Raw genomic sequence first — 271,537 nt, forward strand, 5'->3', positions numbered from 1 at the left:
GTGGCACTGAATTATTGTTGCATGGCTCTTGTTTTCTCTCTAATTTACAGTTCTGACTTTGAGAGGAGGGGGTAAACCTCACTCTGGCTGACGGATCACAAACCATATATTTTTTAAAAAAAAAACTTGTGTGTTTCTCTTGTTTTGGGGTTTTCCTTATTTGGAATTCTCAGCCAGGAAAATCTGAGCATCAGCCTCTTCCATACCTGAAAATCTGTTGCATTTCTATGCAGTAGGTTATATGTTTTCTGCATCCATTTACAGTAAAAGTATGTATTCATGTACAGTAAATGAAAACGTGTTGGAATATAACCCAGTTAGGATCGATGCCATTCTTTCCCACTTTGAAATAATTATTCTCAGTGGATTTAATTCAGTATTGTCCCTGCCAAGTCACACATGAAGAGTGGAACAAGATGATATGAATTCAGGCTGCTTTTGTCTCCTTTGTTTGTGAAGTAACCTAATTAAATTTGTACCAGTCACTTGTTCGTGTCAGTTTAATCACCCACGTGGGTTTCAGCAAAGGTTTGTAATGTTTAGAACTTTGCACATTCTGAATATTCACATGTTAGCAGTTTCTTTCTTTGGTGTGATGCATGAATATCCATAGACTGCATATAAAACGGAGCCTTCTGTTCCTCGTTTCAGGTTTCAGTATTGGGGTAGATCACCAATCCATCACAGAGCTTACACACAGACAATCATTCACTCTCACATTTACAGCTATGGGCAATTTGGAATCGCTGGTTGCCCTAACCCCACTGCACGTCTTTGGACTGTGGGAGGAAGCCGGATTACCTGGAGAGAACATGCAAGCGCCACACAGAAAGGCCCAAGCAGGGTGAGGCAACAGTGCTAACCACTGCACCACCATGCTCACCATTCCAATGGACATAACTTCCAACTGTGAAAAGTAAAGCCAATGCTAACGTCCCCTAACACTGAGTTCTTTCTGCCAGCAGGAGGTGACTATTCTGGTGTCAAAGACGTGTGGTTGAGTAGAAATCTGTTTGTTCCCTTGATCTATAATAATAATCATAGATTGGATTTATATAGCGCTTTTCAAGGCACCCAAAGCGCTTTACAATGCCACTATTCAGTCACTCTCACACACTGGTGGAGGAAGCTACGGTTGTAGCCACAGCTGCCCTGGGGCAGACTGACAGAAGCGAGGCTGCCATATCGCGCCATCGGCCCCTCTGGCCAACACCAGTAGGCAAGTAAGGTAAAGTGTCTTGCCCAAGGACACAACGACCAGAACAGAGAGCCCAGGGATCGAACCGGCGACCTTCCGGTTACAGATACGCTTCCCAACCCCCTGAGCCACGGTCGACCTTAGTAAACACTTTGCTGAGGATTTTGTGGGGGTAAAATGGGTATTCCTCTTCACATAAAAACTTTACTAATAACTTGTAACTGACCATATCCAGTTAAGTCATAATTCACATTTTGGGAATAAAATTAAATATTTCTGAAGGAAGGCAACAGTTGTTTATTTCAGTATATATTTTGGCCTTTTTTCATGTCGTCTGGCTTTGAGAAATGCACGTTTTCTACACGGGCAGTGGTGCAGCGATTAGCACTGTTGCCTCACAGCAAGCAGGTCCAGAGTTTTATTCCACCACCCGGCTGGGTCCTTTCTGTGTGGAGTTTGCATGTTCTCCTCGTGTTTGCGTGGGTTTCCTCGGTTCTCTGGCTTCCTCCCACAGTCCACAGAAATGCAGTTAGTGGAATTAGGTTAACTGGTCATTCTAAATTGCCCATAGGGGTAATTCTGAGTGTGAATGGTTGTTTGTCTCTATGTGTTAGCCCTGTGACAGACTGTTGGGAAAGGCTCCAGCGACCCTGAAATGGTGTTTTCTACATACTGCGATGGGCGTGTCCCTCTTAAAATCTAAGCCTGTGCATGTCTGAATATATTGATGGCAGATTTGGAAAATCTTTACAGTAATTCTATAACTATTTCTCAGCATTGAGTGACTCCATACTGGTTTCCCTCTATTTGATCTAAAAAAATCTGTATAATTAATAAAAGTAATATTTTTGAGGGATGTTTCGTGTTCAATTAATAAACAAAAATAGTTGCTACAAAAATGTTTGATACGAAATAAATAAGTTGAATGAACATTCTCCAAATGTGGTGATTCCATAGTTTTTGACTGGGTTGTAGAACTCAGTGTGATGTGACATCGCGTCCTATAGGTGGGGCCATGCTGTGGACGTTTGAGGCACCGAGTATGTTTGCTGAAGACTCTGTGAACGATCGTTCTAGCGCTTTTACGTTCCAGGGAGTTTTATGGTCACGATAGTTTTTAAATACTTTAGCGATGCTGTAACTAACATATTAACATTAAATCTGTTCAATGTAAAATTCTGAATTATTTGTTGCAGTTTTATTAAGGTCGCAAGTGATAATGCTCTCATCGTCTTTCTCTGTCTCAGCTTCATCCACACTTTTTTAATCTACTAAAACACTTGGCTCAATTAGGAAGAGCAGGAGGGACATGGTGCTGCCTCACGCCCACTTCCCTCTCTCTCTCTATCGCTGTTACTCTCCAAGACTGTCCCCCCACCACCAACGAGAGGGAGAGGGAGAGAGACAGGCCAGAAGCAGAACAAGTATTTGCTGAGATCCACAGAATGTGGAGGGAAAAGACTGCAGACCATCAGATCATTAGTGCTCTCCCATTTTCTCTCTCTCTCTTTCTCTCACACCGAGTATTCTTTCCATTCCTCTCTCCACCTTTCCTTATCATCTCCACTGCCTGTCGGCCCTCCCTCCTCTCTCCCTCAGTGCAGAGCTAATGTGCTGCGTTGGCCTGTTGAGAACAGTCTGCAGCACTGTGCTTCATTTTCCACTAATACGTCATGGAAACACACGCGTCTACAGAGCTATGCCCTCAAAATATGAAATACAGTAAACCACCCAAATACACCAGACCTAAGGTTCAAGCTCTTATCACAATCTGACCACCTCTACACAGGATGTGTTAAGGTTTTAGTTCATGGACTGATATTTGATTGGTCGTGCAAACTAAACAAATGGGTTTCCTTTGCCTTACAGAAACCTGGGTACAGCAGGATGATTGTGTTCGTTTTAAACGTTCACCATCCCTGAGTCAGACTAACTGTCAGAATCCTCTAAGCACAGGCTGAGGAGGGGGTGAAGGAGCAATCTTCCGATCCAGCTTATTAATCAACCAAAGATCCAGACAGACTTTTAATTCATTTGAAAGCCTGATTCTTAGCCTTGTTCACCCCAGCTGGAAAACCAAAAAACAGTTTTATTTGTAGTTCTCTATCATTCACGTAGGCCTTACTCTGAGTTTCTGTCTAATTTCTTAGATTTTTTATCTGGTTTAGTGCTCAGCTCAGATTAAATAATTATTGTGGGTGATTTTAACATTCATGTAGATGCTAAAAATGCTGCAAGCATTCTGCAACTGAACATTTAACGTCTCCTGTCTGATCATTTCCTGATAACATTAAATTTACAATAATTGATTACACAGCGGTGGAGAGTAGACTTTATCACAGTAGATGTCTTTCTGAAAGTGCTGTAACTAAGTTTAAGAATATAATCCACCCACTGTTATCATCTCCAATGCCCTGTACCAACACAGAGCAGAGCAGCTATCTGAACGCTGCTCCAACAGAGGTCGATCATCTTGTTAATAATTTCACCTCCTCACTACGTACAACTCTGGATACTGTAGCTCCTGTGAAAACTAAGGTCTCTAATCACAAGTACCTGACTCCGTGGTATAATTCTCAAACACGTAGCCTAAAGCAGATGACTCGTAATCTGGAGTGTCACAAATTTAGAGGATCATCATTTAGCCTGGAGAAATAGTTTGCTGCTTTATAAGAAAGCCCTCCGCAAAGCCAGAACATCTTACTATTCATCACTGATTGAAGAAAATAAGAACAACCCCAGGTTTCTCTTCAGCTCTGTAGCCAGGCTGACAAACAGTCAGAGCTCTGTTGAGCCAACCATCCCTTTAACGTTAACTAGTAATGACTTCATGAACTTCTTCACAAATAAAATTTTTATCATTAGAGAAAAAATTACCAGTAATCATCCCACAGATGTAATATTATCTACAGCTACTCTTAGTACCATTGATGTTAAGTTAGACTCTTTTTCTCCAATTGATCTTTCTGAGTTAACTTCAATAATTACTTCCTCCAAACCATCAACCTGTCTTTTAGACCCCATTCCTACAAAACTGCTCAAAGAAGTCCTGCCATTAATTAATGCTTCGATCTTAAATATGATCAACCTATCTCTAATAATCAGCTATGTACCACAGGCCTTCAAGCTAGCTGTAGTTAAACCTTTATTCAAAAAGCATCTCTAGACCCAGCAGTCTTAGCTAATTATAGGCCAATCTCCAACCTTCCTTTATATCAAACATCCTTGAAAGAGTAGTTGTCAAACAGCTAACAGATCATCTGCAGAGGTTTATTTGAAGAGTTTCAGTCAGGTTTCAGAGCTCATCACAGCACAGAAACAGCTTTAGTGAAGGTTACAAATGATCTTCTTATGGCCTCTGACAGTGGACTCATCTCTGTGCTTGTCCTGCTAGACCTCAGTGCAGCGTTCGATACTGTCGACCATAATATCCTATTAGAGCGATTAGAACATGCTGTAGGTATTACAGGTACTGTGCTGCAGTGGTTTGTATCATATCTATCTAATAGACTCCAGTTTGTGCATGTAAATGGAGAGTCCTCTTCACACACTGAGGTTAATTATGGAGTTCCACAGGGTTCAGTGCTAGGACCAATTCTGTTTACATTATACATGCTTCCCTTAGGCAGCATCATTAGAAGACATAGCATACATTTACACTGCTATGCAGATGACACCCAGCTCTATCTGTCCATGAAGCCAGATAACACACACCAATTAGTTAAACTGCAGGAATGTCTTAAAGACATAAAGACCTGGATTGTCATGATCCTGGGCCATGTTGGCCCTGTATTCTTAGTTTTCATGTATTTTTGTATTTTGTTCTTTATTTAGGCCATGGTTCCTGGGTTGCTCTGTTAAGTTGTTTCTTATTTGATTTCCTCTTGTGACTTTTACCCCCTGTGTGCCCCTCTGTATCTGTGAGCCCTCGTCTCCCCTCCTTGTGTTTTATTCCATGTTTCCCCAGCCCGCTATGCCTGTGCTCTCCTGTCTCTCTCTCTCCTCCTGTCTGCACCTCTGTGTACTTCCTGTTTTACTTTGACAGTCTCCCGTCAGTGTTGTGTTACTCCTGCCCTGTTGTTATGATTATCTGTGTCAGCTGTGTTTCCCGTGTGCTCCCACTTCCCTCGTTAACCCTCTGTGTATTTATGTGCATGTCTCCCTCAGTTCGGTGTCGCGTTGTCAATGTCTCCTCCCCGAACTTGTGTGCTTTTCTGTGTTCCCTCGGTCCCCAGTTAGCATTCCCAGTTTAGTTCTGTTTCTGTGTGAAGCCTGCAATAAAGCAATGATTTTGAGTTCAGCTTTTTGTGTCCGTGAGTTTTGCATTTGGGTCCTCATCTGCCTCCACACAGCCAGTTCATGACATGGATGGCCACTAACTTTCTGCTTCTTAATTCAGATCAAACTGAGGTTATTGTACTCGGCCCTGAAAATCTTAGAAATATGGTATCTAAGCAGATTCTTACTCTGGATGGCATTACCTTGGCCTCCAGTAACACTGTTGGAGTCATTTTTTACCAGGACATGTCCTTCAACGCACATATTAAACAAATATGTAAGACTGCTTTCTTCCATTTGCGCAACATCTGAACCTGTGACTGAGGTTTACATTGGTGCCGAAACCCAGGCTCGCCATATCAGACTTGCAACACACACAGCCGCTCCAACTGCTCCCCCAAATGCTTGCAGAGATGGCAGAGAGCAAGCTCCAGCACAGATGGGGACCAGACAAGCATCTACCACCCCAAACTGAAGGGTTGATGGAGCAGCTCAATAAGACTTTAAACTCCATGATTCATAATTTCATTCACGGGGATAAATGCAATTGGGATCACTGGTTAGACCCTCTGTTGTTTGCAGTGCGGGAGGCACTCCGCACTTACAACAGTTTTCCCCCTTTCACTTGCTGTTCGGCAGGAAGTCGCGGGGTTGTTGGACCTGATTAAAGAACACTGAGAGGACCGTCCAGGCCCAGCTAAAAACAAGATTCGGTATGTCCTGGACCTGAGCCCAAAGCTGCACACAGATTGTCACAGGAAAATTAGCTCTAGGCCCGGGAACGTCAACAGTGCCTATACAACAGAGGGACTAGACTCGGGCAATTTTCACCAGGGGCCAAAGTGCCTGTATTACTCCCTTCTTCAAGCTCAAAGTCACTCGCCAAGTGGCATGAACACTTTGTGGTTCTTTCATGATGGATGGGAGTGACATGGCAGCCAGGATGTTGCAGTCTGCTGCCACACAGAATGGTTGGTGAACATGGTGGTCCTGGAGGGGTTTTGTTGATCCTGGCAGAGGATCAGCTGGCAGTGGGGCCAGGAACTCCATGAGAACGCTTGCAACTGGCGGTGGGGAGCCAACCAGTCATGGCCCAGAGGAGGACGCTCTGTGGCATGTCTCCATCCTGGTCAGTGGCGGAGGAGCAGGGCATATTGGCATTGATTTCATTTTCCACTGCGATCTCTCTGCAGGTCCCGGCGGCTACAGGTCCTGCATCCCACTCACCAGGAGCTGCATGAGTGTTGGGGCAGGAGTGCTGGAGGTGCAAGTGGCTAGGGCACCTTCGCCGAAAGCGGAACAGCTGTTGTGTGTGGTTGGCCCTATGATGCTCTCTCCTGTTCTTAGAGAGACATACAGCATATTGGTAAGGTTCCACAGGGGTCCCCACCACTTTCCAGTGCCTCATGGACCGGGTGCTGCAGCCACATGCTGCACATGCTGCCACTTACCTGGATGATGTCATCATCCACGGTGACACTTGGGCAAAGCAGGTGGCCACGGTCCGTGCAGTCCCTGAGGCTGTCAGGACTCACAGCCAACCCAAAAAAGTGTGCAGTTGAACAAAGGGAGGTAGAGTATCTGGATTACCTTGGCAGGTGCGCCCACAGGGAGAGAAAACGACGGCCATTGCATCCTGGCCGCAACCCAGGCCAATCTGTTCCCAAAATGAAGGGGTGTATCAGGCATAAGCTAATCAACGTGTTTTGCCCATTTACTTAATGTCTAATGGCACTACAAGATATTTATGAACATCCCCATGCACACATCTAACCTCCACCCACTTTGCCTGCACCACTGACCCTGGCTGAACCAGGGTTTTTGTTGCAGCCCAAGTCCACCAAAGCCTGGTGCATACCCCCTTGGCACCTTACTGGAACACCTTACATCCCTCCCAGGATAGTGTTACGGGGCCGGCGAAATGAAGTGCCCCGGTCACCTGCACCTTAAACACGAAAGTCACAGGAAAAGAAGACAGGAAAGAATGGGTTAGTGGGCCTTATCGGAGGGGGTCAGGAGGTCTCCTTGTAGCTGGGACTGGTGGATTTTCTTGGTTTGCTTGATGTGTTCTCTTTATTTACAGTGCAGTTTCTCCGACAGGGCATCTTTCCAGCCACTCTCTGTCGTCTCCACACACGTTACTGCAGCACAGCTTCACTGTCCGTTCTTCCCCTGCAGGTCTCAGCGCCCTACTGAAATAGGAGGATTAGATGATTGCTGCCAGCTACACCAACCTTTCTTCCAACACCACAACCAAACCCTCTACTCCATGTCAGACCCTAAAGCAGAAAAAGTGCTGACTTTGTCTTTGCATATAGGTATATTCCACAGGAGTTCACTGGCTTTTCACCTATTGAGTTGCTATATGAGCGCGAAGTGAGAAGGCTTCAACCTTTCCAAGATGGCGGCGCGTGAACAACGCGAGGCTCAGTGTCTCTCCAAAATCTGCTATTTAGCGGTTTTTATCTACTTTTAACCGGATTATTCGTCCAGAATTGCTGTGCGTTGCTGACCTACAGCAAACAAGAGCTTCTGGACATCTGGACTCATAACTCCAACAGTTTTATCGCCGATCTCCGACTCATCCCAGAGATCTCCAGAACACCGGAGGCTGCCCACTCTCCCCGGCTGGGCGGAAGTGCACGCAGACAGCACCGAGATCGTAAACAAAGGTGAGGTAGGCGTGGAGGGCTACGGGCTAAGCTAAAGCTAACACCACACCAGCTGCCTTTACCCAGTATTTTCCTCACCAATGTCCGTTCTCTGGCAAACAAAATGGATGAGATACAGCTCTCCATCACTAACAACAGACGGATTATGGACTCAAATGTCATGTTTTTCACCGAAACATGGCTGAACAAAAGCTGTCCGGACAATGCTATCGAGTTAGCAGGACGCCACACACACCGAGCCGACAGGCTAGCAGATGACTCCGGCAAGACCAGAGGTGGAGGTTTGTGCATTTATATTAACAATGCTTGGTGCATGAACTCCACTACTACCGAGAGTCACTGCTCACCTAATGCGGAGTTTTTAATGGTCAAATGCAGACCTTATTATCTCCCCAGAGAACTCACCTCTATCATACTCACTGCCGTGTATATACCCCCCGATGCTAATGCTAGGTTAGCCATGAAAGAACTTTCTGCAGCCATTAACAAACACCAGAATAAACACCCCGAGGCTGCTTTTATTGTTGCTGGCGACTTCAACCACACCAACTTAAAGACAGTCCTCCCCAGATTCCACCAACATGTCTCCTGCCACACCAGAGGGGACAAGACTTTAGACCATGTGTATTCCAACCTGGCTGGAGCCTACAAAGCCACACCCCTCCCCCACATTGGACAATCGGACCATCTCTCTCTGTTCCTCACACCTCGGTATTCACCACTCATCCAACATGTGAAACCTGCTGTGAGGACAATTAAAGTGTGGCCAGAGGGGACAGACGCAGTGCTCCAGGACAGATTTAAAAACACAGACTGGAATATGTTCACCCACACAGACCTGGACCAGTACGCCTCATCTGTACTGGATTACATCTCCAAAACCACAGACAGTGTCACCACCCAGAAACGGATCACCATGTACCCCAACCAGAAGCCTTGGATGAACCGGGATGTTCGTCTCCTCCTGAAGGCCCGCAACACCGCCTTTAGGTCAGGAGATGCACACGCCTACAGTACAGCCAGGGCTAATCTAAAGAAGGGCATCAAAAAAGCCAAACACCATTACAAAAAGAAGGTAGAAGAACACTTCTCCAACTCCAACCCCCGACGCATGTGGCAAGGACTCCAGACCATTACAGACTACAGGACCACCAAACCCTCCCCCGCATCCTCTGATGTCTCCTTCCTCAACGAGCTCAACAACTTTTATGCTCGTTTTGAGCGAGGGAACCCCACAACCACAACCAAAGCAGACATGACGCCAGACCACCAACCTATGACTCTCTCCCCCACCGATGTAGGAGCGGTGCTGAGCAGGATCAATGTCCACAAGGCTGCAGGTCCCGATGGCATCCCCGGGTGTGTTCTCAGAGCGTGTTCTGGGGAGCTTGCAGGAGTGCTCAGAGACATATTCAACCTGTCCTTGGCCCACGCTGTGGTACCGGCCTGCTTCAAATCCACCTCCATCGTCCCGATACCCAAAAACTCCAACCCATCTAGCCTCAATGACTACCGCCCAGTAGCCCTCACCCCCATCATCACTAAGTGCTTAGAGCAGCTGGTCCTAGCACACTTCAAATCCTGTCTCCCCCCCACCCTGGACCCCCACCAATTCGCATACCGCCAGAACAGGAGCACAGAGGATGCAGTCTCCATCGCACTGCACTCTGTCCTCTCACACCTGGACAACAACAACACCTACGCCAGAATGCTGTTTATAGACTTCAGTTCAGCATTCAATACAATCCACCCCTCACAACTCATCAGGAAACTGACAGACCTGGGCATCAGTTCCCTCATCTGCAAATGGTTACTGGACTTCCTGACCAACCGCCCCCAACATGTCCGGCTGGATAACCGCTGCTCATCTACCATCACAATGAACACCGGTGTACCACAAGGCTGTGTGATGAGCCCTTTCCTCTACTCCCTCTTCACCCACGACTGCAGACCTGCTGATGGTTCCAACACCATCATTAAGTTTGCAGATGACACCACGGTGATTGGCCTCATCAGTGACAACGATGAGGCCGCCTACAGGGAGGAGGTGGATCGTCTGGCTGAGTGGTGCGACACAAACAACCTGCTGCTTAACACCGAGAAGACCAAGGAGCTCATCGTGGACTACAGGAGGAATGCTGACCCACACCCACCCATCCACATTAAGGGGACGGCTGTGGAGCGTGTGAGCAGCTTCAAGTTCCTGGGAGTCCACATCTCCGAGGATCTCACCTGGACGACCAACTGCTCCAAGCTGGTCAAGAAGGCTCACCAGCGCCTCTTCTTCTTGAGGACTCTGAGGAAGAACCACCTGTCCTCAGACATCCTGGTGAACTTCTATCGCTGCACCATCGAGAGCATCCTGACCAACTGTATAACAGTCTGGTACGGGAACTGCTCTGCCTCGGACCGGAAGGCGTTGCAGAGGGTCGTGAAAACTGCCCAGCGCATCGCCGGAGCACCACTTCCTGCCATAAAAGACATCTACAGGAAGCGGTGTCTGAAAAGGGCTGGGAAAATCATCAAAGACCCCAGTCACCCATGTGACATGGACTCACATGGACTCTTCACCCTCCTGCCCTCTGGGAGGCGCTACAGGAGCCTCCGGACTAAGACCACCAGGTACCGGAACAGCTTCTTCCCCACAGCTGTCAGACTCCTGAACTCTGCCTCCTGACATCTGACCCACGTTAACACATGGACTGAACATACACACACCCACAATGGACAACTGTACCCTCAAACACACAATAATAACATGGACTGAACCACCACTCACAACCACCAGCACTTTATATAGCCTCTGTAGAAATTATATCTCACTTATCTTAACTGCACTGCTGTATAGCTCTGTGTAAATAATCATTCTGTACATACGATAATTTTTAACCCTACAACTGTTTACAACTTGCATAGTTCCCATTTCTGTATAGCTGTATATCTCAGATTCTGTAAAGTTATTTATTTCATATTCTGTATAGTTTTTCATATTTATATCCTGTTCATAGCCTGTACATAGCTTGTACTCACTACAGCCTGTACATACTTATAGTTATAGAATATTCACAACATACTTCATACCGTGTACATTATAACATACCATAATAGACCCATTTCTGTAATATACTTACATATCTATATTATTGCTAATATATATTGTAATATATCTATATCACTAAAGCACTTCTGGATGGATGCAAACTGCATTTCGTTGCCCTGTACCTGTGCATGTGCAATGACAATAAAGTCAAATTCTATTTTATTCTATTCTATTCTTCTGGATCTCTTAAGAGATTACTGGGAGAATCCCCAGCTAGGAGAGAACATAGTGGGAGAAGCTGGTGGAGATGGCAGCATTTGCACAGGACAACATAAGGTCAGCCCAAGACCATCAGACGATTTGGTATGACAAGAAGGCAGAGTCTTTAACCTGGGCCAAAAGACACTGTTATTTTATTCCACCAGTGATCATTTGACAGAAAAGATACAAGATTGTACGATGGGGATCTGTAGTTAGAGGATTACAGATCTATATTTAAATGCTGTCGCCTAAGAGACAATATTAGATAAAAATGACAGAGATTATTTGATTTAGGAAAGTGTGGCTAAGTGCAATTATTGTGTATATGGGTGCTGATTATAGCACAGCCTGGCTCATGAGCTACTTTTTCTTTAATATTACACATCTGTTACTTACCATTTAGTCCCAAAGAGTTTAAATTTAAATTTTAGTCCCAAAAGTTTGAAAAATAAGAGTAAAACATGACAGTTTTGCTTTTCACATTCTTCACAGTTGTGTGTGCAATTTGCCATTGCAAAGAACATGCTGCATTTTTTGGGCCATGTTGGCGCTCTCCATGGTCCTCACAGTACAGAATTCCAGCTTTCAGCACACCGGACAGTGACACTACTGCTAAGCTGTCTTGATGCATGCTCAATCATCCAGACAAGTCAATTCTGTTCATTTTATCCCACTGAAGACAATATGTCCAGATGAATAGAATCAACTTCTTGGAATTTCCTTACCTGGTGTTTAGGCAAGACATTTCAGCCCATTTTGGCTAGCATGAATAGGAGTAAACGGTGCGTAAGAAGGCTGACTACAACCACCTGAGATTCAGCCTCAGATGCAGACACAACAGGATTACTCCTACAAGTCTGCAAATAAGCTCTTCAGCTAAGAGCCTCCGAGCAACTAAAATGCCCCAGAAGGCACAGCATCAGCTGCTCAATGAGTGGGTGAGACAAACAAATTTTACCACCAATGTGCTAAAATCAAAATGGAAAAGGACCCAACACAGACTTATTATGGATTTAGTTGAGAATACTGAGAAGGCTCATCTAGCACAGCACGAAACGTCTAAGACCAGGCAACAAAGGAAGTTGGACCTACTTGTTGTGCATCAGAAACCACAGCAAAATACGGAGAGTGTCCTCAGTGGCCAGGAGAGAGAACGATGCCATATCGAGGATGTGAACAAGTGGGTGAAAAATCTGTCTGAAACTCACCCAAAAACATCCTTGCAAACAGATTGAACTTTGCTGTGATGCAGAGACAAATCCCGCTAGTGAAACTGAATACAGCCACAAGAAGAGCAATTCAAAACAACAACATTGCAAATGTAGATGCAGAGCAACGTCCCCCAGCAAAGTCCCCAGCATCCAACATCGGGAGGAGAGGAGGGCACTCGCATCACTTAGTAATGACAACATCCTTCCGGCAGACAAGAGCAGGTGCACAGTTATACTAAACCAGAAAGACTATCACAAGTATTTTTGTCACTACTCAGTGCCGATCCAGGAGAGAAGGACAACCGCTGCCCAAGAGAAAACCTGTAGTGATCCCGTGTCAGGAGTATCAGAGCAGCTGAGACGCATTTTTTCTAAACACTGTGTCTCTGTGGCTTTTAAAATTAAAATTAAAATTGGTCCACCCCAAGGATCGGGTCCTCCGACAAAGAGTAACATAGTGTACGCTGTTAAGTGCAGGAGGATTCAATTCAATATTATTCAATTCAATTTTATTTATACAGCGCCATATGACAACAACAGTCGACTCAAGGCGCTTTATATTGTAAGGTCGACCCTACAATAATACATACAGAGAAAAACAACAACAATCATATGACCCCCTATGAGCAGCACTTTGGCGACAGTGGGAAGGAAAAACTCCCTTTTAACAGGAAGAAACCTCCGGCAGAACCAGGCTCAGGGAGGGGCGGGGCCATCTGCTGTGATTGGTTGGGGTGAGAGAATGATTGCCATGAGTTATACATCGGGGAAACCAAACAACCTCTGGCTAAGTGGATAACACAGAAGAATTAATTCATCAGGCCCCTCACACCTACAGGCCAGGGAACGTTCTGGCTCCGTTCCTCTTCACAGTAACAGTAGCACTCAGTCTTTTCTGAAGACCAAAACATGGTAGACAGGTGGCACAGAGGAGAGATCAGGCGGATCAGGCAACGATCCCCCCACCCAGACACCCAAATCTTATAAAGTTTATTTTCTTCAATAAAAGTTTCCAAAACTTTGCACGTCACAGTTGCTGGTTGTTATACGACACCGTCAGCTGTCAGCGCAGTGCTAACCTGCGGGGGCTCTGGAGCCTATCCCAGCTGTCGTAGGACAGAAAAACTATTTTGAATTAATCTAATTATCACAAATGTTCCACATAAACACACAGCTGCTTCAGTGTTTACAAATGACAGTAAATGGTAAAATGTCTGTTTGGCAGCGTTTTTCTTATTGCTGGTGTTTCTTAAGTCACAGTGCATTTGGCCTCACAGGGCCATAGTGTTTTATCTGTTTTTGCTCTTAACTGGTTCTGTGAAGCACTTTGGCGTACCTCTGGTTTTTAAATGTGCTGTATAAATAAAATTGCATTTTATTGTATTGTCTGTATATGTTCTAAGTCACCCAGAGTGACTGGACTTCTTTAAAATTAACTGAAGATGTTTCACCTCTCATCTAATACCAAAGGGTGGAGAGTCCCAGATTTGAAGCCCCAGTGTGTGTCCTCCCGTTGTTGACCTACTATTCATCATGTGTCTCGTTACATGAGCCAAAGTGGGAAAAAGGCGTGGTCATTGTCAGCAGAGGTTTTGGATGAAACCATTGTGACACCTTGGCTCACCCTATCATGTGACCTGCTGAGATCACCTGATGCAAGATGCAAGTGGGGTATCGGGGGGGGGGGGGATCTCAAAACTGCATTATAGCTTGATAGTTGGTGTCATAAGCCACCCATCTGTTTAAAGATGGCCGTTCACCTTTTTCTCATTGCAGTAGTCACACCCTTTTTGCACGTGCTGAGTCAAATGTCAGTCATATATATTCCACGTCTGTTATATTCTTGTCGATATTCTTTACATTTATAATTGAGTGATTTGTTTATATTAGTGCTATTCATTAACTTTGTAAACTCTGTAACATATTGTATTGTTTAAGTAGCCAGCTTAAGATGGCGCCAAGTATGGCAGCCTTGTCGCGACAGGCAACCGCTGGTTTTTGTGTTTATTTGACTTTTCCTTTATTTTTTCCCAAGTAGAGTGTGTTAGGATGCCTGGGTCGTTGGCCCAGAGTTTTGAGTTTATTATATTATTTATCATTTCTAGTCTTTGGTTTCTTTGTTAGAGTTCTGTCTTATGGTTTACGTCTCTGTTCCCTCTGCAGTGCCTGCCTGTGAGTCTGTCTTTAAGTTCAGTCTGTGTTATGTTTCCTGTTTTACTTTGGAGGTGCATGTCTGATGTTAATGTGTCTGGTTTTGCTTCCTTTGTCTCGTTAGGCCTGATTTGCCCCAGCTGTGTTTCCCTCCTGTTGCCCCTGATTGCTCCCTCTGTGTATTTAAGGCCTGTGTTTCAGTTTGTCGGTGTTGTGATCTACGCGTGTCTTGCTGTGTGTGCCGTCTGCCTAAGTTTACCTCGGAGTCTCAGTTTTGTTCCTTTTTGGAGTTCAGCGTTAAAGCTGTATTTAAGTTCACCTTTTGTCTCCGACTGTCTGCACTCTGGCTCAAACTGCTGCCGTCAGGGCAGCGCTGTGTGGAGGCACAGGTAGGACCCAAATGCAGACTCAAGATGGCCTGAAAGAGGCTGCTTTTATTGCTGTAGGAAACTCAAACACAACAGACAACAAAATAAACTGGAAACTAGGAGCAGGAAGTAGCAAGAAAAACAAGCAATGTGGGACAATGCACGATACACAGTCCTCTGTCGGGATGAGAAACAGGAGGGAAACACAGCTGGAACAGATCTGTGATAATGAGACTGGGAGGAAGCAAAAAATACACTGAACACAGGACAAGCGACTTTCAAAATAAAACAGGAAACAGATTTGTACACAATGAAAAGGCTGGTAATGGACAGATGCAAGGTTATTGATGGTTACACTCTCATGTGTGTATGATGTGATCAGTTTGTTTTATCAAGTTATCTACACAAGGCATTTTGTAGAGGGTAGCAGTTTGTCTTCAAATAACTGCTACCTGCACATTTTGTCTGTTTCTCAAAACAGAATTATGACTTTACTCTTGAAATTTCAACTCTAAGAAAAAGTGAATATTATATGTGGCCCTAATATGACTTTGTAATATAAATAATTTTAGAAAAAACACACAAAAGGACTATATACTAACTAGCTACAGATACAGTTATAGAACACCAGTAGCACTTTCCAAAAAGCTCGGTAATAAAGTGGTAATAGTCGTGTGATCATCTCTAAGTTATTAGCACTTAAGTACCTTTGGTAGTTTCTGTGTAACGAGCAGGAAACAGAGCTGCAACTGCAAACTAGGTTAGTCTAGTTGTCTTGAAATAAACTGACCATTATGTTAGGAGCTGGGATGTTGGGTGTTCTGTTCAGGTGGGCGTGGCCGTGATCCTCAGAGTTCCCCCAACACACCTGCGGTGTATCAGACGCCATCAGCCCGGCTACTTAAGGAGCGGCGTGGCAGATTTCTGCTGTCAGATTATTGATTTAAACTCAAGTAGTAATGAGTCGGGCGTCTTTCATGTACGACTACGATAATCGAAGTTCGCTTTGCACAGAAAAGGAAAAAACTAATTAATGATTATATCTTTTTCTGACAAAGTTGTATTTTTACTCAGTTGTATAAAGCATTTGTATTCTATTTTATCCTATTGTATATTTTATTCTATTTCTTCTACTGTATATAGTATTTTATTTTATTCTATTCTGTACAGTTGTGTACTGTATTTATTCTTATTATATTCTAATTTTTGCCTCATAACTTTTGCACTGTCCACTTCCTGCTGTGACAAAACAAATTTCCCACGTGTGGGACTAATAAAGCTTATCTTATCTTATCTTTGTACACAAATTATAATGGTGCATTTTTTAATAGGACAGCTTTGTTGCTCAATGAACTGACAATCACATGCTTGCTTTAACATGGTTTTTATTTATTTTTTTCAAAACTTTAAATCATTCAGTATGCAAGTGTTCAGCTCGGTGCTACTTGCTGCAGGAGAGGCTGGATCTTTGGATGGTTAGGGGTCAATCATTAAGGCGGAGCAGGGTGGTGGTGTTGTGCCCCCACCAACCCTGAACTGGACAAGCGAGAGAACATGGGTGGCATCTTATTTTTATGTACTGGACTTTGGAAACATGTGTTCCACTTTCTTTGCTACCTGAAATATTTTTATCATATTATGTATCCAGATATAACTTATGCTGCTATAGAGGGTCCTTGTCAGGGTTTCCTGTGTTTTGCATTTGGGAAAGCAATCCATCAAAGCACAAAGCTGAACTTGTGCTACACCCATAGCCAATGCACAAGAAGCCTCAGTGCCAGTCTCCTCATAGCGACAGCAGCTAAGCTACACACAGTTGGTGAACAGCTGTGCCTGTTAGCCAAAGAGTTCACAGGCATCACATGTGAGGAGAAGGCTGCCAAACAGCTTGGTGACGCTTACCAACGACACAGGTTGGTGATGAACAGGATCCATGACAGATGATAAAAGCGCACACTGAGACTACAGATGTTGCAGATATGGCCAATTTGCTTGTTTATATTGGATATGAACATCAAAGTGCAGCTCGAGAGGACTTTGTTCTGTAAGTCACTTCAGACAAGAACTACAGCTGAACACGTTTCCCAGCTCCTGAGTGCATCCGTTCAAGAGAATTGGCTGGATTGGAAAAGGTGCACTGGAGTCTACATGGATGGTGCTAAAGCCATGACAGGTCGCCACAGCGGAGTAAGCTGAATTTGGCGCCAGAAATGCAGTGGACTCACTGCAGTATCCATGGTGAGGCCCTCGCAGTGAAAAAGACACCTGGAGAACTTAAGGCTGTACTAGACTCAGCTGTGGAAACTGTCAGCTTCATAAAGAGCAGGCCGATGCACTGTTTCACGTGCTCTGATGGGCATGTCCAGCTTCTGCTCCATGCAGAAGAGGGAAGGCCTGTTCTAGGCTTTTTTGAATTGCACAGAGATGATCTTACAGCACACAAGCTTCCCTTATCAGATGTCTTTGAAGACACTGTGTGGCTCAGTCAGCTTACATACTGGTCGGACGTGTCTCTGGTTTAAACGAGCGGTCATAAGGGTGGTAAGATGAAGCTGGGGAGGAGCTCTAACCGTCCATGCTGCTCCCTGTGAAGGTGTGCTTGCCAAGACGGCCCTGTGGCCAAACACTCACCTGTTATCAGTAACTAAATGTGTGCACTTGTAACTGATTGGGTTAGAATTGACTGGCCTGGACAGGTAGGCCTCAAAGACTGGAGCAAAAACCTGTTTGAGTGATGTTATAAAAATATGCAGGTTTTTACATCTTACAAAAGGTTTAAACGTCCACAATTTAGACTTTTTAATTGCAGGACTGAAGTGATGTAGCAGGAGCAAAAGCCAAATCAAATTACTGTAATTATTAGGTTACTTTATCACTGCATGTTCCTCTTGTGTTGTCCTCTTACATTGACTCCATCACATAAGAACATTCAGTCACGAGTTTACTTTCCTCGATGCTTCGTTCACTTTATGCTGTTTAACAGGATTTATCATTAGACTCTTTGTGGTTCCACCATCATCTCTTTTTAATTCAAAGAAATACTTCATAACTCTGTTCATCACAATATAACTACATGTTAAAGTCAGATTGTCTGAGGTTAGTGCAGCCTCAGTGTCTCCTGCTCTTCCCACGCAGCACCAACACTGAGGCCTGTTACAATCATTTCATACGTTTTCTGATTTATGTTTGTTACATTTATTCTATTCAGCAGAATTAACTATTTGCAAAATCACATATATTCTGATTCTCAGTTATGAATTACAACATACTTAATCCATTCATCCATTTGCTTTTTTTGCTTTTTCTTTTTCTTTTTTTTAGGGTCACAGGGGGGCGGAGCCTATCCCAGCTGTCTTAGCTGTCTCCGGAGTACCCGGAGGGAACCCACACAAACATGGGGAGAACATGCCAACTCCACACAAGGATGGTGGACTTGAACTCAGGACGTTCTAGCTGTGAGGCGACAGTGCTGACCGCTGTGCAGCAAAAATGCTACTGTTATTTCTCTTATTTAAATCATGCATAACAGGCCAGACATGCATTTCTTATGGATGTTAAGTACTTTTACCTTTCTCGGGTGTAATGAGAGCCAATCCCACCTCTTTCAACAGGCTGCCAATAGTTTGCCTTTTTCCCTTTTTTATTTATTTTACAGTGACTTTTACTAAAGGTATTGTTTGTTTCTGTGTTTTCTCTTTGTTTGCTCCTGGTCTGTGGTAGTGTTTGGATTTGTATGTGTATTTGCTGAAACTTATGACTGCACCACTGTACGTCTCGGCCAGCACACTCTTGAAAAAGAGATTAATCTCAAGAGTTTTTCCTTAATAAAGGTTAAATTTAGAGAAAACGTTATGACAGATTGAGCTGTTTCATCTTTAAACCACAAAGTATTTGATTATATGTCATTATAGCATATAGTATTATCAGTGTGTCAGTGTAGTTGGATAGAGCTTTTTTTTAAATAACAACAGAAATAGTAATCTTTATGATTATTTACAGTTACATATATAATTTGGCGTCTGTATGAAAATCAAACCCGTCTTGCTCAGCGCCTCTCAGGTGACTGAAATATTAACTTTAATATATTATGTTGTGTATTTTGACATTTTTCTTCATAGAGTTTGTGTCCAATAAGACAACTGTGTGCAAATATTTCTCATAAACTGCATCAAGCGCCTGTAGATTCTTACAGGGTATTTTTCTGGAGCACTCAGTGCTTTCTGAAACATGCCTAAAAGCTTTCTGCCTAACATCCACAGCAGAGCGTGGTGAACAGAGCATGAGCACATTTAAACACAGTCACTCAGTTAATTAGGTTAGCTCACTGAGTAGCACTGCTCACAGTATGGAAATTACAGAGGATGATATATGTGCACACTTACTCTACATGTACAGTATGCGTGTGGACAGGATCCTTGGATGAGGCATGCATGTGTGTATTACTGTTGTGAGGATGTGTAGCAGCTGACAGTTGCTGGGAGTCCCTCCTCTACTGCTTTCCCCTGTAAACAGGCCTTTCATTCAATTACAGCGTGTCACCAGCAGATGGCGCTTTCTTCACAAAAATCTTCCTCGGTATTATCAGACGACTGCTGATTTAGCACTATAGGAGTGAAACAGAATTTACTTGAATGTCACATTATTTTGACAGCTTTTGTTCTTAAACCTCTGTTAAAACATAAAAAAGATGAAGGTTTACAGTTTGATCATTTACACATTTTGTACCACAAACCACCAAAACTGTTTCCAGCAAACAGTTCTTCATTCATTTCAATCTAATGTCATAAACACATTGAATGTTACTTGTTCTTTGTGAATTATGAGCACATCCTTCATTTTTTCTGTTAGTTACAATATTTGTATGTATCTGTGGAACTTCTTTAACCTCTGCTATTGTGCAGAGGTTAAAGTTTGAAGCCAGGAATCTCCCAGCAGTGTGATCTGGACCAGCAGCTTTCCATGTGTTAACTCTGCAGAGAGTTTTCCTCACATCAGCGGAGGTCAGACACAGAACCCGGATGTGTGAGGGGGTTGGACTTCCTCATCACCACGTCATTCTGAGCTTCAAACCGTGCATAGAAGTTGTTCCGTGCGTCTGGTAGGGAGGCGTCACCGCGGCAGGCAAGGTGTTGATGGCCTGGATGCCCTGCCACATGCACCACATGTCGCCGCTGCTCTGATGGCTCGAGACAGTTTGTATATAAACCAATGATGTTAGTCCCCCTCAGCACACACACACACACACCAGAAATTGGTTTGTTGCCTCAGGACAATAAAGTGTTTTAAGTGTAACAAAATGTCAGTAAATTTATGAGAAAACAACTAATTGGTTCAAAATGTTTATTTTAACAAACAAGCTGGTTTTCATATAAGTGTTTAGTAACAATGAAATAATAGACTGCTTTTTATAGCACTTCCTACATTCACACTCCAGTGAAGCAAACTGGGTTCAGGAATACTTTGGCACACAGACCACCAAACACTAACTTTCCCATCAGCAGATGATTTGTTTATGAATGACTTGGCTGTGGCTCAGGTCTGTGCCTGGGCTAATACACCTGTGTGACACCACGCATGACGCATACATCCGTATCTGCAGTTGTACAAGTTTCTGTGTGTCTGTGTCTGACGGCTCTGCGTGGAACGACATCCTGGCTCCTTACATCACAGTGTCCTCTAAAGACACACACAGACACACACGATCTCCTAACTGTTCTTTAGACATCATTCTGGGATCTTCTCTTACTCGCTGTCACTCTCATCCATTTGACATTCCTCACCAAGGGAGTGACCCGAACTATATCAAACTCTTTCCTCCCTTAAACTGTTCTTGTGCCCATTTTCTGTTTCCACATGAAGCCAACAGCATTCTTGCTTATGTATTCTTGTTGTCCAGGTGTGAGAGTACACAGTGAAGCGCTGTGGGTACAGCATCCTGTGGGTACAGCATCCTGTGGGTACAGCATCCTGTGGGTACAGCATTGGTGAGGATCCAGTGTGGGGGAAGCATGTCTTGAGGCTTCTCGGATGAGAGGTGAAACGTCTTCAAGCAACTTAAAGAAGCCCAGACGCTTTTCTTTCCAAGCTCCTTAGACTACGATGACCTGGATGACTGAGAACCTTCACAGACATATTAGTTCACTAAGCCACTAAGTTAAGCTTAGCGAACAGAAAGTTCGGATTGGTCCCAGTAGAAACTAGAAACAACCACAGCCACAAACCACTTCAAAATTATTCTTCTGTAGGGGAAACCAATCTAAAGTCAGCTTGGCCATCGTAGCTGTGAGAGAAAGATGGCAGATATGTCTGAACATATAGTACATGTTTGAAAAAGGATAACTAAGGATAAAAATGTATGCATCAGTTGATCTGAATACCTTTTAGTTTTATATAGATGATCACTTCTATGGGCATTTTAACCCAGGAAGCACTCTCAGTCAGTCTTTCTTTCAGCTCTGAAATGTCAGTTACAAATGACAAACACATCTGTTTGAAAAACAAAAAAACACTAATCTTCCCCGATTAGTCCTGATGTCAGCAGCCTGCTCACTGAGACAGGCTCCACACATGAGAAACTGCTTTACCTTTAAATCAAAGTATTATTATAATAATGTAAATGAGTAAAACTAATGTATAACCCGTCAGAAATGTATCCTGGTTTTCTACATTTAAACTAAACTCAGATATGAAAGATTTGAATACATGTGCAAGCTTCTGTTTCCACCACCAGTCACTGTGCTTGGAGGCTAAGTTCTGACTCCAGCTCTATACCTCCCTGATACAGAGCTCTGTATTTTTCTTCTTCCTGTTCTCCCAGAAACAAAACATGAAAGCCTCCCTTTAACTACACAGGAGAAAGAAAGCAGGGAGGAAGTAGGAAGAGGAATATGTAGAGAAGAGAGGATGGATGCTCCTGATTACCTCTCCATCTGTCCCACACTTTCCCTCTGTGCAGCACAGCGTCTGTATCTGAGCTTTTACTGCAGTGTGGGGAAGTCTGCCTGCAGGGGAGTAAAACATGGGAGCGTCCCTCCCCTCCACGTCTCCTTTAACACCTGTAAGTTGTCTCTGTGCCCCCACCAGTCTCCACTGTTAGAGGCTACAAACAGTGGTGAAACATCCAAAATGTTGTTTCCTTGCTGTTTCCAAAGTCGGTACATGGATATCTGTCATTTCTCCAGTTTACCAAAAGAATCCAGCTCTCAACCCCCCAGTCACAAGTTCACTGAACTCGAGAAGATGCACCTCTCGTTTGTACACGTGTAGACCGTTGTTATGGTGACACTTATACAGACGTTGAAATGCATTACAGTTGTAACGCACTCACTCTTTCTTTTGCCACGATGGTCTTTATGTCTCTGTGTGTGATTATGGATTAAACACACCTTGTATTTTAGAGGTGGTCCGTCTCCTGCTCCCAGCTCTTGCAGATGATTACCTCATACCTGTGTGATCAGCAGCTTCCTACTTAAGCTGGAGGACGGCACCTAATAAATACCTCATTGGGTGTTCAGCACATGCACAGTGGCAGTAATGTCTGTTCTGTGCAGGAAACTGGACCCTGTGAGTAAGACACAACGGCTCCACGTTAAGTGCCTGTCTGTTTACAGGTTTCTGTACATGAACCACAGAAGAAACACTGTAGAATCAGAATCAGAATCAGAATCAGATTCTGATTCTGATCAGAAGAAACACTGTAGACAAACAGCTTTGCAGTTTAACTAACATCTAACCTTAGTAGAGCTTGACTGTTAGAAAAGCACTTTCTGCTAAGCGATCGTCGTTCTCACTCGGATTCATTCGTCTTGAAAAGGTGTTTTATTTTTTTCCTGCTTTACCCGCCTTTGACTTCAACACTGTGAATGACCTTCACAAAGCCTGACTAACTATTGCTCACTTAAATGGCACAGTCTGGCACCTTTGGATCCTCTTGGAGCGATTCACGACTGTGTTTTCTATGGAAACTTGTTTATTAAATCCGCGGACATCCCGACCATCAGTCCGCCTGCTCTCTCTGAAAATAACCTTGAAACAAATGTGCCATCAAGATCACAGCGAGGTGTATGAATGTGAATGCGAGACGTGACGGAGGCAGGTGAGCCTCGCAGGTGATGCTAATCCCCCAAGAAGAGTGAATGCAAACGTCCCCTCGCTCTTACATAAAATCTCAGCGCACTCCACAGGACTTCACTGTGACCTCCTCCCGACTCAACTCTCAGGACGAGGAATGTCGCCGCATTGACGCTGCGTCACGTCCAGTTTGACCAACTGTCAGGCGTGGGTTGCGTAACGGCGTGGAAAACGCCAAGCGGAAGTTCTTAAGCCAGATATGGATTGGTGGGTGGCGCCACTACGCCAGAGCCGTTGGATGGGAGGGCTCCGCACTAAACACGTGACTAATTTGATGCTGCATTCAGGTGGTTGTCATAAAACAATACAAATGTAGCTTCATTCTCTCAAACTAAATGCAGCAGGCGGAAGCTAAAGAGAAGAAGCATCGTCTGTGTGTAACGACAGCACACAGGTAGTCCGGTAGTATACAGACTCTATGGACTGCAGTAGTGAATATAACGTCTGACTCACATGATCACAGGCCGGATTATAAACTACTGCCGTGACGGAGCATCGTGCCGTGGTCGCTTTTGTTTGGTTTCTTATTTCAACTTATCGCCGTTTCTTTGGGTGCTCAACTTAACTTAACTTGTATCCGACGTCAGTGAAGGCAACACAGCTTCCAAAGGCCACCGTGAGACGGCGTCACCCCGAGCGAGAGAGGCCGGTGTTTGTTTGTGGTGCCAGGACAAAATGCTGAATCCGCAGAGGTCTCTGTCGGAGCTCCCGAAGACGTCGACGGCCAGTCAGGTGGAGCGCGTTGTGCTGGTAAGCTGCTCAGCCGTCGCGTATATCGCACCATTGCACTAGCAAACAGCGCTGTGACTGAAAGGCTGCTGGTGCTTCGCACTGACTCGTCTGTTATTGCACAGAGCTGCCCACGGTAGCTGTTAGCCCCGCGCGCTGTCATGTTACTGTGACATTGTGGTTGACGGTCAGTGGGCCCATGGCAACGGCTCACTGACCGTCACCGTGAGAGCGACAGCTGAGCCCGAGCCTTCTGTTTGCTGCTGACTACCGAGGACAAACTGGACCTAAACGTTTTCCCTGCAGGGCGGGGGTCGTACTGTTAAACACGGCATCAACACGCGTGTAAATGTCACAGAGTGTATCTCTACGACAGCAGGAGGGAATGATCTAATATGGCTGTGAACAGATTCAGCCATGTACTGGTAAAACCGTCTGCTTGCCAGTAACAACCAATCACAAGTAAGCTCCCACTGTCACAGCTGGCTGACGGTCCACAGCTGGCTGACGGTCCACAGCTGGCCTGTCCTTCAGTAATGAGACGCGCACAGGAACAAAGTCTGAGCTGGACACACGGGGCAGTAACATCACAGCTAATAATGTCAACACTTTTGTGAAAGAACATTAGCAGTGTGGTTTTAATGCTTTCATACAAACCAGTAGGGTGTAAGGTCTACTGTAGCGAGCCTCTGCACTGAGCCCCACTGTGGACACGCGGCACATTACCACTGCTGCTTAGTTCCACGTCACAGCCTGTTGGAGTCATTAGTGTCCAGGATCAGACCGTTTTAAGTGGCTGAACCTGGACCATGAAACAGTGGTCTGTGTGGGGACGTTAAAGAAACAACGGCTCGTTGGCAGAACGGCTTGTCCCCTTGTAGACCGGTGCTCCCCCCAGTGGGCCACACCCCACAGTTTGTTCTAGGGTTCCCTGTGTTCATGTGGATGTTACACCGACATTAATGACTAGGGATGGGTATCGTTTAGGTTTTATCCGATACCGGTGCCAAATCGGTACTTTTGAAACGGTGCCGGTGCTTAAACGGTGCTTAAACGGTGCTCAAACCGGTGCTTAAAGAATGAAGAACTCAAACTTTGTCCAAAAACCTCTCATGTTCAGCTGTTTCCCTCTTTTTCTTTGGTCATTTTAGCCTTTTTGGCCAGGGTGAAGGGAGTACCTGCCATCAAACAAGAAGACAGCCGCATGTAGCTATGATGATGTTTGCTAGTTCACCTTACATGCATTAATGTAATAACGTGGTTAGCCTACTCAACGTAAATTACACACGTGCAACATTAAGCTACTCACGCAGAGAAGAACGGCTGCTGCTGCATCATCATCCTCATCATTTCTGCTACACTGGCAGGGCTAGGGGCCAGGACTCTCCTCTTCGGGTTTTTGGGGGATGTTGCTCCGGGTCCGATAACTGGCAACCCACCCGACGTGCACAGTGTGAGGTCTCGCAGCAAGCTATCAAATACGGCGCATTTCTGGGCTTTTAAAAAAACGCTATGCGTCGCCAGGTGTTTCATCGGATTCTTGGTGTTACCTCCTTTGACAGTATCACAGTATCAGCTTAAAGCACTTGTTGCTGCTGAGTTTGCATCTTTTGCTGTGAAGTACAGACAGACTTTTGACCGCTTCGCCTTGGGCATTTTGAATCTGTAGCTCTGCTCTAACAGAACGTACGTACCTGGCCCCGCCTACTATCCTCGGAAACGTAAAATGATTGACTAGAAGTGTATCACAGCTCAGGAAAAAAAAGCACCGAAATAAAGCAGCGAAATGTGCGCTGCTTTTCGGTCTGGTTACTACTGTTTATGTCAGAACCGGTGCCATCATGGCACCGGACACCGGTACCCATCCCTATTAATGACACTGCTAGCCAGTTAGCTTTTTAAAACGGGCGTAAATATTCCATTCAAACCCTTCAAGTGCTCAATTTCAGTCTCACATTAGTTGAATTATTTGAAAGAGGCGAGACTACAAAAGGTCAGATAACAGACCTGACCTGACGGCTGCCTGTGTTGCAGCAGAAATCTTCCATAGAGTCAATCAGTCTAATCAGATGAAGTCAAAATACACCTTTATGGGTATTGGACACAATGTTGCAGATTATTAGGTAATCATGTAAATTACTGACATATGAGTAATTTGAAGTCTCGTATAGTTATTGATATGTATTATTGATCAATAATGGGTGGTGGCTGTAGCTCAGGAGGTAGAGCAGGTCACCTACTGATCAGAAGGTTGGAGGTTCGATCCCAGGCTCCTCCACTCTGCATGCCAAATATCCTTGGGCAAGATACTAACCCCAATTTGCTCTCCGATGTATGAATGTGTGTGAGTGTAGTTAGAAAGCACTCAGTACAGAGGTAGTGCTTGTGAGAATGGGAGTGACTGGGTGAATGAGGCATGTTGTATAGAGCGCTTTGAGTACTCCGGGAGAGTAGAAAAGTGCTGTATAAGAATCAGCCCATTTACCATCAATAATAGTAATTGTGTACGCGTGCAGGGCGAGCTGTTATCTTTGTCTCTCACTAACAGGAAACTGGTTCACTGTGTTTGGCAGGAGGAGGAGTTCAACTGGCTGCTTAAAGAAGAAGTGCACGCTGTCTTAAAGCAGCTCCAAGATGTTCTCAAGGTAAACGATGAGCTTTCATGTGTTAGAAATAGTTGCATAATTACGTGGCTGAAATGATACATGAGCTTTACCCATGGAGCTCTTTGCTGGTCACGGTAAGTCTTTGCCAGGCTGACAGCATCTGGCAGGTCACTATGACAGAGCGCTGCTGTTTTAACTGAAAGGCTGGGCAAACACAAGTGTCCTCAGCACCATAAATACACAGTCCTCTAACAGGACTCCACAGCAGAGCAGGAAGAAGCTCTCAGGTCGTTTCAGCACATGAAGAAGTCTCTGCTGTGTTCTTGTCACCAGGAGGCATCCAGACGTTTCTCCATGCCGACACCAGGCTTTGAAAATCAGCTGAAGCAGGAGAACTTCATCCTTGGCAGCTCAACGTAAATGCAGCTCACACTGCCGTACTGTTACCGTGGTAATCATTTGTGACATCACGTTACATGTAGCGCTGTCGGCATTATACGTGATAGGGTCACCTTTCACATCCACTTCCTTCTGTGTTTGTTGTCCTGTGATGATTCCAAAGGTTAAAATGTGACTTTTTCCAGCAGCATGGATCAGGTGAAGGGCGTGCTGACTCTGCAGGGGGAGGTGCTGACTCAGGCTGTGAGTGTATGACGTTCTCACCAAGGCTTTTAACGACACTGCTTTAGGCTGAGCATCTTTAATGTTTGACTCTGTCTCAACAGGATATCAACCTGAAGGTTGCAAAGAGCAGCCAAGTGTTGCACTTCCAGTTTAGAGAAGACAAACAGTGGAAACTGCAACAGGTATAGAAAACAGCGCTGCACTTAATACAACACGTAGCTGCTTCTCTGACTTTACAGCTACAGAAGTTTGAGGATGAAACCTTAGAAAACAACGAGAGAGAAGGCAGCTCCTCAGCTCCCCGGTATAACGCTCACCATGAAGCAGCTAACGTGCACGACGTGGTTCACACAGAGCAAAGCAGCAATCTCTTACTGTTTGTCAGAGTGCAGCCAGGCTGAGGCAGAGCGATGTTAGGTCAGATATTAACTACCAATGAAACCAGTCTCACGGCGTTAACGGTCACTGTAACGTTTGTGTGGGCCCTCTGCTAGCACGCGTGTAGTGTGACATCACAGAAGTATTACCTGATGCATCCATGTAACTATAAGACTGTCAGCATGTGTCTGTTCAGAGTTTAATGACAAACGTGAGCAGGACTGTGGTCAGAGGGGCGGGGCCTCTGACCAGGGAGGCCTGACCACATCACAACCAGCGAGCTTCTAACATGACTTTGAATTGAATCAACACTTTGCATTAATTATACCAAACACAGTTTGACATTCAGAGCATTATGAAAATATCACTGAGCCCAAAGCAGCCGAGCTGTGGGCAGGTGTGGGTGGAGGCAGACGCCTCGGTCTACTTTGGAAACGTGACACTGGTCACATGTTGTTCTCATGTTAGGGACATGTTATGCCACGAGCTGAAAACAAAGCAGCAGATTCTTTCACATGTCTGATGTTTGGTAACATCCAGGAGGGGACAGTGGATCCAGTTCTCCTCTCTACATGTTGGTCCCACAGCCAAAGCACTACGTTTGTCTTAATGTCTGAGCTCTGCAGTGATGGAAAGACCCCAAGCAGCACATTGTTTGTAGTTAGGAATAATATCTTTGTCATTGTGAGGCCGTGTTTATTTATTGAAGTTCTCTGTACAGACTTTACCAGTTATTCAGGTCCTGCTTTCATTTGCATGATTATGTTGTCAAACAGAAGATTGCTCCTCTCTGTAGCAGCTCATGGAAAAACCAAGCTGTTAAACATGTTCACAGTTAAAGCTTTACTTATTATCCGTATGAGTAGCTGCACCTGATGACTTACAGGCGACGGTCTGTAAGTCATCAGCTAGTCTATGGCGTTATTTATGTGCCACTATTCTGAGCGCACGTAAAAAAGGTTTGCAGGTGTAAGTGTTGCATTTTGAGGAGTGAAGAAAATTCATTCCTGCGTGCAGAAAATATATTTCAGTGTTTGCTGTTATCCACACACACACAACAGCAGCCCCTCTCGCTCGCTCAGTTTTTGCACTTGCGCTTGTTCGCAATGTGTTGCTCGCGCTCTCAACATTTCAAACTCCGCCCCTCTGTGTTCCTCCGCCACTGCCTTGTTTGAGTTTTGGACGAAATGGATTCTGGGATATTGCATTTCGTCATTTCGAGCTGATTGGAGACCAAAACAGCCAATCAGATATTTTTGCATCCAAGTCTGTGATTGGCTGGTTTTGTGGCACAAATATAACGGTGTACAGAAAGAGTTGAACGCACACGGGCAGAAATGTTGAGAGCGCGAGCGACACATTGCGAGCGCAAATACAAAAACTGAGCGAGCGAGAGGGGCTGCTGTTGTGTGTGTGTGTGTGTGTGTGTGTGTGTGTGTGTGTGTGTGTGTGTGTGTGTGTGTGTGTGTGTGTGTGTGTGTGTGTATATAACAGCAAACGCTGAAATACATTTTCTGCACGCAGCAATGAATTTTGTTCACTCAAAATAAATTTCTCCTCAAAATGCAACACTTACACCTGCAAACCTTTTTTACGTGCGCTCAGAATAGTGGCACAAAAATAACGGCATACTAGTCTAGCTTTTAAAAGTGAATGCAATGAAGCCGAGAGGTGATGCTGGACAGTTTTCTTCAGGAACTTGTGTTAACATATGACCCCCACCCTTCACTGGTCCTCGTTTCTGTGGCCCATCAGATCCAAGATGCCAGGAACCACGTGAACCAGGCTCTGCAGCTGCTGAGCAGCCGTGACGAGAGCTACCACTTCAAGTCTGGGGCTGAGGTCAACAAGGTGTGTCCCTGTTAGCACAGAGCTGCCACTCTGCTGATGCTGCTGATACTAACATCACGTTTGTGTTCATGCTGCAGCTCATGGATGGAGTGATGCTGCAGCTTACACGAGCTCGAAACCGCCTCACTACCCCGGCCTCCATGACGCTGCCTGAGCTGGCTGCCAGCGGTTTGATGGTATACACGCTGCACTCAATGATCTTACTGAAGAATAACTGTGTAAAGATGCAGGTTTTAAAGAAAACATGACAGCAAGTTTAGTCAAATCAGGTTCCTCGTGAGAGCAGGGTTTCTCAGGAAGCTGTCCTCCTGTAGGTCAGTGCAGTGTAAACTGTTCCAGCCCTCTGACTCTGGGGGGAGGCTCCCGCTGACAGACGAGGGCGATCTATGGCATCAAAAGCAGTGCTGAAGTGGAACAGTCGCAGTGAGTCATAGTTAGGTCCTGTAAAAAGCCCAGTCTCAGTGCTGGGCTCTGAATCCACAACTGTTCTGTGAAACCAGCGCCCGCAGTCTGGGTTGGCGTTGACGGTCGACACTCACAGGATCAGAGATTAACTTCAGGTAACCTGTAGGAGCTATTTACACCTTTGCTGTCCACACTTTAGACCTGTGTAATGCAGGATATGTTATTAGAGCCACGTGGCAGTAGCCACATCAAATATTACTCGTTAGATCGTTACCCAATGAACCTGCTCGTAGCCCATGCTGCTCTGATGTTAGAGGAGAAAGGTTGGAGAAGCACTCATGGAGGTGGTGTGGGTGGAAATAAACTCCACCAGGGCAGAAATACACCAAAGCAATCTGCAGGTTGTTCCTGGCTCTGATGATGAATTTTAAAGCAGGACTTGATGAGCTCTGAGTGCTGGCTCAGTGAAGTCACTGCAGAGTAATACTGCTGAAGGTTAAACCTTCCTGTGATGTTTCAGCCTGACTGCCTCACACCGGCCTCTCTTGTTTGATCACCAGAAAATGTTCTCTCCTCCCATACCCGGGGATGTCATGGTCAACTTTTACATCAACTTAAGCAAACTGTGTCTGACTGTGTACCAGCTCCACGTGCTGCCTGCTAACACCACCAAGGTTAGACTCTGTGACACCGTGCACCCGTCTGTGGAGCCGCCCTCTGTCATGTGACCAGTGTTTGTGATCCTTCTCATATCTGCAGAATTTCAAGCCTGCTGGGAGCTCAGTGCTGCACAGCCCTGGAGCGATGTTGTAAGTCCTTCAGTCCTCTGATGAAGCTTGAACATGTTGTAGGAGGTGAAACGTTTACACAAAGAGCCATCAGTGTCATTGCAACTATTCCTGTACATGCTTATTATTAGAAAACGACATATTTCCATTACCAGATGATGCAGCCTTATTCTGTTGTGTAATATTACTGAAACCTGGCTCTATGAGTAATATTTAAATATGACTGTGGCCAAATGGCCTCTTACTCAACAGCTGGGCTCCTGCCCCATGATGCTGGCTTGGATGGAAACTGATTTACTATCTAGTTACTGGTAACACACAGTAGTGCTAAAGTGTACATGGTGGACAGTATCTAAGCTCTCTTTACATTTTGCTAACACAGTGAGCTCAACAACAACCGGTTTGAGGTGAGCCATGTTCACAAAGTGGAGTGTGTGGTGCCTTGGCTGAGCGACACGCTGGTGTTCTTCACCATATCCCTGCAGCTCTGTCAGCAGCTGAAGGACAAGGTCAGTCCCTCAAACACTCGCACATTATTAATCATGACGTGAGAGACGTGGAGGAGATGGAGCATTCATTCTGGGAGCACGTGCTGTCTGTTCGGCAGTGTTTGGAAGGTTACTTTTAAAATGAACTGTTACTCGCCACACCAACACCAGCTAGATGTTAAAATCTTCATATAAATGAGTAACAGTAGGTGGACATTAGGTAAGGCTGCACTTTTTGCAGCGATCTCATATAGAAAACTATCCCACGCGTATATAAAACAGGTCCGCGGCTCCGAACCGTAGTAAAGGGACCTCTGGCTGATACGTCGGGTTCGTGTCGGGCTCGTAGCTGGAAACTAGCTTTACTTTGTTGTCTGGGTCAAGTTTGCTAGCGAGAGACAGAGAGAGGCGTTGAAAGGCTGCTGCAACAGAACTTATTGTTTCAGAGGAAAACAGGAACACAGCGTACAGTCGAGTCTTAACAGCTTACTTACAGCTGGGCTCGTCAGGCTCTCTGTTTGGCTGCAGTGGTTATTATTATATTTACATGCTTCCAGCTCCCGTTTCTGCTCCGTGACAGCTCGTACTGTAACACCTGTACTGATTTTTCTGTGCCAGCATGACACAAATGTGACTAAAAATGTTCAAACATGTAAATGAAATATGAACATTTACTCTGAAAACTGAATTAAAAGCTAAAAGTGAAATAAAAACAGAAACTAATTAGAAAATATGAACTTTTAGTAACACCACCATTCAGTGTAGCGAGGCTTAGCCTAACCCCTGATGCTGATGGTTCTGGAGCTTTCATGGGGGGCGGGGGGTCTTTTTGTCACGCTTAAGTGTTTCGGATCAAACATACAAAAAGTCAGTTATGATGAAGGGCACGAACACGTCTCCACACCACTGTAACTAACCTGGGGTGAACCGAGACGTTAGCCAGGGTCACGTGACAGCTGTATGAGCAACGTTGGATAACAAAGACTTTGGGTTTGTTTCATTTACTTTAGAGAAGCAGCCTGAGTCTTTACTGTGGGAACAGATCGGGATCAAAGAGCTCTGGCTTAAATGATCACAGCACGGTTTGCCTAAACGTGTTTCTACAGTGGCGTGAAGTATTTGACCGTTTGGCAGTTTGTTTCATAAAGTGACCTTTCCTTTTGGTCTAGACAGTTCTTTGTTTTTCACCATTAAATCTGTTACTGTGAGCAGAAAGTGAAAGGAAGTGAAAACTGTTTCATCTTTGACTGAATCCCAGCTGCTTCCTTCCCTGCAGATCTCGGTTTTCTCCAGTTTCTGGAACTACAGACCTTTTTAATCCTGCAGCCCGTCATCCTCCAGGCTCCGCTCGGACTCGCACTTAGCACTCTGTTGTAAAGGAAGTGTTCATTATTTTAGCTATTTGAAATGCAGTGTGATGTCAGAGCGCTAAAGCTCCGCCCCCAGTGATGTTAGCCCAGATAGCAGACAGTCCCGTCAGTGCGTCTCAGTACTGCCGTGTGGATTCATGTCATTTGGTTCCCTTTAATAGAATTATTTATTACCCACACTCACATTCCTGATTGTGTTTGAGTTGTTTTGTAGAACACTAATTTTGTACTAAAAGTACGTTTCTTGTACTTGTTCTGTCCCAGCATGGTGATCGCTTTGAAAGCTTCCTCGTAGTAAAGTCCTGCCCTACTACTGTGGTACTGGTACTGTAGTACTGGTACCGTAGTACTGTAGTACTGGTACTGTGGTACTGTAGTACTGGTACTGTAGTACTGGTACACAGGTGGACACCACAAGCCTGTGACTGTGTAAAATGCTCAGAGTCAAACAGTCTGCTGCCACTAACAGCATCATCTATTCACTCTGCTGCATAGCATTAACCTCACATGCAGCAGCAGTGCTGCGTGACAGTGCCTGTGCATTACTGTTATGATGCACATGGAAAAGGCAGTTTCAGTGGCTGCCAAGCGCATCATGTTGGAGTGGGAACAGGAGGACGAATCTGTGATGAAGGTAACAGTTTTCTGTATTTTTGATGGGACCAAGAACGTAAACAAAGGAGGAAGGTCTTTGAAGAAGCTCCTGTTCCGTTTCTCCTGCCGTAGCACCTTTCTAATCTTCCCACAGGAAACAAACCTGCTCCACAGTACGTGGAGGACGGGGCTCTGCTGGAGGCTGTCATCACTGTACCAGGTCGTTTGGGGTGTAATGAGTGGCAGTTTGGACATAGATGTCAGCTGCTCAGCTCATTTTACCTGTCACTAGCTGATTGGCTGACCTGTGTATGTAGATACTGAGATGCTTCTTCACAGAGCTGAGCTCTAATTGATCCTGTTTCCAGTTTTATAAGGTGCACAATCAACAGAGGAAGTGTTGCTCTAGCTCAGCCTCTTCCTCCGAATTATTCCCTCATTCAGTATGTGGGTGTGTGGGACACAGTAAGAATCAAACGTTGTTGTAATGGGTAAAACATCTGTTAGGAGTGATATCACGAACATGCCACAGTCTCCCCCTGTGGTCTGCTTTACAGAGAACCACGCACGGCGTATATTTACACTTGTCATGGCTCCTCCAGTCTGCTTTGGTTCAGACTGTCGCGCAGTCCTGATGTGCTGTGTTTGTCTGCTTCTGCACACCGGCCTGAGCTCAGTACAGATGGCAGCACGTTTGTTTCAGAACAGCAGAAGCTGTAAGAAAACCCGACGAGCAGGATGAGCAGAAACACATTTGTGCAAACTGATGAACACAAACGTGGCTGGAGCAGGGCCCTTCATCCCTCGACCTCACATTCCCTCTTTGTTACTACATGGATTTATTTAAATAAGCTACCTGTGACATCATCTGTTGCTGTTTGTATTCGTCTCGTGTTGATTTTCTTTGAACCAAATACTATTGTAGACATGAACAAATGACTTCTTTCCACTAAGTATTAATGTATTTAAAGATGCCTGTCATGTAAAATGTGGAATGTGTGCAATTAAACTTTCGTCCTGATGAACTCTCTTTGGTGATCTTAAGATGCATGTAATAAAAAAGTCATCACTGAACTTCATTTGTATTATTGGAAATGCAGTGCCACATTGTATTTGTCACATTTAATATTAGACAAAGATTCATGCAAAATTCATTTTTGTAATGATGTCATACATTAGGGGGGGAAAGAGATCCAAACCTACCCGACCCGGTTTGTTTGTTTGTGGTAACACCAGCTGCACCTGATTTGCAATCAGAATTCTGAAACATCCATCAGTTTGTTCCATGAAGCTCAAGTTCATGTACTTGGTTATACAGCAGCACAGTGAGATGAAACACCAGGACCTTTACTTCTGAAAGGCTCAAAACAGACAAAATGATATTGGAGTTGTGCAGTCAAAATCCAGTTGTGATGCCTTGTCATTGCCAAGAATAAATGCTGAGGGAAGCAACAATGGTTGCTGACTGAAGTAGTCGCACTCGAACGTCAAGGAAGGTGGAAGGAAAGCAGATTACGCAGACATGTCAGGTTTCCAGAGGTGAGCAATTTATTTACAGTGAGCTTAATTTAATGTAGTGATGGCCCGCTTGAAGCTGACGCTCCGGAGCGTGTGTCGAAAAAAACAACACACTGGTTCAGAAGCACTGTGTCGAGGCTTGCTTCGTTTGGCAAAAGTCACGTGACCAGTGACGTCCGAAGCTTCATTACGCACGTAACTGCTTCGGTACCTGATTCAAACAGATATAAGGAAGTGAATCATCCACGGGATTCGTGGAGTGTGTTGATGGTGACAGAGAGCGACGAGGTGATCATTCCACTGACAGATATGGAGCCAGCGAGGAAGAGAGGACGTTCTGGCGTGTGGGAATATTTTGAGTTGATTTTGCTCAATTCATTTTATCTGCCGAAGTGAAAAACTTGAAATGTCCAAAATCATGTTTTCATAATGTAAATATCATTACAGCATATGACTTTAGGAACACTTCCATGTGAATTAAAGCTGATGAAGACTACAAAAATGTATTTGACACTATACGTACATTACATTGCTACAGTTTAGAAAATCATTTTGTTTATTGTTGTTAGGTGATAGTCTGCAGGACCCAGGAATACCTGCATATCTACCAGCTTGCAGTGTGGTTCCTGCACTCCACAGCCTCTTCTGTTCCATGCAAGTGGATTTTCTCCAGGGCAGGAGAAACTATTTCTAAGAAAAGAAACAGACTCAGCCAGCGCACAGTAACACTAATCCTCTTTTTAAATGTAAATAACAAAAGGGCTACCTGACATAGATCATGTTTTTACTTTGCAAGTTCTTGATTAGGGGTGGGTTTTGATTATCGCTTTTCTGATTACAATCCATGCTAAACTGAATAAAGTGATATTGATTCATTACAATCCCGTGTCGATTTGTAAATTAACGTTATTATGCCTGAAACGCCAGCATCTCAGGTTAAACCTCACAACATGTCGTCAAACACCATGCAGCTAAAACAGTAACTGGGAGCAGGTTTACGGATTCTGCATACAAACGTGAACACACAGCGCGGACCCGACGCGTCAGAGTCAGATTTTGATGTGTCGTCGGGTCCGCGCTGTGTTTGCCTCTTTTTTGCCGCTGGCTTCTGCAGCTGCAGGTTTCATAACTCTCTGTTTACATCTCTAATTAAGTCTCACATGTGTCAGCTTTCTTTTAATAGATACGAAATTATGGATATATACTGTTAAATGATCAGACTTGTAATATTTCTGACTGAGGCAAAACTTTCCAGATTCCAATCAAATTGAATCGGATCCTGTATCGAATCAAAATGATTCTACAAATCAGTGACGATGCAGCCGTACTCAGCTTCCTAAGCATTTTCCCTTTCCAGTTCACAATCAATCCCACCCCTAGGTCAAAAATATGTATAGGACAATTGGCCTCATCTAATATTTTGTATGAACCTGTCCAGCTGTCCAGTGATTAAACGACAAGTAGATGGAGGCAGGACTTCACAGCAGGGGCATACTCCATAATGTGCTGTGCGTTATCATATGTATATTATATATATTGCTCACTTATTGTATTTACCAACATCAAGGAGTTATGAGCAAAGAAAGGCCACCATAGTGCATGTTTAAATAGGGAAAGTTTATTGATCAAAATGTATTACGCAGATACGCATTACATTTTTTTCAGCCCCCCAATCGAGAAAACAAAACCAATTACATGTTCAAAGCAACGGAACGGTGGCCCAATATCAGAGAGAACTCCACTCTTGAGTGAGCAGTGATGATTGAGCAGTCCGTTTTATTTTGCAGATTCAAGCTGCTCTTCAAAATATTCGCCACCAGATGTCACCGGAGAGGACTGTGTTGAAAAGCTTCGAGTAATGAACCGTTTTTCAATACAAGCTTCAGTGCTTCGGAAAGCTTCATTTGGCCATCACTATCTGAAAGGCTCAAAACAGACAAAATGATATTGGAGTTGTGCAGTCAAAATCCAGTTGTGATGCCTTGTCATTGCCAAGAATAAATGCTGAGGGAAGCAACAATGGTTGCTGACTGAAGTAGTCGCACTCGAACGTCAAGGAAGGTGGAAGGAAAGCAGATTACGCAGACATGTCAGGTTTCCAGAGGTGAGCAATTTATTTACAGTGAGCTTAATTTAATGTGTAACTTAACAAAACTTCCCCCCAAATCAAGTCACTTAACAAACCTCACCATGGCTCTGGTGACACAGCTCACCTCTGCTCTCTGCTGCATCTGGTAGAGACTGGCTTTAAATAGGGCCATCAATTTCCCTCCAATTGCCCAGCCAGTACCACTCACTCAACTGAGGGATCTAAAACTCTACACAGATGATCTGAAAACACAAAACCTCTACACACTTCTAACATGCACATTTACACAACTAAATGGCAGTATTAACGAAAAGAAAAACATTCAACAAATCCCTTTAAACCTTAACACAAACAAAAGGAAGCATCTCTGTGGACAAAGAAACCCCTCCACTTGGTTTGACCTGCTGATGTCATGTGTGACATCATCAGGACTTTAAAATGAGGAAATGCCAGGTGGGCGTTTCCCCCCACCTCACCCTCATGAAGAGTGAAAAGACAAACAGAGTAAGTATGAACGAATTACTTAATGTGTAACATAATAAAATATAAAGAAACATGTACTTGAGTATTTGTCTTAATTTGCAGAATGTTTGATTTGCCGGCAACAAAACGCTTCCACAAACAAACCCGGGACAGTGAGTGAAGCAACGTTACATGACAAACAGCAAATCATAGCAAATACATAGAAACAGAATAATGTGCAAAAAAAAAAAAGGTAAACACATGTGGGACAAATGGAGAGCATTGCAACTGCTCCTCCACTTTGTCACACTGACCAGGAAAAAACAAAGCGAGCAACTTGTGTAAATCAAGGTAAAAAAAACGGTTTCCCCTCCTCGTCAACACTGACGAACCATCGAGGTCTGCAGAATGATCTGACCAATGGCTCAGACGGTTCAGAGTCTCTGAGGTCATAGTGCTGCCGGGACTGCCCTTGACCACCAGCACTGTCGGTGTCAGCACTGGAACACGACCATGAGGAAGACCTTGATATAGTTTGGCGCACCATCTTTCTCACTAGAAGAAACAAGACTTGTCATCACTGCAGTCTCAATACTGAGAGATATTGAGATGAGATACTGCAACCACTGGCACTCCCATATTTTCATATTCTGAGACCGAACTCTATATTGTTCGTTCCCATAGAGCAGGGTTTATCAGAGCTTACCTCCAAAATATGGGAATGGACTGTCTGCAGTCCTCACACTTGCTTCAGATGTTATCAGTCCATTCATTGGACATTATTGGTTGTAATCAGCCCCACAGATAGGAGCCAGGAGAGGCCCTCTACCCCTGCTAATCGCTCAGGTTTGTTATCCATTCACACAGAGGGCCACAAAGAAAAGGACAGGAACAGCCCAGAATCCATTTTCCTGACTTCATGCAAATAAGGCAGTGCTACCAGGTAAAAGGATTGAAATGGACAGCAGTGATTTTAATGAGTGAGTTAATGTGGTGTTGATATACCAGCTTTGACATGTATTTGTAGACGTTATGTTTTCCACTGTCTTTGTGATGCTAGCTTAAAGTTACTGTGAAAGGTTCATGTATACTGTGGTTGGTACGTCTTCGTCTTGGCTGTAGCGTTCTATTGTTTCTATTTCTGTTTTCTCTAACTGTTATTACTGTAATGAGGGTCTAACAAACAATTGATCTAATTGATCTCATTATCATTTGTTTATTTACAATTAAGTGCTTCCAACTTCTAGTCACAGTTTATAGGTTGCTCCTAGTTTTTAGCTTCTACTCGTGCTTATTATGGCTTCATTTTGTGCTTATGTCATTGCCTAATTTACACAGTTAAATGGTTCTGTATAAGAAATATTCTTGACAAATCCAGAAAACAAAAGGCTCGGTGATGTCAGACATGACATCATCAGCACTTTAAAAGTCAGGAAATGCTGGATGTCTCCTACACCTGACCTCCGTTTAGTAGGATGAAGGACGAGCTCAGAGCAAAGTAATAATAGTAAGCTTAACCCTTAAACAAGAAGCAAACATTTAAACCTGAAACATAATAAAACAAGATATGACTGTGTACTGCTTTAATCTGCTGTTTTTTATTTAACTGCAACATAACACTAAAGCATCCCATGTCCCAATTGCCAGTCTTGGTAGCCGGGGTTCGGTCCACGTGGGTGGCTGGCCTCTCCCTTGGAGATAGGGTGAGAAGTTCGGCCATTCGGGAGGGGCTCAGAGTAGTAGTATCCTTGGGCAAGATACTAACCCTAAGTTGTTCTTCGATGCATCCATTGGAGTGTGAATGTAGTTAGAAAGCACTATGTATGGAGAAAGTGCTTGTGAGAATGGGTGAATGTTGTATGGAGAGTAGAAAAGCGCTAAATAAGAATCAGAGTCTATAACTGCTCACAGACTGGCTGTCAGGAAGCCGTTCGAACGCAAGCAAAACCGGGACACAATACAGAGCTATGCACAAGACGTAGACTACAAATTTATTTATTGAGCACTGTTCATAGATTAAAATCACAAAGTGTTGCACAATAAAACCAAAAATATTAATAAAATATTGACATGAAACAATGAAAACATTAATTAAAGCTTGTTTGTATAGAAATGGTGCCTGAGAGACCAATCCCCACGGGGACCAACAGTAGCCTCGGACACGAAGACCTGAGTGCTCGGGATGAAGCACGAGGTTTCAGGGATAAACTGACCAGAGCTTCACCATGTAGAGCTCAACAAGTTCAAACTGAAATTTTAAAATGAAACCTAAAATTTACTGGCAACCAATGAAGAGAAGCCAAAACTGGAGTAATATGTGGCCTCCTATTGGTGCTGCAGTGTTCTGTCTGAAGGCTCCAACGCTGATTTGTAGAAACCAGTAAAAAGACCACTGGAGTAATCCAAACGAGAAGAAATAACAGCATGAAGAATCATCCCCGGCTCAGCCTTTGACACCAGCAGCCTGACCTTAGAAATGTTTCTCATGTGATTAAAACACTTCTGAACCAGTTTGGAGACATTGAACTGTCGCTATGACGCCCAAATTTCTGAGACTCGATTGAACGGACGAGTCTAAAACACTGATGCGCTGCTTGATAACTCCAAATGATCATCATCATCATGTATGGAGGTGATTATGACAGTGAGTATCTGTTGTGTGCCCACCTTATTACTAAATTAGGCAGATCACTCTGAATTGAATCAGGACATAAAGCACGGTCTTTATGTTGCTTTATTGAACACTCTTCATCTTACAACTAGCCACTTAACGAGGCTTCCTTCGGACAACAACATCCGGTTCAAAGGTCATCACCTTAAGACATAGCCATATCAGTACATATCTTCAACCATCTTTAAAAATGGTAGAGGGATGGTTTGGGCTGCGTGTCAGGCAGTGCTGGTGGGAATCTTGTGAAGGGAAAAAGATGCCATCTAAAAGCATGCAGTGGGAACTATGGAAGAAATTACAAGAAAGCTTGATTAGGAGAGTTCAGGCTGCACTGAACTCTGGTGATATCAGCAACTTTCAAGCTTGTTAGAACTGTAAAAACTCAGCTTTCATACTGTATGTCTCTGTGTCAGAGATGTCAATAAATCACTGCACCTATTTCCATGTTTCCTGTCAAAACATAAAGAAAAGAAGACTTTTGCTCTGTACTCTGCTTTATTTGAAATGAATGGAAGAACAAAACAAAATGCTTCCAGTGGAAGGATGGCTTTGACACTGGGAAAGTATTTATGGTCTGTATCGGGCTTGCCTGTCCATATGGAGCAAAAACAGCTCTGCATCATACACTCAGGCTCCTGACATCTTTCTGCATTAGGAAACCTAATCACAGTTTATAGACAAGTCAGTGTCATTTTAGTGACAGTACCAGGTTGTTTCACAGCAGAAGTCAGCCATGTTTAGGGAAGGTCTCGTCCCTTCAGACCTCCACATTTTTATTTTCAGTACATCCAAATAAATGCAGTAGGACAGTAGTTTATCACTGAAGTCAATCAAAAGCCAACAGATAGTTGGCCTGCTCGAGGAAACCTTACTTTCTGGGTTACGTTTCATGCTGGTACTGTGGAGATCTGACTGTGGACCTATTTCACATATGCAGTGTCCAGGTACGTTTAAAAAGAGAGTAACAGTGAGACGAAGCCAAAGAAAGTGAATATAACAACCCACAAATAGTGTTTAGGTCGTTATATCTTTACAGAACTATTTTTTACTGAAGAAGTACCAAAACCCTGCATCATTTATTCCACCGTCGCTGGAAATCTAGTCAGCATGTAGAGGAACCTGTTTGTTTTCTATCAGACTAAATGTGTCTCTGTGTTTATGATACACTGGACGCTTTCTTATGATAAATAATGGATTTCTGTGTCCAACTAAAGAGAGACCCTTCACTGATGACGATGACGTAAACAGACAGACGTTCACAGCGCTATATACTGCCCCCTCATGGTCATCTTACAAGCAGCGTACACTATGGTTTTATATCTTCACAAATATTTTATATTTTTTATTAAGATTTGTATGTTGTGTTGTTGTTTTTTGAAACTATGGACGTAACGTCTGTCAATAAAGATAGATAGATAGATAGATAGATAGATAGATAGATAGATAGATAGATAGATAGATAGATAGATAGATAGATTGATTGATTGATTGATTGATTGATTGCTGACAGCAGCATCTTCAAACATCACCACACATCATACTGAAGTCATTCATGCAGTTTGTAGGAAACAGGCCGCTGTGTTCATTTCACAGGCGGAGGTCACGTGTTTACCTGTACATAGAGTCGCCATTGTTGTTGTTGTTTATTTGTTTGCTGTTTCTACGACGGCGTGCGCACACTGCTGCACTCGGCCTGTCATGAGTGTGTTTTAAACGTCACACAGTGATATCTGATCATGTGTAAACGGCTGGTTAGTGTGTGTTAAACTCATAATGCGCACACACACATAAGATGAGCGAACTCGGGGATGTTTCGGTTGGTTCACGGGACAGCGACGCCCACGGAAATGACAGCAGCGTGACCAGTTCCGCTGCTGTCGCTTACGTGGAGACAGGAAGTGTCTTCCGTTGGTTTCCGGATCGGAGTCTCGGTTGATGTTGTTGTGTGTCTACCATGGCCCAGGACGCGCTTTCTCTCCGGGTGTCGGAGATCAGCGACCCGGCGCTTCTCTTTGAGTGCTATAACACTGAGGAGATCCGCGGAATCGAGCGCAAAGTCCGCGGGGAGATCGAGCAGAAGAGGGAGGAGCTGAGGCAGATGGTGGGCGAGCGGTACCGGGACCTGATCGACGCCGCCGACACGATCGGGGAGATGAAGCAGTGCTCGGAGAGCGTCGTGCAGTCCATCCAGGACATGCAGCAGTACTGCCACAGGCTGAAGCAGGGCAGAGCCAGCGTGGCCAGCTGCAGAGTGGAGGTGAGCCAAACGCCGTGTGTCGACGCATGCGCCTTAGTAGTACTTTACAACGTCATGAAGATCTACCGTAACCTCACCTACAAAGCGGCAGACTCGCAGCTGCTCAGGAAAGGTGAGGCTGCTGGACCACCTGAACACAGCTTCGTCACAGAGCAGTGTGTGGTTCATTCCAGCCTGTTCAACACCGCTGCTACATGCAGCACACAAGCACCATCAGGCAGAACAGAAGGATGCAGACACACAACAGTGCAGAAGTGACCTGGTGTGTGTGTGTGTGTGTGTGTGTGTGTGTGTCCAGTCACTGAGTGTTCAGGAGTGTGATGGCCTGGGGGAAGAAACTATTCTGTAGTCTGGCAGTGAGTGTGTGTCTGTGGGGTGTGTGGTCCTCCACGATGCTGGTGGCTTTGCAGTGTGATAAGTGTCTGTGATGGAGGGAAGAGCGGCTCCAGTGATCTTCCCAGCTGTTCTCACGATCCACTGTACTGCGGTGCAGTTACCATACAGACAGTGAGGCAGCTGCTCAGGAGAAAAGGCTTCAGAGACTTCCAGCTGTTTATTGTCATTGTGCAGTTTCTGGACCACAAAGGTGCTGAAGTAAGAAGAAGAGAAACCAATATACAACGAAAGTGGAAAATAAATAAACAAATAGAATAAAATAAAAAGCAGTGTGTATGTATAGATATGTGAGTGGAACTATATACATGGTGTATGTGTAGGAAACACTGAAACAGACTGGGACCAGAATAAGTGCACAGAACATGGAGAGACTGAGATATTGCACACAGATGATCAGCAGCAGTGTCGGGGTGGATGTGTTGGGGAAGTCCTTACACACTCTTCTGGACTTCATCAGTCAAAGTTCAACACTTGGTTGAAATGACGTCTAAACTGCGTGTTTCCTTCTAAAGCTTCTCCTGAGTTAAGAGAACGAACGCTTTCACATGTGCACAAACTGCTTTTGCAGCAACTGTTTGAAGCTGATGACGTTGTGACGGAGACGCACTGTGTGTCCTGTTGCAGAGCCAGACACCGTGGCAGCTAAAGTTCTACACCATGGCCTCCCAGATCAAGCTGCTTTTGGAGATCCCGGAGCGGATTTGGAGTGCCATGGAGGCATCTCACTACCTCCGAGCCACGCAGCTCTACCTGATGTGCTGCCACCTGCACCATCTGCTGCAGCTGGAGGCCACTGCAGCAGGCCTCTACAGCTCCGTCCTTGTCCGATTTCCCATCCTAATCCGACAGGTTGCCACCACCGAACACTTCAGGTTTGTGTCACAATTCCTGCTTAACGGAAACTTGAAATCGAAACTCCGTGGCTGGAAACTAAAATAGTGCACTTGTAGTAGCTGAGAGTAAGCGTCTTCTTGCAGGGCAGCCATTCTGCTGGACAGCAGGGCTCTGCTGAGGGGCCGTGCAGTGTCGGACCAGGCCATCGCTGAAGCCTTGGTGTCCATCATGCTGCTTGAAGACAGCTCTCCTCGGCAGGCTCTGGCTGACTTCTTGTTGGCCCGGAAATCATCCATACATCAGCTGCTGAACCAACCGCAGCATGGTATGCTCTATAGTTTCCTTCTGTGGTAAAGCGTGACAAATGTTTGATTTGATAAAGAAAAAGCCTTCGAGGCTTCTGTTAGTCCATGAACCTGTGCTTTTCTGCAGGTGCAGGGATCAAGTCCCAGGTGTGCAGCCTCGTGGAGCTGCTGGTCACCACTCTGTTTCAGGCCTATGCCATCTTCTACCTCCCCCCAGAGGGCAGCCCCAGGCCAGGGGATGAAGCTTTGAGCTGTGGCATGCTCTTCTCTGTCCTGGACAACGTCACATCTACGAGTCCTGCAGGTAAACAGCTGAGACAGGACACGTCGGGGTCTTTGTGTTCAGGTTAATAAGAATAAGCTTTGCTTCAGAGCAAGAATTTGCTGGCTTTCATCTCCTGGGTGAGCATGGCCATGTCTCCCCGTGCCTCACAGGAGCAGCTGACTCTAAACTGTCTGTGGATGTGATGCAGATGCTGAATACAACACTGTGCGTGTAGTCTGAGCTGCTGTGAGTGTGCAGTAAGAGCACTGCTCTGAAACACTCAGTCTGAGAAACTAACAGCCCCCTTTTTCCAATGTTCCCCATCTGTGTCCTCAGCTAAGGACAGAAGGGTGTTGCAGGAAGATGTGAGTACAGGCAGCTGGTTAAAGTATCTGCCTGCGTCCATCTCAGAGTTTCAACCTGTCCTTCGCACCCTGGCTCAGCCAATCCAGAGGGAGCACCTGCAAGACACTCTTCAACAGTGGATCGATACGTAAGGCCACTGAATGTCTGCTGTTTCCTTTCTTTCAGTTTCAGTGTTGTTTGCATAGAAAAATGTGCTAATAGTAGCATTCCAGCTCTGCCTCTGTGCTGTCAGGAGTGACTTGTGATCACTTTGAGCTGATAGAAGGGAGCGATCACCCCGAGGCGGAGTCCAGCTCACAGAAGTGGCGGCGGGAGTCCTCGGGGTAGCATACGTGATCCAGCACAGCCTTGCAGACTTCCTTAAAGCTGCCTCCTCGAGCAGCAGAGGGAGCCGACGCGCTGCATTTTATCCTCGGCCACTTACACACCGCTGCAGTGGCCTTAAACATGTCCGGAGATGACTGTGGGTCCTCCACCTGGGGACCAGTGAGGGTGGAGCCATGAACACCGTCATGATCGTTGGCTCAAGGACAAAGTTTTAGGTTTAGACACGAGGAGCAGGAGGGTCAGTGTTTAACGTGGTTCATTACAGGATCATTATCTGCTGATCTTCATTTTAGTTTCAGTTTGTGAGACGATGAGTGGAAGACCAGATGAAGTTTACTGGTTTGGAGTCGTCGACGTGAAAACTGGATCTATCTGTGACCGTGTGATGACTGGCGTCCAGGCAGGTGGTGCTCAGCAGCCGTGTAGGAGAGAACTGCTGACTTACATTCGATCCACTGCAGATGTGTGCACCTCGACTGCTGTGGGACACAATGAAGACCAGTGTCTGTGGTCCAATCATGTCTTACACTGCAGGACAACAAACATGAAGCTCCGACCAGAGACGGAACAAACAACACAAAGATGAGGGAGCGTCTCATCCCACCACCTGTCACATGTGCTCACCACTCGCACATCTATTTATTCACTACTCCTTATTGTTATCGTTATTATTCTCATGTCATGGTCCAGTGTAATTAAATTACTTTTCCACTGAAAAAGTAGAGTAACTGATTACTGTTCATTTTTAGGTATTTTAATCACAGTTACTTACAATGTGCTTGCGTTACATTGTAAAATAATTAAACTGGCTGAACATCGTTATTTAATTTCAATCATTTATCTTCTAAAGGTAGAAGTAAACTCTGCTCTGTAACATGGCTGAGGTGCAGCTGCGCGTCATTCCACACCAGTTTGCTGCACGGTCGTTTTCTACAGCGGAAGCTGTCGGACTGAAGCAGTGGCTGTTTCATGACGTGGACATGTTCCCGCCTCTTCACTTTTCTGAAACAAGCAGACAAGAACATTACAGTGATATGTAAAAACTATGGGCTGCTGTTAACAGCAGCAGTAACCTGCTGAAGCGCCTGACACAGAGCATAGACGAAGACTTCTGAGCGATCCTTCATCATCCATGGATAACACTGCTGAGCAGGACCTGGTTTTACTTCAGCAGCACCGACGGTGACTGCAGGCGACACTGGAAGAGATGCCGCTGCTGCAGAGTCTGCGTCTTTAAAATAATTTATTATTTAAAGAGTTTAATTTCTATTGTTTGCCACTCAAGGTTTTATTGGGATTTTAAGAAGTATTTAGTTAAATTACTTATTGAGTAATTAAGTTACTTTTCAGACACAGTAATTAGATAAGTATTTTAAATACACTGTTGGTTAAGTAATTGGTAATTAATTACTTAAAGTAACTTACCCACACTGGTTATTTCTGGCCTGTTTGCAAAGCTCACCTTGATGTTATCGAGTGCAGGGCGTGTGTTTCATGAAGGCTACATGATCATTTCCAGTCTCTCCAAATGTGTTGTTTCCAGCTGTAAGGAGGACATCTGCCATGGTGTTGGAAGCCTTTTGGTCTACGTCAAGAGCCTGAAGGGGCTGGCAGCCATCAGAGACGCTGTTTGGGACCTTCTGTCAGCAGACTCCATCAGTCAGCACTGGAGCACCGTCTGTCAGCGTCTGCTGGAGCACCCCCTCACCGTCTGGGAGGACATCTTGCAGCAGCTTTTCCTCCAGCGGCTGCAGGTTGCTGTTCTTCTATCTTTAGCTTTATAGGTTCATTTTCAGGGCCCACTTAGTCTGTATACTTGCTAATGACGGGGGATAAACATGCAGTTATTGTAACACTTTTATTGTTTCTTTCGACTCTTCAAGGTCATCACTAAAGAGGAAACTGAAGCCATCTCAGTGCTGTCTATCCAGCTCCTTACATCCGCCGTCAGGGATCTGCAGACCCAGAGCGTCCATTCGTCTTCAGGTGCCCACAGCAGCCATGGGGCCCAGTATGAGGTAGATGTCTCCTCCTTCTTGTGGTTGGAGTCTCCAGGGGACCTGCTGAACGACGCAGGCTGGTTCAGTGTGAGCCAGCGGGGCCAGCAGCAGCACAGGAGTGGCCTGGCCATGAAGACGCAGGCGCTCACACCTTGTGTTCAGAACTTCTGCTCTTCCATTGATGCAAAGCTGAAAGCCAGACTGGATGATCTCCAGCACTACCTCCCGTCCCAGGACGTGGGTAGGTCCACTGGGAGTGTTGTGGGGGTTTCCTTGTGTTTCAGCTGACAGATTGATGGTGTATTTATCCTGATTTAATGTGATATTGAGAAAGACCAGTGAAAAGCTCAGGCTTTTATCTTTGTTGAAGTTTTGGAACCAACTCTAGATTCTTTCATTTCTCGTGGAATAACAGGAAGTGACATCACCTGACCATGAAACTGGGTGATGTCAGCTATCCGATCCCTTTTGAATGTCTGAAACTGTACTTGGCAGGACTGATGGAGCACATCTGTCTGCACTTCAGTCACGTCTTTGATCTGATGCAGTGCTGAAAACCACAGAAGCGTTTGGAGCTAAATCTGAGGGTTTCATACTCTTTGGATTGTATAAACATACGAATGGCAACTATTGGACCACTGAAATATTGAAAGTACTGACAGTTGTTAATGTGTCGTGCTTTGCAGGCTCTGACTCTACTTTGGCCACTGTCCCTTCCTCTGCTGATCAGCCATCGTCATCCTCATTTAACCGCTTCATCGACTCCGCAGCAGTGGAGGCGGCGCTGCGTGACGGCTGTTTGGCCTGTGTTCACCACATTCTGTCCTTCATCCGATCACAGCTGGCTGCGGCCTCGCCAGACTCCAGGCCCACCTGCCTCAGTTCAGTTCTATTCATGGCCAGGCTGAGCCAGTCTATGGGCAAACTGTGCCCCAACCTGAAGCATTGCATCCTGGGAAAGCAGTGTGGTTTTGACAGCACAGCCAAAGGGACCCCCAGGCAAGGCAAGAAGCTGGGCAAAGCCACGGCCGCTGCAGAGGTCAGGCCTTCCCAGGACAAGTGGGAGGAGCTGAAGGAGGAGCTTCTTGGCTGCAGTATGGAGGCCTACCGCATCTGGAGCGCCGCTCTTTCTAAAGTCAGACACAGTCACAAGTGTACATGTAAACTTGACATGTGGTTAGTGTCGGTTTATGGGGAGGTTTGTAGAAATCTGATAGAGCAGTAGAATCACATCACGTCACATAGCATCCAGCTGTGGTTAAACTGGTTTATAAAGGTTGAGTGAAAGTGTATTATCTGACTGAACTGTTGAGCAGACGGGTGGAGGGACACTGACTAAACCAGTGATCATGCTGCTGTTGGCTGTGAAACCTGTCTGTTTGCTAATGTTTTAGTTTCAACAGACGTATGTGGGAGGGTCAAAGGTCTACAGCTATGACTCTGGTGTTGTCTGAAGACCTGCTCGGCTCTGTGTTGCAGGGGCTGTTGGAGAAGTTTGGCATGGTGCTTCATGCTGAGTCTGCAGGCACCATCTTAGCTACAGCAACTAACTGGGAGGATCTGGAAATCCAGGAGGAGGCTGAGTCTGGAAGCAGCGTTACATCCAAAATCCGTCTTCCAGTACAGGTCAGGAGGACATCTGATACAAACTGGAAGGACCCAGAATCCATCCTGAGGTCTGATGGCAACCTTTTGTTTCTGGTGTCTTCTGTAGCCAACGTGGTTTGTGCAGTCCCTGCTGTTCCAGCTGTGTGTGGAAATAAACAGGGTGGGAGGCCACGCCCTTCCTCGCTCCACCCTCCAGGAGTTTCTGCAGACCTGTTTGACTGAAGTCCTGCACCATTACCACAGCCTGACACAGACCAGCAGCACGGTAACTGGGACCTGTCTGGTAGATAGTTGGATTATTCCTCGACCTGATGATTTCCTGTGTTCTGAGAAAAGTCTGAGAATAATCTTCATGATGATCACAGACGAGCAGAGCGTCACGGCTCTGTAGGAGGAAAAGAAGGGAATCATGCTAGCAGGACCTGGTGTATGGCTACAGACAGCCAGAAATATTCAATGAGAGACTAATGAAGAGCTAAGTACACACATACTTACGTAGAAGTACAGATACTAGTGTTCAGAAATACTCCAGTAAAAACTGAAGCACTGATTCTACTTCTTTACTTGATTAAAGGTGAAAAGTACAGGTTGTGAAATGTGCTCACAGTAAGAAAGTAAAAGGTTTGTATTGTTGTACAAAGCTGACGGAGCTGTGCTGCATCAGTTCAGTAACAGTGTAAGAAAGTAGATTGGAAACAAGCTTTTAGTCAACAGTTAAATTGTAATAAATGTACTCAGCTTGGTTAGGTAGAGTCTGAGTGGGAAAGGACAAATGCTGAGAGGGTGACTTTCCCCCACATCGGTGGGATCAGCACATGAACCCTGAGATTCGCTGTAAGGACTCAGCGTGGGGAGAGCTCACACAGGTCTCTGCTGTGGGCTCTATTTTCTTAGTGTTCAGGCTGTGATCAGCTGATCTGAGGTTTACGGCTCTTTGTAGATTTACAGAAGCAGCTGTTTCATCAGCTGTACGGACGTGTGCTGCTCATGCTGCCTTTATACTGGCTGGTGTCAAGTTGGAGTGAATCCAGTGAGTGGATCTCAGCATCATGAGCTTAACTCTGACCGTGATCATCAGTCACACACTGTTCTTTACTTTAAATCATCACAGCAAACTAACCTGTTTATCCTGCTTTGAACTGCACCTTCCTTCATGCAGTACCACAGTCAGCCTACCTTACCATGGACATGAATGAACCTACTATCACGTGTACAGAATGATGTTTGATTAACAACGAGAGGAGTTTCATGGCTCTGCTCGTGGTCAGGGCGTCAGTGCAAACTACCATTATAATGTCTTTAATGTTGTTAATACAAAAAAGGAAGTAGGAAGTGTTACGACACAAAGAAACTAGTGCTGTCAGCGTCACCGGGTTAACGCGTCATAACTGGCAAATCCCTGTTAACGAGTTAACACAGATTAGTCCGGGTTACTTGGTGTCAACGCCACATTAACGCGTTAATGCGCTAAAAGAAACCTTATTTGAACCGAAGAGATCAGAGGTCCAATGTTATATTAGAATCACACCCTATAGGCCTGTTCACCACTCAGGCATAACTCATGACCACTGACAGGTGAAGTGAATGTCACTGACCATCTCTTCATCATGGCGTCTTTTACTGGGTGTGACATGTTAGGGAGCAAGTCGACGTTTGGGCCTCGAAGTTGGTGTTTTAGCAGGAAAATGGGCAGACATAGAGTCCAGGTAGTGATGCTAGATAACTGAGTCAGAGCATCCTGTGGGGGCTCCAGTCTGCAGTGGTCAGAACAATGGTGGACAGGCTAACTGGAGAGCGTGGTCTGATCAAATAGACAAGCTCTGTAGGTCACATTGGCAAAGGTGTAATGCTTGCTCTGATAGGAACTGTGTTTTTAATGGGGCTGCAGATCTGTCAGGGTGCCCATGCTGGACCACGGTGCAGTGGAGGAAGATCGCCTGGTCTGATCAGTCGTGTTCTCTCTTACATGACGTGGCTGCTCGGGTGTTTGCGTGGCAAGCTTGCAGATGCAGTATAATCCTTTAGGTCAGTGGTTCCCAAACTTCTTTTGCTTCTTTTGTTTTTACAGCAAAAATCTAGTCTTTGGCTTAGAATGAAGTTGGTTTGGAAACATATTCAGCGATGCTTCATCTCCTGCTTTGTGTTTGTGTGGGAGCCCGTGCTAGCAGTGTCCAAGCGTTGTTGTTGTTGTTGTTTTTTTCCTGTTTCATACCGCGCACCCCCCCCCCCCCCCACAATGGCTCTGCGCCCCCCACTTTGGGAAGGTCTGCTTTCGGTAATGTCCTGCTGGGTCCTGCATGTGGATGCGTGCCACCTACCAGTTGTTACAGACCATGTTTCATGGTGTATGCCATGATTGCTGTGGCCTCTTTCAGCAGGAACATGCAACATCAGACAGAGCAGGAATGGTTTGAGGAAAACAATATAGCTTTGAGGGGTTGACTGGACCTCCATATTCCTTAGATCTCAGTCCAGTCTATGTGAGAGAGAATCTCTTGGTTCCAAAGCACACCTTCAGGGCTCTACTGGAGCACAATGCAGCAACAAAAGGGAACTACACAATATTAGGCAGGTGGTCATAAGGTTATGACTGATTAGTGTATTTTGTCAATGCAACTGTCAAAACGATGGCAGTGAGAAACTGATCTGATGGCAAAGGAGCACAGAAGCATAAGGGCGTGGTTAGCACTTTAAATGTATTTTCTATGGTTGTGCCTCCCTTCTCCTTCAGGATGCTGTATTCCCCATGACGCAGAACAGAGCCCTGCAGTTCCTGTTTGACCTCCGTTACCTGAGCGCTACTCTGGGGAGCAGACTGGAAGAACTGAAGAACTCCCGACCACAGCAAGACCCAAGGTATCAATTCACATCCAAAATATGTGTCATGGGCTGTTTGTGCACAGTCTGCAAACACCCGAGGAAGCTTGGAAACTGTAATCCTGTAATACTGTAGTGCAGCACGAGCCAGAGGTGTTCACGGGTTCATATGGTTGTGTCCAGAATCAGGGACTGAATCCTGCGACGTGAGTGGCTGTTCAATTGGTAGGTCTCGCCCAGGGGTGTCAAACTCAATCGCACAGGGGGCCAAAACTGAAGGCACACTTTAGGTCGCAGGCCAAACAAGATAAAGATTTATTGAACACTCAAACAATGTTTTTTAAACATAAATATGAATAAAAACAGACAGGAATATGATTCCAGATTAAATAAACTTAAAAAAAGAAACTTTAAATATTTTGCTCTTCATAAAAATATATCCTGTCAAAATGATGCAAGTTAGAAATATGAACATGCTGCCAAAACCTCAGGAAAAGTAAATGAGAGCAAACACAAGGTTGGAGCCGCATGTAGACGAGCTGGGCGCTGCTGCAGGAGTGGAGCTAATAAACTGTGCGGGCCATTCAGTGTCTTTCCCTGAGTGCATCGTTACACTGCAGCTGCATCTGAATCTGCACAGGTGCAGCTCAGCAAAGTGCGCTGACTTGGTTCAACATTACTGCAACAGGGAAAGTGAGGCAGGCTGCACTGGTGCATTAGTGACAGCTTCACTTGAAACGCCTTCACTGCATCACACATGTTCATGAACTGACAGGTTTCCTTGCTGAGCTCAAAAACTCTGAACTTTTATCCCAACTCAGCCAGCGGAGCTCTGCATGAAGGAATGTGGGCAAACACTGAATCTATTTCCCACATAAAAGACTGAAACTGATGGTGATTTAAACTTTTAGCTCAGGTAAAATGTACGGTCTGCGTCACGGTGACCATTACATGCTCCATTTTTAGGACTTCACCACACAGCCTTTCCTGGTGTGTGATGCAGTGATGTGCTGTTAACTCACCGGTACATTTCTCCTGCATCTTTACTCGCATCCTGCTGACTACTCCACTTTTTTTGGACACAACCCCCTGACGTTGGACACAGCCCCCTAACTTTGGACACAGCCCCCACACCCCCTGACTTTAGACACAGCCCCCTGACTTTGGACACAGCCCCCACACCCCCCTGACTTTAGACACAGCCCCCTGACGTTGGACACAGCCCCCTGACGTTGGACACACCCCCCTGACTTTAGACACAGCCCCCTGACGTTAGACACAGCCCCCTGACGTTGGACACAGCCCCCTGACGTTGGACACACCCCCCTGACTTTAGACACAGCCCCCTGACGTTAGACACAGCCCCCTGACTTTGGACACACCCCCCTGACGTTGGACACAGCCCCCTGACGTTGGACACAGCCCCCTGACTTTGGACACAGCCCCCACAGCCCCCTGACGTTAGACACAGCCCCCTGACTTTAGAAAAAGCCCCCTGACGTTAGACACAGCCCCCTGACGTTGGACACAGCCCCCACAGCCCCCACAGCCCCCTGACGTTAGACACAGCCCCCTGACGTTAGACACAGCCCCCTGACTTTAGAAAAAGCCCCCTGACGTTGGACACAGCCCCCACACCCCCCTGACGTTGGACACAGCCCCCTGACGTTGGACACAGCCCCCACAGCCCCCACAGCCCCCTGACGTTAGACACAGCCCCCTGACGTTGGACACAGCCCCCACAGCCCCCTGACGTTGGACACAGCCCCCTGACGTTGGACACAGCCCCCACAGCCCCCTGACGTTAGACACACCTCCCTGACGTTAGACACACCCCCCTGACGTTGGACACAGCCCCCTGACTTTGGACAAAGCCCCCACACCCCCCTGACGTTGGACACAGCCCCCTGACTTTGGACAAAGCCCCCACACCCCCCTGACTTTGGACACAGCCCCCACACCCCCCTGACGTTAGACACAGCCCCCTGACGTTGGACACAGCCCCCACAGCCCCCTGACGTTGGACACAGCCCCCTGACGTTGGACACAGCCCCCACAGCCCCCTGACGTTAGACACACCTCCCTGACGTTAGACACACCCCCCTGACGTTGGACACAGCCCCCACACCCCCCTGACGTTGGACACAGCCCCCTGACTTTGGACAAAGCCCCCACACCCCCCTGACGTTGGACACAGCCCCCTGACTTTGGACAAAGCCCCCACACCCCCCTGACGTTGGACACACCCCCCTGACGTTGGACACAGCCCCCTGACGTTGGACACAGCCCCCACAGCCCCCTGACGTTAGACACACCTCCCTGACGTTAGACACACCCCCCTGACGTTGGACACAGCCCCCACACCCCCCTGACGTTGGACACAGCCCCTGACGTTGGACACAGCCCCCACACCCCCCTGACGTTGGACACAGCCCCCTGACGTTGGACACAGCCCCCACACCCCCCTGACTTTAGACACACCCCCCTGACGTTGGACACAGCCCCCACACCCCCCTGACTTTAGACACACACCCCTGACGTTGGACACAGCCCCCTGACGTTGGACACAGCCCCCACACCCCCCTGACGTTGGACACAGCCCCCTGACGTTGGACACAGCCCCCTGACGTTGGACACAGCCCCCACACCCCCCTGACTTTAGACACACCCCCCTGACGTTGGACACAGCCCCCTGACGTTGGACACAGCCCCCACACCCCCCTGACTTTAGACACACACCCCTGACCTTGGACACAGCCCCCTGACTTTGGACACACATCCCTGACCTTGGACACAGCCCCCTGACTTTGGACACACATCCCTGACCTTGGACACAGCCCCCTGACTTTAGACACAGCCCCCTGACTTTGGACACACATCCCTGACCTTGGACACAGCCCCCTGACCTTGGACACAGCCCCCTGACTTTGGACACACATCCCTGACCTTGGACACAGCCCCCTGACTTTGGACACACATCCCTGACCTTGGACACACCCCCCTGACTTTAGACACAGCCCCCTGACTGCCTTCGGTGGTCAGTAAGATTAGAAGGAGTCCATTTGCATTTATCGACAGTGGAGTGTTAAATAACTGCAAACGTTGTGCTGTATGTCTTACAGATTCCATGAAACCTGTGATTGGCTGGAGAGCTTCATTGACCCCTTTGACCTGGACGTGTTTACACCTCACCTGAACGCCAGCCTCAACCGACTGTCTCAAAGGACCTTGGTACTTCCAGCTATGCTTAAATGAGTCAAAGATAAACAATGCTATTTTTGTAACAGGCAGTTCATTTGGACAACACATTTATATCGGACACATACATTAAGAGACACACATTCTCATTTAATGGTCAAAGGAGCTTGCAAAGAAAAGCGTCTGGACTTCTTTAAGTTACTTGAAGACGTTTCACCTCTCAGCCGAGAAGCTTCTTCAGTTCTAAGGTCAAATGGTGGAGAGTCCCAGATATAAACCTAGTGGGAGTGACCCCCCCACAGAGGGACAAAAGGACCCCCTGATGATCCTCTAATCGCCTGAGCCAAGGTGGGAAACTGGGCGTGGGTCCCAAACAGCCAGAGTTTCGGGTGAGCTCATTGTGAAACCTGGCCCCACCTTATCATGTGAATTCCTGAGGTCAGATGGCCCAGGATGTGAGTGGGCGTTAAGGCGTCTGGGAAGGATCTCAAAACTGGATTATAGATGGCAGAGAGTTGGTGTCGTAAACCCCGCCTCTGTTCAAAGATGGTCGCTCACAGTGGACATAGATGGCTTCTTTCACTCCTCTTTCAAACCATCTGTCCTCTCTGTCCAAAATGTGAACATTGGCATCCTCAAAGAGTGTCCTTTGTCCTTAAGATGCAGATGGACTGCTGAGTCTTGTCCTGTGGAGGTGGCTCTTCTGTGTTGTGCCATGCGCTTGTGAAGTGGCTGTTTGGTCTCTCCAATGTAGAGGTCTGAGCATTCCTCGCTGCACTGTACAGCAAACACCACATTGTTAAGTCTGTGTTTTGCAGTTTTGTCTTTCGGGTGAACCAGTTTGTGTCTGAGTGTGTTGCTGGGTCTGAAATACACTGGGATGTCATGCTTGGAGAAAACCCTCCTGAGTTTCTCTGATACACCGGCTACATAGGGGATGACAATGTTGTTGCGTCTGTCCTTCTTATCAACTTAAAGAAGTCCAGACGCTTTTCTTTGCAAGCTCCTTTGACTACGATGACCTGGATGACTGAGAACCTTCACAGACATACTCATTTAATGGTTTTTCTACTATTTCCATTGTAGGTTCTCACTGAAGCCATCAAAACTCTGAATAAACACAACATAAAATTATGTATTAAACAAAAAAGTGTGAAATAACTCAGATTCTTCCAAACAGCCCCTTTGCTTTGATTCCTGCTTTGCTCTCTCGGCGTCTCCATGAGCTTCATGAGGTCGTCTCCTGAAATGGTTTCCAACAGTCTTGAAGGAGTTCAGAGATGCTGAGCACTTGTTGGTCCTTTGCCTTACCTTTGCGCTGCATCTCATCCCAAACCATCTCCACTGGGTTTAGGTCAGGTGACTGTGGAGGCAGCAGGATTCCTGAGAGTAATGAGATGAATGTATCCTTAGCAGCAGAGGTGACTCCTGGTCTTCTTTTCCTGGGCTGGTGCTCATAGAGCAGGGCGATATGCCCAAAAATATTTATCACGATATGCATTTGAAAATTTGCAATAACGATATAACTGACGATATAATTGACATGAGACAAAATACTTTACAACTCCTCAACTTTATTAGTGCAAAAAACCATCAATGTATTTTCACTGAAACAAGCAGCTGTTTTTTATGTGCATTAATGTTATATAAAAATGTAACAGAGAAAATTCCTCACTGACAGTTTAACCAAAAAGCATTTCCAGTGGAAACTGGCCGACACATCCTCAGCATAACCATGTATAACATCCACAGAACTTAAAAAGAGGTCATACACACACAATACAGTAATATTATGTTGAAGCACAGTACGTATCACTCCGCGAGGCTCCGCCTACGATAGCCGTAACGCTCCGACAATCCATCAAGCGGTGCGGCTTCGTAGCTCAGCAAAGTCGCACTGAAACATTTGACAGATTTTCGAGCGCCGTGCACATAAAATCGTTTCGAGGTCATAAACACAACCAGAGTTCATACATAAGGCACACAGGATTATAAGGGGCTCTGTCGACTTTCAGAAAAATCAAAGGATTGATTTTAAGTGCGCCGTATTTTCCAAACAACACTGTAATAACGACGGCCCGCTAGCATGCTCTACCAAAAATAGTGCTTTGTTGTGTATCTGACGGACGAAAGCTAAACCAGTTCCACACCAGTGAAGCTGCAGCATTTTTACAAACCAGTTCAGGTTCATCGTTTCATTCAATGATCCACTTTCGCTCTTCTCATTCTGCGTCGCCGCCATGTGCGTATGTAAACAAAGGCACTGCGCGTTTTACCCATATTCTATCGCGATATTTCATTTTCCTATCATTGCCCAACATTACACCGGTATTACCGTGAACAGTATGATATAGCCCAGCCCTAGGTCGTCATGTGAGACAGTTTCATCATCAACTATCAGTACTTGATAGTTTTTGTGACTGCACTTGGAGACACTTTCAAAGTTTTAGCAATGTTCTGGACTGACTGACCTTCAGTTCATAAAGTAATGATGGACTGTTGTTTCTCTTTACTGAGATGATTGCTTCTTTCCATAATATGAATTCTGACAGTTGTCTTCAAAGGCTGATTCGGTTCATGTGGACGTTTTCAGTGGGAGAAACGTTTCGTCATCATCCAGGTGACTTCTTCAGTTCAGCTGACTGCAGGTTGACTGCAGCTGACCTGCCAGCCCATTGTTCCTTCACTGGGCTGCTTTAGTCATTATATGTCCTGTTTATAAGACTGGAAACCTGCAGTCAGCTGAGACTGAAGAAGTCACCTGGATGATGACGAAACGTTTCTCCCACTGAAAACATCCAGATGAACTGAATCAGCCTTTGGAGATTTACTTACCTGGATTGTTGAGCATCAAGAGGTTTAACAGTTGTCAAACAGAGCTGTCAGCTGTGCACCAACCTGACGTCTGAACAACACAACTGATGGTCCCAACCCCATCAAGAAGGCAACAAATTCCCCCAATGAACCCTGACAGGCTCACCTGTGAGGTGAAACAATGTCACGTGACTACATCATGAAGCTCAGTGAGAGCAGGCCGAGGGTTTGCAGAGCTGTCAACAAAGCAAAGGATGGCTACTCTAAAATATAAATTATTATATAAAAATTTTTCTTTGTTACATGCGTCCATATATGCTGCTTCATATATTTGATGTCTTCAGTTTGTATCTACAATGTAGAAAGAAGTAAAAATAAAGACAAACCATTAAATGAGAAGGTGTGTCCACACTTTCACTGGTAGCGTATACAAAGACAACACTTAGTCACTGCAAGTACACAAGTGCATGGAAGACTGTGCAAAGGAACCGAGTGACATGAACACATCCATCGTCACATCCAAACAGAAAAGCTTCACGCAAGTCGAGTTGCTCGAGATTCACAGAATTTACAGAAAATGTTACATTTTTGTGATTTATATCATTGTCAGGATGATAAATGTCTTATATCAGGATATGAGAGTGTCACGATATCTCCTGATGTACTTCTGAAGATTATTGTCCACAGTCAGTGAACATGTCTTCTGTGTTGTGTTTGCTGTCTGAATGGATCCTATGAGCCACTCATCTAATGCTGTCCTAATTATTTCCTTGTCAGTTTATAAGGAGTCTTTTTGTTTTTCCTCCAGGTCCTGCTGGGGCTCCTGACAGGCTCAGAGAAGCAGTTTGCTTTGCGAAGCAGCAGTTTGAACTCCCAGGATCCTTACAACATACTGCCGCTAGCCAGCAGCCAGATCAGGTCAGAATTTAGTTACTAATAGTTACTAAATGAAAAAGAAAGTAATGGGTAAGTAAAATCTGATGGTATAGTTTCACTTTCATCTCTTTAATGATCAATAAGATGGGATCGTCACGTGACATAGGTGTGAGAATAAACATGGCGGAAGGCTCTGTAAGCTGTGTCAAGCAGAGGCCAGGGCAGCCTGATCCTCAGCTATCGAAGCTATCTGGTGAGGAAAGAGCCTGAGCCAGTGCGTGAGGTTGAGCGATACCAGTTAGACTTCCTTGTGCTCACCCTAATGCACAGCTTGGGCTCTGCAACCAGTCTCCTGCAGAGGAGCTGGAATCTGTTCCAGTTTGAATTGCCAGGAGGGTATTCCTGTACCCGCCGGTTTGCTGCCTGTACATTTGGGTTTTTACCTGTGGACAGGAAGGCTGCTTCCCTGCCTCCAGGTTGGGGAGTGGGTCTTAACCGTTGTTTGTGTTTGTGCGGTTAATAATTCAGTTCAGAACACTTAGCCTTCTTGAATGCACTGGATGGAGTGCTGGAGGGTACTACGTCTGGCGTCTCCATCGTCCCACTACAAGACCTCAGTGCACATGTGGGCAATGACAGTCAGGGGTGTGACTGGGAGGAGTGGCCGGCATGATCTGAAGCCAAGCGGTCATCAATTATTCCACACTGAACACCATGTTCAAGAATAAAGATGTCCGTCAGCGCATGTGGCACCAACGCACCCTAGGCTACAGTTCAGTGATCAGTTTTGTAGTTGTGTCATCATGTCTGTGGCTGTGAACATATGTTCTGGTGAAGAAAGGAGTTGATCCGTCAGCTTCTCACCAGCTGGTGGTGGACAGGCCTGGCACACCTGAAAGTATAGTGAGGATGCACTGGGAGCACCTGGCAGAGGCCCTGGTCCACAAAACCTTCAACTCCTGTGTGCAGAAGTACTTTGGCAGCTTTCCGAGGGAGGCTGGGGACACTGAATCTGAGTGGACTATGTTCTGATGAAGCTGCTGGACGGTGCTGAGGCTACAACATCATCGGTGACTGTTGTGCTGGTAATCCCTGCGAAGGGAGGCAAAAAGAATGATTCCTGTCAGGCTTGGTTAGCCTAGAGTTGGGTGGCAGCTGAGGGGTGCTAACAGGCCGAGCAGAACACAGCCTGAGTAGTAACTGAAGCAAAGACTCACTGGTAGGAGTTCAGTGAGTCTTTGGAAACAAAAATCAGTCTGCCTCAGAGTGATTCTGGGAAAGCTTCAGCTGACTCAGGGAAGCAGTGTTGACTCATACATGTAGTGAGTGTGGCCTTCGCTGCTGAATTTACCTGAGGGTATAGTTGGGGGATGGAAGGAATATTTTGAGGACCTCCTTAATCTCATGGTATCTGGCCAGGAGCAGGTCAGTCTCTGTACAGCCGTTGGGAGTGTTTGGTGCAGTATGTGACTGATACTGTTGATAACCGTTATGGACAGAAGTTAGGTGTGGTGCAGGGGAGGCCTCAGAAGCTTATCTCTAATGTCTGTGGGTCTGTTGGCTTGGCAGGTGGTGCTGACATTCAGATAGTGGGCTGCAGAGAGCCAGCAACACCACCAGGATGATGAACACAGAGAGGAAAAGAAACAGATGTTGACAAAAGCAGCTTTTCAACTGGTCTGCTGGTTTTACACAATTATGACTTCAGCGGTTCAACTGTTAGTTTAGATTTCCTTGTTTTCCCCAATAGCAGAAAAATGTGGTGCTGGTGACCAACGTACCACTGCACTGTTCAACTGGCCAAACTGGAAATACTCTGTTTGTGTGTCTGACAGGTTCGGGCTGCTGCCTCTCAGCGTGTCAAATGTGCAGAAATCCAAGGCAGCTTCCAGAAGCTCTGAAGCTCCTCAGCAGCTGGTGGTGAGTTCAGAGTCTGTCAGAGTTCTTGTTTGGGACATTTCCCCTCTGTGATGTTATTTACTGGCAGCCACACGATGACTTTACGTCTCTGTTTTACTGTGCTTATCTAAATGTCCTGTGTCACGCCCTTTGCCTTCCCAGCATTTCTAAGTTCAAGCAAACCAGTGTCAAACCAGTGTGTTCATCACTGTGTGTTTGGATTCTGCTGGTGAACAGCCACGTTACAACAGAATACTGCCACCAACAACCTAAAGTAAAGTTAAAGTACAAGCGCTACATGTGAAATAACAGCCAGTTTATTAAATAGAGTAAAACATCACCCAAAACATTTTTACCACTGAGCTGTGAAAGGGTGATGTCATCACTGCGCCCGCTGTGGACAGCCTGCACACCCAAGTTTGTCAAAGCTGAGAGTGAGATGACTCAGGATTTTCATACTGTAGCTGTAATCATTGAAAGTCTTGGACAAATTAGAATTTCAGTAACTTACTGAAATTCTCACTTACTCATCAGGGGGTCCTTTTGTCCCTCTGTGGGGGGAAACTCCCACAGGGCTTAAATCTGGGACTCTCCACCATTTGACCTTAGAACTGAAGAAGCTTTTCTGATGAGAGGTGAAACGTCTTCAAGCAACTCAAAGAAGTCCAGACGCTTTTCTTTCCAAGCTCCTTAGACTACCATGACCTGGATGACTGAGAACCTTCACAGGCATTTCATATGACTGTATTATCTTTAACATTTCCAGTGTTGGAATCATTCATGGCCAGAAATAATTCCAGGTCTGGACTCTCTTCCATTCTCCTCATTCATAAAGTTGCTTCGTGGTAAAACGTTAGGAGCTTTCAGATGGCAGCCCTTCTCTGACTCTGCTGAAGGTCTGAGCAGAGTCGGGCTCCTGTTTCAGAGCAGCTCTTTTGCCAGGTGCTTGTCTTCAGATGTCCCGTGACCTGTTTCTCCTTCCTCCTCCAGGCTCCTCAGTCCTTCACAGCAGGCAGTGATGACAGCTTCCGGCCAGGCAGCCTTTTCAGGCAGCTCGCTGATCAGGATGAAGACACAGCAGCGACTTCTTTATTTAAGCTTAACTGGCTCTCTGGGATGGGCAAATAATTCTCAGCTGGCTGCTTTGTTACAGTGACATGTACAGTAAATACTCCTTTTGTGTGTTGACAAAATGCCTCCTGTGTGATGTGTAAATGTTGTGTAAGCACTGACGTGTGTTGGCTGACTGGTGATCAGAGCAGCGATACTCTGGTTGAATGTGTGCATACACAAGCAGCATCGTTCAGGCACTCTGTGTTCCTGAAAGGAAACTGTGTGTGACAGGGTGGATGCTTCCTCTGTAGTGCTTTTCTACTCTTCACACTTTCTTTATGCTCCTTCTACCAAAGTGCTTTTCACATTCACACACACTCATACTCTGATGGATGCATCGGAGAGCAGCTTAGGCTGTGGCTGGTTGGTGGGGTAGGCTGTCCTTTTCACTCTGGACTGAAACATGTTTAACACACTGTGGTTTGTGACATACAGACTGATGCAGTCAGCTTCTATCACAGGATGTCTCCACAGCTACATTTGTATGAGTATGTGAACATGCTGACACGAAGCATTATCCCTGCAAACACTCCAGCGATCAGCTGACACATTCTGTACTGGGTTCTACATTTTCTTTGGGTGTTAATATGTCAGGTTGTATTTTATGTATGTATTCAGTTCAGATAGAGATGGCTGGTTGCCATGATGGCAGAAAGCAGGTTGACTTTATCATTATTGCCTCAGAGTAATCACCAGTGTGAAACACATTCTGGTGTTTGTGCAGCACTGTGGTGATTAGTGCTGTCACCTCACATCAAACAGGTTGTGGGTTTGAATCCGTGCCTGCATGGACTCTGAACGTGTGTTAATCATGAGTTCTTATTGGTTGTTGGGTAAGTATTGTAATGCTAAATGTGTCTTGTGGTTAAATGTTGCTTGTGTCTCTCACCAAAATAAACTCAGCCAAACCTTCTGACGGTGACGTTGTTGATTGGCGAGTTTCTAGTTTGCAAAGCTGCTGGATGACGTTGGGACCACACTGCAAAAGTAGCACATGAAGCAAAACCCTCAGACAGGTCCGTGTCGCAGGAACAGCGTGGTGCAGATACTTGGTGTCAAAGAAAGTGTCACCAACACCGGCCCCCACCGTTCAGTTAATAGTTTTTCCATCGATCCTTTTCACAGTTATAAGATGGATCTGTGCTGCTCACCTTTGGCTGGATAACAAGGAGGGCGCTGAACACACTGCAGGCTGTGATTCGGTGCATCTGCAGGGTATTCACAGCACCTCACTCATGTTTACAACCTTATTTCAAATACATTAACTCCACATTGTACACTCAGTACCTCGTAATGATGACATGAAAAAAGTTGTTGCATGAAATAGAACAGTGAGTAGTGTTTGAGTATTCATAGCCTTCACCATGACACGAGCTCAGGTGTGTCGGTCAGGGCTGGTGCCAGGGGAGTGCTAGCTGCCACAGATGATACCTGTCTGATTGTTCGGCCCCTGTTTCAGTGGTGTGCTGGGACGTTACACACACTCCTGTCTAAGATCTCATAGACAGTGCATGTCAGAGCACAAACCACTCCAGGGAGTATAAGGATCTGTCTCCAGGCCGAAGAGGAAGGATTGTTTCGAGGGACATATCTGGGGAAGGGTCCAGAAAATGTTCTTGAAGGTCTCATGACCACAGTGTCCACTATCATTCCTAAATGGGAGCACCAGGACTCTTCCCAGAGCTGAACCAATCTGGACAACTGAAGGTCCTTAGTTAGTGAGCAGACCCAACTGAAGCTAGAAGGCAGCCAAAGTCTGGTCTGAAGAAGCTAATGTTGAACCTTTGGCCTGAAAGCCAAAGTTCACGTCTGCAGTAAACGGGCAACACTCAGCACCTGACCAGTACCGTCACTGCAGTGAAGTGTGGTGGGGCAGTATCAGCTGTGGGGGTGTTTGACAGCAGGAACTGGGAGACTAGTCAGGTTTAAGGGAAAGATGAATGCAGGACCTGCTCCAGAGGGCTCTGCTCAGACAAAGGTTCATGTTGGTGTTTGAGTTTACCTTGATTCACAACAGGGATGCTGCGACCGCCCTTCTCACTGTGATAGACCTCAGCGACCAGGCAGATGCACTGCTTCCAAAGGTTACAATAGGGGATGCAAAACCCAAGGTGATGGAGGTGGGGGTGGGGGTGACCTTTTACTAGTTCTGAAAAGCTAAAACTAGTGCAGCAAGTACACTCTGGACACCAGGGAGGGCGGTGCTTGGCAAAAGTAGTTCATCCTGGCTTCTAACATGAGTTAGTTTCAGCATAACTGCTTCAGCGTGCCCCGGTGGTGTCGACAGCGTGGCAGGTCGATAACTTCTAACTTCTTCTTCTGGTCCTCCTGTTATTCACTACATACCTGTTGTTTACTGTCACACTGTGGGTTCTGCTAACCAGGGATTCAATCACCTTTATTTATTTATTTAGTACATTTGGACCTTTGGTTTAAAAAGATGCTGAAAGTGTTGATTGATATGAAGTGTTTCTCAGGTTAGCGACTTATCATGAAAATACTTGTTGACTACAGCTGTGCACTTCTTAAGCACAAACAGAGCTGACACATATAGAGCCTTTTCTTACCTAAAACTCAAACATTAATACACGTTTAGCGCACATCACTTCTTTGTACTTCATCTCGCTCACACTCATCCACCCACAGATGGCTCAGGATTATCACTGCAGCATACAGAGCACTGGAAGGTCGGTCTCCACAATTCTCATCCAAACTATTTGTATCTCACGTAAAACTGAGATGGACAGAGTCTTTCCGTCTTTGGCTCCAAGGCTTTAAAACAGTTCACACTTAAGCTCTGTGGAGTCTTTAAAAACAGTTAAAAACCTTTTAAGAAAAAACCAGCAGATTAAACCATTCTCCTTTTGTTTGAACATGGTTCTCTTTGGTATTTATTGTGCTTTAATTGTTGTAAATAATCTTATTTATAAACGTACCCAGTGTTACAACCTACTGTAGCATCTGAGCCACAGACACCATTAATAAATGATCGCAAGCGTGTTTTTGCACAGCTGTGTTAAAATAAACTCTTTTTGATTTGAATACAAACACAGTATATATGCCAATATTGATGTATCCTTGATATATCTTGGGGTGGCTGTAGCTCAGGTGGCAGAGCAGGTCAGCCACTAACCAGAAGGTCGGTGGTTCGATCCCAGGCTGCCTCCTGGCTGCATGCCAAATATCCTTGGGCAAGATACTAACCCCATGTTTGCCTACTGGTGGTGGTCAGAGGGCCCGGTGGCGCCAGTGTCCGGCAGCCTCGCCTCTGTCAGTGTGCTCCAGGGCGGCTGTGGCTACAATGTAGCTGCCATCACAAAGGTGTGAATGACTGAATGTAGTGTAAAGTGCTTTGGGACTGAGTAAAGCGCTACACAAATGCAGGCCATTTACCATGTATCAGTAGGGACTGTTGGCTGTTTAAAAGAAACATCAGTGAAAGTTAAAAAAAATCAGCCGTGACATTCAAAGTCTTCTACATATTGAGCTTATTTATTAGAATTCATTTATTTGTATTTTTGGGACATGGGCCACACTTGGATGCTACACAGATACTCTTTCATTGACATGCACTGAAATACTATTTTGCACGATTGTGACACATTTAATCTAATAAGACCAAAACAAAACCCTGTAATGACAGCAGTGTATATGTGCAACTGCAGTTCTACAGGGTGGACCATTTATATGGATACACCGTAACAACACGGGAATGGTTGGTGATATTAAAGTCCTGTTTGGGGCACATTAGTATATGTGAGGGGGCAAACTCCTCAAGATGGGCGGTGACCATGGTGGCTATTTAGAAGTCGGCCATCTTGGATACAACTTTTGTTTTTTCAATAGGAAGAGGGTCATGTGACACATCAAACTTATTGGTAATGTCACAAGAAAAACAATGGTGTGCTTGGTTTCAACGTAACTTTACAGTAGCTTTTCAACAACAACTTCCTATTGAAAAAAACAAAAGTTGTATCCAAGATGGCCGACTTCTAAATAGCCACCATGGTCACCACCCATCTTGAGGAGTTTGCCCCCTCACATATACTAATGTGCCACAAACAGGACTTTAATATCACCAACCATTCCCGTGTTGTTACCATGTATCCATATAAATGGTCCACCCTGTAGACTCACAACAGTAAGAGTGTTATTAACAAACTGTGCTAACACAATATACATGAAATATGATCTGCTGACTAGTAGAAACTGTAGAAACAGCTTTAAGTACATCAGAAAATGTAAATGATCGTTTGTAACTTGTCTTTAGGATTATTTCACTCAAATAAGCAAATGAAATGTAATCTGTGCACAGACAGAAGAAAAGCTTTTGATGGCTCAGCCCATGTTTCTCCAGATCTTGGCCCTGAAAGCCCAAGTTTTTCCTTCCAATTTAAAATAACTCACAGTTACTAAAACAGGAGACCATTAATAAGTAAAGTGAGACCTTTCATGTATCCAGCTACAAAGAGGACTGCTTTAAACGAACCTGCGTGCATACAAACACACCTGCACTATACTTTTCTACTTCTTCCTGTCGATCTTGCTCATCATGGCTTTGACATCCACTGGAGCGGAGGCAGCGGCAGCCTTGGCTTTTTCCTCCTCTTCTTGCTGCCAGAGGATGATGGGGTGGATGCCCGGGCTCCGGTTGAGAGCATTCTGCTCCAGGTTGGCAGGACTTGGATGGAAATACAAACATTAATGACAAAAAAGCCTCTTTCACCAGAGTAAAGTTGTGAAACACACATTGCTTATCGATTGTAGAATGTTATGCTCTTTACTTGTCCTGTCCCTGGTTTGGGTGATTAGACGGTAAACCTGTTTAACCACTATACGCACAGAAGGAGCAACTGGTGACACACAACGCAGAAAATAATATTTGAATGTGATGCCAATCCAAATGGTGTGAAGGGAGGGCTTTTAAAAACACATCAGATCTCAGTGGGTCTGTGGACCAGACTTAAACATGTAAACATCCCTCATGCTGTCTCATCTTAAATGTTCTTATCTTCAATTTGAAAATGGCGCTATCATTACAGGAGCTTCTATCCCATGAATGCTGGAGAAGTTTTATTTACTTTGTTTTCCCATTGCAGTGACGCAGTGCTTCTCCTCTTTCTGTCTTCTTTTTCTTTTAGTCTTCGTCTTTTTCATATAAACTTAAATTCCAAGCATTTTTTACTTGAGCCACAGTGACGGTCTCAGAGGAACTGATTTCTTCCCCTGCGGACTTCAGACACTATTCAGTTTCATACAGTCATCCTTTCTTATTAACTGCAGGCCTCTCTTACAACACTGTCACCACTTCCTGTTTCAGCCTGGATTTAAACATGTCTCCTTATATAGAGATCTGTATGGAAAAGTTTGTGATTCCAAAAGTTTGTGATGTAGTCGGATTACTATTATGAAGGATCCAGGCAAAAAGTACTGCCTGTGTGTACGTCAGTACTTGTGGTAATATATCCCAATATAGTAAGAGGTTCCCTTCCCTGTTTTTCCTGTTTGGATCATTTTAAATTGGAATAAGTGGTACCTGAAATTCAGCTTCTGTGTCTACATTATGTAGAATACTAACCTGAAGTTGTGCGGTTCAGGGTTCAGTGCCTTCTTCTGGATGTCCTTGTATGTAGGTGACTTGAGGTAACGGAAGAACGTGTCCTGTGCCAATCAAAAACATGAGCATGCTAGCAACCTCCACGTGTTGGTATGAACAGATCATTTTTGACCCTCACACCAATCATGAATCTGGACACACCTTTTTCATGAGCAGGAAGACGTGCGTCTGTGCTGCTTCCAGCACATAGCGGTGAGGATGTTCCAGACCTTTCACTGTCAGACCCATTGTCCTGCCATCAATGTTGATCCAGCGGGGGGCGCCAGGGGCCAGGAAGGTCCTGCATACACACACATTCTACATCAATCTCCTCCATGGCTGAAAGTTATAGGAGTGAAGATTTAGAAAACCTGAAATCAATTTAAAATGACCCCGTCTTCCTCCCCTCACCGCAGCAGATGGCCCCGCCCCTCCCTGAGCCTGGTTCTACCGGAGGTTTCTTCCTGTTCAAAGGGAGTTTTTCCTTCCCACTGTCGTCAAAGTGCTTGCTCATAGGGTTCATATGATTGTTGGGTTTTCTCTGTATGTATTATTGGACGACCTACTGTACAACATAAAGCACCTTGAGGTGACTGTTGTTGTGATTTGGCGCTGTCTAAGTGAATTGAATCAAAAGCTATTGTAAAGTGTGAAACTGAATCTCATGTGAAACAAAGATGTATTGTGCAACCAGGATGGCTGGACGGGTCTCAAGAAAACACAAAATGTGGAATTTAAATGTAAAAATGTGGAATGTAAAATAAAGTAAAATAGAAATCAAAGAAAGAAGAATGAGGTTAGATTATTTGTCTTACTTGAAGATGGTCTCAGCTTTTGTTGACATAGACGATGAGGTTCCCCACTTCAGTTCTTCTGCTGCTTCCCAAAAAGCCAAGTTCTCACCTGATGTGCACACACCATATACCACATTAGATCCTAATAAGTATGACAGTTTTCTGACTTATGGAGTTGTCATTGTACATATACAACAAAATCAACAACAGGGCGGTGCACTGTTGGACGGACCAATCGGAGTCTGCGCTGCGGGACTGTTTTGATCACGCGGACTGGGAAATGTTTCACGTGGCCGCCAGAGACATTGATGAGTACACAGAGTCAGTCTGTGGATTTATCAGGAAATGCGTGGAAGATGTCGTCCCATCCAGAACAGTTAAATCCTTCCCAAATCAAAAACCCTGGATTAACGGAGATGTTCGCGCGGCACTGGCAGCACGGAACACCGCCTTTGCCTCCGCGAACACATCGGACTACAAACACGCACATTACCAACTCCGGAAGATGATCAAAGCAGCCAAACGTGAGTACAGGGACAGGGTGGAGCAACAGTTTGACAACCCTCGGAGTATGTGGCAGGGACTAAACACGATCGCAGACTTTAGAGGGAAACCCAGCACACCGCAGACCACGGCCTCTCTGTGTGAGGATCTAAACGTATTCTACGCTAGATTCGACACAGCGAACACCACGAGACCGGACAGTGTGCGCACCGCGGATGACGTCAGTGCGCACACTGTGTCTGAGGAGGATGTGCGGAGGTGCTTCAGGAAGGTGAACGGACGCAAAGCTACTGGTCCGGACGGGATTCCCGGCCGCGTCCTCAGGTCATGCGCGGCTCAGCTGGCTGGAGTGTTCACGCACATCTTCAACCTTTCCCTCTCTCTGTCTGTAGTCCCAGCCTGCTTCAAAATGGCCACCATCGTCCCTGTACCCAAATCCTCCACCATCTCCTCATTGAACGACTGGCGACCTGTAGCCCTGACCCCCATCGTAAGCAAATGCTTCGAGAAGCTGGTCAGGGACTTCATCTGCTCTGCACTACCCGACTCACTGGACCCTCTACAGTTCGCATACCGCCACAACAGGTCCACTGATGATGCCATAGCCCTGACACTACACACTGCCCTGTCACACCTGGAGAAGAGAGACACGTATGTGAGAATGCTGTTTGTAGATTACAGCTCAGCATTCAATACCATCGTTCCCTCGAAGCTGGACAGGAAACTGCAGGATCTAGGACTGAGCAGCTCCCTCTGCAGCTGGATCCTTAGCTTCCTGTCTGACAGACGCCAGGTGGTCAGACTGGGCAGCATCACCTCATCCCCCGTCACACTGAACACTGGTGCTCCACAGGGGTGTGTACTGAGCCCTCTCCTGTACTCACTCTACACCTACGACTGCACAGCCACTAACAACTCCAACATCATTGTGAAGTTTGCAGACGACACTACAGTGGTGGGTCTTATCACCAACGGTGATGAGACGGCTTACAGGGAGGAGGTCAGCGCCCTGACCCACTGGTGTCAAGACAACCATCTCACCCTCAACGTCGCAAAGACAAAGGAGTTGATAGTGGACTTCCGGAGGTGCAGAGAAGTACACACCCCCATCACCATCAACGGCGCTGCTGTGGAGAGAGTGAGCAGCTTCCGGTTCCTTGGTGTACATCTGGCTGAGGATCTTACGTGGTCAGTACACACAAACAAAACAGTGAAGAAGGCGCAGCAGCGCCTCTTCTTTCTCAGGAGACTGAAAAGATTCGGCATGAACCCCCGCATCCTCAGGACCTTCTATCACTGTGCCATTGAGAGCATCCTCACTGGATGCATCACCACCTGGTATGGCAACAGCACCGCCTACAACCGCAAAGCTCTCCAGCGAGTAGTGCGGTGCTCTGAACGGATAATTGGAGGTGAGCTTCCCTCCCTCCAAGACATCTACAGGAAGCGGTGCCTGAGGAAAGCGGGGAGGATCATCAAGGACTCCAGTCACCCCAGCCAGAAACTGTTCAGACTGCTTCCATCAGGAAGGAGGTTCTGCAGCATCCGGTCCCGTACCAGCAGACTGAGAGACAGCTTCTTCCATCAGGCCATCAGACTGCTGAACACGTCATAGACACCTCAGCTTCACTACTGGAACTTCAACATTATGCACTCCACACTGTATATAAATGCCACTTGTTTTGCACATATTCAACTCTGTATATTTTATATATTTTATTATTATTATTATTATTTTTTATTTTTTTATTTTTATTTTTTTACTATTTAATTTGTAAAAATGTGTATACACACACACACACACACACACACACACACACACACACACGTAGGAAAATATTTAGTATACACATCCAGAAATGCATACACTATTATATATTGTACATATATTTATTAGTTTCAGGTTGGCCATTCTTGTATTTTGCTCGTTTGTGTTGTTGTGTTTGCACATCTCTGTTGCTTGTGGGGCTCGCACACAAGAATTTCACTCGCATGTGCTGTGCCAGTGTGCCTGCACATGTGATGTGACAATAAAAAGTGATTTGATTTGATTTGAAATCATGGGGGCTCCACGCCAAATGTGCAGGGATAAAATATAAATAGTAAGACACTATAAGACACTGGTGGTTCATCTAACCCCACCAGTGGAGCCAAAGTGTAACATTTTTGTCAAATTATGGAAACCTCTCCACAATCGTTGGCACGAAGATCTGACAAAACTAAAATAAACTGAAGACTGAATAAATACAAATGAGCTCTATGTTGAATAATAAGGGTCCTGATGTTTATTGTGAAAGAAATATGGCTGACGTGGGTGTTTCACAGTTTAGTTGAAACATCCATGTTCCCTTTGTTTTATCTACCACCCATCACCATGATAAAGCATAAATGTGTCCTAATCTTCACTGTATTTAGCTAAACATGGATAAAACTCCATGCTTGTAGTTGTTTAGTCATGCAGAACTCTCAACTCTACCAAGAAGAGAAACTGTGATGAACGACATTTGTTGACGTACCACTGAACTCCTTCTTAAGGAAGACCTTGAAGTCATCTCGCCCTCGCAGGTCACTCAGCAGCTCGAATAAGCTGAAGGACCAGCGCTCCACACGCATTTTAGTAGGAACTTCAACCCTGAGGACAAACACAGGTTCAGTCACTATTGGGACATCCATCATCATCCTGCCGTGGTCCCTGGGTTCGTCCAGGGTTTGAAGTTTGGTTCTGAACTTTTTACTTGTTCCTTTATAAGATAATCATCTTCTAGTTCCTGAAAATGTTGTTTTCTAGGGACTCTGTTGTTTTTGCATTTTGGTCATAGCAGTGTCTCTTTTGTGTCCAGCTTCTGTTGTCATCTCGTCTCTCTGTGCCGTCTCGTCTCTCTGTGCTGTCTCGTCTCTCTGTGCTGTCTCGTCTCTCTTTGCCGTCTCGTCTCTCTGTGCCCGTCTCGTCTCTCTTTGCCCGTCTCGTCTCTCTGCGCTGTCTCGTCTCTCTGTGCCTGTCTCGTCTCTCTTTGCCCGTCTCGTCTCTCTGCGCTGTCTCGTCTCTCTTTGCCTGTCTCGTCTCTCTGTGCTGTCTCGTCTCTCTTTGCCCGTCTCGTCTCTCTGAGCTGTCTCGTCTCTCTGTGCCTGTCTCGTCTCTCTTTGCCTGTCTCGTCTCTCTGCGCTGTCTCGTCTCTCTTTGCCTGTCTCGTCTCTCTGTGCCTGTCTCGTCTCTCTTTGCCCGTCTCGTCTCTCTGCGCTGTCTCGTCTCTCTGTGCCTGTCTCGTCTCTCTTTGCCTGTCTCGTCTCTCTGTGCCTGTCTCGTCTCTCTTTGCCTGTCTCGTCTCTCTTTGCCTGTCTCGTCTCTCTTTGCCCGTCTCGTCTCTCTGCGCTGTCTCGTCTCTCTGCGCCTTCTCATCTCTCTGTGCCCGTCTCGTCTCTCTGTGCTGTCTCATCTCTCTGTGCCCGTCTCGTCTCTCTGCGCTGTCTCGTCTCTCTGTGCCTGTCTCGTCTCTCTGTGCCTGTATCGTCTCTCTGTGCCTGTCTCGTCTCTCTTTGCCCGTCTCGTCTCTCTTTGCCCGTCTCGTCTCTCTGTGCTGTCTCGTCTCTCTTTGCCTTTCTCGTCTCTCTTTGCTGTCTCGTCTCTCTGTGCTGTCTCGTCTCTCTGTGCTGTCTCGTCTCTCTTTGCCTGTCTCGTCTCTCTGTGCTGTCTCGTCTCTCTTTGCCTGTCTTGTCTCTCTGTGCTGTCTCGTCTCTCTTTGCCCGTCTCGTCTCTCTGTGCTGTCTCGTCTCTCTTTGCCTGTCTCGTCTCTCATTGCCCGTCTCGTCTCTCTGTGCTGTCTCGTCTCTCTTTGCCTGTCTCATCTCTGTGTGCTGTCTCGTCTCTCTGTGCCTGTCTCGTCTCTCTGTGCCTGTCTCGTCTCTCTGTGCTGTCTCGTCTCTCTGTGCCTGTTTCGTCTCTCTGTGCTGTCTCGTCTCTCTGTGCCTGTCTCGTCTCTCTTTGCCTGTCTCGTCTCTCTGTGCTGTCTCGTCTCTCTTTGCCTGTCTCATCTCTGTGTGCTGTCTCGTTTCTCTGTGCCTGTCTCGTCTCTCTTTGCCTGTCTCGTCTCTCTGTGCCGTCTCGTCTCTCTTTGCCCGTCTCGTCTCTCTGTGCCTGTCTCGTCTCTCTGTGCTGTCTCGTCTGTCTGTGCTGTCTCGTCTCTCTGTGCTGTCTCGTCTCTCTGTGCCTGTCTCGTCTCTCTGTGCTGTCTCGTTTCTCTGTGCTGCCTCGTCTGTCTGTGCTGTATCGTCTGTCTGTGCTGTCTCGTCTCTCTGTGCTGTCTCGTTTCTCTGTGCTGCCTCGTCTGTCTGTGCTGTCTCGTCTGTCTGTGCTGTCTCGTCTCTCTGTGCTGCCTCGTCTGTCTGTGCTGTCTCGTCTGTCTGTGCTGTCTCGTCTCTCTGTGCTGTCTCGTCTCTCTGTGCCGTCTCGTCTCTCTTTGCCTGTCTCGTCTCTCTGTGCTGTCTCGTCTCTCTGTGCCGTCTCGTCTCTCTTTGCCGTCTCGTCTCTCTCTGTGCTGTCTCGTCTCTCTTTGCCCGTCTCGTCTCTCTGCGCTGTCTCGTCTCTCTTTGCCCGTCTCGTCTCTCTGCGCTGTCTCGTCTCTCTTTGCCCGTCTCGTCTCTCTGTGCTGTCTCGTCTCTCTTTGCCTGTCTCGTCTCTCATTGCCCGTCTCGTCTCTCTGTGCTGTCTCGTCTCTCTTTGCCTGTCTCATCTCTGTGTGCTGTCTCGTCTCTCTGTGCCTGTCTCGTCTCTCTGTGCCTGTCTCGTCTCTCTGTGCTGTCTCGTCTCTCTGTGCCTGTTTCGTCTCTCTGTGCTGTCTCGTCTCTCTGTGCCTGTCTCGTCTCTCTTTGCCTGTCTCGTCTCTCTGTGCTGTCTCGTCTCTCTTTGCCTGTCTCATCTCTGTGTGCTGTCTCGTTTCTCTGTGCCTGTCTCGTCTCTCTTTGCCTGTCTCGTCTCTCTGTGCTGTCTCGTCTCTCTTTGCCTGTCTCGTCTCTCTGTGCCGTCTCGTCTCTCTTTGCCCGTCTCGTCTCTCTGTGCCTGTCTCGTCTCTCTGTGCTGTCTCGTCTGTCTGTGCTGTCTCGTCTCTCTGTGCTGTCTCGTCTCTCTGTGCCTGTCTCGTCTCTCTGTGCTGTCTCGTTTCTCTGTGCTGCCTCGTCTGTCTGTGCTGTCTCGTCTGTCTGTGCTGTCTCGTCTCTCTGTGCTGTCTCGTCTGTCTGTGCTGTCTCGTCTCTCTGTGCCGTCTCGTCTCTCTTTGCCCGTCTCGTCTCTCTGTGCCTGTCTCGTCTCTCTGTGCTGTCTCGTCTCTCTGTGCTGTCTCGTCTCTCTGTGCCTGTCTCGTCTCTCTGTGCTGTCTCGTTTCTCTGTGCTGCCTCGTCTGTCTGTGCTGTCTCGTCTGTCTGTGCTGTCTCGTCTCTCTGTGCTGCCTCGTCTGTCTGTGCTGTCTCGTCTGTCTGTGCTGTCTCGTCTCTCTGTGCTGTCTCGTCTCTCTGTGCCGTCTCGTCTCTCTTTGCCTGTCTCGTCTCTCTGTGCTGTCTCGTCTCTCTGTGCCGTCTCGTCTCTCTTTGCCGTCTCGTCTCTCTGTGCCGTCTCGTCTCTCTTTGCCTGTCTCGTCTCTCTGTGCTGTCTCGTCTCTCTGTGCCGTCTCGTCTCTCTTTGCCGTCTCGTCTCTCTGTGCTGTCTCGTCTCTCTGTGCCGTCTCGTCTCTCTTTGCCCGTCTCGTCTCTCTGCGCTGTCTCGTCTCTCTTTGCCCGTCTCGTCTCTCTGCGCTGTCTCGTCTCTCTTTGCCCGTCTCGTCTCTCTGTGCTGTCTCGTCTCTCTTTGCCCGTCTCGTCTCTCTGTGCTGTCTCGTCTCTCTTTGCCTGTCTCGTCTCTCTGAGCTGTCTCGTCTCTCTGCGCTGTCTCGTCTCTCTTTGCCCGTCTCGTCTCTCTGTGCTGTCTCGTCTCTCTTTGCCCGTCTCGTCTCTCTGCGCTGTCTCGTCTCTCTTTGCCTGTCTCGTCTCTCTGAGCTGTCTGGTCTCTCTGTGCCTGTCTCGTCTCTCTTTGCCTGTCTCGTCTCTCTGCGCTGTCTCGTCTCTCTTTGCCTGTCTCGTCTCTCTGCGCTGTCTCGTCTCTCTGTGCCTGTCTCGTCTCTCTTTGCCTGTCTCGTCTCTCTTTGCCTGTCTCGTCTCTCTTTGCCTGTCTCGTCTCTCTGTGCCTGTCTCGTCTCTCTTTGCCCGTCTCGTCTCTCTGCGCTGTCTCGTCTCTCTGCGCCTTCTCATCTCTCTGTGCCCGTCTCGTCTCTCTGTGCTGTCTCATCTCTCTGTGCCCGTCTCGTCTCTCTGCGCTGTCTCGTCTCTCTGTGCCTGTCTCGTCTCTCTGTGCCTGTCTCGTCTCTCTGTGCTGTCTCGTCTCTCTGTGCCTGTTTCGTCTCTCTGTGCTGTCTCGTCTCTCTGTGCCTGTCTCGTCTCTCTTTGCCTGTCTCGTCTCTCTGTGCTGTCTCGTCTCTCTTTGCCTGTCTCATCTCTGTGTGCTGTCTCGTTTCTCTGTGCCTGTCTCGTCTCTCTTTGCCTGTCTCGTCTCTCTGTGCTGTCTCGTCTCTCTTTGCCTGTCTCGTCTCTCTGTGCCGTCTCGTCTCTCTTTGCCCGTCTCGTCTCTCTGTGCCTGTCTCGTCTCTCTGTGCTGTCTCGTCTGTCTGTGCTGTCTCGTCTCTCTGTGCTGTCTCGTCTCTCTGTGCCTGTCTCGTCTCTCTGTGCTGTCTCGTTTCTCTGTGCTGCCTCGTCTGTCTGTGCTGTCTCGTCTGTCTGTGCTGTCTCGTCTCTCTGTGCTGTCTCGTCTGTCTGTGCTGTCTCGTCTCTCTGTGCCGTCTCGTCTCTCTTTGCCCGTCTCGTCTCTCTGTGCCTGTCTCGTCTCTCTGTGCTGTCTCGTCTCTCTGTGCTGTCTCGTCTCTCTGTGCCTGTCTCGTCTCTCTGTGCTGTCTCGTTTCTCTGTGCTGCCTCGTCTGTCTGTGCTGTCTCGTCTGTCTGTGCTGTCTCGTCTCTCTGTGCTGCCTCGTCTGTCTGTGCTGTCTCGTCTCTCTGTGCTGTCTCGTCTCTCTGTGCCGTCTCGTCTCTCTTTGCCTGTCTCGTCTCTCTGTGCTGTCTCGTCTCTCTGTGCCGTCTCGTCTCTCTTTGCCGTCTCGTCTCTCTGTGCTGTCTCGTCTCTCTGCGCCGTCTCGTCTCTCTTTGCCCGTCTCGTCTCTCTGCGCTGTCTCGTCTCTCTTTGCCCGTCTCGTCTCTCTGCGCTGTCTCGTCTCTCTTTGCCCGTCTCGTCTCTCTGCGCTGTCTCGTCTCTCTTTGCCCGTCTCGTCTCTCTGCGCTGTCTCGTCTCTCTTTGCCTGTCTCGTCTCTCTGAGCTGTCTCGTCTCTCTGCGCTGTCTCGTCTCTCTTTGCCCGTCTCGTCTCTCTGTGCTGTCTCGTCTCTCTTTGCCCGTCTCGTCTCTCTGCGCTGTCTCGTCTCTCTTTGCCTGTCTCGTCTCTCTGAGCTGTCTCGTCTCTCTGTGCCTGTCTCGTCTCTCTTTGCCTTTCTCGTCTCTCTTTGCCCGTCTCGTCTCTCTGTGCTGTCTCGTCTCTCTTTGCCTGTCTCGTCTCTCTGTGCTGTCTCGTCTCTCTGTGCTGTCTCGTCTCTCTTTGCCCGTCTCGTCTCTCTGTGCTGTCTCGTCTCTCTTTGCCTGTCTCGTCTCTCATTGCCCGTCTCGTCTCTCTGTGCTGTCTCGTCTCTCTTTGCCTGTCTCGTCTCTCTGTGCTGTCTCGTCTCTCTGTGCCTGTCTCGTCTCTCTTTGCCTGTCTCGTCTCTCTGTGCTGTCTCGTCTCTCTTTGCCTGTCTCATCTCTGTGTGCTGTCTCGTCTCTCTGTGCCTGTCTCGTCTCTCTTTGCCTGTCTCGTCTCTCTGTGCTGTCTCGTCTCTCTTTGCCTGTCTCGTCTCTCTGTGCCGTCTCGTCTCTCTTTGCCCGTCTCGTCTCTCTGTGCCTGTCTCGTCTCTCTGTGCTGTCTCGTCTGTCTGTGCTGTCTCGTCTCTCTGTGCTGTCTCGTCTCTCTGTGCCTGTCTCGTCTCTCTGTGCTGTCTCGTTTCTCTGTGCTGCCTCGTCTGTCTGTGCTGTCTCGTCTGTCTGTGCTGTCTCGTCTCTCTGTGCTGTCTCGTCTGTCTGTGCTGTCTCGTCTCTCTGTGCCGTCTCGTCTCTCTTTGCCCGTCTCGTCTCTCTGTGCCTGTCTCGTCTCTCTGTGCTGTCTCGTCTGTCTGTGCTGTCTCGTCTCTCTGTGCTGTCTCGTCTCTCTGTGCCTGTCTCGTCTCTCTGTGCTGTCTCGTTTCTCTGTGCTGTCTCGTCTGTCTGTGCTGTCTCGTCTCTCTGTGCTGCCTCGTCTGTCTGTGCCTGTCTCGTCTGTCTGTGCTGTCTCGTCTCTCTGTGCTGTCTCGTCTCTCTGTGCCTGTCTCGTCTCTCTGTGCTGTCTCGTTTCTCTGTGCTGTCTCGTCTGTCTGTGCTGTCTCGTTTCTCTGTGCTGTCTCGTCTGTCTGTGCTGTCTCGTCTCTCTGTGCCGTCTCGTCTCTCTTTGCCCGTCTCGTCTCTCTGTGCCTGTCTCGTCTCTCTGTGCTGTCTCGTCTCTCTGTGCCTGTCTCGTCTCTCTGTGCTGTCTCGTCTGTCTGCGCTGTCTCGTCTGTCTGTGCTGTCTCGTCTCTCTGTGCCGTCTCGTCTCTCTTTGCCCGTCTCGTCTCTCTGTGCCTGTCTCGTCTCTCTGTGCTGTCTCGTCTCTCTGTGCCTGTCTCGTCTCTCTGTGCTGTCTCGTCTGTCTGCGCTGTCTCGTCTGTCTGTGCTGTCTCGTCTCTCTGTGCTGTCTCCTCTCTCTGCGCTGTCTCGTCTCTCTTTGCCCGTCTCGTCTCTCTGTGCTGTCTCGTCTCTCTGTGCCTGTCTCGTCTCTCTGTGCTGTCTCGTTTCTCTGTGCTGCCTCGTCTGTCTGTGCTGTCTCGTCTGTCTGTGCTGTCTCGTCTCTCTGTGCTGTCTCGTCTGTCTGTGCTGTCTCGTCTCTCTGTGCCGTCTCGTCTCTCTTTGCCCGTCTCGTCTCTCTGTGCCTGTCTCGTCTCTCTGTGCTGTCTCGTCTGTCTGTGCTGTCTCGTCTCTCTGTGCTGTCTCGTCTCTCTGTGCCTGTCTCGTCTCTCTGTGCTGTCTCGTTTCTCTGTGCTGTCTCGTCTGTCTGTGCTGTCTCGTCTCTCTGTGCTGCCTCGTCTGTCTGTGCCTGTCTCGTCTGTCTGTGCTGTCTCGTCTCTCTGTGCTGTCTCGTCTCTCTGTGCCTGTCTCGTCTCTCTGTGCTGTCTCGTTTCTCTGTGCTGTCTCGTCTGTCTGTGCTGTCTCGTTTCTCTGTGCTGTCTCGTCTGTCTGTGCTGTCTCGTCTCTCTGTGCCGTCTCGTCTCTCTTTGCCCGTCTCGTCTCTCTGTGCCTGTCTCGTCTCTCTGTGCTGTCTCGTCTCTCTGTGCCTGTCTCGTCTCTCTGTGCTGTCTCGTCTGTCTGCGCTGTCTCGTCTGTCTGTGCTGTCTCGTCTCTCTGTGCTGTCTCGTCTCTCTGCGCTGTCTCGTCTCTCTTTGCCCGTCTCGTCTCTCTGTGCTGTCTCGTCTCTCTGTGCCTGTCTCGTCTCTCTTTGCCCGTCTCGTCTCTCTGTGCTGTCTCGTCTCTCTTTGCCCGTCTCGTCTCTCTTTGCCCGTCTCGTCTCTCTGCGCTGTCTCGTCTCTCTTTGCTGTCTCGTCTCTCTTTGCCTGTCTCGTCTCTCTGTGCTGTCTTGTCTCTCTTTGCCCGTCTCGTCTCTCTTTGCCCGTCTCGTCTCTCTGTGCTGTCTCGTCTCTCTGTGCCTGTCTCGTCTCTCTGTGCTGTCTCGTCTCTCTGTGCCTGTCTCATTTGTAGTCCTGTGTTCATCGCACTGTTTTTGTCCCTGTGTCATGTCTGCCATGTCTCTGTGTCTGTTTGTCCCCACTGCTGCTCCAGCAGCATTAAAACACATGTTTACAGTGTGTGTAAAACAATAGTTTGGACATATCAGGATGTTTCACTCTTCACATCAGGGTCACAAAGGTGGAACATGTTTCATCACTCATGTATCAAAGGCTTAGACCTTTATCCATCTTTCATGTACAGAAACTTTTAATAAACACGGGAAACAACACAAACTGAGTGCCCCTCCCATTTTATTCCCCAGCTGACTGCATACTTGGGTACGAGGGACTTTTTATAATTCATTAATTTATTTTAAACAACTTTCCAAATAAACACACTTAAAATGTTAGACTGCAAAGACTCATCGGTGCTGCTGCTGAAGTTGGTACACTGTTGTTTTGTTTTTCACCTTCTCATGTTGAGAGTCCAGTATGCATCATGGTCTGTTTGCCACGGGTTGCTGGGTACACAGGAAGCCAGGAACGGGTCATGATTTTTGTAGGTTGTGATGTATTTGACCAGCCTGCAGAGACAGAACTGTTATTAGCTTCATTTATTTTCTAGTTGAGGATGTCAAAACCAGGCAGCACAGCCGCGACAAAAGGAGATGCATATATATGTTCATTTAAATATACTTTATTTTAACTAATGATGATAGTACTCTTAGTGCTGTGGGTGAGAACTCGAGTGAAGAGATTTCTCAGAGTTTTTAGTACTGAAAAAACAAAAAGGTGTTTAAAAAAGCGAGTGACACAGTCACTGAGCTATGAGGGCTTTTTTAGAGCAGTGGCTCACTGGGACCAGCTGTTTTCCAGCCGTGCTGATTAGAAACAAGCCACACCCCCTCTCCCTTATCCTGAGAAAAGCCACACAGACAGAATGGAAAGGAGCTGGTAAGGCTCACCACTGGGACCCTCCAAACTGTGACTGAAATACTCCTTCTGGTTTCTGTCTTTATTTCTCCTCATTTCACTCAAAATATTACACAAAGTTACCTACGAGTATTGTTTTTATTAGGAGAAGTAATTGTTATAAGTGTTAGATGCAGTATGGCAAAGCTGCAGTTTTGACATTTGAACTCGTGTTTCTCTGCAAAGTGCGCTACATGGTATCGACCTGAATTTCCCAGTTGTATCTTGGACTTTTGCAACTGTTCCTTCTAATGATTTTTCAAATGTCTCATAGTGGTGTCGAGTCTCCGTGCATCCATGTAGTGTCCACAGCTGATCTTAGTGAGGGTCTAAGGGGCAGCAGTCCAGGCAGAAGAACCCAGACCTCTCTCATGGGGGGTCATATGATGGTTGGGGTTTCTCTGTCGTATTATTGTAGGGTTACATTACAACATAAAGCACCCTGAGGAGACTGAATCTCCTCTGTTTCTGCAGGAGGGCACACAGAGAAAGTTGGAAGTTGGAAACCCTTCACCTAGGAGGCACCTGGGTGGCGTTCCAAACAGATGCCTCAACTGACTCCTTTAACAACCCTGGACCCCTGCTGTACTGTATGACCAAGCTTGTCTCCACATCTCTGATGGAGAGCCCAGGAACTCTCTGCAGGAAGTGCATTTCCAGCACTTGTATGTAGTGCTGGGCAATAAAATGATGACAGTGCATTGTTTTATGTTTGTACTTTAACATATTTGTACTGTCAAACACACCATACACTGTTAATTTGAGTTTACTGTATTTTTAATACCTGTAAACCAATAATGTGCCATAATTTTTAGGGGAAATGATGTATTTAATTTCTGTTAGTTGTTAATAATAAATCTTTGAACCTGTTCTTTCAATTAGCATCAAAGCAGATGCCTGCTTAGAATATTGATTTGAAACTATATCTGATATAATCTCATTCTGTTACTGCCTAGAGCCTTAAACTAGGGTAAACTAGATAAACAAGGTCTCACTATGGTACAGGGACCCCAACACCCTTTAATAATGGGCCTGATAACCCATGCTCCCAACACACCTCTTACAGAAAAGGGGCCACAGTCAGTCACATCACAAAACAGTTGTAGACTGGTTGGACAAACCTCATACACCATATCCTAAATATCCTCAAAAGGACAAAGATCTGTTCCACTGGTCCACAACCAGGACATAAGCCATGTTGTTCCTCCTGATCCTGAGGTTAAACTAAAGGGTGAGATCTGCTCTCCAGTATCCTGGCCGCACACCTTCCAAACGAAGTATAAGCTGGAAGACACCTCCGGCACTCCTTCTTAAAAAGCACCAACTACCACCACAGTTCCCAATCCAAAGGCCACGCCCCGTCTGTGTGTGTGTGTGCGTGTGTGTGTGTGTGCGTGCGTGCGTGTGTGCGTGCGTGTGTGCGCGTGTGTGTGTGCGTGTGCGTGCGTGTGTGTGTGCGTGTGTGTGTGTGCGTGCGTGCGTGTGTGTGTGTGTGTGCGTGTGTGTGTGTGCGTGTGTGTGTGTGTGTGTGTGCGTGTGTGTGTGTGTGCGTGCGTGCGTGTGTGTGTGTGCGTGCGTGCGTGTGTGTGTGTGCGTGCGTGTGTGTGTGTGTGTGCGTGTGTGTGTGTGTGTGTGTGTGTGTGTGTGTGTGCGTGTGTATGAGAGAGAGAGAAAGGCCCAGGAGACCCAGGCCATCCATAGCAACCGAAGAGAAGTCCCAAGGCCACATATTCTAATGACAACTGCATGCCCACCTAAGCAGAAGGAGAAAGCCCCAGATGGAGCCCTCATGTCCAAAGGGCAAGAGCCCCAGAGAACTAGAGGCAGGGGGCAGCTGACACTACCAGCAAGCTAAGAACAGGGCCCTATGTCGCTAAAAACTGCTTGGTACCTGGAAGCTTTCTTGGCCACTGGGACAAAACCCAATGTGTATCCAGTGTTGGGAAGGTTACTTTTAAAATGTATTCCACTACAGATTCCATTACATTACTCAATGAGAGTAACGTATTCTGAATACTTTGGATTACTTAATATATTATCATGGTTTTTATAACTACATGAATGTACTATTGCTGTGTCATTTATTACTGAAGGTTACTCTCCACACCAACACCAGCTAGATGTTAAAATCTTCATATAAATGAGTAACAGTAGGTGGACATTAGGTAAGGCTGCACTTTTTGCAGCGATCTTGTATAGAAAACTATTCCACGCGTATATAAAACAGGTCAGCGGTTCCGAACCGTAGTAAAGGGACCTCTGGCTGATACGTCGGGTTCATGTCGGGCTTGTAGCTGAAAACTAGCTTTACTTTGTTGTGTGGGTCAAGTTTGCTAGCGAGAGACAGAGAGAGGCGTTGAAAGGCTGCTCCAACGAAGCTTATTGTTTCAGAGGAAAACAGGAACACAGCGTACAGTCGAGTCTTAACAGCTTACTTACAGCTGGGCTCGTCAGGCTCTCTGTTTGGCTGCAGTGGTTATTATTATATTTACATGCTTCCAGCTCCCGTTTCTGCTCGGAGACAGCTCGTACTTTTCCTTTTTCTCCCTCCCTCGCTCACAGACACATCACGGGTAATCGCTTTATTTCAACAAAGAAACTGTATTCTGAATACCACCTTTTAAAACGGTAACTGTAATTCAATACAGTTACTCATATTTTGTATTTTAAATACGTTCATGTATTCTATTACTCCCCAACACTGTGTGTAGACAGTGAACTGATGGGTCACATCTATCACTGAGCGTGGAATATCTCCTGATAATCATTCCTCAAGCTGTGTGTTGAGGTCAGTCCAACTATATATGGCCAGTATTGCATGTTCCAAGTACAAATTATAGTTATGTGATAACTGAATATCACATAGCATAGCATCAGACCCCTGCAGCTCCCTTTGGTGGATCTATAGAAGTGCAACCACCAACTGTTCCAGTGCAGACTGGGGCCTCTGCGCTAGTGATGTGGGGATCGATACTGAAATATCGATTCCTTCGATACCAATCATTCATGTTCTAGAATCGATTCTCATATTAAAATATCGATATTTTAGTAATGTAGGGTAAATTTGTAGGTTATCATTAACAGGAACACAGTGGAAAGAAACAATATCATTTGGATTGTCTACATTGGAAGGAACTACTTCCTCTTCTGCCTTTAATAGTCATGTGTGAAATACAGCTCTATGAATGTGTTGCAGCCCCTTGTCATGCGCACTCACAACAATGGCTGAGTGTAAATGGAGTAATGTGTGGACGTATTTTACCTCCACAAACAGCCAAGATGCGGTTTGTGATACATGTGGCAAGAAAGTGAGGTGTTCTGGCAACACCATTAACCTCGTCAAACACCTCAGAGTAAATCATATCACAGAATATGATGAGCGTATGTTGAGGTGAACTGAAGACGAGGAGAGGGACAGGTGCTGCCAGGGCGAGACAGACATCTCTCGAGGAGTCCTTTAGTGCTGCAGGCAGGCAACATGCTCAAATGGCACACAACTTCAGTTTTCTGTATGATAATTCTGCATTATTAAGTGATAAGAACAAGTAATCTGAAGTCCTGTAATCATTATGAATCTATAATTTGAGATACAATAAAAGATACAGTTAAAAAAAAGTTTTTGTACAAAGTATCGGTATTGGATCAGTATCGCCGATACCACCCTGAAGTTTACTTGGTATCGGATCGGAAAGCAAATCAGTGGTATCGCACATCACTGCTCTGCGCGGCATTCCCAGCGCACCCTCATTATGTGTTTAGGCATGCCACGTCTGTCCAACATCCTCCCCCGCCACCTTATCCAACTCACCACCAGGTGGTGATCAGTTGACAGCTCAGCCCCTCTCTGTACCCGAGTGTCCAGAACATATGGCCTTAGTTCTGGTGATTCGATTACAAAATTGATCATTGACCTGCGGCCTAGATCATCCTGGTGCCACGTTCACTTATCGAAACTCTTATGTTCGAACATGGTGTTCGTTATGGCCAAACTGTGGTTTGCACAAAAGTCCAGTAACAAAGCACTACTCGGGTTCAGATCCGGGAGGCCGTCCCTCCCAATCACGCCCCTCCAGGTCTCGCTGTCATTGCCCATGTGAGTATTGACATCTCCCAGTAGGAAAACAGAGACCCCAGGTGGAGCTCCGGAGCCCCACCCAGGAATTCCAAGAAGGCTGGGTACTCTAAACCACCACTCGGCGCATAAGTGCAGACGGTGGTCAGGACCCGTTCCTCGACCCGAAGGCAGACGGAACAAACCCTCTCATCCACTGGGAGAAACCTCAACATATAGGCAGCAAGCCGAGGGGATACCAGGATACCCAGTCCATCCCACCGCCTCTCGCCAGGGGCAACTCCAGAGTCCAGCCCCTCTCCAGGAGACTGGGTTCAGAGCTCAAGCCGTGCATTGAGGTGAGCCTATATCTATACTATATCTAGCTGGTACCTCTCAACCTCATGCACTAACTCAGGTTCCTTCCCCACGAGACAGGTGACATTCCATGTCCCAATTGCCAGTCTTGGTAGCCGGGGATCGGTCCGCCAGGACCTCCACTCCTGGCTGTTGCCCTGCTCACAATGCAACCGACCCCTACGGTGCCTCCTTTTTACGGCCGTGCCCGGCCGGGCCACATGGACTAAGGCCCAGCCACCAGACGCTCGCACTCGGGCACCCTCCAGGGCCAGGCCTGGCCCCAACAATCAGATGACCCCTATGAGCAAGCACTTTGGTGACAGTGGGAAGGAAAAACTCCCTTTTAACAGGAAGAAACCTCCAGCAGAACCAGGCTCAGGGAGGGGCGGGGCATCTGCAGGGTTAATCTGTGTCTTGGTACCAGAAAGAAACTTACGCTCCCAGGGAGACGCTAGATTTGACCTTGGACCTCATGATAGCTTGTTGATAGAACATGTTCTAGAAAAAACACACACAGAATTGTTATTTGGATTATTTCCATTTCCAAAGTACCTTTGTACCTATGTACAGCTAAAGCTGTGTATTTATGCATGCATACTTTTAATTTTTCAGTAGCAACTCAAAGACTTACCTTGCGTCTATAGATATCAAAAGTGGTTTTCTGAAAGAAAAGAATTATAAAATGAAAAGTTTTCATGGAAGCATTTTTTTTGGTGCAGTAGTACTCGTTATGTGATAAGCTTAACAAGTATGATTAAATACAGAAAGACGTTTTGATGCTAGGGGTCTAGATCTACAGCTCAGGTCTGCTGAAGCAGAAATGGTTCCTCTGGGGTAAATGATTACTTAACTTTGCAAAGCTTTTTGAAAATTGCAGCCAAATATCAATATCAGTGCTTTTCCCCAATGCTAGAATTGAATAAGTTTTCTAAGACAGAGACAGACAACCACAAACTCTAACATTCACACCTATTAACAATTCAGACTCATTATTTCATCAAACATGCCGTTGGCCAAATTGATGCCCAGCAAATTTGGAGGTTTGATACCAGAACCCGCATGGTGTGAGGTAACAGTGGAACCCTGTACCATCAAACCATCCTCAAGGTTCAGCAGATAGCCCATTTCCATCCATCCACTTTATTCCATGTATTTAATTCAGGTCCTCTGGAGTGCTGGAGCCCATCCCAGCTGCCATGGGATGAAAGGCAGAGTACAGCCTGGACAGGTCGCCAGTGTGCTGCAGGGCAGCCAATTTGGTTTTGCTCATTAGTACAATGACCACTTACCACACCACAACACTATAATGTCACACAGTGGGGATATAAAGTCTGGCTACTTAAGCAAAGTTATTTCTGGTTTGCATGTGTCTTTTCTTCATCACCACGGAGTTTGATCCATCGGTTTATTGGTCTCTTTTTTGTAGTTGTCTCGTTACCCTCCTGCTTCTGTCCATTACAAGGTTTCACTACTATGAAGCCTTGTTTGGACTTCTGTGAAGTACTCTTGTGTTCTTCATTTACTAAATTCTGGATCTGTGTTCATTTTCTCTCTGAGAACAAAACTGCACTTTGTGTTTGCTCGTGTCTTTGTTTAATATTCAGATTTGTTTGATGATCTGACTCATTGAAGTGTGACAAACATGCAAAAAAGACATAAAGATTATGTCTCCACAGGTGGAGAACTTTCTCGACAGTTACCAGCCTTTCTAGGAATGAGCGTGGCAGTAAATCCACCCCAGAAATGACCCTGTGAAAACTTTTTCACCCCACTGTGCAGACACACATAAACCTTTCTGCATTACTCTTTCATGTTCATGTGAGAAAAGAGATCTGTGTTAGAGGAAAACAGAAGAAAGGGAAATGCAATAAATAAGTGTTCTGAATATCTTCATCCTGTAAAATACAGTATTTCCTTTAATATTTAAAATAAATACAGATATAGAAGGTTGAGCATCCAATCAAAACTCCAACTGAAGCTCTACTGCCATCACAAAATTACCAATGTAAACATGTAAACAGAAACATGTAGCTTTTTGTAAATTTGGAAATATAATTAAAATCTGAAAACTGATGTGGAAATGGGTATTTACAGTATTTACAGTATTTACAGTATCATGGTATTTAAATGGGTATTTACAGTATTTAGAGTATTTACAGTATCATGGTATTTAAATGGTATTTACAGTATTTAGAGTATTTACAGTATCATGGTATTTAAATGGTATTTACAGTATTTAGAGTATTTACAGTATCATGGTATTTAAATGGGTATTTACAGTATTTAGAGTATTTACAGTATCATGGTATTTAAATGGGTATTTACAGTATTTAGAGTATTTACAGTATCATGGTATTTAAATGGTATTTACAGTATTTACAGTATTTAGAGTATTTACAGTATCATGGTATTTAAATGGTATTTACAGTATTTAGAGTATTTAGAGTATCATGGTATTTAAATGGGCATTTACAGTATTTAGAGTATTGACAGTATCATGGTATTTAAATGGGTATTTACAGTATTTAGAGTATTTACAGTATCATGGTATTTAAATGGTATTTACAGTATTTACAGTATTTACAATATCATGGTATTTAAATGGTATTTACAGTATTTAGAGTATTTACAGTATCATGGTATTTAAATGGTATTTACAGTATTTACAGTATTTACAGTATCATGGTATTTAAATGGTATTTACAGTATTTAGAGTATTTACAGTATCATGGTATTTAAATGGGTATTTACAGTATTTAGAGTATTTACAGTATCATGGTATTTAAATGGCATTTACAGTATTTAGAGTATTTACAGTATCATGGTATTTAAATGGCATTTACAGTATTTACAGTATTTACAGTATCATGGTATTTAAATGGCATTTACAGTATTTAGAGTATTTACAGTATCATGGTATTTAAATGGGTATTTACAGTATTTAGAGTATTTACAGTATCATGGTATTTAAATGGGTATTTACAGTATTTAGAGTATTTACAGTATTTAGAGTATTTACAGTATCATGGTATTTAAATGGCATTTACAGTATTTAGAGTATTTACAGTATCATGGTATTTAAATGGCATTTACAGTATTTACAGTATTTACAGTATCATGGTATTTAAATGGGTATTTACAGTATTTAGAGTATTTACAGTATCATGGTATTTAAATGGTATTTACAGTATCATGGTATTTAAATGGCATTTACAGTATTTAGAGTATTTACAGTATCATGGTATTTAAATGGTATTTACAGTATTTAGAGTATTTACAGTATCATGGTATTTAAATGGCATTTACAGTATTTAGAGTATTTACAGTATCATGGTATTTAAATGGTATTTACAGTATTTAGAGTATTTACAGTATCATGGTATTTAAATGGCATTTACAGTATTTAGAGTATTTACAGTATCATGGTATTTAAATGGGTATTTACAGTATTTAGAGTATTTACAGTATCATGGTATTTAAATGGGTATTTACAGTATTTAGAGTATTTACAGTATCATGGTATTTAAATGGGTATTTACAGTATTTAGAGTATTTACAGTATCATGGTATTTAAATGGCTATTTACAGTATTTAGAGTATTTACAATATCATGGTATTTAAATGGCTATTTACAGTATTTAGAGTATTTACAGTATCATGGTATTTAAATGGCATTTACAGTATTTAGAGTATTTACAGTATCATGGTATTTAAATGGGTATTTACAGTATTTAGAGTATTTACAGTATTTAGAGTATTTACAGTATCATGGTATTTAAATGGGTATTTACAGTATTTACAGTATTTACAGTATTTAGAGTATTTACAGTATCATGGTATTTAAATGGCTATTTACAGTATTTACAGTATTTACAGTATCATGGTATTTAAATGGCATTTACAGTATTTAGAGTATTTACAGTATCATGGTATTTAAATGGGTATTTACAGTATTTAGAGTATTTACAGTATCATGGTATTTAAATGGGTATTTACAGTATTTAGAGTATTTACAGTATCATGGTATTTAAATGGCTATTTACAGTATTTAGAGTATTTACAATATCATGGTATTTAAATGGCTATTTACAGTATTTAGAGTATTTACAGTATCATGGTATTTAAATGGTATTTACAGTATTTAGAGTATTTACAGTATCATGGTATTTAAATGGTATTTACAGTATGTTACGACTGTGACCGTAATTGTGTGTGGATTTGAGTGTCTAGGTGCTCCTCCGGGATTGACGATTTGGCGTTGGTAATGTGTTGTTTTTGCGTGACTGTTATGTGTTTCCTACTTTACTTTGAAAGTCTGTGTTATTTTAGTGTGTTCAGTTTACGTTTCCTTGTCTCGTCAGTTCTAATTTGCCCCAGCTGTGTTTCCCTCCTGTGGTCCATTCCCTGATTGCTCCTTCTATGTATTTAAGCCTTGTGTTTCAGTATGTCATGTCGCGTTCTTCTTCCCCCCCGTTGTAAATGATGTAAATAAATATCATATTTTGCTTTAAAGAAAATGGTGGTCGATACTTTCGTTTTGGGATGATTTTTGTGGAAACCCGTATTAGTTTTTTCTCGTGTGTTTTTACCTTATTTTTATTTTCCTTATTTTTATTTTCCTGCGTTGCACCCCGGTTGCCTAGGCCGGGGTGTAACAAGTATTTACAGTATTTACAGTATCATGGTATTTAAATGGCATTTACAGTATTTAGAGTATTTACAGTATCATGGTATTTAAATGGGTATTTACAGTATTTAGAGTATTTACAGTATCATGGTATTTAAATGGGTATTTACAGTATTTAGAGTATTTACAGTATTTAGAGTATTTACAGTATCATGGTATTTAAATGGGTATTTACAGTATTTACAGTATTTACAGTATTTAGAGTATTTACAGTATCATGGTATTTAAATGGCTATTTACAGTATTTACAGTATTTACAGTATCATGGTATTTAAATGGCATTTACAGTATTTAGAGTATTTACAGTATCATGGTATTTAAATGGTATTTACAGTATTTACAGTATTTACAGTATCATGGTATTTAAATGGCATTTACAGTATTTAGAGTATTTACAGTATCATGGTATTTAAATGGGTATTTACAGTATTTAGAGTATTTACAGTATCATGGTATTTAAATGGGTATTTACAGTATTTAGAGTATTTACAGTATTTAGAGTATTTACAGTATCATGGTATTTAAATGGGTATTTACAGTATTTAGAGTATTTACAGTATTTAGAGTATTTACAGTATCATGGTATTTAAATGGGTATTTACAGTATTTAGAGTATTTACAGTATCATGGTATTTAAATGGCATTTACAAACCATTTTTCACTCATACAGTGCTTCATAAGGTCAGACTGCGTCTCCAGAAAAAGGATTTTAAGTTCATGTAATCATGTAACACTGTCGTTGCTCCACACCTGTTTGTGGGTTTCTATGTTTACTGACCTTTCACCTCATCTGTGTTTGGGTCAATGAGCCTCTCTGGACCACAGTCCATGGCACTGTGAGCACAACGCTGGACACACAGAACATCATTCAAGATAGATACAGTCTAAATAATACAATTACAGATCATGATTATAAATGAGATTAAAACATGTAGACAGCACAGAGTTTGAAAGACTGACCGGAGGCCTGTTCACCATCCAGTACGCCCTCTCCTGGCAGTCAAACACCACGCGATCTGGCTTCTTCCTCTCTTTGCCAGCCCTGACACATGTACAAGCAGGTAAGTGGGGTATTAAGAGGAAATCATCTGTGAAAACCTAAAACCAAACAACAGAAGTGCCTACAAGACCCGTCACAGCATCAGGACCAATCACTGTACATTAGTGACCACGCTGCAGCAAACTGCACTTTAAGAAATAGTCTCAAAAACCAGCATCTGTGGTGGCAGCGGGCATTATACATTACGAGCTGTGATAGTGTCACTTACTTATACTGTTCAGCTGCTTGTATCACAATGAAATCCCATTTGTGGTTCAGCCATTCATGGAGGTGATTGTAATGTGCCTGTTTGAAACACAAACACACAGCATGGAGCAGCAAGGTGAAAATCCCTTTTAGTTTAAGAGTTTAATCAGCACGTGCTGACTGCATTCTTGTTATAACCAGGAGATGAAAGAGCCTCTGATCGGTGAGACGCCAGAGAAACAGAAAGGTGAAGAGGAGCATCAAAAAGACAGAAAGAGGGCCCACAGAGTAAAAGGAGCCACTGTGGCACAACCGAGGCAGAAGCTATGGGGCCAGTGACGTTTGAAAAGTTAAATGTCTTGTGAATGAATACTTCATCACCATTTCATTCCTGCTGCTTCAAATAGAAAAACAGTGAAACAAGAAGATCCAAAATTGCACTGTTGGTTTGTGTCAGTATCATTCTGTGACATCAGCCCTCAACTTAAATCTCCCAGCTTAAATCTGAGAAGCCTTATTGAGTTGAAGACCAGTAGACTTAATGTATTCCAGTCAATAATGGAATAATGACTGTGCTACTCATTACACATCTAGAAGCAAACACATTGTCTACCTGTTCATATGGTTCCAACACGCCCTTCTTCCGGATGTTCCGCTTTGCCAGGTAAATGGCTAAAACCACAAAACCAAATAAAAACACAGTCAAAACACAAAAAGTAAATTTTATTCATCAGATTATTAGCTACAATAAACAAAACCAGTCTTTCTATGAACAACATTATTTTCTTTATAATTTACTGGTTTAAATGTGTTTGTTTAATAGAAATCCCGTTAATTTCATAGTTGTTTCTATGTCCTCCAGGTTACTGCTTCATACTGTTGCTATATTAAAGGTATGGAAGCAAAGTGGTTCATTAGCAGCTTTAACTCACATGAATGATTTCAAATGATTCGATCCTACGATGTCATAAAATTAGCCCAGTGTTTCCATGCTGCAGAAAACCACTGTGCGACCGCTGCAGCACAGCTCTGACATGATGTTGGCACACTGACTCAACACAGGCTTGTTTCTCCTGGGCTGCCTCTGTGGACCAGCTCTCAGGTGTTCCACTTCTTATTTGAGGAAATGTTTAACACTGAAAATATTAACGCTGTTTGCCGAGTGCATCGTGGGAGGCTTTTTCTTTGAAAAAGATCAGGCTTTGTTTCTGAGAAGATCAGGCGAGAACGTTTTTACTTATCTTTGTGGGGGAAGAAATTTAAATACAAAACTTTTGTCAATTAATTCAACTTAAATATATTTACCTACAAACAGACAGTCAAGTTTTATTGTTAGTTTAAGTGAGTTGTATCCATTAATACTCCTACCAGTCGTTCTCTGAATTTATTTATTGTTGCACACTTTCTGTAAATCCAATAAACTTAATTTCACTTCTCAAATATCACTCTGTGTGTGTCTCCTATATGATATATTTAACTGACATTTTTTATTGTAACAACCATCGATTTATACAGGAAAATAATGACTATTAACAAGGCTGCCCAAATCTTTGCATCCCACTGTAAATGTTTAATATATGGTGACTGAGGTATGACACCGCCTGCAGGTTCCTGTAGAAACAAAGTGCAGGTAAGTTCATATCACAGGATACCCACCATAATCAGAGTCGTCTGGGACCCATTTCTGTGTTGGCCAGAAGTAAGGAGTCTGAAAACATTGAAAATGAAACCAGTTATATGTCTGCTTTCAATGTTTATTTAAAATGTTTCTGGACATTACTGAAACAACTAAATTACAGCAAACAGTCTAAAGAAAGCTCATGTCCTTCCCTGACCTTTACCTGTACCCACACTCTTTGCTTTGGTTTAATGAATCGTTTGCCAACATAAAACAGCCCACACACACAGACATGGTCAGCACAGAATTATTTTATGTCATAAAAACATAGTACAAGCAAATCATTTCATTTCACAGGAGTTTATTCTCAGTCGCACAACAATGTGTGTAGAACTCAGGATGGATGAGCACGTGAAGTCATCACACACGTGTCTGCTGAAAAACCAACTGTGGTTTACTTTAATGCTGGAGGCAAGTCTCTGCACCGCTGTCCCATCAGTCTGTTGTAGAAAAGGATGAAACGTTTCAGGACTTAAAAACAAAAACGAGAATCAGTCAACACCTTGACAGTCAGTCAAGGTGTCAGTGAGTCCAGTTTCCTTCACCATCAAAGGCTCAGAAACAAACTGTGACAGGAAGAGGTCTGCAGACCCAAAGACACGAGTGAACCAGAGGACAAGTTTCTGAGAGTTAGCAGCTTGTGTGATGGTGGCTCACAGGACATCAGCTTCAAGCAGCTTAATAGTCTCAGTTTCAGCTGTGAAGAGAAAACTTCAAGCTGCAGGTTTGACAGGATGAGTTGCAGCAAGAAAGCCAGACTTCAGAATAGGACAAAGAGGCCTGGCTGGGCCATGAAACACCACCATTGGACTGCTGAAGACTGGAAGAAGGTATTATGGACTCATGGATCAACATTTGAACTCATGCAGGATCTTTGCCGTCAAGTAGGTGAAAGGACGGTTCCACAGTGTGTGGCATCAACTATCAAACATGGAGGGGGAAGTGTGATGGTCTGAGGCTGTTTGCTGGATCCAGGGTCGGTGACTTGTACAGAGTGAGAGGCTCCCTGAACCAAAACAGCTACCACAGCATCCTGCAGCACCATGCAGGACCCTCTGGTATGTGTCTAGTTGGTCAAGGGTTCATCCAAAACATAAATCCAAGCTATGCCAGAACTACCTCAGGAAAAAAGAACAAGATGGTGAGCTTGAAAACATGGAGTGTCCAGCACAGTCTCTTTACTACCTCAATTCTCAAAAGTTCTTGAAAAACTGTTTAAAAACTGACTGGAAAAATTTATAGATAAACATAAACTACTCACCGAGAGTCAGTACGGATTCAGATCAAGCAGATCAACATCATCGGCACTATTAGATTCAATAGAGTACATCACAAACTCCACAGACAAAAAGCAACATGTGGCTGGGTTATTCAGAGACTTGACAAAGGCATTTCACTCTATAGATCCTGATATATTAATAAGAAAACTGGAACATTATGGTGTCAGAGGGGTCGCTTTAGATTGGGTCCGAAGTTATTTAGGTGACAGGAAGCAGTTTGTGAAATTAAATGATGGTTGCTCCTTATGTATGCACATTGCTTGTGGGTCAGTTTTGGGTCCAAAAGTCTTCAACATTAACGACATCTGTAAAGTGTCCAAAGCATTAAAAGTGGTTCTCTTTGCTGACCAGACAAACATCTTCTGCTCTGGTGATGATCTGCAGAATTTATTGGAGGATATGAAATAAGTAAAGTGAAGTTCTGGCTTGATAAAAACAAATTATCATTAAATTTGAATAAATCTAAACTTATGTTATTTGGAAATAGTAGTTTAAATACAAATGCAAAGATTCAAATAAATGGTGTTGATATTGAAAGAGTCAGTGAAAATAAATTTCTGGGGGTAATAATAGATGAAAAACTTAACTGGAGAGCTCACGTAAGATATATTCATTCCAAAGTATCACGAAGCATTGGAGTACTAAACAAGGCAAAACAGGTATTCGACAGAACATCACTTCATATTCTCTACTGTTCACTGGTTTCACCATACTTAAGCTATTGTGCAGAGGTCTGGGGCAATAACTATAAAACCACATTACATTCACTTTTTACTCTTCAAAAGAAAGCAATTCGAATCATCCACACTGCAGGTTACAGGAACATACAAACTCACTATTTTTACAGTCGATCTAGTGAAATTCCAAACAGCACAAATTCTATTCAAAGCAAAAAATAAAGAACTGCCAGGAAATATTCAGAGTATGTTTGTTTTGAAAGAAGGAAGTTATAATTTAAGGGGTTTTTGTAACTTCAAAACAGGGAAGGTACGTACTACAAGAAAAGGCTTTTGTGTTTCTGTTCAAGGAGTGAAACTGTGGAACAAACTGAATATGGAATTAAAGCAACGTCCAAACATAAAACTGTTCAAAAAGAGTTATAAAAATATGATCTTCTCCAACTATAAAGAAAAGGAAAATATTTAAATTAAGTGAATGTCTCTATTTAAAAACAAACAAACTCATGATGTGATATTATAGTTTATAGTATATCAGAAATCTGTTCACTATTTTTATTACAAATTATATCAGTAATGAAGCTGATTAAATATTAACTGATAATTTATGGCAAAGGGGTGGGATTAAATAAGTGTTTACTTCTTCCCTTTCAACATGTAAATTAATCAGAACGTTTTTTTGTATGTATTTTGTAAAGTATTTTTTTCTTTCTTATTTTCTTTTATAAAGGTACCTGTATATTGTTCACATGTTGAAATAAAAAATTACCAACCAACAGTCTCCAGACTTAAACCCAACGAGCTGGTTTGAACTGGACAGAAGAGTGAAAGCAAAGCAACCAGAAGGTCCACATTTATGGGAACTTCTGCTCCAGATATGGGAGAAGATTTCTATTGCAGAAAGAATGACACGGCTGTGTTCAGCTGGTATATCTGCCAAAGGTGCGACTTTGATGAATCAAAGTTTAAAATACATTTTGGTCTATAAACTGATTCCATCTTTTTTAACTCTTTATTTGTACTACACTTTCATTTAAGAATGCAAAGAGACATTAAACTGCATAACTTTCAATAACAAACTGGAAAATTGGGGTGTTCTAAAACTCTTGACTAGTAGTGTGTGTGTTTCTATCCTTTTCCTCCAGGCTCAGAGGGAACGTTTTCTGCCTGGTATCAGGCTGAAAAACAGTTTCCTTGGAGGAGCCAGAGGACAACCCCTCATCCAAGTCCCCCCTCAGGTCTAAACAAGGCAAAATCTGAAGGCATGAAGACATCAAGGGATTCCAGATGATTCAACATCTTGCTCATCATACAAATCTGTACTCTGATTGGAGGATCTATATGGGTATTTTCAGTTTCCCTTTGCTGAAGGACGTGCGGCACCATGAATCACGTTTTCATGCAGTAGCTGATATCAGTCAAGGAAGTGGTTCCACCTGTTATGTTGTTTGTGTGTTTGGTTATAATCATGCAGAGCGTGCGTGAGTGCTAGCACATCTTTCAAAGTTTTCTGTCCAGTTAGTCTGAGGCCTGTACTATGAAGCACGAGTTTACTTATCCAGGAAACGTCGAGGTTAACCCTGGGTTCTGTATCACCACCGTGAGAACCCTGAACCCTTCTTGCCAAAGTACATTGCCATGGTAACTTACGCTGCAAACCTAACCTACTCTGGAGCAGGTTACAGGATCCAGATTAGAGATTAACAGGCATGAAATCATTGCCTGTTGACCGATCAATTCTCCAGAAAATGGTTAACATAGCAGCCTCGAAGTCTTTGTGTTGGCTTGATGAGCATCAGTAATATACTGCAGCCATGGAGCCAGCATTATTCATGTTGACTGCAAACTATTTTACATACACTACCAATCAAAGGTTTGTTTTTTCTTTATTTTCACGACTATTTATTTATTTATTTATTATATTGTAGATTCTCACTGAAGCCATCAAAACTATGAATGAACACGTGGAAATATGTAGTGAACAAAAACGTGGGAAATAACTCCAAACAAGTTTGATATTTCAGATTCTTTGCTTTGCTCTCTCGGCGTCTCCATGAGCTTCATGAGGTCGTCTCCTGAAATGGTTTCCAACAGTCTGGAAGGAGTTCAGAGATGCTGAGCACTTGTTGGTCCTTTGCCTTCACTCTGCGCTCCATCCACATATATTTGAAGATTAAGCCAGGACATTCTTGGCTAAAACATGTTGACAGTGTATGGGTGACAGACAAACAGGGTGTTTCAAAAGGTTAGGCATCGTTTGGGTCCACACATGTCCAAACGATTGTGTGTAGGCTGTGTTGGTACCATTACAAGAACAGCAACCAGACCAAAGCAATGATTTTGACTCGATCGGCTGACAGATAAAATACATTTATGAACACAGCTGCAGGGCCAGGAGTGCCAGCATGGATTCAATTAATACATCATTAAATGATTAATTAAATACTTAATTAAGTCATTAAACCAAAAATTAAACAAATGGGCTTTTAATTAATTATTTTTGTGTTTATTTAATTAATTTATAAAACATTTAATTCATTATTTAATGATGTATTTATTTAATTCATTTGTTGATTGACTGATCCCCCTTTCCAACCTGTGTGCGCACAGACGCGTCAGCAGGACTGCGTCTGAGTTCTACGCTCACAGGTTGTTGAATTTATGCACAACGAATGTCATTGCTAATAAATACCTGCACCCACAGAATGAAATGATTTGCTCAGATTATGTTTTTTTCTCACGTGTAACTTCTGACAAATTCCATATAAACTCCTTCACATGCTTTACCTACGATGGGACAGTGTGACTCGGACTCTTATCACATGTAGCAAAGGTGAAGCAAACATTTACCTGGAAACGGTACAGGCTGCTGTCGTTGCACATGACCAGCTTCTTATGGTTCTGCAGCGGGTAGATGTAACCATAAGCTACCAACATGGTGCCAAAGGCCTGAGCCTCTGGAACAAAGGCAGGAAAGAAAGAAAATAAAACCAGTTCAAACAACATTTGGCTGGTGTTCTGTTAAATATAAACTCATAATACAGAGGTAATATCCCAGCTATTATAGGGCGAGAGGCAGGGTGACAGTCTATCGCAGGGCTAACACACAGACGCCGTTCACACTCACATTCACACCTATGGGTGAGTTACCAATTAACCTAACCCCACTAACTGCATGTCTGAACTGTGGGAGGAAGCCCAGCACCCAGAGGGAACCCACGCAAACACAGGAAGGAAATGCCAACTCCACTTTGTTTGTCCGCTGCTTTCAAAAAGTTCTTTAGTTTTGTTTGTTTTTTTTAAACAAACAAACAAACTTGTACTGATTTTTCCAAATCCATACATTAATAATTGATAAACACTAAAACTGGCTGAAAGAAAACATTTCAGAAAATAAAAACTAACTTGAAATGAGCAAACTCACAATGGAAACTAAGTGAAACTACACTGAAGTAAAAGCAAAAAGGCAAAAAGAAATAAAACTATAGTAACTCTGGTAAATGGTGTGTGCAATGATTTAATGTGTCGAAGTGCAGGGCTGCAGTACATTTGGAAAAAGAGCTTTGATCGTACCTTCTGTAGTGGTCTTCATTTTGTTGCTAATCCAAGCAATTGTGTCATTACCTGTGTGGAGACACAGATATACTGATCAGAATCAAGAACATTTAAATCACACGTCTTTGTGTTTATGTTGTGTCATTTGTTGGTCAGTGGAAACCAAAATTAAATCCTTTGAAAGAATGGGTTCAAAATCAAAAAGAGCAAAAAGAAAATAATTTCATCCCAAATAATTTTAATGAAAGCCAGAAACACGAGTACACTGGAGGTTCATTTGGAAATCCTGTTCAGAAAGAAGCAGATGCTGACATGATTCTTGCTTTATCAGCAAAAACCAGAAGATAGAAACAACTTAAGAATAGAAATTCACAAAGAAAGAACCAAATAGCTCAGCTGTTCCAAAGTGTTAAATGTGGACTATAAACATTAGGTTACATTCCTTTAATAATGTCTTACACAGACATGGTTACAGCATGATTAGTATGTTAGTTTAAATGAATCATCACCCCGAGTCATACCAACCACCAGATACAGTTTTATTTTATTTCAGAACCTGGCACACAGCCTTATATAGGCTCAGATACTAGAGATGGACCGATCCGATATTACGTATCGGTATCGGTCCGATACTGACCTAAATTACTGGATCAGATATCGGAGAAAAATAAAAAATGTAATCCGATCCATTAAATATCACGAAAGCACCTCACAAAACTTGCAACACGCCGTAACTCACCTCAGAACGTTAGCACGTCGGAGCAGTATGCATCACGTGATAGAGCGGCTGTGGCATGCGGGACCTGTCGGTGGTCTGGATAGCATGTGGAGCTTCGCTAGCAACCCGGCATTTCATCTCCGACAAAGTTATCCCGAGAGAAGTAAAGCAAGTGTGTAAGTCCATCTCTGAATGTTTGTAAAGCATTCCCACGTTAAGCTTAACGAGCGACTGCCTCTCGCTCTCCGGCTGCTACTTCAATCGTGAAACTGCTTAAATCAGCTGATCGGCTTTTCTGTCGCGAGTCCGTCTCTCTGGTTTGTTTTTGGCCCACTTTGCGCCAGAAAGAGGAAACCAGCGGCTGAACAACAGCAGCACGTTTAAGCTTGATCAGCTGTTGTTAGAATTTATTTAATATTACTTTCTACTCGAGGATCTTTTTCTACGTAGCTGACGGCTGGTAACTGTGCAGGGGCGGATCTAGCAAAGTTTAGCCAGGGGGGCCGATAGGGCATGAACAGGGAAAAGGGGGCACAAAGACATACTTTTCTTTCTTATTCTCATTTAAAATGTCTAGCTTTTAATAAATAATTATCTGACACCCAAAGTTTTAATTTGATGTAAAATGAATAGAAGTCAATTACTGTATATAGTGACTATTAAGTCTAATATATATACCCTAGTAAGCTATAGTACATTTTCCTTTGGGAAGGTACCATCTGTGCAGTCTGCAATTTTGTTGAAGAAAGATGTTGAATCTATTTAATATTTCTTGAAAAGTAATTGATTTCTGTGCATTTTTTTTCACACTGCATCAAATTAAGGTTGATTACGTCGATTAAGCATCATGAGGTGGAGCGTGAGGGGTGGTTCCCTATTTTTTATTTATTTATTTTTGTTGTTGCTGGGAGTTGGAACCCTATTAGTTAGGTTGCTTAATATTTATGCTAAGTACTCTTTAAAATACCAGAATAGGGAGGATGGTGTAGGTCTAAGTTTATTAGATTGATCAGTATTGCTGAACTATGAAATATTTTTTTTGTATACAGGTATAACAGAATAGCTTTAGTGTAGTTGTTGTTTTAAACTTGAGTATGAACTTATACAAAATGCAGCAAGATATTTAAAAAACAGTTTTGTTGATTAAAAAACACTATATCGGATTCATATCGGTATCGGCAGATATCCAAATTTATGATATCGGTATCGGTATCGGACATAAAAAAGTGGTATCGTGCCATCTCTATCAGATACAATAATCATAGTAGGTCATTTTAACATGCATGCAGGTGCTGGAAATGACAGCCGTGCATTTCATCTAGTATGAGACAAGAATCAGGCATTTCTCAAACTATCAGTGAGCCTGCTCAACACATCATCACATAAAAACAGAACATGTAACAGTAAACTCTGAAACCCTTCTTTAGTCTGATCATTTCTTAATAACATTTACAGTAATAGATTACACAGCGGGAAGCACGGTGGTTAGCACTGCTGCCTCACAACAAGCAGCTTCTGCTTATCTTTACCAGGCTGACTTTTATTCATTGTTCCAGTTTGGATTCAGGAGACAGACACTATCTCTACTTTTAAGATTAGGCTTCAAACTTTCCTTTTTGCTAAAGCATATAGTTAGGGCTGGACCAGGTGACCCTGAATCCTCCCTTAGTTATGCTGCAATACCCACATAGCAGACATGACATACCCTGCCATGACTTCTGGCATGGCAGGGTATGTCAACCAGATGTGGGCCAGGTCTGGCAATACAGCTATGGTAATCAATGTTTCAAATGCAGGTTTGACAGGTTTGTGAGTGTACACTTTATCCAAAACCTAGTGAGGGTTTACTCATGTTTACCACCGGGTGGCTGTAGCTCAGGAGGCAGAGCAGGTCACCTACTGATCGGAAGGTTAGTGGTTTGATCCCTGGCTCCTCCAGTCTGCAAGTCAAGACTATGAATAAAGTTAGGAAGCACTCAGTTTAGATAAAGTGTGTGGTTGGGTGAATGTGGCATTTTGTATAGAGCACTTTGAGTAATCTGGGAGAGTAGAAAAGTGCTATAGAAGAATCAGTCCATTCACTGTCTGAGCAGAGTTTCGTCATGTTACTTTTGCTCTACATGTTGTTATTACATGGCTTGATTAAGGTTCACATCAGGCTGACATCTGGGGCCAGAGCTGAAACTGTTCTGGGCCAGCACAGGGCCAGCAGCTGGCCTTGTGCTGGCCCATGTGTGGGCCACCAAAAGGCCGTCATTCTGTGCGGTATGTGGGCCATGTGTAAGCACAGTGTGTGGGCTGGATCCGGGCCCACACAGCGGGCTGCTGCTGCTGCTGCTATGTGGGCAGCAGCCAGCTACAGCTACCAACACCTACACCCTCCTGATGGAATACCTCTGGTTATAACACATCATTTATGTACTGTAAGTGCTGGCAGAATACTTGGGTCAAATGGATGGCTGCTCAAATTTCCCTTCCAGGCCTTAGTCCAGATTAAAAAGTCACTTTGGTTCTTAGAGCACTGCACAGATATCATCCAATAATGACTGCTTTATTTAGCTACTAGCCGAGCAGCTTAGGCAGCAAAGTTTTAAATAATCCAGTGAGGCTGTACAGATTAAATACCTGAGAGGTAAACGCACTGTCACCTTGTGGTCTAGCACATCGGACAGGACAAAGTATGAAGGTTCAATAAACAGGAGCATTTAGCTTCAGAAATAACAGGTAGGCTTTAGTGAAAAAAACAAAACTATGAGAATTATTTGTTCTTTTTCTACTTAAAACTTTATTGTTCTGTATCAGTTTGTGGTATTTTAAATCAATTTGAAACATTTATTTAATGCCATTTACAGAATTATATGTTTTTATTCACTTGGTTGTTTTTTATACATAGCACCAGTTCACAGTAACAGTTAGTTCAAGGTGCACTGTAAGGTGAAGACAACGAGCTCAGACCGACCACACAAAAACAACCCAAGATTTATCAATCAACTTAGACCCAATCCTTTGGTCTCAGATATGCTTAAAAACCTTTCAATGGATCAGAAATCCCAGTTTGCAATTAATACAATACAAAATATTACACAGAGTGCACTATACTGGTCATAGGATGTTCAAGATGGGCTATACGCCTTCCAACAACTGCTCACACTGCACAGCAAATACACCGGACAATTACATCCACGCTCTTTGGTTCTGTCCACCAGTTCAGAAATTCTGGCGTGAGATATGTGAAGACTTATCAAAGTGTCTGAAATGTAACATTCCAGCCTTTAGTGTGCTTGCTGGGCAACTTGGATGAGGTCACTGCAGAAATAAACACAGCCCACGTTGTTTTTACGGCCCTATGCATTGCCAAGAAAATGGTCCTCATTAACTGGAAAAATAAAAATAATCTTAATTCTAACCAATATAAAAACCATCTAATAGATCACATTAGTCTTGATACAACCTCTGCCATCACATTTGATCAATCCCTTTGGGCTCCTTTGATCGGCTTCATCACCTAGTGGGGGTGGGGGGGTCATGGTTTGGTCCTGCCTTCGCTATTGTGGTTGATATGGGGGTAGGGACGGCCTTAGGGTGTCTGGGGAGTCCCTAGGGACGTTTCCCTAGAGGGACTAACCTGGGGGATGTGGCCATGACCTGGTTAGGGGCTCTGGGGCTCTTGGATGGTGTTTTCCTTGTGGCTGCGTACAGCGGAGATGGGGGAGGGTCTGTGCTGGCGGACGTTGGTTACTGGCCTGGTAGCCTGGCTGCCCCTGGGAGGGTCCGGGACAGGCGTGGAGGCTTGGGGGTCTGGGGGTGCTCCGCCCCCCGGTCTGGGGTGCTGGCCGGGCCTTGGGGGCTTGGGTCCTGGCTGTTGTGTCGCCGGAGCAGTGGGCGGGTGGGTGCAGGGGGGCTCAGCCCCAATGCAGGGGACCTCTGGTGCATTGGCCCAACTAGGGGGCTCTCTAACTGGTGGGGAGGTTGTTATATCTTTGCAGGTGGTCTCCTCACTACAGGAGCTCACTCTGCAGGTGGGGGGAGAGATATAGGAGAGGTGGAGAATGAACTCAACCTGGGTGTCTATTGTCTTGTGTAGTTTGGGAGATGATTGGATGATGGGGGTGGGTGCAGTTTTCTCTGGGGTGGAGTCGGGTGGGCTGTGGGGCTGGGCGGTGCTGCTGCTGCGGGCCCCGGTCCGGATGGGCCTGGGCCCCCTTGCCCTGGTGGGTTCCAGAGTGTGGGGGTGCCTACTGGGGTCAGCGGGGGAGCTGGCCCCAGGGAGGGGCCGCTTGCCCCTCCCTTTCTTCCCTCCCCATCCTCAGCTGCCTCCCTATTCCCGCTCCACCACACCCACCCACCCACACAGGGCTTGGGGTGCAGGTATGTCACCAGGGTGCAGGGGAGGCACTCCCCCTCTGTCCCCTTCTGGCCGCCTGTGCCTCAATTTTATTCTGCAACCTAGACATCCACATTACTCACACTCTCACATAAGACACACATATAGGGCCTTGGGGGTGGGCACGTTTTACAGCATCCAGAGGATGGTCGGTGTACTCCAACCCACCTCTGGCGCTGGTGCCCTACCCTCAATTTTAAATGCATGTAGACACTGAGGGTTTTCGGGAAGAGCCGTGCTGCTCTCTGAGAGGAAGCAGGAACCATGCTCTCCTGAGTTTTAAATGCACTTTAGAACAGCACACAGCAACACTACATATGAGCGGGCGTAGGGAGGTTTGGGGTCTTCACTCACCCCGGTTCTGTTAGCCGTCAGGGCTGGGGGGCTGGGAGGAGGTGCTGGCTGTCAGACTGGGGTCTGGGATGCGGGGCCTCCCTGCTACTGCAGATAAGGAGGTGGTCCGCTTGCCTCCACCCCAGAGAGAAGGGTTACATCTCCTGGGTCTAGGTGCGGCTTGCCCCTCTGGGGGCGGGGGTACCTGGACCTGGGATATAGAGTATGTTTGGGGAGTGCGACTGTCTGTGCAGTGTCTATTTGTGTCTGTCTACACGTTGGGTGAGTGCCGAGTATTTGGTTGTGCATATGGGGTGGGAATGCACGTCTGTGTCCGCGTGTGCCTGTTCGTCTGTGTCTATATGTCAGGTTGGGTCTTAGACTCAACCTCTCTGGGTACATCTCAGGCCCTCTAAAGTACGGAGGCCTATCTCCCCTCACCACACTCCCTGCCGGTGGCTGATGCCCTCAGACGTTGGTGTGTTGGTGGTCCTTGTCGTCTGGGGCTGGGCGCTCATGTATGTACCGGCTCACTCCTGGTGGCCGATTGGCGGGGCCGGGCGCCTGTGGCCCGGCTGGGCTCCTTCCGGGGGATGGGATGCCCTCAGACCTCTGGGCCTGAAGCTCGGTCCTCTCTAGCACAGCTGGCTGCCGGCAGAGCCCGCGGGCACACCACTGCAACCCCCTCTGGCCTCTGCTCCGTAGCTGCGGGGCGACCTCTCCTTTGGGGCTCTACTCAGCTCTTCCCAGGAGGGTGGCACGGTTCCCCCCCCCCGTTTGGTGGTCCTCCTCGGGTCCTTGTACTCTGGGGCCTGGATCTCCTCCATACCTGCTTCATACCCTGGGGGACGGGGCTATGGCTCCCCACACTCCCTAGCAGATCGTTACATGGAGAAACCTTTGGAATACAAGCATGCTGATCCACACAGGTATGCACACAGGTGTACACACGGGTATTCACAGACGCGGACTACAGCTTTCTTGGCTGCTGCCTCAAAGCACATTGTGCGCTGTCTATCTTGCGTGCTGCACAATATCGTTTATTATTTAGCATCTACTGTTATCTACTGCTAGCTAGTTTATTGTGATGGTGCTGTTTTTTTATTATGTTGCTCTTTTGTTGTTTGCTTTCTCTTCTGTTTTTTTTCTCCATACAGGTGACCCAGGTGTTTTGTTTGTTGTTCTTTCTTTCTTCCCCCCCCTTCTCACCGTCTCTTCTCCCCTCTGGTTTTCTTTCTCTCCCTCTCTTTCTTTCATTCTTTCTCCCTGTCCTATCCCCCAGTCATGTCTGTCCCGTTTGTAGCAACTGAAAATAAAATAAATTCATAATTATAATAAAGGTCAATCAAATGGACCAATATGGCAAGGCCATGATGATCCACTTGGTAAAATAAATCCGCTTGGCATCTTTCTTGGCCTTAAGACAACAATTCTGATGGCTAAAGATCCAAACGGGACACAAAAAAAACACAACAAAAAACAACAACCCAATGAACAGGACAAAAGATAAACTATGGGCAAGAGTAGAAAGGTCAATGACATGCAGTTACCTTAGTATAATGTATGTAACCTACCCCATCATCTCCTCAACTAATGGGAAAATCAGAGCCAAACTTTGCATGGACATTATAACACATACAGTGATTATTAACATATGCTTGCAAAATATATAAATCTCAATCTTTACTCTGGTATTTTTGGATCAACAGAAGGCTTTCAGGAAGATTTTGGGGAATGCTGATCCAGTCCAGAAGTAAAAGAAATAAATGCATGAATGCAGGTATTCAAAAAATATATGTCAAAAGTCATACAAAATAGTCTTGACTGGTTTTTATATAGTGCTCTACTCTACTCTACTCTAAGCACTCTGAGAGGCCAGGGTTTGATCCACCAACCTTCTGATTAGTTGATGACCTGCTCTACCTCCTGCATCATGTACCAGTTAAAAATGCTAGAAATGTTTGAGTTTAATTTCATTCAGTTTTATTTCTATTGTGTGTGTGTGTGTGTGTGTGTGTGTGTGTGTGTGTGTGTGTGTGTGTGTGTGTGTGTGTGTGTGTGTGTGTGTGTGTCTCACACTCACCAGCAATGACATGTGGGATGGTAGTGATATTGAGCTTCTGCTCTGTACCTTTAACTCCACTTTTTGTGTCCTGCATTTCTAGCAAAATCGACTCCAGCTGAAAACAGAGGTGAATGAAAAAGATTAATATAAAGAGGACAAAAGAGACACAGCCTTTGGAGGCTGTCACTGTCGTCGAGATACTTAAACTCTCCCACTTGGGGCAGGAGTGCCCACTCCGTGTCAGGAACCCTGACACGGAGTGGGCACTCCACCCTTTTCCAGCTGAGAACCATGGCCTCAGATTTGGAGGTGTTGATCCTCATTCCCATCACTTCACACTCAGCTGCGAACTGTTCCAGTGCGACCTGGGGGCCATCACCTGATGAAGCCAACAGAGCCACATCATCCAAAAACCAGAGATGAGATTTTCTGACCACCAAGAGGAAACCTTCTGCTACTTGGCTGCATCTAGAAATTCTGTCCATAAAACTTACGAACAGAATCGGTGACAAAGGCAGAGCCCATCACCAACCGGAAACAGGTCTGACTTATTGCCGGCAACACCCCATACTTCTGAAGCACCTCACACATGACACCCCGAACACGGTCAAATGCCTTCTTCAAGTCCACAAAGCACATCTAGATTGGTTGGGCAAACGCCTATGCACACTCAAGTATCCTCGAGAGGATAAAGAGCTGGTCCAGTGTTCCATGACCAGGACGGAAGGTACTGCCCCTGACCTCCATGCAACCTTGTAGAGGTGTGTCAACAAGACAGCAATACAACATGCAGAGCCTTCAGGAACTCAGGGGGTGCACCTCACCCTCCACAGGAGCCTCTGCCAGGGAGTTGTTTAGCAGCCTCAGAGACCTCACCCCCAAAGATGGACGAGTCGTCCCCCTCATCCCCAGACTCTGCTTCCTCCAGTGGGATTAAGGAGGTCCTCGAAGTATTCCTTCCACTGCATGACAATGTTCAATGTTCAGCAGTGCTCCACCTGCAATATACATAATGCAGGTACAGCGCCGCTTTCCCCTCTTGAGTCGCCTGATGATTTGCCAGAATCTCTGCAAGGCAGTCCAAAAATCTTTTTCCATGGCCTCCCTGAACTCCTTCCACACCCGAGTTTTTGCTTTAGCCATTGCCGCATGCTGCTTGGCCAGTCGGTACCTATAAGCTTTCTCCGAAGTCCTACAAGCTAACCAAGCCCGATAGGCTTTCTTCTTCAGTCTGCTGGCTCCCTTCACCTCCATTTGGTTCGGGGGTTACCACCACAACAGTTACCAACACTCCTGCAGCCGCAGCTCAGTGCAGCAGCTTCAGGCAATGGAGATGCTGAACATGGTCTATAGAGTTCGAAAATGTGACGTCATTTCCAGGGTAAAACCACAAAGGATTGTAGGTACTAGCTTGCTACAAGAAATCCCTTTCACTGGAAAGAACGGTCACTATCGCTGCCCCCTCTCTCTTCCATGCAAAGAGACAGACACAACGGCCGGGGACGTCGCTGGGTTTTCTTTGTCCAATTTTGGTGGATTTTAATGCTGTGGCTGACGCCAGTGGACTTTCAGTGTTGTTTTGACTGTGTGTTCTAAGTGGCCTGGGGTGTTTTTAACTGTTTAAAAAAAAAGTGAAATAAATGATATTTTAGTAATCGAGTTTTATATTGTTCTTTTCGCTTGGCTACTCCACTGCTCTGTCCATTTTTTGAAGGGTTGCCCTTCACTTAGAATAAAACCTGGTGTCCACCTACATATCTGGCTACTCAGAACATGTCAGTGTCCTGTACCCATCCATCGGTAAACTGGAACTGGGCTTGTTGCAGGGATCTGAAGTTACCAAACACTTCATGAGTGTATGCACTCACACTTAGGAACATATAATTATAAATATGAGCGTGATGAAGGTGGGGGCAGCACGCTAATGTCTTCAGTCCACTCTGTATGCTCGTATGGGCCAAACCCTTTCATTACTTTGTTGTTTTTCCTCGTACTTTTTTTTTGCCTTTTCGTCAAGTCTGTCTTTGTACGGACCTGCCGTGTTCTTCTTCGTTTTGTACATAACTGTTTTTGGGGCAAATAAAATGCAAGTAGGGATTAAAACAGCAGAATGAATGGTTACCGGTGCTGGAAATGCTAGCGCTTGATGCAGTGTTTTGATTTTGCTGCCACTTGTACCCACAATGCAACGCACACAAGTCACGTAGTCTGTCGATCTCTATCCGGTTTTTAAAAAAGACACTAAAAACAGTCAGTGTTCACTGTCGGCTTCTCTCGGTTTTTATTACCGCTAATCATTTTAAAGCTCAGTTTTTAAACCCTTCCTATGTAACTACAGTCCATGCAGCAGTATATTACTGACTAACCTCGTACTGTGGATGGATTATCTCAGTTGTTCTCCTGACTGAAGTTTACAGCATCCTGCCATGTGATTGCATTTGTCCCTAACTATCGGGAACGCTCACATTAACTTTTATCGAGTGGAAAAAAGTCCTCCGTTCATTAGCATTCGTCCTCCAGCTTTACTATTTATGTTATGCTAACATAGCTTTGTCGCGCTAGCGATGACGTAGCACATCATTATCTACCAGCTAGTCCAACTTCAGTAACCCTGCAGACGTCACTGCTGTTTAGTTTTCTGTCTTCATTTATGTTGGAAGTGATAGCAGAGCTGTAACTTCCTGCTAACTTCTAACTCCGTTAAATGTCATAAATTCCGTCTTCATGGATGCCTGGATGTTAAACTTAATTGGTACACCTGGTAGAGCAGCCACACTGATCATTTTATGAAAGATGAAAGAATTTAAAGAGTTTTTCAACTCTCAGTAATGCTGCAATGATCGTTTGACTTTGGGACCTGCAGCGGAGTTTGGGCCCAGACATGGCTAACGACGTTAGACTTAAAGACCGGACTGGGACTCAATGTCCCCAGTCTCCCTCAGAATGCTGTTGAAGCTTTGCCGGAGGTGTGTGTTAAAGATCTCACGGACCACTGTTCCCAGCGCACCCTCACTATACGTTTAGGTGTGACAGGTCTGTCCAGCACCGCCCCCCGCCACCTGATCCAACTCACCACCAAGTGTTGATCAGTTGACAGCTCAGCCCCTCTCTTTCAGAGTTTTTTAAAATTGGAATAGTAGTAAACTGGGTCAGAATAGCGTTCATACTGTAAAACACCAGGCCTACTTTATAAAGAATCTGATTAGTTAGGTTAATACTGGAATACTTCTTTGTTTATCTTATTCCTGTGTCTTTGCTTCATTGTGCCAGTGAATTGTTTGAAAGTTAATATTTTTATCTGAAGTGCATAACAATAAGGTTGTTCAGATGCTTTAGACTGCAGTGACACCATGCTGCCAAACAATAACATTAATTAGCTTTTAGGTGGACTAAAAGATTAGCTTCAGCAAGCCTCTTATGCTGGCAAACCAATCATGTTTAAATCTCATGCAAATGCATGGGTATCCCTTAGATACTGCATGCAACAGAAAAATCTTTATATAATCTTAAGAACAGGGGGTAGGAAAACAAGGTTACTGCAGCTCGCGTGCTTTGTATTTTTCCTTTTTCACCAAAGCAGTTTATATAGAAATCTAGAACCTAACGTGAAAAAGCCTTTAATTATTAAAGAATGATGGATAATCAAAATATATTACAAAAGGAATACATAATAATGCTATAACAGAAATGCTATTGACCCACCTTTTTGAGGCAATACAAACGGGGCTGGAAATGTTGTGCCCGGTTTGGGCGCGCTGTTCTGATAGTCATTTTTGCAGATGAATGACGAGCGAATCAGATGTAAAGCAATCAAATCAAATCCTGGTATGAAATGTCCCAGTTAGAACAGGTTTAGTTGCTGACAGGCAAATGCATGCCTGCAGTGAACAGAGGTAGCGTCTGTGAGGAGACTGTAAGACCGGAGGCTAAGGATGGATTAATCCTCCAGTCAGCTGTAAGCTTTTTCTCTCACCCAAGGCAATTACAGAGAAAGGCCTGGCTCAGACTGACAAGAGTCAAGATCGATGCTGTGTCTCAGGGTACAGTGGTAATGGCTGTAAGTAAGTAAAATGTATTTATATAGTGCTTTTCACAAAGTGCTTCACAAAGCAAAGAATGAAAATACAACATGTACAATGTAAAACAGCAAAATACAACATAAAAACAACAAATTAGTTGAAAGCTTGTCTATATAAAATGTCTTCAGCTGTTTTTTAAAAGAATCGATGGAGTCGGTGTAAAAACAGTGTCAGAGAATCCACAGCCATGGTGCTGCTGTCTGAAAGGCCCGACCACCACGAGTTTAAATAGAGTGTGTGGGGCCGCCAGCAGACTCTGACCTGATGACCTCAGAGCTCGGGAAGATGAACGCGGTTTCAGCAGGTCAGATATGTACTTGACCATGTAGGGCCATGAAGGTTAGAACTAAAATTTTAAAATGAAACCTAAAACTTACAGGCAACCAGTGAAGGGAGGCTAAAACTGGAGTGATATGAGCTCTTGTGTTGGTGCCTGTTAAAAGTCATGCTGCAGAGTCTGAAGACAATTTAAAGCTGATTTGTTAAAACAAATAAAAAGACCATTGCAATAATCCAGACGGGAAGAAATAAAAGCATGAATAATCATCTCCACTTTGACACCATTAGTCCCAGTTTTGAAATATTCCTTAGATGATAAAAAAAAAGTTTCGGACCAGCTGCTTAGAATCGAGCCACATCGAGCTGTCAAACATGACACCGAGGTTTCTGAGGCTCGATTTAACAGAAGGCTCTAAGAAGCTGATATGCTGCCTGATTTCTGAGACCATGGTCTGGAGCAACAATTAGAGTTTCTGTTTTATCAGAGTTTAGCTGGAGGAAGCTGTCATTTAACAATTGCTTAATTTCTGTCAGGCAGTTACTCAAACTAAACAATTTATGAAACTCAGAGACTTTAAAGAACAGTATAACTGAATGTCATCAGCATAGAGATGGTAGGAGATATCATTGTAGCGCCTAATAATTTGGCCTAGGCGGAATATATAAAGCATAAAGAGAATTGGACCCAGGACAGATCCCTGAGGTACCTCACAAGGCAAAACTGTTGATCATCACTTGAGATCGTTCAGATAAATATGGCATGAACCATTTGAAACAACACCAGTAATCCCAAACAGGTTCTTGAGTCTGGTTATCATGATCCTGTGACCCACAGTATCAAAGGCAGATCCAACAGGACCAGATCTGTGTAATGAGCAGGCCACTACTATAGATCTTGGTTCGCTGGCACAGTATGTTGAACCAGTCATCACTGATCTGGGAGTTAAAATGGAGGCAGATCTTAAACTTGAAAGCCAGGTCAGAGCTGCTGTACGATCTCGCTTTTTTCATTTGAGGCAATTAACCAAATTAAAGCCCGTCTTATCGAAACAGCTTTTTGAGACAGTAATTGTTGGGTTTATATTTTATTATTGTCATTTGTATTGAGAAACATGTAATCATTTGTGGTTAGAAGTATATAGTTGATGGCATATTGAAAGAATGTCTCATAACAACTCTGTGTAGCATGAAGAGGGGGGTGCGTTCACTCTTCAGAGTGTTCTGGCATAGATCACACACCTGCTAGGAGAGGTCGTATCTTCTCTTGCTGATATATGGTATAGCAAACACACGTATACCTGTTTGAGTGTAAGGGCCTTTTGTTCAGATGTACCGCTAGACTCCTGGCACCAGCTTTGGGGAGTCTTCACGGGGTCACATCTTGACCCCCCCTCCACACACACACACACACACACACACACATACATACACACACACACACACATACATACACACACACACACACACATACACACACACACACACACACACACACACACATACATACATACACACACACACACACACACACACACATACATACATACACACACACACACACACACACACATACACACATACATACACACACACACACACACACACACACATACACACACACATACATACATACACACACACACATACACACACACACACACACACACACACACACATACACACACACACACACACACACACACACACACACATACATACATACACACACACAGAATCCCACGTATTCAGTAGAATAATGCAAACTAAAACTACATAATAACTTCACAATCTTTAATTAGGGGAATAACATGGCATAAGATAATACTATAATCCCACACACGACACACACAGACAAGGTACTCTTTGTCCACGTGTGTCCCTATAAGAAACGTCATATGTTAATGAACCGATGCATATTCATGTAACCACAATAAAAGGAGTGCTATGGGGAAGCTGGCTGAGAGTCTGACGGAGGTCAAGTGGGTGGAACGACACTTGGCTCCAGGCAGGTCTCCCTCATGCATGAGTGACCCAGAGAACTATGGTGACTTGTGTCTTGCTTTTTGCTGTGTAGTAAATTGTCTTGAACGTTCCAGCGAATAGGTTTATGCTACAAACCTATCAGTAATCCATGCCTTTGTTACATCTAGGCTGGATTATTGTAACACACTGTATTGTGGGGTTAGTGATGCATCCATTAGGTGCCTGCAGGTTGTGCAAAATGCCGCAGCACGTCTTTTAACTGGAACAAAAAAGTTTGACCACATTACCCCATTTTAATTTCACTCCACTGGCTACACTATCCTACATTTTAGGATTGTTTTTTAAATGTCTTAATGGCACCATAGAGGCTAAGATGAACAGGCACATGGCTCTCAATACATGAGCGGGGCATAGAAAGGGATAGGCAGAAACACCAGAGGGGCCAAACATGAGCTGCTGGTAGACCGAGCAGTCGTCCTAGACTGCAATACCACACTGATGTGTCCTGTGTGTCGAAGCTTCGATGCCCGTGTCGGGTAATCTCGGGGGAGTTTTTGTGAAGCGCGTATCGAGGCTTGCTTTGATTACGTATGCAGTGACGTTCGAGGCCTCGCGGGCAGTCCGTACCACGTGACTGATTCAGGAAGTGGCTCGCCGGCTCGCGCCAGATTTGAAATAAAATGGGCAGCAAAACACAGCTGATTCCCCCGATCACATTGTGTTGTGGAATTGGATTACATACGTCCTACATAGTTTCTTGAGCATTTCTTCTTCGATGGAACCAGCAAGGAAGAGATTTTTTCTCCTCTCTTCTAATAAAGTATGCACACAGTAATAAATATCAGGAATGATAAGCATCATAATATAAATAAACAACACTACAGATCCTATCATCTGATTTCTGTCTTTTAGTTTATTAAAAAGTGAAGCGCCACACACTAGTTTGTGTCATCCAGATGCACATAAGCATGATTACACAGTTACTAGGGGCGGGTTTTGATTATCGATTAAAATCGATTCTGGCTTGGATAACGTGATATCGATTCATTAAAATCCTGAATCAATTGTTTATTTTTTTTTTCCCTGAAATGCCAGAATCTCACGTTAAACCTCACTAAATTTCAACAACCACCAAACAGCTAGAACAGTAAATGAGAGCAGGAACACGGCTTCTGCACAAAGACGTAAACACAAAGTGCCGACGGATCAGAATCAGTGAGATCAGGTTCCCCAGAGCGGCATCGTGGTGGGGGGGCGGCATCACGGGCATCGGCAAAAAAATGCTCGTACTCATGCTGCCCCGACATCAGCCACCGCGTATTGGGAATGTCACAGGCACCGATCGGTTTTCTATCGCCCATTTGCTGCGAGTAAGGACGCCCTCCGTTTGCGAGGTGCGCCTGCTGCTTGCGGCGCAGGGAGGAGAGCGCGGGGCGGCGGGGAGTCTCTGGCTGGCTGGAGCAGCGTCTAATAACCAACTCGCAAAATAAAAACAAACCAACAAACACGAAAACACCAGACATCATACAGACTTATAATTTGCACCAATGTTTTTTCTAAATTCTATAAAGTGAGCGCGAGAGCCCTCGGTGCGCCTGCGCGCTGCTGAAGTCAAAGTAAACTTTATTGTCATCTCCGCTACAGACAGTCCAGCATATAGAGACGAGACGACGAGGCTCCAGTTATAGCGGTGCAAGTAAACAAACAATAAATATAAGAAGAGTAAGAAAATAAATATAACTTTAGGACTCGGGGTAAAGGATCAATAACAATTTAATTTATAATTTACAGTTTGATGATTTAAAGTCTCACACACAACCTGTCAAAAGGGGCGGGGCCGGCTGCTTCCAAATAAAGCACATTTCATTCATAATGTTGTAAATCCAAGCCCATTATGTACTCGTGATTTCAAGTTCAAGTTCAAATTTTATTCGCCACATGCAGGTTGCCCTGCAGTGGAATGAACCCGCCCCCCGACCATACACACACGACACAGACATCATGGGGATACAAGTCAGAGAACGATTGCATTACTGAAATGTACACTACAATGGGAAAGTACAAGAGGAAAAAAAGAGACCTCTACTCATGCTGGGCTACAGGAGGACAGCATGAGAACAGGAAACAAAAAACTCCTCTGCACAGAAAGCACAGAAAATGTCCACAGTACAACATTATGGAGCACGTGACCAGCAACAGGGTTGGGTAGGGGGTGAGGAGTAATCCCAGGCAACACAGCAGCCATCCTGCCACTGCGCCGTCTCTCCAGCGGGGGCCCAGACCTGCCTCGTGTTCCCAGGAGGCAACAAGCATCGAAGGCATTGGAAGGGGAGGGGGATGTGTGAGTGCTTATCAGTGTAAATGTATGTGTGTGCGTGTCCAGAGTTCAGCTGAGACAGTGTCCTCCGCCCTATCAGGCTAAGTAAACAGTCTACCAGCCAACCCAGGTGGCCTTGCATAGAGTGGGAAGGAACAGACTCAACACAGTCGTTATCAGGGAGTTGTTGATCGGCTCCAGCCTTGGGCCCACAGCTGGCGCCGAAGGGGTATCCGCATTATGATGGTGATTTTTCTTTTGCAAAGACTCATGAGAATTTCAATCCAGCTTCCGCCCAGAGTTGTTCCGAGTGGTTTCTTCTCTGATGTAATCCAACATACATACGCTCAGAGGTGTTATTCTGAGCCTTCACTGCAGCCGTAAGTGTCTCCAAGCTCTTAACCATGCTGCCTTCAGTGAGTCCTTTCTGAGAAGCCACACCTCGTCCCATTGTTTCAATCCCAGCGGACAGCCTTGTGGGGGTTTGAACAGCCGGTTCCGCTTCCTTAATTCTCCGATAAGCCAGGGCCAAGCCAGCTCCGATCAGCAAGAACCCTGTTATCATGGTTCCAAATAGGTAGATATCTTCAGCGTCCTCGATCCACAGTCCTGCCAGGCACACGATCCTCCATTTCTGCCACCCATCCATCGTGTACACGAAAGTCCCTCCGGGGCACTCGGGCTCTCCCGAGCCCAGACTTCTTGTTGAGAAAAGGGTGTAAATAGCATTCAGAGACCAGTTGATCAAAGCCATAATTCTCTTTTAGGTTTAGAGAACAGACTGTGAGAGAGTGTTCCAGGGAAAGTAATGCACACGAGACAAGACAAGGACACAAGAGGCTAAGCAGGGAAGATAAGGGGAAGGAGGAGAAAAGTGTGACTGCCTTCGCCGAGAGCCAAACAACCCAGGATTTGAATCCTGGGTTGTGTGAAATCCCAGAAATACACCTTAGACAAAGTGAACTAGGGTGTAGGTCTGTTAGGTCATGTTGTGGTGATCCTCGGGTTGGGGGATGGGTGTTCATACTGGAGTGCAAAATTAAAACCAATGTAAGATGGACAAGAAACATTCAAAGCCATCAGGTGCTCAGTTTAGAAAAAATAGAAAAGAAGAGGAGGAGAAACGAGCAAAGATGCAGGTAAGCAGATGTGTGATTGGATGATGGCAGCTCATCCTGAAACAATCAGAATCAGAATACTTTATTAATCCTGAAGGAAATAATGTGGGTTACAGTTGCTCCAAGAAGAAATGGTAAAAATAACATTCCCGAAGAAAGGCGACTTGTTCAGTCTCTGTTTCTGTAAACGTATCTCTTCTGCTTTTTAGATTATCTCAACGGTGCGCACTGATTCATTGTGAAAGGTTAAGGCAAATCCAGGTATACACCTACAAGGTGAGGTTGTACAGTAATGGCATGTATACATGTACAAAGCTCTTTCTGGAATGCGCATTTACTTACAAAGTTAAAGATAGAGAAGACTTAGATGATTGTCATAGATGCAGTTGATGCAAATCAAGCCAAGGCAATAAGTGATTTTTAGCGGATTAATGTCTGGGGTGTGATCTGTACTGAATTTATGTAAGAAAATCAATAAATTGAATAGTTTATCTGGGAAAAAAAAAAGAAAAAGAAAGAAATGGTAAAAATAGTAACAGTAACAGACTAAACTCCAAATAATACATTAGGTTACAGATTTTAATATTAATGAGTCAGTGTCAAGTGTTGATTTGTCCTGTTCTCATTGTATGACGAATGATGATGGCTGTCTGGTAGCTGTTTGCTCTCTCTCTCTCTTCATATATGTGTGTGTGTGTTTCTCTGGCGAAATTCAGTGTGGTTCCGACAACAGTTTTATGTTAATGTACAATCCTTAATATGTTTTGTGTGTGTGTGTGTGTGTGTGTGTGTGTGTGTGTGTGTGTGTGTGTGTGTGTTTGCCCGGGGCACCAAACAGGCTAGGACCGCCACTGAGTGAGATGTCGCCTTTCTCACGGTCCGGGCTGAAAGCCGACAGCTCGCTGATGTTTCGGCGGGTCCGCGCTTTGTGTTTACGTCTTTTTTGCGCTGATTCTGAAGCTGTTAGTTTGATCTCTCTTCAAACAATATTGAGTAAACCAGCAGCAAAAGAAGATCCAAACTACGCGTCACGTAAACATCGTCATGAATTTTCTCTGACTTTGAATCGAATCGTGGATCAAATCAATTCTAGAAATCAGTGACGACACACAGCCCTAACAGTTACACAATCATACCAAAACTCTGTTCTGATAGTTTCCACTTTCTCTTTTGTATCAAACATACTGAGACAATATTCGGGATAAATAACCACAATTTATCAATAATAACAATTTTTTTATTCAGTTTAGAGGTTTACACATCATTATAATCACAGAGCCTGTTTCACTTGAATCGTCCACTTGATGGCGCAGTAGAGCAAATGAATCATCACAATGTTTCGAACCATGAGTCGACCAGGTGGATGGAAGCTTCAGTTCATCACGAGGCTTCATCTCACCATCACTAACTGAGTCATTCCACGAGAATGGTTAAAATCGGACTTGGATGTTTCCACATTTTTTACCAAAATGTATTATTTATATGTATATCCCACATCATTAAGGATATATTTAACTATCAGAAAAATGCATTTTCCCATCTCAGGCATTAGTTTTCTTTTATTATTGATCATATTTTCAAGATGTAGTGACTGTAATTCTTCAACCCCGTTATGGACACTTTGGAGGCTCTCTGAACATTATCATAAAATGTATTTCTAAAGACATCAATATGTTTACATTAATTAGATGTCCCCATACTAATTCAATAATTTTACATAGAAAAGTTACATAAAATCACAAATTTTTACTTTCTTAAATCCTGAAATGTAACTAATGAGTGAAAGCAATCTTGTCATTTTTAATCAAAAATTTAGTTTAACTAAGAATTGTAATAAAAATCAATGATCATATGATAGCGCTCAATATCTTAGACAGAGATCCCCAAACATTAAATTATTTTTTTCAACATTTTAAGAAAATTATATATGAAAATGTAGGTGTGACGGGGTTGAGACTAGCATAACAGGGTTGAAGAGACAAATACAGCGTTACATATAAACAGTTGTTTACTCCTAAATTCAATGTACAGGACTGCCATTAACATTATATCTCACTTTGTAACCATAGCAAGGACACCAGATACAAACTGCAGTAGAGTTAAGTTTTATTAATCTCAAGTAAAAACAACCACAACAGCACATTAACAACTAACAAACATTGTAAAGTGAATTGCTCAAATGTAGCATAATGTGTGCGTGCGTGCGTGCGTGCGTGCGTGCGTGCGTGTGTGTGTGTGTGTGTGTGTGTGCGTGTGTGTGTGTGTCTAGGCATAAGTGCTGATGAGGTGCTACAAGTCACCTCACCCTTGCTCCGATAACATACAATTAAACTTGTTGAACTGGTTGAAGTAATAACAATAATAATCAGTTAACGATTTCAGTGTGTCTGTCTGTATCAGTGTCCATGTCAGCGTGTTTTTGCATGTGTGTGCTTGCTTCGGTGTGTGTGTCTGTATATATGCATGAATGTGCCGGTTGTTTCATGAATTCATCTTGTGAGTCGGTTCCACACCTGTTTCAAGACTTCCACATGGCGCCTTGTCACAGCCCGTGGGGGTGGAATGAGTTCAAGGACATCATCAAACAGGTACCAGAGGATATCATCCTGATGCGGCCAGAACAATCGGTTTGACCCAACACGATGCATGCATTTGACCTGGACTTGTGTTGTTTGTATGTTTAGAATGATGCCTGGATACAAATCATCGTCATATCTGAGAATACACCATTTACCAACCAGCTCCGGACTCTCCCACTGGATTTCTTTTTCTGGATTCCTCCCACTGCCTGTCTGTGATACAGCTGTTTCTATCTTCTGGCCAACAGTGAAACACTGGGTGTTGCAGCTCTTGCAGTTAAACTGCTTCTGTGTTGTGCACATGCAGCTTACATCACGAACCATCAGTTTTCCTGGAGCTGCAGTAACGACCTGGTGAATTCTCATGGTTCCAAGAACAGCTGGTATCTGCTTCGGCATTTTCTCCATAGCTTCCTCAACATCTTCGCTTTTCACAAAGAACAGTTTCACACTTGTGTTTGTTTCAGAAAAGGCCCTGAATAACTCTTCTGCATCTGGGATGTCATGCCCCTTTGCTACCATCATGTCAGCTGCTCTTTTTAAGGCTCCCCCGACACCATCTGGTGCTCCTTTTCCATGACTGGCCTCGAAAAATTCCAAGAACCAGCCTTGAATCCTCTTCTGTCCAGTTATCCTCTTCTGTCCAGTTATCCTCTTCTGTCCAGTTCTGTAGTGAAAAGGTAGAAGTTTCCTCGTTGTTTGTATCGCGTACAGGCTTAAAAAGTGCAGCAAAGACACTTGTGGATGTTGGCCTTGAAGGTAATCTAGCCCAGGATTTAGGTGCTGCCATATTGCTGGAGGGCCTTTATGTCTACTGGGGGAGATGGTGCTAAAGCACACAGGCTCTGGCTGTGTCCCAATTCAGGGTCTGCACGCTTGAAGTACGCGTACTACGCACGGTGCGTACTATAAGTACGAGAAGTGCGGAAGTGAGAGGCCTGTGAAATGGGACGGTCTAGCCTGCCTCGCGCTGTTCAGGTTGCCTAGCAACCATGATACTAACCGCGAATGACAAAAATGAATGATCAACAAAACAAAAGTTTTGTCAACATGTAAAAAATTATTAGTGCGCATGCGCCAACCAGCGTGCAGCCTGTTACAGTCGCTCCTGCTTTTCTCTTAGTTTAGCTCTTTTTTCTTACGTATTCTTTTTTTTTTTCTGACTTGTATTTTCCTCCGTTTTCTATCTCTTACTCAATCATGTGGATTGAGAGAGTTTTTGTTCTTCTGGTGGCCGTGGAACTGTTACTTTTATCATGGAACGGGACCGCGGCACATCTCCTACACGCACGGACTGTTTACTCCAGAGATCAGCTGATCGCCCTGATGCCGGCCGGCTCGCTGGCCAGGCCCGCAGAAGTGCCCGCAGAAGTACCAGCTGAAATTTGGAGGAAAACACATCGGGGATGCAGAGGTCAAGGACAGAAGAGAAGAAAAAAGGTGACGGTGAGACAGCGGAGGCTCGAAGCGAGGAGGAGGTTTAAACCGTGTCTGCCGTCTATCGTGATGGGAAATGTGCGATCGTTGGCAAGTAAAATCGACGAGCTCTCAGCACTGGTACGGAGTCAGAGGGAATACCGAGAGTGTAGCCTGATGTGTTTCACCGAATCATGGCTGCACCAGGTCATTCCCGATGAGAATGCTTCCGTGGAAGGCTTCCACACTGTTCGGGCGGACAGGGACAGCATCGCTAGCGGTAAGCATAAAGGAGGGGAGCTTGCTGTTTTAGTTAACCTGATTCACCTCACCCCCCGCTATGTGCCAATTGTGAGGAGGGAACCTGTGACCACCAGGACTGTTAGGAGGTGGTCAGAGGAGGCAATAGCGGAACTACAGGGCTGTTTCGAGGTGACCGACTGGGAAACACTCTGTGAGCCTCACGCCGAGGACATCAATGGGCTTACTGAGTGTATCACAGGCTACATAACTTTCTGCACCGACTCCATTGTTCCAGCTCAGACTGTTCATTGTTACCCAAATAACAAGCCGTGGGTGACTAAGGACATCAAAGCCCTCCTCAACAACAAGAAGAGGGCTTTCAGAGGGGGCAACAAAGAGGAGGTGAGGAAGGTCCAGGTGTTACTAAAGGACAAGATCAGAGAGGCTAAGGACAATTACAGGAGGAAGCTGGAGTGGAAACTCCAGCAGAACAGCATGAGAGAGGTGTGGAGGGGCATGAAGACCATCACTGGATTCAGGCCAACCAACAGCAGGGGAGCTGAGGGAGGTGAGAATAGAGCCGACGAGTTGAATCTGTTTTTCAATAGATTCGACACCACAGTGTCTGCTCCCACCCCCACAACCTCACCTGCAGTCAGCCTGGAATCCAGAGCCACACCACTGTGCCAGCCTCTCTCTTCACATGTTGCCTCCTGTGAGATTCCTGACACCCCTCCCCCACCCATCACCTTCACTCAATACCAGGTTGAGATGCAAATGAGGAGACTTCACTCAGGCAAGTCTGCTGGACCAGACGGAGTGAGTCCCCTTGTCCTCAAGGCCTGTGCCCCCCAGCTGTGTGGAGTCTTTCATAAACTGTTTATGCTGAGTCTGAGTCTGCAGAGGGTCCCGGTGATGTGGAAGACATCATGCCTCGTCCCTGTACCAAAGACGCCTCGTCCCAGTGGCCCCCAGGATTACAGGCCCGTGGCACTGACCTCCCACATCATGAAGACCCTGGAAAGGCTCATCCTGGACCAGCTGCGACCCATAGTAAGACCACATCTGGATCCCCTTCAGTTCGCTTATCAGCCTCGTCTCGGAACAGAGGACGCCATCATCTACCTGCTCAATCGTGTCTACACCCATCTGGACCAGCCGGCGAGCACTGTGAGGGTCATGTTTTTTGACTTTTCCAGTGCTTTCAACACCATCAGGCCGACCCTCCTGGGTGATAAGTTAGCAGCGATGCAGGTGGATGCTTCTCTGGTGTCCTGGATTGTTGATTACCTGACAGGAAGACCACAATATGTACGTCTCCCACAGTGTGTGTCTGACAAGGTGATCAGCAACACAGGGGCACCACAGGGGACTGTCCTCTCCCCCTTCCTCTTCACCCTCTACACCACAGACTTCAGCCACTGCACAGAGACATGCCATCTTCAGAAGTTTTCTGATGACTCTGCGGTGGTTGGATGCATCAGCAGGGATGATGAGACAGAGTACCGGGCTGTGGTCGACTCCTTTGTCACGTGGTGTGAGCAGAATCATCTGCAGCTCAACGTGGCAAAGACCAAGGAACTGATCGTGGACTTCAGGAAGACCAGGAAACACTTGACCCCTGTTTCAATCCAGGGGGTCAGTGTTGACATTGTGGAGGACTATAAATACCTTGGAGTACACATTGACAATAAACTGGACTGGGCTAAAAACACCACAGCACTTTACAGGAAGGGCCAGAGTCGTCTCTATTTTTTGAGGCGACTGAGGTCCTTCAACATCTGCCAGAAAATGCTGAGGATTTTCTATGAGTCTGTGGTGGCCAGTGCGATCCTCTATGCTGTTGCATGCTGGGGGAGCAGGCTGAGGGTCGCAGATGCCAACAGACTTAATAAACTAATCCGTAAGGCCAGCAATGTTGTGGGGATGGAGCTGGACTCCCTCAAGGTGGTGTCGGAGAGGCGGATGCTGTCCAAGATAAAGACAATGTTGGATAACACCTCCCACCCACTCCATGACATGTTGGTCAGTCACAGGAGCTCGTTCAGTGAGAGACTGAGATTACCCATGATGCACCACTGAACGACACAGGAAATCATTCCTGCCTGTGGCTCCCTGTACAACGCATCCACTTAACACACTGGTTACTGCTACAGCTACACATGTTTCTTTTCCAAATATTTATTTATGAGTGACTTATGTATGTATGTATGTATATATATGTATATATTGTACTATTCTTAGTTAGCGTATTGTCTGTCTTGTCTTAATGTTGGTTTAAAATGGAGCACTGTAACAAAAAATAATTTCCCCCAGGGATCAATAAAGTATTCTGATTCTGATTCTAAAAGTCTCCTCCCCTGACATGTTGTTCTTCAGCTCACGGCAGAAGGCATACTGCTGCTTGAAGTGATGCATTTGAAATTTCTTTACAAAGCTGTGGAAGAGCTCAATGAGGTCCTCTTGTGTGCCCTCCACAGATTTCTTGACTGTCACCTTGACAGTTGCCTCCATCTCTCAGCTCACTCTGCAGGTTTCTCTCCCTTCTTTCAGGATCAGCTTTAAGGCGTTCCCGATACTTCTTTTGCCTTTCTGCTGCTGTTGTTGGTGCCATCTTACTCGCATCCTTAACATGGAACATAAATCACATTCAGCATGCATGCAGTATAAGAATGGTGATTGAATATAATAATAATTGATTTAAATAATTGGATAACTTAACAACCAAAGTATTAAACTCTCAACCCCATAACAATCTCACAACCGCGTTACAATCAAAAACATAACAGGGTTGAGATTTTTGCACAAACGGGCCGCTGCTCAATATAGTGAATACCAGACAGAGAACACATGGCATGCATGAAATTCAAAATCACCATATATTCAGGAACTAACAAAAAACTTTTCATAAGTAATAGTTTTCTTTTTTTCATGTTACGGTGTTGAGTCATTGAGGTTGACGACCACAATATCACAAGATAAATGACTAAAATAAAGGAAAAGAATGGAGCAACTTGCCTGTCTCTGGTCCTGTTGTCCAAAAGACTTCAGTGATGTCACTTCCTGATGTATACGAATTCTGGATCACACCATTGTATTTATGGGGGTGGGATCATTCATGTGACGGGGTTGAAGGGTTAGTCAGGTACAGGAATAATTGTGATTTTATTGAATAATTAACAATTAAATTTGAAAAAAAGAAATATTAACAGCAAAAGAGCACAAACAGATGTTTAGGTTGATACCAAAATTTATTGACTTTTTAAATAGTTTTATTTGGTATTTTCAAAGTAAACTTTCATCAAGGCCATGAGGGACATGACAAAATAGGTGGTGTCAAATGAAAAAACTGTATTATTTCCCATAAAAAGATCAAAATTAGTTCAGTTTTTTACACTGTATTAAATGGTACATTTCAATATATATGTAAAGCTGTTTAAACAGAAAGTTTGGTGACCCAATAGATGAAATACACCATAAGAGGTGAGAGGGACTCAAATTGTGCCATTTTCATGGAATGACTCGACTGCATGACAACCTATGACTCAATGACCCACACATGTATCAACTTTATTTAGTTATTTATTTAATTTTGTACTTTTTTGATATTATTAGGATGATTTAAGTTTAACGAGTAAGTTCTGAGTTCATTCTTGCCACGTCTCTGAGTTTGCTTACAGCTGCAAGGCTCTTAAATACAGTAACAAAGTATTTGTATTTCTTTACCACTAACCTCTGGAAATTATATTACAATACTGTTCAAGAGTTTTGCGCTGTGTTGTAAATTAGTCTCCATGAAAAATGTGCCAATAAGGGCATCATTTGCAGAAAACGTCCATTTGAAATCAAAACTGAGTGTCACGATACGGACTGTGTTGTGACAGCTGAAACGCACAAGCGAAACGTCGTTCGGAGGATTCCTACGGACCGTGAACGCAGCACTGGACTCAGCCCTCCCATCCACCCTCTGTATCGATGTAGTTGTTTCAAAGATGGCGGACTTCCTGCCGTCCCGCTCCGTTTTATCTGCATTTTTCCCCAACTGCCTCCTTACAAGGGGCGAGGCAGAGCAGCTGCGGAAATCCAAAGAGATAGATAAGTGTATTCATCGAGACAAGACTTATGTTAAAAGGCTTGTAAAGATCTTATTGCTCGGGGCGGGAGAAAGCGGCAAGTCCACTTTCCTCAAGCAAATGCGTATTATTCATGGGCAGGACTTCGATCAGAAGGCCAAAGAAGAATTCAGGGCTACGATTTTTAGTAATGTTATTAAAGGTAAGCCGACATTATACCGACTGCTTTTCACATATTGAAACAGGTTTGTTCCGACGTGTGTAGAGATGGGGCTGTAGGAGCAGCCAGTGGGAAGTTGCTAGCTTCTGTTCAGCCGATTTTCTGTGTTCGACCAAGCTAGTCTGGTTAGCTTGTTGAGTAGCCAAGAAACGCCTCTGCTGCTTGTGTGTGCATGGTGGATCTGAACGCAGCACTTGATCGTCTGTGATTAGTAAAAGCTTCGCCGATATTTACGTATGATTTCTGCTCTCTTGTTCAGTCAAAAACATGCAGACTGGTTCGTCTTTATGGACAAAGTTGAGGAAAAGGGAACCAGTTTATTTGGAGTGCACTGGGTGTGTTGTTTATTGCTTTTAAGCCTCTAAGTGTTACATAATCGCTCTGTAGCGATGTCTTTTTGCGAACCAGGCCAGTTTTTCATTGCTTTGCGATAAAAGAGCAGACGCGAGCATGCTGTATTATGGGAAGTGTTGCCTTGTGTGGTTTGTCATGAAAGTTTTTGTAGGAAGTGCAGGGCCACCCATGCGAGAGCTGCCGTTTTGTTCCAGCTTAACTGGTTTTCATGCTTTCTGGGGATGTTCGCCAACATTTCAACTGGTCTAAACAGATATTTCTAGTCGCAGAATAATCATATTTATGACATTTTATAGGTGAAAATGGACGTTTTGTTTTTGTTGTTGAATTTGAATATAAATATTAAGTCATTTTTTTGTAATCAAATATTGAAGTAAACCGATGTCCAGATTCTAATTGTTGGCCAAAATAGTCAGCAGTTTACAGATGCAAAGTTATTCATTGGGACTTTCTATAGATAATTGATGAATAAATTAAAACATATTAGATAAGACTAATCTATAAAGGACCATTCATGTCTCTTTAAACATTGTTGAATAACTGAAATCTCACAACCTGCAACCTAACAGGAAAGGAAAAACCAGCTGTTTGTGGAGAAGCACAGCAAACCGTGACCGACAGTTACACAGCAAACAATCGTCAAAGGCATCTGGTAGAGTGAGGCACGTCTGTGGCGCTATGCTCATCACAGCACCATACTTTAAATCATCTAGGTTACTGTTAGCTGAGCTGACATAATTCTGCCCCGTACACGAGGAGGTTTTCTAGTTTTATTCAGTGACGTCTTTAAACTGGTCAAACTTGAGACACAGTTGCAGGCACTGGAGCTCCGAGTGCTCCGAACCTGTGGTTTCACACGTGTTTCACGTCGATACAGATCATACGTTGATTTCAGGGTTTTTCCAGAAAAAAACAGCATCAACTAACTAACTAGGCCTACTTTAAAGAATGATACCGTCCTACTTCCTTAACGTTTCGTCAACATTGAAGGATTCTTATGACCTGCAGCACATTTCCTCTTTCTACCGTCACTCTAACAATTGCTGACAGATGGCATATAAATCTTTTCAGGGTGGGACTCTCACCATGAAGTTTGGGAGTGATTCCTTTAGATTTCTTAGAGCAACTTTCTTATAACAGAGATGAGCAATTTCATCCTGGATGGCGAAATATCGAAATTTGTCAATCCCACCATGATTTCACGAAAACTCGCTTTGCAATTTAACGTCACCGCTGTCTTTACACTGAACGAAGATAACTGATCTGACCAAATCCCTCAGAGGAGTTGCTAAAAATACAAGATCTGAAAATATCACCAAAATTATACATTGAGTTAAAAATGGCTGACTTCATGTTGTTGGTTCTTTTTGTTGAGACTTTTTACGCCCTGTTGTCTTACAGGCTGCCAAATGTCAGACTCATAGATGAAACGTAGTGCAGCGGCTGCTTTTTGAAATTTTGTAGGTGGTGCTTGGAGACAGTGTGCAATAGGGCTGCCACGATTAGTCGACTACTCACGATTACGTCGACTATCAAAATCATCACGACTGATTTAATAGTCGACGCGTCGTTTGAAGCTTTATAAGATCACAAAAGACGCAGGAATAAGTAGCAGGATTTAAGAGTGTAATAACAGACTGAAACAGAAGATGGCAGCACTGCATGTACAAGGATGCCAGCTGCTGTTAAACCCCGAAGAAGAAGAAGCTGTGTCCCAGAATTCATAGCGCCCCAGCTCAGTTTCCAACAATGGCGGCAGCTAGTTAGTTTTAATATCCATCCATTCGCTTCCGCTTATCCTTTTCAGGGTTGCTTCAGGCCGTTTAACGGCACCAGGATGGACCTGAGTGATGCCCCGATCGTGTCATTTGTAGCACATACCCAGTGCATAGAAGAATACATATCCACCATGATTGTTCATCCAGTTTAGTTTTCTACCATTGTTACCACATGAAGTGTTGGCCCTAGTCATCATATCCTGCCTAGAAATGTTCCTGCCCTTGTGCTAATGCAGAGTCACAGTCAGATATATGAAACGTGCGTACTTGCTGATCTTGTTGTTACCAGCTTACGTATTGTGAACCCCGGGCTCGTGCATGCTGCCTGCAGTCTGTTGAGCTGAAGTGTAGAAAGTAGTGACGATGTTAAATACATGAATCAATCATGTCTGAGGAGGAAGTCAGAAAGGCCAAAGGGACAGTGACTGTGGCTCGCTGTCACACAGAGTCTGGATGTTAAAGTTCAAAAAGTAAATGAGATCAGAAAAAGAGAAAGCAACAAAAAGCCTGATCTGTCAGCCTGAGATCAGAAACTCAGGGAAGTGAAAAACTCATTATTGACATGAGGTAGTGACGCCTGTTACTACAAAACTGCCAGAATACAGAGTAAGACAAAAATATTGCTGCATGTCAAAGCTGATCTGCAAACACACAGTTCATCGTGGAAGGGTTTCTGATTGGTGGCAGTTTGTAAACACCCGTCTGACACACACGTGCAGCTCTGTGTTTCTATGCCAGGCGAGCAGTCTGAATCAGTCTCTTTCATACGCTCATTGGGCTGAAGGTGCTGAATTTGAATCAACCAATCAGCAGCAGCCTGTGTGTGATCCCTGGGCAGGAAATCCCTGCTGAGATACAAACACACTGTGGGTCCCACTGAGAAACCTGTGACAGCGTGAGCACGACGACACGTGTGTGAGTCTGCAGCACTGAAACAATGGCCCCGGAGCAGCTGGCGTTGTTGTGGATGCAGACTGTGTCCTCGTTGAAATCGTGTGGTTCACTGTGTTTGTGTAAAGGTCGTTTCTTTTTCTTTTTTTCTTTCTTTCTTTTTTTTTGTGTCCCGTTTGGATCTTTAGCATCAGAATTGTTGTCTTAAGGCCAAGAAAGATGCCAAGCAGATTTATTTTACCAAGTGGATCATCATGGCCTTGCCATATTGGTCCATTTGTTTGACCTTTATTATAATTATGAATTTATTTTATTTTCAGTTGCTACAAACGGGACAGACATGACTGGGGGATAGGACAGGGGGAAAGAATGAAAGAAAGAGAGGGAGAGAAAGAAAGAAAACCAAAGGGGAGAAGAGACGGTGAGAAGGGGGGAAGAAAGAAAAAACAACACAAACAAAAAAAAACAAAAAACACCTGGATCACCTGTATGGAGAAAAAAAACAGAAGAGAAAGCAAACAACAAAGAGCAACATAATAAAAAACAGCACCATCACAATAAACTAGCTAGCAGTAGATATCAGTAAATACTAAATAATAAACGATATTGTGCAGCACGCAAGATAGACAGCGCACAATGTGCTTTGAGGCAGCAGCCAAGAAAGCTGTAGTCCGCGTCTGTGATCACCCGTGTGTACACCTGTGAGCATGGACGCTTGTTTTTAAAAGGTTCCTTCATGTAATGATCTGCTAGAGGGTGTGGGGGGGCCACAGCCCCGTCCTCCAGGGCATGAAGCAGGTATGGAGGAGATCCAGGCCCCAGACATCCAGAGGCCCCCAGAACACAAGAGACCAAGGAAGACCAACAGAGGGGCAGCCGCGCCACTGTCCCAGAAAGAGCTGAGGAGAGTCCCAGATGAGGGCTCACTCAGCAGCCGCGGAGCAGAAGCCAGGGGGGGTTGCAGTGACGCGCCCGTGAGCTCCGCCGGCAGCCAGCTGTGCCTGAGTGACCGAGCCCCAGGCCGAGAGGCCGGGGGCACCCCACCTCCGAAGTGGCCCGAGCGAGCCCCAGGCTCCAGGCCCCGATAAGCGGCCGCCAAGGAGTGAGCCGGTGTGTACCTGGACGCCCATCCCCGGACACAAAGAACCACCAACGCACCGATGTCTGAGGGAGTCCGCCACTGGCAGGGGAAGTGGTGGTGGGGGGAGATAGGCCTCCAAACCTTGGAGGGCCTGAGATGTCCCCAGAGAGGTGGCGTCTGATACCCAACCTGACATATAGACACAGAAATACAGGCACACACAGATACAAACATCCATTCCCACCCTCATGCTCTCATATGCACTCACTCCACACTCAACCAACGTGGAGACAGACATAAAGAGACGCTGTACACACGATCACACTCCCCAAGCGTACTCTACGAACCGGGTCTAGGTGCCCTTGCCCCTGGAGGGGGGAACTGCACCCAGACCCAGGTGGTGTTACCCTTTTCCCTGCGGTGGGGGGAGGCAGACCGCCCCGACTCCGCAGCAGCAGGGAGGCCCCACACTCCAGACCGCAGTCGGACGGTCAACTCCTCCTCCCAGCCCCCCCGCTCCAGCAGGTCGCAGAGAATGGGGGTGAGAGAAGACTCCAAACCTCCCTCCACCCGCTCATTGTAGTGTTGATGCATGTGTGTTCTAAGGTGCATTTAAAACCCAGGAGGGCATGGAGCTACCTGCCAGAGAGCAGCAGGTAAGCGCATAGCCCCTCCTGCTAGCCCTCAATGTCTACATGTATTTAAAATTGAGAGGTGGGCAACGACGTCAGGGGTGGGGTGTACACCCTGATGGTACTTTGGACTCCGTGTATCGTGCCCACCCCCAAGATCCTATATGTATGTGTAATGAGAGTGTGAGTAATGTGAATGTCTAAGTTGTGGGATAAAATTGAGGCAGAGGCAGCCAGAAGGGGACAGAGGGGGGGGGTAGCCTCCTCTGCACCCTGGTGACATACCCCTACTCCAAGGTCCTGCATGTGTGGGTGGTTGTGGTGGAGCGGGAAGAGGGAGGCAGCTGGAGATGGGGAGGGAAGGAAGGGAGGGGCAGGTGACCCCTCCCTGGGGCCAGCTCCCCCGCTGACCCCAGTAGGCACCCCCATACTCCGCGACCCGCCAGGGAAAGGGGGCCCAGGCCCATCCAGACCGGGGCCCAGTGCAGCAGCGCCTCCCGGCCCCACAGAGCCCAGGACAGTCCACCCAACCCCACCACAGAGAAAACTGCACCCACCCCACCATCCACTCATCTTCCAGACTACATGAGGCAATAAACACCCAGGCTGAGATCTTCCTCCACCTCTCCTGTATCTCCCCCTCCTGCAGAGAGAGCTCCTGAGGAGAGGAAAGGTCGTTTCTTAGTGAGGACAGCCACAGTTGCATGTATTACACATGTATGTTTGGCTGTGAAAGAGAGAGAGGTGTTTTTGTCAGCTTATCGTCCACCCTCAGATTTTAGAGCAGGTGATGTCATCACGCAAAATTCTTCATTAAACTTAAACTGTTTGAAAACATTAAACATAATATATTAAGAGAACACCTTAATAGATCGAGGAGCGGTTTTAAGTTCTCCTCTTGCTCCAAGTCTTTGGAGGCTTTGAAGAGGAGTTTCTCTCCTCGTTTGAAGAGAAACCATCAAACGTTACAAAAATGAAAGTAAGAGCACAGTCCTGATATGCAGAAGTAGTTAAGCACACAAAACGTACGGAAGAATAAAACAGAACAATGATAAAGACGTGGAGCTCAGCAATGCAGAAGCTTAAACAGTGTAACTTCCTCTAATCTTATTCATCTCTCTCCTATGTTGTTTTCCCAAATACAGAAATGTGCTTCATTGTCAGGGCAGCTTCTGAAACCACGGTTACCAAAGTATCACAGTTCATTAGTAATAATCAGCCTGGCTCAGCGATGGTCAGAGCGCTGGTAGCTGCACCAATCAAGTTTATCATCATTGTCTGATTCCAAATAGACGGCGTCGGCCTCGCTGTACTTTCATGTTGCACACTGGCAGCACAGACATGTGTGGGCAGCACAGACATGTGTGGGCAGCACAGACATGTGTGGGCAGCACAGACATGTGTGGGCCTGCACAGGGAGTGGTGTTCCTGACTCATCCTCATCAAATGAGGAAACACAGGAGGATAGTTAGGACTGCTGCTGTGTTGTTGTTGTGTAACTTTGTAAATGCAGACACGCGTGTTAGTAGCGTCTCAATTCCCCCTCTGCTGTTTTGGTCTTGTTTTTCAAACAAAGGTCAGAGTCGATCTTATGTCAGTAATCTGGGGTTATTACACAGAGCTGCTGGTTTGCTTTCCTCCCCAGCACCTGTGTCATGGTTGCTTCCAGATGCTTTTCTCATACAGTCACTGGCAGCTGTGAGCTCCATGACTTTTGTGTAGCTTTGCAGATGTTGCTCGTTGTAATCTCACAGACCATGAGATGTTCTAAAGAGACAGTCACATCCTGTCTCCATGACTCCCTGTGTTCCTGTGTCATGAAGTATACAAATACATTTACATGTTTTCATACATGTATGTCTTTGTGGTATTTTTCACTATTTGCACTGTTTAGTGATCTTATAAGTCAAATTGTAAAAGTGATATGCAGATGAGTCAGTTATGAAGCTGTAACTTGGAGCCCACATCTGGCCCAGCACACAGATCGCTCATGTGTTTTTGTCACTGTCTGCAGGCATTCGAGTGTTAGTGGATGCTAGAGAGAAGCTGCACATCCCATGGGGTAACACGTCCAACCAGCGGCATGGAAACACTATGATGGCATTTGACACTCGGTCGGCGATGGCTCACGGTCACGGCATGGTGGAGCCCAAAGTTTTTCAGCACTACCTGCCGTCAATCAAGGCCCTGTGGGCGGACCAGGGCATCCAGAATGCCTACGATCGGCGCAGGGAGTTCCAGCTGGTGAGTGAATCTGCTCAAGTCCAGTCGGCTGTCAGGTGACACCTAAAAAACCTTAACTGGTATTCTCACCAAACGCTCAGCTGAAATCGTTATTTAACCCTGTCATGCAGGAATTGTGACAACCTCAGTCTGGATTTTATTCTTTAGTATTTTTATCCATCTTCAGTCATGAAAAGATGAATAACAATCCTGATTGAGGTCGTCATAATGCATGACAGGGTTAAATGACAATAACTACAATGATACAGGTCATACATCTGTAGTAACATTAAAGGACCAGTGGGTGGCAGAGTGTGGGGCGACACATCAGAGTGTAGTGGTTTATGTGCAGGTACACCATCAACACTGACACAAACACAACAGCCTTTGAATAGCTGTCCACTGTAGTGACCAGTATGGTGAAAGGGTGACAGCAGGGGCCAAACAAGATAAACATTTATTGAACACTCAAACAATGTTTTTTAAACATAAATGTGAAGAAAAACCGACAGGAATATTATTCCAGTTTAAATAAACTTAAAAAAAGAAACTTTAACTTTAAATATCCTGTCAAAATGATGCAAGTTAGAAATATGAACATGCTGCCAAAACCCCAGAAAAAGTAAATGAGAGCAAACACAAGGTTGGAGCCGCATGTAGACGAGCTGGGCGCTGCTGCAGGAGTGGAGCTAATAAACTGTGCGGGCCATTCAGTGTCTTTCCCTGAGTGCATCATTACACTGCAGCTGCATCTGAATCTGCACAGGTGCAGCTCAGCAAAGTGCGCTGACTTGGTTCAACATTACTGCAACAGGGAAAGTGAGGCAGGCTGCACTGGTGCATTAGTGACAGCTTCACTTGAAACGCCTTCACTGCATCACACATGTCCATGAACTGACAGGTTTCCTTGCTGAGCTCAAAAACTCTGTTGAACTTTTATCCCAACTCAGCCAGCGGAGCTCTGCATGAAGGAATGTGGGCAAACTCTGAATCTATTTCCCACATAAAAGACTGAAATTGACGGTGATTTAAACTTTTAGCTCAGGTAAAATGTACGGTCTGCGTCACGGTGATCATTACATGCTCCATTTTTAGGACCACACAGCCTTTCCTGGTGTGTGATGCAGTGATGTGCTGTTAACTCACCGGTACATTTCTCCTGCATCTTTACTCGCATCCTGCTGACTACTTTTTTCACCGCACAGCACCGGCGCTCCATCTGTTGTAAGTCCAACAAGTTTGTCCCAGGGCAGTTTCACGTCGTTACACTTTGACATACGTTTTAAAAAATGTCTTTTCCTGTCGTTGTCCCGTGCATCGATTTAATGTCCAATATTTCCTCTCCACGGATGAAGATGGTCAGCTGTGCAACGTCCATCATGTCTGTCCTTTCATCCACAGCCGACTATGCAATAAAGTTTTTGCTTCTTTCACACAACTGTGTTCTTAAATCAGTGACCATCTCACAAACCCGATCAGCAATCGTATTTCTGCTCAGGCTCACATTTGCCAAACTCTGTGTTTTGTCTGGACACAAGACGTCGCACAGCTTCATCCTGCAGCTCTTCAGAGTGGTACCGGGCTGATTTGGCTCCTCTGCTACAATAAAACTTGCTTTCACAACAGCTTCACTTTGTGGTTTTGCTCTGGTGACAAACGTCTGCTGAAACGTCAGATTCTTCTTTAGCTCTTCTACTTCCTGTAGTTTCTGCGTTTCGGTTTTTCGGCTTATCCTGACGTTTTGTCTCGTAGTGCCGTCTTAAATTAAATTCCTTCATTACAGCCACATTAGCTCCACTAATAAGACGCACGGGTTTACCAGCATGTCTGTAAACATATATTCAGCCTCCCACCGGCGCTGAAAGGCTCTGCTTTCAGAATCGTTTCTCGCCACCATTGTGAGCGGTGAGCTTCACAATAACAGAAGTTTGGCTTGATTGACGCGGGAATGTTCCCAGGTAGCCTAGCGTTCAGCAAGGAGGCTGCAGCGCTGCATTATGGGATCTGTTGTCTGTGTGTTATTAGCGTCTCATATCGCCAGGCCATGCATAACAGTAATAAAAAATCTATATAAAATGATCTGGCGGGCCGGAAGTGGCCTTGACTTTGACACATGTGGGTTAGAGGATGTTTGCATTCACTGAATCAAACAACCCACTAGGGCTGCCACGATTGGTCGACTAGTCACAATTACGTCGACTATCAGACTCGTCGACGACTGATTTAATAGTCGACGCGTCGTTTGAAGCTTTGTAAGATCACAAAAGACGCAGGAATAAGTGGCAGGATTTAAGAGTGTAATAACGGACTGGAACAGAAGATGGCAGCACTGCATGTACAAGGATGCCAGCTGCCGTTAAACCCCGAAGAAGAAGAAGAAGCTGTGACCCAGAATTCATAGCGCGGCCCAGCTCAGTTTCCAACAATGGCGGCAGCTAGTTAGTTTTAATATTACTCTTATTATTCTTTCTGGGTCACAAAATAAACGTTTAACATATTTTCAGGCGAGAATGTAGCTGTGTAAACCTCAAATATCTGCTCAGTTTATCAAGACACCGCATATTTTCAAAAGCGCTCCGACGTTTTCGGAGACATCTGTTACCCGCTAGCTCGATAGCTAGCCGGGGGCTAGGCTCAGTAGAGCCGTGAGAGCACCGGACTCCCGGCAAATCGTCTTCAAACCCACCGCCGTCTTTCACTGCTCAGGTTAAATATATATGAGTCACTTAGATAACTTAAAAATGTTGTTGTTTGGCTTTTTTTTAGTATTTTATTTGTTCCTGAGTAAATCGGTTTGTCTGAGATTAAAGTTATAGTTTTTACACAGCTGAATAAACATCAAGCAGACAGCTGATTATCAGAAGTGTGAGATGCTCCAGAATTTACTCCGGTGTCCTGTTATAGTTTAGATAGCAAGGAGTTTATTAAACTTCACCGAAACAATCTGCAAATTTCAATAAAATGTAATAAACTATCATCTTGTCTTTATTTTTAGTTAGCACATACCTTAAACACTTAAAGCTGTAAGCTAATGATAGTTATATAAGAGCAGATGCTGCTGGTGCAATAAGCTGTAGTTTTACATCCAATGGATGATGATCTGATTAGTTGACTAATCGCAAAATTAATCCGTGACTAGTCGACTATCAAAATAACCGTTTGTGGCGGCCCTACAACCCACCAAACCCACGATACAGTTGGAAGAAACAGGTAGTTCCAGTTTTTCAGGTTTCCACATGCCACGGTCTCTGCAGTGAGGCTGACTGTTGCATATCTACCCTGGATGACACAAACACAGCTGAACCCTTATTCATGGGAGTTTCACTAGTAATCAAAAGCCGCCATCTTCTTCTGATGCCACCCACAACCTCAGATGAAACCACTGCCTGCTGTCTGAGCATGCTCTATGGTTCATCTTTGCTTTTAGATAAAGACGGGGAGAATAGATGAAGGAGACCTGAGTGTGCCCCCGCCCAGGGTCAGAGGGGATGGGCTTCAGTGTAGAGCAGGGCGATATGGCCAAAAATATTTATCACGATATATATTTGAAAATTTGCGATAACGATATAACTGACGATATAATTGATGCGAGACAAAATACAACTCCACAACATTACTAGCACAAAAAAAACCCATCCATTTATTTTCACTTAAACAAGAAGCTGTTTTTATGTACATTAAAGCTTTATAAAAATGTAACAGTGCAAATGCAAATTCCTTGCTGAAAGTTTAACCAAAAGGCATTTCCAGTAGAAATGGGCTGACATATCCTGAGCATAACCATGTATAATATCCACTGAAGTTAAAAAGAGGTGCTTTGCAACATTAAACTGCAGTGTGCCAAATAAAAAAGTCAAATATGTATTTCTCGGACCATAAGGTGCACGGGATTATAAGACACATCAAGCGAAACAAAGCAGTCAGATAAATCAAACTTTATTAAACTCATTCTTCTTGCTTCCTCCACTTCTGTACCATTGATTCATTAATGTTGAATCCTCTGGCAGCTGCTCTATTCCCATGTTGTTGCAGTATATTAATGACTAACCTCGTATTGTGGATGGATTATCTCAGTTGTTCTCCTGACTGAAGTTTGGTCCGTTTACAGCATCCTGCCATGCGATTGCATTTGTCTCTAACCATGAGGAACCTTCACGTTAACTTTTATAAGTGGAAAAGTGTTAGTGTTCATCCTCCAGCTTCACTGTTTATGTTATGCTAACATAGCTGTGTCGCTAGCGATCACGTAGCACATCATTATATACCAGCTAGCCCAACTTCAGTAACCCTACAAACGTCACTGCTGTTTAGTTTTCTGTCTTCATTTATGTTGGAAGTGATAGCAGAGCTGTACGTTTGATTTTTTTCAGAAATCTCTCAGTCAGAACATGCTATATCATGGAAACTAGCGAGCTAACCTCCTGCTAACCTCCTGCTAACTTCTAACTTAAATGTAATAAATTCTGTTTTCATGGATGCCTGGATGTTAAACTTCATAGTTACACCTGGTAAAGCAGCAATGCTGATTGTTTTATTAAAGATGAAAGAATTTAGACAGTTTTTAACTCTCAGTGATGTTCGTTTGACTTTGGGACCTGAAGACGGAGTTTCGGACCCAGATTACTCCCAGATTTATGAGCATCTTAGTCCGACAAATACGGCAATAACGACGGCCCGCCTGCATGTTCTACAAAAAAACTGTGCTTTGGTGTGTATCTGACGGACAAACACCAAACCAGTTCCACATCACTGAAGTTGCACCATTTTTACAAACCAATTCTGGTTCATCCGTTTCACTCAACGATCCGCGTTCCCCCTTCTCATTCTCCGTCGCCGCCATGGTTTTTCCACCATGTGCGTATGAAAACAAAGCCACTGCGCATGTGTGTTTTACCCATATTCTATCGTGATATTTTATTTTCTTATTGTTGCCCAAAATTATACCGGTATTACTGTGAACGGTATAATATGGCCCAGCCCTACTCCAGTGCTTAGTAATATGGATCCATGGCTTGAGACAGTAATGAGAGAGGAAACCTACAAAGATGCAGTCTGAGTGCTGCGTACCTGCAGGATACAACAGGGCTTCGTAGACACCAACAAAGCTGTGATGGTTTGGGTTTAGCATCACTGGCTGAACTGGGTCATACAGGTACTGTTTTATTATTTGGCTCTGACTCCCAGGCAGTCCCATTACATGGACAGTTTCTACTGTTCAGCTGCTCGAGCTAATCCATGAGCTTGGCTCTAAAAACCTTGTAGGATTGTGTTGTGGATGCATCAGTCTAAAAGCAGCTAAATGTATTTTTCTAAAAGAAAAAGGATGGGTGGTATCCCATTAAGTAAATGACATTAATGCGAATACCTCCCATGCAGAGGAGGGTCTCATGTGTCACATCTGACATGGATCTCCACTCTTTCTCTTTCAGGGGGAGTCGGTCAAGTATTTCCTGGACAATTTGGAAAAACTCGGACAGTCGGTAAGTCCCAAACACACACTAACAGAATAAAAGTGTAGTAACACAACTTTGTGTGTTATTTTACACATTTAGGGACAAAGTCTCAGACATGTGGACGATTTTAGCCAAAAACTGAAAACTGCTAAGAGCTTAACTCAGCAGTTTCAAACTATCCAGCTGTGACGAGGAGACGAATGAGTTTGTTTTTCAGCTGTTTCACTGGACCGTGAGTTACTCTTTGACATGTTTAGCTCAGTTCACGAGGCCTGGCACTGAAACTGAACTGGGCTTCCCAGAAACTAGATCATCCATCCCTCCACCCATCCCTCCCTTCATCCACCCATCCATCCAGCCATCTAGCCATCCATCCACCCATCCCTCCATCCCTCATCCATCCACCCATCCATCTAGCCATCCACCCATCTAGCCACCCATCCATCCATCCCTCCACCTCCACGCACCCATGCATCCACTAATCCATCGACCCAGCCACCAATCCATCATTACAGTCTATTCGTGATTTAATAAGGGAGTGGATTGTTTTTTGGATTTTGTTTCCCACACGTGGCGAGGTCGGTTTGATAGTTTTTCCCTGTAAAAAATGAAATCATTATTTAAAAACTGCGTTTTGTGTCATCTGTGTCCAAGAGCCGAACATGCACACATAAATCATAAGAGTTTTTCATGCACTGTAATTCTGCATCGAATATGCTGATATCAGTAAACCTGTAAATGAAATGCAGAACACCAGATTATACTTCCAAAGTTTTGATGTGCCATAATTGGATTTTCAAATGTGGAAAAACAAACACTGACAACATCTAAGGACATCAGAAGGCAGTGGGATTTTCCCGCACTATGACAACACATGTCTGGTCTCATCTGGGAGGTTATTGGTGATATTTTCTTTGCGTTAGCTTTCAGAGATTAACTGTGAATCCCAGAACGTTGTGTTTTCCAGGTCTGGTTCGGTGTGTGGCATTAGTTAGTGTGTTTATTTAGCCACTTTCTTTGGATATTCCTGCAATTCAGAGCCGTGTAAAGATCAAAAGTACTTTTTTAATCTTTTAGATAAAGAGCATAAATAAAAGTAAAAGTTCTTTAAGGACCACAGAGCAGCCTTTTGTGTCTGACAGTGAAACGTCAGACGACTTTGAAGGGAGACGCTGAGTGCTGAGGGTGTGGACAGTGGTGCGAGTACTTTGAGGAGCTCCTCAGTCCTATTGGCATGTCACAGGGCAACAACAGTCTGGGGATGGGGGTGATTTGTCCATCAGTAGGGATTGAGTTCACTATAATCAAACCACACTGCTGGGCAGGCTCTGCACGGCTCTGCACGGCTCTGCACGCTGTGGGTTGTCCTGGTTGATGCGCCTCCACAGCAATGCATGGAATTTAAAGCCAGTGCCTTAGGACTGTAGGATTGGCACATTGGGAGGTCATCTTTTCTTTTGGTAGCTGATCTCTGAGTTTCTTTTAAAAACAGTTGTTTGTTTTGTTTGTTGTGTTTTTTAAGTAACTCTTAAGTAGATCAGTGCAACTTTACCAGTGAATGTAAACGTTTTGGTGTAAATCTTGACAAAAGCATATCACACTGCAACACTTATCTGCTTGCAGGACTACCTTCCCAGCCAGCAGGACATCCTTCTGGCCAGAAAACCCACCAAGGGCATCCACGAGTATGATTTTGAGATTAAGAATGTGCCTTTCAAAATGGTGGACGTGGGTGGGCAGCGCTCTGAGAGACGGCGCTGGTTTGAATGTTTTGAGTCGGTCACATCCATCCTCTTCCTTGTGTCCTCCTCTGAGTACGACCAGGTGAGTTATGTGGAAGCAGAGTGTTGCTCAGTATGCTAACCTGGCTAAAGATTCAGCTAACAGCAGTTAGTTGGGTCTTTGTCTTCTTACTGAGTTCAGATTGATTGGAAAGCCTGTCTCGAACCCTCTGATGTTCTGTCTACTGGTGTTTTTCATGGAAACCTTCACTAAGTATCCTGCTTTGTTTACTTTGGTTAATGTCATTTAGGGATGTTTTTGTCCAGTGGTGAAGCAGCTTTGAGTCTAACAGTGGTGTGCAGTGATGCTGATTACATAACGAGTATGTATAACAATAAATGGAGGCGTTTGGGAGAGGGGGGTTGCAAAGCAGCTTGCAGGGCAGCAGCAGCTCCATGCAGGGTGATGCAGTTAGATAGCGTGCCCCAGTAGGATATGCATGAAGGAACCGACTGAGCCAACAGCTGGACAAACGTAGAGACTGATCCATCTGTAGATCTCAGCTAACCTGCAGCGCTCTGGCTGGACTCCACAGTCGGCCTTAACCTCAGTCTGTGCTCAGATTTGGTGGGTGTGCTTACCATCATTAAAATGTTTGAGAACAGGACATCATATTTTAGACTTCAACTTTCCAAAACCACATCAAAGTTGATTTTCCTAGAAGTTTTAGAGGCTTAGTGATCGATGCCCATGATACCACCATCCAGCATGGCTCCGTCACAGTGCACGCTGCTGCGATGGTGAAAGCTACTAGAAATCCTGCTATTTTACTTCTGCTGGTTGAGTCGAGCTGCTTTTCATACCACATGTCTGCGTTCTAACACATCCAGGTGCTCATGGAAGACCGGCAGACTAACCGACTGAGCGAGTCACTAAACATCTTTGAGACCATAGTCAACAACCGGGTCTTCAGCAATGTCTCCATCATCCTCTTCCTCAACAAGACGGACCTGCTGGGGGAGAAGGTGAAGCAAGTGTCCATCAAAGACTACTTCCCCGAGTTCTCTGGTGACCCCATGAGTTTGGCGGATGTCCAGTGCTTCCTGGTGGAATGCTTTCGCAAAAAGCGTCGCGAGCAGCAACAGAAGCCTCCGCAGCAACTGAAGCCTCTGTACCACCACTTCACCACAGCCATCAACACTGAAAACATCCGGCTGGTGTTCCGTGATGTCAAGGACACCATCCTGCACGACAACCTCAAGCAGCTGATGCTGCAGTGAGGGAGCGCGGCAGGGAAGGGCGGAGGCAAAGGGAACATGGCTTGCAGTGTCTCTTTCAGCAGCCATAGGAGGAGCGGACAGCGCCACTGCTTTCACCCACCCAGGATTTGGCTCTGCCCCTCACTGTTGAACTTGACTGTGTATTAAAGCAACCACTACTATGGCCACTCCCCCCTGTGCTTCTTTGCTTAACAAGCGTGTTCACTGTAACTTATAACAGCCCACTGTGGCTGAGTTCTTCCTGCCCTTAGACCCATGTAACTGACCTGTAGTCCTCACTCTCTCAGGCCACGCCCACACTCCTGAGCATCCTTTATAGTGTCCCTGTATCCTGCTGGAGAGGAGGGGGTGATGCAGGCCGCTATCAGTGACTGTTACCAAGGTGTTGTTGTAAATGTGCTCTTCACTGTGCCTTGGTGTGGATTTATACTTTTCTAATCATTTTGTTTTCTATTGTATGAACATACTGTTTTAACCTATGCATTTTTCTATCTCATAGGGGTTTACACTTTGACATTTGGACTGTTACAGTTATTCAAAGATGTCGGGGTGCTGCAGACACAAACACGCCGCTTGTTGAAAGCCGGTCGGGGTTTGGGGTGACCCACAGTACTGGTGCTGTTTCTCAGGGCACCATTTCTAAACCACTACTGTGATTTGATACAGTGCAGAGCATGTGTACCTTACCCTTGCACCAGTCAAACGGGTTTCCCCTTTATTTGCCACAAAACCGGCCGGAGTTGTACTTCAGAAGTACTCTGGCCGTCGACCTCAGCCTTATTTTACTGCGAGTGATTTGACCCGTGTGCTTGCACATATGCTAACATGTGATTTGTGGATGCTGCCTCATTGACAGTGGTTAAAGATAACACTAAGGGACAAATGTAAAGCGGCTTTTCTCAGACGGATGGCAGATGTTGCAGCGCGGGTTGAGCCCCTGGGTTTTCTTCAGTGGTACAGAGAGAGGGATTTTTCTCCTCAATAGAATTATCGCCTTAAGTGTTGCGTATTGCACTGCAGGCGATGAGGTGGCCATCTTGCCTTTTGTCTTAATCAGCTCTTCATGTTGCAGGCCGCCCCTCACCACAGGGACATATTCCCACTGCAGTCTGTGCAGCTAGTTTCTGCTGGCTGCTCTCGTTTTGTATAAAGTTCACGTGTCCATTCTAACGCATGTGTCCCTCACATCGACCTAAAGCTTGTTGCAACCGCTCTAACTTTCCACACAGTATAATGGTAAGTGTTATTTTGCTACGTGGTGTTTTTGGTTTGGGGTTTTTAAGCAGAAGCAGGCATCTATTAGACTGTCTTGTGTTGTTTAAGGGGCTTCCTGTGTCTTTACAACACGAATGCCACAATCCTGTACGTGTCCCTGCAAATAACAGGCTCCGCTGGTCCATGCTAACCAGTTGTAAAAGTAGTCTTGTTGTCTTTTTGGGGGTGAGCAGTTCCACACTGTAGACTTTTGAACAATGGGAACATTCTGTGTGCGTCAGCATGGGTATTTTTTTTGTACTTTCTAATTGTGATAATTGCTAATGTTGAATAAGTAAAGAATACTTAATGTTAATCACTGTTAATAAGTGTTGTGCACAGACTTGTAACTGAGCTGCAAAGCTTCAAAGGGACACGAGGCAACTGAGAAACTGGCTGAAAAGGTTTGTCTGATGTGACCACAGAACTGTGCATTTACAAATACTATCATTAACTTCTTTGTCTTATCAGATCTGCACCTGCAGTGTTGACTCAACTCAAATAAAGTTTCCTCAAATACAACAGGTGACAAAAACCTGTGTGGGCTGCCAGAGCGATTTCACACTGTGCAGGGGGGGGGCTTGGAAGAGACCACTCCCATCAGGATGATAGATAATCACTGTCAATGACTGAGTGACCCATCACTAAATGAGGCGGTCAGAGTTTGATTTGTGGGCGTGTCATGTTCAGCTCACTGATGCTGTGACAAAACAGGACCGTGTGTGTGTGTGTGTGTGTGTGTGTGTGTGTGTGTGTGTGTGTGTGTCTGTGTCGTCTGAGCGTCTCATGTCACTGAAGCTTGTTGTTGAAGTGTTATCAGGACAGGCCTGCACCCTGACACCACCCTGATTGTGATTGTTGTCACACAGAAGCATGAGTGTGTTTGTGAGGTCACAGTCTGATGACACTTTTCGTTAGAAGTTGTGCTCCATCAGGATACGTGCCATGTGTACAAAGACACATTAAGCCAAGCAAACTGAGCTCTCTCCATCATTTATCGCTTTGTGCCTGTTTGCATCCATTCTTTACTTTACTGCCATCTTGCTCTCTGCAGCTTCTCTCCTCCTGCTACCCCCAAAAGCCCATCTCCATAGAGACTGTGTCAGCTCCCAAACAGACAAAAAACAAACTAAAAACCAGCAACAAACAACTTGAACATAAACAATCACAAAGAAAGAACAATACAGTATCCACATCTGAACCAAAGAGTAACACAGTGAAATGTGGATTATTAAATATTAGGTCTCTCTGCTCCAAGTCTGTTAGTACATGACTTAATAACTGATCAACAAATCGACTTACTCTGCCTTACGTCTTGATGCATGCTCAATCATCCAGGTAAGGAAATCTCCAAAAGTTGATTCTGTTCATCTGGACGTTTTCAGTGGGAGAAACGTTTCGTCGTCATCCAGGTGACGTCTTCAGTCTCAGCTGACTGCAGGTTTCAACCTTATAAACAGGACATAATGACTGAAACCAGCCCAGTGAAGGAACAATGGGCTGGGAGGTGACAGAATGATGCACCAACAATGACCAACTGAGGCCACAAGATGGCAGCGTGAAGGCTGGATGCACACTGGCAGGCCAGGAGCTTTGGCTGCTTTACTTTAGACATAATTGAAACGTACCATTGTTAGATTTGCAGTGCTCGTCCTGATCACTGTCTTTATCAGAATCAGAATACTTTATTCATCCCGAGGGAAATTAGGGTTACAGCAGGCAGCACGCTAATGGCGCATGCGCACTTACAAAGGAACCTTCTGACCAACTTTACACAAACATCACATTGGGCAGACATGTCAGAAAGGTAGGCTGATAGGAAAAAACAACGAAAATACACTACATGAGGTAAGAGGAGGAGAAAAAAAACTCCACTCAGACTGAGCTCCTAGTGGGAGAACAGTTTGATAACAGAAAAAACACCTCAGCACAAAAGCACATGACTATCAATACACCATAGAAACACGAGACAAGCAACAGGGCGGGTAAAGGGTAAGAGAGAGCCGGTGTAGACAGCGCATCCGGTCCTGCAGCATCTGCGCTGGTCCAGTTGACTGCTATCTTCCCCGGTAGGGCACAAGCATCGAAGGCGTTGGAAAGGGAGGGGGGATGAGTGTGCATATCAGTGTAAGTGTGTGTGTGTGTGTGTCCATAGTTCAGCTGAGACAGTGTCCTTCGGCCTATCAGGCTAAGTAAACAGTCCTCCAGCCAATCCAGGTGTCCTTGCATGGGATGGGAAGAATAGCCGTAACACAGTCGTTATCAGGGAGTGATTGTTCGGCTCCAGCCTTGGGCCTGCAGCTGGCGCCGTTATGGGGATCCGCAATGTTTATGTTGGTTTTGTTAATTTCCATGCGAGCAGCCCAGGAGAATTTTCAGGCTGCTCTTTAACACTCCGACACTGGCCTCTCGATCTCCCGTTGGAGAGTCGCGAGCCTCCCCATGATGGTATCAAACTTCTGTTCCATGGTGTTATCGTTCTTTTGATTCTGAGACCTCACAGCTGCAGTGATCCGTTCCGCGATGTTTTCCAACTGTCGCTCAAGGGTCTCATTTTGAGCAGGCCTCTCTCTGATGTTTCCCCTCATACGCTCAATGGTGTTGTTTTGAGCCTTCACAGCAGCTGCAAGCGTCTCCAAGGTGTTGATCATATTACGTTCGTTGTGAGAGGTCGCGCCTCGTTCCATTTCGATTCCAGCGGGCAGCCTTGGGGGGGTTTGAACAGCCGGTTCCGCTCTCTTATTTCTCCGATAAACCAGGGCTAAGCCAACGCCGATCAGCATGAACCCTGTTATCACGGTTCCGAATAGATAGATATCTTCAGCGTCCTCGATCGACAGGCACATGATCCTCCAGTTCTGCCACCCGTCTATCGTGTATCCGGCAGGGAAAGTCCCTCCAGGGCACTCAGGCTCTCCCGAGCCCAGACTTCTCGTTGAGAAAAGGGTGTCAATAGTATTCAGAGACCAGTTGATCAAATCCATAATTCTCTTTTAGGTTTTAGAGAACGACAGTGGGAGACTGTTCCAGGGAAAGTAATGCACACAAGACAAGGACATAGAGGCTAAGCAGGGAAGATAAGGGTGAGGAGGAGAGGAGAAAAGTGCGACCGCCTTCGCTGAGAGCTAAAGATCTAAAGACACAAAATATGTTTACAACCAAACAGGTAAGTTACAGTAAAAAATTAGTTTAATTTGGCCTAAACGACAGAGACACGAGACACAGTGCAGTGAAACTGTGGCTCAGTGTGTCACAGGTGGCAGCTCTAACCTGGAACTGGAAACACTTTCTAAGCACTGACCTGAGTTTGGGTCTGAGCTCCACCTGCTGCAGCCGCAACACAAGGAGCTGCTGTTGGTCGTACCAATCAGCATGGATGCTGACCTACACATTCAAAACTGATCAAACACAAGGATTAGAAGTGAAGATTCAGATTTATTTGTATAGCGCCAAATCACACAACGGTTGCCTCAAGGCCCCACAATGATTGGTTTCCAGGACATGGACCAAGCTTAGTCGATTTCACTTTGAGTTTACTGCAATTTGTTACGTTTTTAGTCTAGGCAAGTAATTAAACGCAACAAGAAGTTTGCCCATTCACACCCCACCCAAGCAAGAACACCAACAATGATACCTTTTAAAGTGCTAAGCAGCCATTTATTTACTTCGGCAGTGAGCAATGCCAAAAATAACAAACAAAACTCCCTCGTGGTCCCTACGCTTCCCTACACAAAAATGAAAAAAAAAACCAAACAAAAGACAATTCACTTACCTAGCTTTCTAATGAAAAAACAGGAGAAAACTTATTCAACAAAAATGGCTTCTCACGCCTACTACGCTGCTGCAGTGAAGGATATATACAAAGTGAACAAAACGTACGATCGCTACTTGACAAATCTATTTACAGCTATTTACAAAATGGACATAATAACGCCAGACATACACACGAAAACTCTACACTGCAGTAAATCAACACACAGGTTCTTGGTTAAGTGGTGGAGGTTCGGGGAGAGGGGCCAGGTGGCTGTCATCCGGTAGTTAAGTACTGGAGGTGATCCATCAATTATCCAATCCGAGGATAGGCAGAGATTCCACCCAGATACCTAGCAGCCACGCCCAGGTGTCCACCTCCTAGGAGAGAAAAGGGGAAAGATACCCACAGCCATCCTCTGGTGGGAGGAGTAACACAAAACAAACACATCACTGGATCATAACAAATTGAAGTCCTCTGTTAAAAAGGAAATTCAGTGAGGATCTGAATTTTCTGAAGGTTTCTAGACCAGGTTGATGTGTGGTAGACGGGGTCTCTGTAGAAGTCTGTAGGCTCCCATGTGTTTATCAGTGCTTTGGATTCATTCAGATACCACCTGCTGACTCCTGAGCAAAGAACATCTCACAAAGTGTTCACTCCAGGTTAACTCTGGCCTGAAAGAAATCCTCATTTTTAAACCATTTTTGAAATGTTTTTGTTTAGTTCTGGTTTTATTTTTAATGAATTCATTTATTTTGTTTCCGACTGTCTCCTGTTGTTGTCGCTGTTAACATGTTAAAGTCTGTGCTTTAAAGACGCAGGATGTGGTGCTTGTGATGGTTTAAAAGAGGGTTCCAGCCTTAGAATGATTCTGTTTAAAGCATGTTGAGGCCTGAAGTGTCCAAACACAACCTAAAATTTCTCTTTGTGCTCAGGGCCTCATAGTTTGTGACTGGTGAGTAGTGATGGGTGATAACTAGGGCTGCCACAAACGGTTATTTTGATAGTCGACTAGTCACCGATTATTTTTGCGATTAGTCGACTAATCAGATCATCATCCATTGGACGTAAAAGTACAGCTTATTGCACCAGCAGCATCTGCTCTTATATAACTATCATTAGCTTACAGCTTTAAGTGTTTAAGGTGCTAACTAACAATAAAGACAAGATGATAGTTTATTGAATTTATGTCTGTGAAGGTTCTCAGTCATCCAGGTCATCGTAGTCAAAGGAGCTTGCAAAGAAAAGCGTCTGGACTTCTTTAAGTTGCTTGAAGACGTTTCACCTCTCATCCGAGAAGCTTCTTCAGTTCTAAGGTCAAATGGTGGAGAGTCCCAGATATAAACCTAGTGGGAGTTTCCCCCCACAGAGGGACAAAAGGACCCCCTGATGATCCTCTAATCGCCTGAGCCAAGGTGTGAAACTGGGTGTGGGTCCCAATCAGCCAGAGTTTCGGGTGTGTTCATTGTGAAACCTGGCCCCACCTTATTATTGAATTTAAATGAAATCTGCAGATTGTTTCGGTGGAGTTTAATAAACTCCTTGCTATCTAAAATATAACAGGACACCGGAGTAAATTCTCCAGCATCTCACACTTCTGATGATCAGCTGTCTGCTTGACGTTTATTCAGCTGTGTAAAAACTATAACTTTAATCTCAGCCAAACAGATTTACTCAGGAACAAATAAAATACTGAACAAAGCCAAACAATAACATTTTAAGTTATCTAAGTGACTCATATATCATGTTTAACCTGAGTAGCGAAAGACGGCGGTGGGTTTGAAAACGATTGGCCGGGAGTCCGGTGTTCTCACGGCTCTACTGAGCCTTGCCCCCGGCTAGCTATCAAGCTAGTGGGTAACAGACGTCTCCGAAAACGTCGGAGCGCTTTTGAAAATATGCGGTGTCTTGATAAACTGAGCAGATATTTGAGGTTTACACAGCTACATTCCCGCCTGAAAATATGTTAAACGTTTATTTTGTGACCCAGAAAGAATAATAAGATCCATCCATCCATCCATCCTCATCCGCTTTGTCCGGGGCCGGGTCGCGGGGGCAGCAGCCTAAGCAAAGAGGCCCAGACCTCCCTCTCCCCAGCCACCTCCTCCAGCTTGTCCGGGGGAATACCAAGGCGTTCCCAGGCCAGCCGAGAGATATAATCTCTCCAGCGTGTCCTGGGTCTGCCCCGGGGCCTCCTCCCGGTGGGACATGCCTGGAACACCTCACCCAGGAGGCGCCCAGGGGGCATCCTTGTCAGATGCCCGAACCACCTCAGCTGGCTCCTTTCGATGTGGAGCAGCAGCTGCTCTACTCTGAGCCCCTCCCGGATGGCCGAACTTCTCACCCTATCTCTAAGGGAGAGGCCAGCCACCCTTCGGAGGAAGCTCATTTCTGCCACTTGTATCCGCGATCTCGTTCTTTCGGTCACTACCCACAGCTCGTGGCCATAGGTGAGGGTTGGGACGTAGATCGACCGGTAAATTGAGAGCTTCGCTTTTACACTCAGCTCCCTCTTCACCACGACGGACCGGTGCAGCGTCCGCATTACTGCAGCTGCAGCCCCAATCCGTCTGTCGATCTCCGGCTCCCTTCTCCCATCACTCGCGAACAAGACCCCGAGATACTTGAACTCCTCCACTTGGGGCAGGAACTCATCCCCGACCCGGAGTGGGCACTCCACCCTTTTCCGGCTGAGAACCATGGCCTCAGATTTGGAGGTGCTGATCCTCATTCCCGCTGCTTCACACTCGGCTGCGAACCGTTCCAGTGCGAGCTGGAGGCCCTCACCCGATGAAGCCAACAGAACCACATCATCTGCAAAAATCAGAGATGAGATTCTGAGGCCACCAAAGCGAAAGCCCTCCGCCACTTGGCTGCGCCTAGAAATCCTGTCCATAAAAATTATGAACAGAACCGGAGACAAAGGGCAGCCCTGGCGGAGCCCATCACCCACCGGGAACGAGTCCGACTTATTGCCGGCAATGCGAACCAAGCTCTTGCAATGGTTGTATAGTGATCGAATGGCCCGTAGCAATGGGCCAGACACCCCATATTCCCGCAACACCTCCCACAGGACACCCCGAGGGACACGGTCGAATGCCTTCTCCAAGTCCACAAAACACATGTAGACTGGTTGGGCAAACTCCCATGCACCCTCAAGTACCTGGAGAGGATAAAGAGCTGGTCCAGTGTTCCGCGACCAGGACGAAAACCGCATTGTTCCTCCTGTATCCGAGGTTCGACTAACGGACGAACTCTCCTTTCCAGCACCCTGGCATAGACTTTCCCAGGGAGGCTGAGGAGTGTGATCCCCCTGTAGTTGGAACACACCCTCCGGTCCCCTTTCTTAAAGATGGGGACCACCACCCCGGTCTGCCAGTCCACAGGTACTGCCCCTGATCTCCACGCAACATTGCAGAGGCGTGTCAACCAGGACAGCCCTACAACGTCCAGAGCCTTCAGGAACTCGGGGCGGACCTCATCAACACCAGGGGCTCTGCCACCAAGGAGTTGTTTAACTGCCTCAGTGACCTCGCCCCCGGAAATTGGCGGGTCATTCCCCTCATCCCCAGACTCTGCTTCCTCCTCGGAAGACGTGTCAGTGGAATTAAGGAGGTCCTCGAAGTATTCCTTCCACCGCCTGACAATTTTCTCAGTCGACATCAGCAGCACTCCGCCAGCACTATACACAGTGCAGGTAGAGCACCGCTTTCCCCTCCTGAGACGTCTGACGGTTTGCCAGAATCTCTTCGAGGCAGTCCGAAAGTCTTTTTCCATGGCCTCTCCGAACTCCTCCCACACCCGAGTTTTTGCTTCAGCCACTGCCCGAGCCGCATTCCGCTTGGCCTGTCGATACCTGTCGGCTGCCTCCGGAGTCCCACAGGCTAACCAAGCCCGATAGGACTCCTTCTTCAGCCTAGTGGCTCCCTTCACCTCTGGTGTCCACCATTTGGTTCGGGGATTACCACCACGGCAGGCACCAACCACCTTGCGGCCGCAGCTCAATGCAGCAGCTTCGGCAATGGAGACGCTGAACATGGTCCATTCGGACTCAATGTCCCCAGTCTCCCTCGGAATGCTGTTGAAGCTCTGCCGGAGGTGTGCGTTGAAGATCTCGCGGACTGGGGCCTCTGCTAGACGTTCCCAGCACACCCTCACTACGCGTTTAGGTGCACCAGGTCTGTCCAGCGTCCTCCCCCGCCACCTGATCCAACTCACCACCAGGTGGTGATCAGTTGACAGCTCAGCCCCTCTCTTTACCCGAGTGTCCAGAACATATGGTCGCAGGTCTGCTGATACGATTACAAAATCGATCATCGACCTACGGCCTAGAGCATCCTGGTGCCACGTGCACTTATGGACACTGTTATGTTCGAACAGGGTGTTCGTTATGGCCAAACTGTGATTAGCACAGAAGTCCAATAACAGAGCACCGCTCGGGTTCAGATCAGGGAGGCCGTTCCTCCCAATCACGCCCCTCCAGGTCTTGCTGTCATTACCCACGTGAGCATTGAAGTCTCCCAGCAGGACAACAGAGTCTCCAGGTGGAGCACCCTCCAGCACCCCCCCCCCCCCCCCCCCCCCCCCCCAGGGACTCTAAGAAGGCTGGGTACTCTGAACTGCCACTCGGCGCATAAGCGCAGATGACAGTCAGGACCCGTTCCCCGACCCTAAGGCGCAGGGAACAAACCCTCTCGTCCACCGGGAAAAACCCCAACGTACCGGCAGCAAGCCGAGGGGATATTAGGATACCCACCCCAGCCCGCCGCCTCTCACCAAGGGCAACTCCAGACTGAGACAGAGTCCAGCCCCTCTCCAGGAGACTGGTTCCAGAGCCCAAGCCATGTGTAGAGGTGAGCCCGACTATATCTAGCCGGTACCTCTCAACCTCACGCACTAACTCAGGCTCCTTCCCCACCAGAGAGGTGACATTCCATGTCCCTATTGCCAGTCTTGGCAGCCGGGGGTCAGTCCGCCAGGGCCTCCGCTCCTGGCCGCCACCCGGCACACAATGCACCCGACCCCTATAATAAGAGTAATATTAAAACTAACTAGCTGCCGCCATTGTTGGAAACTGGAATTGCCTGAGCCGCGCTATGAATTCTGGGATAGGTTGGGCCACGAAGTATACACCGGACCCCTCTTTCAAATCTGGGGACATGAAGGGCGCATTTGTCGGAGTCTTCAAATTTGGACAGTCTTCGTCGTGTCGCTGTAACGTAATCGGCCTACTAATGCGGGCACAGGAGGATGCAGTTCCTGAATTTGGACACAGCTACGATACCGGACACAGCTGCTTCTTCTTCGGGGTTTAACGCCAGCTGGCATCCTTGTACATGCAGTGCTGCCATCTTCTGTTTGTCCGTTATTACACTCTTAAATCCTACTACTTATTTCTGCGTCTTTTGGGATCTTGCAAAGCTTCAAACGATGCGTCGACTGTTAAATCAGTCGTCGACGATTTTGATAGTTGACGTAATCATGACTAGTCAACATTCACACGTATTCACATTCCAATCGATGCAACATGGGGTCAGTATCATGCCTCGACCTCCTGAGCTACAGCTACCCCGCAGCCCAGAAGGTAAAACTGTTACCTGCTAAAAAACAAACAAACCCTGAAGCCGTGAACAAACTCATCTTAGCCAAAAACACCTGCAGGCTGTAAAAGTAAAGCTGAGCTTCATTCATGTAACAGAAATCGTTGAGGAAATTTAGAGCATTAAATAAAAGAAGTCAACTGATAGTTATCTTTTGAGAGTTTTATTTTTGCAAGAAGGAATTCAGTCACACACGTGTGCACAACCAAACAGTTTGCCATGTTTTGTTTTGTTTTTGTTTGTTTTTTAAAGCAATGTAGGGATGGACACAGGAGACAGGTCGAACCAAGCACACATAAGAATGACAACAATAACAAAACACATCAGAGGACTGATGGCCTCATCAGTGACAACGATGAGGCCGCCTACAGGGAGGAGGTGGATCGTCTGGCTGAGTGGTGCGACACAAACAACCTGCTGCTTAACACCGAGAAGACCAAGGAGCTCATCGTGGACTACAGGAGGAATGCTGACCCACATCCACCCATCCACATTAAGGGGACAGCTGTGGAGCGTGTGAGCAGCTTCAAGTTCCTGGGAGTCCACATCTCCGAGGATCTCACCTGGACGACCAACTGCTCCAAGCTGGTCAAGAAGGCTCACCAGCGCCTCTTCTTCTTGAGGACTCTGAGGAAGAACCACCTGTCCTAAGACATCCTGGTGAACTTCTATCGCTGCACCATCGAGAGCATCCTGACCAACTGTATAACAGTCTGGTACGGGAACTGCTCTGCCTCGGACCGGAAGGCGTTGCAGAGGGTCGTGAAAACTGCCCAGCGCATCGCCGGAGCACCACTTCCTGCCATAAAAGACATCTACAGGAAGCGGTGTCTGAAAAGAGCTGGGAAAATCATCAAAGACCCCAGTCACCCATCACATGGACTCTTCACCCTCCTGCCCTCTGGGAGGCGCTACAGGAGCCTCCGGACTAAGACCTCCAGGTACCGGAACAGCTTCTTCCCCACAGCTGTCAGACTCCTGAACTCTGCCTCCTGACATCTGACCCACATTAAACTCATGGACTGAACATACACACACCCACAATGGACAACTGTACCCTCAAACACACAATAATAACATGGACTGAACCACCACTCACAACCACCAGCACTTTATATAGCCTCTGTAGAATTATCCACACCCTCACTTATCTTAACTGCACTGCTGTATAGCTCTGTGTAAATAATCATTCTGTACATACGATAATTTTTAATCCTACAACTGTTTACAACTTGCATAGTTCCCATTTCTGTATAGCTGTATATCTCAGATTCTGTAAAGTTATTTATTTCATATTCTGTATAGTTTTTCATATTTATATCCTGTTCATAGCCTGTACATAGCTTGTACTCACTACAGCCTGTACATACTTATAGTTATAGAATATTCACAACATACTTCATACCGTGTACATTATAACATACCATAATAGACCCATTTCTGTAATATACTCACATATCTATTAGGGGTGCAACGATATTCGTATCGATATTGAACCGTTCGATACAGTGCTTTCGGTTCGGTACGCATATGTATCGAACAATACAACATTTGTAATTTATTTTATCAACTTTCCTTCTGACGATGCTGTCTGTGTTGAGCGCTCAGTGAATCTCCGTTCGACTACTCCGCCTAGGCTGCACTGTCGAGCGCAGATCCACTGAGCGCTCAACACAGACAGCATAGTCAGAAGGAAGAGCGCAGCGCACCTCCCCCACCCTCATTCAGATCTGGCGTTTGGAATTATTTTGGTCTTCATGTGACGTATGACCCTGAAGGTAAGCGCGTCATGGACTAAAGTAAAACAGTATGTTGGATGTGCCATGCAATGCTCAATTACATGGGTGGGAACTAGTGTGTTAGCGCAGTTAGCTCGTTAACGTGTTGGCCGTCTAGCCCCATGCACGGGGCGATCGGCGGTAGCTCGTTAACGGAGATTTGCCGTGTTGTGGTGTTAAGGTCATTTCAACGAGATTAACCTGAAAGCACTAGTGGGAACACAACGAATATGACTGCACATTTACACCGACATCATCCTAGTGCAAAGACAAAAACAACAAGCATGCTACAAACTTTAGCCGAGTCATTTAGACAGCTGTTAGTACATGATTCTCCTTATGCTGCTGAGAATATAGCCCAGAAGAAGCGGATAGTATAGCTTTTATTTTGGAAAGAGACATTTCTCTGTAATAAACTCTCTTTTCCAAAGATGAGTGATTCCTCAATCAGATACAGGGCTTGCAATATCGCTAGCCTGACGTCCTGGGGCTAGCGATTTTTTTCAGTCGGGCTACCAAAATCTATCTCTTCCCTGCCCGTCGGGCTATTGTAGGAAGGAAAAATATATGTCAATGCTTTTGCATTCTTTCAGAAATGTAGCTGGGTAATTATGTCATTGGCATCGGTGAGCCACTGTCAATATGTGACATATTGAAGTCGCGTTTGAATTTGCGCTTGTTTTTTTGCTTTCACTTTGCAATCGTGCTGTGTATAGAGAGCGACAGCACTGATCTGTGAGTGATGATAATTTGCGCACCAATTCCTCTGACATCATCTTATTAATCGTTAGCTTACTATGCAAACATGACAAGTGAAATCTCCCGCAGCAAGCTAAATGATGAGCTAAATAACCAGGGCTGCACATAAGTGGTCCGCAGGTGCGCATTCGCTGTCAAAATAAAAAACACGCACAAGGGTTAGGGTTAAATTTAAAAACTGTATTTTTGAGTTAAAATATATATTTATAATTTTAATAAATGACAAATTAAAAAGGCATGAACATTTTTTTTGTATCGAAAAAATATCGAACCGTGACACCAAAGTATCGAACCGAACCGAACCGTGAATTTTGTGTATCGTTGCACCCCTAATATCTATATTATTGCTAATATATATTGTAATATATCTATATCACTAAAGCACTTCTGGATGGATGCAAACTGCATTTCGTTGCCCTGTACCTGTGCAATGACAATAAAGTTGAATTCTATTCTATTCTATGTCAGACAAGCCTGTCACTCATGTCATCTCTGGTGTGGATGTGGCTCATGCACGTGTATTCTCAGGGACCTGTGGTACACCAGCACCTGAGCAGCATAAGTGCACACTCAAAGGTATCAGGTGCTGTTCTGTAGGGAACAGCTGGTGCTGATGGGATTCTCCTGCAGGAGCTGCCATGGATCCAGTTGGCCCTCTCACCAATTCTGACCGTGGTATTCATGATGAGTAGCCCTTAGGAGGGTCGCTGCCAGTGCTTCCTCCTGAGCAGTTTAGCCCCAATCACCGGGTTTTACATCACACATATGGTGGGAGACGACGGCATCTCTGACCATCAGGGAAACTCAGAAGCGTTGATTTCAGTGAAGTCCATCATGACATGGCCAAAGGGTTTTCAGGTTGTGTTTCCTGGGTTAGTAACACAAATCATGCAAGAACAACAACACTTATCTTCATGGGTAGATGATCCTATAGCCAGCATTCCTCCTTCTGATGGATGGTGCAGCGCAACAGTAGAAGCACATTTCCAACCATGACGCAAGTTGTTTGTTGGTAAGTGGTTTTGGTGTGCAGTTTAGCTTCAGTGTGTTTGGGAGACACAACTGTAGCCATAGCTGAAATCTGACGCCTCAGGAAATCTAAATGTAGAACAGAATTAAACTCACGGCTTATTGCTGAGCTTGTGTGTAAACTAAGGAGGAACTAGAGCGTAAGGAACTGATCAAACACACAACACTGAGGGATCGCAACAAGTGATGGAATAAAACAGGCTTAAATACACACCAGGGTCCACAGGTGAGCAGAGCTAAGACGCAAATCTGAACATATCTCCAACTCACCATTAGAAACATTACTTCTGTTTAGAAGGGTGAGCAAACACACTCTTAAATGTACATGGAGATATTTATGGACTTTATCAGGAGTATGAACTTCTCTGATGAGGACGTGGCCAAAAACGAGGCAGCTGATGAAGATGCTGCTGGAGAAATGAGGAAGAAAATATTAACCTGGATATGACGTGTAATTGATTTTGCTGTTTTTTGTGTGTGTTATGATCACAACTATCAGTTTCTGTTAATTGTTCTTTTTGATCAATGAAAAGATGATTAACATATAATTATTTAAAAAATGCAAACCCTACACACAGATGTTTCAGGCTTTATTTGGAAAATATATCATGAGAGCGATACAGCACTGAATAGGCAGGACCCTGCTTTGTACTCAGATTAAAAAAATTACCTAAACAGAAGAAAGGTAAAAAATAGATTCAATCAACATCCAAAACACTTTAAATAAAAAGGATACAGTGATTAAAGTATTCAAGTCAGGCTGCGATGGGTGTAGAGACAATGTGAGCCTGCACAACGAAGGGAGAGGCGCTTCAACGAACGTCTGTCTCCAATCAAATCTGTCAGTCACAGCTTTGCATACATACACTGTGCACTTTGCATTTCATCAACCGTGACACTGGCCAAAAACAAACAAACAAAAAACACTGTAAACCTTCACTTCTGCTGTATCACCACTGGCCTCATGTGTAATTCTACAGTACATCAATAGGATCATAACATGATAATATAAGGACAACACGTTTACACAAAGCACAATTAGGGATGTGAAGTGGTGCTGATTCTCATCATAACTTAATCCCACAATCTGCAGCTTTTCCATCATTCAAGGCTCCAGATGCACAGACCAGCTGGTGCTTCAGTTCAGCCAACCTATCAGGGAACACTGCTGCTGTATTTGCAGTGTTGCTATGGATAACATCATGTGAGAAAGCAGTCGATTAAAAATAAGTTAAATGAATGTGCATAAAACCATCAGAGAGGAGCCGGGCGTTGTGTTGAGACTGCAGAACTGCATTTCTGGAAATCGTCCTTCATACAGACACATCAGTGATGTTTAAAGCCACGAGGAGCAAGTTCCAACTTTCTGAAGTGACCCTATCATGTGGGCATCAAGAATGGGTCCAAAAACCTGTGCTCAGCAGGAATGATCATGAGAACAGTTTGTGTGAACATGGGAAAGTTAACAACGCAGCTCCTTTCCCGAGACAGGCACATCGAGCCAACGTTAGCAGAAACGAATGCCCCCGTTATCCTCGCTGTGTCACGCACCAATTATGACATCACGTGTCACGTGACAGAATCTTTGCGGCACTTTGGCCAGCCGTGCACCTCTTGCTTTTTGTAACTTTGTGCACTGCGCCTGCTGCAGCTGGGATCGGGTCGCTTTGAACCGCCATTTGAATCATATTCCAGTACAGAAGCTGAGATGTTGGATCAGGTAGAAAAAAAACAAGTGTGGAAAAAAACTTTGCAATAAAACACTCGATGAAGTCTTGGCTTCTGGTTTTGAAATACAACTGACTGTGAGACAAGGCTGTGGCGGCGAGTGAAGCGACCACTGCGGCGGATGTACTGGCCCTTAATACAGAGCTCAAGTAAGAAGGAGAACGTTTGGTCTGGTTCCAAACACTTCTAAGCTTTGGAACAACCACTGGTCATGTGGCTTGGAAAAAATTTTAAGTAGTAATTATTAAATGTAAGCTAATCTAGTGAGGTTTCGAAACACAGACAAAACCAATGATATGAGCTGTGTCCCAATTCCTAGGCTGCATCCTTCAAAGGACCCGTCCTTTGCAGTCTACGTGGGCCGGGTCCTCCAAAGACCGAGAAGGCCGTAAGTGCGAGGCTGTGAAATTGGACGGTCTAGCCTTTAGTTTTACGTCGCCGAGGTCTCGGTGGAGTTTAATAAACTCGGCCATCTGCTCCTTGCTATCTAAAATATGACAGGACACTGGAGTAAACTCTCGACTGTCTCACACTTTGACGTTTGACGTTTATTCAGCTGTGTGACAACTACAAATTTAATCTCAGCCAAACCGATTTACTCAGGAACAAATAAAACACAAAGCCAAACAATAACATTTTAAGTTATCTAAGTGACATATATATCATGTTTAACCTGAGTAGTCGTTTTTGAAAACAATGTGCCGGGAGTCCGGTGTTCTCACCGGCTCTAGTGACCCTTGACCTCCCGGTCAGCTATCGAGCTGGTGGGTAACAGACATCTCTGAAAACGTCGGAGCGCTTTTGCAAATATGTGGTGTCTTGATAAACCGAACTGATATTTGAAGTTTAAAAGGCTGCTTTCTCGCCTGAAAATATGCTAAAAGTTTATTTTGTGACCCAAAAAGAATAATAAGAGTAATATTAAAACTTAGTAGCGGCTGCCATTGTTGAAAACTGGAATTGGCTGGGCTATGAATTCTGGGATAGGTTGGGGCATGAAGGACACGCCCTTCAAATCCGGGGAAATGAAGGACCCATTTCCGGCTGCATTTGGACATATTCAGCCTTCAAATGCGGCCTCCGAAGGATGCGACATAGGTTTTGGGACACAGCTACAAAGATGTACCCAGGCTGGTTTTACCAAATGGAACCTGTAGTTTTTACTATATTCACAAAGTGATCAACATGAAGGTTTCTTGAAGTGTTAAGAGTCGATGCGCTCTCTTTTCATGAAACGTTGCTGGATGGTTGCATTGCTAAAGCTCACAGAACAGAGGCTAAACCCGGAGTTACATCATGATAGCAGTTCTCTATACAAGTCACACATTGCAAAAGAAAGGTTTTACCCTAAACAGACAGAAAAGTGTGGACATGTGCTCACGGATGTTTCATTGGTCTCATGTAAGATTGTTTTCTTCACTGGAAGAAGTGAATTTCAAGTTTGCTGAAAAGTGGAAATGCGACACCTGAGATTTTCCAGCCGTCACTGGTGTTTGTGGCAATGACGCCTCCTGCAGTACATCTGCACTTGTTTGGTTGACACTTCTGTCCATTGTGATGCCACGCTGTGGTTGGGCTCAAATAACGCAGCTGTCCTGATCCTCACCCTGTCCAACTGGACTGTCTTCTGGGGCCAAGTCCACCTCCAAAAAGTCGGCTTGGTCACTATTCTGAGATATTTTCACCTCTTCTGCATTCTCTTGGACTCTGCTCCCTCTTTGGCACGTTCTAGACTTGGCAGGGCCAACCAGAGCCAGACAGATGGCACTAAGACCTGTGCCTGCTGCACAGGAGTAGAAAGCAGCACCATAGTTGTCAGTGATGTCCACCAGCATACCTGGGGAAAAATTAGACAGCTGTTAAGACTTTATACCCAGAGATGTGTTAAATCAAACCGAAGAAGTAGGCGCTCATACCTCCCAGCGGTGGTCCAGCAAGTGCAGCAAAGCTCTGAATGAAAACATACACTCCCACAGATGACGGCATCTTCTCGATGCCCACGACATCTTCTTCAGCCAGCATGGGAATGTGCGTGGAGCCCACAGTGCCCATGATGAAGCCAAAGAAGCCGGAGCAGATTGCCAAACCCCAGAACTCCCACACGATAGTGAAGGCCACCAGAACCAAGCTCATCAGAACCACACACCCCAACAACACCAAGGTCTTTCTGAATCGGACTTTGTTTAGCACCACTCCGATGAGCAAGCGGCCGAAGATGTCAGCCACAGCCATCACAGACAGCATATAGGAGGCCATGGTGGATTCCACACCCCTGCTTTTGCTCAGTTCAATGATGTAGAGCTGTGGCGCAAAGAAGCCAAGAGTGGCGAATAGACCGAAAAGGGAGTAACAGATGAAGCCAGGGTCTTTAAGGACTGAGAAGTCCAGAAGTTTGGAACCTGTGGAACTTACAGGGCCCCTATCTAGCTCTGCCAGTTCCCCCTTGTCCTCACTGACTTGAGCAGAAGGAATGGACAGTGATATGTCCTCACCGTCTTTGTCCGGCACTTTGTCCTTCCACTCCATCAGAGCTTTGGTTTCTCCTTCTGCATTTCTCAGGTCTACATTTGAGGCAGACAGGGAGGTGACACCAGAGTCCTGTGAACCTTGGGAGATGTCCGAACTGATGGAGGTTCTGGTTTGTTCATTTTCCAGCTCGTAAACAGCCTGCATCTCTTTCACGGAGAGCGTCTCGTCATCATGTTTCTTTAAAGGTTCTTCCTCGATGACGATTGGACGAAGGAGAACCCCACAGCCAATCACAGATGCTTGAATTATACCTAGAATCACTAGACAGAAGCGCCAGCCAATATGCTCCTTCAGTGTAGTGAAAGCTGTGGAAAAATGGGAGGTACGAGGAGAAGAACAATCAGAATATAGGTCACAAGCCATTTCTGATGTAAAGGCTCTTTTATCACTTACCTGGGGCAAATACAAACATAGCAACAGATTCTCCTGAAGAAGCCATCGAGGTGACGAGCGCTCGCCGTCCAGAAAAGTACTGGGCTAGGATGGTGATAGTGGGGAGGAAGCTGAGGCAGTAGCCAAGGCCTGTAAAGAAAGGAGAAGAGAAAAAGGGGACATGACAGCCACTGGTCCGCATGGTAGAACACTGCTAGGGGGGTGGGTCAAAGATTCAGGGTGTCAGGCCACTCCTTTGTCAAAGATGGTAGGCTGCTTGTGATGACTCGGGTTTGCTACAGCTGCTGCTGAAAGACAAAAGGCATGTAAAGACAAAAAAAAGAGAGATGGGGGAGAGAGAAGGAGTTGCCAAGTTAGCTGGAGTCCACTTCACAGGCCGACATGGTCATTAGGGTGGGAGAGCTAGCAGTGCTTTCTGTCCAAGAAAAAAGCAAGTTAATGTGCCTTGATGACATTTCACTCCACCAACTGGTTCGTCATTCAATCTGTCACTTTGGTTAAGTCAATTTACTGCTCTGTCTTCAGCTGCTTCAGTTTTATTACACCTGATCCCAAAGTACAATTTGTGTTTTGGGAACTATTTTACTTTCCTGTTCTGCTCTGTTCTGTCAGTCCTGGACAGCTAAGACATCAGAGTAGACCTGACTGGATGGTGTTTGGGAGAGGCCGTTCACCTCTCACTCATTGCACAGTTGTGGAAGAAATACATTGTAGCAGATTTTGTTGCTCACACTGCTAGGAGTCCCTTTAGATCAAGTCAAAGAATTCACAGGGTGTTAAATAAGACAAACACATCTGCAAAAGTAAAGCTCAGTAAACGGCACACTGTGGTGACAAAAACAGACACAGAGGTGTGGAAAAGCTTGTGTCTTTTTAGTACCTGCTACAATCCCAGTGGTAATGTACATCTCAGTGACGGAGCTGGTAAAGGCAGAGGTGATAGTTCCCAGGCTAATAAGGAAGCCTCCCGTCATGACCACAGGTCGATAGCCAAAGCGGTTGCTCAGCATTGTCGACAGCGGAGCTGAGGATGAAAATCACAACAGCAATGTATTGTTATGTATTGTGATACGCATCATAGGCAAAGTCTAATACCAGGAGGGGGCCAAGAATTGATCCTTCCTGATATGGAGTCCATACAGGGCTGGACTGGGACAAAAAATCAGCCCGGGCATTTTGACTAATGACCGGCCCACCATGGTATTATAGGAAAAGCCATAAAGCCTTTATAATAAACTTAAACCTACACCATCCTCCTTATTCTGGTATTCTAAACAGTAGTTAGCAAAAATATAAAACAACCTAATTTAGAATTACATATACCTGGATTGTGGTGAAATGGAAATGGAAAGAGTTTATATTAATCTTTGCTCGTAGTGCCCCATAGAAAGCTTTCCAAAGAGCTCTGGGCCTTTCTCAGAAATTATATCTACTGAAAGTCTGTTACTGAGAAAGACATGTTGGACCAATACATGAGCTCTGGCAACACTTTGCTAGACCCGCCCCTGCACAGCCAGCTGTCAGCTACTTAGAAAAGGATCCTGGTGTTATTTGTCTCTCAGAAACAGTTCATAACTTCAACTCATTCATGTCACCTAAAAGGTAAACCTGTTTCTCCATCACAGCTCTGATGATTCAGTAAGGACATCTCCTGGTTTCATCTTCATGTTTCCCTCTCACCACATATCCAAACTGACATCATGACCAGCAGCTTTACAGCTGTGGCTCCAGCAAACATCAGCTGATACTAGAAATTAATATTAAATAAATTCTAACAACAGCTGATCAAACGTGCTGCTGTTGTTTAGCGCGACATCCGCTGGTTTCCTCTTTCTGGCACAAAGTGGGCGATAAACAAACGAGAGAGACGATCAGCTGATCATTGATCAGTTTCATGATTGAATTAGCAACTTTCTAGCTGAAGTAGTACGGGACAAATCGCGTTCCTTTTCACCTCAACTTTAGTTCGACCTCCTCGGCTGTAATTGGTCCAGCCCAGAGTTGATCATGACCAACTGGCCAATCCACCACCGTTCATTTATACCGTAAAAAATGAGAAAAAGAAATAAAACCCCATCGGCCCATAAAAACGACAAATCAAGAGTGGCCCATCGGGCAAATGTATGCCCGATGGCCAGTCCAGCCCTGAGTCCATATCTCCATCATCTATAATCTGAACAACACAAGGGCCATTTTTCCGATCTATCTAGATATTATTTGTATAATAGTATTAAAGCATTCGTTAGTTCTGCAACTGGCTGGCCAAGGTGTGCCCTGCCTCTTGCCCTGTGTTTGCTGGGACACGCTTTGTAAAGGTTTAAGAAACAGGAAGGTTAGGAAATGGGCCCTGACACTACCTCCTGGCTTTGTCTTACATTCAATTTGTCTGCATGCACAAAGTCTCTTAAAAACTTAAAGAGTGCAGGAGAAGAGACTGACCAGAGAAGGCGAAAACGAAGACACAGATGGAAATGACCCACGACACACGGCTGTTGCTCTCCCCAAACTCTTCCATCAGATCCTGGAGGAAGACACCCAGGCTCTTGATGACCCCATAGGTGCAGACCTCCACTAGGAAAAAAGCCAGAGCCACAACCCAGCCCCAACCACCATCGGGGACCTCTGGGTAAATGTTTGGACCCAGACAACTTTGGACATTGGGTATCTTCATTGCTAAACCAAGTCACCTGCAGGAAGAGATGGAAAAAACAGTTATAATTGGAGGTCAAAGGTGAATTTGCTGATTTTGGGCCATTTGGCAGCAGCAGGACTTCAGCAGAAGCAGAGATGTTTTAAATAAAAACAGCCCTTTGCTGCTGCTGAGCACCAAGTCGGGCACATTTAACAGAAATAGCACTGGTTAATAAAGAAGAACCAATACTTTGACCGTAAAGTAACTAGTCCATTTAACATAAGCCCACTCCATATACCTCAGTGAAACCACTTCCTTTGTCAGATGTACTACACAAAGAGAATAAGAGATAACAAATTTAATTACCCGCTTGATTTCACTGGAATAAAGAAATTTAAATATTAAACTACAATTTTGTAAAAATGCTGAATCTCTGCTTTTGGATTGTTTAGAAGACAAACTAAGGTGGTCGCTTATTTTTAAATTGGCTCTTTACTGTAAAAGCCAGGGTAAGACTTGAGTGGGTTGAGTTTAGAACAGCCTGTGCGATGCATGTCTTTCATGTTGACACACTCTTATTCCATTCTTTGCACACTTAAAAATCAAACCAGGAGTGTTTTCAGGCAGCATTTTGTCTGCACAAGGTCTTTTACCCTGAAAGTTAACTCCCTCATCTGCTTTGTGCAACTCTGATGCACATCTAACAAACTCACACTGAAATCACAAGTTAAAAAGTTAAAATAAACATTTTTAACTAATAAAACTGATTTTTAATGTCACAAATTTAATACACCATTTTCTTATACAACTACAGATGTTTTGGTTCACGGGTATTAAAAATATAGTTATCTCTAATTAACTGCCAATTTAACAATGTTTGGTCTATTTAACAGTGTGAATATATTAAGTCCTAGCATGAAAACTGCAACTCAAGTCTACACTACTCGATGCAGAAACTATCTGCATTTATTCTTTAACCTGAAAATCTTCAAGCAACAAACTTTGATTTAAAGTAAAGTCAACTTTTCCTTAAAAACACGAAGCTTTCCAGGTTTGAGAACAACTACACCTGTAATACCATTAACAATGTAACAAACAAACGAATGTGTCAGTCATGAAATTAACCCTTAGATGAGCCTGAAAATCCACCTTTCCCAAAACTGATGTAAAGATATTATTTATTAATATTCTTTCCCACAGCCTGAAATATACATAGCTAAAATGAATTATGATTCTTTATATTTGAACCCTTTCCAGTATATCTACGTAACACCACTGGTTTTTATGGAGAACAAAACTAAAAAGTTTTCTTCAATGATCGGTAGCAACATTGATTTTCAGGCATTATTATTTTTTCTGTAACGTCAGATTTAAAAAGAAAAAAGTCTCACTTGATGTCCTAAAAACAGAAATGGCAGCTTAGAAAATCATTCTGGTTCAACACTACTATGCTTAAGTACAACACTGAGGTGCATACACATCACAGATCTGCTGGAAACTGACAACAATGTAACATATTGTTTGTTTAAATAGTTTAACCTGTTACTGTGTTGGAGCAACTGTAACCCACATCATTTCCTTAGGGATTAATAAAGTATTGTGATGATATGGTAGTACTGTGGGAGCATGTGATCAGAATTTCTCACCATCTTTGAATCATTAATAAAATAATCAGAACACCGAGAATGACAGGATGGTTCCGACCTTAAACAAGTATTAGTGTACAGATTATTAGACACACACTAAATATGGACAGTAGAATAATGAAAGCTGCCTCTGCCAACTTTAAAAGTAAAAAGCTACACAGTATGAAAAAGATACGGCCTAAATACTGACGCGGTATCCGTTAGGGCTGCCTGTGTTCGACATATCCGCAGTGCAGAGGAAGGATGATGTCAATATATCGCGTCCGTGGGCTTTCTTACCCACTAAAACACAGCGCAGAAGTTATTTCTTGACTCCTGCTGCTATTAACTGTGAAAGGTTTCTAATAATGTCGCTTCATTCGAGTCTTGAAGTGATTTCTGTGCGCCTTTGATAGAATAATAAATACGTCAGTAAAGTATAGTTCAGATAATAAACCTTAGAAAATGTTAACATTAGGCGCTACCGCTGTACCGCACCTCTCAGCACCCGAGGCTCGACAGCATCCTACCGCCGGACGGACCAACGTAGGTCGGACTTACCTCCAGAGCAGTGAGGGAGGACAGCCGTGTGATGGAGCAAAGTTCTCCTATCTCATGATCATTATAGTGGGGCTGTCTGGACGAACACTGGGCGGAACCTGTCTCAGACTGTAATATCTACGTATTGCAAACAATATGTGAAGAATGAAAGTGGTCCGGCTTAGACACAAAGGCGTCCAGGCTCAGGGAGCTGCACTTTTTGTCTTCAGCGGATGATTTCCTGCCTGCTTTGGCAGCTCTTTACCGGCTCAAGCCGGTATTCAAACGCGGGCGCGCAGGTCTGGACTTCGTGAACGCGCAAGGTTCCTCGTGCAACATAACTGACGACACAGAACGTCGCGTAGTGCCTGCAGACCGGCGCCGCGCCCGGTAGCGTGAGAAACAACGCTGCAGACTGAGCTAATTGTTCCTAGTGGATGAGGTGCGTTGGAGGGTACGTTTGAGATTCACAGCCATAAATAAATCACCACGAAACACGAGCCCACGGTCAGTGTTTATCGGTTTAACACTCCACATCTAGCAAGTCATCAACAGCGCTGCACATGAAGGGCTTTTAAATGGCGCGTACTCTCACATAAAGCTTCCCTCGTGTGACACACACGCTTTTTATCGCACATCCCTGCGAATCATGGCGCGCGCTACAAGCCCACGAAGCGCGCGGCTGCCACAAACAGGTTTATTCCAGTTGGGAGGAGTTTTGTACCAGTCGGGCTGGAGGTCCGTGTGTGTGTGTGTGTGTGTGTTGGTTTTCCGAATAAGACAGTCGTGTTATAATGTATATGGTCAACAAACTGAGGCAAATAGAAGAAATACGAGCATCAGAGGACCGAAAGGCTTCTTCCCACACGTGTTTGTTTCTTCACCATTAACTCAGCACCACGAGCTTAGAACATTTATAGATTACTACAATAACTACAAACCTGTTCGACTCTTAATCAGTAGAAGGGACGCAGCTTTCTAGTTCAGCAGATATTTGATAAATAGTCCTCATTTAGTTAGTAATGCATAAATGTTGCACGCCTCTGACCGACCCACAAACTGTGGTTGGTACTGGTGGAAGCATAAAAGACAAAGAGAACATCCTGATATTTTTAATCATTCGGTTTTTTCCACTACTCAAGTAAAACTTGAATAATGAAAAAGTAAAACTGCTGTGAAAAAACTGCCAAGCAGTTCCAAGATACACTAGATATTTTTAGTTATGATTTAACCACTCACATTTCAGGATGGTTGATGAGTATCAGCATTATTTTTGCCGGTTTTTTGTTATAAATAATGAACAACTCACCTTTCTTTTAGCTGTGACAAATCCTTTGACTTATTTGAAAGAGGTGCCCTGACCTGAAATACTTTTATGTGTGATACAGAGGTGTGGAAAGACAAGGTCCAGCCCTAAAATCTGATAGGACACCCCAGACAAAGCCAACCCTGCTCCAAGAAAAATAGATTCCCACAGAAGGATTTGAAGGAAACGTGTTGTCACCCAAAACTCTGTTACCACAAAGAGGACATTTGGAAAGAAGCAGATAATATTTGTCTTCACTGATAATGTATGTTACAGTGATAATGTTACAAATAATCATCTTTACTGGGGAAAAAACTGAAAAAAAAATTAAAAAATGGGGAAATGACAGCTAAAGAAACCAACAACATGCGCTTACAAAACTAAATAGAACAAATATCATTAGGAAATGTTTTTGTCTATGTCAGTTTGGTTGAATTTGTCAAAACAGCCTACCTGATGAGGCCTTGGTTGAGTATCTAGATGTCTACATGAGCAGGAGTTAACTGCCTTTTGTTTTACCTCATATTGTTGTGTTGTCCTTATTAAACATTTATCGAGGGCCACTACCGCTCACCATCAACAAAGCACCAAACAGAACGTTGGTGGCTTGATTGATCATTGATTTTCAGTAAATTCAGTTCTATTCCTAACACAGTTGCTTAAAGGCGCTTTATACTGTAAGGTAAAGCCCTGACAATAATACAGAAATGTCCTAGGACAATATACTGAAACCCAAAATGCACCTACTGTAGTGTGATAGTGACAGAAAGTGCTCAAAGGCACAGTGTATTTAGTCTGTTTTTCTCCAAAACACCGTCGTTGCCTTATTTCCTCTCTTGATTTCCACATCACTTACTGGCTCCTGAGTTTCTTTGTCCCTCCACTGTAAAATTTGTCCCTCATGAATACCCCGCCACAATAAAAGGATCTTCATGGAAGCAGTTCATTGCAAGATGACAATGTTCCATACATGAAGCACAAGCACTCAATGGATATTTTGATCAGGAGCCATGTGAATGAAATGATATGGACTTCAGTCACTTACAGGTTAGACAACTACTATCATTAAAACAGCAAACATGGGGATATCTTTTAGAAGAATGGTGGTCAAACTCAAGACCTGGGAAACTGATGCCAGGACATACTGAAGCTGCTCTTATGGCATTTTTTCCCCACACTCCTTACACTGAACATTGATTTTGCGGTCTATCACCTGTGGTGTGCAATGTGTAGTTTGTCACTACTGTAATTCTAATGTCACGTTGGAATTACTTTTCATGTCTATGCAGCAGTCCTATGTGTGGTGTTCACTGTAGGTCTGTTAAAACGTCTAATTAGCTTAATAAACCAGTCAAATGTTAAATATCCTTCCAGGTATACAGAACTAGCTCTGCCTCCTTTGGTATTTTTCTACATTTATGTCTTTTTCTTTCTTCCACATGAACTGTCAAGACCAAACAGGGAATAATCTTTAATTCAAAACTGAGGATCATCTATACTGAAAACAACTGAAAGCTCTTAGTGCCCTCTGTATTTGTGACGTTATATTCAGAAAGGATTGTGCTGGTGTGCGTTTCACTTCCAAACGGGGCAATCACGTAACATAAGCCTGAAGTCCAACGTGATTATGTTTCTGATTAGAGAAGTTGCATAACTGTTCATGCGTCACTGATGTCAGTGATTAGAGATCATTTTATATTAGTATATTTCAAAGTGTGACTTTTTTAAAGATTCAAGTCAACTTGATTCATCCTGAGAAAATGTAAATTGGGTTGTACAGTTTCTACACACTGGGTCTAAAACATCAGCTAAAACCAAAATGAAGCAGCTTAGAAAGAAGGCAACTGGACTTTAAGTTCATGTCAACAAGCTTGAAGAAGTCCAGTCGCCTGGACATTACTTGGACTTGCCCACTGGTAACGGGTAGTTCGAATGGTTATCCTAAAGCTAGAGTTGCTTAAGGTTGAATAACTTCAAGGCTGTACTGAGAAAATATGTAGACTTGCTGTAGAACAATCCACACGGATGGACTGGTCTGGCACAGCTGGCGAGGGCCGATGGGGCAATACAACTCTTTTTTTTCAATATAATTGCACGGGCTGTGGGCCAGGTTGACTGGACGCTGCAGCACTGGCAGCAGTCCTTATTTTCATTACTGACACTCAAACACAACCAGCCCTTCCCCTACCTTCACTGTGTGCTCATGCAGTTTACTGTCGAAGAAGTGGTTGATAAAGATGGATAAACAACGAAAAGCTGACTAGACGCTAGAAAGACATGCAGCAAAATGTGTCAAATTAACCAACACGTTAGCTGTCGGCTGCTGCACCAGCACCAAGTAGTAAAATTAGGAGCATTATTCCTTCTAAAGCATCTTTTTTAAAGAGAAAATAATGTGATTATTTTACTTCCTGTTTTTTGAACTGGACCGTCTGCACTGTGTATGACTGATCACAGTGTGCTGTACAAAAAATGCAGAGGCTGATTTATTTTTTTGTCCCAGTCCAGACCTTTGCGTACAGAAATGTGAACAGGACAGTACACCTCTAATGTTATCAGGACATGATAAAAAAAATCCAGATATTAAAATTCAGACAAAACTAGAACATGGATAACCACCAAGTGCTAAGAAACAATACTATACTCAAAGGATGAAACACTAAATAAATCATGAACCCACAAAACTCAGAACACTCGGTAATCAATCCAGAAACTATAACATTGTCACGGCCTGGAGGTTCAGCTGGTCGCTGATCAGCTGTTTCTCTCTCTCTCTCTGGTTCGCTCGCTCTCTCTCTTGCCAGGGCAGAACTCATTATGGGTTCGCGCCCTCGGAGGAGGAAACACCTGTGCCTCATCAGTGTGGATGGCATTTAAGCCAGGAAGCAACGGCTGTTCTTCGCTGGATCGTTGCGAGAATCACGTCAGTGAAAGTCGAGCGTCCAGCAAGTGTTTTTCCATGTAGTTGTGTGTTTGGAATCGAACGAGCGTTTCTTGGTGTGCAGACCCTCTGGACTGTTTCCCCTGGTGTTCCCTGAGTGACGAGTGTTCGAGTGGATTCGTGTTTGGATTGTTTGAAGAGAGACGAGAGTGTTCACCTGGATTTCCCCCGGAGCCCTGCCCCTCTCACCTTTGTATATACACTCATGGGACATTGTTCATTAATAAATTCTCTTGTGTGCATCAATCCCCGGAGTCCAGCGTGTGAGTCCACCTTGAACACCGTGACAAACATGCTGCTATATGCTAAATAAATAAGCACAAATGTGTGTTAGGTTTTGTTTTATACATGCATGGATCTCCAAAAGGTAAACTGTCATGGATCACGGCATAGTTCATTTATCCATGCAGTGTGGCAAAGAACTCGTGGCACTGTGGGAGTGTTATTGATATTGATTACAGCCTTTGACTTGTCTGTATATCAAATTCAAATTTTATTTGTCACATACACAGTCATACACAGTACGATATGTAGTGAAATGCTTGGACAACTACTCGTGACCTAAAGAAAACAAAAAAGGAAAAGGCTATGAATAAGATAGGAAATAAATATGAAAAATTAAAAAGGGTAAATTTAACTAGGAAGGAATAAAATATAAATTAAGGTTAAAAATGAAATAACTGTACAACACAAATTAGAATGAAGGGTAAATTTAACTGGGAAGAATAAGATAAATATATAAATTAAAGTTGAAAATAAAAAAACTGTACAACAAAATACACAATATAGAACTATATAAGAATGTATGAAGAAATCTAAATATAAATAAATATATACACAATAACAGTAGCTGTACAAGTATTAACCGGAAATGAAGAATATAGTGACCAGTGTTGTGCAAAAACAATGTCCAAAAAGTCCAGTGTGTGTGTAAGAACTGTATGTGTGGGTCAGTACTGTGTGGTGGTGTGATTGAGAGACCGTATCGCCTGTGGGAAGAAGCTCCTCCTCAGTCTCTCTGTGTTGGTCTTCAGGGAGCGGAATCGCTTTCCTGACCTCAACAGAGAGAACAGTCTGTTGTTGGGATGGCTGAGGTCCTTCACGATCTTCCTGGCCTTGGTCCAGCACCGCCTGCTGTAGATTGAGTGCAGGTCAGGGAGCTCGGAGCGGATGGTGCGCTCAGCTGACCGCACAACCCTCTGTAGAGCTCGTCTGTCCTGCATGGTGCTGTTCCCGAACCAGGTTAAGATGTTTCCCGCCAGGATGCTCTCTATGGTGCACGAGTAAAAGTTCCTGAGCACCTTGGAGGGCAGTTGGAAGTCTCTCAAGCGTCTGAGGTGGTAGAGACGCTGTCGGGCCTTTTTCACCACGGTGTTGATGTGACAGGACCATGACAGGTCCTGCGTGATGTGAACTCCGAGGTATTTGAAGCTGTCCACTCTCTCCACTGGGCACTCGTTGATGACGGGGGTCTGGTAGTTCCTCTCCTGCTTAGTGCTGAAGTCCACTATCAGCTCCTTTGTCTTACTGACGTTTAGAAGGAGGTTGTTCCTCTGGCACCAGTTCTCCAGATTCCTAATCTCCTTCAGGTAGGCCGTCTCGTTGTTATCAGAGATCAGGCCCACCACGACGGTGTCGTCAGCAAACTTGATGATGGTGGTGGAGCTGGTAGTGGCCACACAGTCATATGTGTACAAAGAGTACAGCAGGGGGCTCAGAACACACCCCTGGGGGGCTCCAGTGCTGAGAGTGGTGGAGGCTGAGACATGTCCGCCCATCCACTGCCTGTGGTCTGCCAGTTAGGAAGTTGGAGATCCACTGACACATAGATGAGCTGAGTCCCAGATGCTCCAGCTTGGTGGTGAGTGTGGAGGGAATTATGGTGTTAAATGCAGAGCTGTAGTCTATGAAGAGCATTTTAACATAATTCCCCCTTCTAGTGTCCAAGTGAGTGAGTGATGTGTGGAGGAGATGAGAGATGGCATCGTCTGTGGAACGATTTGGACGGTAAGCGAACTGTAGTGGGTCCAGTGTGTCTGGTAGTGAAGAAATGATGAAGTCTCTGACCAGGCGTTCAAAGCACTTCATCACTACTGAGGTGAGGGCTACAGGGCGATAGTCATTGAGAGAAGCAGGGTGGGGTTTCTTCGGGACAGGGACAATGATGGACTCTTTGAAGCATGTGGGGATCACCGACTGAGATAAAGAGATGTTGAATATCTCAGTGAACACAGGAGCTAGCTGGTATGCGCAGTCTCTGAGGATACGACCTGGGATGCCGTCTGGTCCTGCTGCTTTCCTGGTGTTCACTCTCTTGAAGGCTCTCCTTACTTCATGCTCGGAGATGACGAGCACGTTTCCGGTGCTGGCAGTATCTTCCTGTCTGCAGCCGTTAGCGCCGCTAACACTAGCATTGTTGGAGACCTTAGCTGCAGCCTCGAAGCGAGCATAGAAAGTGTTCAGCTCGTCTGCCAGAGTCACGGCCGCGTTCGTCATACCGGTTGTTGGTGCTTTATAGTCCGTTATTGTCCTTAGTCCCCGCCACAGGCTCCTAGAGTCACTCTGTTGGAGTTGTGACTCTAGTTTCCTCCCGTAGCGCTGCTTCGCCTCTTTCACCGCCCTCCGCACGTTATATGACGTTATATGACGCGGCTTTGTATATTGGCATTTGTGCTTCCCATCTTCCTCTTCACAATACCTCATAGGTCTTTGATGGCATTGAGGCCAGGTGAGTTGGCAGAACATTCATAAATACTTTTGGCACCATGGGCAGGTGCTAATCCTGCTGGCATCTCCATAAATCCTGTCAGCAGATGGAAGTGCTGACCAATCACTACCAACACAAGCAAATGACATAGGACTCCAAATCATCAGAAACGTCTCACTGGACTTCAAAGATCTTGGATTCCACTCTTTGTCCAGACTCTAAGGCATAGGTGTCAAACTCTGGCCCGCGGGCCACATTTAGCCCGCGGCCTAATTACATTTGGCCCATGAAGCCATACCAAATTACTATTAGAGCTGGCCTACTGGTATTATACAGCTACTATTGTTTAGTATTAAGCTTTGCTTGTTCCATATTCAGTTTTTCAGCAAAACGTGTCCATAAGAAAAGATTCATTCTTATATCTGGAGGAATAAATATATTTAATAAATATTAATGTTAGCCCGCGACCTTGTTCCAGTTTTGAATTTTGGCCCACTGTGTATTTGAGTTTGACACCCCTGCTCTAAGGCCTTGATTTAAAAATGCACAGTAGTACAAAGTCTTGCTTATCTGTTTTTTCTGTTTGCTTTCATGTTCAGCTCTCTTCAAAACCATGAGTCCCATCGTGGCACCAATTAATCCACATAATACCATGTGAATACACATGGTAGTTTTCTAAACGAGACCTGTCCACCTTCACTAAAAATGTGCTCCCAAAAAGCAAACAGGCATTGGTTAATTCTCCACAGAGTAGCTCCACTGAGCTAATGAGTTTACCTTAGTGGGATAAGCCAGCTGTCAGATAAGCTTATCTGCTGATGCTTTAGGAGGTATGTTTTTAAATGTGTTTTTGATTTGACCCAGTCAGTTTTTGTGGTCTACTTTATACTCTATATTCTATATTTTCATTGTGTTCTTCATAAAAGGATAATTATTGCATGCTCTTTGGATTACACTGCTGCTGTTATCTAGAATAAAACTGACAAAGTGAGTTTTATTGCTATCAGATGACAGTTAAGGCAAGTCTGAAGTCCGTGACTTGTCATCTAAAGAACATTTCAAGCTCAAGTGTCAGTCATTACATGATCACACAGCCATTTTCAGAGGAGGCAACAACTCACAGGAGAAAACTTTTTCTAGTCGTCCAAACTAACAACAGGCCCTGTGGCAAACTCATGGTCTGGAATAACTGTCTTTCCTCGTTTGTTGACTGTGACCATAAAGGTACCTGTTTCTTTATAATCTCTCTCTGTTTGCTGTCTTCATACAGCTCTCTCCATTTCTCTCACTCTCTATTGTCCCCTCTCAGTCTTTGTGCTGTCGAATTAAGTATGTCAAGACATAATTTCAGACACCATCCCAAATGTGTCCTCAATCTGCAAACATATTTTAAGATGAAATCTTTAGAGCACAGACTGTCTGCAGGCTGGATTTAAAACATTACTAACACATACATACATACATACATACATACATACATACATGCATACATACTGTTATGGCCCGTCTAGGTGCGGCCAGACCACAACATAAAGGGTGATCCATCCCCGTCCAGCCCCAAGCAGCACGTCACACACTTAATATTTTGTGACAGTGATTTATTTACAATAAGTGCAGTTAAACAAAGGAAGGGGGCATCATAACTTCAGGGTGAACCCAAGGCCAAAACAACAAACAAAAGTAACCTATCTCAGGAATAAACACAACTTACCTTCTCAAAAGAACTAAATTTCAATTCAATTCAATTCAATTTTATTTATATAGCGCCAAATCACAACAAAAGTCGCCTCAAGGCGCTTCATAGATACAGAGAAAAACCCAACAATCATATGACCCCCTATGAGCAAGCACTTTGGCGACAGTGGGAAGGAAAAACTCCCTTTTAACAGGAAGAAACCTCCGGCAGAACCAGGCTCAGGGAGGGGCGGCCATCTGCTGCGACCGGTTGGGGTGAGAGAAGGAAGACAGGATAAAGACATGCTGTGGAAGAGAGACAGAGGTTAATAACAGATATGATTCAATGCAGAGAGGTCTATTAATACATAGTGAGTGAGAAAGGTGACTGGAAAGGAAAAACTCAATGCATCATGGGAATCCCCCGGCAGCCTACATCTATTGCAGCATAACTAAGGGAGGATTCAGGGTCACCTGGTCCAGCCCTAACTATATGCTTTAGAAAAAAGGAAAGTTTTAAGCCTAATCTTAAAAGTAGAGATAGTGTCTGTTTCCCGAATCCAAACTGGAAGCTGGTTCCACAGAAGAGGGGCCTGAAAACTGAAGGCTCTCCCTCCCATTCTACTTTTAAATACTCTAGGAACAACAAGTAGGCCTGCAGAGCGAGAGCGGAGCGCTCTAATAGGGTGATATGGTACTACAAGGTCATTAAGATAAGATGGGGCCTGATTATTTAAGACCTTGTATGTGAGGAGCAGGATTTTGAATTCAATTCTGGATTTAACAGGAAGCCAATGAAGGGAAGCCAAAACAGGAGAAATATGCTCTCTCTTTCTAGTCCCTGTCAGGACTCTTGCTGCAGCATTTTGGATCAGCTGAAGGCTTTTCAGTGAGTTTTTTGGACATCCTGATAATAATGAATTACAGTCGTCCAGCCTGGAAGTAATAAATGCATGAACTAGTTTTTCAGCGTCACTCTGAGACAGGATATTTCTAATTTTAGAGATGTTGCGCAAATGGAAGAAAGCAGTCTTACATATTTGTTTAATATGTGCGTTGAAGGACATATCCTGGTCAAAAATGACTCCAAGGTTCCTCACCGCGTTACTGGAGGCCAAGGTAATGCCATCCAGAGTAAGAATCTGATTAGATACCATATTTCTAAGATTTTCAGGGCCGAGTACAATAACCTCAGTTTTATCTGAATTAAGAAGCAGAAAGTTAGCGGCCATCCAGGTCTTTATGTCTTTAAGACATTCCTGCAGTTTAACTAATTGGTGTGTGTTATCTGGCTTCATGGACAGATAGAGCTGGGTGTCATCTGCATAGCAGTGAAAATGTATGCTATGTCTTCTAATGATACTGCCTAAGGGAAGCATGTATAATGTAAACAGAATTGGTCCTAGCACTGAACCCTGTGGAACTCCATAATTAACCTCAGTGTGTGAAGAGGACTCTCCATTTACATGCACGAATTGGAGTCTATTAGATAGATATGATACAAACCACTGCAGCGCAGTACCTGTAATACCTACAGCATGTTCTAATCGCTCTAATAGGATATTATGATCAACAGTATCGAACGCTGCACTGAGGTCTAGCAGGACAAGCACAGAGATGAGTCCACTGTCAGAGGCCATAAGAAGATCATTTGTAACCTTCACTAAAGCTGTTTCTGTGCTGTGATGAGCTCTGAAACCTGACTGAAACTCTTCAAATAAACCATTCCTCTGCAGATGATCTGTTAGCTGTTTGACAACTACTCTTTCAAGGATTTTTGATATGAAAGGAAGGTTGGAGATTGGCCTATAATTAGCTAAGACTGCTGGGTCTAGAGATGGCTTTTTGAGTAAAGGTTTAACTACAGCCAGCTTGAAGGCCTGTGGTACATAGCCGATTATTAGAGATAGGTTGATCATATTTAAGATCGAAGAATTAATTAGTGGCAGGACTTCTTTGAGCAGTTTTGTAGGAATGGGGTCTAAAAGACACGTTGATGGTTTGGAGGAAGTAATTATTGAAGTTAACTCAGAAAGATCAATTGGAGAAAAAGAGTCTAACTTAACATCAATGGTACTAAGAGTAGCTGTAGATAATATTACATCTGTGGGATGATTATTGGTAATTTTTTCTCTAATGATAAAAATTTTATTTGTGAAGAAGTTCATGAAGTCATTACTAGTTAACGTTAAAGGGATGGTTGGCTCAAAAGAGCTCTGACTGTTTGTCAGCCTGGCTACAGAGCTGAAGAGAAACCTGGGGTTGTTCTTATTTTCTTCAATCAGTGATGAATAGTAAGATGTTCTGGCTTTGCGGAGGGCTTTCTTATAAAGCAGCAAACTATTTCTCCAGGCTAAATGATGATCCTCTAGATTTGTGACACGCCATTTCCTCTCTAGATTACGAGTCATCTGCTTTAGGGTACGTGTTTGAGAATTATACCACGGAGTCAGGTACTTCTGATTTGAGGCCTTAGTTTTCACAGGAGCTACAGTATCCAGAGTCGTACGTAGTGAGGAGGTGAAATTATTAACAAGATAATCGACCTCTGTTGGGGTAGCGTTCAGATAGCTGCTTTGCTCTGTGTTGGTACAGGGCATTGGAGATGATAACAGTGGGTGGATTATATTCTTAAACTTAGTTACAGTGCTTTCAGAAAGACATCTACTTTGATAAAGTCTACTCTTCACCGCTGTGTAATCAATTATTGTAAAAGTAAATGTTATCAGGAAATGATCAGACAGGAGAGGGTTTTCAGGAAACACTGTTAAATGTTCAGGTTCGATGCCATATGTTAAAACAAGATCTAGAGTGTGATTAAAGTGGTGGGTGGGTTCTTTTACATTTTGAGAGAAACCAATTGAGTCTAATAACAGATTAAATGCCATGTTGAGGCTGTCATTTTTAGCATCTACATGGATGTTAAAATCACCCACAATAATTATTTTATCTGAGCTCAGAACTAAATCAGATAAAAACTCTGAGAAATCAGACAGAAACTCTGTGTAAGGCCCAGGTGGACGATAGATGATAACAAGTAAGACTGGTTTCTGAGTTTCACAGCTGGGGTGGACAATGTTAAGCATCAGGCTTTCAAATGAATTAAAAGTCTGTCTTGGTCTTTCATTAATTAATAGGCTGGTGTGAAAAATTGCTGCCACACCGCCCCCTCGGCCTGTGCTTCGAGATTTCTGGTAGTTAGAATGGCTCGGGGGTGTTGATTCATTTAAACTAACATAATCATCCTGCTGCAACCAGGTTTCTGTAAGGCAGAGTAAATCAATTTGTTGATCAATTATTAAGTCATGTACTAACAGAGACTTGGAGGAGAGAGACCTGATATTTAATAATCCACATTTCACTGTTTTACTCTTTGGTTCAGATGTGGATACTGTATTGTTCTTTCTTTGTGATTGTTTATGTTTAAGTTGTTTGTTGCTGGTTTTTAGTTTGTTTTTTGTCTTTTTGGAAGCTGACACAGTCTCTATGGAGATGGGTTTTTGGGGGGGTAGCAGGAGGAGAGAAGCTGCAGAGAAGCGTGTAAGACTGCAACTCTGCTTCCTGGTCCCAACTCTGGATAGTCATATTTTGGGGGGTTTAATAAATTTGTCCATATTTCTAGAAATGAGAGCTGCTCCATCCAAAGTGGGATGGATGCCGTCTCTCCTAACAAGACCAGGTTTCCTCCAGAAGGTTTGCCAATTATCTATGAAGCCCACATCAACAACAACAATCACTTTCCTCCCTGCCTAACAAAAACAGGAGAAAACTGATCAAACAAAAAGGCGGCCCACCCCTACATGCTCTTACATTAACCAACATGGTAACATAGTGACACAGTGAAGGGTCTGCTGGTTGGGTTGGGCTGAGGATGAATGAAGTGGCAGTCCCCGGCGCTCTCTTCTTATCCGCTGCCTCCCGGTCCTCAGCCAATCGGTGCGAGCCATCCACCCTGGATGCACCAACCACGGAGGAGCACCTGCACACTCAAATTTACATATGATTATGATCACAGTCGTAACATGCCCTTTCCCAAGAATTAACATTACCCCCAAAATGTTTCATTCAAGGAGAAAGCCTCTAGACAGAGTATCAGCCAACACATTCTCTTTCCCTTTCTTGTAATTGATCTCCAAGTTAAAATGTTGCAATAACAAGGACCAGCGCATAAGTCTTTGGTTGGAGTTGCACATCTGGGAAAGAAACACTAGTGGGTTGTGATCGATAAACACCTGCACAGGCAGCACACTTGACCCGACATAGACCTCAAAATGCAAGGAGTAAGGCAAGAGCCTCTTTTTCAATGGTGTTATAATGGGCCTGGTGTCTGTTAAATTTTTTTGAAAAGTAGCAGACGGGATGATCTACGCCGTGACCATCTTCCTGTAACAGAACAGCGCCTGCACCACACGAGCTGGCATCAACTTCTAGTTTAAAAGGGCGCTCAAAATTCGGCGCAGCTAGCACTGGTGCACTGCACAACAATGCTTTGGCAGATTCGAATGCCACCTGACACGCTGGAGACCAAATAAAAGGCTTTAAGGGGCTAACAAGATCAGTTAGGGGACTAACCACATCAGAAAAATTTCTGCAAAACCCTCAATAAAAACCGGCCATTCCTAAAAAACGACGCAGAGCTCTTTTTGTCTACGGGACAGGAAAATCAACAATGGCCTGTACTTTCGCAGCAACAGGGCGCACTTGCCCCTGTCCGACCTCTTTCCCTAAATAAATAATAATGGCTTTACCAAACTCACACTTAGAGAGGTTTAATGTGAGAGAAGATTCACAAAAACATCTGAACACCTCAGAGAGCGTTTCCAGATGTTCTGACCATGTTGGAGAATAAATGACAATGTCATCCAAGTATGCCTCACAGTTCTTCACTCCAAACAATACCTTCTGCATCAGACGTTGAAATGTTGCAGGTGCGTTTCACAACCCGAAGGGCATTACAGTGTATTGGAGGAAATGATCTGGAGTTACAAACGCGGAGACTTCAGAAGCTCTGGGGGTTAACGGGACTTGTCAATACCCTTTTAACAGGTCTAATGTAGTGACGTATGTAGCTGAGCCGACACGATCAATGCAGTCCTCCATTCTGGGGAGAGGGAAAGAATCCGGTTTTGTGACTGCATTAACCTTTCTGAAATCGGTACAGAAACGTGGGGTGTCATCTGGTTTAGGCACCAAAATACAGGGTGAACTCCACACACTGTTACTGGGCTCAGCTAACCCATGTTTATCCAGGTATTCGACTTCCTGTTGCATTAAAATCTGCTTGGTTGGATTTACTCAATAAGCATGTTGCTTTATTGGCTTATCAACTTCCACAACGACATCATGAAAGAGCACAGATGATCTGCTGAGGATGGTCAGAGAAAAGCAGCAAATTAGCTTCAATCAGATCAAGGATATCTTTGCGGGCGGAATCTGACAGATGCGACAGAAACGATTCTAAGTTCTCTAACACTTCTGAGTTTCGCAAACGGGCCAACGGCATACAACTGCTCTTGTCAATCAAGTCATCATCTTGCAAAACATACAATGGTGGTGCCGAACACACAGAGACAGGCGCAATGGGAGAGGTTTTTTCAGCTGCCACATCCTCTCTGGAAACATAGCGTTTAAGCATGTTAACGTGGCAAACCCTCAGTTTTCTCTTTCATCAGGAGTTTTTATTGCATAGCTAGTGTCACTTGTCTTTTTGTCCACCTCATAAGGACCGGAAAACTGAGCATGGAGGTTAGACCCAACTAAAGGAAGAAACACCAGAACTTTTTCACCAGGAGCAAAATGTCGGACCACCATCTTTTTATCTTTTTGTCATACCGGGCTTTCATGTTGCCTTGAGTTTGTTCCAAATTGTCATGGGCCAACTGACATGCACGGAAAAGACGCTCTCTAAAACTGCAAACATAATCTAACACGTTATGTTCGGCTTGCTGCGACTCGGATAATCACTTTTCTTAAAGTAGTCGCAGGGGACCCCGCACAGTGTGTCCAAAAACTAAGTCAGCCGGACTAAATCCAAGGGATTCCTGAGTGGTTTCTCTAACAGCAAAAAGCAAAAGTGGAAGTCCCTCATCCCATTCTTTACCGGATTCAAGGCAGTATTTGCGCAACATGGTGTTTAGGGTTTGATGAAATCGTTCCAGTGCACCTTGACTCTCTGGGTGATAAAGGCTGGACGTTTGACGTTTAATTTTTAACTCCTTCAAAACCTGGGCAAACACCTTTGACATAAAGTTTGTTCCCTGATCAGTTTGAACAACTCTGGGTAACCAAAGGTTGAAAAGAATTTTGTGAGGGCTTTCACAACGTTCTTTGCCTTTAATGTACGTAATGGAATTGCCTCTGGAAAACGAGTGGAAGCGCACATTACCGTTAACATGTACTGGTGGCCTGATTTTGTTTTTGGCAACGGGCCCACACAGTCCAACAGAACTCTCTCAAACGGCTCACCCAGCGCTGGAATCGGGTGAAGAGGCGCATGCATGCATACATGCATACATGCATACATACATGCATACATACGTGCATACGTGCATACATGCATACATACATACATGCATACATACATGCATGCATGCATGCATACATACATGTGTCAGGGTTCCTGGATCGGTGACCCAGTGTTTTCAGTTTTGTTCATGTTCAGTTTATTTTTCCACTTCCATGTTCTCACTTCCTGCTTTACCTGTGTCAGCTCGTCTTGTGTCATTAGCCAGATTATGTTCAGCTGTGTACTCACCGGTCTCCCCCACATCTCACGGTCAACAAATTTGGCGTTGTTAGCTAAACCTGCCTTCTGGGCCCTATTTCAGGAAGCCGGTTTAGAAAACTCAGAGTTAAAAACGATACTCAGGGTTGAGTAACCCCGAACTGTCCAACTCGGAATATTCGGTTTCAGAAAGGCTGATAACAATTAGTTCAGTCAACGCGGAGTTGCTTTAACCCCAAATTAAGCGCGCGCACGAGGATACATAAAGCCCTGATTAGTGGAGCACAGATTAAGCGAGTCACCATGGAGACGGAGGGAAAGAAGGCGCGGTCAATGTATCTTACAGCGCTTGAGGCCGAAATTCTGATGGCAGCATATGCCGATAACATGCAAATTCCGCGGAAAAAAGTAACACAGCCACAGCTGCAAAAGAAAGTGAGCATGCATGGCAAAACATAGCCGACAGAGTCAATGCGTGAGTGTTAATTTAAACATTGATCTAGGGATTTCCACCCATTCAACACGTTATTTCATTATATTTTATTTTTTATTTTATACATTTTATTTTGTGCTGTGATTTGAGCGCAGGTGCAACCCAACAGGCCCCAAACGTTCCTGGCAGCAAGTAAAAATGAAATATAAAAATATAGTCCAAACTAGAGATGGGCCGATCCGATATTACGTATCGGTATCGGTCCGATACTGACCTAAATTACTGGATCGGATATCGGAGAAAAATAAAAAATGTAATCCGATCCATTAAATATCACGAAAGCACCTCACAAAACTTGCAACACGCCGTAACTCACCTCAGAACGACGTTAGCACGTCGGAGCAGTATGCATCACGTGATAGAGCAGCTGTGGCATGCAGGACCTGTCGGTGGTCTGGATAGCATGTGGAGCTTCGCTAGCAACCCGGCATTTCATCTCCGACAAAGTTATCCCCGAGAGAAGTAAAGCAAGTGTGTAAGTCCATCTCTGAATGTTTGTAAAGCATTCCCACGTTAAGCTTAACGAGCGACTGCCTCTCGCTCTCCGGCTGCTACTTCAATCGTGAAACTGCTTAAATCAGCTGATCGGCTTTTCTGTCGCGAGTCTGTCTCTAGTTTGCTTTTGGCCCACTTTGCACCAGAAAGAGGAAACCAGCGGCTGAACAACAGCAGCACGTTTAAGCTTGATAAGCTGTTGTTAGAATTTATTTAATATTACTTTCTACTCCAGGATCTTTTTCTACGTAGCTGACGCTGGTAACTGTGCAGGGGCGGATCTAGCAAAGTTTAGCCAGGGGGGCCGATAGGGCATTAACTGGGAAAAGGGGGCACAAAGACATACTTTTCTTTCTTATTCTCATTTAAAATGTCTAGCTTTTAATAAATAATTATCTGACACCCAAAGTTTTAATTTGATGTAAAATGAATAGAAGTCAATTACTGTATATAGTAACTATTAAGTCTAATATATATACCCTAGTAAGCTATAGTACATTTTCCTTTGGGAAGGTACCATCTGTGCAGTCTGCAATTTTGTTGAAGAAAGATGTTGAATCTATTTAATATTTCTTGAAAAATAATTGATTTCTGTGCATTTTTTTCACACTGCATCAAATTAAGGTTGATTACGTCGATTAAGCATCATGAGGTGGAGCGTGGGGGGGTGGTTCCCTATTTTTTATTTATTTATTTTTGTTGTTGCTGGGAGTTGGAACCCTATTAGTTAGGTTGCTTAATATTTACGCTAAGTACTCTTTAAAATACCAGAATAGGGAGGATGGTGTAGGTCTAAGTTTATTAGATTGATCAGTATTGCTGAACTATGAAATATTTTTTTTGTATACAGGTATAACAGAATAGCTTTAGTGTAGTTGTTGTTTTAAACTTGAGTATGAACTTGCAGACTTGCAAAATGCAGCAAGATATTTAAAAAACAGTTTTGTTGATCAAAAAACACTATATCGGATTCATATCGGTATCGGCAGATATCCAAATTTATGATATCGGTATCGGACATAAAAAAGTGGTATCGTGCCATCTCTAGTCCAAACAGGTAAGGTGTAATTGTATTATGAGCCATAGTGCTTGGTCTGTTTGTCCGATGTAAATCAATTGCAGTTAGAGGCTACATTAATTTCCCCTCTGTAAGCACTTATTGAAATTATCTGAGCACATTACAAGTACATATTTGCTTACTCTGTATGCTCAAATGTGACCCGTTATAGCCACTAGAAAAAAAGTGGAGGCCCGAAAAACAGGTGGGGGTCCTCCACCACCACTCACAGAGGCTGAGCAGTTGGCTTCCACATTTGTGATAATGTTGGCAGCATCACATATGATCTTCACAGTGCAGAGAACACAAATTAGCATCCATTACTATAATGAAATAATTTGTTAGTTTGAAATGCTACAGGGAGCTATGTACCTGTACATTAATGCTGTGGAAAGACTTCCTGTTCACATAGTCTCCTTCATTTACTGAAGGAGCAATGATTGGAATGTGAGTGCCATCTATACAGCCAATCACGCCTGGGAACCGTGAGAATAAATGTAACATTTAAGTAGTAGTTCAAGTATCACCACATCATGAATTAAGTTCTGTTCATCCTGATACCTGCAATTTTGTGGCATCCCTCTTTGATGAATCTTGTGGGTCTGTGACCGGGGAACACCACAAACGAGTACAGGAGACGTTTCAGTGCAACTGTAACATTCCTGACTGCCCGACAGACGGTAGCCTTGGAAACGTGCTCAGCGTCACCAATATTATACAGAAAGCTCCCGTTTGCAAAAAACCGAAGTGCAATACAAATAATATGTACAGAACTGAGAGCATGTCCGCGATGTGTCACATGAGCAATATTAGGCCTGGGGATGTTATTCAAATGAATTATAGCTTGTGCTAAAAAACGTTCCTCTAGCCCTCGTGTTATGTTATTAGGAGCTGGGGTGTGTATGTGTGGTGTTTTGTGTTTGCTTTCCTTTTTCGGCACAGTCCGGTGGGGTGATGATTCACAGGATCCCGGCACACCTGCGGTGAATCAGGTGTCATCATCAGGAGTGTTTAAGGAGCTGCGTGGCCGACGCCTGGCGTCAGAGTATTGTCACTTCCACGAGTGGTTAAGTGTTTGTAAACTCTCAAGCTTGGAGCCAACGACCTGCCCATTATTCATGATTCATTTCCTTGCCTGATTTCCTTTCCATCAACCTGCCATACTGCCCGCCCCCCTGTCTGAGCCCCTGGAGATTGTCCCCGTCCTCGGTCAGAACGGAGATCTGTCTCACCCACCTGTACCACACTCCGCCTTCGCGTTACGTGCCTCCACCTCCGATTACGGGAAACCTCCACCCGTATTTCAGTTTATGCCAAGTAAGCTTTCCAACTCTCATTTATGCAAATGTTTTCACTGTTCTGTCCTCCTCACTTAGATTGATCAAGTTCGCTGCCAGTCTTTCCAGCATGCCCTGGATCTATAAATACACTTCACTGCAACTCCCGTGCAGTGGTGCGTCTGTGTGTTCTGCTATCTGAGTCCACCTTTTTAGCTACCTAACATTTATTTGCTCAGTGTATTTCTTGAGGGGGGGTAGAGGCCCTGACATGCCGAGCCACAGTTTCCAAAACTGTCTGCCACCTTCTGGTGGTGACTTGGTTTAGATGGTAGGAGAAGATGTTGGGCAGAACGGGTGTACCCAAATGTATGTTTCCCTGTTGGTTTCAAGGGTGTGCTCCAACTATAGGCGGATCACACTTCCCAGCCTCCCCAGAAAAGTCTATGCCAGAATACTAGAGAGGAGAGAGAGTCCTTTAGTCGAACCTCAGATTTATGAGGAACATTGTGGTTTTCCAGCGTGGATTTGGAGAAGGCATGTAACTGTGTCCTGTGGGGAGGTGCTTAAGAAGTATGGGGTTCTTGCCCATTGTTATAGGCCATTCAGTCCCCACCCGTAGTACTGCCGGCAGTAACTCAGACTCATTTTATTTTTGGTTTGTAGTAAGTGTGAAGTGTCAGGAAGTCTCCACGTCAGAGACCACAGTTCTCAGCCAGAAAAGGGAGGGGTGCCCATTCCAGGTCAGAGATAAGTAACCACTCCAAGCCTGGGACTTCAAGTGTCTCTGGGTCTTGTTCATGAGTGGGCGTAGAGTGAAATGTGAGATTGACTGATGGTGTGAAAAATGTAAGAAACTCCTAAATCCACAGTGATGTGGATCCTGCACCTAATTTTTGTGAGAGAGTGCTGAACATGGAAGTGGATTTACTCGTTCCTACCATCACCTACCATCACCTGTGGTTATGAGCTCTGGGTAGTGACTAGTAGAATAAGCTGCCTCCATTTCCTCCCAAAAGAGGAAGTGGAGATAGCAGGAAGTGCATTAGTGTTTCTAAGAAAATAAAAAGTAGAATAATTCAATATTCCTTTTATGAAGTGAGAAAATATTGTCATAACTGTCTTAAGTCAGATGTAGCAGTAATTTTAATCCAAAACACACCATGTTTCATATAACTGCAGAAAACAAATCCTGACATTTATTTCATTTATTTACATTCTGGATCTGACACGTACACACCGCCCTTCATACTTTTTACTATAAAGATCTGAGTACTTTCTCCAACATTGAAAAAGTCCCACTTTGCTGATCAAGTTGTTTTAGATGGAAAGAGAAAGGGAGATCAGCCCATTCTCCCCTGTTCTCCATGTCTCAGCTGCTGCTTGCTGTCTCTTTCTAGTCCTGTTCCTGTCCCAGCAGCCCTCCCACAGATGATTTACAGCAGGGGGTTTATCAGTCTGTCCTGGACACTTGCAGTTCTCAGACAAAGGAAATCAAATATGTGACGAGTTGCGGGCAAACACAATCAATGAACTTATAATTACATGTATGTACTTTGTATTAATTATTCATAAAATCGTAACAGGAAGGACTCATCCAGGCTGGAGAAACTAATCAGGAAGGCGGGCTCTGTGGTCGGCATGAAGCTGGACACTCTGGTGACAGTGGCAGAGAAAAGGACACTAAAGAAACTGCTGGACGTTATGGACGATGCTGGGAATCCTCTGCACACGGTCGTAAACAATCAGAGGAGCCTGTTCAGCTTCTACCAAAGTCAAGAACCAGCAGACTTAAAAACTCCTTTGTCCCACACACCATCAGACTGTTTAACTCCTCACTGGAGGGGAGGGGGAGGGGAGACAGGAGGACAAGGGAGGACAGGAACAACTGAGTTGTAGTGCTTTTTTACACTGTGCAAGATTAGTTTTTTCTTATATTCGACTGTGCAATAATCACTGTGCAATATACTCACTCGAATGTGCAATCCTATTTATCCATATTATATATTCTGTTTTTATATATGTGTATATGAATGAATGAATGCTTTATTGGCCATATGCAGGTTGTCCCACAGAGGAATAGGACCTCTGTGTGTATATATGGTGTATTTGTGCGCACATCCTTACTCTCATTCCCCTTATTGTATCTGTAACATGCAACTTCTGTCGGTGCTGTGCTACTGGGGGAAGCCACCCGAGGGATTAATAAAGTTTCATCCAATGCAACAATACTTGAAAACCTTCAGACCTCAGAATTAGGGAGACATTCAAAAGGACTGTTGGGGGGGGGGAGATATACATATACATACATATACAAAAAACTTGAGTTTTACAGTGTTTATTTATCGGATAAACACTTATCGGCCTCCACAATGTAGTGGGCCGGGTCCTCCGAAAGCCGGAAGTGAGCGACTGTAAAATTGGGCGGTCTAGCCTTAGGAATTACATCACGAGCTGTCTTTGGAGTGAAACTCTGCCGTCTGCTCCTGGCTATCTAAAATATGACCAGTTTATTCAGCTGTGTGAAAACCCCGGAGGAACCCTCCCGAGGGATTAATAAAGTTTTATTTAATCTAATCTAATAACTTTAATCTGCGCCAAACCGATTTATTCACAAACAAATAAAACACTGAAAAAGCTAAAAAACAAAACAAACAAAACATTTTTATCTAAATGACTTATCATGTTTAACCTTGGGGGGTTTGAAAATGATGTGCCGGGAGTTCGCTGTTCTCACAGCTACATTCTCGCCTGAAAACATGTTAAAAGTTTATTTTGCGACCCAGAAAGAGAAATAAGACTAATGTTAAAACTAAGTAGCTGACGCCATTGTTGGAAACTGGAATTGGCTGAGCCGTGCTATGAATTCTGGGATATTGTGTTTCAATTTTGTTGTCCGGGTGGAAAATTGGGAGAAATTCAGGAGAATGGTGGCGCCGGGAGATTTTTGGGAGGGGCACTGAAATTGGGAGGGTTGGCATGTATGATCCTAACAGTCTCTGTTGGTGTACTCTTCCAGCCCTGTGCAGTCCCAGGTGTCAGAGCAGACCATACATGCCAACCCTCCCGAGAATTACGAATTTCAGTGCCCTGCCGAAAATCCCCTGTCTTGTTAATCCCTGCTGTGTTCCCAGCTCTCTCATTATCTCAGTCTCTCTTTGTCACAGCGTTAAGTCACTTCTCCTGGTCCAGTGTTTCATACCCCTAGTTTATATACTATTGTTCTGGTTTTCAGTAAGTTGTGTTTTTCCTTTGCGTAAGCTTTTGTATTCTGCTCTTCAGCCTACATAAAAGACACCTTTCTTCCTGGTGTTTCCAAGCTTGGAATTATTTCTACAGAGACTGTTTATACCACGTTTAATGACATTATAGACTGTTTTCATCCTGCTCCTTCTTCTTTCTCTTTTCTTTTTCTTTTCCTGCCTGTCCCGTTTGGCTCTTTTGCATCAGAATTATTGTCTAAAGGCAAAGAAAGATGCCCAACGGATTTACTTTACCAAACGGACCATCCCAGCCTTGCCGCATTGGTCCATTTGATTGACCTTTGCTTTTATTGTTTATTTGATTTTATTTTCACTTGCTACACACGGGACAGACATGACAGGGGGAAAGAAAAACAGCGGGGAAGAGGAACGGTGATAAAGGGCAAAAAACAAAAACAGACAAAAAATACATCTATCAATCAGCTGGATCACCGGTTGAGAAAGAAAAAAGAGAAAACAAGCAGAAAATGAGAGCAATACAATAAACAACATAATCGCGATGATCTATGTGAATATAACAGTAAATACTAAATATTAAACATTATTGTGCAGCACGTAAGATCGACAGCGCACAGTGTGCTTTGAGGTAGGAGCCAAAAAGGGTGTGGGGGGGCCACAGCCCCGTCCTCCAGGGCATGAAGCTGGTATGGAGGAGAACAAGACTCCAGACATGCAGAGGCCCTCACAGCACAAGAGACTAGAGATGGACCGATCCGATATTACGTATCGGTATCGGTCCGATACTGACCTAAATTACTGGATCGGATATCGGAGAAAAATAAAAAATGTAATCCGATCCATTAAATATCACGAAAGCACCTCACAAAACTTGCAACACGCCGTAACTCACCTCAGGTTAGCACGTCGGAGCAGTATGCATCACGTGATAGAGCGGCTGTGGCATGCGGGACCTGTCGGTGGTCTGGATAGCATGTGGAGCTTCGCTAGCAACCTGGCATTTCATCTCCGACAAAGTTATCCCGAGAGAAGTAAAGCAAGTGTGTAAGTCCATCTCTGAATGTTTGTAAAGCATTCCCACGTTAAGCTTAACGAGCGACTGCCTCTCGCTCTCCGGCTGCTACTTCAATCGTGAAACTGCTTAAATCAGCTGATCGGCTTTTCTGTCGCGAGTCTGTCTCTCGTTTGTTTTTGGTCCACTTTGCACCAGAAAGAGGAAACCAGCGGCTGAACAACAGCAGCACGTTTAAGCTTGATAAGCTGTTGTTAGAATTTATTTAATATTACTTTCTACACCAGGATCTTTTTCTACGTAGCTGACGCTGGTAATTGTGCAGGGGCGGATCTAGCAAAGTTTAGCCAGGGGGGCCGATAGGGCATGAACAGGGAAAAGGGGGCACAAAGACATACTTTTCTTTCTTATTCTCATTTAAAATGTCGAGCTTTTAATAAATAATTATCTGACACCCAAAGTTTTAATTTGATGTAAAACGAATAGAAGTCAATTACTGTATATAGTGACTATTAAGTCTAATATATATACCCTAGTAAGCTATAGTACTTTTTCCTTTGGGAAGGTACCATCTGTGCAGTCTGCAATTTTGTTGAAGAAAGATGTTGAATCTATTTAATATTTCTTGAAAAATAATTGATTTCTGTGCATTTTTTTTCACACTGCATCAAATTAAGGTTGATTACGTCGATTAAGCATCATGAGGTGGAGCGTGGGGGGTGGTTCCCTATTTTTTATTTATTTAATTTTGTTGTTGCTGGGAGTTGGAACCCTATTAATTAGGTTGCTTAATATTTACGCTAAGTACTCTTTAAAATACCAGAATAGGGAGAATGGTGTAGGTCTAAGTTTATTAGATTGATCAGTATTGCTGAACTATGAAATATTTTTTTTGTATACAGGTATAACAGAATAGCTTTAGTGTAGTTGTTGTTTTAAACTTGAGTATGAACTTGCAGACTTGCAAAATGCAGCAAGATATTTTAAAAAACAGTTTTGTTGATTAAAAAACACTATATCGGATTCATATCGGTATCGGCAGATATCCAAATTTATGATATCGGTATCGGTATCGGACATAAAAAAGTGGTATCGTGCCATCTCTACAAGAGACCAAGGAAGACCAACAGAGGGGCAATCATCCTGCTCCTTCTGAGCGAGTTATCACTACAGGGACTGATTAGCAGCTCGGACGGTGTAAACAGTGTTTCGGAGAAGCAGCCTACCCAGAGGCTGAACCTGGGGCCTCTGGACCCCCGCAGGTTTTGCAGCCTGTCCAGTCATCATCTGCCACTGCTGAGAGCTCAGCAGAGCCGTCCCAGCCACCTGTCTCCACTGGGAGCTCAGGTGAGCCAACCTAGCCTCCTGCATCATCTGCTGGGAGCTCGGGCGAGCTTATCCAGCCAGCTACAGACTCCTCATTACTGTCAGTGCCTGAGAAGTATCCTGAGCCGGCTGTGCGTCCTGCACAGCTACAGCTAGCTCTGTCTGTGCCAGAGGTGTCCACATCGCGTGGTCCAGCTCCATCTCCACCAGAAGTCAGCGCACCCTGCTAGGTTCTTAGTTTGCCAGTTTCTAGCTGTTTAGGTTTTCTTTTCTTTTCCCCTGTTCGTATTATTTGAGTTTTGATATAGCATTAAAGCTGCCTCCCTGAGTTCATCCCTTTGTTGCTCGTGAGTCCTGTATTTGGGTCCTACTCCTGCCTGCCACAGCGTTATACAACAGCGAGAGCTGCCAGAGGACTGTCAGGAGCTGGGGTCACTGTCACAGTCATTTGAAATGACACAAGGAATATTCGATAAAAGTAGTGAATCTACATATTGACAATAGAAGATCATCCATGTTTCAAAGACCCCTTAAAAATATCTGCACTTTTTTTGTGCATGAAAATCTGAGTCATGAAATGCTGTTTAAATGAACTGGAACTGGCTGTACTGTAAGAAAATCCAGAGAAAGAGACCTTCTTTGTTTGAGTCCACATAATAGCGATCTCAGCTGACATACTATAGTTTCAACGAAGCCAGAGGCAGAGTTATAGCTACCAGAGGAAACCATAGAGTTCACTTCTGTGAGTGCACAGTGTACTCTGCAACAGTGGATTATTATCACAGTATCATGTGGCTTATCTTACAGTATCACAACTGCTTAGTCATACCTGTTAGAATACTATATACTACACTGTACCTAAGTTACAACACAATCTTTATTTTTATTAACAGTTCACCCTAGACCCATTAACAATGGCCTGTAATAGTATACTGTTATAATATATTTCAGGACACTCTGAGACCTCAGTCAGTATTATTTCTGAAAAGTGTCAGAAAAACAAACACAGAAAGAAGAAGGAGCAAATTCTCAGAACTTAGAGATTATTAGAGAAAACAATATTGATGCCTTTGCTCAGGTGGCCTTTGTTCTGGAAGCAAGTTCAGTTTAGGTGAATGTCCTACAAAATGCAGACAAGGACCACAGGATCACAGCATCCCCATATGACTCCTCTTACACTTAAGGACGTTGCATGAACGACATGTAATCTTTTTAAATTTAGAAATGTCAGGATTTTCTTTACAATGTATCCACATCAAAATAAAAACATATAATAGGACATTCTCTGTGAATTAAAAACAAACGTTCCACTTTATATTTATGGGGCAGTCTGGGTAATGAGCTACCAGAATTATCAGTGATTTTATATATTAATTTCTTATATTTTAAGTTCAAAGAGCAAACAGATTTCTTTCATTAACCACAGCAGCATTTCTTTATCATGCAGATAAACTGAGACATGGGGCGATCGTGGCTCAAGAGTTGGGAGTTCGCCTTGTAATCGGAAGGTTGCCGGTTCGAGCCCCAGCTTGGACAGTCTCGGTCGTTGTGTCCTTGGGCAAGACACTTCACCCGTTGCCTACTGGTGGTGGTCAGAGGGCCCGGTGGCGCCAGTGTCCGGCAGCCTCGCCTCTGTCAGTGCGCCCCAGGGTGGCTGTGGCTACAATGTAGCTGCCATCACCAGTGTGTGAATGTGTGTGTGAATGGGTGGATGACTGGATATGTAAAGCGCTTTGGGGTCCTTAGGGACTAGTAAAGCGCTATACAAATACAGGCCATTTACATATAGTTTTGTCATTGCATTTCTTATTCTCATATTGAGCTATCTGGGGATTAAATGTGCAGTTAAGCTACTTTACTGGTGCTGGCTCATCAATAGAGGGCGCTACAGCACCACTCCCTTAAAAATGTTGTGAGAAAAAAATCTGTTGCAATCAATTAATTATGAAAATACAACATACATAACAAATAAGTACATTTTGCTTATACAGAATGTGTGGTTGCCTGATTTGTGTGGATTATTAATTTGCAAGAGTTTAAGAATTAAGCATTTGTTTCAATGTGTGTTTTTTTTCCTGACCTTTGAGATGCTTTACATTGTTTGACCTGTCAGCCTGAAGAGTAGACATGGTCCCGCCCTTCTGTAGGCCTGCAGGTGCAGTAGGCCTACAGAAGGGCGGCCTACTGCTGTGTCTGGTGGCCGCCAAGGGTGGAGTCCCTGGCAGACCGATCCCCACACTTCTCTACATTTCCGGACATATCCCACTGAAAGGAGGCCCTGGGGCAGACCCAGGACACACTGGAGAGGTTATATCTCTCAGCTCATCTGTAAACGCCTTGTGTTCTCCCAGATAAGCTGGAGGAGATATCTAGGATAGAAGTTGGTTCATAGACCTAGGTTCTCTGGTTGGAGTGCAGGGTTGCAAAAATTCAGTAAAGTAAGGTGGAGCCTAAATTCAATTCAATTTAATTCAATTCAATTTTATGTAAACAACGCCAAATCACAACAACAGTCGCCTCAAGGCGCTTTATACTGTACAGTAGATCCTACAATAATAGATACAGAGCAAAACCCAACAATCATATGACCCCCTATGAGCAGCACTTTGGCGACAGTGGGAAGGAAAAACTCCCTTTTAACAGGAAGAAACCTCCAGCAGAACCAGGCTCAGGGAGGGGCGGGGCCATCTGCTGTGATTGGTTGGGGTGAGAGAAGGAAGACAGGATAAAGACATGCTGTGGAAGAGAGACAGAGATTAATAACAAGTGTGATTCAATGCAGAGAGGTCTGTTAAATCTCCTAAGCCTAAACCTCTCAGATTCTTAAAAACAAGGAATAAAATGTTAAACTGTGTGTTCACATACGTGTAAATTTGACTTTTTACACTGGCTTCCAGTTCTTTATAAGATACAGTTTAACATTTCCTTCCTGTGAAAAGTTGAGCTGCTTCTCTTTGTATGACCTGCATTCAACAAAGTAATGACTGAACAGAGCCAACATATAAAGAATTACAATAGTCTCTGCGAGCGGTAACAAAAGAATGAATTACCCCAATTACAACAAAGTTTCCTTGCAACCGGGTGACAGTAAGTAACTGAAGACCAATGGTCACTGAAGAAAGGAAGAAGGAAAATAAATGTTTTAATTCAGTTCAGTTTTATTTATATACCACCAAATCACATCAAGAGGCTGTAAGGGAAAGGTGTGGAGAGAAATAGGACCCAAGTGCAGACACTGACAACAAACTTAACTGTGAATAAGCTTTCATCTGCGGTGGGGACAGAAAACAAAAACAGAACATGGCAAAAACTAAACTAAACCTAAACTGGGAGCACCTACAAATAGACACAGAGGGATAATGGGGGAATGGGAAACAATAGGGGAACATAGCAGGGAGTAATCAAACATGACGAGACCAAGACTGAAACTCTTCAAATAAACCTCTGCAGATGATCTGTTAGCTGTTTGACAACTACTCTTTCAAGGATGTTTGATATAAAGGAAGGTTGGAGATTGGCCTATAATTAGCTAAGACTGCTGGGTCTAGAGATGCTTTTTGAGTAAAGGTTTAACTACAGCCAGCTTGAAGGCCTGTGGTACATAGCTGATCATTAGAGATAGGTTGATCATATTTAAGATCGAAGAATTAATTAATGGCAGGACTTCTTTGAGCAGTTTTGTAGGAATGGGGTCTAAAAGACACGTTGATGGTTTGGAGGAAGTAATTATTGAAGTTAACTCAGAAAGATCAATTAGAGAAAAAGAGTCTAACTTAACATCAATGGTACTAAGAGTAGCTGTAGATAATATTACATCTGTGGGATGATTACTGGTAATTTTTTCTCTAATGATAAAAATTTTATTTGTGAAGAAGTTCATGAAGTCATTACTAGTTAACGTTAAAGGGATTGTTGGCTCAAAAGAGCAACCAGAGAAACCTGGGGTTGTTCTTATTTTCTTCAATCAGTGATGAATAGTAAGATGTTCTGGCTTTGTGGAGGGCTTTCTTAGAAAGCTCTCCTGAGCCCAGACTTCTTGTTGAGAAAAGGGTGTCAATAGCATTCAGAGACCAGCTGATCAAATCCATAATTCTCTTTTAGGTTTTAGAGACCGACTGTGAGAGATTGTTCCAGGGAAAGTAAAAACACAAGACAAGACAAGGACACAAGAGGCTAAGCAGGGAAGCTAAGGGGAAGGAGGAGAGGAGAAAAGTGCGACCGCCTTCGCCGAGAGCCAAACGTGTTTCAGGGCTATTGCTGTTGCATCATCCACTGATCGATGGGGACAGTATGCAAACTGGAGGGGGTGTATAGTGTCTGGGACCATGTGATTGATGTGACGACTGGTGTGAGTGCCACTGGCCTGAAGTCATTCAGAGTGGAGGTGTCTGGTCTTTTGGGAACTGGTATGATGATAGAGGATTTAAAAATACGTGGGAAAGTGACAGGTTGAAGATGTCAGAGTACACACCAGCTAGTTGTTCCCCACAGGCCTTCAGTACTCTGGGAGGAACTCCCAGGGTCCCACAGCCTTGCAGGGATTCCCCTTATTCAGAGCTTTCAGGACCTGTGTGTGTGTCACCTGAAAGACGCTATCTGTGGGGTCACAGGAGGTCTTTGATGGAGCGTCTGTGTTCACTCTGTCAAACCTGGCACAGAAGGTGTTGAGGCTGTCTGGAAGGGTGGTGTCTCAGGGGTCTGTGGTTGTTGTGGTTCCCCTGTAGGTTGTGACAGCTTGAATTCCCTGCCACATGCTGCGTATGTTGTTGTTGAGGTATTAGCCTTTAAGCTTTTCTGAGTGGGCCTCTGATGGTTTTTGCAGTTAGTAGCAGGCTCTCTTTTACTCCACCTGATTTCCTGCCTTGAAGCCCTCCCTCCTCTCCCTGATTTTCAGTTTAATGTCTCCATTAAACCAGGGTTTTGGTTGGGGACCCTACGCACAGTCCTGGGAGGGGCACAAACAGACGTACACCAGTTTGTGTAGTCGCTCACAGTCTCTGTGTACTCGTGGATGTCGTTAGCTGTTCCTTTGAAGATGCTCCAGCCTGTAGCCTCTAAGCAGCCCCGCAGGCTGGCTTTTGCACTGTCAGTCCAGTTGTTAATAGTCCTGACTGTGACGGGCTTCGTCTTGAGCTTTTCGTTGTAGATGTGATTTATTTCCCCTGGTGGAAAGGTTACAAACTGATGCCGTTCAGGCATATTTTTCTGGAAATGACAACGATAAAAGTCTCCCAGAACAATTCAGCCAGGGCCAAGTCAACATGTTAATTTTCATGCTCATTTATCATGTCGTGCAGCCCCCTCATCTCAGCCTCCTTATATCCAACACTCACAATGATGCACTCCAGTTCTCCAGGCAAGTAAAAAGGCCTTAACCTCACAGTCAGAAATTCCACATTTTCAGGGCAGGATTTTGAAGTTATCTTACAGTCAGTACACCATGATTGCTTGACGAGGGCGGTGCCCGTACAGCTTTGGTCCGCTCTGAACACCATATAGCCATCTGGTGATATTGCCGTATCAGGTGTCCTCTCCCCCGGCCAGGTTTCACAGAAACACAGTATGGAGCACTCCTGAATGTCTTTTAGCTTGGATATCCGAGCATGGAGTTTGTTCATTTTTAAGACTTAATTTTTGCAAGCAGCATGATTGATTGATTAAACCCTTTATTTGTCACTTGCAGTTGCCTGCCACAGTGAGATGATCATGGTGGTCATGTTGTTTAGGACGAACAGAATATCCATCACTGGTTCGCAGGTGTATCAATTTCCTGTTGAAGAGCCGTGAGCTACGCCAGGATCTTTCCCACATTGCGTTGCATAAGAACGGTGTTAGTACTCACAGCTCGTCCCAGCCCTTCGATCATTGCAGCTAGCCTTGTGGGGTTTTGAACAGCTGTAACTGCTTTCTTCAATTTCCGATTAGCCAGGGCCAAGCCAGTTCCAATCAGCACGAACCCAGTTATCATGGTTCAGAATAGGTAGATGTCTTTGATGTCCTCAATAGACAGTCCCGCTAGGGACACTTCTGCCACCATCCATCTGGTTAAGACATTTAATTTTTTGATCTACGCTTGTGCTTTTTGATTTCCTCACCATTTTCATAAATTCACACCTGTTGCATTTGATTTCAAGAACGGCTAACATGTATGATTCAATAGAAGAAAATGGATTCGGTATATTGTAAATGACAAAACACAGAGTGTTGAACAAAAATGTGAGATGAAGTATTTCACTGTTTTAAAAAGAGGTTATGCTGAAATGGTCATGTGAGCTAATAATAAATCTAATTGAAGTGAAATTGCATAAACTGAATGAAACACACGATATACTCATATGTACTGGAATTATTGACATGTCATTGTAACAAACCACGGCAGACCCGGTGACATTTTTATGCTTTTATGCATCGTTTATTAAATCTCACACAGTTGCTGTTCACACCACAGCTGCAGCCAACCCCCTGCCAGCTCAACATACCAACAACAACCACGACAGACAAAAAGCAAAACTTTTTATGCCGGTGAGGCGTGACTGTAGATGCCATGCAGTGGCGCCGCAGACCACGCCCTGCCAGTCATATTTAAGTACAGCATAGAAAAGACGGAAATGGAATGATATGTTAAAACTTTTCTTAAAGTGTTTATGTGAAAAAGTGGGAGAAGGAGAAGGTGATAAGGTGTGGCTGGACCAGTGGTGTGTCTAGAAAATTTTTGTTGGGGGGGCCAGGTAGGGGCACAGATTTGGAGAAGGGTGGCAGATTTAATTGGCAGATAATGTTTAAAAAAAAAATTCTACCAACCGTTAACCATAATTCAATAATCCTATAAACCTAATAACCAAATGCACTTTTAACTCTTATTAGAATGAGATTTTAACCACTATGGTGCAAAGTTTTTAGATACTGCGTTGATAAAGTACAAGAGATACAATCAGTGCTTTGTCAGTGCTTACTCAGCATTCAAGGACAGCAATATTTGCATAGTATTTTTACTGACATGTAGTGCACATATGTTTTGGGCAAAAACATTTTTGAAAATTAAAATACGAACATTTTTAACAAACAATTGACAAATTAGCCAATGTAAAACTTTATCTGCCTGTTAAAAAAAGAAGATAATCTTCTCACAAACTGGTGTTTGATTTTGAAACAGGAAAAAAGTGGGGAAACAACTGAAAAGACTAACATTTGAATAAAACCTGAAAGCAAGTAAATACTTTATATGCTGCCTTATGGTAAACTGTGGTAATATTGATAAAGAACAACACTGGCTGATGATGAAATACAGTCAGCTGGCATGGTGACACTGCCAGTATTAACCTGCAGGGCTGGACTGGGACAGAAAATCGGGCATTTTGACTACAGACCGGCCCACCAGGTAGTAAAGCCATAAAGACTTTGAATGAAAACAAACGCTGTGGTGACAGTGATGTACAGTCTTGTTGGTGTATGTATGATTTCTATACATTTTACGTCAGATAAAAACTTTGGTTGTAAGATTTAGATAATTATTTAATAAAAACTAGCTATTTTAAATGAGAATAAGAAAGAAAAGTATTTCTTTGTGCCTTTCCCTGTTAATGCCCTACCTGGCCCCCTGGCAAAACTTTGCTAGACCCGCCCCTGCACAGTTACCAGCTGTCAGCTGCTTAGAAAAGGATCCTGGTGTTATTTGTCTCTCAGAAACAGTTCATAACTTCAACCCATTCATGTCACCTAAAAGGTAAACCTGTTTCTCCATCACCTGTTCAGCTCTGATGGTTCAGTAAGGACATCTCCTGGTTTCATCTTCATGTTTCCCTCTCACCACATATCTAAACAGACATCATGACCAGCAGCTTTACAGCTGTGGCTCCAGCAAACATCAGCTGATACTAGAAATTAATATTAAATAAATTCTAACAACAGCTGATCAAGCTTGAACGTGCTGCTGTTGTTTAGCGCGACATCCGCTGGTTTCCTCTTTCTGGCGCAAAGTGGGCGATAAACAAGAGAGAAAAGCCGATCAGCTGATCATTGATCAGTTTCATGATTGAAGCAGCAACAGGAGAGGGAGGGGGGAGAATGAGAGGAGAAGAGGCAGCTGTGCAGCGTTACGACAGAATAAATCCAGCTTTGTGTCTTTTTTTCATTCTAGCTAAAGTTCGGGACAAACTGCGTCTCTTCTCAGCTCAATACGAAACGCGTAATATTTTCTCTGAATGAGGGACCATTCCATTTTTTTAAGGAGCCGTTGGCAACTCTACTAACTAACCTTATGAATAAAATAAAGTTCACTATCAGTAACATCATAGCACCCACCCAGCTGGCTAAAACGCAGTATGAGTTATTGCAACTGACAGTAAAAAGTCAGCAACATGAAAATAAACTCCACCTAAACTTGGTTTATATCTGACCCAGATAGACTGCAGGTCATAACTTCTTACCTGAAGTTCAGTTCACCTGACACTCGGACTGGTGGCTGCCTCGGGGCTCTCCTGCCTCACCTTCCCTCATCCACCTGCTGGCCTCTGTGGAAGCCCCGCCATAGCCACCACCAAACAACGGAGTTATTTCTACACATCGACCTGCATCTGGCCAATCCACCACCTCTCATTGTTCATGCCGTTACAAAAAAAATAAAAAATAAGTCACCGGGCCCGATGGCCAGTCCAGCGATGTTAACCTGCAACCAAATCTGCAGCTCCATACAGCAATGTTACGACTTAGATTACATCTTATAACTCATAACTCTTATGTTAGCTGCCCTCAGTAGCATACTGTCTGAAATATTCCACGGCTGCAATAATTCTTTAAGTGTTATTTTTTCCTTGGTATTCTAATTTCACCGAAGTTTACTAAACTCAACAAACTTAATATTACTTACCGGGACATTTATTCTGTCCTCATTTTCTTTCACCGAAAAATTGTTTCCTGCAGTGCGTCTTTCGCGCTTGGCTCTCCTACCTTTGCTAACGTGATGCGCATAGCGCAGAAGCGATGCTGCATTCACTTACACTCGGATATCTGAGCGTCACCGTGAAAACATAATCGGACATTTGATATTTGATTGAATTTTATTGTTTTGCCTTTGGGGTGGCACCTGGGGTGGCCAGTCTGGTTTGGGGGGTGGCCTGTGCCCCCCCAGGCCACCCCGCTGGACACGCCATTGGGCTGGACATCAAGTGATTGTATGTCCAGAGAGGAGGGGGGGGGGACATTCTTGTTTTTGCGATGAAGCAGAAGATTTGGCTCTGTGGTGACTGTAGCTCAGATGGTAGAGCAGGTGGTTCGATTTGCCTGCGTGCACCAGTCTCAGTGGGCAAGATACTAACCCCAACATGCTCTCTGATGCTTCTATCGGAGTATGCATGTGTGTGAATGGTACATAGAAGCACCTACATAGAAAGAGCATAGAAAAAAAAGTGCTTGAGGGAATAGGCGACTGAGGGATTGTGTAAAATGTAAAGCTCAGAGTAGAAAAGAGTTCTATAAGAACCAGTCCATTTAGCATGGACACACTTTCCTGTAGCGTCCTCTCTTGCTGCAGTTATATCTTGTCACCTCATTACTTGATTTCCAATAGTTGGGGAAGCTGGCACATCTGTAGCATGCCGTCATTCAGCAGGTGTTTGATGTAGGGTTTTGTGTGGTGATTGCTTTTACATCTTCTGCGTAATGGTCACTGGATCAGTGTCCCAGTTATTATCCACCGTCAGGTCAGTTTGCTGACTTTTAATGGCTTCAGACTGCCTTGCTGTGTTGACAGCTTTGGACTGCAGAGTTAAGTCTTTATCCAGCAGCTCAGATAGGCAGGTTTACTTCAGTCCTACCACTGTATGATGTCTGATAAATTTGTCATGCAAAGCACTATAGTTGCTGTTTTCAGCCAAGGCATACAGTCCAATAATAAAGGTGTCTAATGTCTCCATAGCTTGTTGAACTCTGTTGAATTTACAGTAGCTCTCTTATACATCACATTCTTTCAAGGTACAAATTACAACTCATATGTCTCTTTTACTGCGTTGTACTGTTGTTATTCTGCCTTTTAGAGAATTTGACCACCTAACATCATAAAATACAACAAGGTGACCTGTTTAACATTACATTACAATGACTCGTCAAGAATGTCTCATTTCTTTTAAATACCTGTTGCATTAACTCCTCTCACCTGGAGTGTCCTCATGCTTCTCCTCACACCACTGCAGGGAAGGACTAAGACTCTAAGACAGTGCATGGAAAAGACTTCTGTCTTTTTTCCATGCACTGTAAATGGTCCTCAAAGTGTGACTCAGGTAACACAGCCTTATGACATGTTAAGAAGTGTTGGAAAAGCTGGTTTGTCCTTTGGTTATAAGAATTTGAAGAACTCCAGGGGAACAGTGGTCTCCATCCTCATGTCCAGAGGCCTCCTTCTCTTCCTTGGACTTGGACTGGAGGCCTGGTCATTTGTCACCAGATGTTGGTAGGATAGAAGAATGCTCCAATTTGGAAGAAATATGGAGCTGTTAATGTGTGGATGAGTACCCAAATCAAAGGCGATGGCTTTCTCCATTAGAAATAACTTTAATTTCAGTTTTATTGCAGGTATTTCAGAGGTCGGTCATCCAGACCATGGAGAAGAAAAACCCTCCCACAAAGACGTAAAATAAGAACAGTTCGGGGCTAAGGTCAAAGGTTTATCTGCCTCTTACTATTGGCTGATAGTGAGACTAAGATCATTGTTTGTTTTTTGACCAAGTGGACATCTAAACCAATGAAATCAACCATATATAGATAAGACACGGAAGGGGCCTGTTTGGAGGCATGGTCCCACTCCTGAAATTCAGATAATTTATCTCCAATTAAACAGTTCTCAAATTTAACTTCATATCTGAGTGTCTCTTAGTTATAGACCTGGGCGATCGTGGCTCAAGAGTTGGGAGTTCGCCTTGTAATCGGAAGGTTGCTGGTTCGAGCCCCGGCTTGGACAGTCTCTGTCGTTGTGTCCTTGGGCAAGACACTTCACCCGTTGCCTACTGGTGGTGGTCAGAGGGCCCGGTGGCGCCAGTGTCCGGCAGCCTCGCCTCTGTCAGTGCGCCCCAGGGTGGCTGTGGCTACAGTGTAGCTGCCATCACCAGTGTGTGAATGGGAATGACTGGATATGTAAAGCGCTTTGGGGTCCTTAGGGACTAGTAAAGCGCTATATAAATACAGGCCGTTTACCAAAGACCTGTCATTTAGTCTCATTCTTTTCCATGGTTAGAAATTAGTCACCAGAACATCCCCACTTGAAGGTATCCAACTAGAGTGAAGGTAATTTTCTAATCACGCGACATATGATGTGATGTCAACATTGGTGTGAGACACCCACAACACAGCAAGCTTGATGGTCCCATGCAACGAGAGTCCAGCCAGTATTATGGGGCCTTAATAACCGTATTACCTATAACTCAACAGCTTATTCACTCTCCCTGTCTGGAAACCTGTGGGCTCTCCTCAGATCCCTCCGAAGTTTCTGTTCTGGAACTCCCTCGAGTGAGATAACCAGATGTACCCAAAACAGTTTAGCAAGTCTTCCACACTTTTCCCAGTCCCAGCTACCATTGTTTCTCCTCACTCAAATGAGCTTCTGCTTTAGTTCCCACAGTCAGTTTTGCCATACCAGTCTCCTGTTTGTTCTCAGTAAGTTACACTTAGTCTGTAAATAAAGCTTTTAAACTTCTGGTGTGCTGGGTCTGAATTTAAAGTCCAGTTTGCGCCAAATACATGACCGCAGGTCTAAAACCCTAAAGTCAAGGAAACCAGCCGTAACACAGGATTAGCTACACTGGCCTCCATATGTACTGGCAGAGTAAGTTATGTAAAGCACAGTGGATCCACAACAGGCAATACATTACCCATTTATTTTAGTAAACAATTAGTTTTTTGTCAAATATCACAAATCACATGTGCTAACAGCATTTCCCAGTTACTGGAAAACACAGATGAATGAATGAACCAAGGATGTGTTTGATCTCTGACTCAGCTCAAGGACAAATGTGGAGTCAGGGCTGCAAAGGAGAGCAAAAACAAAAGCATATTAGAACATATGAGCCTTTAAGATGTGAATGACACACAAGGATCATCAAATTATGTGTTTCTTGTTCCATTATAGCTGATGGCTAACACTGAGCACAGAGATCCAATACACCTGAGTGCATTATCAGTGTGGATCTCCATTAATACTCTCAGGCATGAAATTCATATTTCCCAGCCTTCTAAGGTTTATATAACTCTTAGTAACAAATTTAACAATTCAAATTTACATTCAAGTGCAGCGACAAATCACTTTGAGTGTTTTGGAGATCTGAAATCAGAAAACTGGTCTGAGCCTGTAATGTGAGATATTTAAGAAACATTGGTAAATTTGCACTAAATGTGTGCATCCTACTTTTACTTCATCGAGAAGCCCGACTTCAGTGAGCTGAGCTTGCTCAGTTTCTCATCATCAGAGCGATTCAAAAAAGATTGTTTCAAAAATAATTACTACATCCACTTCATCTTTTTGTATTTTTACTGAAGACAGTACCTTAAAATCCCAGATCACCATAGCTCCATCCAGACCCACGCTGCTGTACTGCACAACTTTGGCTTTGTCCAGTGATACAATACGCAGCTGCCTGCAGAGCACAAAGTAACAGCTAAGAAAGGAAATGACAACATAGGTGAAAATATTTGGACAGACAAAATGTCTGACGCATACTAACAGATGCTCTTCTGTGAGCAAAGTGAGATCAACGGGTATTAATGATGGTTTTAAAATCAGTTTCCATTTTAATTTGTCAGTTCACTTGAATTGTATTTACATAGCACCAAATCACAACAACAGTCACCTCAGCACACTTTACTTTGTAAATAATAGAGAGAAACCACAACAATCATATGACCCCCTATGAGCAAGCACTTTGGCAACAGTGGGAAGGAAAAACTCCCTTTTAACAGGAAGAAACCTCCAGCAGAACCAGGCTCAGGGAGGGGCGGGGCCATCTGCTGTGATTGGTTTGGGAGCCAGAGATTAATAATAACTAATGATTAAACAGAGAGAGGTCTATCAACACATAGTGAGTGAAGAAGAAACACTCAGCTTTGGAAATGTTGGCAGAAAATAAAGTGGGTGAGAGCTGTAGGATGACAAATAGTATAAAATATTTAAAACATGCTTCCTTCACTCAGTTGTTTAAGAACAGAACCTCCTCAGCAAAGGTTATTGTGCCTTTTCAAATTAAAAAGCAGTATTCCTCACGTGATGCTGTTTTGATGAAGTGCGTCCAGGTCACCGGTTTCCTCGTCAGTGGCCTTTTTGTCCAGGTTGCGAAAGTGTTGCATTGCTGACATATTCCCTTTGGAGGTCTGCTTTGGGATATCAAGCTTCTTCACAAACTCCAGAGAGCGTGGGCCCTCATACGTGTACTGGTAGGGGCAACAGTCATGTCCCTGGGTGCAGAAAAAGCACAAAAGAATATCTGATCATTTTGGATATTCGGTTTTTCAATGTGATATTGTGTGACCAATGGCCATGGAGCAGCAAAGCTCAGACACAATTTAGTATAATTTTTTTTGTTTTATTTGTCAAGGCTTCAGTTTTGTCTTTCTGTCTTGAACATGCCTTTCACATGACTCACAGTCATTTAATCTATTGATAATATGGAGATTTTACATCTTTACACAGTTGAATAATTTTGATTTACACAGACAAACACATGGAGCGGGGCATAGTTACCGCAGCAACAATCTCAGTAGGGCTGATATAGAGGACGCTCAGCAGTGGCAGGCTGTCACTGGTCAGCTGGATTACCCTAACAGGCGAACAGGTGAAATGATATAAGGTCATGCACCTGTGGCACTCCTATATACAAGGAAAGGTTTACAGTAATGGCTATATGTTTAAGTGAATAAAATAATACTCCTCATATTAATGAAGTAAGTGGTTCAGTAGCAATACTTACTCCTTCCCCTGTGTGGCATCAGCGACACTGATGCTGCTGTTGTGGGCCACCCAGGCCAACTGGTCTCCACTGGGAGAGAAAGAAACACTGTGTACCCACCCACCACAGTCTTTATGCTCCAGCATCATCTCCCCAAAAGGCATCTTGGCCCCCCAGGCAGTGGGCCCGGGCTTTTCCTCAATGTCCTTGATGTAGGTTGAGAAAATCCTGGGAAACACAAATATCTCTTTGTTAGTTCTTAAATAGTGAATCAGTGTGTTTTGTCTACTTTTTCATTACCCATAAAGCCTGTATGGCCCATAACCAAAATGAATAAGACATCTTTGGTTCAAGTGTACTGACATTATTTTATAACATAAAACCTTGTGGTTGCCTTTCATGCTTGACATATCTGACTTTTTACTTTTATTATTTAAACATTTTTACACAAAACAATATTAGGTTAAAGCAAATATAGTATAAAATTAAACTTAGCACAAAAACCAGATTGATGCTTGATGGCAGTGATTTATTTCTCCTTAAATGGTGCTACATCTTTAAGGAGAATGTGTGACTTATGCAGCAGAGTTGAGTATTTGGGCTGTGCCATTGAAAACTTATTCTGCTACTGACTTTTGTTTTGAGCTTCTGGTGACAATAAGGTGATTAATCGACACCAGACTAGCAACACTGGCTACAACAGTCAGTTTGCTTCTCATCCAAGTATGCCATGTTTGACTGATCAGGCAAATTCAAGCTGGTGTTCTGCAAAACCGAGCTGCAACATTATTTCGCGTGATCCCTAGTACCATCTATAAACTGATGGTCAAGCTCCATGTAATGCAGGATGTCGAAGATAGGCTGTGAAGTGGGCATGCCAAGAAGATGACACGACAAGAAGACCATTTCCTCACCCTGTCAGCCAGGCGAGCCAGGAGGTCTGCTATGGCTGCCCTTCACTGTCAGGACCAGTTGCAGTGGTGCTGGCGACACATGCACTGGACTTGAACATGTGGAGGAACATTAGCGATGAGTCCAGATTCTGCCTACAGCAGTTGGATTGTATGGTAGTGTGAAGACGCAAAGAACACTGAGCTGATTTCTTCACCAGCCAGAGATTTTGGTTGAGGCAGTGCGATGGTGGTGGCGAGGCTTCTCCTCACTGGAGGCAGTTTCAATGCTGAGAGGTATCGAGATGAGGTTGTGCCACCAGGCAATCCCATATCTCCACAGTCCGGGACCAAACTCTATTCTCCAAGATGACAGTGCTCGTCCCCACAGAGCGCAGTTTACCAGAAACCTCCAGAACTCGGGAGGAGAGTGGGTCGATTGGCCTACCTGCAGTCCTGACCACAACCACATTGAACATTTGCGGGATCAGTTTGGATGCGATGTTTGCGCAAGAGAGACAAATGCTGGTTGAAGAATGGGACGCCGATCCACAGCAGTGTGTGACCAAGCCAGTGACCAGCATTAGGAGGAGGTAACAGGCTGTTGTGGCTATGTATGGTAATTCAGACTTCAATGATCCAGTTCAATGAATGACACCAAACAACAGTCAAACTGGCACTGCCAGAGATGATTTGGCACACTTTCTTATGAAAGTAATGTGTCTTCTTTATCCTGATCATGGCTTTAAACTGAAATTCCCAACACCTGCTAACTCTAGACTTAGTCAAACTTTGTGTAAATGGACTGATTCTTATATAGCGCTTTTCTACTGTCCTGGAGTACTCAAAGCGCTCTATACAACACGCCACATTCACCCATACTCACCCATTCACACAAGTACTCTATGCCTCTCACACTCATGCACATTCATACTCCAATGGTTGCATGGGGGTTAGTATCTTGCCCAAGGATATTTGGCATGCAGACTGGGGGAGCCAGTAATTGACCCACCAACCTTCCGATTGGCAGATGACGTGCACTACCTCCTGAGCTACAGCCACCCCTTAAGATTTACACAAAGGAAATCCTAACCCTCACTGATGAGGGCAACAGAAGACTGTAAGTGTGACTAAGTCAAAATAAATTCCACTGTATTAGTATGTGTTAATCAAGGAGCAAGATCCAGTGCAACAGTGTGGCTTGAAGATTTGTCTAAAACAAATTTATACTGAAATAAGAAGTGCAAATATGTGAGAAAGATGCAGTCATTGTGTGTCTTCATCATGCAAAGATCGACCACAGGTTTCGTTGTAGTTTCACCTGCAGTGAAGGTCTGCAGACCCTGCTGCCAGGAGAATGTTGTTGGGATGCCAGTCCAGACTCAGCACTGTAGAGCAAATTGACTTCTTGATGTGCTTACTCAGCCACCTAAAGTGGAGGAGGAATGTTAGAACCATTCCTATCATACTAACAAAAATCAACATCATCACGTCTTATGTACCAAACACAAGTCTTTTAAATGAGATCTTATATTGCTCACCAGTCATTTTCCTGCTCGAAGTAGCAGATAGAGATAAGACGGGCTCCACTGCCCAGGGCAAACTTGTTCTCCAGTGGGGACCACTTCACACATGTGGCTGCACGGTTGATGCGTACCAAGACTAAGGTAGGTTTCCAGACACCATCCTTCAGGGTCCACACATAGGCATTGCGGTCGGAGGCACATGTCACTATGCGATTAGACTGCGGGGCCCAGTCTATGCCTATGGATGACAGATATGGACACTATATATCTGAGAAACAGCTGCAAGAAGGTATAACACAGAAATATGTGCATGGAATCTTATAGTTGATAGGTATCCTCACCCATCACACACAAAACAGATTTATTGAATTGATTTATAGATAATGGTAGAAATAATTTCCTGAAGCATTCTTTATGGCAGAGGAGTTCAGTAAGTCTGAGGAAGACGGCTCTCTACTATGTCAGTAGTGTGGAATGGATCAGGTGAGATGGGCTGTACATGATAGGAAGCAGTTTGTCCATCACTGACTAAAATGATTCTGGCCAGTGATGGTTCCAGCATTGTGAATTGATCAGAAAAGTAAATGGCATTTGCGACAGACTGCTAAAAGATCTCCAAGATGTTGCTGCAGGATCTGAGCTTCCTGAGAAAATAAAATGAGGTGTACCTCAGGTACCTGTAGCTGTCCACCTCCTCACCTATGATTCTAATGGGCCTAGTCACATTCTTTTCCCCTCTCTTTACCATCTCTTTTATGTTGCTGACATTCAGAAGGAGGTGATTTCTGACTTATTGCTTCACAGACCTCCTCACCAGCTCCCTGGACTCCATCTCCTTACTCCTCCCTTAATACTCCACCTTCATTTTTTGCAACTCCCCTTTGTTCCCTGACCTAATGACCCTCTTCTTATCATTCAGTACGCCTTCAGGTCATTGCTTGATATGATGGTATACTTGCAGATATTTATATAGTCGGTGACGCCGTCTGTAATGGTATTCATGTGTTGGAATTTATGGTCTAGCAGAGGTACCAGATACTTGAACTTAGCTACTCACTGACAGTCAGTTATACTTGGCCAAAATACAGACATTTAAACCTCCCAAAAGGTGCTACATCTGTTGCAAACACATGAAACTAACATACCATGACTGGATAAGAGCTTTAAAATGTGCATTAGAATTTATCCAATTACTTTCATAAGGATTTTTTGATTTATTTAAAAACACAAATTATACCTTTGCAGTAAACTCCATTTAAAGCTCTAATATAAAATAGAAATCATACATCTCATGAAGCACATACTTTTGGTGTAATTCATCTGCAGTCAATTAGATTTTGTTTCATTGGTCTATAAACCCTTCTTATGGACTTATTAGAGGTCTTATAGGTCTTATAGGTATTCTTTAGTCCACTGGCCTTGGTTCATGGCCCAAACAATCCCCCTTTCTGACATCTTAGCAATTCACCGTGTCAGACCTACATGTTGCAGTCTTCTCTGTATAACTGAAGCAAAGACTTGCACCCTTTAACTACTATTGAGCTGCAATCTCCAGCTATCACACCTGCTGTTGACTCTCACAAACCTGTATTCTGATTCTGTTGTTGCTTTGGGTCTGCCAGACCACTTCCTGTGTGAGTTTCCCCAGTTTCTGAGTGCATATTGGTGGAGACTGTACTCACTGACACTTTGATTTTCAGTAAACACACTTAGAATTCTAACAAAATGTTTCAGCTTTAATTTGGTAAATAAATGTTGTCTTCAACGTTATGTCCTACACAAAGAAGTTCACTGCTGTTAAAGGGTCTATGTACTGAGAGAAGTATGTCATCTGGGGAAGAAGGATTTCTTTTCTAGTGTTGCATGCTTTGTTGTGTTTTAATGTTGAGTGTATTTTAGTGTTGCGTGCTTTTATTGTATTAATTGGATCTTCTTTCAGAGAGACTCCGCCCCCTGCTTTCCCTAATTAGACACACCTGGAGGGCACAGGGGACAGAAATCAATCAGGCCTCCCTTGTTGGCAGCAGCCAATAGGAGGGCCTGGCAGGTCAGAGAAGAGAGGTGTGGCCGGACGCAGAGGAGAAGGAGAGAGCCATGGAGGAGCGTGGCGGGAGGTGCAGCCACAGGAGGTGACTGTGCGAAAGGACGCAGCCGTAGGCAGCATGAGCCGTGGAACAGTAACTGGCGGCAGGGTGGGGCCGCAGTCGCAGGAGAAGGAGAGAGGGCCTTCGGTTCATCAATGGCAGACTTTGTCCAAGTGGCAGCAAGACGCCAGCTAAAACGCTTTAGGCACAGAGCAGCGGCAGGCGGGGTTTAGAGCTCTGCACTTGTGGGGTAAGTCCCATTGTAAAAATGTATAGAGACATCCCTGGTACATTAGGATGGGTGCTCCTGCTTTACTGTGTTTAGCGGAAGCAGAGCGGAGTGGCGGAGGACACTACTGGAGGACGCTGACGGCCTGGCCCCATTGGTGGAGTTCAGTGGACTGAGACTGATTGGGACCTGTAACAGCGGATATGTAAAGCTAATTCATATACACGTAATACAATGCTTGTTCTTTTATTTTGGTAACTTCCCGTGTAACCGGAAGTGAATGATGTAACGGTAACCAACTTGATGTACAAAAAATGGCCTGCATTTTTTGTATAGCGCTTTTCTAGTCCATAGGACCCCAAAGCGCTTTACACTACATTCAGTCATTCACCCATTCACACACACATTCACACACTGGCGATGGCAAGCTACATTGTAGCCACAGCTGCCCTGGGGCGCACTGACAGAGGCGAGGCTGCCGGACACAGGCGCCACCGGGCCCTCTGACCACCACCAGTAGGCAAACATGGGGTTAGTATCTTGCCCAAGGATATTTGACATGCAGCCAGGAGGCAGCCTGGGATCGAACCACCGACCTTCTGATTAGTGGCTGACCTGCTCTGCCACCTGAGCTACAGCCACCCCAAAAAAGACGGAAGAAAACGGAAAACTAATGCTAACGGAGAAAAGGGAGAGAAAAACATGGTTAAATTGTACAAAAACGAATGGTTCTAGCTACAGTCGACAGGGGAACAAGGTTTGTAATGTACATGATTTAATTTGAGCAATCTGAAATGCATAATATGTATTATATAGTTTAATAGAAAACGGTTAGACCAGCGTAATGGCGGTTAAAATGGTGTTACATAAATAACATGGTAATTGTTTTATTTGTTTGTCTAGCTCTTACGTTGGTTCGTTGTCTGATACACGGCAAGGAATAATAAAGGTCATTCAACAACCATCAGTTCTGGCCTTCTCAGTTCGACTGGATGCTACAGGACTCTTAGGGGGGCTTCAGCTCCCAGACTGCAGATCTTTATTGTCTTTAGTTTTATGTTCTTTTAATGATTCTTTCCAACTCCGCCATTGCCTGGTGTCAAGTCCAGGATGAGAAAGGAGGAGGGTTGGGCGTGGGTCTAGCAACCCCATCCTCTTAAAAAAAAAAGTCATGCTACAGAAACTGCAACAACAAATACATCCCTACAACTGCCTGGACAGGTAGACTCCTCTTCAGTGGGGCCCATGACGCGTGCCAGTGAAAGCCATTGGGAAGCCAGCTCGCTGGCAAGTCTGCAAGGGCAGTTGAACCCACTATCATCCAATGTTATGCATCCACTAATGCAGCGCGTTAGTGGGTGCATCGTCATGGGTGACTTGAACGCCAAGGTGGGAGGCGACAACACAGACAGAGAACTCATCATGGGTAGACACGGCATAGGCATCTGCAACAAGAATGGAGAGCTGTTCACTGACTTCTGTTCCTTTTATGACCTATCCATGGGTGGCACCATCTACCCACACAGGAAGATCCAAAAGACCACTCCGACTTCACCAAATGGGAAGACTGACAACCAGATCGACCACTTCACCATCGACCAGAAGTGGAGACGAAGTATGCTGGACGTCAGAGCAAGGCGCGGTGCTGATGCAGCCTCAGACCATCAGTTGCTAGTGGCAACACTGAAGACCAAATTGAGATCCTTATGCAACTCTTCAGGAAGACCACCCCACAAATTATATATATATAATATAAATAAAATTGAATTGAATTGAATTGAACTGAAATTCAACATACAGTTTTTGAAAGAGGGCAAGCAAGAAAAAGAGTTCAACTGTGAAGTCAGGAACAGGTTTGAAGCCCTTGGGGATCTGGTCGAAGAGACAATAGAGAACTCCTGGACAGAAATACAGAAGACCTGGAAGGCCGTTTGCACCAAAGTCCGGGGGAAGAAGGAGAAGGGGCAGAAAGAGTGGATGACAAAAGAGACATGGGAGAAGGTAGGGAAGAGGAAGGAGGTGAGGCAGAAAATTAACAGATGTCAGGATCAACATGAGAAAACAGACCTCAGAGCACAATATTGGGAGGTGAACCGAGAAGTGAAGAAGAGTGCCAGACGGGACAAAGGACAATTTGTGCACAGTATGACAGAAGAGGCAGAAACAGCAGCCAAGCAGAACAACATGAAGAGAGTGTCCTTGTCAGGAAAGATAGGTGGAACATTTTGAAGAGATCCTGAATCCACCACCACCGCAAACAGTTCCCGACACAGGGCCTGATGGCATCCCTCCAGAAGCTCTCAAGCCAGACGCGGCAGCAGCAGGGGAGATGCTACATCCTCTCCTAGTGAAGATATGTGAACAGGAGCAAGTGCCTGCGAACTGGAAGCATGGGTACCTGATGAAGCTCCATAAGAAAGGCGACCTATCCCAGTGCAGCAACTGGTGAGGAATTATGCTGCTGTCATTCCCCAGCAAGGTGTTGACCAGAATGATCTTGCAGAGACTGACGAAGGCACTGGACAAGAGACTGAGATCAGAGCAGGCAGGATTTAGACAAGACAGATCATGTACAGACCACATCATCAAGCAGTCTATTGAATGGCAGTCTCCCTTGTACACAATCTTTGTTGACTTTGGAAAAAGCCTTCGACAGCGTTGACAGGGAGACCATGTGGAAACTGACGCAGCACTACGGAATCCCGCAGAAGCTCATCAACATCATCCAACAGCTATACGAAGACTCATCCTGCCAGATCATCCTGACTCTTGGTGGCGCTGTCACTTGGTGTTCACTCGCTCTGTGGTAGAGTATCACTTCCTGTTCCTGCTCAAACACATTGTTGTTTCTGAGTAGCTTATCTGCTTAGCAATTTAATTAAAAACTTTAAATACATTCTTTTTTTCATAGTATAATCTTCACATGCTTCATCCGAAGCACAATTTCTGTGTACTCACTACCTAATTTATAGCCAAAGTATTCACTCACTGTCTCTGTACTGTTTCTGTAGCTTAGCTTAGCTCGTAGCCGACTCGTTAGCACCATGGCTACTTCACCTGTCCCTCCTGCACTTTCTTGCTCATTGTGTCAGATGTTTAGTTACTCCTCGGCCTCCTTTAGCAGTAATGATATGTACAAATGTAGCATATTTGCAGCTCTGGAGGCCAGGATTACTGAATTGGAGACTCGGCTTCGCACCCTTCATTCACCCGTAGCTAGCCAGGCCCCTGTAGCTGGTGCAGCCGAAGATAGCGTAGGCCCCGTTAGCTGTTCCCTGGCAGACCCCAAGCAGCAGGGGAAAGAGGGCGGCTGGGTGACAGTGAGGAGGAAGCATAGTCCTAAACAGAAGCCCCAGGTACACCACCAACCCGTTCATGTGTCTAACCGTTTTTCCCCACTCGGCGACACACCCGCCGGGGGTCAAACTCTGGTAATTAGTGATTCTGTTCTCAGACATGTGAAGCTAGAGACACCTACAACCATAGTCAATTGTCTTCCAGGGGCCAGAGCAGGCGACATTGAAGGAAATTTAAAACTGCTGGCTAAGGGTAAACGTAAATTCAGTAAAATCATAATTCACGTCGGCAGTAATGACACCCGGTTACGCCAATCGGAGGTCACTAAAATCAATATTGAATCGATGTGTAACTTTGCCAAAACAATGTTGGACTCTGTAGTTTTCTCTGGTCCCCTCCCCAATCAGACCAGGAGTGACATGTTTAGCCACATGTTCTCCTTAAATTGCTGGCTGTCTGAGTGGTGTCCCAGAAACGATGTGGGCTTCATAGATAATTGGCAAACCTTCTGGAGGAAACCTGGTCTTGTTAGCAGAGACGGCATCCATCCCACTTTGGACGGAGCAGCTCTCATTTCTAGAAATATGGACAAATTTATTAAACCCCCCAAAATATGACTATCCAGAGTTGGGACCAGGAAGCAGAGTTGCAGTCTTACACGCCTCTCTGCAGCTTCTCTCCTCCTGCTACCGCCCCCCAAAAACCCATCTCCACAGAGACCGTGTCAGCTTCCAAAAAGACAAAAAACAAACTAAAAACCAGCAACAAACAACTTAAACATAAACAATCACAAAGAAAGAACAATACAGTATCGAGGATGCCAGTGTTCACATTTTGGACAGAGACGACAGATGGTTTGAAAGAGGAGTGAAAGAAGCATCTATGTCCACTGTGAGCGACCATCTTTGAACAGAGGCGGGGTTTACGACACCAACTCTCTGCCATCTATAATCCAGTTTTGAGTTCCCTTCCCAGACGCCTTAACGCCCACTCACATCCTGGGCCATCTGACCTCAGGAATTCGCATGATAGGGTGGGGCCAGGTTTCACAATGAACTCACCCGAAACCCTGGCTGATTGGGACCCACACCCAGTTTCACACCTTGGCTCAGGCGATTAGAGGATCATCAGGGGGTCCTTTTGTCTCTCTGTGGGGGGTCACTCCCACTAGGTTTATATCTGGGACTCTCCACCATTTGACCTTAGAACTGAAGAAGCTTCTCGGATGAGAGGTGAAATGTCTTCAAGTAACTTAAAGAAGTCCAGATGCTTTTCTTTGCAAGCTCCTTTGACAACAATACAGTATCCACATCAGAACCAAAGAGTAAAACAGTGAAATGTGGATTATTAAATATTAGGTCTCTCTCCTCCAAGTCTCTGTTAGTACATGAATTGATCAACAAATCGATTTACTCTGCCTTACAGAAACCTGGTTGCAGCAGGATGATTATGTTAGTTTAAATGAATCAACACCCCCGAGTCATTCTAACTACCAGAAACCTCGAAGCACAGGCCGAGGGGGAGGTGTGGCAGCAATTTTTCACACCAGCCTATTAATCAACCAAAGACCCAGACAGACTTTTAATTCATTTGAAAGCCTGATGCTTAGCCTCGTCCACCCGAGCTGTAAAACTCAGAAACCAGTCTTACTTGTTATCACCTATCGTCCACCTGGGCCTTACACAGAGTTTCTGTCTGATTTCTAAGACTCAGAAATGTAAAAGAACCCACCCACCACTTTAATCACACTCTAGATCTTGTTTTAACATATGGCATAGAAACTGAACATTTAACAGTGTTTCCTGAAAACCCTCTCCTGTCTGATCATTTCCTGATAACATTTACATTTACAATAATTGATTACACAGCGGTGGAGGGTAGACTTTATCAAAGTAGATGTCTTTCTGAAAGCGCTGTAACTAAGTTTAAGAATATAATCCACCGACTGTTATCATCTTCAATGCCCTGTACCAACACAGAGCAGAGCAGCTATCTGAACGCTACCCCAACAGAGGTCGATTATCTTGTTAATAATTTTACCTCCTCACTACGTACGACTCTGGATAATGTAGCTCCTTGAAAACTAAGGTCTCAAATCAGAAGTACCTGACTCCGTGGTATAATTCTCAAACACGTACCCTAAAGCAGATGACTCGTAAGCTGGAGAGGAAATGGCGTGTCACAAATTTACAGGATCATCATTTAGCCTAGAGAAATAGATTGCTGCTTTATAAGAAAGCCCTCCGCAAAGCCAGAACATCTTACTATTCATCACTGATTGAAGAAAATAAGAACAACCCCAGGTTTCTCTTCAGCTCTGTAGCCAGGCTGACAAACGGTCAGAGCTCTGTTGAGCCAACCATCCCTTTAACATTAACTAGTAATGACTTCATGAACTTCTTCACGAATAACATTAGAGAAAAAATTACCAATAATCATCCCACAGATGTACAGTGGGGCAAAAAAGTATTTAGTCAGCCACCGATTGTGCAAGTTCCCCCACCTAAAATGATGACAGAGGTCAGTAATTTGCACCAGAGGTACACTTCAACTGTGAGAGACAGAATGTGAAAAAAAAAATCCATGAATCCACATGGTAGGATTTGTAAAGAATTTATTCGTAAATCAGGGTGGAAAATAAGTATTTGGTCAATAACAAAAATACAACTCAATACTTTGTAACATAACCTTTGTTGGCAATAACAGAGGTCAAACGTTTACTATAGGTCTTTACCAGGTTTGCACACACAGTAGCTGCTATTTTGGCCCATTCCTCCATGCAGATCTTCTCGAGAGCAGTGATGTTTTGGGGCTGTCGCCGAGCAACACGGACTTTCAACTCCCGCCACAGATTTTCTATGGGGTTGAGGTCTGGAGACTGGCTAGGCCACTCCAGGACTTTCAAATGCTTCTTACGGAGCCACTCCTTTGTTGCCCGGGCGGTGTGTTTTGGATCATTGTCATGTTGGAAGACCCAGCCTCGTTTCATCTTCAAAGTTCTCACTGACGGAAGGAGGTTTTGGCTCAAAATCTCACGGTACATGGCCCCATTCATTCTGTCCTTAACACGGATCAGTCGTCCTGTCCCCTTGGCAGAAAAACAGCCCCATAGCATGATGTTTCCACCCCCATGCTTCACAGTAGGTATGGTGTTCTTGGGATGCAACTCAGTATTCTTCTTCCTCCAAACACGACGAGTTGAGTTTATACCAAAAAGTTCAACTTTGGTTTCATCTGACCACATGACATTCTCCCAATCCTCTGCTGTATCATCCATGTGCTCTCTGGCAAACTTCAGACGGGCCTGGACATGCACTGGCTTCAGCAGCGGAACACGTCTGGCACTGCGGGATTTGATTCCCTGCCGTTGTTGTGTGTTACTGATGGTGACCTTTGTTACTTTGGTCCCAGCTCTCTGCAGGTCATTCACCAGGTCCCCCCGTGTGGTTCTGGGATCTTTGCTCACCGTTCTCATGATCATTTTGACCCCACGGGATGAGATCTTGCGTGGAGCCCCAGATCGAGGGAGATTATCAGTGGTCTTGTATGTCTTCCATTTTCTGATGATTGCTCCCACAGTTGATTTTTTCACACCAAGCTGCTTGCCTATTGTAGATTCACTCTTCCCAGTCTGGTGCAGGTCTACAATACTTTTCCTGGTGTCCTTCGAAAGCTCTTTGGTCTTGGCCATGGCGGAGTTTGGAGTCTGACTGTTTGAGGCTGTGGACAGGTGTCTTTTATACAGATGATGAGTTCAAACAGGTGCCATTCATACAGGTAACGAGTGGGGGACAGAAAAGCTTCTTACAGAAGACGTTACAGGTCTGTGAGAGCCAGAGATTTTCCATGTTTGAGGTGACCAAATACTTATTTTCCACCCTGATTTACCAATAAATTCTTTACAAATCCTACCATGTGGATTCATGGATTTTTTTTTTCACATTCTGTCTCTCACAGTTGAAGTGTACCTCTGGTGCAAATTACTGACCTCTGTCATCATTTTAAGTGGGGGAACTTGCACAATCGGTGGCTGACTAAATACTTTTTTGCCCCACTGTAATATTATCTACAGCTACTTTCAGTACCATTGATGTTAAGTTAGACTCTTTTTCTCCAATTGATCTTTCTGAGTTAACTTCAATAATTACTTCCTCCAAACTATCAACGTGTCTTTTAGACCCCATTCCTACAAAACTGCTCAAAGAAGTCCTGCCATTAATTAATTCTTCGATCTTAAATATGATCAACCTATCTCTAATGATCGGCTATGTACCACAGGCCTTCAAGCTGGCTGTAGTTAAACCTTTACTCAAAAAGCATCTCTAGACCCAGCAGTCTTAGCTAATCATAGGCCAATCTCCAACCTTCCTTTCATATCAAACATCCTTGAAAGAGTAGTTGTCAAACAGCTAACAGATCATCTGCAGAGGAATGGCTTATTTGAAGAGTTTCAGTCAGGTTTCAGAGCTCATCACAGCACAGAAACAGCTTTAGTGAAGGTTACAAATGATCTTCTTATGGCCTCTGACAGTGGACTCATCTCTGTGCTTGTCCTGCTAGACCTCAGTGCAGCGTTCGATACTGTCGACCATAATATCCTATTAGAGCAATTAGAACATGCTGTAGGTATTACAGGTACTGCACTGCAGTGGTTTGTATCATATCTATCTAATAGACTCCAGTTTGTGCATGTAAATGGAGAGTCCTCTTCACACACTGAGGTTAATTATGGAGTTCCACAGGGTTCAGTGCTAGGACCAATTCTGTTTTCATTATACATGCTTCCCTTAGGCAGCATCATTAGAAGACATAGCATACATTTACACTGCTATGCAGATGACACCCAGCTCTATCTGTCCATGAAGCCAGATGACACACACCAATGAGTTAAACTGCAGGAATGTCTTAAAGACATAAAGACCTGGATGGCCGCTAACTTTCTGCTTCTTCATTCAGATCAAAATGAGGTTATTGGACTCGGCCCTGAAAATCTTAGAAATATGGTATCTAAGCAGATCCTTACTCTGGATGGCATTACCTTGGCCTCCAGTAACGCTGTGAGGAACCTTGGAGTCATTTTTGACCAGGACATGTCCTTCAACGCACATATTAAACAAATATGTAAGACTGCTTTCTTCCATTTGTGCAACATCTCTAAAATTAGAAATATCCTGTCTCAGAGTGACGTTGAAAAACTAGTTCATGCATTTATTACTTCCAGGCTGGACGACTGTAATTCATTATTATCAGGAAGTCCTAAAAACTCCCTGAAAAGCCTTCAGCTGATCCAAAATGCTGCAGCAAGAGTCCTGACAGGGACTAGAAAGAGAGAGCAGATTTCTCCTGTATTGGCTTCCTGTTAAATCCAGAATTCAAAATCCTGCTCCTCACATACAAGGTCTTAAATAATCAGGCCCCATCTTATCTTAATGTATAAAAAATAAATAAATAAATAAATAAAAAAAAAAAAATGACCTTGTAGTACCATATCACCCTATTAGAGCACTTCGCTCTCGCTCTGCAGGCCTACTTGTTGTTCCTAGAGTATTTAAAAGTAGAATGGGAGGCAGAGCCTTCAGTTTTCAGGCCCCTCTTCTGTGGAACCAGCTTCCAGTTTGGATTCAGGAGACAGACACTATCTCTACTTTCAAGATTAGGCTTCAAACTTTCCTTTTTGCTAAAGCATATAGTTAGGGCTGGACCAGGTGACCCTGAATCCTCCCTTAGTTATGCTGCAATAGACGTAGGCTGCCGGGGATTCCCATGATGCATTGAGTTTTTCCTTTCCAGTCACCTTTCTCACTCACTATGTGTTAACAGACCTCTCTGCATTGAATCATATCTGTTATTAACCTCTGTCTCTCTTCCACAGCATGTCTTTATCCTGTCTTCCTTCTCTCACCCCAACCAATCACAGCAGATGGCCCCGCCCCTCCCTGAGCCTGGTTCTGCTGGAGGTTTCTTCCTGTTAAAAGGGAGTTTTTCCTTCCCACTGTCGCCAAAGTGCTTGCTCATAGGGGGTCATATGATTGTTGGGTTTTTCTCTGTATCTATGAAGCGCCTTGAGGCGACTTTTGTTGTGATTTGGCGCTATATAAATAAAATTGAATTGAATAAAATTGAATTTAATTGATTTGAACAATGGAAAACTGACCAACTCCTTCGCAGTGAAAACTGCAATGAGGCAAGGCTCATTGCTGTCAGCAATCTTCCTGATCATCATGGACTGGATCATGAGAAGAACCACAGAGCAACACCGGTATCCAGTGGACCTTCACCAAACAGCTGGAGGACCTGGATTTTGCAGAAGGCATCAGCCTTCTGTCCCACAAGCAGCAACATGCACAGTCCAAGCTCACCCGGCTCGCTGAGGAGGCAGAAAAGACCGGCCTGAAGATCAACGTCAGAAAAACAGAGGTGATGCAGCTGAACAACCGACAAGAACATCCACTGCAGCTACTTGGTGGAAACCGACCTCTTCGTCTACCTAGGAAGCATAGTCAACACAGATGGCGGCGCAGATGAAGACATTAGGAGCCGGATCAACAAAGCAAGGCTTGCATTCAACTCCCTGCAACCAATCTGGAACTCCAAACCCCTATCCCAGCGCAGCAAGATCCGCATCTTCAACACCAATATGAAAGCAGTCCTCCTGTATGGGTCCGAGACGTGGCAGGTGACCAACACCATTACCAGCAAGATGCAGATTTTCATCAACAAGTGCTTGCGACACAGCCTTAACGTCAAATGGCCTGAGAAGATCTCGAATACAGACCTGTGGAAGAGAACCAGCCAGAACCCGGTTGGTCAAAGCATCAAGAGGAGAAAATCAGGCTGGATAGGCCACACACTCCGAAAACCATCCAACAATGTCACAAGGCAAGCACTGAACTGGAACCCACAAGGAAAAAGGAAAGTGGGGAGACCCAAACAGACATGGAGAAGATCTGTCGAGAGCGAAGTGACGGCCGCCGGAATGACGTGGACCCAGCTGAAGAGAACAGCCCAGAACAGAGTCCGTTGGCGTGGTGATGTTGCGGACCTATGCTCCACCGGGAGTCTACAGGAAAATTGATTGATCGAATGATTCCGGATACATTTTTATGCTGTAAATAAAGTATATATTTTACCAGATTTTACATTTCTTTCTGTTCCCGTGATCATCCCCTGCTGCTGTTGCCGTTTTAGAAGGGGTTCCCTTCTAGCTCAATTCAATTCAATTCAATTTTATTTATATAGCGCCAAATCACAACATAAGTCGCCTCAAGGCTTACTAACTAACTTACACAAGTGACAAGTACATGACCTAATTATAATAATACACTTCACAGCACCCAAACATTTGTGCGTGTACAACATTTTTAGAGGAAGATTATTAAACCTGTAACCCCATAATTAACCCTTTGGGTTTGTTCAAAATCACCACACTTTCAGCTTGTTCGTGGCCAAAAGTGACCACCAATTGATTAGGTCTGTAATTTTTATTATTTTTATGGGGTTTTTTGCCATTTTTTCTGCATAAAGGTTTTAACTAACTTCAGGTCTTTTCATAAATGTAAAATACTTATTACTGTTTTAAAATTTTAACCCTTTAAACATCAGTTTGTTTGTCCACTCTGCTAGGTGAAAGACACTGCGCTAGAGCTGTTGGTGGCTGTAGCTCAGGTGGTAGAGCAGATCTACTGATTGGAAGGTTGGTGGTTCGATTCCTGGCTTCCCCTAGACTGCATGACAAATATCCTTGGGCAAGATACTAACCCTAAATTGCTTTTCGATGCCTCCATCGGAGTATGAATCTGTGTGAATGTTAGTTAGAAAGCACTTAGAAAATGTGCTTAGAGAAAGAAGCACATTCCTCTGTTGCTTTGGCATGTGGGATATTGCCATGGTAGTTTTGGTGAAGCCAAAGACAGACAACAAAATCTTCCTCTGTTGCAACTGGAGGAGCTGGGGGGGAAGCTCTGGGTTGTTTCCCCTGTGCATGTTTTCATCTGAGGAGTTCCTCTGCCAAGGTGCCCGAAGGAAAGACGTTGTCCTCGGAGCTCCTCCGTCAGTTGGAGTCTGAACCCCTTTCCCTTTTTAACTTCCTGAGAACTTCCAGTGTTGTCATCCAACATGCTATGTATTGCTTTATTCTGGTTTAGGCTCACATCTTCACTTCATCTATAATCCTCCAATCCTCACACCTTGGCTTCACGTGCAGCTTTGTAAGGTGCACAGCAGCTAAAAGATGTCCTTTGTTATAAAAAAGTCAAAAGTAGATCTCAGGCTGCTAATGCAGGAAACTGCATACAGGCTGAGCCCTGGTTTGATACCAGTGGGTACTGGATTGTAGAGCAGTCTCTCTTCAGTGGTGGGACCCACATGGTTTTCCTTTCATGAGGGATCCACTCAGTCACCGGCTCCTCGGTTTCAGAAAATGCTCCTATGTTCTTTTCCATCAGCTGCTCGGCCTCCACCTCCATGCCCCCCAACCCCAATCTTCCCCCAAAGAAGAGGATTCAGGCACTGGCTAGTACTCTTCATCAGTGGTGATGCAGTCAGCCTCTTTGGAGATTGGCCCCTCATCTTCTGGAGAGGAAGTTTCTTCATCTTGGGCAGATGACTTTTCTTCAAGGGCAGAGGACTGCTGCTGTCCTTGCTCTCTGACCAGATCATACAGACAGTGCTTGAAGCAGTGATGACCTTCTTGCCATATAGCCATAATAAATGATCTGGAAGCTGTTAGGCTGACTTACAGCAGTAGCTCTGTCTGCACCTGCAGAAACTCCAGGACACGTTTACAGTGTTTGTTGTTGTTTGCGCTGCAGCTGCAGCTGCAGGTTTGAACTCTGCAAAATGTCCTGTGATTGGGTTTGTTTTTGTTTCTAGAGTTAATATTTTGGGTATGGTATCTTTTGATGAAAAATACAAGAGTAAAAGTGCTTTTAACATGTGCTTCAAAGCTGAGTTTGACTGGGAAACTCAAAGCTCAACAGCCTGCATCCACAGAAACTCACTGCAGCCTATGTAATGTTTGATGCATCATTATTTATTCCAGTCTATCTTGCAAATACATGTTTGTGCTGCAATGTCATGCACAAACACAAACTATTAGATCCTTAAGATCAAACCTGTGTCAAAATTGTGTCATTATTTTGGTCCATTGGAGTGAGGTAGGCCATCAAAGGCCGCTACTAGAAACTCAGAATATTACATGAAATTGCTTGTTTGGCCAAAAATGGGTAAATGATGTAATTTGGTAAAAAACATTAAAAACTACAATTTTCATGTGTTGACTTCAGAATGAAAGCAATTCTACCTAAATCGCACGATATAGTACTGTCAATAACAAGGAATCAAAAAAGGTGGTTATAATGGATTTCAATTGGCCAAAAATGGCCACGATAGAGTCAAGAGGAACAATTTGGTGTATAGTGAATATTATTGATCTTATTAAGGAGCTGATGTTGAAAATTAAAAAAATATAGACCTTTGGGAAGTTTCATTCCATTTGCATTAACAGAGCGAAAATGGTTGAAAAAAGAAAAGTGAACAAATAGCCAGGATAGAGCCCAGAGGGTTAAAGCTAAAACAATGAACATCTTTTTAATTGGGAAAAAAAATAACAACATTATGGAATAAAAATAACAAAAATAAAACTCATTAACTAAAAACACAAAAACGGGATAGAAATATTATACATATCAAATATTTATGAAAGGCTATCAAGGATGATCATTTTATAAGAAGATATTTTAAAAATGATCTAATTTCAATGGGCAGACTTTTCCACTTTTGTTTGCTAACCTTGAAATAAAGAGCAAAGCAAATGCTTAGGCACACGAGGGGTTAGGCATTAATAATTAACTGATGTACTTCTGAGCCAGCCTCTTTAATACTTTGAAAATGGGAACGTTTTGAAAGTCATAATGGATTTTAACAGATTAAATCTTTCCATTACAGATATGGTACCTGTGATTCGTCCGCTGTGCTCAGTCAGCTCATGGATCTTGACCCAGTCTTTGCCATTCTTTTCATAGATGTTCACCGCATTGTTGTTAGGACTCACAGCAATCTCTGGAAGCAAATATGTCATCACTTTGTTTCAGTAGTCAAACAATAATGAAGAAATATGAACCACAGAAAGGCATTTATGTAAGAAACATCTAAGAGAGATATAAAGAGATATATATAAATTCCTCTCTCTTGCTTCACATACATACATTGTCATATATATATATGGTAAATGGTAAATGGCCTGTATTTATATAGCGCTTTACTAGTCCCTAAGGACCCCAAAGCGCTTTACATATCCAGTCATCCACCCATTCACACACACATTCACACACTGGTGATGGCAGCTACATTGTAGCCACAGCCACCCTGGGGCGCACTGACAGAGGCGAGGCTGCCGGACACTGGCGCCACCGGGCCCTCTGACCACCACCAGTAGGCAACGGGTGAGGTGTCTTGCCCAAGGACACAACGACCGAGACTGTCCAAGCCGGGGCTCGAACCGGCAACCTTCCGATTACAAGGCGAACTCCCAACTCTTGAGCCACGATCGCCCCATGTGCATATATATATATATATATATATATACATATATATATATACTTTTTCTTTTTTTTTTATTCCCTCTCGCCCCTGCGGGCGGTTTATCCTTCAAGCTCGGGTCCTCTACCAGAGGCCTGGGAGCTTGAGGGTCCCGCACAGTATCTTAGCTGTTCCTAGGACTGCGCTCTTCTGGACAGAGATCTCCGATGTTGTTCCTGGGATCTGCTGGAGCCACTCGCTTGGGAGTCACTGCACTGAGTGCTCCGATTACCCTGGGACCACTGTTACCTTCACCCTCCACATGTTCTCCAGGCCTTGGGACCTCTCCAGCTTCTCGTGTTCCTTCTTCCTGTGCTCTTCCATGTGCTGGATTGTCTCTGGGGCATCTTTACACAGCCTGCACCTGGGGTCTTGCCTGGTGTGATAGACCCCAGCCTCTATGGATCTTGTACTCAGAGCTTGTTCTTGTGCTGCCATGATTAGTGCCTCTGTGCTGTCTTTCAGTCCAGCTTTGTCCAGCCACTGGTAGGATTTCTGGGTATCAGCCACCTCCTCTATCTGCCGGTGGTACATACCGTGCAGGGGCCTGTCCTTCCATGATGGTTCCTCGTCTCCCTCCTCTTTCTTGGGTTTCTGCTGCCTGAGGTATTCACTGAGCACTCGGTCAGTTGGGGCCATCTTCCCAATGTATTCTTGGATGTTCGTTGTCTCATCCTGGACTGTGGTGCTGACACTCACCAGTCCCCGGCCCCCTTCCTTCTGTTTAGCGTACAGCCTCAGGGTGCTGGACTTGGGGTGAAACCCTCCATGCATGGTCAGGAGCTTCCTGGTCTTGATGTCAGTAGTTTCTGTCTCCCCCTTTGGCCAGCCTATTACCCCAGCAGGCTACCTGATCACGGGCAGGGCGTAGGTGTTGATAGCCTGGATCTTGTACTTGCCGTTCAGCTGACTCTTCAGGACTTGCCTGACCCTCTGCAGGTACTTGATCGTTGTATAACATGCCTCATTCACCTGTTCACACCCATTCATACAAGCAATTTCTTCTACACCCAAGTGCTTTCTATATAACATTAAAAAAAAGGTAGTGAAGTGCAATGTTATTCAAAGGCCCAGATCACCTCCAGGTGTATACATACATGTATGCATTAAAGCTCTCTGAGTCAATTTCCTGTACTGATAATAAGATTGCCAACGTTTCTCTGAACCACATTAATGCAATCCATATATGTGCATTTATGTGTGAGCTACTCTATATATGGAAATGGAGCATGACTATTTTTTCTGGTATTTCACCTACGGGTCCTATCTTTGTTCCAGGTATGGCAGGACAGCGGCTCCAGTCCAAAACTGTACAGCGACATGTCTGAACAGAGGCAAGACAGACTGCTGGAATGCTGCTGCTGTCACAGTTGTTGTAAAGATGGGCTGCTGCATGTTCCAGGATGAAAGGGAGAGAAAAAACAGGGTACACTTTGTTTGAGAAACAGTTTTCTTAAATAAAGCAGAAATGGTTCGTTGTTTATACTTTTCTCTGTTTGAGGGTTTTATTAGAAATCAGGTTTCAAGAAGGGACTCTGGAATAGCTTTAGTGTAATTAATAGTTAGTTGAATGAATAACGACTGGGAGATAACAACTTTATCAGATCTAATGCAGACAAATCTGGAGGTGAACGACAGACTTGTCAGCGTTTGTTTCTGAATACACAACAACAGACTACACTGAAAAAGTTTTAAGCCCAATAACATATCACCTAAATTCCAGCTTCTACTTTTGTTCTGTTTAAACAATCTGAAACTTAACAAGTTGCTCAGATTTGATACAAAATAATTAGGGCTGATATTATTACTTACCCTGTGTCTGTGTGGTCAGGTAGTAGAAGAGCGTTCAGAGTTGTACTCATGAGACTGTCTGCACGACAGGAGCTGTGCACTGTGTCCTGGTGAAGAATATGACTGTGTTATTGTTGAAGGGAGTGAAAGAACAGTAGGTGTGTCTACTGATAGCTGTTGAGCAAGCTTGCCTGCTCAGAAGTTTGCTGGGAGCAAATGTCTCCAATTCGCTCTCAGCACAGGCTGGTGATCAGCAGTTTGACTAAATGCTTCATACAAAAACATCTACTTCATTCATTCTTTGGGACTTACTTTGATTTTTGGGGGATGAAACTGAATGAAAACTTTCAATGTTATTTTTATATCCTGCCATTATTATAAATCTGACCACGAGTAAAGCTATTTTAAATCCATATGTCCAATTATGAATAATGGGGATCATTTACGTACACATTCATCGATTTCAGCTTTAAAAGCTCCCCTCAGCTCTTAGATCATAACCTTGTGTTTTGGCTGCAGGTCCAGGTCCATATGGGACAGCTTGTGGGTCTGGATCCAGACCGCAGTCCGCCTGTTAGTGACCTCTGGTGTATCAAATAACTGTAACTTTTTATCCCCTGTTTTGTTTGGACTTTTGATTAAGGTAAATATGTTTAACAAATAAATGAGCTAAAGTGTAAACCTCTTTGTTAGGTCCTTTGTGGTCTTTACATGTAATGCTTTATTGAGCACTTCTAAATTTGTTTATATAGTACAGAATGAATGGATGAATTACAAATATGTGCATTGACCCTGTGGGGTCCAGGGTTTCATTGACTGTTTTTCACTACTTTATATTTCAACCGATTTATCCGACTCCTGAATTAGATTCATCTTCAAAGTGAAAGAAAGCAAAGTGCCCCAGAGTCATACTTCAATGAACATACCTAAGTGGGCATGCAACCCGGAGACTGGAGCAGCCGGGGATTGGATCTCCAACCTCCTGATTAGTAGATGACTTACTCTAGTAAGTCGTGTTCTTCTTTTCAGCTCGGGATGGTAATTGGGCGATGTGTCATTTACCTATACCCTAACCCTATATTATCTAACCATATGTTACTCTGATGTATATCATTTGGTGCAACCATCAATTCAAATCTGATGTTGTTTGGGACTCCAAGATCAGGCAGACCATCCTCAGAAACCCACTATGACCGAATGTCCCTGACACAGATAGTGGAGTGCTTGTCCACTGTACACGGCTAAAAGCATGTTAATAGCATTTATCAGGAACTCAAAGGGACTGTGGATTACAACAATGGAGGCCAACTCCAAGCCAATCACACAAGTCACCATCAAGTATGTACCAAGGTGATGCACTGTGTCCATTGCTGCTCTGTATAGGCCCCTAAGCCAGCTCATAACTAAGACTGGGACCACATTTTCATTTTAGGTTTGACAGCATTTCTAGTAAATAATGTCAGGTGGCTTGAGCATGAATTGAGACTGCGGTGTGGGGAAGGCTTCAGATGGGACTGGTGGCAGCTCTCGGGCAGATAAACAAAGAAGGCACCCCTTAGAAGAAGTAATAACTGTTAAAGATTGTTGTAAATATATAACCGGTAGGCAGGTAGGCAGGTGTGCAATGATGCGATCACTTTGAATTGTCTTTGTGCTGGTTTTCATCTTTGTTTTGTGCAGTTGACTTCATGTTCATACTTAAATACTAAGAGAAAATGTTAGGTTTTGTATTGTTGATTGTCATTTATGCTTAGAAATATTGAACCATATATGCTTAGAGGTGTATAATCAATTGTGTAGTGATAGGACTGTGATCTTTAGCAGGCTGCAAAGGCTTGGTGTGTATTCCACACTAGAATGCACACCCACAGTCTAGGAACATCAGAGAGGTCCTATCTTCTCTTTGTTGATATATGGTATAGCAAACACACGTATATCTCTTTAAGTATAAGAGCCTTTTGTTTAGATAGATCTGCTAGACGCCTGGCACCAGCTTTGGGGAGTCTTCACAGGGTCACATCTTGACCTCACACAAATCACACCACACACACACACACACACACACACACACACACACGCACACACACACACACACGCAAGGTACTCTTTGTTTGTATGTAGATGTCATATGTTAATGAACCGATGCATATTCATGTGACCTCAATAAAAGGGCAGTGTTACGGGGGAACGGACGAGAGCAACTGGGGTCAAGCGAAAGAACGGCGTTTGTCCGTTCTCTCCCGTGCACGAGAAACATGAAGAACTGTGCCTACTCGTGTCTTGCTTTGCTGTGTAATTATATTGTCTTCAACGTTCCAGCGGATAGGTTCAAGCTACAAACCTATCATTAATTGGTCCTTCGATGTCGGATCCCTGGAGTCAACATTCACCGAGAACGGGCACGCTGAAAGACTGACGTCAGCCAGGAAGTTCCTGTGGATTAACTGTCTATCTTTTCTCCTCGATGAATGACGATCGGCGGGATTCGAGGCTATATTACACGCTAAGCAACGCCGAGTAAGTTGAGAGAGCGACTCTATAACCGCAGAACTGGGTTAGTGTCCCGAAAAAGAGGTTTTGAAATTTGAAAATGGGTGAGCGTCCCACAACTGGGTCAGGGTCCCGAGAGGTCCGGTGTGAGTCCGGAGTAGGCCTATTTTGTGTTGTTGTCATTGTTGTCATCGTCGTTGTTGTTGTGTGAGTGTGTGCGGAGCAGAACACGTGGTCTGTGACACCGACTGTTGTTGTTATCATGGGTTTCAAAGCAACCAAGAGTGAGTCGGAGGGAGACAGACGTTTGTGCTGGACTTTGCTCCTGGCAGCACAAAGTATTTAAATAAAAATGTGAGAGAGCGGCGGCTCAAAAGCTGCGCGCGTTCACGCGAGCACGGTCGCGCGGGTTTCACGCGGACCTGAGCCGTGCGGTCAATCGCAGGCTTATAAATGGAAGAGATTCAAATGTTAGAAGTTTTCAGAAAACACACCAGCCTTGAAGACCGTGTGGAGAAGGCCTGCCACATAAGACTTTAACTGAACAAGCACACACATCCACACATATGCAATAACACTAAGTGCAATAATCCTTTCTGGCATCGTTGTATTTTTACTCAGTTGTATATAGCATTCGTATTCTATTTTTATCTTATTGTATATTTTTATTCTATTTTATTCTACTGTATATAGTATATTATTTTATTCTATTCTGTACAGCTGTGTACTGTATTTATTCTTATTGTATTCTAATTTTTGCATCATAACTTTTGCACTGTCCACTTCCTGCTGTGACAAAACAAATTTCCCACGTGTGGGACTAATAAAGGTTATCTTATCTTATCTTATCAGCAGCACTTGAGATGTGCTGTGGTGAATGGCTTTCCCCCACCCCTTGCTGACACAAAATGTTTATTCTTTAACTTGCCCTGATCGACAGCAGCCTGTGTGCCAGACCATAGACGTAATTGAGGTGGATAGTTGTTAAAAGTAATCTACATTAAGCTTGTGGTTGCTCAAATTCAGTACAATGACATATGAGGAGAAGTGATATAGGCAAATATTTAAACTAATGAAGTGCATAGAGGCACTTGACCTGTGTGAAAGACTGTCGTCTTGTTATGAGCCATTGTTGAGATATAGAGCACATCTGTGAAAACAACTAATATGCTGAACCCTGTATGAAACATCTAAAAGTACATGATGGAGAAGCTGAATTGAATATGGAAGTGCAAGTCTTTGCCGCTGTGGGCAGAGCATGCAACTACTGTGTGATGTTGCGTTGCAGTCTCTTCTGGGCTGATGAGCAAGCTACACATTATCAGATCGAGAGCTGTCTGAGAACTACTCAAAGAAAGGGAAACAGAGCTCTGATAACTGTGATAACTGGAATGTGCAGCGTTTCCGTGAGCAGTTTTCCTGCATCTTGACTCATGTGTGTAGAGTGTTCATAGCATCAGCATCATGTTTTTGTTATTTGTTTTGTTGGGTCGAAAATAATTAAATAAACTTGTGGTCATGCCTATGGTGTCACGGCTGCCGAGGCGAGCCGTGTGGAGTTGGAAGAAGGAGGACCCAAGATGCAGCAAACTGATGACAGAGTGATGTTTATTTACAAGGTGGTGGTGGCAAAAACAGGCAACTCAGCATGAACAATTACAAACGGAAACCTAAACTGGGAGAAACTAAAAAGCAAACCTGAGACCATACAAAAGGGGTGCGGGGCAGAGAGACGCAGAGACAGGACACCATGGAACGCAGATGAATGCAGAGACACACGGAGGAACGCAGACGAGCCGACAACGAACACAGACCGACACCCACTATATATACACACACACACACGGTAATCGGGTGATCGCACACAGGAGGGAAGAACAGCTGATCTGAATACACGTAATGACTGGAGGACACAAGCTGAACACAATGACACAGACACAGACCTTCAGAATGGAACAGGAAATCCAGAACATGAGCCTTCAAAGTAAAACAGGAAACACAGACTGATTTACAACACTACACGGGGACATGAACAGAGCACCAAGGACAGACACAGGTAGGGCTGACAATACACCAAACTTCAGGTTAACCCCTAAACTAATACAAATCAGAATAAACACAAAACGCTGGGTCAACGACCCAGGACCATGACATATGGATTACTATGGCACATATCACCAGCCACATGATTTATTTATGCAGATGAAAAAGTGAGTGTGAATGTGTTTGACGTCACAGTGTTTTTGTGCGCTGTGTAAAAGTAATTGCCTCAGATTGTGAGAGCGGTAATTCTGCAGGTCACCAGCTATTGTAAAGAAAAGAAAAAAAAGAGTGAAAAAGAGACAAAATTTACATTGTAGATGGAAAATAATTATAGGAAAAAGGTTTTGTGTTGATCAGCCAAGAACAACTACAATCTTATTTTCTGCTTTTAAGAAAGGATTGTTCACAAAAACACAGAGAGAGAGAGAGAGAGAGATGTGTGTTGATTAAGCAGTGATGATAATAATGAAAATGTCTTAGTTTGTCACTTTCAGGTGAAAAGCAGACCTGAATCAATTCTCCACGGGCAGCAGTCGGAAGAAAATTATAGGTTGAAATCATTAGAAAAAATAGAAACACCCAGCCAGAATTTTTTTGGCTGAATTGTTTTGCAGCTTCCCGTCCTCATCCTGAACAAGCAAGCTCCAAGGAAACTAATCTCTCCCTGAAGACACCGAGTGCAGTTTCAGAAGCACGAGCATGAACATCAACAGTGGACAGGAGTCCAAGAGACAATACCAGAGTCCTGAGCAGAGAGGTCCAGCAGCGCTGTGGGCAAACGGCATCAGAAAGAGAAGAACCACCATCTAGATTGGATGGATGGAGATGCGTTTCCAGCCAGCTGCAACCTCACTGTGTGTGAAGGACTTTTGAGAAGACTGTCTGAGTTTGATATTTGCCATGTTTGGAGCGAGATGGCAATAAAAGAGACAGTGGGACAAAGAGAGACACAGGACAAAGCTGAAGGAGAACTGCCGGCTATTGGACTGTTGAAGTGGGAGAGGACAACAGAGTGAGAGGACAACAGACAACAGAGAGGAGTGGTGAGAACACAGAGGAATGCTGTTATTTAAATGTGGGAAATCAAAATTTGGGTTAGCAAACCTGGGGAAAAGAAAACTGACTGCTTAAGTTGGAAAATTGTGAAGGAGTCTGAAACACTGCGAAAATAGAAACGTATACAAAATCACACACACAAGCAGAACATGCATTAACCCTACTGACACTTCCAAACACAAGAGAGCTTATGAAGATTAGACAACATCTTCAGCATGTGAGTCTGTTTGTCATCTTGTCCAGGTCACTTAGTGTGATGCAAAGACCAGTGGACTCATAGCACATTAGTTAAGAAATGATCAAACAATAGTAGAGAAGTGTGTAGGAAAGGCAGCTTTAAGAACATGCTCTGCTGGATATGCAGCTCCACAGACATGCATTAGACCTGCCTAATAACACAAACACACATGCAATGAAAATCAGCTTGTTATCTTTCATCAGTGTTAAAATAGTGTCAATTTAGCAGACACTTGTTATCAAATACTGAATTTATCCAATGCAAAAAATTGACTCTCTAGGTTGCAGGACAACAATTTAACTTTTGTGGGAAAAAAGATTCTGGTTTGACCAACCAGTGATCAGACAATAAATTTAGTTGTTGATATAGTAAATTGAGAGATGCTTCCTGCTTGATTGATGCAGCAAGTAATTTACTGTATGAGGGAAATTCTATTTTTGTGATAACATTTTGAACATGCATTTCTGTCGTCCTGTCATCCTAGTGGGTTAATAGCTGATATGCAAATTAGTTGATCGTTGATCGTTCTTAGATTAATGAAAGGTGACTGAATTCTAGCACGAGTGAATGGGATGTGATGGAGTTTGTTGTGTGTTGAGTGGAGACTCTAAAACACTGAGTTTCCTGTTTTGATGTGCGAGTGAATCCTGTACCTAGATACACAACTCTGAATACGTCAGAACAAACTTCTTTTGTGAAGTGCATGACAACATGTCACATGTTTTATGATGAAGGGAAATTGATTTGTCAAAAGCATTTGACACTGTTGATCATTGTATTTTAAAACTTAGACTCTTCCAGTCAGGACTCTCTGAGAGAGCAGTGGCATGGTTCTCAAACTACCTCAGTAACAGGACTCAGTGCATTAAATCTGACGGTCTATGTTCTGACTTTGTTACAGTGCACAGCGGAGTGCCACAGGGTTCTGTATTAGGTCCCCTTCTATTTATCATTTACGTAAACAATCTTAGTCTACATGTGCCAGATGCAAACTTGCACTTCTATGCTGATGATACAGTTATTTACAGCTGTGGTTCAACTCTTGTCCAAGCCATTGACTCCTTGCAGAAAGCCTTTTCTGCTGTCCAGCACTCATTACATCAGCTTAAACTTGTTCTCAACGCAGACAAAACAAAGCTCATGTTGTTTTCTAAATCAAGGAGACGAGCCCAAACAATCCCATCAGTAACCACTCTTGAAGGTAATAAAATAGAGTTGGTTCACACCTATAAATATCTGGGAATCTTAATTGATGACTCGCTTACCTTCAAACCACATGTAGAGAATCTTGTGAAAAACCTGAAGTTAAAATTGAGATTTTATTTTCAAAATAAGTTGTGTTTCTCTTTTAATACAAAGAAGCGGCTTGTTGCTGCAACATTCTTGCCTGTGCTGGATTATGGTGATATTCTATATATGAATGCTTCTGCTCAATGTCTTCGAATGGTTGATTCTGTGTATCATGCTTGTCTGAGGTTCATCACTAACTGTAAATTTCAGACTCACCACTGTGAGTTATACTCTCAGGTAGGATGGCCTGCTTTGGTAAGTCGGAGGAACTCTCATTTATACAGTTTTATATATAAGGCGATACTTGGGTTGCTGCCTTCTTATATATGTTCCCTGCTTGTAATGAAACATGCTGGTCGGTATTCTCTTCGTCCGCATGGTTACTTGTTGCTTTCTGTTCCATTTGCCCGAACTGAACTTGGTAAAAGAGCTTTTGTCCATTTAGCACCCTCGGCCTGGAACAAACTGCAGAAGGAATGGAAAATGACTGAATTCATTTCATTAAGTGATTTTAAATCTAAACTACGAATCCTTGAGGCCAAGTCCATAACATGCAACTGTTTCAATTAGATTGATTGTCATTTTAACTGACTTTTTATTTTATTTGAATTTTATTGAATTTTATTTTTATTTTATTTGTATTCTTTCACTTATTGTTGCATGTGTGTTGTTGCTGCCTGTGTTTGAGTAATTTCTGTAACTGTGAGACATCTGCTGCTGCCTATCTTGGCCAGGTCTCCCTTGAAAAAGAGGTTTTTAATCTCAATGGGATCTTCCTGGTTAAATAAAGGTTAATAAATAAATAAATAAAAAAGGAAAACTGAATAAAATAGATCTGTGGCCTAAATGAGTGAAGAGCACAGGCCTGGTGATTAAACTCATAGCTAATATGACATTAGGGTTATGTTGTGCAGCTGATGGTTGGTTTGGAGTGAATCTAACTGATGATTCTTCTTTAGTTGTGAAGTTGAGCCTGCCAATTAGTATGATGGTATGATGAACCATGCTACTGGTATGATTTTGTGTCATGACTTAACAAGGCCTTTTTATTTTGATACTTTCACAGTGTACTGAAAGTTTTGTTTGATAATCTCTGTCGTTTGAGCAGATCTGCACGATTAGAACAGAAAGTGCTGTACGACACGTCGTCGAGGAAATTGTTACAAGTGAGTTTCTCCACATTAAAATGGGCTCAGGAGAAAGCCGCTTATTTGGGACAATTATTAGATGAGCGTCCCTTCCTAAAAAGGATTCAGCGAGGAAATCCGATCTAAAAGTTCTTCTTTTTCTTTTTGAAATGACGTCATTTTGCTGAGAGTGGAAACTAAATGCGACGACAGGTTCCACTATCAGCAAAGAAAAAATGAATGCATGAATGAATGAAAGAGGAAAAAAACTGACTGACTGGTAAAAGCTGACAAAAGTTGACAAGACTTTACTGATGTAACACGACTGTGCGAAGTTAACCCCCACTTGACAAAGGTGCAGATGAATCTATGTGTGTTTCCTTTTACAGGAGCAGAAAGATGACAGCCACATTCGAGGTTGCGTGATGATTTAACCTGTTAAATGCCACTTTCTGTGTCTGTGCATCTACCAGGGGTGTTATTCACTACCTTGTGTTGCTTACAGAGGTAACTGTGACAAAGTATGCATACGCCTGCGCAGCGCTAACATTTGCATTTCTTTTACATTCTTACAGCATGCCAGTTCTTCATGTGAATTGATGATGCGATTTATACCAGGACAACTGGTTGATGTTTTTTCCTACTACAGGATTTCTGGGTTTGTGTGTGAAGAAACTGTGTTTACAGGTTATGAGTGGTGATGCTGTTACACTGTGTTTTTGGGAAAATGTGAAGGTTACTTTGATGATGTGAATAACATGTGAGAAATTTCCTGTGTTGGAAACTAGTGTCACTTCTTCCCACAGCTATAGATGGCTAACTTTATGGTCTTTTTATGGCACCTCTGGAACCTGTCGACCTGCGTCTGACCACCAATGATCACTGTGTGTTGCTAATGTTTGTTTTTCTATGACTGCGTGTAGAGGATTCGGCAGAAGCGGACAAGTGACATGAGAAAAACAAATAGGAGATGCAGTGTTTATGGAAAAGTTGAATATGGGCTCATTAGCTGGCCACTTTTGAGCCCATAGTAATATATGAGCGGAGTGACTTTGCTTAAGAGCAGTCACCGATTACATTAATGTTGACTGAGTACATGGGATTATCCATGTCTGAGGCAAATTAGGGTAATAGTTGTAGTTTACTGATTTGAGAAAATCTGCACATGACACTTGTCTTGCTGATGTTGAATGCTTATTGCTCTTATGATATAATTGTTTACAAGTGTGAAGTTTGATTTCACTTCCAGATTTTGCTTTCCAGGCCATGATGGTGTGTGTGCAGGCTCCTGGGAGAGCCAGGTGTTAAGCAAATTTAATATGCAAAACACACTAACATCTTTTATTGCAGGGTTACGGGGCTACTCCAGCGGAGATGCCCTGATGTTGCCTGGGATATGGTCTAGCTAACCTTTTTCTTTATGACAGGGATCCAGGTTTGATGAGTTGACTCGTGGGAGTGTCCATGAGTCAAGAGGAGGGGTCCAGGGATTAACATTAAACAATGTTTACTATTACTGTTACAGTGATTTGTGTGATTAACCGTTTATTTACAAGTATTAAACCTCATGCTATGGTAATGCCCCATAGCATGATGTTTCCACCCCCATGCTTCACAGTAGGTATGGTGTTCTTGGGATGCAACTCAGTATTCTTCTTCCTCCAAACACGACGAGTTGAGTTTATACCAAAAAGTTCTACTTTGGTTTCATCTGACCACATGACATTCTCCCAATCCTCTGCTGTATCATCCATGTGCTCTCTGGCAAACTTCAGACAGGCCTGGACATGCACTGGCTTCAGCAGCGGAACACGTCTGGCACTGCGGGATTTGATTCCCTGCCGTTGTAGTGTGTTACTGATGGTGACCTTTGTTACTTTGGTCCCAGCTCTCTGCAGGTCATTCACCAGGTCCCCCCGTGTGGTTCTGGGATCTTTGCTCACCGTTCTCATGATCATTTTGACCCCACGGGATGAGATCTTGCGTGGAGCCCCAGATCGAGGGAGATTATCAGTGGTCTTGTATGTCTTCCATTTTCTGATGATTGCTCCCACAGTTGATTTTTATACACCAAGCTGCTTGCCTATTGTAGATTCACTCTTCCCAGTCTGGTGCAGGTCTACAATACTTTTCCTGGTGTCCTTCGAAAGCTCTTTGGTCTTGGCCATGGCGGAGTTTGGAGTCTGACTGTTTGAGGCTGTGGACAGGTGTCTTTTATACAGATGATGAGTTCAAACAGGTGCCATTCATACAGGTAACGAGTGGGGGACAGAAAAGCTTCTTACAGAAGACGTTACAGGTCTGTGAGAGCCAGAGATTTTCCTTGTTTGAGGTGACCAAATACTTATTTTCCACCCTGATTTACCAATAAATTCTTTACAAATCCTACCATGTGGATTCATGGATTTTTTTTTCACATTCTGTCTCTCACAGTTGAAGTGTACCTCTGGTGCAAATTACTGACCTCTGTCATCATTTTAAGTGGGGGAACTTGCACAATCGGTGGCTGACTAAATACTTTTTTGCCCCACTGTACATCCTTTGCTAACACCTCACCGTCCATGGTCCCACATCGCCTTGGACTTTGTCACTGGGCTCCCTGATTCCTCGGGGAACACGGTAATTCTCACTATTATAGACATATTCTCTAAGATAGCCCATTTTGTGGCACTGAAAAAGCTTCCCACAGTGTCAGAGACCTTTAAACTTTTGGTGGAACATGTTTTTAGACTTCACGGAATTCCCACGGATATAGTGTCAGACAGAGGTCCTCAGTTTACTTCACAAGTTTGGAGGGCTTTTTGTACTGCCCTAGGGGCTAAACCATCATTGAGTTCAGGCTACCACCCTCAATCTGATGGACAGACTGAGTGTTTAAACCAAGAGTTAGAATCCACACTTCGCTGCGTTACCTCCCACATTCCATCCACCTGGGCCTCCTACTTACCTTGGTTTGAGTACGCACATAATACCTTGACTTCCTCTGCCACTGGTTTGTCTCCATTTGAAGCCTCAGTGGGATATCAGCCTCCATTGTTCCCTGAGCAGGAGGCAGAGCTGGCAGTGCCTTCGGTGCGACACCATCTCCAACGTTGCCGGCGGACTTGGAGTAGGACTCAGGAGGCGTTGACGAGGACGCCTGTTCGCCAGCAGTACTACGCCAATCAGCGACGGACTCCGGCCCCGGTGTGCACCGCTGGTCAGGAGGCTTGGCTTACTGCCAAGGACATTCCCCTTCAGGCGGTTTCTCATAAGCTATCTCCTCATTACATCGGGCCATTCAAGATCACAGAGGTACTCAGTTCTACTGCTCTCAAACTTTCATTGCTGCCTGCCTTACGTGTCCATCCGGTGTCCCATGTGTCTCAGGTGAAGCCGGTTTGGCTCAGCTCTCTGGCAGGATTTGTTCTCTGAGGACCTTTTGGATTATTAGGCTGGATCGCTTCTACCACTTCCACGCTCACCTGCCTGCCTCCCTATCCAGCTACTCCACTGCCCCCCTCTGGCTTAGCCCCGCTCATGCTAAAGTAAGACTGTGGCATTATCCTGTGAGTTTGTAGACATTTACTTGAACAATCCGCTAATCAGTACTCTCTCCCTGCTCTTCATAGTGACACTTCCTTACCTCTTTCCCTCTTCCCCGGAGTTCCTGCACTGGAACATACCCAGTGTCGGGTTCTCCTCCCCGACTGCGACAGCCCCAAGGCTCCCTCTCGGACCCCTTCCAGTACTCAGTAAAACTGGTTGTTTCACTTGTTTCAGACTGTTAAGTTTTAGTGTGTTTTGCTCGCATCGCGCAGGATCTTGTCCTCGTAGTGTGGTTCACCCTATTCATGTTCATTACCCTCATCATAGTAACGTTTTCTTTTGTTTATTGTGCTCAGGGAGAGTTGTTATTTCAAATTAAGTGTTTGTGTTTTAAGGCTATGCCGGAGAGTTAACAGAAAACTTCTGAAGATGGAGGTCTCTGTGCGGTGGCTGAAGTCTGTGGTGTAGACAGTGAAGAGGAAGGGGGAGAGGACAGTCCCTTGTGGTGCCCCTGTGTTGCTGATTACCTTTTCAGACACACACTGTGGAAGATGCACGTATTGTGGTCTTCCTGTCAGGTAATCAACAATCCAGGACACCAGAGACGCATCCACTTGCATCACTGTTAGCTTATCACCCAGGAAGGTCGGCCTGATGGTGTTTAATACAGTGGAAAAGTAAGAGAACATGACCCTCACAGTGCTCGCCGGCTGGTCCAGATGGGTGTAGATACGATTGAGCAGGTGGCATCCTCAGCTCCGAGGCAGAGCTGGTAAGCAAACTGAAGGAGAACCTGATGTGGTCTGACTATGGGTTGGAGCTATTCCAGGATGAGTCTTTTCAGAGTCTTCATGACGTGGGATATCAGTCCCACAGGCCTGTAATCTAGGGGGCCGTGGGACGTGGCGTCTTTGGTACAGGAATGACGCATGACGTCTTCCACAGCACTGGGACCCTCTGCAGACTCAGACTAAACATCTGACCAAGTAGTGCAGCAACAACTACCTGTCCCTGAATGTAGAGAAAACAAAGGAGATCATCACAGATTTCAGGAGAACTCACACCCTGCAAACCCCACTAACCAAAGCCCTCTGCATTACAGGTGACTCCACTCATCCGTCCAACAGCTTCTTCAGTTTGCTGCTATCAGGAAGGAGACTGAAGAGCCTCTGGGCCAGAACCAGCAGACTGAGAGACAGCTTTATCCATCAGGCTGCCAGGATGCTGAATTCACTCCCTGCTCTCACACACACCAACTCCAGACCTGCATTCATCTCTACCCTCTGAACCCCCCAACCCCTAATCATACAAAACTCTGAACCGCCACTATTGCCTTTTCACTGACTGCCCCAACCCCACCAGCACATGAACTGGACTGTGTTGTACAACCAGTGGGGAGTAGCAGGGAGAAGAATCCCCCTTAATAACAATGTCCCAGAGGGATCAAGGCCCGGTAAGCCCCAGACCCAGGCCTAGCCACACACACACACACATACCCTCTGTGGGGTGAAGGCAGATTTCTTATTATGTTGCCCTGAGTGAGGCTCTTCTGCTCTTCTACCTGGTGCTGGTGGGTGTGGACCTCCAAGGTAGGCAGTAGCTTTGCTGTTTCAGGTGCTATCTTTGCTTCTGCTCGATGTTTGAATATGTGAGTTTTAAGAAGCTAAATACAGTTAGAATAGCTGTGAAATAAAATGACTCTCTTTTGCGTGCCCCTTTGTAGAAGGGCTACAGTCCAATCTGAATCCTTAACGGAAAAAATATTTACAGAAGTCCTGACCGAACAGATGAGAACGAACAGACTATAGAGACGGGATGGACAGAGAACTTGAAGGGGTGTGTATGAAGGTGTGGTCTCCTTCCTGAATTTCAGATATTATCTCCAGTTTTGGACTGGAAAATGCAGCCAATTGGTTGCAAAGTGAGAGAAGGTGATCCAGGAGGTGATCTGGTGCCACTCAGAATAGCTACCATTACCTGGGTATTCTCATAGGCCACAAGCATTAGCCACAGCCACATAACCAGAAGGCAAGACAGGTGCTGAGAACTCAGCTCAACAGTAGGAATGAGCTATCAATACATCTGCCCTCCTGGTCATATACAGATACAGATAATAAAATGGCCACAGAAGGACATACACTACCAGTCAAAAGTTTTAGAACACCCCAATTTTCCAGTTTTTTATTGAAAACTATGCAGTTTAATGTCTTGTTGCAATCTGAAATGAAAGCATAGTACAAATAACAAACTCGAGTTAAAAAAGAATTAATGGAATCATGGACCAAAATGTATTCTAAACTTTGACCCATCAAAGTCGCCCCCTTTGGCAGATATAACAGCTGAACACAGCCGTGGCATTCTTTCTAAAATAGAAATCAAGTATTCTCCCATATCTGTAGCAGAAGTTCCATAAATGTGGACCTTGTAGTTTGCTTTGCTTTCACTCTTCTGTCCAGTTTATCCCAAACCAGCGCGATGGGGTTTAAGTCTGGAGACTGTGCTGGACACTCCATGTTTTCAAGCTCACCATTTGTTCTTTTTTCCCGAGGTAGTTCTGGCATAACTCTGACTTATGTTTGGGGTCATTATCTTGCGGTAGGATGAACCCCTGACCAAGCAGAGGGCACTGCATGGTGCTGCAGAATGCTGTCATAGTTGTTTTGGTTCAGGTTACCTGACTGTGTACGAGTCATCGACCCTGGATCCAGCAAACAGCCCCAGACCATCACACTTCCTCCTCCACGTTTGACAGTTTTTTTCCCTTACTTTTGGACCATTTCCAGCTATTCGTTGGACTTGACTGGGGTGTTCTAAACTTTTAAGTGGTAGTGTAGATGCCAGTGATGCAACAACATGAAAACTACTCACAGAGCACAGAGCCTTACATCCAAAGTTTCTGTGTGCGGACTCGTCATTATTCGTGGATCAGACCAATGACTGTGATGTCATCTGCGAACTTCAGGAGTTCTACAGATGGTTCCCCTGACGTGGGGAGGAAGTGTAGAGGAAGAAGAGCAGTGGGGAGAGAACACATCCCTGTGGTAGGCTGATGCTGATGGTCTGTGTGTGGGGGAGAGCGAAGTACCGAGGCAGCCATTTGGGGCCCCATCTAGGAGGAAAGAAGTAGCACCCATGAAAACATCAGGAAGATGGCATCTCAGAGATGATCTCCTCCAAGAGGGCCTCAAGAAGTGGAAGACAGATGATGATGAGGAAGAGGAAACGTCATGGAAGGCCAAGCTGTTGCATGGGCTGTTTAGCTTATGCCTAAGTTCAGTAAGGAAGATCGGTAATCACTCATCTGCCTGCTTTCTTTGGTGTTCATCTGCTTTTTTGTTTAACATGTCTACCACATGTCTACCCACGCTGTAAGTCTCAGTACTGACTTCATTACGCTTGTCCAGTCATCTTTTTGCTTGGCTTCTTCTAGCCAATCAGCCTCAGCTTTGCATGGTGTACAGTGGGGCAAAAAAGTATTTAGTCAGCCACCGATTGTGCAAGTTCCCCCACTTAAAATGATGACAGAGGTCAGTAATTTGCACCAGAGGTACACTTCAACTGTGAGAGACAGAATGTGAAAAAAAAATCCATGAATCCACATGGTAGGATTTGTAAAGAATTTATTTGTAAATCAGGGTGGAAAATAAGTATTTGGTCACCTCAAACAAGGAAAATCTCTGGCTCTCACAGACCTGTAACGTCTTCTGTAAGAAGCTTTTCTGTCCCCCACTCGTTACCTGTATGAATGGCACCTGTTTGAACTCATCATCTGTATAAAAGACACCTGTCCACAGCCTCAAACAGTCAGACTCCAAACTCCGCCATGGCCAAGACCAAAGAGCTTTCGAAGGACACCAGGAAAAGTATTGTAGACCTGCACCAGACTGGGAAGAGTGAATCTACAATAGGCAAGCAGCTTGGTGTGAAAAAATCAACTGTGGGAGCAATCATCAGAAAATGGAAGACATACAAGACCACTGATAATCTCCCTCGATCTGGGGCTCCACGCAAGATCTCATCCCGTGGGGTCAAAATGATCATGAGAACGGTGAGCAAAGATCCCAGAACCACACGGGGGGACCTGGTGAATGACCTGCAGAGAGCTGGGACCAAAGTAACAAAGGTCACCATCAGTAACACACTACAACGGCAGGGAATCAAATCCCGCAGTGCCAGACGTGTTCCGCTGCTGAAGCCAGTGCATGTCCAGGCCCGTCTGAAGTTTGCCAGAGAGCACATGGATGATACAGCAGAGGATTGGGAGAATGTCATGTGGTCAGATGAAACCAAAGTAGAACTTTTTGGTATAAACTCAACTCGTCGTGTTTGGAGGAAGAAGAATACTGAGTTGCATCCCAAGAACACCATACCTACTGTGAAGCATGGGGGTGGAAACATCATGCTATGGGGCTGTTTTTCTGCCAAGGGGACAGGACGACTGATCCGTGTTAACGACAGAATGAATGGGGCCATGTATCGTGAGATTTTGAGCCAAAACCTCCTTCCATCAGTGAGAACTTTGAAGATGAAACGAGGCTGGGTCTTCCAACATGACAATGATCCAAAACACACCGCCCGGGCAACAAAGGAGTGGCTCCGTAAGAAGCATTTGAAAGTCCTGGAGTGGCCTAGCCAGTCTCCAGACCTCAACCCCATAGAAAATCTGTGGCGGGAGTTGAAAGTCCGTGTTGCTCGGCGACAGCCCCAAAACATCACTGCTCTCGAGAAGATCTGCATGGAGGAATGGGCCAAAATACCAGCTACTGTGTGTGCAAACCTGGTAAAGACCTATAGTAAACGTTTAACCTCTGTTATTTTTTTTATTTATTTTTTTGCCTGTCCCGTTTGGCTTTTTTGCATCAGAATTGTTGTCTAAAGGCAAAGAAAGATGCCCAACGGATTTACTTTACCAAATTGACCATCCCAGCTTTGCCGTAATGGTCCATTTGATTCACCTTTTATTGTTCATTTTATTTTCACTTACTGAATACGGGACAGACTTGACTGGGGGAAAGAAGGGGAGAAAGAAAGAGGGAAAGAGAAACAGCTGAGAAGAGGGACGGGGGAGAAGGGCAAAAGACAAAAACCAACAGAACGGGCAGAGAAAAAAAATGCATATATCGATCACCTGGATCACCTGCTGAGAAAGAAAAAAGAAAACAAGCAGAAGAGAACAAGAGTAACAGAATAAACAACATCACAATGATATATGGGAATATGACAGTAAATACTAAATATTAAACATTATTGTGCAGCACATAAGATCAACAGAACACAGTGTGCTTTGAGGTAGGAGCCAAAAAGGGTGTAGTTTGTGGGTGTGATCACCCGTGTGTACTAGAGATGGCACGATACCACTTTTTTATGTCCGATACCGATACCGATATCATAAATTTGGATATCTGCCGATACCGATATGAATCCGATATAATGTTTTTTAATCAACAAAACTGTTTTTTTAAATATCTTGCTGCATTTTGTATAAGTTCATACTCAAGTTTAAAACAACAACTACACTAAAGCTATTCTGTTATACCTGTATACAAAAAAAATATTTCATAGTTCAGCAATACTGATCAAGCTAATAAACTTAAACCTACACCATCCTCCCTATTCTGGTATTTTAAAGAGTACTTAGCATAAATATTAAGCAACCTAACTAATAGGGTTCCAACTCCCAGCAACAACAAAAATAAATAAATAAAAAATAGGGAACCACCCCTCACGCTCCACCTCATGATGCTTAATCAACGTAATCAACCTTAATTTGATGAAGTGTGAAAAAAAAATGCACAGAAATCAATTATTTTTCAAGAAATATTAAATAGATTCAACATCTTTCCTCAACAAAATTGCAGACTGCACAGATGGTACCTTCCCAAAGGAAAAAGTACTATAGCTTACTAGGGTATATATTAGACTTAATAGTCACTATATACAGTAATTGACTTCTATTCATTTTACATCAAATTAAAACTTTGGGTGTCAGATAATTATTTATTAAAAGCTCGACATTTTAAATGAGAATAAGAAAGAAAAGTATGTCTTTGTGCCCCCTTTTCCCTGTTAATGCCCTATCGGCCCCCCTGGCTAAACTTTGCTAGATCCGCCCCTGCACAGTTACCAGCGTCAGCTACGTAGAAAAAGATCCTCGAGTAGAAAGTAATATTAAATAAATTCTAACAACAGCTGATCAAGCTTAAACGTGCTGCTGTTGTTCAGCCACTGGTTTCCTCTTTCTGGTGCAAAGTGGGCCAAAAGCAAACCAGAGACACGGACTCGCGACAGAAAAGCCGATCAGCTGATCGTTAAGCAGTTTCACGATTGAAGTAGCAGCCGGAGAGCGAGAGGCAGTCGCTTGTTAAGATTAACGCAGGAATGCTTTACAAACATTCAGAGATGGACTTACACACTTGCTTTACTTCTCTCGGGATAACTTTGTCGGAGATGAAATGCCGGGTTGCTAGCGAAGCTCCAAATGCTATCCAGACCACCGACAGGTCCCGCATGCCACAGCCGCTCTATCACGTGACCACACTGCTCCGACGTGCTAACGTTCTGAGGTGAGTTACGGCGTGTTGCAAGTTTTGTGAGGTGCTTTCGTGATATTTAATGGATCGGATTACATTTTTTATTTTTCTCCGATATCCGATCCAGTAATTTAGGTCAGTATCGGACCGATACCGATACGTAATATCGGATCGGTCCATCTCTAGTGTGTACACCTGTGAACATGGACGCGCTTGTTTTTAAAAGGTTCCTTCATGTAATGATCTGCTAGAGGGTGTGGGGGGGCCACAGCCCCGTCCTCCAGGGCATGAAGCAGGTATGGAGGAGATCAAAACTCCAGACATCCAGAGGCCCCCAGAACACAAGAGACCAAGGAAGACCAACAGAGGGGCAGCCGCGCCACTGTCCCAGAAAGAGCTGAGGAGAGTCCCAGATGAGGGCTCACTCAGCAGCCGCGGAGCAGAAGCCAGGGGGAGTTGCAGTGACGCGCCCGTGAGCTCCGCCGGCAGCCAGCCGTGCCTGAGTGACCGAGCCCCAGGCCGAGAGGCCGGGGGCACCCCACCTCCGAAGTGGCCCGAGCGAGCCCCAGGCTCCAGGCCCCGATAAGCGGCCGCCAAGGAGTGAGCCGGTGTGTAACTGGACGCCCATCCCCGGACACAAAGAACCACCAACGCACCGATGTCTGAGGGAGTCCGCCACTGGCAGGGGGAGTGGTGGTGGGAGGAGATAGACCTCCAAACCTTGGAGGGCCTGAGATGTCCCCAGAGAGGTGGCGTCTGACACCCAACCTGACATATAGACACAGACATACAGGCACACACAGATACAAACATCCATTCCCACCCTCATGCTCTCATATGCACTGACCTCTGTTATTGCCAACAAAGGTTATGTTACAAAGTATTGAGTTGTATTTTTGTTATTGACCAAATACTTATTTTCCACCCTGATTTACGAATAAATTCTTTACAAATCCTACCATGTGGATTCATGGATTTTTTTTTCACATTCTGTCTCTCACAGTTGAAGTGTACCTCTGGTGCAAATTACTGACCTCTGTCATCATTTTAAGTGGGGGAACTTGCACAATCGGTGGCTGACTAAATACTTTTTTGCCCCACTGTAAATCTGTGCTCTCCGTCCTTCATGTAACCTACCTCCTCCCCATCTCCACCTCAGGCACCTTAGCTAGAGCTCTGTTCAAGGTTCAGGCTTCATCTTCACCACCACCACCTGTCATGGGCTGGGTGAGTGGGTGACCTTAAATACCGCTGGTAATCAACCAGCGGTATTTAAGGCCAGGGTTGTCAACTATTCTTCACCAGTTCGTCCAATAACCTCTGTTAGTATAGGCCGCCTTAACTCTCCATGCTTTGTTTCTTTTTCCTCACCTTGTTTTCCTTGTGCTCCTAGTATCTCTTCGGATTCATCATACTCAACGTTTGCAGTTTGCCTTTTGCTCACCTGAATGCTGGCCGCACTGGAGATTACATTTGGGAGTCTCTCGTGGCAGGAATCATTTGGCTATCTTCTTCTCCAGTTGAGGCTGAATTCTTGTTCTTAGGGAAGAAGGATGTATTGATTATCTAGGCCTAAACGACATCACTGTAAAAACATATATATCCTTTGACACTAATAAACTCAGCTTTTGAACCCATCCACTACGCCACCATGTTCACAAACTTGATCTTCACATTGCTTACCACCTCGTCCACATTCACGAAGAGGACGAGTGTTAAACTGCATACGACACGCCTCTTGGTCACTTCAAGTACTTGGTAGCGCCTTTTGGGTTAACGAGCAGCCCTGCTGTTTTACAAGCCATAGTGAATGATGTGTTAAGGGATTTTTTAAGCTGCTGAAATAGAAGTGAATGTAAGAAAGACACCAAACAACACAGAACAACATCATGTTAAGAGACTTGCACATTAAATAAAGATTTAGCATTAGGTCTACACTTAGCTAGCTAAGGAGAAACTTTTAAAACATGTAGCACGTGACTGCAAATATTGCTTTCAGTATCATATCATATTCTCCGACGAGAAAACAACATTGTGCCTCCAAGAATGAAAATGGAAATGTTTCTGTGCACAAATGCAAAACAGAAACCTCAACACGTTCTCACTCCTAAAGCGTAACATTTTTAGCTAGGTGACAAATCGTCATTATATTACGCCTCGGGAGTGAGAACGGGCTGGAAACATATGTAGTTTAAACTGGGGTCGTCATCGTCTGCTTTGTGCTTTCTCTTTTCTCTCTGTGTAGATGTGTAACTTTAAACTACACATGGCTTAAACAAAGAATGAACTCAGCAAAACTAAACAAAATGTCATGTCAGGGAGGAACCTGGCTTCCTAGGGCCGTCACAGATTTTTCGTAGCATCTAAGACGTTTTTTACCTTTGAGAAGAAAATGTCTCAGCCAGTCTCTGAGGATAGCAGTCTATAAACATCACATTTCTCCAGATTTATTCACTCCTTTAAGCAATGCTCATTTTTTGACAGTTGCACAGTTGCAGGGAAGTGTCCTATGCTGTTCTTCAGATACACGCATTATATACCAGTTGCTTCAAAAATATCACTTTTTTCCTATTTTCCTTCTATTGGTCAAGAATTATAAAGATGACTGGCAAAAATGTAATCTATAAATGAATAAATGATGACACTGATACGTCATTTGAATGTGAGGATCCATAATTACTCCCTCTCCAAAACATTTTAATGTTCTGTCAATTAATTTCACAGTTCAGGCTTTAAAGTGTTAAGTTGAATATTTTAGCTTTCGCTCGTACACCCACATACACATGCACCACTCCCCTTCAGTAACTGTATCATGGAAACCGATTTCCTTCTTTAGACAGTCCTTACATGGAAAGAGCTTGGGATGAATTTGGCACTGGACTAAATTCATAGAGGAAAATCAATCCAGCTGGGGAATGTCATATCTAGGTGATTAATGAGCAGAAGAAGTGTATTAACTGTCACCTCTCTAATTCACTGCTATTCCCTGCCCAACACCTCCAATAACACCTTTTTTTTCCTTTACCAAGACCTGTTGGATCGGTATGTGCTCTCTGCCTCATTCTGTGGAAGAAGTGTCCAACGCGTGTTTTCCAGTCTTATAACTGAAACGCATCGAGGCAGCTGTTGTTGTGATTCAGTGCAATATAAATAAAACTGAACTGAGTTGAGGGTTTTTTTTCATTACAATACGGGAATAAGAAAATTAACAGTTGAGGTATAAATGGGTCACTGCAGCGACAACCACGGGCCAAACTAAGATAGAAGAAATGTCTCTGGTATGTCTGAGCTCATCTCCACTTTCAACCACTTTGCACTCCTCATTTCAGTTTGGTCTCTTCGCTCATTCTGTCCTTAACTCTTTGCAGCTCAGCTGTTTCTCACTGCCACGATCTAATCAGTATTCAGAACTTCATGGGAACTTGTTCTCAAACTTTGCTGATTACTGTACATTTGATTCTCTACAAGGCTTTAAGGTTAATTCTCCTTTTTATTGAGTGTGCAGGGCTGGGATTTGTTGCCAACATTTGTTGCCAACATCATGCATGCTATGACTTCCATCTATAAATTACATGTTGATATTAAAAACACTGACACACTGCAGAGACTGACCTTTGCTCATTCAGTCTTCTGCCCTGCTTTTCTTATTACACACACACGTATAAAGACCTTCCCAAAAATGCAACCAGCTTTTGTGTTGTCTGCGTCACCGGCATCACAACAGTGGCCAAAAAGAGTATAATAAGTATATTTATTCACTATAATCACGTCTTTAAGCTTAGTTTAGGAGGTATATCAGAGGTTCCTGTCACCAACCTCTTTCTTGATGCATGTAGAGGTGAGAATTGACAGAGGATGTGGGAAACTGTTTTGGTACCACTAACAGAGCCAGGAAGGCTCACATTACACTGACTCTTACAGTGTGTGTTTTAAAATAGAACGGCTGTCAACTCCTCCCTGCAGAAATCCATCTATTCTGGGGACAGCATGTAGGGGGAGGGACAGGCAAATCGATGAGCTAAGAGTTTAGTGTCATTTGTGTATATCTGGAGGTATAACACATTATTTTTCAACAAACCACATGCATTGATCCTGGCTCAATAACACACAATATTAATTAAAAACAATTAGTATGAGTTTTTGTGTGCAGCACCTACACAATTAAATGTTTTGATGTGATGATTCAGCTATTCTCAGAGCTAAAAATATTTCCTGAGGGCAGTATAAGGGTATAGAGTCATTAAAAACCAATGGATTTATTTACACAAGATCAAACACACGATTATGGCAATCATCATGAGGCCGTTTGCTCTAAGAATGATATTTCTTCCATTTTACAGAACAACAATAGTGTTCTGTAGCTATGTCCAGTGCAGTTAGGAGAGTAGGAAGGTGGATGGCAATGATATCAGTGTGCTCTAGACACCACTTCACACAATATTACTGAGGATGAACTAGAAGTGAAATACAATGGTCCCATTTTCATGTTACTTCCACTCAGAAACCATGTACAAAATATATATATGACAATATATACTTAATTTATATATGTGTATATATCAGAACACATAGACAGTATTGGATTTATCCAAGTATCAAATATGAATAAATAATGTCTCAAAGCTTTAGACCACAAACTAAAAGAGACCAACATGCAAACAAAAATAAAAGTCCTTTTAGTCAATGTTATATTTTGGTCCCCACTCTGGCAGTAGCTGTGACCATTTGTAACATCATTGTTTCAGTTACTGATATTATTGTTATGGATCTACATGAACTTTGGCATATCCAAATTTCATGTCAGACTGTGCATTTAAGGGTATAAATCAACAATATTTTAGCTTGTCTTCAACGTAATGGGGGCTAAATGAAAGCAAAGTGTGTATTGATGTGAAGTTTAACCACACAGCTTGTTTGTTTTTTGCTGTTGTCTTTTGTTTCATTTTAACTCAATCAGAGGGTGAGCCTGTGGCAAACATTTTCCCTCCAATACTTTAGAAGAAAGTTTATCAAGTACCTACAATTACAATTATTACCAAAGCTCAGAGTGGTATTAGTACACAGTGTACGTACAAACACACTAACTTCCCAACTAGCCGGGTCAGTCAGTACCGTGTACAACAACATTGTCAATATCCTGCCAGGTCTAACATAATGTGTCATCTTCCTTTCTGCCACAGTGTATTGTCATGATTGGCCAGACTTTCTCCTCATATGTGTCTCTCTAACATTTGTTCTACAGTTGAACAGTTGATGATGGAAAATACGTTCCATTTGTTTCATATACCTCCTACAGTCATTCCCCTCTTCATCATGAACTTAACTTATGGATGGTGCAGGCCTAACCTCCAGCATTTGCCCCTGTCAGTCACCCTGACTGCCACCCCCACCCCACCCTCCAACCTCTCAGCTTACCCCATAGGTCAGTCTCACTCTTTTTCTGTCGCTCACACATTAGTTCTGAATGTGCCTTCAGCATTGGCCACTTACTCCTCTCCACTTTTTCCTGCAGTCTTAACTGTTCACACAAGTGTTACAATTGGACTAAAAGACACAGTCTTATTGTGATCCCAGATTAAAACGGTAGGACACCAATTTTTCTAAGGATCATTTTTGTCACAACTTGGGAACAAGTATTTGGATTTCACTTTGGAATATCTTCTCTGCATTGGACTGTGTCCATTGGATGCCATTTTTACTGGTGTCCATTCCGTACTGCAAGAGTCTGTCTGAAGTGTCTACGTCAGAGTGGGTTTGAATTGATTAACTTGTGTGAGCAGGTGCAAAGAGCTTCAGCGGTGGACTCCTGCAGTCATTCTAGGTTAATTACTCCTTAGTTTGCTCTTTCTTAACTGTAACCATGGCATCATTGAGAAGTTTGATTCTTGCACTGTTGTTGGCGCTGCTCTGCTCTTTCCACACCCCGCTGGCACCTACTGCCAAGGCACAGGATCTGCCATTCCCTTCTGAGCAGGGTCTGATGGCTGACGATGATGACGACGACGATGATGACGACGACGACGATGATGATGACGACGACGATGATGATGACGACGATGATGACGACGATGATGACGACGATGATGATGACGACGATGATGACGACGACGATGATGACGATGATGACGACGATGATGACGATGACGACGACGATGATGACGACGATGATGATGATGATGACGATGATGATGATGACGATGATGATGATGACGATGATGATGACGACGATGATGATGACGACGACGACGATGATGATGACGACGATGATGATGATGATGATGATGATGACGATGATGATGACGATGACGATGACGACGATGATGATGACGACGACGATGATGACGATGATGACGATGACGACGACGATGACGATGACGACGACGATGACGACGACGATGATGACGATCATGAAGGTCAGTCTTTTTAATGGAAGTTAGGGGACGTGTGTTCTCATATTGCTTTGATTTTTCATATACGCAGCCATTTGCCCATGTAACATACTGGAAACTGTAATCCATCTGAGCATTACCTGTTATGACTTGTCTTTTCAGACAGTTTTTTCAGGCTACGAATGACTACACAAATTGTCAGAACAGGGGAATAAAATAGCAAAGTAGCCACCAGTCAAAGCAGACTGAATATTTAAGTGCCATTGAGAGGTAGTGCTTATCACAATGTTTCAGGGGTCAAATGTTTGCATGTTCAGTGCAGGACAGTGTACAAAAGGGGAGGAGCTAAAATGTTAGCCACTCCCCTTGTTAAGATTCTTACAACCTGATCATCTCTTTGTCCATATTTATTTAATGTCTCAGAGCTCATTGGTAATAAAAGTGCCTCCTCCACCTCTTTCCAGCTGTCCATTTCCCTTGCTGTCTCTGACACTGTGTTCTTTTCCCTGCTTAACTAGAGTTATGAGCACTCTTGGGAAATTGAACTGGCCCATCTGAAGTCCAACTGTCCGAAGTCCTTCGTACAGTATGCTAGATATGAACTTGGGGACTGCAGAAGATTTGATTTGAGAGAGAGAGAGAAAAAAACATCTCAAATAAGGCCAAGCTTGTCTTGGGAGTCAGTTATTGGGGTCACTAGTCTGAGATTTTTTATTTGTGTATCACTTGAAAGAATGTCTCCTCGAGAATGGTTCCTCCACTAGGATCTTCATTTTTCATTTGTTTTGGATTTGTGTCTTTATGTGAACCTACAGAGAAAGAAAGAGAGACAGTGATATTGGGAGTAGACTGGGGAACAGGGCGCTACAGAAACAGACAGAGGGAGAGTAAAGCGTGAGGGGAGGTGCAGGACGGCCACTACCTAAATTCACTCATTTGAAAGCTTTAATTACCAACAGACTTAAAGTTTCTCTCTTTTTCAATATCTCTCATCTTTCTTTCTCTGTGGGGCATTCATGCCACTCACTGCTGTAATGTACCAAATTCATTAATCAAGTCTGGTGTGTGCACTTGTAAAAACTGCTAAACACATATAATGGAAGAACTTTATGTATTTACAAGAAATGTAATAATCTTACCTCATTTTCTCTTGTCAAATTCTCATGTTCTTAATTGTTACATTTTAAAAAAGAATTGTGATGTGCATTTCAGTAGCTTAAACTAAAATTTTATTTCCTTTATTAATTTTTCTCCTATCAATCCAATGCTTATTTGGCACTGATATACCTAAATACAAATACTCAATGTAAAAATTGAACAAATGTATAAAACCTTATTTGTTATGAAATGTAACAGATTTGCCGATGCCTTTTCAGACCTTTAGGATTAGAGTGTTTGGGAAAAGAGAGAAACATCTCTTTCTATAGAGGAATTAAAGCTTTGTCAAAAAAATCAAACTGTCAAGAGATGAATGGGTTGTCTGCATTCTCATTTGCCACATTTGTGGTTTGTGCTGACTGTGAACAATCATGTAGACATTACTACAATCAACATTGTCTTTTGTCTTAACACTTACTTTGATTTATTAAATAAATCGGGTTTTCAAAAATCGCTTATATCTGTTAATGAAGGCAGCGGACTTATATTAGAGTTGTCAAACTGATTGAAAAGCCATATTACTTTTATCAAAGATCTGTACAAATGTGTTGATGGTTTTACCTGTATGAGGACCAGAGCTACAGACATTTGAAATCTCAGTGTTCAAGTGAGTATCTCTTCTGACCACGGCCTATTGTCTATATGAACTGTGCTTTAAATGCTTTTCTAAGCATCTGGGTGGTGGTGTTTTGAAGCAGTGAACACAAATGTAATAGAGCTGCAAAAATGTTCATTAAAATGAAGGGGCAACACATTTTTTAACTTTTGCGTGAAACATTTTTTGATGATAATATAATATCGTGTCAAAAAGTTATTTGTAGCATGATTACTTTTTAGTGAACTACATGAATTTATATCCATAAGTACAGTTATAAGGTAATTCTTCTCTAATGTCTGACTATATACTTAATTACAACTACAAAGTGCACTTCCTGAAGAAATTGAAGTTAGCCGAATGTTACTGCAGCAGCTTTTACACCTGAGCATGTATACAACAGGTACATCAGACTGACCCCAACTCTGGGATTAGTGATGAACCATAATGCTTGTAAAGATTTCTGTAGTTTAGCTCAAATGACATTTTTCGACAGTTTCAATTTACGTCTAATTGAGAATTTTAATACAGTTATAGTAAACAGCTAATGTTGTCTTTTTCTACTTCCATTTCTACTTCCATTGTTCCACTGATTTATTCAGCTTCTTTTGTATTCTGTTTTACTTCCCATGTGTTTTTTGCGCTTTTGCAGCATTAAAACTGTAATTAATTAAGAAGTCACATTCACATCTATGGGCAGTTTAGAGTCACCAATTAACCTAATCCCTTAACCCTATACACCTTCTCATTTTATGGTTTTTCCACTATTTCCATTGTAGATTCTCACTGAAAGCATCAAACTATGAATGAACACATGTGCAAATATGTAGCAAACAAAAAAGTGTGAAATAACTCAAAACATGTTTTATATTTTAGATTCTTTGCTTTGATTACTACCTTGCACACTCTTGGCTCTCTCTCCATGAGCTTCATGAGGTCGTCTCCTGAAATGGTTTCCAACAGTCTTGGAGGAATTCAGAGATGCTGAGCACTTGTTGGTCCTTTGCCTTCACTCTGCGCTCCATCTCATCCCAAACCATCTCCACTGGGTTAGGTTAGGCGACTGTGGAGGCCAGGCCATCTCTTGGTCTTCCTTTCCTGGGGTGGTCCTCATATGAGCCAGTTTTGCCATAGCGCTTAATGGTTTTAATAAATATATAAATAGTAAAGACATCTGCTATAAATAGCAAACAGAAGCGATATATACAGTCTAGAGAAATATATACACAACAATAGAAAGGCACACATTGGAGAGCAAAGTGCTTGGTTGGAGGTAGCGCAAAGAAAATACTTGGTCTGAATAGTCTGTCTGTGGTTGGCCTAAAACATGAGGCCAACCACAGACCATGGCTCAGATTGGTGAGATGGGTGGGCAGGGGTGGCAGAGGGCAGCCAATGGTTTTTTTGGACGGTGTTAATGACTCTCTGTGCAGTCTTCCTGTTCTCAGTTTCGGCCCCTGCGCACCAAACACCTGGGCAGTAGGAGCGCACGTTCTCCACTGAGGAGCCATAGAAGGCCAGCAGCAGCTTCTGGTTCTGGTTGTTTTTCCAGAGGACATGGGGGAAATGCAGCCACTGCTGGGTCTTCTTTACCAGTCGGTGTTGTGGGTACAGGTGGGATCAGCAAAGATCTGGGTGCCCAGAAACCTGAAGGTGGAGACAGATTCCACCCATCCTCCATTTATAATCGAAGGGGAATGGAGCTGTTTGTCGCTCCTAAAGTTCATTATAAGTTCTTTGATTTTAAGGACCTTCTGCCTCAGGTTGTTTTCGGAGCACCAGGAGGACAGGTTCTGTACACTGTCTCATCTCTATCAGAGATGGGCCCAACCACATTGGTGTCAAAAGCATACTTGACGATGACATTGGTTGGGTGGGTTGGTGTACAGTCATATGTTGGGACACATTCAAAGTTTTAGCAGTTTTCTGGACTGTCTGACCTTCAGTTCGTAAATTAATGATGGGCTGTTGTTTCTCTTTACTTAGCTGATTGGTTCGTGACATGATATGAATTCTAACAGTTGTCAACTATGGCTGTCAGCTGTGTACCAACCTGACTTCTGCACAACACAACTGATGTTGTTAAGAAGGAAAGAAATGCCACAAATGAACCCTGACAGGCACACCTGTGAGGGGAAACCATGTCAGGTGACTACATCATGAAGCTCACTGAGAGCAGGGTTTGCAGCTCTGTCAACAAAGCAAACAGTGGCTACTTTGAGGAATCTAAAATATATTTACAGTGGGGCAAAAAAGTATTTAGTCAGCCACCAATCGTGCAAGTTCCCCCACCTAAAATGATGACAGAGGTCAGTAATTTGCACCAGAGGTACACTTCAACTGTGAGAGACAGAATGTGAAAAAAAAATCCATGAATCCACATGGTAGGATTTGTAAAGAATTTATTCGTAAATCAGGGTGGAAAATAAGTATTTGGTCAATAACAAAAATACAACTCAATACTTTGTAACATAACCTTTGTTGGCAATAACAGAGGTCAAACGTTTACTATAGGTCTTTACCAGGTTTGCACACACAGTAGCTGGTATTTTGGCCCATTCCTCCATGCAGATCTTCTCGAGAGCAGTGATGTTTTGGGGCTGTCGCCGAGCAACACGGACTTTCAACTCCCGCCACAGATTTTCTATGGGGTTGAGGTCTGGAGACTGGCTAGGCCACTCCAGGACTTTCAAATGCTTCTTACGGAGCCACTCCTTTGTTGCCCGGGCGGTGTGTTTTGGATCATTGTCATGTTGGAAGACCCAGCCTCGTTTCATCTTCAAAGTTCTCACTGATGGAAGGAGGTTTTGGCTCAAAATCTCACGATACATGGCCCCATTCATTCTGTCCTTAACACGGATCAGTCGTCCTGTCCCCTTGGCAGAAAAACAGCCCCATAGCATGATGTTTCCACCCCCATGCTTCACAGTAGGTATGGTGTTCTTGGGATGCAACTCAGTATTCTTCTTCCTCCAAACATGACGAGTTGAGTTTATACCAAAAAGTTCTACTTTGGTTTCATCTGACCACATGACATTCTCCCAATCCTCTGCTGTATCATCCATGTGCTCTCTGGCAAACTTCAGACGGGCCTGGACATGCACTGGCTTCAGCAGCGGAACACGTCTGGCACTGCGGGATTTGATTCCCTGCCGTTGTAGTGTGTTACTGATGGTGACCTTTGTTACTTTGGTCCCAGCTCTCTGCAGGTCATTCACCAGGTCCCCCCGTGTGGTTCTGGGATCTTTGCTCACCGTTCTCATGATCATTTTGACCCCACGGGATGAGATCTTGCGTGGAGCCCCAGATCGAGGGAGATTATCAGTGGTCTTGTATGTCTTCCATTTTCTGATGATTGCTCCCACAGTTGATTTTTTCACACCAAGCTGCTTGCCTATTGTAGATTCACTCTTCCCAGTCTGGTGCAAGTCTACAATACTTTTCCTGGTGTCCTTCGAAAGCTCTTTGGTCTTGGCCATGGCGGAGTTTGGAGTCTGACTGTTTGAGGCTGTGGACAGGTGTCTTTTATACAGATGATGAGTTCAAACAGGTGCCATTCATACAGGTAACGAGTGGGGGACAGAAAAGCTTCTTACAGAAGACGTTACAGGTCTGTGAGAGCCAGAGATTTTCCTTGTTTGAGGTGACCAAATACTTATTTTCCACCCTGATTTACCAATAAGTTCTTTACAAATCCTACCATGTGGATTCATGGATTTTTTTTCACATTCTGTCTCTCACAGTTGAAGTGTACCTCTGGTGCAAATTACTGACCTCTGTCATCATTTTAAGTGGGGGAACTTGCACAATCGGTGGCTGACTAAATACTTTTTTGCCCCACTGTAGAGTTATTTATCCATCTTTTCTTTGATACATAATTCCATAAACTTGCTTCATATATTTGATGTCTTCAGTTTGTATCTACAATGTAGAAAGTAGAAGCAAATAAAGAAAAACCATGAAATGAGAAGGTCTGTCCACACTTTAACATGTAGTGTGTGTTAGCCCTGCTGATGGACTGGCAGCCTGTCCAGGGTGCACCCTGCCTGTCGTCCTATGGTAGCTGGAATAGGCTCCAGCCTGGGTGGATGGTATTACAACATAATACAAATGATACTAAACAGCAGAAACTAAAAGTCTGTTTTTACAACACTTTTATGTTGCCACTTTGATTGGTTGATTGATTGGTAATTTATTTCAAACATGTAAGCAATATACAGGTACATTTAGAAAAGAAAATAAGAGAGAAAAAAATACTATACAAAAACATCAATGCATTTCAATATAGCTGCCGTTCTGATTAATTTACATGTTGAAAGGGAGTGGGAAGAAGTAAACACTTATTTAATCCCACCCCTTTGCCATAAATTATCAGATAATATTTAATCAGCTTCCTTACTGATATAATTTCTAATAAAAATAGTGAACAGATTTCTGATATACCATATACTATAATATCACATCATGATTTTTTTTTAAAATAGAGACATTCACTTAATTTCAATATTTTACTTTTCTTTATAGTTCGAGAAGATCATATTTTTATAACTCTTTTTGAACGGTTTTATGTTTGGACGTCGCTTTAATAGTGTGAATGCCTCAAGGCATTCACACTATTGAGTTCCTGTTTCTCTTTAAACTTTATTCTTCTACCTTATTCTATTTGCTCTGACCTTTGCTGGTTAACTACTCCCTCAGATTTTCACCATTCAAATTTTAAACTGTTCTGCTCTTTCAGCTAATGCCTGGTGCTCATAGCTTTTATACTTTTTCAGATATTAAGCATTTATTGCATTTTTTGGCCCATTTTGCTGAATGGGACCACATTATCAGTGTGATCACCAGTTTTGCTTGCCGGGCTGAGCCATGTTTTAGCTCAGTGAGATGAGCAGCCGTTCTCAGACCAGGAGGCCTGGGTTAAAATCCGCTTAGGACAAAAAAAAATTCAGTTAACAGTTCAACTATCTAAACTCTTTTCAGCACAAATTTCAGCTTTTTCACCTTTTTTTAGCAGAATTTTCAGTTTTTCACTGCTTTTCAGCACTAATTCAAGCTTCTTCAGCTGTTTCAGCACAAACTTCAGCTTCTTTACCCCTTTTCAGCAGAAATTCTTCTGATTCACCTGTTTTCAGCGCAAAGTTCTGCTTCTTAGCCTCTTTTCAGCATAAATTGTGCTGATTCACCTCTTTTCAGCAGAATTCCAACTTTTCCACCTCTTTTCAGCACAAAGCTCAGCCTCTTCAACTCTATTCTGCACAAATTTCAGTTTCTTCACCTCCTTTCAGCACAAAGTTCTGCTTCTTCACCTCTTTTCAGCAAATTTCAACTTCTGCTCCACAGTGCACATTTTTCTCTCATAATATCTTTGTTTGGCACCAGAACTGGTTTGGCTCAGTGGGATGAGCAGCTGCCGTGAGACCCGGTGGCAAAGGTTTGAATCCTATGTGTGACGGTTTCCACACATCTTCCCAGCTTGCCTCCACTCTGCTTTCTTGACACTCTTCAGTTTACCCTTTCACATACAGCCATCTTCAGCAAGCACTTCTGCTTCTACACCTCTTTTAAGCAGATAATTCTGCGTTTTCAGTTGTTTTCAGCAGATTCCAATACGAGGCATTCACACTGTATTTTCGCAGGAAATGCAACTTTTTCTCGTTCCATATTCAGACTGTTCCAGTTTCACTCCATGAACAGAAACACACAGACCTTCCCTGTTTTGAAGTTATAAAAACCCCTTATATTATAACTTCCTTCTTTCAAACAAAAAGCATACTCTGAATATCACCTGGCAGTTCTTTATTTTTTGCTTTTCACTAGATCGTCAATTTTCAATATTTCAGACTGCAAAAATAGTGAGTTTGTATGTTCCTGTAACCTGCACTGTGGATGATTCGAATTGCTTTTTTTTTTTGAAGAGTAAAAAGTGAACGTAATGTGGTTTTATAGTTTTTGCCCCAGACCTCTGCACAATAGCTTAAGTATGGTGAAACCAGTGAACAGTATAGAATATGAAGTGATGTTTGTCTAATAGCTGTTTTGCCTTGTTTAGTATTGCAATGCTTTGTGATACTTTGGAATGAATATATCTTACGTGAGCTCTCAGTTAAGTTTTTCATCTGTTATTACCCCCAGAAATTTATTTTCACTGACTCTTTCAATATCAACACCATTTATTTGAATCTTTGCATTTGTATTTAAATGACTATTTCCAAATAACATAAGTTTAGATTTATTCAAATTTAATGATAACTTGTTTTTATCAAGCCAGAACTTCAATTGACTTATTTCATTAGTCATATCCTCCAATAAATGCTCCAATACTGAAATTATCTATAAATGCCAACCATAATGCACCAAAAATCCCCAAAACTTTAAGAAATGAGCTGTAAACATCTTGATAGTTTTCTATTTTACTCTGTAGCCATTATATACACTTAGCAAACAAGTACTAAATTATTCTAGAATAAAACTAGAACTAGGCTTGCTCCTGTAACCTAAACCAGTCAATGTCTTCAAAGTATACTGAGTCTACTGACTCTGTGCCTTCTTTACTTTGTTGTCAGTCATTTTTACCAGTAAAAAGACAATTTTGCATTTTTTGCACTTTGGTTTTGTTATCATCTGTGAAGAAGCAAACTTATAACAAAAATCTGCATTGTAGTCCAGATCACAATATTAGGAATTAGAACTTCATTCTTTCCTTTTGTTGTATAAAACAAAAACACCAGGGAAACAACTAGTTCATTTTATTGTAATTATTCTCATTTAGTCATATATCTTTTATAAATAATCTGTGCAGATGACGACGACGATGAAGACGGTACTTATCACAAGGGCTCTGTGTGCGCATATTGTGAATTCTGTGAGGTATGTATGAGATTGACTTTGAGAAATGATGTTCTGTCATTACAGGATCAAAGTCAAATCCTTACTAAAACAAACATCACGATGTACAGTTATGGACCCAAATATCTAAACATTAAAACTGGTGGATTGTTCCTTCCTTACTGACGTGAGAGCACTGCTTGCTATTTCATGATTTGCTTTCTAGTCTTTTTAAAATAAAATGGGCTTTCTTCCAGCACTGTGACAGCTGTGATAAATGTCCTTGTGAGGAGGGAGACACCTCCGAGCACTGTGACGACTGCAAGGTGAGAAAGTACACAACATCTGACCTCCTTCTCAATTTAAAGCAATTCTGCCTTTGATGCACAATAAATAACAACTATGGTAATGTAACACGATGACAATAAATCCAGGAACTAAGAACTGCAGAGCACAGAAAAGTAGGGAGTTTTTGACAACAGTGGTTCATTTTCTAGTAATATAATGGATGGTGATATTGGTCTGTTGTATTTTTGAGGCAAGGGGGGAGCCAAGACTGTATAGTTTGAGGTGACGTTTGGAGCAAGCAACAAGTGGGGCTGACACTGATACAGGGGAAGCTAGCAAACAGGAAACGCACCAAAGGAGTCCAACAAAAAGCAATCCGGTTGTTCAGTGATGACGCGACGAATCCTACTTCCGGGTCTAAAGTAGTCTGCGTTTAATATGGCTTTTGTGTTGTTAACATGTTTAATGTTATTTATTTTCTTCTATTTGATCTCAAAAAGCTCCTAAAACAGTCAGTGATCACTGTTGACCTCCCTCGGCTTTTATTACCGCTAATCATTTATTTAAGCTCAGTTTTTAAAACCTTACGATGTAACTACAGCCCAGCCCATGCAGCAGTATATGAATGACTAACCTCGTATTGTGGATGGATTATCTCAGTTGTTCTCCTGGCTGAAGTTTGGTCCTTTTACAGCATCCTGCCATGCGATTACATTTGTTCCTGACCACCCAGAACACTCACGTTAACTTTTATCGAGTGGAAAAAAAGTTAGCTTGTTTATATTATGCTAACATAGCTGTGTCGCTAGCGGTCACGTAGCACAACATTATATACCAGCTAGCCCAACTTCAGTAACCCTACAAACGTCACTGCTGTTTAGTTTTCTGTCTTCATTTATGCTGGAAGTGATAGCAGAGCTGTACGTTTTAATTTGTTTCCAAAACCCCGCAGTCAGGACATGCTATATTGTATTTAGATAGAAGCTAGCGAGCTAACTCCCTGCTAACTTCTAACTCCGTTAAATGTCATAAATTCCGTTTTCATGGATGCCTGGATGTTAAACTCAATTGTTACACCTGGTAGAGCAGAACGCTGATCATTTTATTAAAGATGAAAGACTTTAGACAGTTTTTCAACTCTCAGTAATGCCACAGTGATCGTTTGATATATGGACCTGCAGCGGAGTTTAGACCCAGACACGGCTAGTGACGTCAGACTGAACAACCGGATAGGTGTGTTTTGATTTAAGGCATTTTGCTGCCATGGTTTGGGTCTACCTTTACCATTAGAGGGATGGGTTACTACCAGAGAGTAGCCAAAAATTGTACTCAAGTAACAGTAGCACTACCTCAACATAGTTTTACTCAAGTAACAGTAAAAACTAGCCGTCCAAGAAATTATTCAAGCAAGAGTTAAAAGGTATTGAGTAAAAAGGGTACTTGGGTACTGAGTAACTGATCATAACATCTGATTTAATGTTTAAAAATGAGATCATCAGACAGGCAGAAATATAAAGTGAAAGAATGAAAAGGAAAAAAATACTACATATAAACAACATGACTACAAAAAAATCTAAGCAGAATAAACTCTTTTCCAATCAATTACCTTTCAGTATAAAACACACACACACACACACACACACACACACACACACACACACATATATATATATATATATATATATATATATATATATATATACAGTGCAAAAGTGCATTGAAGCAGTTCTGCTTTTCCATAGTCGTCCCATCTTCCTGACTTTATACTGTCACTTTATAATGTCACTCACCACTCTGCTACTGTTCAGAACCCCCCACCCCCGTACCATTTCATGCCAGGACAAATTTTGAATTCATTAATTTGTTTCTTTTTGTTCATAGATGTGCAGTTTCTGCAATGTTTGTCCTGTTTGCCAAACCGTTTGTAAGCCTGGTGAGTAAATTCTCTGTCACCACTGTGAATATATGAATATATATGGAACGACATTTCAAAAGGAAAGTTTCTTTGTTTCAGTTTATCTGGTCATCACTCCTAAATTACAGGAAGCTTAGAGTTTGGCACTTTATATATAGTCATGTCCTATCTTTGAGCCACAGTTTTGGGGAATCATTAAATTTTCCTTTTGATATGCTCAAGTCATATTTTAGTCTTTTCAGTTCCTTCAGTCTGGTCCCTGTGTTTCTTTATGTCTTCTTTGTTTCCTTGAAGTCTGTCATGTCTCCATATTTTTTCTTCTGTCCATGTCAGCTTTGTATGTCTCACATTACTTCTGGTTTCATTTTGATAAACCCGTGTCTTGTCTGTGTTATGTTCAGTTTGCGGTCTTATTAATCCTGATTTGTCCTTGCTGTGTTCCCAGCTGTCTCCACTTCCCTAATCCCCCCCCCCCCCCCCCCGTGCATTTATTAATGTGAACGTTAAGATCCAAATCTTGATTTATTAAACATTAAATAATTGATGTTTTCATTATTGTTTTCTGTACTGTCCCCTGTTGTCCACTCTTGTTGTCTCTGTTCTAATATGATGTGATCACTGGTTTTTGTCCTTGTCTCTATATCTGTAAATAGTGTCTCTGTATGTTGTTATTAACTTGTGTGTAAATCAACCTGCCACAGGGTCTACAGATGTGTGTGTGTGTGTGTGTGTGTGTGTGTGTGTGTGTGTGTCAGAGGGGTGTTTACATCCTGCCACCAATCAAAAACTGTCTGCTTAGAATTTGTGGACTCATGCTGAGCTTGCTTGAGGTCATTTTTTGTTGTACTGCATTACTTTCAGTACTTCTTCATTTTGATGATCTTCAGTACCAACTTTTGCTTTTTTTATTTTGGAAAAGGAAATTTTAGCAAATGAAGCTCAGTCTAAGTAATTTTTTGGCTTTATTTATCACATTTTTCAGTTTTTGGTACTCTATATTTTGGTAATCTTATGCAGTTAAGCCATTCAGCAAATTCAACTTTAAGTATTTCTAATAGTTTCAAGCATTTCAGGTAAAATTTCCAAATTTTCAGCATTCATATTATAGATTGCAGCTTGTCCAAAATGCTCCGGCACGCCTTTTGACTGAAACCAGAAGGTTTGCCTCTGTCACCCCTGTCCTTGCTGATTTGCAATCAAATACTATATTGAATTTAAAATATTGCTGCTTACCTTTAAAATTATAAACAATACAGCGCCTAGCTATCTCGACGAAACTCCTTAGACCATATACCCCTGGGACAGCCCTCAGGTCATCAGCCCAATGACTTTTGGTACAGTCTAGATCTCGGCTTAAGTATAAAATACAGGCATTAACTAACCAGAAAAGCAAGGTTAAATAAGAGAGTTTTTAATAGTGATTTGAATGATTGGATGGATTCAGACGCGTGAATAGCAATGGGAAGGTTATTCCACAGCTGAGGCGCAACCAGGGCAAACGCATGGTCACCTCTGGTCTTAACTAACAATTTAACTTTGTATACATCTTCTACTTAATACCCATGTGTTTCTAGCAAGTTTGGTTTGATATTCACTTTTATTCTTGCGTAATTAGTGCCATTGACCTGTTGGCATATTCAGTGCTTTGTTAATGGTCTTATATTATTCATGTTTTAACCTGCTGTTTTATTGTGAAGCACTTTGGTGTACCGTTGGTATGGTATTGTATATTGCATATTTGCTGTGAAATGCTTTTTCTAGTTGTCTCTGTCTCTATCTCTAAACTCTGTTACATACTCAACATGGAATGATCCCCTTTGTCAGGGCGTGTAGCTTCTTCTTTAAGATACTCCAATTTGCGTGGCCATGCCCCTTATCTATAAAACAGCTGTTCAGACTTGAAATCATCGATCATTTGAGCTTCACTTTACTGTCAGGTGCAGTGTGTGTATTGGAAGAGTGTGTGGTACAGTGTGTGTCTGTTACCTTTATGGTGGGGAGCCTGTCTGTTGGCAGCCTCCCAGGATTGCTGTCATTTCCTCTGTAGCTCTAGTTGGCTGTGATCACTTCTGGCATATTGCCTGTGGTTTCGCTGGTTTACATGTCCATTGGGTCCTTGCTGTGGCTGATGCTGTTAGCCCCGTGAGCGAGGGTTTCTCTGGTCTGCTAGGTGAGCCCAGTCTGTTTTTCACGATCGTGAGTTTCACACCGAGTGGCTTAGCATAACCCTTCTCACCAAGCATCCTTCACAATATAAACTAAAAGAAAATTGTATGAAAGACAGTCAGGGGAACATGAAGATCAGCAAAGAAAGATGAGCTATTTAGCTTAGCTTAGGAAAAAGCAGTATTTATCTCGCTGTTTCATCGTTACGGCTGCCTCATTCTCCCAGCAAGTATGGCAAGCCCTGTGTGCCATAACTGTGTGGGATGTGACATTTCTATGCCTCTGGATGATGGCATAACAGGTGCAATGTGATTGGGTACTAACATGCCTTGCTGGTGAGGGAAAAACCCCTAGTCCTGTATGGACTGACCTGTACTCACTTTTCTGGCACAAAATGTGCAGGCTCACCCCTTCTCGATATGCCTAAAGTTGGAAAAATGGATGCCTCACAGGCCAAAGGGGAGTGCCCAGACCCTTGGCAGGTGTCTTTCCCTTCCCCTGCTGCTAGGCTTGTCGAAGAGCCACCCTTTAGGAGCTCCTCACTGGCCCCAGCGATTGAATGTGATTAGCAGAGCATCCAGAGCTCTGCCCTTCCTGAGGACTCTGTGGCGCCTGCTTCCAGTTTTGAGGACACTGGACATTTGCGGCCTTCCCAGATGCAGGTGCCTGACATTAAGGACCTGATGAGCTAGTAGTTCGGCTCTTGGCTTTTGTAGACGTGGTGCGCACCCACATGGAAAGAAGGAGGATGAACAGCCAAGGCTCTGACATCCTCCAGCGACCCCCCTCTCCCTTGACCTATCCTGGAGCAAGGTCGGCCAGCCCCCTTCCAGCCTGTGCCTGGAGCGGTCTCACTAGGTAAAAGTTGTGGTCTCCACTGAGCTTTCCATTGGTGGAGGGACTCAACCAACTTAGACCAGGGTCACGCAGTAGGTCTGGTGACTCACCGTCAGCTGGTCTTCACGGACACTTTCCAAGTCAATTTGGGTAGGGTCCACTAAGGCTGTGCGGTAAATGGCTATTGAACCAGCCACTAGGCAACTTATCCTCACTGGAGCTGTACCATGTTATCATCAGGACAGACACAATGGTTGCAACAGCCTACATCAACAGGCCTAGGTTCTCCCCTCCTCTTCAGGATGGCTAACAGGTTGTGGCAGTGTGCTCATCCCCTGTTCCATTGAGTTTGCTTGGGTACATGCAGCAGGGCCATTGAACGTGGACATTAAGTTGATGGGGGCCCGAGCCCAGGAGAGTGGAGACTCCATCCACAGATGGTTGACCAGGTCTGGCATCACTTTGGAAGGGCAAACTTCTATCTTTTCGTCCAGGGAGTTGACGCAATGCCATTGTTTCTTCTCTCTCCAGAATGATGACCTGCCTCTGGGGTGGGACACCCGTGCACACCCTTGCCCCCAGACTCTATGCATTCCTTTCCATTCTCCCTCCTCCAGTTGGTCCTCCACTGAGTCCAGACCGAGGAGATGAGGCTGATCCTGGTGGCCCCTCTTGGTCCCACATGCCTTGGTTTTCAGCAATCCCTCTGCTACTGAATGGGACCCATGAGAGCTTCCCTTCCAAAGGGACCTCCTGTCTCAAATAAGCAGTATGCTTTTCCAGCCCTTCCTGGCAGGGCTCAGGGTGAGAACCTGGAAAGGCACCTTTCCTTAGGGTTGCCTGAACCTGTGATATGAATTTTGCAGGAATCTGTGCACCATCCACAAGGTCTGCCTATCCCTACCGCTGGTGACTTTTTGCTTCCTGATGTGCGGTCCAATAGTTGGACCACTACGAGGCTACATTTAAGACCATCCTGTAGTTCCTGCTTTCCCAACTGATCTGCAATTACCCAGCGAGGTATGGTAACAGCAATCAAGGTGGTTCACACTGGTTGCTCAGCACTCAGTGGGACTGACCTCTCCCTAATTTCCTGGTTTCTTAGGAGTGCCCAGCAACTTACATTTCGCAGGACTGGACCTCCAGTTCCTCCATGGGACATGGATGTGATCCTTGGTGCACTTCAGCATTGTCCCTTTGAGCTGCTCAAAGATGCTCATGTGAAATGGCATTTCCTTAAAATGGCCTTTTTGGTGGACATAACATCTGCCAGTCCACAGAGATTGCTACAGGTGGTTGCTAAAGAGGAAAGAGGTAATCCTGCAAGAAAAATGAAGAATTGCCATCCCTCAGCAGATTAGATCAAATTAGGTTTTCCGATTATGATCCAATGTGTTCCAGCATTTGTAATCCTGAGAGGAACATGTTTTTGGTTAACTCAAACTGCAGCAGAAAGTTACAATAGGTAACAGTTTTCCATCTGATCATATATGTTGACTTTGTCATTGGTTGTCTCCAGCTCACTAATGGTTCATCGTTTTTATTCAGGAGGATTTCTGGATGAAGTGACTGGATCGATCTACAAGTGAGTGCTGTTCACACTGACTTTAAGCCTGCTCAAGTTATTCTGAAATTCAGTCATTCACATCTCTATTTCTTTTTCCATAGGACTGTAGCTGACGTCTTTGATGAAGATGATGATGATGTCAACTAAATTTAACCATATGTTGCCACCATGTGGACAAACTAATATACCATACTTTCATTGGTTATGGTTATTTGGGGTTTTTTTCTTCAATAACACATTTGCTCCCCAATAACGTCAGAGAAATTTTTAAAATAATAATTTCACATGTTTATGTATTGTTGCTACCTGACAAGTCTGAATACTGAAATCATTATTTAAATAAAACAGACGGGACATTTTTATTGATTGACTGATTTTTAAATGCAGACTGTTTTGGGAAGCGCATCTGTAACTGGAAGGTTCGATCCCCGGGCTCTCTGTCCTGGTTGTTGTGTCCTTGGGCAAGACACTTCACCTACCGCCTACTGGTGTTGGCCAGAGGGGCCGATGGTGCAATATGGCAGCCTGGCTTCTGTCAGTCTGCCCCAGGGCAGCTGTGGCTACAACTGTAGCTGCCTCCACCAGTGTGTGAATGTGAGAGTGAATGAATAGTGGCATTGTAAAGCGCTTTGAGGGCCTCGAAAAGCGCTATATAAATCCAATCCATTATTATTATTATTATAAGTGAGCACTTGGCAACAGTTGGAACTTTTTAACAGGAAGAGACCTCTGGCAGCACCAGGCTTAATTAGAGGCAGACCAGGGGAAGAAGAGAAGAAGATGAGCACAGAGAGACCACAAACAGCAGATTTTTGTCAACTATATTACCTGACAAAACTTTCATTGGCAACAACTTAAGGATTAATTTGATTCTAGCTTTCACAAGCTTTTTTTTAATTCTACAACTATTCTTCAACCTCAAGTGAAAGACCAAAGAAGATATCAGGACAAGATGTTCACTGTGCTGAAATGGGATGAAGGAACATCAGCAAGCATGATGAGAACCTCACAAAACACCAGAGATTGAGAGTAGAGCTAGAGAAGGTGTGGAAATTAAGGGCAACAGTGGTCTCTGTGGGAACACTCAGAAGAGATATAGGTACAAAGTGACTCAAAAAATGCCATTTTATATGGTTAGAAATTTATAGCATTTTAGCAGGCAACATGGTATGATTTATTGGTATTAACAATAAAAGTATTGACAATACAAGTAGTCAGTAACTACTGAGGATGATTGTGCTTTTTTTCATCTTTGCCTACGCCAGCTACCATAGGGAAGGACACAGGGTATACTTGGACAGGCCACCAGCACAGGAAGACAAAACAAGGCTGACACAGTGATCCGGACAACGATTCACACTCATATTTGCTCCTCCTTATTGACTAGGACCTTCATGATAATCACCACGCCACCTTACTGCCAACATTAACTTTTATTTCACTTTTTTTCACTTGTACTTTGTTGGAAAAAAGTTTTTTGTAAATTCTGCATTTGGCTGTAGTGAACGTTTAAATCCAGCAGATTTTGCTACTGGGTGACACACCAACAGCTGGTTCGAGCCAGCAGGGTTCACCTCCAAGCACAGTGAGTTACCTGCTGGAGCCTGAAACTGCAGCAAGGTGCAAAGCAGATCTAGTATGCCCAGTGTTGGGTAAGTTACTTTAAATTAGTAACTTAATTACATTACTAGTTACTTCCATCAAAAGTAACTCAGTTACTTCAAGTTACTCGTTACTTTCAAAGTAACTAGTTACTAGGGAAAGTAACTTTGGTTTTACTCAGAATTCTCTTGTTAATGTGTTGCTTCCATAACTTTGCCAGCCTTCTAGCTTGCTTACTTGCCACAATGCACTGTGCCACCTACCAAAGGAAAAAATAATGTGCATATTTCCACGAGAGAAATCCCACGCCTGGACCGTCATTGACTGCTGCCATGATTCTAGCCTACGTCACAGCGTCATGTGCGCCTTTTACATCCAACACAAAAACTGCAGTCGTGGTGCTTTGATTGCACTCAGAACTCAGAAATTCTGCCTTCTGAATAGGAAGATGTAGGTAACACCAGACTGCAGATGAGCTGCATACAGGGCTGGACTGGGACAAAACCACCACATATCCAGCTTTACAGCTGTGGCTCCAGCAGACATCAGCTGATACTAGAAAGTAATATTAAATAAATTCTAACAACAGCTGATCAAACGTGCTGCTGTTGTTTAACGTGACATCTGCTGGTTTCATCTTTCTGGCGCAAAGCGGACGATAAATAAACAAGAGGGAAAAGCCGATCAGCTGATCATTGATCAGTTTCATGATTAAAGTAGCAACAGGAGAGGGAGGGGGAGAGAATGAGAGAAGAAGAGGCAGCTGTGCAGCAAAGACAGAATAACTCCAGCTTTGTGTCTTTTTCATTGTAGCTGAAGTCCGGGACAAACTGTTCCTTTTCACGTCAACACAAAACGCGTAATATTTTCTCTGAATACGAGACGATTTTGTTTTTTACAGGACGGTTGGCAACTCTAATAATTAACCGTATGAACAAAATAAAGTTCACTATCAGTAACATAGCACCACCCAGCTGTATAGAAACTCCGTCATGCTAGCTAGCACGCAGTACGAAAAAGTCAGCACAACAAAAATAAACTCCACCTAAACTTGGTTTATATCTGACCCAGAGAGACTGCAGGTCATAACTTCTTACCTGAAGTTCAGTTCACCTGACACTCGGACCAGCGCCCGCTTCGGGTCTCTCCTCCTGCCTCCCTTTTCCTTCATCCACCTGCTGGCCTCCACCACTTGCTAATGTTACTGAATCTGTGGAAGCTCCGCGATAGCCACCACACGAAGTAACGAGTAACGACCCTATCTAAATCCCAGTAACGACTAACGCGTTCCTGGTTTTGGCATAATAACTAGTTACCGTGCTCGTTACCACAATAATAACGTAGTTACTGTAACGCGTTACTTAATAACGCGTTAGTCCCAACACTGAGTATGCCTGATGGCTTCTGTGTGTGCGCATGGCTGTTATGCGTGCGGGTTGTTGAATTTACACGTTAGGAATTTAATTGCACCTGTGAAATGAAAAGATTTGCTTGGGATTATGTTTTTTTCTCGCAGGTCTGGAAGATCACTTCTGTGCCTGAACAGTAGGAGGGTCTGAAGGTTTTTAATACTGGCTAATGTCTTTGTGTTCTCAATGAGCATCAATAATAGACTAGAAAAATTTGCATTTCCTGTAGAAATGCTGTGTGGATGATGTAAAGCTGAAGCTGTCTGCTGAAACTAGCCGAAAAAGCTGAAAAGTTGCAAATATTCTAAAAACTTTGCCGAACTATAAGAACTTTGGAAAAATGTAATTACTTAGCAGAACTGCAATAACTTAGAGGAAACATAATACTTAGCAGAAAAATACAATAACATAGAAGAACTCAGCAGAAACATAACTTCTCAGAAATACAACAATTTAGGAGAGATACTATAAGAAAACAGAAATGCTATATTTAGCCAAAAACACTTAAACATTACAGAAATACTGTGATTTATGAAAAATACTACAACATAGCAGAAATACTGTGATTTAGCAGAGATACTGTGATGTACCACAAATACTGTGATGTACCACAAATACTGTAATTTAGCAGAAAAACTATGATTTGGCACAAATGCTGTGATTCAGCATATTATATATTAATATTATAACATAGCAGAGATACCATAATTTAGTAGAAATACTATGATATAGCTGAAATAATATGATTCTGTGATTTAGCAGAATAGTAATAACTTAAATAGAAATATTGGAAAAGCAAAATGACCAGCTGAAAAAAGCTGAACATGGTAAGGTTCCCTCAAAACTACTTGTTCACCTGTGAAAAATTGGCAGAAATACAAAAAAAAAAACAGGAAATAACAGCCAGCGGATACACACAATTACAAACATGGACACACATGGAAACACAAAGCCACAGAGAGACACACACAGGATCTATGCCAGTCAACCAGTCTGAACGTATTCAATTTTTATGCTAGAATGAGATGCTGCCAAAAAAGGGTCTCTCCCTCTCTCTCTCTCTCTCTCTCTCTCTCTCTCTCTCTCTCTCTCTTTCTCACACACACACAGACACAACAATGATGGTGACATTTTCTGAAAGCCAGCAAAAATACCTGTGTTTTGATGTGGGGCTTGAGTGAAAATTGAGCGAGTAGCAAGAAGTTGTTTGGACATGAAGAGAAGATTCAGAAAGGGCCAGTATCCACTCTAAGCCAAGAGCATAGCAACCATAACAACACATGTATTTTCTGAAAAATCATAAAGATGAAACTGAAAACTTAAAGAGGGATAGGATTAAAATGGTAAACGATATGAAAAAGCTGAATCATACATGAATAGCCCAATAATTTGAGAACATTTTAAAGTTTGAATTGTTGCTCTACGTGGCAGTATGAGGAAGTAGTTAAGTTTCAAAAACAAGCAAGTTTTTGTAGAACTTTGGAAGTTTCCCATTCATTTCAATGGGACAAAAAATGCATAAAAAGCTTAATATGTTAAAAAGTATAATAGTACAAAATACCAAAAGTCATAGCCGGCATTAGCAGAAATAGCAGAATAGTTTAAAATTTGAACGGTAAAAATCAGACAAAAATTGTGGAAGTAGTTAAAGGCCAAAGAACATACGGAAGCGACAAGAATAAAGAAAGTAAGGATAAAGAATAAAGAGAAACAGGAACTCAACAGTGTAGATGCCTACAGCATCCACACAATAATGTTGTTTTTTTAGCTGCAACTTTAGTCCTTAATTTTTTTCTGTTGGCATCAAACACTTTTAAAACATTTTTTATCTTGTAAGCATTAATATTCTAAGAAATCTCCTAAAACAGGACACGTAGACTTTACTTACTGACCAATAAAGTACGGTGTCCACAATAATAATACAACCCGCTTCGAGCCCATGTGCCAATGATAGTATTTGGGTCACTTACATTGTTTGTGGTCCTTCCTTTGAGTGTGATATTACACCAACTTGAATCTATCTCTCCCAGAGTAAACTTAACTGTGTTTTTTGAAAACTTAAAGCACGTGTAATTATTTGGTTTGGATATAAATGGTCCTACTTGTGTACGCTTATCTATTGGTGGAAATAAGCTCGAAAGTATGGTGCAATTGCCGGTGCTCACTGCTTCTCTAGTTAGCCTCATCATGCAGTTGAAACCCCACTCGTCCTCTGGATACAGTGGCGCGGGTTCGGTGAACAGACAAGGTCTAGCCGTGGCACAGGCGACACAATCAGACACGTGCTGTTCCCTAGCATTTTGGGCCACCCAATCCAGCCAGAGGTTACTGTCACTGAATCCGGTGGCGCGTTCAATTAAATCTTGCGGTTTCATTTGCGTGTAGTCAACCACCACTACTTTCCCTTTTATCAGAGATGTACTGACATTGTTTGGTGGCTGTGGTGTTGGTTTAGTTTTATTAATGAAATTGACCTTTATTAACCCCTTTGGATCTGTCCCTGAAACTTCGACACCTAGGACCAGATATAGAGGTGTCTCACGTTACCAACCCCCAATGGACAGGGTCAGCGGGTTCTGTGTTGGGCTAAAATCCCTCTGAAGTGCTAGATCTCCCCACCCTTGTTTAGACGGCTTCCAGCTTGCTCCTGTATACCCCCTTACCTGATTCCAATTCCGACACCAGCTGTCAAAAGGTCGATTTCCCCTTTGCCGCGAACATAAGAGACATTGACAAGCCTAACCCGAGCCCTGTGGTTTTCCACTCTTGACCTAGCCAGTGGCTACTGACAGGTCCAGATGGACCCGAGAGACAGGGAGAAGACTGCTTTTACTACCCCGATGGGGTTATTTGAGTTCCAGAGGATGCTGTTTGGTTTTTGCAACACACCCGCTACATTTCAACAACTGATGCAGCATTGTCTGAGAGGACAGATTGCTGAGTCATTATTGGTGTATTTGGATAAGATATGTCTGTGAAGGTTCTCAGTCATCCAGGTCATCGTAGTCAAAGGAGCTTGCAAAGAAAAGCGTCTGGACTTCTTTAAGTTGCTTGAAGACGTTTCACCTCTCATCCGAGAAGCTTCTTCAGTTCTAAGGTCAAATGGTGGAGAGTCCCAGATATAAACCTAGTGGGAGTTTCCCCCCACAGAGGGACAAAAGGACCCCCTGATGATCCTCTAATCGCCTGAGCCAAGGTGTGAAACTGGGCGTGGGTCACAATCAGCCAGGGTTTCGGGTGTGTTCATTGTGAAACCTGGCCCCACCCTATCATGCGAATTCCTGAGGTCAGATGGCCCAGGATGTGAGTGGGCGTTAAGGCGTCTGGGAAGGGATCTCAAAACTGGATTATAGATGGCAGAGAGTTGGTGTCGTAAGCCCCGCCTCTGTTCAAAGATGGTCGCTCACAGTGGACATAGATGGCTTCTTTCACTCCTCTTTCAAACCATCTGTCCTCTCTGTCCAAAATGTGAACATTGGCATCCTCGAAAGAGTGACCTTTGACCTTTAGATGCAGATGTTGTTCCTAGAGTATTTAAAAGTAGAATGGGAGGGAGAGCCTTCAGTTTTCAGGCCCCTCTTCTGTGGAACCAGCTTCCAGTTTGGATTCGGGAGACAGACACTATCTCTACTTTTAAGATTAGGCTTAAAACTTTCCTTTTTTCTAAAGCATATAGTTAGGGCTGGACCAGGTGACCCTGAATCCTCCCTTTGTTATGCTGCAATAGACGTAGGCTGCCGGGGGATTCCCATGATGCATTGAGTTTTTCCTTTCCAGTCACCTTTCTCACTCACTATGTATTAACAGACCTCTCTGCATTGAATCATATCTGTTATTAACCTCTGTCTCTCTTCCACAGCATGTCTTTATCCTGTCTTCCTTCTCTCACCCCAACCGGTCGCAGCAGATGGCCGCCCCTCCCTGAGCCTGGTTCTGCCGGAGGTTTCTTCCTGTTAAAAGGGAGTTTTTCCTTCCCACTGTCGCCAAAGTGCTGCTCATAGGGGGTCATATGATTGTTGGGTTTTTCTCTGTATCTATGAAGCGCCTTGAGGCGACTTTTGTTGTGATTTGGCGCTATATAAATAAAATTGAATTGAATTGAATTGAATTGAATAGATGGACTGCTGAGTCTTGTCCTGTGGAGGTGGCTCTTCTGTGTTGTGCCATACGCTTGTGAAGTGGTTGTTTGGTCTCTCCAATGTAGAGGTCTGAGCATTCCTTGCTGCACTGTACAGCATACACCACATTGTTAAGTCTGTGTTTTGGCGTTTTGTCTTTCGGGTGAACCAGTTTTTGTCTGAGCGTGTTGCTGGGTCTGAAATGCACCGGGATGTCATGCTTGGAGAAAACTCTCCTGAGTTTCTCTGATACACCGGCTACATAGGGGATGACAATGTTGTTGCGTCTGTCCTTCTTATCCTCCCTCGCTGGTGTCTGGTCTTCTTTTCTGTGCCTCTTTGCTGACTTTAAGAATGCCCATTTAGGATAGCCGCACGTTTTGAGTGCTTCCTTTACATGTGTGTGTTCCTTCTTTTTCCTTCAGGCTTAGAGGGAACATGTTCTGCCCGGTGGTGTAGGGTCCTAATTACTCCAAGTTTGTGTTCCAGAGGGTGATGGGAGTCAAAGAGGAGGTACTGGTCCGTGTGTGTGGGCTTCCGGTAAACTTCGATGTTGAGGTTGCCGTTCTCTTCAATGTGCACAGCGCAGTCCAGGAAAGGCAAACAGTCGTCCTTTGTGTCTTCCCTGGTGAACTTGATGTTTTTATCCACAGCGTTAATGTGCGCAGTGAAGGATTCCACTTCTTGTGTCTTGATTTTGACCCAGGTGTCGTCCACATATCTGTACCAGTGGCTGGGTACTCTTCCTTTGAAAGAGCCAAGAGCCTTCCTTTCCACTTCCTCCATGTAAAGGTTGCTGCAATAGGTGACACGGGGGAGCCCATGGCACAGCCATGTTTTTGTCTGTAGAAGCCCTCGTTGTACTTGAAATATGTAGTGGTGAGGCAGAGGTCTAACAGTGTGCAGATCTGATCGGGGTTGAAGTTGGTCCTGTCCTCCAAGGAGCTGTCTTCTTGTAGTCGTTTTCTGACAGTCTCCACGGCCTCCGTGGTGGGTATGCAGGTGAAGAGAGAGACTACATCAAAGGACACCATGGTTTCATCTGGATCCAGGGGAAGTTTCTGGACCTTGACAGTGAAGTCGGTGGACCTTGGCTCACACCTTGGCTCAGGCGATTAGAGGATCATCAGGGGGTCCTTTTGTCCCTCTGTGGGGGGAAACTCCCACTAGGTTTATATCTGGGACTCTCCACCATTTGACCTTAGAACTGAAGAAGCTTCTCGGATGAGAGGTGAAACGTCTTCAAGCAACTTACAGAAGTCCAGACGCTTTTCTTTGCAAGCTCCTTTGACTTTGGATAAGATATTATTTACATACCTGACTTCTCACTTACAGAACCTAGATAAAGTGTTTCAGAGGCTATGCCATTATGGGTTGAAGTTGCAGCTGAACAAGTGCAAGCTTCTGCAACTGGAGGTGAATTTTTGGGCGCTGCCGACTTGGGATTTTTTTTATTGGACTTTTAGTGATTTTAATTGTTCGGCTGAGCTCACTAGAACTTTTAGTTATCTTGTTTTTATATATTTAACTAATTATTGTCCCTGGCCATGGTATTTTCTTGTTGTTTTTTATGTTCAATAAACTATATTTTAGAAATGTAGTTTTTATATTCTCTACTCCCTGTGATCATTCACTGCTCTTCCCATTATAGAGGGGTTCACCTTCTCATAGACCCTCGTGACATACACATCAGCCGGAAGCTGACAAAGCATGAGCACAGGTACAGCACAGTGGAGAAGGACTGTCTGGCTATCAGGTGGGCTGTCGACTCCCTTCGTATTACCTCCTGGCACGCTTGTTCACCCTCTGTTCAGACCAAGCCCTGCTGCAGTGGCTCCACTGCATGAAGTATGCCAACACCTGGATCACCCAGTGGTATCTGGCTTTGTAGCCCTTCAAATTCAAGGTGGTCCATAGGCCAGGGGCAGTGGCCCATTTCTTCTCCCGCTCATCGGGAGGGGGTAGATTCACCTGGACGGGGAGGATAGTTTTCACTAGAGGTGTCCAAATGTATAGGCTGTGTCCTCCTGAGGATCTGGCCTTCGAGGTCTACGTGGGTCAGGTCCTCCAAAGGTCGGGAAGGTCGGAAATGAGGTGCTGTGAAATTGGACATCCTGATAATAATGAATTACAGTCGTCCAGCCTGGAAGTAATAAATGCATGAACTAGTTTTTCAGCGTCACTCTGAGACAGGATATTTCTAACTTTAGAGATGTTGCACAAATGGAAGAACGCAGTCTTACATACAGTGGGATGCAAAAGTTTGGGCAGCCTTGTGAAAAGTCATTATTTTCTTGTATAAATCGTTGGTTGTTACAATAAAAAATGTCAGTTAAATATATCATATAGGAGACACACACAGTGATATTTGAGAAGTGAAATGAAGTTGAGACCTGCCTGATTTTGTTTAAACAATTGTTGCACACTTTCTGTAAATCCAACAAACTTCATTTCACTTCTCAAATATCACTGTGTGTGTCTCCTATATGATATATTTAACTGACATTTTTTATTGTAACAACCAACGATTTATACAAGAAAATAATGACTTTTCACAAGGCTGCCCAAACTTTTGCATCCCACTGTATTTGTTTAATATGTGCGTTGAAGGACATGTCCTGGTCAAAAATGACTCCAAGGTTCCTCACAGTGTTACTGGAGGCCAAGGTAATGCCATCCAGAGTAAGAATCTGCTTAGATACCATATTTCTAAGCTTTTCAGGGCCGAGTACAATAACCTCAGTTTGATCTGAATTAAGAAGCAGAAAGTTAGCAGCCATCCAGGTCTTTATGTCTTTAGGACATTCCTGCAGTTTAACTCATTGGTGTGTGTTATCTGGCTTCATGGACAGATAGAGCTGGGTGTCATCTGCATAGCAGTGTAAATGTATGCTATGTCTTCTAATGATGCTGCCTAAGGGAAGCATGTATAATGTAAACAGAATTGGTCCTAGCACTGAACCCTGTGGAACTCCATAATTAACCTCAGTGTGTGAAGAGGACTCTCCATTTACATGCACAAACTGGAGTCTATTAGATAGATATGATACAAACCACTGCAGTGCAGTACCTGTAATACCTACAGCATGTTCTAATCGCTCTAATAGGATATTATGGTCGACAGTATCGAACGCTGCACTAAAGTCTAGCAGGACAAGCACAGAGATGAGTCCACTATCAGAGGCCATAAGAAGATCATTTGTAACCTTCACTAAAGCTGTTTTGTAGGAATGGGGTCTAAAAGACCCGTTGATGTCAACGTGTCACATATCCTGACCTGTAACACAGAAACAGGAGTTTTGTTACTTTTTACTTTAAAAACATTTTCAATGTCAGTTTTTTAACAAACTATATTCCTAGATATTTAAAATAATCTATTCTTTCTATAGCATCCTCATATATCCTGGAGCAGCCACAACAACCTGGTGCTGAATGCCCAGAAGACAGTAGAGATTATTGTGGACTTCAGGAAGCACACAGCTCCACTCTCCCCCATCATCCTGACTGACACCCCCATCACCTCTGTGGACTCATTCCGCTTCCTGGGTACCACCATCACCCAGGACCTGAAGTGGGAGCCCACCATCACCTCCGTCATCAAGAAAGCCCAGCAGAGGATGTACTTCCTGAGGCAGCTGAAGAAATTCAACCTGCCAACACGGACGATGATGGACTCGATGATTGCAGTGTAGAAACACTGCAATCATCGAGTTCATCCTCACCTCCTCCATCACCGTGTGGTACGCTGGAGCCACTATCAGGGACAAACAGAGACTGCAGCGTGTTGTGCGCTCTGCTGAGAAGGTGATTGGCTGCAGACTCCCATCTCTGCAGGACCTGTACACCTCCAGGACACTGGGGCGTGCAGCTCGGATCACAGCTGACCCTTCTCACCCTGGACACAGTCTGTTTGACCTGCTCCCCTCAGGCAGGAGGCTCCGGTCCATTCGCACCAGAACCTCTCGCCATAAGAACAGTTTCTTCCCCTCTGCTGCTGAACACATGAACAATAACCATATGACTGTTCCCACCACTAACACATGACCCTACGCTGTGTTCACTGCATCATTCCATGTTTGCACTGATCACCACCTGCACGCATGTATATATCATGTATATATCTATCTACTTAGCACTTTTAATTCTTATTCTCATGTCTATTTTCATGTCTATTTAAGCTTAATTTATAACAGTATTTATAACAGTATGTTTGCACTGAAGCACCGCAGCAATTTCCTAATGTTGTAAACCTGCTCAACATTTGGCAATAAAACCCTTTCTGATTCTGATTCTGATATAATTTCAGATTATTATGAGGATTTGAAGTATGATGATAATCTAATGCCTCCTCTAATCTTGCTTCTTCCCCTCCTCCAAATAAACCCATCATGTGCAAATACTGTGATACCCACAGACTCACCTGTACTGCCAAAAATATAATTGAGCATAATAGTAAATATCTATACTGCCTTGAAGAGTACTGTTTTCTACTTGATAATTTGAACTTAATTCTAACACTAAGAAATGTCTTATCCACCTATACATTTATACATTTTACTGTTGACACTCATCTGTTATTTTAATCAAAAACCCTTCTCTCCATAACATATCACATGCCTCCTCTGCATCTACACACAAAAGAACTTCCTGTTTCCTGTCCAGGTATTTGTAGTTTTTTGGGCAGTTGGTTAGGTTAGAATGAACCCTTGCATTTAGATATGGTGCTGGAGC

At 44.1% G+C, this 271,537-nt stretch overlaps 7 protein-coding genes and 1 pseudogene across 13 annotated transcripts; 4 read left to right on the plus strand and 4 right to left on the minus strand.

The window, feature by feature from the left end:
- Positions 1-23,609: 23,609 nt before the first annotated feature.
- On the plus strand, positions 23,610-34,167 carry rogdi (rogdi atypical leucine zipper). 4 transcript variants are annotated; one of them, XM_086288191.1, is made up of 11 exons: positions 23,610-24,059; positions 26,587-26,683; positions 26,978-27,060; positions 27,229-27,286; positions 27,370-27,450; positions 29,402-29,497; positions 29,575-29,673; positions 30,463-30,576; positions 30,662-30,711; positions 31,073-31,199; positions 32,455-34,167. In XM_086288191.1, exons 3-11 carry the CDS (start codon positions 26,999-27,001, stop codon positions 32,494-32,496), a joined length of 729 nt encoding a protein of 242 aa, XP_086144317.1. In that variant the 5' UTR covers positions 23,610-24,059; positions 26,587-26,683; positions 26,978-26,998; the 3' UTR covers positions 32,497-34,167. The 4 variants fall into 4 exon arrangements, with proteins under 4 accessions (XP_086144317.1, XP_086144315.1, XP_086144316.1 ...); XM_086288189.1 differs by having other exon boundaries at positions 23,612-24,059; positions 26,612-26,683; XM_086288190.1 differs by having other exon boundaries at positions 23,617-24,059; positions 26,612-26,683; positions 27,232-27,286.
- Positions 34,168-41,747: 7,580 nt separating this feature from the next.
- cog1 (component of oligomeric golgi complex 1) lies at positions 41,748-64,675 on the plus strand. The gene is made up of 15 exons (XM_086288194.1): positions 41,748-42,139; positions 43,160-43,407; positions 43,513-43,694; positions 43,802-43,978; positions 44,276-44,432; positions 46,176-46,386; positions 46,516-46,873; positions 47,319-47,767; positions 48,112-48,258; positions 48,347-48,505; positions 50,972-51,096; positions 54,180-54,288; positions 57,878-57,987; positions 59,781-59,865; positions 60,835-64,675. Exons 1-15 carry the CDS (start codon positions 41,837-41,839, stop codon positions 60,970-60,972), a joined length of 2,958 nt encoding a protein of 985 aa, XP_086144320.1. The 5' UTR covers positions 41,748-41,836; the 3' UTR covers positions 60,973-64,675.
- A 338-nt stretch (positions 64,676-65,013) lies between these two features.
- rgs9a (regulator of G protein signaling 9a) lies at positions 65,014-107,651 on the minus strand. The gene is made up of 17 exons (XM_086288195.1): positions 107,446-107,651; positions 103,762-103,858; positions 96,262-96,312; positions 95,539-95,645; positions 90,710-90,761; positions 89,667-89,725; positions 89,076-89,152; positions 88,768-88,849; positions 88,593-88,655; positions 83,752-83,781; positions 83,557-83,618; positions 78,208-78,321; positions 70,368-70,483; positions 67,369-67,456; positions 66,716-66,854; positions 66,536-66,618; positions 65,014-65,638 (listed from the first exon to the last, which is right to left on the minus strand). The coding sequence occupies exons 1-17, from the start codon at positions 107,512-107,514 to the stop codon at positions 65,482-65,484; spliced, it is 1,446 nt and encodes a 481-aa protein (XP_086144321.1). The 5' UTR covers positions 107,515-107,651; the 3' UTR covers positions 65,014-65,481.
- An 8,331-nt stretch (positions 107,652-115,982) lies between these two features.
- Positions 115,983-120,271, minus strand: LOC147331885 (uncharacterized; annotated as a pseudogene).
- A 1,449-nt stretch (positions 120,272-121,720) lies between these two features.
- Positions 121,721-139,039, plus strand: gna13b (guanine nucleotide binding protein (G protein), alpha 13b). Its single transcript, XM_086288196.1, has 5 exons — positions 121,721-122,032; positions 128,801-129,030; positions 134,439-134,489; positions 136,086-136,286; positions 137,075-139,039. Exons 1-5 carry the CDS (start codon positions 121,750-121,752, stop codon positions 137,462-137,464), a joined length of 1,155 nt encoding a protein of 384 aa, XP_086144322.1. The 5' UTR covers positions 121,721-121,749; the 3' UTR covers positions 137,465-139,039.
- A 13,173-nt stretch (positions 139,040-152,212) lies between these two features.
- slc16a6b (solute carrier family 16 member 6b) lies at positions 152,213-161,394 on the minus strand. 3 transcript variants are annotated; one of them, XM_086288197.1, is made up of 6 exons: positions 161,104-161,394; positions 158,725-158,972; positions 157,166-157,309; positions 156,286-156,414; positions 155,280-156,197; positions 152,213-155,200 (listed from the first exon to the last, which is right to left on the minus strand). In XM_086288197.1, the coding sequence occupies exons 2-6, from the start codon at positions 158,954-158,956 to the stop codon at positions 154,941-154,943; spliced, it is 1,683 nt and encodes a 560-aa protein (XP_086144323.1). In that variant the 5' UTR covers positions 158,957-158,972; positions 161,104-161,394; the 3' UTR covers positions 152,213-154,940. The 3 variants fall into 3 exon arrangements, with proteins under 3 accessions (XP_086144323.1, XP_086144324.1, XP_086144325.1); XM_086288198.1 differs by lacking the exons at positions 158,725-158,972; positions 161,104-161,394 and having other exon boundaries at positions 156,286-156,572; positions 157,166-157,300; XM_086288199.1 differs by lacking the exons at positions 158,725-158,972; positions 161,104-161,394 and having other exon boundaries at positions 156,286-156,569; positions 157,166-157,257.
- Positions 161,395-197,164: 35,770 nt separating this feature from the next.
- On the minus strand, positions 197,165-219,798 carry LOC147331888 (actin-related protein 2/3 complex subunit 1A-A). Its single transcript, XM_086288200.1, has 10 exons — positions 219,657-219,798; positions 219,103-219,233; positions 217,221-217,325; positions 201,672-201,894; positions 201,452-201,559; positions 199,262-199,468; positions 199,036-199,111; positions 198,559-198,749; positions 197,845-197,935; positions 197,165-197,326 (listed from the first exon to the last, which is right to left on the minus strand). Exons 2-10 carry the CDS (start codon positions 219,164-219,166, stop codon positions 197,321-197,323), a joined length of 1,071 nt encoding a protein of 356 aa, XP_086144326.1. The 5' UTR covers positions 219,167-219,233; positions 219,657-219,798; the 3' UTR covers positions 197,165-197,320.
- Positions 219,799-243,366: 23,568 nt separating this feature from the next.
- LOC147331889 (uncharacterized) lies at positions 243,367-260,039 on the plus strand. Of its 2 annotated transcripts, XM_086288203.1 has the most exons (7): positions 243,367-244,199; positions 244,278-244,350; positions 252,879-252,946; positions 253,162-253,230; positions 255,074-255,125; positions 259,659-259,695; positions 259,779-260,039. In XM_086288203.1, exons 1-7 carry the CDS (start codon positions 243,798-243,800, stop codon positions 259,822-259,824), a joined length of 747 nt encoding a protein of 248 aa, XP_086144329.1. In that variant the 5' UTR covers positions 243,367-243,797; the 3' UTR covers positions 259,825-260,039. The 2 variants fall into 2 exon arrangements, with proteins under 2 accessions (XP_086144329.1, XP_086144328.1); XM_086288202.1 differs by having other exon boundaries at positions 243,367-244,350.
- Positions 260,040-271,537: the final 11,498 nt, after the last annotated feature.

The sequence above is a fragment of the Aulonocara sp. 'chitande type north' Nkhata Bay genome, linkage group LG4 (genome assembly GCF_057382095.1).
Source record: "Aulonocara sp. 'chitande type north' Nkhata Bay isolate Kocher_YH1m ecotype deep benthic linkage group LG4, A_spYH_male_GT1.1, whole genome shotgun sequence".
Taxonomy (NCBI): domain Eukaryota; kingdom Metazoa; phylum Chordata; class Actinopteri; order Cichliformes; family Cichlidae; genus Aulonocara; species Aulonocara sp. 'chitande type north' Nkhata Bay.

Coding starts and splice junctions, on each gene's coding strand:
- cog1 (XM_086288194.1), top strand. CDS start 41,837: ATGGCCCAGGACGCGCTTTCTCTCCGGGTGTCGGAGATCAGCGACCCG. Junction 46,387..46,515: donor TTTTCCTCCAGCGGCTGCAG/GTTGCTGTTCTT, acceptor CGACTCTTCAAG/GTCATCACTAAAGAGGAAAC. Junction 54,289..57,877: donor GACTGTCTCAAAGGACCTTG/GTACTTCCAGCT, acceptor TTTTTCCTCCAG/GTCCTGCTGGGGCTCCTGAC.
- slc16a6b (XM_086288197.1), bottom strand. CDS start 158,956: ATGAAGATACCCAATGTCCAAAGTTGTCTGGGTCCAAACATTTACCCA. Junction 156,415..157,165: donor TACCACTGGGATTGTAGCAG/GTACTAAAAAGA, acceptor CTTTCTTTACAG/GCCTTGGCTACTGCCTCAGC. Junction 155,201..155,279: donor TGCTGGACCACCGCTGGGAG/GTATGAGCGCCT, acceptor ATTTTTCCCCAG/GTATGCTGGTGGACATCACT.
- LOC147331888 (XM_086288200.1), bottom strand. CDS start 219,166: ATGTCGCTGTACAGTTTTGGACTGGAGCCGCTGTCCTGCCATACCTGG. Junction 199,469..201,451: donor TCTGCAGACCTTCACTGCAG/GTGAAACTACAA, acceptor TGTGTTTCCCAG/GATTTTCTCAACCTACATCA. Junction 197,936..198,558: donor CTTCATCAAAACAGCATCAC/GTGAGGAATACT, acceptor TGTGCTCTGCAG/GCAGCTGCGTATTGTATCAC.
- rgs9a (XM_086288195.1), bottom strand. CDS start 107,514: ATGACTATCAGAACAGCGCGCCCAAACCGGGCACAACATTTCCAGCCC. Junction 88,656..88,767: donor GGATGGTGAACAGGCCTCCG/GTCAGTCTTTCA, acceptor CTGTGTGTCCAG/CGTTGTGCTCACAGTGCCAT. Junction 65,639..66,535: donor CCTGAACCGCACAACTTCAG/GTTAGTATTCTA, acceptor TTTCCATCCAAG/TCCTGCCAACCTGGAGCAGA.
- LOC147331889 (XM_086288202.1), top strand. CDS start 243,798: ATGGCATCATTGAGAAGTTTGATTCTTGCACTGTTGTTGGCGCTGCTC. Junction 244,351..252,878: donor CGATGATGACGATCATGAAG/GTCAGTCTTTTT, acceptor TAATCTGTGCAG/ATGACGACGACGATGAAGAC. Junction 255,126..259,658: donor CCAAACCGTTTGTAAGCCTG/GTGAGTAAATTC, acceptor GTTTTTATTCAG/GAGGATTTCTGGATGAAGTG.
- rogdi (XM_086288189.1), top strand. CDS start 23,985: ATGCTGAATCCGCAGAGGTCTCTGTCGGAGCTCCCGAAGACGTCGACG. Junction 27,287..27,369: donor GGGAGGTGCTGACTCAGGCT/GTGAGTGTATGA, acceptor CTGTCTCAACAG/GATATCAACCTGAAGGTTGC. Junction 29,498..29,574: donor CTGGGGCTGAGGTCAACAAG/GTGTGTCCCTGT, acceptor TTCATGCTGCAG/CTCATGGATGGAGTGATGCT.
- gna13b (XM_086288196.1), top strand. CDS start 121,750: ATGGCGGACTTCCTGCCGTCCCGCTCCGTTTTATCTGCATTTTTCCCC. Junction 122,033..128,800: donor TTTTAGTAATGTTATTAAAG/GTAAGCCGACAT, acceptor CACTGTCTGCAG/GCATTCGAGTGTTAGTGGAT. Junction 134,490..136,085: donor TGGAAAAACTCGGACAGTCG/GTAAGTCCCAAA, acceptor ATCTGCTTGCAG/GACTACCTTCCCAGCCAGCA.